Consider the following 270144-nt stretch of genomic DNA (forward strand, 5'->3'; position numbering starts at 1 on the left):
TTCTTCTGTTTATTCATTACTTCTAATAGGATCAGTGACTCCTGCTTCCCAGCTCCAGATCCAGCGGCCTTGTCACAGCCTATGGCAGCAATAACCAATGTTTGTTTTTGTTTTTCAGTTTTTGTAGGAGAGGGGAAAAGTCACAAAAGGAAAAAGGTCACTCAGTTCAAGTTGGTTCAAATGCAGGACCCTCTTCCAATGAAGCAGCTTTCGAGCTTAAAGGTCTCATGTTGTAATCAGCGAGCTGATTTCTCTTCGGGTATTGCGTTGGTTTTAGTGCAAAGTCATGTTTTCCAAAACTGATGCATTCCTGATATAAACAGGAAGAATCCACAACTAGTGTTAAGGGATTCATGTTGCAGAAACTCACCCTATGTGTGTAGGCTTAATATCCCAGCTATGTTATGCAAATATTAAACTGTAGAAAAAAAGGGACATACAGTTCTCTCACTCAACATAAAAAAGTATCCTTAGTCATCTCAATGTGTGAAATTGAATCAGATGGTGCTTGATGGTGTCACTCCTGTGGGAGATGCTTATTAAGGATTGTTTGCGGAAGGAGATGTCACCACACATTATCGCAGTGACACATGGAAAAAACTCCAGTATAGCCTGAAATAACTGTCCGTCACACGACAGAGAGACAAACAAAAATGAGAAGCAGAAAGAGAAATGAGAGGAGAGAAAAGGAGAGTCATGCGGCGAGAACAGTCATTTCCTGCCTCCCAATCATTCTATTTATGAAGGCAGACGTTGTTTATGAATACATTAGGAAATGTTACTCTATAGTCTGTTCGCCATGACTAGATGAGTCTAAACAAAGAGGACAGCGTCTTACATATCACTAACTGACAAATAGCTACACTTGCTACCCATTATTACAGCTCTGAAATGAGCAGGCATGAATTACACCTTCGTTCTGCAATGTCAAGTGTCTTACTCATTTGCAGCCTGTGCATGTAGACTCGGGAGAATCTGGCACTACAGTGTTGCAGACACTCGGCCTAAGTTGAGAATTGTGTAAATGTGCCATACAGCAGACGGAAACCACTTTCTAATTATGTGCAATATGGTTGCTGCACTTTTCTTGCTGCTGTGGGGGAATACCGGGCAGAGTTAAGCATATGTGGCCAGAGGTTAATAAGTCTAGTGGCCTCAAAGTGTGTGTGTGATGATATGTCTGTCCATGTTATATATGGGTTTGTGCATGACTGTTTGTATTCCTATATGTGTATATGTGAGTGCACATAGACAGTTGGTGTGTGTGTAATGTGAGTTTATGTGTCTGACTGCGTCCCACATGTGGCCATAGGTCGGCAGCGCTGCTGGAGTAACTGATTGGCCCTCCGATGTCTGGGATGGAGATCATGTAATTAACGCTCAGTAAAGCCTCAGAACAGCCATGTTTTCTTCAGGCTGCCTCCCATTGAAGTTTTATTGCCTCTGACCATGAAAGGCCTTCTAATGAGGAGCAGGATGCTGGGGGAAGTTCGGGAGACCGGGGAGAGCAACAGAGGGGAAGGCGGAATGGTAGCAAAGAGAAAGGAGAGAATGGGGTGAAAAGACTGTACAACCAAGCAACTGTCAGTTCAGTGAATACATGCAGTAATTATGTGGTGGGCATTTTCGGGCGTGATGAGGTTTTCTAGTGAAAATTATATTGCTGCCATACTGAAATATGACAGATGTTCGACCACACCTTTCGCGCAAAAAGCACTCACACTTGAGACGAATGAAAGAAAATGTTAGCAGAGTCTTTTTCCTCTAAATGCTCTGTAGACTTTACAGTATGTGGACACTGAAATTCTGATATTCAATATGTACACAGACAACCAGGATAAGCCCAGTCAACTCTAAAGAGAGTGCCCAGGCAGTAGCTTCTCCATTTTTCATCCACACAATTTCAGTGACTAAGACTCCAGCATAGCCTAAGATAGCTTAATCAGAACCACTGCTCTCAATGCTGCTCTTCCTGTTGATCACTGTAGTGGACCTGCACCTGCATTGGTTCGTGCTCCTCTGTGCTGACTACAGCAATGTCAGCTTTCCCTGTTGGTTAAGTTTTGTACACCTAACTTCTGTAATCTGAGTTTTCCATTCTCCAGTCTTCCAGTCTTTATGTTAAACTAGATTAATTCATTTCTGTCTCTAGCTCTGTACTTATGCACAGACAGAGATATAGGGAGTTTTATCATCCTCTGATCTAACTCTCAACAAGAAAGTGAAGAAGCGTATTTTCCAAAATGCTGAACTATTTTAAAAAAAAACATTAATTCAAATTGCATCATTCACAGCAGGGTTTATTTGAACAATATATTATTGTATTTCTGTGATATGAAGGCATCAGGAGATGCATCAGCATCCTGTAGAATATCATACAGGTTAGAATATTCATAATCCTCAGGAGTGCAACATCCAAAATGTAGCACTTGGACATTAAAGGCTGATTCCACCAGTTTAGTGCTTTAAAACTAGAGGCCTCTGTGTTTTCACCTTTGCTCTGCAAAAGATTTTGCAGTGCAGTCATAATAGTTTTGAAATCTGTTGCTGTATTTAACATCTGTTAAAGTAAAATTAACATTAGATTCTAGTTTTGGGCAATGCAGGTGCACTTTTGTTCCCAAATCAGTTTTAGATGTTGCATGTGAGGGACACACCAAAAAGGCAGTTGAAGGTCAGCTTATGTAACCGTAAGAAAATTGTGCAAAGGAATATTTTGTCATTTTTATTCTTTTCATACTGTGGCATTGAACGGAGTGCAGAGTGCCCTCACCCATCCCACATCATGAGTACAGTTTTGTGAGGACATCAATGACCAAAAAAAGGCAGGGTACAGCCAAATCTGATAGAGGTTCTTCTTAAAAAATAACGTGATGCAGTGAAGGAGCAGCAGGTTTGGCTTGCTTACAGGGCTCACTGCCGGGACTCAGCAGGGTTTCTATGTAAATATCAGTGTGCTGTTTCAACAGATGTAATCAGCTTTTAGAGGGAGATCATCATGTCCTCTCCCTAAAACCAGTCTCATCCTGGCCTCTTACAGATAGCATCGATTCTGCCTCTTCACTGGGTTTTTATGTCAACCATTAGCCTGAGTTCAGCACATTCACCAGAGTGCTATACACATTACTCACCGGGACTGTTTCTTCCCATTCTCTTTTCTTGTTCATTGTCTTTTCTTCAGTTCATCTCTTTTTCTGTCTTGTATGTACACTTTCTGTTGTTCTGTCTTTTCTATCTTCTTCCTCTTCCTATCCATGTCTCATGAGAACAAATGATCGTTCCTTCTTCCTGTTAAAATGCCTTCATGCATAAAACCTAAATTCAGAGTTGTTTTAACACCTTGCCTTCTCTTCTTGTCTGTACCTTTGCCATTTTGCAGTGCTACATCACTTCTCACACCACATTTACCCAGTGTCTGTCTGTGCAAACACAGCCTCCACAAACAGTGGATCTGCATATCTCCACACGCGGAGCCCTCCCCAGTTGCGAGAGACAGATGATGACAGAAAAAGGAGAAATTTTGATGGTAAGTGCAAAGGGTAGACAGATAGTACTGTAGAGAAAAATGAGAAACTGGGAGGAGGAGGGGGTGTGAGCTTATGAGGCAAGATAAGGAGGGAGAGAATATGATGATGGATGACATGGTGAAAATGACAGGAGTGAGTTGGGAGAAAAGTAGCAGGGAGGGATTGTACTTTCAAAGTGGAAAGGATGAAATGCAGGAATGGAATAAAAACAGAGTTTTCAGAAGAAAGAAGAAAAGGGTTAGAATTAGTTGAAAACAACCAATGGCCAATGTGGTCTGATCCTTGAATTCTTTGGGGTTATTCTTGTAAACAGGCACTGTTGTTGATGAGAAATGCTCCCTGTGGTGTGTTGCGTTGTGTCTTTGTATGTCTCTGTGGGCATCCTGGCACTTTTTCTGCTCAGTAATCTGAGCACATTCCAGTCTTCTCTGAGCATGGACACAGGAGGAGACAAAATCTTAGGTACACATCACAATATAATGAAATCCGCTATTAAAACACCACAAATTACTGCATCATAAGTTACCACAGGATCTAGTGGAGTGCAGATTCAAAAATAAATCCTATACTGCGTGGAATTTAATTGAATCACCACTTACATTTGAATAATGGCCACTGAATGCAGTGTTTTAATATTTGTTAATGTGTAGCTGCTTGTGTAGTCATTAAAACAGAAAAGAGAGCACACATCTCATTTATGTAGACATATCCAATAAGAGGCCTGCACTAACTCAAACGCTGGACTTTTTCCCATGTCTTTCTCTTTCATACACAATGGCAAACTGTACCCATCTGGCTGTGGTGTCTCCTCATTCCTGCACCAACCTCATCCAATTAATCTCTTCATTTGCCTGCATGCTGTTCTCATATAAATATTTCACCTCCTCTATTTGTCATATGTCTAAGAGGATAGATTAGCCACTCTCCTCATCTGCCTCTCACCATGAAAGCTCATAAGCTCGTGGGAAGCGATGACAAACTGAGAGACTCAGATGACCTCTTTCAACCAACTCCCATGCCTGTTTGTTACTAACATACAGGCATGGGAGTACAAACAGTCGTTGCATTTCTGATGGGAAGTTCTATGTCCTTTGCTACAAAAATAACAAGTCTGCTGGATAATATTTTCCTGAGGATGACCTTGAGAGTGACCTTGGTATCATAACAGACAATTGAAACTGACTTTTTAATACAACTCAGTGGTCCAGAGTCAACTAACCTCAACTCCCTTCAGGTCGTATGCGGTTCTACAGCAGATCTTCGTCCAGATTGGCAGCCTCTCCCTCCACATCGGCCTTGGAAACAGTGGGAGTCCACGTCTCTGTGTGGTTCTCAGCCCCCTTATGAGGAGTCCTTCATTATTGCCATTTAAAGAATATCCACACATTCCTTCAACATTCCTCAGCCCTCCCCTGTAAAGAAGCAGTTTATCACATTACTCCTCCTCACATTGCTTCAATTTGCTGCATATAAAGTGGGATGTATCAGTGCTGACTCAGTTTGATCACCAGACACAAATACAGTAAGGGACTGTGTAAGTATTAAGTCTTACCACTGACATAAATTACCAGCTTTCATGAGCATGTTTTTTTTTCTATTTTGAGAAATCCATTTTTGAAAGCAGCCCAGCTTCAGTACTAGCATGTGTTTGTCTGAAGCCTTTTTCTCTTGCCTGCTCTGATCAGAGTGAAGATACTAATGGGGAATTGTCATTTAGAAGGATGATTCTCTCAGCACTTCCCTCATATGGTGCTGTAAACTGGATTGTAAAACAAATCTAGCTTATAAATATGTCAGCTGGGAAACTGTCTTTGGTTTGATTTCAAATGAAGCTGCAATACTTGGTGTACATTTCCTGCAGCCTGAAGTGGAAAACGCTGTGTGTCTCATCACTGATGCAAAAGGCCCTTTTGAGTGAAGTGTCATTTACTGCAGCACATGTAACACCTGTGTGCTTGCGTAGCATGTAACATTGTCACAATCAGTGATGCATACTGTACATGCTTGCTTTACAAGTGAGAGGCTCTTTTATTTCTCGGGACATCAGAAGAGAAAGACTATAAACACTATATGACATAATTTGTAAGTGCAAAGCTATCTAAAACCATTATTGAAGGAGAAAAGTACCAACTGGGCAAGACTCAGGCTCTACAGATTTATTTAAATAACATTTTGATTCTGATTGGATCTTTATCAAGTCAAATTTTGTATGTCTTAGTGTTTGAATGAATGTGTAGATTGGAGTCAGTGTGTGGGCACTATGTTTGTTTCCTTAATAGGTATATCAAAAATTAAGTGAAGTCAGCTTTATTTATAATTGACTTACATGTGATAATATCAAAGCATTAGTGTTATTGCTGTATTGAGAAAATCTACACTGTTCATATTCTGCTCCTAGAGAATTAAGTCACCAGTTTTTAATAATAGACGCAGGTGTAATTAAAAACATTAACCATGACTCCATTGCACTGCGGTGTCAGTAAGCCATCATACACAGTACCAGGGCCCTGGAACTGTTTCTCAAATAGACAGCAGCCATAATTGATTATTATTTGCACCTATGATTTTTCTGCTATGTCAAGTCAGATTGTGAAAATTAACAAAAAACTAATTGCTCCATTGATAAACAGTTGGGATGTAGGATTGTGGAGTTAAAAATTAAGTGACGTTGTAACTTAGTAATGAATTACAGTAATGTGATTTCTTTTTCAGGAGAATTACAATCTGATATTCACTACAATTACTAATCCCGTCATTGCTCCTATACTGTGCTTTGACAAGTTAGGGAGCTTTTTTACTCTCTTATGAGGAGTTTGATGGAGGGTTGAATAAGTTGGGTATCTCTGTGATCAGTGGACAGACTTGTCGGGTAATGTTAGCTTGGCACAGGGACTGGAGGGTCATAGCCTTCACAAAAGGAATTGCCCTATTTACATGCTTGCTATCATTAACCTCCCAGAAGCGGATGGTTTTGTTTAGAGTTGAAAGCACGTGAACTCTGCAGCTTCAGGTGAATGTCAGGAGTGCCGTGTGCAGTCACTGCAGCTAACGTTAAAGGCATACTATGCAGGATTTGTCACTTGGTGTTTGTAAGCACATCATTCAAAGTTGTCCCCTCCTCCCTGGCTCAACGACACTAAAGCGAGCTGAGAGCAGACCTAGAGAGAGAGAGAGAGAGAGAGAGAGTGAGCAGGGGTGGTCAAGCAAGCTAGAGAGTGAATGGAAAGAGAGACTGATGCTACCGAGAACAAAACCTTTGGTCAAACAGACACACAGACAGAGAGCAGTGGAGAGAGACGGAGACAGCAATGTAACCTGGTCGCTATGCTATGAGTTCCAACCTCACACCCTGAGCCCTTTTATTGGCTGGGCGCTACACACCCACTGCCCAAAGGTTGATGCCGAGAAGCGTCCCAAACACAGCAGAAAAATAAGAAAATACAGGCAGAAGGCCGGGTCTCTGCAGATAAATTTACTGCCACACACTTCTAGTGGTTCATGAGTGATGATTGACAGGGACATATATACATATATTGTTTTTTAGGAAAATCATGCATAGTATACCTTTAAGATAGCTGGTAATGGTCAGTAAGCAAAGTTTGTTACCAAAAAGAATACATAGGCTGACTTCTTATACCATAATGTCTTGTTTTCTATTTTTGCGCCTGTTCAATACAGAATGCGCAATGTAGATTTCATTGTTTGAAGGCAGTTTTCACTTAGAGCTGTGCTGAGTAATGAAAGTAAAGTAAAGTAATATATTATGCAAGTATTTTGCAGTTGTGTTTATTTGTAATTAATAAAGTAATGTACATTTTTCAAGTAACATCCCAAATACTGCAAACCATTTGTGTCAAAGCATTTATAAAATATGTAAAATATCATACATTTCCACTAGATTACCTCCAAAACTTGCCATTAAGAGTACAGTAGTGGCCTATTGGTTCTCTTGTTGCTAGATTTTGGTGGAATTTTGTCCCAAGTTTGTTTGTGAAACATTAGGATTCATTTTTGCTTCACAAAGCTACCATAAATCATGTCATTGCTCCTAAATTACTATATGAATGGAATAATCATTAAAATGTTCTTGTTTGTCATTGTAAATCATTATTATTATTGCCATAGGGCATCACTGACATTAGTGTAATTTATGGTGGCAATGTAGCTTATGTTCTTAGCCCTGCATATTATCAAGCTCACTGATTAATATATAATCCAGACACTATATTTATAAGTAAATTTTCAGCTACTGGTTTCTTGACCCCAACCCCCCAATCTCACCCTGCCTCCTGAGAATACTTGAGAATACATGAGAATATGCCTGTGTAAAGTCATCTCTAGTCCAGTTAGTACTGTGCCAAGTCAAAATAAAACAATGCACTGGAATGTTGTTGTCCCAACAGAACACAAGTCACCCAGCAATGTGTTTTGTGTCATTAACGTAATCCAAATCCCGTCTGGTATGAGGAGGGGAGAGTGTACGTGTTATAAGTATGAGGGTGAAGGCCTAGTGGCCCTGCAACATTGATTTCCCCTCTCTCAGGTCCTGCAGAATTGGACAGCAGCAGGCGTCTCTGAATCCATAATCAGAGCCAATCAATGATGCTCCTGTCTACCAACACATTCATTCATCCTGGGTCACACAGATACACACACATGAAGCCTACATGCTCTCACAAATACACAAACCAGCACATTAATGAGTTAACATTCACACTCCAAGTATAACATTCATGCAAATATTACTTTGGGTTACTTAACGTAATCCCTTGTTCTTTGATAACAGAGTGAGGTGTTCCACTATGGGGAATCCCCTTGGCGTGACCAACTATGGAAGCTCCGATGATACCATGTCTGTCAGTGACAGACAGGTCAAACTGTGCTCAGGGCACGCCCCATCATATTACCACAGTCAACCAACCCCTCTCAAATCATTCTAGACCAGCTTCTTTCTGTGTATATGCAAGGAGGGAAGTGATAGTGAAACACCTACTCTGGAAGCTGAGGATTTGAGAGGGGTTAAGGATGCTGAGAGACAGCAGCGGTTAGGGTGGAGGTGATAAGTCACTGAAGGCTCCAACACTGGGGGTTCAGCCAGCCCCAGTTCCCCCAGCTTAAAGTAGCTCTTGGTGGGAAGCTTACTCTTAAACGGACTGGACCAGTACTGGCTCATTTCCTTCATACAAGCAGGCACTGCTGGTATGGGTTGTTTTGTTGGCGGTTGGGCCGGTAGCTGCCCCTTACTATCATACAGGTCTCTCTCCATCCCCTCGGCATCCTGGGCTGCGGGCCATTGTCTCCCCAATTTTGATGTGACCCCTTTGCAGACCTCGTATACGTTGCTGTCACCTGGGAGAAAAGTGTTGGATGCACTGGGGGTCTGGAATGTTGAACAGGGAAGGTGGAGTCATCCTCTTCTTCATTCATCTTGTCCATGTTGAAGAGGTCAGAGATGGCATCACTCTGTATCCTCACAGCCTGGTCCGAATTCAAGGATCTTCCAGGATCTTTTCTGGCATTGATATACAGTGGGAACATGACTGGGGGCTATCAACGCTTGAGTATGTTTAGCGCCCATACAAGCTATGCACATAGGATGAGGGTCTTTGCCCAAGATGGATACACAGGCGGAACACAGCCTCTTCAATCTTCGGTTCTGACCCTTAGGGTAGCGGCTGAAGACATGGCGACTAGAAAGGAAGAAAATTGTATAAATATTTAGCAGTACTAGACGCGCCACAGCACATTAGCCTGTTGGTCCCTAGCACTAGCACACAGGGTTTAGCCAGAGCTAACTGTGCACTTTAAGAGTCTGCTCTTCATGACATGTTAGCTGAACTCCAGGTATTCAGCTCAGCTAACAAACTAAAGCTAAGTGAACCCTGGTAGACTCGTCGTAACGTGTTAGCCAGTGGGTATAATGTTACACAGTCACCAGCCACATCAGTAAGTCATTACAGGGTAGCCGGAGGAACAGCTCGCCTTGCTGTGGAAGCTGCTCCGAATGGAATGATCTTGTGTAACAGCAAAGTACACTTCTTACGAAGGACTTATTCAGCAAATCCAGACTGAAGCTTGGAACTGCGTTCGGCAATGTAGTCCTTAACGGGTTGTCTGTGAACTGTTGAGCAGGTATCCAAGCTCGCCCAGATGAGCTGAGGGAGTTTTGTATAGTTTTTCATGGGAAGAAATTGAGAATGATTTGAGAGGGGTTGATCAACTGTGGTAATGTGAGGAGGCGTGCCCTGAGCGAAGTTTGACCTGTTTGTCACTGACAGATGTGGTGTCATTGGAGCTTCTGTAGTTGGTCACATCGAGGTGATTCCCCATAGTGAAACACCAAACGATGTTAGAAAAAGAACTTATTGATGTCATGCAGTCAGATAAAAAAAATGCACAAGGAAAAAAATCCTGACAGGGCAAAGGAAGGAATAAATTAAAAAAGGAGGGACCAAATAATACAATAGTCATACAGGGGAATATGTGAGTTCAGTTCCAAACTGATAGAGATAGAAAGAGAGGGAGAGAGAGCTGGAGAGGTGGAATGGCACCCAAGGGAGCATTCACACCAGTGCTCATCCATCTCCAGGACATGAGGGAGGAGGCTGCCTGTAGCATGCCAAACAGAACGAGCCTGACAGAGAATTTAACATGAGATGCTGGCCAGCCTTGAACATGTGTGACAGACACACACGCGCACACACACACACACACACACACACACACACACACACACACACACACACACACACTCCTTAATCACACACACACACACAAGCTCCTCAATCACGCCTCTCACCACACACACACCTATGCAGACCCGACCGGTCTAATTGGAATGGGAGCTCATGCTTTTGGGGCTACATTTCTCTCTGGCTGGCGATTGTCATGTGGTGACATAGTTAATCTGTTTTCCTAACAGCCAGACTTTCATGGTGACTAATGTTCGGGCCCCTCTGCGCTGCCTTATTAAGACACAATACATTCTAATGACAACTCATCCTCAGCAAGCACTTATGTTTCTTTCATGGGTCAGGAAATAACTTTGGATCTTTTGTGGGCACATGCATGAATGTATATGTGTCATGTGTATGTTGTGTACAATAATAGACCTTTTTCATAGCAGACATTTTGACTCATCATAGCAGTAAAAGCACATGTGCAAATGATAACATCAACAATGGCTCAGTTCCATTAAAGTGTCCAAGGAAGCCATACTGGTGAACCATCATGCACTATAACAGAGTCATGAATTAGGAAGAACTAAATGGAATACAGCCATCATTAATGTTATAAATTGCACCTGTGCCTTTTCTGCTTTGACATGTCAAAATGCCTATTGTGAAAAATGTCTATTTGCATCTGCTAGTCAAATATATAGACTAATCCACAGGCTGATATATGTGTTGTGTACTACAGCCATACCACTATTTCTGCAGTGGCATAGTAAAAAAACACAAACACCAAATACGAACATCATGTGAATGTTATTCAGCCTCAAAACACTGGTATGAAATTGGTCATAAGAAAGGTGTTGGGAGAATAACTAACTAAAACTATGACTGAAATAACATTACTTTTGTAATAATGCAAAAATCAATTGAAATATTTAAGATACATTAAGTTGGCATATAGTTATAAATCAACACACTTGCGATCTATGTCTTACATTGTAACCAGATTAGATACATAATTTAAAAACATTCTGAGACATATAAAACTGTCAAAGTGAAATTTTATTCTTGCAGCGAGGAAATGTAAAATATACAAAGAGTATCCTGTCAGACGGAGCATTCCTAAGTTTAAGTAAGCTGATTATATTTATTTGCAGATGAAAAAGCATCTATTAAAACTGGGCTGTTTTTTTCTTGTTGAAAAGAATCTTAGACATCTAGACTACATATAACCCCTGTTTCAACAGCATGGAGCAGCAGGATCTCCTGTGTGCATAACTTAGCAAAAGCTGCATAAAAGCAGTTAGTCGTTCAAATACAAAACAGTGTTATTGAACAGGTTTTTTGAGACGCCACTGCAGTAAAGGTGGCTTGTTTACTTCCACCCACAACCCACATTAGTCTGATGAATATAAGCAGCAGCAAGGCTGGCAAAATTTGAGGACAGAGAACTGAGTCTATCTGATTAAAACAACAATATTCCTCACTATCCCTACAGAACTGGCCACTCCTGAAGGTCTGGGGGCAGATTCCAAAAGGGATCAGATCTATGACTGGCCAGTGCCCTCCCAGGCCTACTCAGGAACGAATGAGGGAAAAAAATCAGCCAGCCTGACTCAGTTGTTCTCCCCCAGCAGTACCCTATAGCATCCCCTCACTTACATGGATGTCCAGTGATGTCACTGTGCCACTATCAGGGTCACTGTTACCTGTTCATGTGTTATCTCTGTCAAGTCACCGTATAATGCACTGTAATGTCTGCATTAATTACAACAACAACAAAAAGGCCGGCGAAGGTTCAGTTCACACACTGATGCTCGATAAGTGCTGCTGTTTAACCCCTAATGGTCAGGTTAAAATCTATTCCGATTCTTTATATACAATATTTATCATCTTGTTCAATCTAAGATGAAAGTTGATATAGATGCTCTGCTTTCTCTTGTCTCTCATCAACTTAAGACATGGTGAAGGACATGAGTAAGCAGACCTTCGTGGCTGGTGAGTGGTGGGCAGTGAAGTTCAGAAAACCACTACCACCCTTTGGTCTCCTCAGCGAGTGGTTAGAAAGGGGTCCCAGCCAGACGCCCAGTCTTCTGGCTTGCGGTGTGGCAGTTCACGTCTGCCTCTATTTTTCTTTCATAACAGGCGGAATAAGTTGGGATTCTTGTGGGATCTGAGATTATTGCACAGCTGAATGGCTGTTCTGCATTATTGCATTCATATTTGGTGCTGTTCATACACAACCAGAAAATGACTTGCCAGAAGGGGCTGTCTGCTGAGTGCAGAATGCCTTCTTTTTTGCAATCTTAAACTTTTACAATTGTTAGTATCTATGAATGTGTTGTACCTGCATGTTGGACAGTGACAAATTGCCTTAGGAGTCAACAGCCAACCATGTAATGTATTGCTACGCAACAGTTTTTCCACAGTCTGACAGAAAAAGACAACAACCGCATGGTAGCTGGCAGGAGGATAATGCCTCCTAACACTGTTTACCTGCCCTCTGTCAGCAGCGTAGTGCATGATGGGAAACAAAACTGACAAGTGAGGCCAATCACTGAAGAGGAGGAATTAAGCAAAATTTCTTGTGTCCCTGTTGCAGATTTGATCTGTCAATATTGCCGAGGCTCCTCTTGATGGTCTGTCATGTCGAACTTTTGTTTAATTGGATTCAATTAGTCAGCTCAAGAGCTCATTGAGCATAATGCTAACTGGCCAGCGGTGCAGGGTGACAGAGGGAGAATTGGCAGTGACAGCTTGTGTTAGCCTGTTGTGAGGGCAGAGGGTGCTCTGAGTAGAGGGGAATGGATACAGTTGACAGTTGAAACTTAAGAAGGAGAGCTGTGGTTAATAGGAGCCGCAGGTCCTCCTTCGTTTCCCCTCTACCTCACCCAATTGTCCCCCTTTGAAAAGCTATTTCCAGTGCCTCCCTCTTTCCTTTGCTCCCTCCTCCTGGTCCAAGCCTGTCACTCTAATCCCCTGGCTGAAAAAGTAAGACAATCCGGGGGGATGCACCACTGCTGTCACCCTGTTACTGCACAATCAGGTTGATTTCAGGGAACATCTGTTAGAAAATAGAGGGGTGCATCTTAAAGCAACTGATGCAACTGCGGTTCATCACTGAATGCGTGAATTACTCGTAGATCTAATCTTTACTAAAGCCAGGAAGGTTTTAGTGTGTGTGTGTTTGTGTGTGTGTGAGAGGACATTGAGGTGTGGACTTGGCCAAGCCAGTGGGACAGAAGCGCTGATGTGTGCTACCGTTTAAAATAGCCCAGACAGACAGCTGAGCAGCTGTGACCTCAGGTCCCCTGAACTCTCAGTTACACTCAATGACCACACTGCTCCTTGAAATGTGTGTGTGTATCTGCACCTACGGTATAATACACTTAATCATCCATACCCATTTAGAAGACATTAAACTGTCTTTATACAGCTAACCTACAAAAAAAACCTCCGTTGAAAGTAATCTTCAGACCAACTCTCTTTTGCTCTCATTATTGTCCATATTTTAAAGCCATCCATGGCTTTCTCTGTCAGTCAGCGGAGGTTATTAAAGGACGACAGACGGCTTTGGTTTTGTCAGGCAGGGACAATGCAGTCCAATTACAGCTCAGGCAAAGAAGAGGTATGATATCCTTGGACTGGGCACTCTTTCTTGCTCTCGTCTGCAGCCAGCCAGACACTCAGTTTCACAGCAACAAGCATGAAATAGACTCCAAGGATCAAATACAGTCTGCATGAAGTTGGAAGTGTACAGATGTGCGACAGGGTGTGTGAATGAGATCATTGGTGTGTATTTGTGATGATTTTGATGTTCGTAAAAGTGTATGTGTGTGTGTGTGTGTGTGTGTGTGAGAGTGAGAGAGAGAGAGAGAGAGAGAGAGAAAGAGAAACAAAGAGATTGAGAAAGAGCTTGTGGACATTGCGTGCTTAGCCAGGAAAGTGTTATTAGTTATGTGCTCCCAGGCTGATGGCAAAAACAGTGGGAGGTGTGGTGAGACTTGGAGGGCCACTGTCGCCTGATACATTGCCATCAAGTGCTTTTATAATCACTGTGGAGGAAAAAAACACCAGTGTTACCCTGAAGACCAATTATAAGCATTTCTTATAAATACTTTGCTTCAGTCCAATTGTATGCTTGTGACACATCTGCAGCTATAACGCTGACATGAGGGACACCACGACACCCCAGATTTAGGCCATAACCTCACTCTATTTGAATCGTAGTGTGGACGTAAAAACAGCACTGTCTGCATCACACCTTATGTCTGTTATTGCCAATAGTGTCACCCTACTGTAAATGTTTGCTTTGTGTTTATATGTGTCCTGAGCTAACGGCGATGCTAACATTAGAGCTGACAGCACAGACTTATTCAGAGCAATTATAGCCCGTGAATAGGCAAAGTTTCCCCTACAGGAGCAGCCAACGGGTCAGCCACACATCAGCTGAGCGAGCAAACTGTCACAGGCAACGTCGCTGTCATCACGACTGACTGTCTGCCACGGTCCTTTTCACCACCAAACCTATTCATGCCTCCTGCACTCCTACACTCTACCCCCTGCCTCTATTTCTGGTGCCAACACACAGAATGATATGTTTAGCAAGTAGCTTCCTGGATGCAAATAGAGAAGGTCAGACTATAACGGCTTGCCCTGCCTACACCATCATAATTCCCGACCAGCTGCAAGTATGGTCAGTGAAACAGTGGTGTGAGGGACTTGGAGACTGAACTGGACCGGAAGCAAGCAAAAGCAAGTTAAACATTAAAAAGCAATTAAAGGAATGGTTTGACATTTTGGGAAATATGCTTATTCGCTTTCTTTAGAGATCGGATGATTGTTACTCCTCTTATGTGTGAGAGCGTCATCAATCTTCTCATTAAAGTGCCACAAAGACAGCGAATAAGCATTTCCAAAATGTCAAACTGTTCGTTTTAAAGTACATAATGGCCTCAATGTGTGATATTCCTTTTTGAAGACAGGGGCAGAGTGAATTGTGTAATATTTACGACCCTACACACCCACACAGGTGTGTTCAATTACTTCGGCTGATTAGACCTCTGCTCAGATTGGAGTTGGGTGGAGCTGCTGTATGCCAATAATTACATGAGGTCACCCAACTCTATGTACTGATAGGAATGAAGATGAAAAAAATTTGTCGATTGTGGAGTTGAGTGAGCTTACCAGACTTCTGCAGCCATCTCCTCATCTCTGTTTGAGGTTATTGACTTAAGGCTACATTAGCTGCTACTAGCATAACAAACCCAAAACTCTGAACTGTTGGCAGTTGATATGGGTGCCATGTTTTGACAAGAAAGAAGAATGTGTTGAATAAAAAATAAGATATCTCTGCCTCTGCTGCATCTATTTTTCCCTTCATATTTATTTAGCTTTAAGCACATCTCTATTGTTTATCAATGTCTTTGATGACTGATATTTTTTTAAGGTGAGGCTATCGAGACCAGCAAAGAAGCAGAGCACATTCAATAGAGCTCAGCTACACTGTATCATACTGATATGAAAAAAGAAATGAGACACAAAACAAATGGCAAGTGACTTAAAATATGTACATTTATACACATGCGAGGGTATAGAGCAGTAAGTGATCTGTGGGTGCAATGAACGCCAGTCAGGAAAAAACACATACATGGAGGAAATCATATGAAAACAAATAATGGTTACAAAACAAAATGCGACACATTTAAACTGCCAATACATTATATGAATATAGAGATCTCCCTTCTTCATTAACTGCAGGATGTACTTGCATGTGGTTTAACTAGACTGGTCATCCATCTTCCAGTGTTATGGAGAGCTAATGGTCAATCACTTGTCAGTAGGGAGAGAAAAAGTTGTTTACATTAAAGGCTTGTTAATGGTAGAGGTATATCACTGCTCATAGACCCATATCAGCCTGTGAGTGTACAGACCTATTTTAGCTTAGATACTGTATCTGTGTAGCTTTTAGGCATTTTCAGCTTTAATACTGTATCTGCATAGCATTGACCATACATACATTCATTATCATCATTCACACAGGTACTATCTGCTGTACCACCAATACACCATCTACACAAGAAAGCAATCAGGTGTACAGAGGAAGCCATTGTAAAAGCCACACAGTTTGTTTGTTCAGCTATTGCTTCACTTTGCTTCATCCACATGAGGAATTATTTAAAACATAATTATCTGTTGGATTTTCAAGGAATGGTCTGCTTAAGAGTGGGTGGAGAGACATTAGAGCTTATTTGGTTCTCCCAAGAAATGTTACAGAGAAAAAAAAACATGTTTTTTCAACAAATACATGATAAATCCATTAAGATTGGCTTACACAATGGCTACCACTGTACTGGATCAAACTATTGATGCATCCAATATCGTAAAACTTGCTCTATGTGTTGTTTTTTTGTGTGTTAAATGATATTTTATTCAGCATGTGTGGGATCTGCAGCCCAAAGTCCTCTTGTTCGTAAGTTTCAAAGCATCATTTAAGAGAGAAAAAATAAAACCTGATGACATTTCATCAGTGAGATATTATGGTAAATGATTTAAAACATATGTATTTTTTGATGCTTTGCTGAACAAAAGGCCTGATCCTATCGCAACAATTTTGATAACTTGGTAGGTTATACATGCATTAATGTGCAATTCAACAAGCAAACACACAAAACTAGATGCACAATAAACATTAGTAAAATCAACAATGTACAGACTTTGTTCAAACGTCCAAAATTTGTCCATTTATGTCATAGGCTTGGGGTTGGAAAATTGTGTTCATTCCTGGTTTATTTGTTATAGAAATGAAATCCTTTTCTTTTTTTGCATTGTTTTCGATGCTGTATGGAGCAGACAAGCACAGTCCATTCATAGCATAGGGAAAAGAAAAGAAGAACGCATTCAGCTAAATCAGTTAAGAGCCTTTTGTTGAATTAGAACCTCATACACGCCATCAAATCTTTCCACCTATATACAGTTACATACTATACACACCTAGTTTGCCTGCACAGTGTGTTCATCTGTGCAAGTGTGCCGGTGCTCTACCTGGGAACTCATTACATTCTAAACCGTGCTGAGGTACACAGTCATTAGAGTATATCAAATCTGCTGTTCTGGGCCAGGCACCTGGGATTGATTTATCAATCTATCATGCATTCCTTAATCCTCAAAAAGAAAATGAGTAGAGTTTTCAAATGAGCTGAATACTTCTGCCTGGCTGACAACTGGTGCAGTGGTTATGATGAAGTTCTAGCCTGAAAAGATAAGTAAAAAAAAAAAAAAAACAAGCAGCAGAAAAAGAATATGGCTATATTTGTATATGTAAAAAGTGTCTATGTAAATCAGTTAATGTGGAAGCGTTTTTAAGAAAAATCAGAATGATGCAGTCCCGTTCTGAACCACAAAGGGCGTGTTTTTGTGAGTAAAGCATAGAGTGGTAGGGCTGTACTGGTGTGTGTATACACACATGTCTAGCCCATATCGTATACAGAGCAGCCTAGAAGCAGCAGGGCTAATCTTTGTAGATGAGTGTGCAAGGGATCACCCCCAAGTTCCTGCAAGAGCCCCCTGTCTACAGTCTCCTACAACGTTGTCCTCTTCTCTTCCAGAATCCTGTCCAGCTTTCCATTTCCATCATTATCATCCATCCATGTACGTTGTAGGACAAGAGTAAGGATATTATGTGAGATATGTATATGGTATGAGTGTCAATGTGCATGTATGTGGCTCCTAAAGGGGCAGGAGGTGAGGGCGATTTCACAGAGGGTGCTGGCATCAGAACAGGGTCCACTGGAAGCAAAGTGCAGCGAGAAGCAGTGCGAGGCTCCAGGGTTGTGCCCAGATGGCAGATGGAGAGCCCCCTATCACCCTCACTGAGGGGGGCTTGACAGGGCTCTCATATGGGCTGTCACCTCCAGGCTGTCTCCCGTTGGACTTTCTTTCACTGGAGACATCTGTATGTGCTGTAAGAGACAGAAACAGAGAGATGAATGTTTTGGCTCATCACAGTAATCACGGTAAACTGCTTTGGGCTTGTAAAATTGTACATTAGGGACTCATCATCATCTAATCACCATCCCCATCACCTCATTCCAAGGGTTTTCAAAAACAATCAGATCTAAAAATGCTCTATAATTATGTCTGTTACAGTTAGAGCGAGTTCATATGTACATCAGAAGAAGCACAGCTGCGGCTGTTTCAGTCGAAAGCTCGCATAATTAGTTTTGAAGAGTGCTTTAAAAAATTGAAAAATGCAACTTGTCTTTCAAATCACTTTACAGAAGGGCTTTATATAAAATGTATTTACAGTGGCACTGTATTACTCCACGGCTACCAACTCACTTTCATACCCTTTTGTCTCACAACTACACACATCAAACGTGTGCCAGAGTATACTATGATTTTTCTGCCCCACAGGGACACAGTAAAATGAAAATTGAACCTCCACCGCCATCTCCACACACACATCATGATGGAGGACTGACTGGCTGTCTAATCTCCAGGGGCAGATGATGGACAAGCCCTCACGGTGTCATTACAGCCAATCAGAGATAAATCAGCCTGATGAGGGTAGGGCAGACATTAAGCACCCTTTTTATCACAGGCCTCGCAAACACACACACATAAAATTACACACACAATAAAATCGGAAAGAAATGAATTCCTTCTGCTCATTAGCCATTTCTCTTTCCACTTCTCTCTATGGATCCCAGCCCAGTCCGACCCAACCCAGCCCAACTACGCATATCAGTGGATGAGAAACAGATTATCACTCTCAGCACAGCAGGTACATTACACACTCCCAGTCGCCCATGTGTAGGAGTTTAGGGCTCTGCAAGCTGTGTGTGAGGGGTGAAGGATAGCATGACTGTGTGCGTTGAAGGACAGAATGACTGTGTGTGTTGTAGTAGGGGGTAAACTAGTTATGGGAGTGCCAGAGCCAAGTGTCAAAACAGTTTAAGCTGTCACTGTCATAAAATCAGGTCAAGTTTGCAATGATCCCAGCATCAATGTGTGGGTACAGACCGGTCTGTCTGAAACTCTGCTTTCTAATTTAAGACAGTTACAGTGTCCTCTGTGCAGCAACTTCACTGTCAAACAACTTGAAAGCCAGGTGTGTGATAAGCTAGATATTGTACACATAAAAAACACCAAAATTCATAGCATACCACATAAAAGCTTTGAATACCTAACTTAATTCACTGTCATAAAAGAACAAAAATTATTGCTCTTTTCAAGCTTTCATCCAATATGAGTTTTTTCCTTTCACACCTGGCATGGTCGAATGTGTAAGAATACATTCTTTCCTAGAACTGAGAATGCATTATCAACCCATCCCTACTGTGCACTTGGGTTTGTATGCGTGCATGTGTATGCATGTGTGAATAGGCCTAGGCAGGGCTTCAGAAAGAGAGGGAGAAGTGTTTCCAGTGCCAATGTTTTTTGTTGTTCCAGTAGACAATAGACAAAGACATCATTTATCCCAAATCAGATTGCTGTTATTGTTTCAATGGAAATGGCTTGCATCTCATCAGGGAGATGTCAGAAACCAGCGTTTGAACGAGCCAACACACAAATACCACTCCACTGCAGGCTAACCAACTGGCTAATTAATGGCGCAGGTCCTTGCCAGAACAAGCAATTACAGCACAGACAACAGTCCTGCCAACTAGTTTAAAGGACCAGTGTGTAAGATTTAGTGGCATCAAGTGGTGAGGTTGCAGATTGCAATCAACTGAGTACCCCTCCCCTCACCCTCCCCTTCCAAGCGTGTAGGAGAAACTAAGGTGGCCGCGAAACTCGTGAAGAAAACACAAAAGGTCCTCTCTAAAACAAGTGTTTGGCTTGTACATTCTGGGCTACTGTAGAAACATGGCGGTACAACATGGCAGCCTCCATGGAGGAGGACCCGCTCCCTATGTAGATATAAAGGACTCATTCTAAGGTAACACAACAATTCTTATTTACATGGGATCGTACACTATTTAAAACATACGTATGAATATTTTATTCCATTTCTGACGAGTCCGCTCACTAGATGCCACTAAATCTTACACACTGGCCCTTTAAAGTGTATTTTTCATGTAAGGTGGCCATTCAAGAATGCATGGTGTTGGAATGCTTTGTGAACTTTGATATAAAACAAAACTGGATGCAATAAAATTAAGTTACAAGGCTGATAGTCAATACTCAATAAACTACCCAAGTCCATTTTCAGGCAAAGCCTAAACTGGTTATCTAGTGAGCCACCAGCTGGGAGGAGCACAAAAGAGGCGCAAGAAAAAAATGCATAATTTATCCACTTTTAAATGCCCATCAAAGTAGCGACTGATGTGCCAATTTCACACCACAGTACACATGCCCTGAAAAGCTATTCTGGGCACATTTGACCAAGATGAGAACCTGGAAAAGACCTAGAACATGAGTGGGGAAAAGAACACCTGAGCTCCTCTGCTTTATGTGTCGCTGCTGTTGTGATTGGGACACAAATAAGCAGCCCAAAATTTGATGAGTAGATCAATGTTGCATCAGTTGTAGATTTGTTGGAAATATTTTGAACACTATAAATATGTTTTAAACCATTTTTAAAGATGATAGCAGTAAAGCTTTGGTAAAAAAATGCAGCAAGACAGCAAAGCGCTACAAAACAGAGCTCTGCCATTGAAAGGTGCAGTTAAAATTTAACAACATAGTCATCATTTTATGATGAAATGTAATAATATATTGTGTCATATTTATCTTGAAGAACTTAGTTTTAAACGACAAACGATAAAATCTTTAAACGATTATTTTTATTTTGGCAGATTTACTGCAAATATGTGGGAAACACTCGAACCTTTTTATGTCAAGGAAAGAGTTTTTAACTCAATAACTGATATAGACCAGTAATTGTGTGTTGTATGTCAGTTTAAATTTCCAACAAATATGTTTTTCATGATATTTCATATGTCTGGTCTCCTTTTTATCTCAGAAAAATATCAGAAATAGACTGTATTTTGATACATTTTGAAATCAAATAATATTGAAAGGTTTATAATGATAGCATTTTCAGCAATACCACCTGGCAACAGTTGAGAAAAAACATTAAATTATTTAAGGTTATATAGGGGAACACCAACTTGAGAAAGAGAGGTGTAATGAAATAGTTAAGTCCTTAAAAGCATGCAACAACTTGAGGCACAAAGAAATGAAAAACCAGGAGGCCTGGAGGATAATGGAATGTGATGTTGTTGTCATAATGAGACAATGTTAGCAGATAAGCCTTGCCTCATAAGCTGGCTCATGTGTAAATCCCCCAAATATGGTGGGGGGAAAAGAAGGGAGAACAAGCAAGACAGAAAAGCAGAGGGTGGGAGGGAGTGAAGGATGACGTAGAGGGTAAGAAGAGAAAAACAGTTAGTTTGACTTTTCAGAATGAGGATGAATATCCATCGTCACTTGTATCAAGGCAGATGGAATCAATCACGTCAGACGACTTCAAGGGTATGCGATGGCACATAGACATACTTCTCGCATTACAACAACAGTCGATGACATATGTTCTGCACCAGTAAAAGACAAATGTGTTTTGATTGATAAAAAGCTTTATAATAGGCAACAAACAGTGACAGAGAAGAACAAAAACAGAAACCAGAAAAAAAATATGACCGGATTTCTGAGATCTGAACATGACCACAGACCTCATGTCTGGGAAGAAGTGTATGAATGTGTGCGTGTGTGTGTGTGTGTGTGTGTGTGTGTGTGTGTGAGTGTGTGGGCGTGGGTCCAATATTGAGCAAATGAATTGTGGTAGCTTTCATTTGTCACTAAAGCCTGTGTTAGACAGGGTCATGGAGAGGAAGAGGATGGGGGATCATGTCAGCTGGGTAGCAGAGCTCTAGTCTTTGAACATCTAACACTGATATACAGTGACTGTAGAACCTTTATAACTACATACATACATAGGAGCAACAAAGCTCAACCCAATCCTGTATCACTTGTTAAAAAGGACTGTTCTGTCTTCTGCCATCTTGTTGACCTCTGATTTGGCTAAGTGTGTGAGAAATGGTTCATAGTGTCCTTTGCCACTAATGCCTCTCCAGATGGGCAGATTGTGTCTTTGGAGGAGCCTCCATTTCCCACTGGCCACGGAGCAACAACAGCTGTTTCTAACAAGCTTGGCCACAGCACTGAAGAAGAGGTGGACCTCGGGCTCTGGCCAAGGGGAAGGATGGAAGGGAGGGGACGAAGAGAAGAAGGGAGGAATAGGGTTGGAAGGTGAGTGGGAGGAATAACAAACGTCTTGGCCATCATTTCTTTGGAAAAATTCTGAGGGACAGAAAATTGCATGATGGTTCTCTGGGCAACCATGCCATTTTTCTACTGCTGCTCTCTCTTTCCTTTCCTCTTTTCCTCTGTTTTTTTGTTTTTGTTTGCCAGCACATATTAAAATCTTCAAACCTATGTGAAGGGAAGAAGCAAACTGTTCCCAAACAATTCTCATTCTGTCTTTAACTGATAAGATTTAGTCTGTCTTTTCCTGTAAACAATAATACACACATACAGTACGAATGCACACAACACACATGGATGCACAAAAGCATACTCATACACTGGGACAAAAGGGCAAAAAGTTTACCACAGGACAAATCCAAAGTGTTAACCCAAGGAACTCAGGCCACACAATGTGTTGAGCATGTCTGACTGTGTGTGTGTGCGTGTACGTGTGTGTGTGCATTTGTGTGTTGTGCAAGCCTGCATGGGACTCTTGGCTGAACACTAGCTGCAGAGCTGTAATCCAATGAGGAATGGTGCTACTGTATACTGAGGCTTAGCAAGTTGTCACACTATATGCTATCAAGATGACAAGGCAGCTTTTCCAGACTAAGCACTGACTTGTAGCCATTACAAACATAGATCTGTGCCCTATTCAATTCAATTGAGGTCATTTTTTTCAGTTTTACTGAGTTAAAATCTACCCAAAATTGCCTATTGTAGCTTCTCACCCTAATTACAGTGTAGCCTGCTGTTGAACAGTGTAACTTAACCCTACACAGAAGCTGCATGTGTAGATGGAAGACTTTTGACATGTTTATCATGGCTTTTAAAGCACCTGTGGCAGTCTTTTGCTTCTCTTCCTGCTGCGTACAATTAAAAAGACGGTCAGAAGGCGGAGGTTTGATTTATGGCACAATGAGGGAGTATGGTGAGGTGGGTGGAGGTCAGTAACTTTACTCCTCCTCTCTCATTCTCACCATCTTCCACTCTCTTGGCTCACACCCCTGCCTTGACCTTGAGGTTCTTCTCCCTGCTAAGCGGTTGATGGGAGACGGATACAGGGGGAATTGTAAAGCAGTTTGTGGGTCTGGGTTTTGACAAGGCCACTGGATCTGCCTCACGGCGATGTTTCATTAAGAGAGGTGACCTTTGACACATTTTTTTACCACTCACACAGGCAGACACATGAGTGTAACCCTGCACACAGACGCAAATATTTACACATGCTTATGGTGCATGTACATATGTATGCACACACACAAACTGCCATGGTGTCTGAATAAGAAGTGGGGCATTAATGTGATTAGTTAGTCACTCCTCGTCATAGTGTGTGCTTGGCTCCTCCATAAGTTCATGACTTGTGAGCATGCCTCAGAGACAACAGAAGTACAATTTATCCAACTGTTCCTCTCTTTCTCCTGCGACAGCCCTGTCAAGCGGCTGAATAATGACCCTGTTGATTTGCTAGATCAATCCTTATTTGCTGTAAAACAAGATCTTTATGCAATAGCCAATATGTCTTTGGAGTGTAGGCGCCAGCTCACCGTTTTTCAAATGCAGGGAAGTCACTAAAAATGATTTGTACCATTAGTCTCTGTCATTATCAGGGCTAGAGCATTCTCCTGTGATCCAAACTGATGTGTGACCTTTGCCAGATATTTGCCACGTGCCATCTATCCCTCTGAGAGCAAGACGCTCTCTGTTTCCCAAGTGCAGAGAGAGAAGAGACACAGATGTGGTGCAATGTTCCACTCCTCCCTTTTAGTATATGCACATGGTTTAAAGTTTTATGATTGTAGATTTTACCCTTGTAATTTTCTACACTTAGACCATTTTGTGTGGATAAGCTGTTCGCCAGCCTTCTTTTGGGTTTCAACAATAGGAAGTTCAACAAGTCTGGTACATAGAGTTCACACTATGCATAAGTAACCTGTTAAGCCACACATATATTCAGTGACTACTGTTACTCCGTGGTTGCAACATTAACATTTTCACACAACACACAACTTGAATGCATGTACAAAGAGTCCTATAGAGTTATGAAGTGAGAGGAGCCGCTGGTTCTAGAAGTTTTCCTTTTTCTGTATTCCCATTTCAAATTTTTTAAATGATACCCTAAATTTTACTCAACATAGAGACTAGGGGTGGGTGATATGGCAAAAATATATCATATATTTGTTTCAGGCAGGATCTTATCACGATTCCTTTTCATGTTGATTTTTCAATAAGACTATTTTGCAAGTTACTGAACAGTACTCAAGATTAAAAAAACTTCATTGTCTATGACATAATGATAGAAATTTGTCTTAGGTTAGGGGCTCACAAACAACATAAAAACATACACCCATGAAAGACTCACATAAAATTATATTAAAACACAAACGATTCCTTAAATAAATAAGAGTAGGTGTGCAAAGCTGCATTAAAAAGTAGTGACAGTCTATTTGGCCTTGTTTCAAATGGATATTGCAGTGGGAAACAAAACTAACAGTAAAACCAAACTAATTTTATAGCTGTGTAGAAGTGTTAGATTGATAAAAAGCCATATAAGTGCTCCAACTGTGAGTCACATAACACTGTCTATGGGAAAAATGAATGGTGCTGTTTGGATTCAGGAGTGCCCAAAATACCTCCTCCCACTTCACAACTCTATACACACCAAATGATATGGACAAGTCTCTTTTATTCTTGGGTAAAGCCAGCATTACTAAGCTGTAGAGCTATCAGTCTGCCTCCGATCAGACCTTTATAGACGAATAAAAGACTGATGTTGCTCTTGGTGGTGATGGACCATGGATGTCCTGACACTATGTGTTTTTTAAGTCCTTTCTTTCACTGGTTCGCAGACATATACCTTCCCAAGCACTCACACGTTTCCTTATCTCTTTTCACCCACACTTTCTTTTAAAGGGGGGTAAGGTTAGAGGGTGGAGACAAGGGGAGGATGCATTCACACAGTTCATTACTGGCCATCCATCTCTGCTGTTTTTGTTCACAACTCACTCTTTATGTGGTGCTATGTCAGGCAGGGGCTCCTCACCCCTTCAGACTAATCTCCCTATTTTGTATTCAAAATAACACACTGATTTTGCGTGCACGCACACACACACACACACCTACACACACACACACACAAATTCACTTCTCTGGGAACTGTCCCCCTGGTTCACAGGCAACCTGTATAGGGAATCCAGGACTGGTACGGGGTCTCTGGCAGGCCACTCAAGGGGTGAAAGGGGCAGGAATACAGGGGCACCAGTGGGGTACACATCTGAGCCTACAGCTAGCCTAGCAACGGGCATAGCAGCATGGCAACTCCAGAGAAGGGATCAGTGCGATGGAATCTGCTCAGTGCGATTCTTGGCTGTACTAGACCATTAAACTCCTTGGCAGGATTAAGATTTACTCCCCTAAACACACACACAAACACATACACACAGAAACAAATAGGCAAAAGGGGCCCTGGGAGGACAGTGACCTCCACCAGTCAATGTGACAGATTCTCAAGATGGAGGGGAATCCTGAGGAGAAAACAGCTTTTATGCAAGAGAGAAGGCCTAGTGCAACTCCTCAATCTTGCACAGGCACACACACCACATTTCCCGCCAGAACACTCATTTAGATGATATCAGTGTTCAATCATACACACCCAACACTACACCTGCACACACTCAAACACCAGATGCCTCATTGCATTGGCAGGTGTCAGGTTGTCCTTGTAGACAGACAAGCGTGAAGGATGCAGACATAAACTCACATTCTGTACTGTGTGTAAACTGTCATTAGGGTGCTACCTGCTCTGAGACACCGAGAAGCAGCAGGAGTGCCCACACAAAAGAAAGATGCAGGGAATGGGATGCAGCCTTGTGTTGCTCCATGTGACCAGCCTCCCCTGAATTTAACTGATCTAAGTAATACTTGCCTTTTCAACTTCAAAGTGTTTTTATAAATCTGTGTGGGTTAGAAAAAAAAGAAAAAAGTTGTGATGTGATGTTATAAATGTTTGATTTTGTGGGGGTGAGTCAGATACTTTGATGTAAACTCTTGGTTGCATAACTGACTGCAGCTTTAGAATCAAATTACTTAGAAATGTGCACTATTAGTACACTGTCAGTGGCCCTTCCTATCTGCTCTACAATCAGCTAAGGCAATGAGAGGTCAGCCCCCTCCCAGCCCTCAGGACTGCCAGTCCTGAGGGCTGCCAGGTCCAGCTCTAATTGCCACATCAATTATGGATAGGGGAGAAGGGCTTTGTCGCTCTCACCGCTGGTCAATTGGATAGGCTTTTAATGAAGTGACTTGTCTTGCATGTACGTCCCTTTGATGCATACACATATATAAGCCCACACACCGACTCGTGCTGCAGGTAGTCAATACAAAAGTTGGCTCATTGCTACCAACCTCCATTATCTGACTACTCATGCAATGCTAATTCACTTCTGCTATCTAAAGCAGACACTTTGACTATTGCTTTGCTTTAAAACAAAAGTTCCCATCTTTTGAGTTTGAGGCAGGAGAGACTGCCTCAATGGGGGAAAAAAAAATCCCACCCAAAGTCCTTCCAGGCTTTCTCCCCTCACCTAGTCTGTATTTCCACCTGCATACCAGGCTAAGCTGAGACAAAGAGGATCAGACTCATCCCTGATTATCCTTCTACTGTATTTTTCAATATCAGTGGAATGTCTGTCTTTATTTGCTCAGTGCTGTGTTACAGCAGGAATGCCAGTTTCTGTGTTAGTAGCCAGGGTTGGGCTCCAGGCAAGGCAAGAAAGTCAAGGGGGTCACTCATGCAACAACCCCCCACTCTCCCATCCAATCCCCATCCCTACCCCCAGCAGAGAGGCCTGGGTATGAGCATTAATAAAGCAGCCCAAATAAACTAGGACCATCACAAAGTGGTCTCAGCTGTAGGTCTGTCTTGTAGCAAGCAACAAAATATTCCACAAATTAATTGAGTACTTACTAAGTCTAGTCTCAATGACAACCCCAAAAATTTAGTGTAAGCCTGACTGGCGGCAGGGGTGGAAGGGTGGTGTCTTATGCACACAATAGCTTATTCGCTGAATTTGTAGCTTTAAATAAAGATCAGTTTATGAGTCTGGACACCGACTTTAACCATCTTTAAAATGTCATTTACTGCTTGGAAACCTGCACATGTTATATGGGTTTCTTGTTATATTAGTGATTAAGAGCTCCTTCTGTGGTTCTGTAGTTAAGACCTATGTGGCTACACTATCAGAGCACTGAATCACTAACATTCCTTGTTTCTCTGCTAGTAAACTTCATAGCAACCATACAAAATGCCGAGTTCTATGTATCAGTTTCACTAACTTCCAGGTAGTAACTCCCACTGCTTCCTCTAGTTTATAACCTGTTGTCACACCAGAGATTCTCAGTGCTTCCCAAACAGGGTCCCAAAGGTGTGCTGGAGAGGCTCAATCATAAAGGCCTCGCCGATACTGCTTAGAAAGGAAATGATGATGCTGGCTAATGAGAACCATTCTCCTCTGATGACTGTGTGCCTAGGGAGCCCTTGAAGCTAATATGCTCTCAAACTGCCATAAAAACCACAGGGCAGAATATGCCAAGCTAGTAAGAAAAAGGAGACCACTGAAAGGCATGGTGGAAGATGATATAAACAGGGATGGAAGGGGGCAGCAGGAAAATGATGATCACAAATGCTAATGTGGAAATAAAAAACTGTGATACAGAGATTATAATAAAAAAGAATATCTGTCAGGTAGTTGAAGTTCTGACAAATGGGTTTGAGTACATATTAATAAAAGGATTATCCCTCTACTTGCTGTTTGAAATGTGTCTTTCCCCATATTTGTTAAATAGAGAACAAAGAATGATACTAATATTCCTCAGTATCATTCACAGATTTTGTCAAAACAAGTCTTGAGAAAATTATGCAATGTTATTCACAAAGTCCGATAAAAAAAATAGATGACTCTGCATATCTGAGTGAAAAAGTGACTCACTCCTCCCACATCCATCCGCAAACCAGACCATCTTCCTGCCCAGCCAAAGCCCTCTCTGATCCTCTTCTTCCTTCTTCTCCAACCCTACTATGCCCTGCGGAGCTCACTCTCAGCCCCTTGAGCTCCAGATGAAAGGCTAAGGGAAATGGCAGTCATACTGGTAATATCCGCACCGGGACACAGCCACTACATCTGCTGGCCAGCCGGCCTCTATGCACGCCAGTCCCAAGGGGCTCGGCTCAGTCCAGGACCTAGGATAGGAAGATTGAGGGGTAGATTGGTTTCTACTCAGCCTGGCAGAGCATACAAGGACCAAATCCCCCACGCACCCTTCTAACCCTGCTCTCTCACGGTAGATTGAATCATAGCTTTGTATGTTGCAATCGTCTTCTCTGATCCTTAACCTTTTATTCTCGTCTTAACCGTGCTTCCATGCCTCTGCGCCTCTTGTACTGTAACTTCACATCATTTGGCTCTATGGTATTAAACTCCATTGTTTTCATTTTTGCAAACCATTTTCTTGACCCTTTACCTCTAACTATGACCTTATGTCTTCTCTAAGACCCCAACTTGCAGCACTTCTCTCTTAATCTCCACTCTGCTCTCCTTGCTTGCAAGTTTTCCAACATGAAAGGCAGGTGCGTGCTGCGTCCACGGCAACAGCAGACTGCAGTGAGCTGTAGTGGGCTTGGGGCCGATCCAGTGTAATCCTGCTAACACGGGTGTAGGTTGGCCATATCCTGCCCAAGCAGCCGTTCATATTAGGAATGTGCTTCCTCTGCCAGGGTGAACAGCTGGTGCACACCTTTATGGCCTTATAGGCTTTGGAGAGAAGTTCTCTCCATGCCTTTCACATTCAGGTACAAACACACCAGAAATGCTGGAACCTTATCAGGATGATATATGTCAAAGTTGAATTGCTGTATCAAAGTCAGATTCAAGGTCATAATTTATACAATACAACCTTGTCCTTTGGAAATTGGAGTGAGAGAAACAAGGCCTATAGCTGTGTGGATAGCAAAATATAAACTGCAAAATAAACTCATATCCATAATATGTGTGTGTGTGTGTGTGTGTGTGTGTGTGTGTGTGTACGTACGTGAGTGAGAGAGTGAAAGACACACAAGGAACGGTGGGCATTGATGGATGGGGAGCACAGATTTCACTCTGGTGCCCCTCAGCCTTAAATTCCAAACCTGCTGATTGAGGCGTTCTAGTGTGATTCAGACCCACCTCTCCATATCTTTGAATGTGTGTGTATGTGTGTGTGTAGGTCCGTGTAGAGTGAAATCTATGACTATATTCCATACTTCTAGAGAAAAAATGTTCACAAAACTAGCAGCTGTGAATCTGAAATAGTGTTCAGAGTTTACTTCCCTTGGGGTCAGGTTTATATACACATAGCCAGCTGTTTCCTTCGGTAAGAGGATATGCAAGGAGATACGAGAAAAGCTAATATATCTGTCCTTCTGTTCAATAATAACAAAAGCACACCAATCGTCTCTTAAATCTTTCCATCTTGTCATATTTAGATAATTATGTTCTATGACAGTATGGCAAAGTAAAACAATCATTGCCAATAGCTTCATGCTAATAGACAGGTTTCACTACTGAGCTTCAGAATGTGAGCAATGCCGGGGGTGTCTTCACTTTCTTGATGAGCTCACCACCTGACAGATGGTGTTTGTTACCAAAAGAGAATTCTACTTTCATGGCTGTATGATTCACACTTTTTTTTGCTGTACATCCCTCCGGCCCAATCACAAGAAGTGTTTATCTATGCATTTACTTCTCCTCCTCTGAGATGGAAATCCTTCTTTCTCCTCCTTTTGTTTAAATGTCTTCTCACACCTTTGCCAGACATATTATCTCAACAGCAGTCAAAGGTGGAGCACTTGGAAGGTTTTTTTTAAAAAAAAAACCTCCCATGTTCCACTCTAAACCCCTTTAAGATTTCATGAAAGAAAACTTCGAGTTTTGTCCAGCCTTTTTAATATCAGAATAAAACATCTCTTCTTCCATATATGCCTGTCTATTTTTGCAGATCTGCACAAAAGGGCTATGCCTACTTAGCCAAAGACACAGACAAGGCTGCTGAACTCACGGAAGCAGACAGACAAAGTACTGTTCTACCTTTTGATGCACAGACATTCTGAGTCTCATCTCTCCTAATGGAGAGATAGTGGTCCAATGTGACACTATGGGTCTTTTGGAGATTAATACGTTAATGAGCGAGCTAAAAATGAATAGAAGGAATTGGAAGTAGCAGCCATAAGTGTTCCCGGGTTAATACAGTTAATAAGCCATAGTCACACCACAAAATGTACCACAGAAGAGGCCCTCATAGCTGCAGGGGAAAGGGAAGACATGGTTCATTAAAGATTCACTGATTTATTCTCCTGTCCATGGCTGTGGTCATGGCGGCTCATACAAGACCAGGCCTTGTTTAGTTGGCACACAAAGTACACTAACATGTCTCCAGGCAAGAAGGGCAGGATCTGAACCAAGATCAAACAGGCATGACATCATGCAATCAGACTGTGCTTTCTTTTAGTAGTGGAGAGCAAATTGGAGTATGTGAAAAGAATGTAACTTTTCCAACCCTTGTCTGTAGATTTTTGCATATTAGCAGTCATTTTAGTTGGGCAGAGTACTACACATTCATAGCTCAGCGTTCATATGGCTGCCTACAATAATTTGGCTTTGGCAACTGCTGGTCCTAAATATCTATGCTGAATGAAATATCTGTATCTGCATTCTTGAACATACTTTTAATATGCAGGAGGGCCAACCGTCTGAGACTGTATACATGCATCCTATCTCCTCAGTACAACTTGCAGCACTTCCATCACATCTGAGTGATGATAGAGACAGTGAGTCTGTTCTGTGCAGATTAGCGCTGTTCATTAGCTTGGTAATGAAGTCTCTCTTAGCAGAACCGTGGGCAGTAATGCCCCCTTTTAACATGGACCTTGGGAGCTCTGCCACTGCTACACAGAAGCAAACAAATTCACAAGCAGATGGAAGGTAAAGTAAGCCTCCTACCCCTGCTAGGCAGTACAATCTCACCCAGGGTAGGATTATTATTTGGATTATCAATAACAGTTAAACCAAAATTAGTGAAATAATACGATAATGAGATACAAATTTTCAAAGATCACAATGATCAGGCAGATGTCATCAAAAAACAAGAGGCCAAGAAATGCAATGTCACGGAATGTCAGAAGGTGAATGAAAAATGACTAAAAATATCTTCAAAATGCAAAGTCAGAGAAAATCCAAGACCCAAAACAGATTGCTTCCAAGGCCTGGACAGGAGAGTGTGTGAGTGAAGTATATGACTGAAAAACTGAATTAAAGAATGCTTATTACCAGAGCCTTTATCCACTTGAAAGCTGTGGAAATTGCCTGATCATACCTACAACTGAGTTCAAAGCCTGGCTTGGCTGCTGTAAATGAATGATACGCGAAATGGACTGCCTTTGCGTCACAGGACAAGTGTTACCCAGCTCTTGCCATCAGACTTTAACTTTGACTGAGAAGCAACTGACTCTGTCTCATAGTCACAGTATAACAGGGTCTATGTTGTAATTTGTTTTTATAAAAACCAATAGGCCAATCAGCTTTCCAAGCAGCATGATTTTGTTACTGGATGACAAATATACTTTTGAAAGCTACAGGACAGTTGAACCTCACCATGATATGGATTTATACTTTGAGCACAGACTAATAGGTTTTGTTCGGTAAATATCAGACAGTGGTTTTGATTGATTATCCCCTATTGTTGGGATACTGGTGCTGCTGTCAGAGCTCCAAGAAAGGCTGGCATATTTTATCCACATCGCAGCAAGGAGCAGGGCAGAAAGGACCTGACCAGAGCAGTGTGTAACTGGGATTCTAATGGCTATTGATTGGTGTATTAACTGTACTGTGGTGTGGATAGCCTTCTCACTACCCTTTGGTAAAGCTAGACCAGTTCTTTTAAAGTGTGCTGATAGCACACTGACTCATACTTGCCGTTGTCATCTTTTGTATGCCAACTTTGAGAGAGCCCTTACGCCCTGTAAGTACTGTTTTGCATATATGTATATTACAATAGCTAATACCTCACAGTGAGATTTTGTTTTGTTTTCTTGTGTTATAGTATTTTAACTTACTTGCATTGACTATCTCTCTTTTTCTGCAGTTTCAGGAATAAATTGAGCCACAAGCAGCATCAAACAAAGTGCATGTTACAGAAGTACAATGGGGATATGATTACTCACTGGGTAAGTTTCATATTCACTGGGAAAAAAAACAACCTGATGAAATATGTACTGCATCCTGTTTTTGCTGTCAATTGCAGCTCCACGGAATTTAGAGGAAAAGGTTTTTGACATGTCAAAGTGTTAAAAATCTATAGGAAAAAATATTTTGGTATATTTTGACAACACTCACAATGCCATTTAAATAAACTGGCTAAAATTGACAATGCTCTATTAGACAACTCTTCTTGACCCAAGTAACTCAAAAGGGATAATAAGTTTGTTCGCATGTGAAAAGACAGATGAATGTCTGTTGTATATTTCTAAGGATATTTTTTAAGCATTTTTGACTTTCTTTTGATAGCAGAGAGTGGAGAGGTGACAGGAAATGAAGGGAAACAAATGACAGATGCTGGAAAAATCCTATTGTGAATTCGAAATGGGATGTGGTGAGTACATGGTCAGTGTCTTAAACACCTAAGCCACCAGGACACACCAATGTCTGTTAAATCTAATTGTATCTATCATATACCTACCATAAGGCACCCATTATTGTATGTGGTTAGCCCTCTGTACTAGATGTGGTTATGTGTATTTGTGTTGGACTGAGTAAACATGGTGCATGTCGTTGTATGTATGATGAGATTGCTGAATCGGCATTTGGCATTACTGCAATTTTGCACTTGGGGCAACCAAATAGACTCAGTTTACTCCAGTAAGGATCTCATCACTGGGCCTGTCTTCATTGTGTTTCCCTGTTGGCTTGCTTGGATGCCTCAGTGTACAGTATTTCCAGAAGGCCTATTTACCAGCCACATAAAAAAAAATCCTGACCTTTATACCTAACCTGGCACCTGCTGCTATTGTGTGCTGGATGAGTGCATGTTTGCTTCTCCATGCACCTTTTTACACACTCCATGCTTGTAAGACAATTCTTCACACCAGACTCCTTTATCTGACTGTTTAGGGGGAAAAACAACATAATAACTAGGGATCATTAACATGAAGCTTCTGCAAGAGATCAAATCTATTTATCTATTTACTAATATTTATAACATTCAACCTCTGCAAATTTGTAAATGTGTAAATTTAATTTAACTAGTGCCATTTATTTTTTTAAAAGTTGTACTTGCACAAGCATCACTTTTTAAACATTGCGCTGCTATTACTGCTGTTTTCTGGTATTACTTCTATTTGTTCTATTTTAACTACATGAGTATAATGACAATAAAGATCATGCATGCATTCATTCAAATGATTATCATCAAAGCTAACACATGACCTAATACCTCTTCACTGCCTTGTGTGTCTCTGTGGCTTGTTGTCTAAGGATCTGAAGAAACTCCTGCGTTGCTACCTTTGCTGTAGCCTCAAGGAGAAGTTGGCAGAGTGTGGAAATATGTTTTAAGGTGAATTTCCCTCGCCATGTAGGAGGTGATTGAAAGAGTGACTTTGTCGCACTTCTCAGAAAACAATTCAAGGCTGTCTGAGCTGTAGAAAGGAGAAGGAATGTCTTTTCAGAGGCAGATCTCTCCTTGGGTACATATTACACAAAATAATCTGATTAAACCGAGTGCACAATTAAAATTATGACAGTTACTGTAAATCATCACAAAGACTGGTGGGGACATCACATGGAACTTGAGTGATGAAAGGAGTGGGCATTTTATATTCAGAGTGAAGGAAATGCACCCGAAATTAGGGCTTATTACAATTGCAAACAATATTGCAAATGGCAAAGAGAAAATTAATAGTAGAAGTGTGTATGTACGTGAGTGTTTATGCATGTGGATGTAGGCATGTGTTACTTACAGGTCTTGTCTGGACCATCTCCTGAGGCTTGACATCCATCTTCATCATCACAATCTGTGGTGCTGCCCTCATCTATTTCCCCACTGCCCAGCTCCTCCCAGGGCTCCATCTGGCCCAGTTTTGGAAATCTCTCCTGGGTCTCCTGGATGACAAACACAGTAATACGAGGTTAATGACACATTGCTTCATGCACAGAATAATATTAGTATAACTGTGTCAAAAGAGGAAATGATGAGCACTGTGGGTGGTATACAGAAGTGAGGGCCCTGGGTGGTAGGATGACGTGTTGCATTTAATTATACATACAAAATATACATCATCTCAATTAAACTTTGTCGTGTTCAGTTCATACAACTACTGTATGTTGAATACTCTAAAGTACTGTAAAGTTTTTAAAAAAACAAATACAGTACACAGCAAAACTGGTCATCATTTTGGTGCGCCATTTATTTGTTGAACATCTGCAATTATTTATTGATATATGTTTATTTCCGCCACCCCCCTCCACTCCCCATTAGTTCACTGTTGATGCATCAAGAAATTCATGCACTGTGAAATCTGTATCACACTGCATCTGAATTTCAACAAAATTCACACAGCATAAGCTTTTCATATACCACACATTTTCATTAGATTATACTACACACCCATCTGTCACAACTGATTAAAGATTATTTGACTGATACATACATCACCTGCATTTTCACCTTACTCTTGCATAAAGCTGTAATCAACATTTAAACTTATAGATAACATACCACACCACACTAGGACCACATTTCTGCATGAAGACTTTGTCAGCCTGGAGCGTGAAACAGCGCTTTTTATGATATTCCTCTCTCTCTGCATGGGGCCAACTAATTGGACCACCTGCTGGCTCTTCTTGCCGTCCACCCTCATCAAGGTGGTCTTTGTTCCATCGCATCATGTTTGACAAGAAGCTCTCCTGACACAACAACAAATGAACCTTTGGAGTAAGAAGGTAAGAGAGTGGCAAGAATACCAGATTTGAAGACTAGGTGGAACTACAGAGACTTGCAAAGTTTGCTCATTTTGACCATTCTTTAGGTTGTATATGCACACACTATTAAACATTAATGAGAAAGCTGAAAAGATCAATGGTAGTATACAACTGACCTTCATACAGTATGGGCAGAACAATCACTAAAGGCACGTTGAGAGATGAGTGGGAGGAATGGGGGTGGGATTTTCGGGATGACTAATATCCTTGCCATTGACACTGAACTCTGTCACTCAACACACCTGACAGCAAAGGTGACCTTTCACCTTTTGTCTCCTGAGACTTGAATACCCTAAAGGGAAAATTTCATCGTAATAATAGCAGACAAGTTTATGTGTGGTAGTCGCAATGAAAAGCTACATGTAAGGCACAATACTGAAACAAGACAAGAGCTACGCTAATGCTCTGTAAGACTGTACTTGTGCACAGTGGTGCTTTGAGCTACAGTAACATGCACATAGTGACTTTCTTGACCCGTGTAACATGGTGATGTTACACAGGTCAAGGAAGGAAAAGTCAGCAGATCACCAAAGTCATTAAGATTCAGTATCCACTGTTGCTGAACCGCAAATACTTTTACAAAAATTCATGGCAACCCATTTAGTAGTTGATAAGATATTTTAGTCTAGATCTTCTTTGATTGGAAAATTCACTTAAGATAATAATAAAAAGAGTAGATGCCCAGATGGCCAAGGGCTTGAATTGACAAGTAGAAATAATGAAGCAAAAGAAATTAAGATTATGTTGATGTGTAAAGGTTTGATTGTCGGGTGCAATTGCACAGCAGCTCAAGTGGTGTCAAAGTCATCAAAAGACCAGTTATAACTATATTGGTATTCTTCATGTTTTTCTTGCCAAAGTACTGTCTGCATTAGAGGGTGGAAAGAGAAACTGAAAATGATCCTGACACTAGCGGCTACTTTTGATATTGTAACTCATTACATCTAACATGTATCCTAATGCAAATGCAACCCCATTTATTCTGGCTTATGTGAGTGAAATGAGTGCTATAGTGAAATGAATCATGTAAAGCATAATGCAAGGCCAGGCTTCATGAAACTCGAGAGGGCCCTTTAGAGGAGGCAGGTACAACATATCACTTATGCTCACGGTAAAAGTGAAAGCCATTGACAATAGTTGGATGGCTCCTTTTCACAGATTTACAGTAAGGTACAAGAGGATTATACAGAGAGAAATATGAGCAATAATACATGCTGGTTACAATTGTGCATTTTATGGTTATAGATTGTGCTCACATTACAACCTGTTGACAGACTTTTTTGTGTCCTGTACTGGTTGTGCCTGTTCCGAGGCTGCAATGTGATATGCTGTGTTAGCAGATGAACCTTTGGTTCGGGGGCTCATTGCTCATAAGAGACACCCTACAAATCCTCTCTCCTACCTCATCTATCAAATTTACCATGCACTGTGTTATGCTGGTATTTCTCATTACACTTCCAGGAAACTTTCCTGTTGCTGTGAATTACAGTCGGAAAGATTCTGAGTTTTGTGCAAAAAGTAAGTTTGAATTTCAGTATCTATCCACTGCATCAGTCAGAATGTTTTAGCAGAAGCCTGCAAGACAAAGATAATGGAAGATAGAGAGTGAGAGAAAATGTCTTTCTTGGTTCTGTACAGCAACCATGATAAACCTGTTAACCTTATGTGATTAAGGATGTATGTTATATGATTTTAGTGTGTTGTTTTCTATCATCATTTTAACTTATGTAAACTAAAGTTGAGTACCCTGAAACGTGCTTTATAAATAAAATGTATTATTATTATTATTATTATTATTTAACCTTTTTATTATGTAAAGCGACTCAATAAATTCAATGCATATTCCATGAGTTCACAAGTAAATACTCTGCTGAACAGCAGAATGTTGTGTTCCAACACCATCCAGATAACCAGTTGGGTATTAAGCTAATAACCGTGCCGTTCAGGGGACATTTAACACAATGCTGCTTGGCCCAGCTGTCCTTAAAGCATGTTAATTAGAGAGGGAATCAATTAAGGCGCCGTCGCTGTGGAAACCACAGCCGTGCTGCTGTAGAATTGTTGGTTGGCTGCTGTCCAATGCAGTTTGTTGGTTTGTTTTGAATGTCAGGACTGAAAAACAGCCAGTTTTCTGTTATTTCTTTCTGTTCTAGTTGCAACTCCAATGTGGTAATTTCAAAGGAAACATGCAAGGAACATAATTCTGGTACTCCAATAACACTGTGAAGAAGCAAATTTCTAATTTCTCCTTAGAGCTTAAGGAAGAGAGATGCACAATATTCCAATTTGAGTTCTGCGGACCTTAAATGCATAATACGCTGTGAATAGTCTCTCTATCCCTATCTATAGAAGACTGGTGCTGCACTGAGGACCAACACTGGGTTTCAATGAGTGTCTGAAGCAGTTTCTCAAATTGCCTTTTTTCACTTTCTTCACTATCTTCTTTAAACCAGAAGTACTCATGACATCAGGGGATATTTCAAATGCAGTATATGCTTAACTTTGTGAGTCAATTCTAAATACAAAACAAAAATCTAATCACGCTGGACCCAAAGATAAAAAATACATTCAACAAAACAGAGGATGGTCTCTTTATGCCATCAGAAACAACAACAACCTCTGAAAGGCCCGTCTTCTTGTTCTGTCACACTATAATGTACAGTAAATGTGAGCAAGTGGGCAGAATATTTCAATAGCAGCAACCTTCATGTGATTTAACACAAAGCAGAAATGCACTGTGACTTTACCCCTACAGCGACAGATGTCTTCTAACATGACTCGGCCTCCTCTTTCTGACATACAAAACGACGCTGAAAATCACGCTGCTGTTGGATTAGAGCTTTGCTGTTTGAGAACAACCTACTGATACTGAACACATGCTACAGAATCACAATTATTTTTAGCTGTTTAACTGAAGATACAGTTCACATTTATAGAGGTATGCAACCACTTGATCTGTACTTTACCTCTTGGATTGTACCAGTCTGGCCTCAAACTATCTGATCTATCTGAACCGGTCTTCCAGAAAGATTTTCAACATCTGTTTTACATTGCTGTTTGAGTAGTAATGACTGTTATAGTGACAATGATAGCAAATTTTAAAAAAGAATAGTTTTCCACTTTAAAAAAGGTACGAATACAATGTGTTTCTTGACTGTACTAGATCATGAACTACTGAGAATATTGCTGGTTGAGAAATTGGTTTGTCAGCCTCTATGATATATTTTGTATTATATCTATATTGGCTTGACAGGTTTACAGAGAAGCCATTTCTAGCGTCAGACACAAATCTGACATTTTGTATAATTTGAAATGTTTTCCCTTTGAAGACCATTATTGCATTGTAAATAGCTCATGGTAACATGATGTTGTTTGTAGACACTACAAGTACAGTGGCATTTTTAAAATATAGATTTAATGTAACTTCCTTTAATATCCATTAACATAAACAGGAGTAGAATGCAAAAGTGTTGCAACTTCAGATAAATATCTAGTTAAGATTTGCAATTGTATGGGCCAAAAGAATAATAAATGAGTGAAAAAAAGAAAGAAAGAAAAAGACAGAATGCAGGACAGTCAGACAAAAACAGACAGAAAAAAGAAGTGGCAGACAGGGTGACAACAAAGAGTTTAAAGAAGAAAAATAAAAACAAGTAATACTTTGTATTAAGTGTTCAAGCAGAGAGACTGAGCTTGCTGACAACGTTGTGTAAGCATGTGAGGGGGCTGAGGCTGGGGAGCTTGAAAAAAAACAAGATGCCAGCCTTCTTACTTAAGGCCTGCCTTGAAATTACCCTGGCATCCAAAGACAAATCAGGTATTCCTAGAGGGCTTTGAATAAAATTCCAAATCATGAAATATTTTCTAGTTCTCCTCTCACCCTGCCAACTCATTCTCCTCTCTCTTTCTTTTCAAAAGCATTCTTTAGTCGGAGGATGACGGGGATGGTTTGAGAGCATCAAGGGCTGAATTCCTGCAAGTATTTGACTGCATCCTAGTCACACTAAAATCTGTACTGCCAGGAGTAACCATTGACCTTCTCAAGAGTTTGGAAGAAAAACAAGGCTGAAAGAGCATGTGTATGTGTGTGTCTGTGAATGTCTTGCCAACTTAACCATAAGGCAACTATGGATACACATTCCAGTTTTATGTGGAAACAGAAAATCTGATTATGAAATGTAAAAATGTGAAATGCACTCACCAGGGAATTGGATATGAATACTTTAACTGCTGCAGTAGTTGTGTAAGTGTGTGTCTGTATGCATGTGTACTGTAATATGTGGGATACTGTTGTCAAAGAAATGAACCAGAATCATAAGTCATAATGTTTGCATACGCACAGCAGGACATGTGATCCTTTTCTTCCCTGAAAATTCAAAGCAGTATCACTTCATTGAGGGCGGTCATGGTAAAACTGCATATGTGGACGGAGAAAAGGAGAGGGGAAGGAAAACCTGGAGGAGACTGAAGGAAAAAGTGACAGTGGTAATCTCTAAAAGTCTGCAGATGTCCTCTCAGCTTTTAAATTAAAATTCTCTCCATTCTCTCACATACAGTACAGACTTGTAATGCTTTTGTGTAAAACAAATATCAGCTGAGACACAGTATAAGCATGTATGTGAGTTTGTGTGTGTGTGTGTGTGTGGTGTGTGTGTGTGTATATGCATGTGTGTCTATATATGTCCCTGGCTTCAGAGGAAATGGCTGCAATTCTCTCTACATCTCAGATTGCCTTAGCAAGGAAAGGCGGCCAAAAGACAGAGAGAAAAAAAAGTGTATTTCCTCAAGTATGAGTGTGACGGAGAGAGTGGAAGAAAGTAACAGACGGACAGACAGAGACGGAGCATTCTAGGAAGAGTGACAGGCTGTTAACAAAAGTAAATGTTGGTATGTGTACTGCTCAGTCTGATTCTGGAACAGATATAATGTATTGTTTGTGTGGATAAATAGTGCCTGTTATGGCCAGTTCTTAATTAACAGCGTCTTTGACTGGCAGATGAAGCAAGTTCTGGACTGAGTCTGGACTTTTGCAAAAGCCGCACTGCCATCCACAACATGGAAAATGAGTTTTGATTCACATTTGAATCAGTTTCAAAGGCTTAACAACACAGTGAGCCAAGTACTTCTCTGCTGTTGTCCTTTTCCATGGTTAAGGATGAAGCCAATAAAAACCCTTTATACAAAGCTGACAGCCAGGACTCTTGCTTTGTTGACCTTTTGATGTGAAATTCATATTTCACTATGGACAACAAAAAGATGAAATTTTATTCTAAATGGATCACTGACCACCACCTTGCACAATCCTACAATTCACTGTATTTTAATGATAGAAAATATTTTGTATTTCTGAACTTGGATGTGCCTCAGTATACACATGGAGATAGACAATCATGCTTATTGGCTGTTAGCTGCCATCCTAACTCCTGTCTGGAAAAGAAAAGTGAATTAGACTCATGATTTCTAAGTTAGGCTGCTTAAATTAATTATATTTTTATAGCACCATCAAAATTTTCGAAAGTTAAAGCAGCTTCAGACAAAATGACTCCTAGAAGAATTTGGAGTTTTTGGAAAATTTGTTTAGGCAGAAGTGTTCCTGGCCTACACTCAAAGATTGTCTTGAACCAAGAAATGCAGGAAAATTTTCTCTCTACATCTCAGAAATTATGAGATAAAACAAAATGCTTTGTGTAAGTGACCACATGGTGGCGCTATCTGCACCAAAACTTAATTAGTTTTTCTTAGCCAGTGGCCTAACTTTCCACCTAATTTCAAGGAAATCAGTGTGTAATCTCAAAACAGAAATCACATGAGCTTTTGAAAATAAATAAATACATTTCCCAAGAGGTCTGGATAATGCTTTGAACATGTTTTTAAACAATAGCAGAGCCACACACCCATGCACAGCAAGTTAGTACAGGCTGCTTGTGTTACTAACCGTTAGTGACACATTATTGGCCTTGACCTCACATAACCCTAATGAGTCAATCTATCACAGCAACACACTGTGGCGTTGGGCTGTCACACCCTGCTCCTGCCAGGCACTGTGTGTGTGTGTGTGTGTGTGTGTGTGTGTGTGTGTGTGTGTGTGTGTGTGTGATGTATGTACATGTGAACAAACTTTGGATCCTGTCAGGCAAATTAGGTTGATGTTGTTAATAAATGTATGACAGTTTGAGTGACAACAGCAGTTTTCAGAGAGCATGTTTCAACAGCTACCTAACTGATGAAAAGTTTGTTGTGTGAGATGTGAGGGCCAGTAAATAGTGAAGGCTGCTGCTGGGACATAGAAACAAAAGGCTTTGAAGATGCCGCTCACATGATACCACACCAGGTCACTCACCATGAACACCCAACATTATAGTCATCATTTGAATTGATTGATTGAACTGATTTTTAGATTATTTGCAATTTTCAGTTGAATAATATAGTATTGTTTTTAAAATCCCAAGATTGGTCTTTGCATCTTCGACTTTTCTTCGACTGTGTTTACTTGTTATGTAAGATACCGTTAAGGATTCACAGTGAATAAAATATCTGTCCTGTAGAAATTATTACGTTATTATTGCAACATACACAAGTCTATTTTCAGTGATATCATGTCATATATGTCATGTATATGAAATAGCTTCTTTGTGGAATATATAGTCTCACTTGAATTGTAAACGAAATGGTTCTGTTTCAAATAATCTTGTAAAGGTCAATATTCAGTCTCCTGTGATTTCATGCATGTGTGACATATAGGATATTTATGTGTATCTGCCCACTCAATTGTGTGTTATTTTATGCATATGATATTGATTTTGTATCTTTACAGATACCCTCCCATTCAATTTAAAGCATAACTGATTTGAGAAAAGGCACAAGAACAAATCTGGGTGTATAAACGGTTGGTTGGCGCTGCGTTCTTCAGTTGGCAGTTACACTTAGTAAAGAGTGAAGCTACTGAAGACCAGCAAAGTCACTGTTTGTTTTCATTTATTCTTTCAGAATAAGACCATCCATCTTTTTTTTAAACAAATATGTTCATCCTGAGTCCTGTGTGATTCGTGGGTGCAACATATTTCGGCAAGTCAGCCCCGGAGTGAGTTCTTCAGTTCAAGATCACCAAGAGCCACTTTTAGTGAGACGAACCAGATCTTCACACCATCATCCTTACCATCAGTGCTGTAAGAGTAACACCTGTAAGAGGAATCCAGAGGAAACATGGATAATTTAATGGATGAGATCTGTGCTCAGATGTGGCAGTTGGAGCCACCGCAGCTAATGAACATATGTGATTATGTGAAGTGTTCTGTTCCTGCTGAGGGGGGTAAGACAAAGAGAACTCTCATCAAGATTATCGAGAGGGAACTGGAAGAAATGGAGGAAAAGGAAAGTGACGATGAAAGGATTTGTCAGTACCTTAGACATCTTCTCTTATATGTGCATGAGGTGAGAGAAAGAAACAGAAAGGACACTAACATTTCTCCTGAACAGAGTCACTTAGACCACTCTGCCGAACAGCCATTCCAGTTTGAGCACCCCCAGGATCGGGCACACAGGACCCTGGAGGAGAAAATCAACAGTCTGGGTGACAAGTTAGCCTCTCTCAGTCATCAACAGTCAGAGGCCAGGCACAGCACACCATACTTCCTACCCATGCCAGAGGTCACTCTCTGGAGAGAGTTTAAGATAAATGGACAAATAGGAGAGGGAGGTCAGAAGGATAAGCTTTCCTACACCAGTCTCATCCATCAGATTGATTCAGGTTTCCGGAAAGGATATTCTGAAGCTGAGATTGTCGAGGCAGTAATCAGAGCAGTAACCCCTTGTCTCCACCTACGAAACATGTTGGAAATAAAAAGTGGTTTAACCTTGTCAGTGCTGAAAACCATCTTAAAAGGGCACTACAAGGAGGAAAGCACTACTGACTTATATCACGGGCTTACCAATATTACACAGGAACCCAGAGAGTCTCCACAGCAGTTCGTGTTCAGGGCCATCGATATAAAGGAGAAAATGCTGTGGAAGTCCAGTGAGGGAGAGGCTGAAGAGCACTACAGTCCAGGCCTGGTACAGCGCAAGTTCCTCCGTGCCATTGATACAGGGCTCCTCTGTGATGCAATCAAGTTCCAAATGAGGCCCTACCTAAATGACATCCATGTGAGTGATGAAATCCTCATAGAAAAGCTCAGTGAAGTTGCAAGTCTGGAAGGAGAGAGGCAACAGAAACGGAGGAGCCCGAGTCTGTGAGGTCCAGGCTGAACTCACCAGCTCTACCCCACCCACACCTGTTGTGAAGGAACCCATCCCCGTGACAGCAAAGGTGAAGGAGCTTCAACCTCAGCAACCTAGCAGTGAGAAGCCTCCAAAGACCCAGGAGCTGATGGAGGAGCTCAAAGCTGGTATCCAGGAGGTGAGACAGATGTTCCTTACATCCATGGAAACAACAGCAAACCATGCAGCAAGGGGTGAGTCCACCTACCGTCCATATACCTACCATCCTTCCATCCACCAGTCCTCTGTTTACCATTCACCTGTCCACGAGCCCTCCACCTACAAGCCTACAAGGAAAGACAGACCCATGAATAGGCAGAGACCCAGAGGCTGTGAAATATGTCAAGAGGCACGGAGAGGAGAGGAGTGCAACCACTGCTTCCGTTGTGGTGAGCCTATCCATATCTCCAGAGGCTGCAGGAAACTGAGAATGATAGGAAACGGGAATGGGCTGCTGAGAGGGGACAATCAGTAGCTCCTGTCCACATGTCCCACTATCGACCAGAGACAGAGAGAGAGATACTTGGGAGGGAGATACATGTAAACAAAGCCAAGCACAAACAGCAACAGTCTGCCAGTAAAGACTCCTTGTTGACTACACTTAACCCCCACATCAATTACATCAAGTCACCATGCAGGAAAAAGCTGGTTAGTCTAGTAGGGAAGCAGTGCTTGGTGAACTGCAAGCTGGATGGTGTGGCAGTGGAAGCTTTGTGGGACAGTGGAGCTCAAGCCACTGTCATTAATGAGGCCTGGAGAGCTGAACATCTCCCTCACACCATACTGAGGTCCATTGAAGAACTCCTGGGACCTGAGCAATTGACTGGCTTAGCTGCCAATCGGACAGAGATCCCCTTCAATGGATGGGTGGAGGTAGAATTTAAGCTCTACAACAGGGAGAAGGAAACGGAAGCTCTCACTGTCCCCATACTTGTGTCTAGTGATCCAGGTGTGGCAGAGAGACCCATCATCGGCTTCTATGTTATCGAGGAGATGGTTAAGACACAAAACCCTGGATCCAGAGTTGACCATGAGACCATCCATACTGTGAGTACTGCCTTCTCTGTCACCGCCAGGACAGCGAAAATGGTCGTCAAGCTCATGCAGATGCCTGACCGGGCTGAGACCAGATGAGTGTATTGAGAACTGGGAGGAAGAGAGTCATCCTAGGAGCCAATGAGGTGACAGCTATACGAGTGCCCGCCCACCTAAGAGCTAAAGACAAAGACCAGGAGGTTCCTTTCACAGTCAGCGACCTGCATCCACTCCCAGAGGGCTTGGAAGTGACAGAGGGCCTGGTGAAGGCAGAAGATGGAAGGAAAATCACCATCACTATACCCATAGCCAACACCATCAACCACTCCATCACTCTTCACCAACATACTGTGGTGGGCCACCTACAGGCAGTCAAAGCTGTGTATCCTGCCAACTTGTCTGCCAATAGTTCCCACACAACCCCCTCTACTACCAGCCACCAAGAAACCTGTTCTGCAGTGGAAGTGAGCCCAGTGAGTACAGAACAACAGAGCAGTAACAGTACAATCAAAGGCCAAAGACCCAAATGGCACCCACCAGTTGAACTTGAACACCTGTCAGAGACCCAGAGAGAGGTAGTGAAACAGATCCTGTATGAGGAGTGTGAGGCTTTCTCTTACAATGAGGATGACATTGGCTGCATACCTTCCTTCAATATGCACATTAGTCTGAGTGACCCCACTCCAGTGCAGAGAACCTACATCTCCATCCCCAAACCACTCCATGCAGAGGTAAAGGAGTACTTGCAAGATCTCCTCAACAAAGGCTGGATCACACCATCCATGTCACCATACTCCTCTCCAGTGGTGTGTGTCCGTAAGAAAGATGGAAGTCTGAGGCTCTGCCGTGACTACCGTGAGCTGAATAATAAGTCTTTGCCTGACCGTCATCCCATTCCCTGCATTCAAGACATGTTGGACTCACTGAGTGGCAGTTCCTGGTTTTCAGTCCTCGACCAGGGGAAGGCATACCATCAAGGGTTTCTGGATCCAGACAGCCGCCCACTGACTGCCTTCATTACACCATGGGGCCTCTACCAGTGGGTTAGGATTCCGTTCGGACTCAGCTCTGCACCTGCCGAGTTCCAGAGGAGTATGGAGAAATGTCTGGCAGGCCTACGAGATTGATGACAATTTGTTGCAGAGGTATCAGCAGCATGGTGTGAAGCTCGCCCCACGGAAATGTGAGGTCTTCAAGAGACAGGTCCGATTCCTGGGAAAGATGGTCAGTGGTGACGGCTACACCATGGACCCCAAAGAAATAGCCCCTGTTCGGGCCTTGAAGGAGAAGAGACCAGCCACTGTTGGAGAACTGAGAAAGTTGTTGGGTTTCATCTCGTATTACCGTCTATACATCAGGGACTTCTCCAAGGTAGCAAAGCCTCTATATGCCCTACTCTCTGACATGCCAGCCACAGAACCACCATCAACAACACCAGCAAAAGGGAAGAGGAAGAGAGAGAACAAAAGCAGAGGACAGAAGGCCTCCCGCACTCCAATCAGCTGGACAGAGTACCACCAGGCTGTCTTGAATCACCTGGTAGACTGCCTCTCTTCCCCTCCCGTACTTGGCTACCTAGCTATGACACAACCCTACAACCCTTCATTCTCCACTGTGACGCCTCACAGGATGGACTAGGAGCTGTACTCTACCAGAGGCAAGGCGGGAAGATAGCAGTCATTTCATTTGGATCTAGAACTCTCACACCAGCAGAGAAAAATTACCACATGCACTCTGGCAAACTGGAGTTCCTGGCTATGAAGTGGGCCATCTGTGAGCAGTTGAGAGACTACTTGTACTATGCCCCATCCTTCATAGTCTACACAGACAACAATCCTCTCAACTATGTCCTCACCACAGCCAAACCGAATGCCACAGGTCATCGTTGGGTTGCAGAGCTGGCAGACTTTAACTTTAAAATCAAATATCGACCAGGAAAGTCAAACACTGATGCAGATGGCCTGTCACGTATACCCCTAGACATTGACAGGTACATGAGCCAGTGCAGTGAGGAGGTTCACCCAGCAGTCATCAGTGCAGCAGTGACTGGAATTACTGTGGGAAGGGAAACACCTACCTGGGAGAATGTGTGTATTCAGGCAATCCGTCTGGTCCCAGTGGTGTTTCAGAGACTTTTAGCTTTAGTGGTGTGTCAAATACTTTTCATCTTGTTGATGAGCCAAAGGGCTGTGCTTTGATGTGACAAACTTTGACACTTTTGATTTTTTTTTCTGTAATCCACCTATGGAAGGATTTTGGTCTGAGTTATGTGTTTATTTGAGATACATGTACATAAAGAGGGTTATATGGTTGATTGAATACTTGTTACTGGTTTAAAATACAGTTATACTTACTCTTACTGATTGCTGTAAACATTGGCCTAACTAAAGGTGTGGGGATGAGTGTGACATATAGGATATTTATGTGTATCTGCCCACTCAATTGTGTGTTATTTTATGCATATGATATCGATTTTGTATCTTTACAGATACCCCCCCATTCAATTGGTAAATGAGTGCTGCCCTGACATCTCTGTCCTCATTGAAACTTGGCTTACTCAGAGTTTCAGATTTGGAAATACCTGTGGATGGTTACAATATCTTTTGCATTGACAGAAAATCAAAAGGAGGTAGTGTATTGATCTATGTCAGAGACTTTTTATTGGCCTGTCATATTGCTGCTGTCACACAACCAAAGAGTTTTGAATATATTGTTCTGGACATCTGCCCTGGAGGTAATGACCATTTTACAGTTATTGGAATTAACCATCCCCCATCTGCAAATTTGTGAGGCCCTGGAAGAAATTGCCAAATTAATATCATCCCATGTTAATTCTGAGCAAGGTATTTTGGGTGATTTGAATTTAGCTCTCAAAAAACTCAGACAACTCAGCCAGACTACAAGAACTTTGCTTAGAGCTTAATAAATTACATCGGTTAATTTCTAGTCCTACATGACCAAACAAATCAAATCCTTTTCAATCAACCATGATAGATCTTACATTAACAAACAATCCACTTAAGTACCCCACTAGTGCAGTTTTTGCTCAAGACATCAGCAACCATTGCCCAATTGCATCTGTTAGAAATATCCGAAACCCCAGAACTAACATCAATCCTTGCATAATAAAGAAAAGGAACTTTAAACATTTTTATGAGCATTTTTTAAAAAAATGATATTTATCACTCTGACCCTGAAAAAAACTGAAAACATTTCTGACTCTGACCTAACTTTTAACCATTTTAATAACGTACTTAATTTTTAACAACTTACTTAATAAACATGCTTTCTATAAAAAATTTTAGAGTAAAACACCGTTCTAATCCTTGATTCTCCCCAAACATTTCCAAAGCTCGCATTGTCAGAGATGCCTTTTGGAAGACAGCCAAAACTACCAATTATCCGACTGGCAGAATTTCAGGCACCAACGGAATAACTGTCTCAGACTTATTAGAAAAGCCAAATCTGACTTCTACTTGGCCTCGCTTGCAAATACCTCTGGAAATGCAAGTGAAATTTGGAAAATGATCAAATCCTTGAAAAATAATTCTCCTCCCTCACTCCCCCCTAAAATCTGCTTTGAAAACCACATCATAACAAACAAATTAAAGGGGACCTTAAGTTTTACATAGCTTACCTGTTGGAGGCATGCTGGTTGTTGGTCAGCTCTTCAGCAAATATTATCATCACTGTGACTGTTTCTGCTTGTACTATTCCTCCCTACTTTATTTCTGACTGATCTGCTGAACAAATAGCTCCAAATATCTCCATATCTTGTTGTGTCGACCGGTTTTTAGTACTAGTAATGAAACTATGCTAATTCGATGAGGAACATGTTTCATTTCCTGTAAATTCTTCACGATAAAAGTCTCCCATTATTTAGTTATTAAAAAGCTTTTAATATTAAGAGGCAAAAGCAGGAAATGTTGGGTTTTCATCAGCAGTAACTTAACACAACTCTGATATGGCTGTGCCTTAGCAGGCTTCCGGAAAGCTGGCCAATCAGAACAGAGTGGGCTCACTGGGAGGGGGGCATTGAAGAGAAAGGAGCTAAGACTGCCTGTTAGAGACAGAGGCTGAACTGAGGGGCTGCATAAAAGGCCAATATAAGATAAATAAGTAGTTTTTTGAACTGTGAATCATGCAAAGCTACTCTAGTGGAGTCCCAGAATAAAAATATAGAGCTGCAAATGAGAATAATAGGTCCCCTTTAAATATGTGTGAGGTCTTTAATCATTATTTCATTTCATCTGGCCATATGTTTAACAAACAGTTCACTACTACTACCTTAAGCTCTCCATCTGCAGGTCCTTCACCAAATATTGTCCACTCTGGCAATAAATCCTCTTTTACATCAGTAAGCTGAGGTGAGGCATACAGTAAATTGGTTGGTTTAAACCCTAATAAATCTAAGGGTGAAGATAATTTAGATAATTCCCTCCTCTGCCTCAGTGCTGATTTAACTGCAGCACTTCTAGCTCACATTTTTAACTTATCATTGGCATCGGGTAAAATTCTGAAAATCTGCACAGGTTATCCCATTATGTAAAGGTGGTGATCCTAGTGACTTAAATAACTACCGTCTGATCTCAAAATTGAAAATCAAAAATCCTGGAGTCCCTAGTAAATTCTAAACTAAGACCATTTCTAGAGTCAAAAATATATTATAGCCAGAGTGATCAGGATTTAGATCAAGTCATAGCACAACAACAGCTGCACTGCGTTCTCAACAATATTATTGAAGCCTTGGACAATCATCAACACTGTGCTGTACTTTTCATAGACCTATGTAAAGCATTTGACTCTGTTGATCATGATATTTTATTAGAAAAACTATGCTCAATTGGAGTAGATGAACAATCCATTAAATGGTTTTATGACTATCTCTCAAATAGAACTCAGGCAGTCGTTTCCAGCAGTTCCAAGTCAAGTCCCATTAAGGTTAGTATAGGTGTACCACAAGGGTCCATTCTTGGTCCTGTTTTATTCACCATATATATAAACAACATCATCTCTGCAAGCCCAAATAGTAATGTCTATTTTGATGCAGATGACACTATTTTATATGCCACTGGCTCTTCTCTTAACCTGGCCATTGTAAATCTACAGTCTGTGTTTGATACATTTCAGATCTCTCTCATCAAACATAAGCTTGTCTTAAATTCTGGCAAAACTAAATGTACGCTATTCTTAAAGTCACCTAAGAGTATCCAGCCAACTGCACATACTGTATCCAAACCCTTCAGGGTTCTGGAATTGAAACTGTTGAAAATTATAAATACTTGGGACTCTGTCTGGAAACCAGACTCACTTTTAAGACTCATGTGGAACACCTATCAAACAAACTGAAGGTCAAAATTGAATTTTTGTATAGAATCAAATCATGTTTCTCTTCTGCTAGTCGAAAGACCATTGTGCAATCTACAATTCTGTCTGTGCTTGATTATGGTGCATGCTTCTCCCTCCACCTTAAAGCCTCTTGACTCAGTGCATCACAGTGCACTGCGCTTCATCACAGTGATATATTTCTCACTCACACCATTGCATCTTATATGAAAAGGTTGGATGGTCCGCCTTAACAAACAGAAAGGATCAGCATTGTATGCTGTGTATTTATATGGCTCTACTTCAAAAATTGCCTAGTTATCTCTGCCCTACGTCAGCTCTCAGGACATTTTGGCATTAGCTGTACCTCTTGTTCACACTGAACTTAGAAAGTGGTTTCAAATATTATGCTGCATACCAATGGAATGAGCTCCAAAAATATGATAACATTCTCTTCTTTCACTTGAACATTTGTTTATTATTGTTTATTACATTTATTTATATCAGGGACCATGTACAAAACACATTAATCTCAAACAAAGAGAAAATATGCCTTGTACCAGATTTAGCTACTAGCTAATTTCCATCTGTAATCCATTTTAAAAGGTTGTACTTATGTCCTTGCAATCACACTTGTAATTGCTTTTCTTAATTTTGAAAAATGTATAATGTGTGTCTGTGAATTACCTGTGCATCTGTCTATGTTTAAATTGTATGTTTATTTTTGTACACAGGTCTCACAGATCCTGATCTCGACGAGACTACCTGTTTAAATAAAGGATTAAATAAAATAAATAAGAAATTTAAGTTCCCAGGATAAAGTGTTTTCATATTCATGCAACATTGGTATTCATTTGATGGAAATCTTATTCAAGAATTGAACTGAACTCATTAAAACAAATCTAAATTAATCAAATCGTGACTTTGAGAATCACAACTGAATCAAATCAAGAAATCAGTGCCAATATCCACCCTAACCAAGAACATTTTTATAATTTCACTGACAAACAACCTCTCCCTCACTCAATAATATTTTCTAAATATATGACACCACAGGAGCCTGTAATCACTCTTGTAGATAACCCTTGGAACATGGTGTTATAACTTGGGGGATTTTGACAATTTTGTGCCAGAAACACAAAACAGGTTGCATATTTTCTCCAGATGACAAGAATCTCTGTTTTCTTAGACCTGAAACCCAAGAGGAGAGTAAATATGACCCAGTGTGGAAAAACAGTCACAGTTCACTGGAGTTTTATGAGCTTTGCATTTAATTATAATGGCAAAAATGTTATGCTTAAATTAGAGAAGGTTCATGAAGTTTGGTTTCCAAGATAACAAAAGACCACTGGACAGACTTGTTGCTACAGCAGCAGCAGCAGAAAAGAGCAGCAGAGCTCAAGTGAAGGCCAACTCCATCATCTTCTTCAAGTAGAAAGAATTTGTCCCCTCCCTGTGACGAGCTACCAGCTCAGCTCGAGCTCTTTCTTCATCCCTGCCCTCCACTAACTCTTTAAAGCTAAAAGCCCTTTCTGATTTCTGCAGGCAGTGCAATAAAAGAGACATATACTGTGAAGGCATATTGAAGTCACAAAGTGAACTATGGGTGACTCATACAACTGAACCTATAGTCTCTTTTGATTAACAGAACAAATGTCATTAATCTATTTCTGTAGTCCTCTATATAGCATCAACAAACTGTCTGAACTAACAAGAGCTCACAGTAAGTCTAAGTCCCTGCAGTATCTGATAGATCCAAGGATCAGTTGGATCCATAGAGGGAATGTGGTGAGTGTGTGTTAAACACAAGTAAGACTTCTCTCATGTGGAACCTGGCTGGGCCACTGGCCAAACCAGACAGCAAAGCAGTAGTCAATCTCATCAATCACACATACAACTGGCCTCTGTGTACCGGGTTTTCATGCTGGAGTATGTCCAACTCTCTATCTGCTGCAGCTTTCACCATTTCTAATGATGCTGTGCTTTTGTGAATGTGTGAGTGTCTCAGAGAGGCAATAAAGAGGGAAATAGAAGCATGAGAATGATTGTCTAGATGTTTTTCCCCTGCACTGAATGTTGCCACTGACTTTGCATTTACCAAATTGCAGATTGAGAAACTGACAAATGATCTGGTCTTAATACTCAACATGGAAACAGATAGACCATTGTAAAAGTGTCCCCACCCAAAAACAGCTGGACTGATGGCCAGGAATCAAAAATCCACTTTGAAACATTTAATGTCCACATTAGCAATATTTACAGGCAGAGAGAACGAGAGTGGGAAAGAGGATAGTCAGAGGAGACACACAGGGGAGGACCGTAACTTGGCCTACTCACTTAATGGCCCATTTTATAGGAGGTCAAGAAATTAGGCTTGTCCTGTGTGTGTTTATGTGTTATTACCAGCTTTTACGTATTTGACTTAACATGGAGATGATATTGTTGTGGATGTGTAACTGTGTATGATCCTCTTGCCTCCACTTGCAAACCTGTCTGCCACAGGACGTGTGTGTAAATCAATCATATGTTCAGTGCGTTTGTACGTCCCTGTGTGCATACAAACACACACACACACACACACATACACCCACACAGACTCATTTTGTATGCGACTCTGAGTGCTTTAAGAGGAGAATGTCATGGATAGATGAGGGGTCAGAGTCTGTGATACATCAGCAGCAATTTCTAAATCCTCTTAGTGCCACAGTGCTTTGGGTCTAACTGCTCTCTGGTAGGTAAAAATATACATGTCTTAACCTCATTAATCCCGGAAATGGAGGCTATTCAAATTTGGAAAAGCTCAGATTAGAGATTCATTGAAATACCTGCAATACCTTTTTAGTCAAAAAAAGGGAATATGCATGCACTTTAAAATCAGTCAACTGTGTTTATTTTTATCAGGGTTTTTTGGATTTTCACTGAAAATGACTAGCTCCAAGGATGAAAGAAGACAAATACACAGAGATGCCTAATTGTACTTCTAACATATACACAAATTTCAAATCCCAACCTGAAAGATCTCACTTCTCAAAAATGTCTTCACTGTGAACATCTGCAACTCAAAGAGGTTTTCGCAAAGATAAAAGTACAGGAAAAAAACACACACAAAAGAACCAAAATTAACAACTGCAGAGACAGTTTGATTTTATCTAGTCCATCGAGACATCTCAGCAAATGCATTATTTAACAATGTTTCTTTCTGTTAAGCTTTTTGTTTGTCAGGTTTTTTTATACTCAGTGTGAGGCTGCCAAACATTGAAAAATTCCTGCTGTTCAATAACACGGATCAGATGTTTAAAGAATATATTTATTTATTGATGTAATCAGTAATATTTTACTGGCTCTTTCAACATACTAGCAATAACATATCAGCAGGAATTTGTAGGTGTTGCTGATCAATGCAGAGCACTTCACTGTTACCTCAAAGATTGCTGAGATTACAAACTTGCTAAATAGGCAGAGCTGTTCCGGCTGTGTGTATTTACTGGGAATGCGCCATACTCCTAGGCCCCCTGAACTACCCACTGTGCACAACACATTTGGTTTAATTCCTCCAAAACCTGCAAGAACACAGCATTTGTAACATGAAGGGATCTCAGGAAAACTTTGACTCTCCTGCCTCCCTCTATTATTTTAAAACTGTAAAATATGGGAGATTGTTCCTACCTGATTCAAAAAGTCAAAAAACTACTCATCTCACAATATCCACATAGACATAGCTAATCATTACCTTTTTATTAGTACAATTGTAGAGTGCTGTTTCCACCTCCTGGACTTGAAACCAACATGCAGTCTCTACTGGCATCAAGACCCGATCTAGAACCTGAACAGTGATAGTCATGTTGTTGATGGTTATGTTCCTGACAGATTATGGAGCTCATGTCCACAGCCAATGAGTTTAGTCAATATCTGAGGTACCAAGGGTTTCCAGTACAGTTTGTGATTTGGAAAAGGATTCAGGTGGGCTTGCCAAAACCAATCAGGAAAGAAACTTATTTTGTTTGCCCACGTGGAGGATTCTTATATAATGGTACTTACTGTTTCCAAACATCTGTTAAGGGCCCTGCATAAAGACAGCTGTGGACAAATGACGACCCTGAACTAGACAACAAGACACGTGACATCTGTATGTTGATATTTGTCTTGTGTTATATTTAAATGACTATTATCTTACTGAGTCTATAGACAAAGACATAGACAGAAAATAGAACGACACCACACTTTAAACCATGAGTTGGTTAAAAAATCCTGTTCCTAACTTTTACCTACCTATCAAAGTAACATTTTGCAAGAAGCTTAAGTATGACAACTTAAAGATATGCTCCCTGATTTTGGTCACTGTTGATATTTGATGTTGGCACCAGCGCTCACAGTTGAGCGTCAACATAACAGTGATGTGGGAGGAAATTGGGGGATTTGGGAGTGCTACAGGCTGCTATAACAAAATGGAGTGTGCCTTTAAGCTTGTCGAAGGTCTATTGAGCGTGAAATGGTATTAGCCTTTTAAGTATGGTGGCACAGGATCTAATTCTGAACAAAACCACTTTGATCTATATAAATCAGTTTGGATAGTGACCAAACGTTCAAGGCAGTCACAGGTGAAAAGTCAGAAGTTATCAGCTTTAAAATGTATTCAGAAATTAGTGTCAAGCAAACACTTTGGGAAATCTGCTACTTCCTTACAGTTTAATGTATACCTATTGCCACTGTGCAAAGCTGTCTGTGATAAAATGTATTCCTCCACTTGTGGATGTTTAACTATTTTGAATATACCTTGGACAGCCTACTACATTATGCAGTTTAACACTGTGATCCTTTGCTCTTATCTGGCACAAACACAAAGCTCTGCCAAGCTCTGCCACCTGGTCTTGATTCAAGGTAGTCCTTTCAATCCTGTAAATGTCAACAGGACACACGCTCAATTCTGCATAGTTACCATGACAACGGGGTACTTGACAGCCACTATGCACAATAGGATGTTGTGGTCTGACAGAAATGATCTGGAGCTGTCAGTGGCAGGCAGGATACAAGATACACGTGAGCAGAGCCGGGAAAATAACATATGGATGAGAGAGAGAGGAAAGATGGAGATGAAGGTAAGGGGATGTGTGCAGATAAGGATAAAGGACTGTCATGCTATAGAGTGGAATACAAGCAAAACACGAATGCATTAACAGAGAGAACAAAAGACAAATTAGAAAAAGACAAAGCAAGACAGAGCAAATTTTAGGTGTGTTACACGGAGGCATCAGAAATCAGCAATCAACAGGTACCGAAAGGTTAAAAACAGAGCAAAGAAAGAGTGAGATAGAGATAAAAAAAAAGAGCGAGATGGCTGGTGTACTATCTGTGGGCATAATTTTCAGGGCAACAAAAAGGCAGGCAGGCAGAGGGGAACCAAATCCTGGTCCGTTTGTCTCCTCAAATGGCCTCTAGGGACTGTGTGAAATGGCTCTTTTCTTCTTGGTCCTTTTCAGCCCTAAACCCCATCTACATGACAAACAGTGTCACTTTGAAGCTGCTTGTATCATCTCTGCCTATCTGTCACTCATTCCTGACCTTTTGCTCCCGCCTCTCATCTTTCTCTTTTTCTCTTTCCACAGTAATTCACTTTTTTTTTTTGTCGCTGTCTCCCTTTCATCATCTATCCTTTTCATTTAACTTTGATATCTGCCTCTCAAAACAAGTCTTTGGATTTGAAGCAAATGGCAAAGACATTTCAGCAGTTCTTCTGACTATGTCTTATGTTGTTTGAGGAGCATTAATTAGACAAAAGCCCAATCAATTAAAACTAACCAAGTGTTGGTTACATAATACTTCATAGTTAACCTTGAAATCTGAATTCATTCTTGAGGATCAAAAGATTTAATTGAGCCTTGTTATCCACATAAATGAAGCAGATAAACAATAAGGCCAATCAGTAATGTCATTACGCCTCCTTTGTTTTGGCCTGTATTGGCACTCACCCACATATTATGTGTGATATATAGATGAACAAACACATGATTCAGTGCCTCTATTAGGCTATCACTGTATTTTTTTACACACTGAAACACAGGTGCTTTTGTACATATGGGTGCGTGAGTGTACATTCAAAAAATGAACTTTATTAGTGATGCAATGTCCTCATGCTGAGCAAAGGTCATCCTACCTGGTTGAAGCGCTCCATCCTCTCCTTGACCTCAGCAAGTGTAGGGTTTGGGCTGCGAACCTTGACCTCTGGATTTTGCCTCTGGGCGTGTAGACCATTTCCTACCACTCTGCCAGTATAGCTGTGAGAAAAAGAAAGTGGGAGTGTGGGAGTCAGGTATTTAGAGAAAAATTGGGGGATATTGGTGTCAAATAAAGGAAGATACCCTTTTAGCTGTAGAAAGAAAGAAAAGAAGTTGTTGCTTGACAAAACCCTAATTTTACGTTATTCTGCTTGTAATAGTATAGTATTAGTATTGTATGTATTTGTTATTGTGAGATTTAATATTTTATTGTTGTATATAACCATGTGTAATTAAACAGTATACATCTTGGACTTTACTGTGCTACGCTTGACAAATAAACTAAGATGTAATCCTGCTTTTATGTCAAATAAAATAAAACAAAACAGAAACATACATTATGTAGTCCATCAAAGTCTGTATTTAAAGTCTTCCTACTGTACCAGAAAACGTGTTCAACATAAACTAGAAACCATTAGGGACTCATTTGTCAAAGATGAAACACCGAGCATGTTGCACATTAAAGACTCCATTGTGCAATATGTTTTCTATCAACATCACATCAAATGAATCAAATGTGGTCAGAAATCATTCATTGCTACTATGATTCATTAATTCAAATATGACTGAACATTGCCTTGTAAAAATGAAATTTAGAGAAATGGTGAACTGGACCCCTTAATCCCTGGCATGCTCTGTGGGCCTGGAGCTTGGCGGGGATTACAGCTGTTGATTTTGTCAGAGCTGTTGTTGAGCTGATGTCGAGCTGATGTCAGGGAGGCTAACATTTTTAGCAGCATCCCTGATTTACAGAAGAAGTGTCTTAATTGTGCAATCACAGACACAAAAGTTGTTTTGGGAAAAAAAACAAAAAAGTAAAATATGACTTGGCGAACCACACTTCAGGCTCCAGAATTAATTGATTTAACATTTTATAGTTTTAAAAGGTAAAAAATTTGAAGGAAATGGATTACATTACGATTTATTGTTTTGAGCATGCATTTGATGATATATTAAAGGCAGCTGTGCCTCTATATTTCGTGAAGCAAGGTTGTACTGAAGGGTTGTGTTTGAAATCCAAGTCCTGCTAGGAAAATCAGTACAGGATTAATAACACACACACTGTAACTGATATTTATTATTTCTTCATAATACTGTCTCTATTGAAAATAACCATTTATTAACTGTTACTAATAACTGAAAGTGACAGGCTGGTAACAGGAAATTAGTCATAATACTTTTCCTAATTTAGACAGTAACCACTAACTGACTAATGACTGTTATTCTTGTAAAGAACAGAATAGTAATTAGTGACTAAAACCATCCTCGAAGCTATTTATTCCTGATTTTAGGGAAACAATGAGACATCAAACAGTCTGACAGAACTAGAAGCTCATCAAAAATTACCCTGCCTTACAGAGAAACTGAAAGTACATGTACTTTCAAATGCATTATTATTGGCGATAACGGCTGTTAGTGTAAAAACCCATTCACCTTGTCTTACAGTAACTCTCCCTTTTTTAGAGTTTTTGTACATATACACACACTCATCCCCCTCCTGCTTTGGGATCCTCCCAGGTATCAGTGTTCCTCACCCTGGCCCCAAAGTTAAGCATCAACAACCTCCAAAGGAAACTTATATTGCCTGCTTGTATGATCTTAACCATTTGATAATATATAGCAGGCTTAGATTCGCAGACTGGCTTATAAACTGCGAGGCTTGCCTTGCACACAAAATTTTTTTTTTATTCCCACAGCTATTATACTGTTACCCAAATTAATTTGAGAATTATATGTTGATGTTAATCTTCCATGCGTGGGGGATTTAACAGCGTTAGAGAGGAATGACATGTGCTGGCATCAAATCAATTGATGCTTCCACAAGGCAGCACAAGGCTGATAAAGTGATTATGGTTGGTGTAAGTGAGTATGTTTATATGGATATGGGTACATGCGTGCATTTGTGTTGTGCGTGCATTGTGCATGCACACACACTTATATGCATACATGTGAATATGAGTGGAGGCAATCATAAAAGTGCTGAACTTGAGAATCTCTGGCCTGTGATCTAAGCAATGCCTTGATAAGGTCTGTGCTCCTTCGTCTTGCTGAAACAGCACTTTACAGAGAGCCCATAAAAATGCAAAACTTTCTTGCTTAACCTTCTGCCGCTACACATTACTTTGCATCCCGTTCTTGTTTATTTCTTCTTCCTCCTTCAATCACTTGTTTCACTTTAGTGTATTTGCAAAGTCAGTCCCTCCCCCCCAGCCCCACCCCAACCAAAGACACAAACCACTGTCTGCTTTGACAGCAATTGAAGCTCTTAATTGCCAACAGCTCTGAATCTTCTCTTGTCAAGATGGAAACAATCGATAGCTTTTGGACTTTCAACTCCCCGTCCTTTGACATAAAAGATTAATTGAAGAATCAAACAGCTCCCTAAGCAGTGGTTGAAAGTGGAAGGCTTGTGTGTTTGGGAGCGTGAGCGTGTCTGTCTCCAGACTTGGCTTGGGATAACAGTGTTGGCTCGGAAATGAGCTCATCAGATGGGATGCTAATGAAAGGGAAGTGTCAGGGCGAGTTTTGCAGTGTGTTAGGCGTGGAACATTTCATCGCAGGATATGTTTGATATTACACAGAGGATGTGACAACTGACACAGCTGGACATCCCAGGGCTGTGTACCTGAGAGACAGACAATTAATACTGCAAATTTCGGGACAGATCTGGAGCAGTCTTATCATAACATCAGATGTTATGATAAAACTACTGCCAATGGCAATAACATACTATTTCAAATAGTTCTCACTATAGTCCTACAGCATGTCCTACCAAATTAAAGTTAACGTAGAGCAGAAGACTATACAAGAAAAATAAAAGACTGCAGCACCCAAATAATCTTTCTCTCTCTTGTGTGGCTAATAAATTAATAACAGCTTTCTGCAATCAACAGGACCTCCTCTCCTCTGGTGGTCTCACACGTTCAACTTCAACAAACAATCAAAATGACTACCTACACATGTTTGGCCTCTGACTCATAGCTCTCCGACTCTCTCTATAGATCTGACTCATTCCACTGTGAATACCCAATTGATGCACTTTCCTAAAGGCAGCTTTGTCTGTTCTCGTCATTCCCTCTGCCTGGAGCACAGAGTAGCAGTGACCTCCACTCCCTGATGTTGACCGCAAGCTGAACTGTCTTGATCTGTTGACGGCTTGCAGGAATGTTCATGGGTTGTAAGTCAGAAAACACAAATTCAATATTAATCTCTTGAAGTGTACAGGGATATAGCAGAGAAAAAAACATTTGAGTGTGCTCAAGTGTTGAAAACAAAGCTATGCTATAGCATGAATAATAACATTGCAAGGATATGTCAACATTTAATGAGGGGTATACAGAAGGTTAGCTAATGCCAGAGTGAGGGGGCGTTTAGTAGAATGGCCCCAGGTAAAGTAGATTCTGGTTGTCTTTCATCTGTGCTCAGTTCTTGACTGATCACCGAGATCTGGCTGGAAGGCTTAAAGAGCCCACAACAGTCACCAGGGATTCAATTAGCTAGAATTTTTCGTGTGTTTGTTTCTTAAGTATAGGTAAGGGTCATCTTTGCATTTCTCCATACATCTGTCTTTCTGTAAAACTAAAACTAGATTCTTTCTTGTTCTACTTAACCTTCTGAGCAGAGCTTATTTTTTAAACCTCCCAAAGTTGAACATACGGCACCATAATTACTGGAGTCTTACAAGAAGACCCAAAGAGACTATAAAATAAACATGTAGCAGGTAGGCTTGTTGGATTCTAATTGGTCTATTTGCTTAATTGCATTCACGCTGCAAAACTGTCTGCAAAGACCTCTGCCAGGATCCCAGTGGTTAATGGGATTATCCAAATGTATCTGCCAATAAGAGAACTGGTTGTACATCATCTCAGAGATGATTAAAAGTAGGTTCTGTTGATATTTCTGATGTGCTTCAAGATTCACACTGGAATTAAACAGCACAGGAAGGTTACATGATGTGCTTGGAGCTTGACATTTTGTGTCAGGAATTTTAATTTAGTACACAGTTTATTTGGATCTTTGCCCTTGTAATAACAATCAATAATTATCTTGTGTTAGTTCAAAAGCTGAAAATTCTGTAAAAAAAAACAAACAAAAAAACATGAGTTTACTTGATCAATGCCTTGATGCAATGTATCAATAGGATAATATTAGAGGGTTATATCTATGTTGCCCAGTAAGTTGTGTAAAGACTGAACTTGTATTGTGCTGTTTAAAGACTCACGGGCATCAAAGACAAGTACTCATTCGTGTGGCCCCTAGGAAGACTAGCAACCACTTTCTGAATCTTTGACAACAATGAAAGGTGAATAAATCCCAGAACACTGCGTGTATGTGTAAGGTGCCATTACAATTAAAAAGCCACCAGTCAGTTTATATATCAGTATATTTGTTAGATCAATGTAACTACAGCTCCTTATGCCTAGCCAAAATATTAGACATTGAACATATTTCAGTTTGCTTATGCGATTACATATTTGTATGTAAACTGACTTGGATGAATGATTCCTCTGAAACAAACCCGCTGGAATGAGAGCAAACCGGGAGGGGAAAAGTGTTAATGAGTAATGATTGAAAGGAGATGTGAGGTTGTTCTCTTGTGTGAGAGAGTGTGTATTTTTGTCGTTGTGGGTGGTACTATTTTTGATGAGAAGGGCGCTGGTGATACTGCTGTCAGGGTAAACAGCAAATTGATGGTTCATCATGAGTAATAAAAAACCTCTCCCCACCCTCCCGGCTTTTGTGGGTAGACAGGATTGAACATGTGTCGAGTTATTCAGAGAGAAGTCCTAAGATTACTACTATTAATATTACCGTTAATAACTGAATATTACTGCATATGTGGAACACTTTGTAAAACATGAACAGTGCTGAGGTCAAGGAGACAGCAATTGCCTTAGAGTTTTAAAATAGATCCCTCTCTTTTTGAGGTCTACTGTGATTTTTTTTTTTTTTTTTGATTCTGTCGGCCCTCTGTCAAAAAATAAATGGACAATAAGTATGCACTATGAAAACATTCTCTCTCTAATTAAATTCTCTCTCTATTCTCTCTTTCACACATACAAGTACAACAAACATGTTTATACATAAACAGAGATTAGAAGAGTTAGCACATATTTTAGTAACAAAACAAGAGCTTTACAAAGAATACACTGTACTGGACACAGAATTAAAGACAGCATCAGCAGCAGAGTCTAAACAGAAGAGATGCACTAATATGTTTTAAGCCAATACTAATATCACATATACTACCCACATTGGTTGATTCCAGTAAAGCAACCCTTATTTTAATACATGACATTTTCAGATATGCATTTCTTCAGAATGTGACTATTTTATTGTCTGTTGCTAATTTGACAGTTTTATCAAGAGACACATGTTCACGTAAGATGAAAACATATACATGTCACATATACTGCTCTCCATACCATTAAGCCCATAACATCGTAAAATACAGCATTACAGCCTCGTCTTCCTGCCCACTGGAACAAGAGGACCTGAAGTCCCGGGTGAGGCCTGTAGTGAAAGCAAGGGAGGGGTTGAGTAGATGTTTGTAGCCAGCTAACTTTACGAGCACGGCTTGGACATGTTGAAATACTCTGAACAGGAGGTTTTGTTCTGAAAGGCCAGACTGTTCTCACACGCTGTGAGCTTAGCAGCCATTCACTCTACCAACACTAAACACATTAACAGGCAACTGGTCAAAAGCCACTTTGCAAACATTTAATCAGCATGACATATGTGCACATACTGTCTCTTGGACAGTAAACATGAACATGTGCAAACACATGCAAATGTTGCACAAGCGTATACCCAGTAATGCAATGTCAACATACAGTGCTGTATAACCACAAAACACTCGGACATTAGCCATACAACAAACCCTCCAACCCACAGCTTGTTGTTCCCAATGATTGACTTGTTTGCACCAATAAAAACAGTTAAGATAAATATTTTATACATAAGCTATGAAGCACAGGCAAAATCTGTGGTAGCTCTCACAGAAGATGTCCAAACGCCTGGCAGCTTGCTGTGCTTCAAAGACAACTTTATTAGCATGGAAATACTTAGATCATAAAATGCACAAGGAGACACAGCAAGCAAATCAGGAGAGGTCATCTGTAGGGCAGGCAAGCTCAAACAGTGTGCTTTTCTTTCTATGCTCTATTTCTCCCTCCTCCACCCCACCCTCCACCCACCCACCCCACCTATTATTTTGCATTCTTAAGCAATCTCTCCAAGTCCACCAAGAGGCCATGTCTTCAGTTCAAGACATCTTTAATCCTCTTGATTTCACTGCCCACCACCACAAACTCTATAGTATTAAATCGACACTCTCTCTCTCTCCTCTTGTTGCTGTCTTTCGTAACCCAGCTGGTTACCACATGAACACGCTAAACGCCACCAGTAGCTGCAGTCTCTTGGAAGTCTCAGCAGTACCTGGGGCGTGCGGTCTTGGCTTAATTTTACTCTCACTCTATTCCCACTAGCTCTATTTTTTTCCCCCTCTTTATCTGCCTCCTCCTATCTCTTGACCTCACCTCTTCCTTGTTCCAGCTGGCAGCTTGGGGATTTGGAAATGAAACAGTTCTGTGGCCAGTCTTGTCCCAGTGAGACTCCAACCTAATGGATGTTCAGAAACACTATGACACTATGGATAATGAGACTGACTTTGAGAAAAGTTATCCCAAGTTCAACTACTAGAAAAACTCAAAATAGGTTGTTCAAAAATTCTAGAACTGTTCTATTTTATTAAAGGTTGGATTTTTGGTTTCCACTGCTGAAATTGAAACTTTTGACTGTAGTTTCGAGGGAAGAGACTTCAAATTATTTGTCCAAATTTTGTGAAGCTCCCAGTTAATCTATTTAAGAGCTGACTCAAGGGTGCCATGTGATTCTGTAGACCTGGCCAGTAGCCCAGTGGGCCCTCTGTCATGGTTCTTTGCAGCCTGGCAAGCTGCTATATTGAGTGATGAGTCAGAGATGTAAGCAGAGTCAGCCTGGGTCAGAAATATAAAGAGCAGCATAGGCGCCGCAGTCATGTTGGCAACTCTAAACAAGATCAACAACACAGTCAGCTGCTGGACCCCGCAATCTCATCTATTCTTTTTTGAAGTTACTTGGAATCTATTTTGATGATTTCATACTGTCCAACCGCTCCTTTTTCATGGGAAGTGTCCGCATGACTAATCATGAGATGGTGTGGAACTCTTTAAACTTGTTTTTCCTTGATAATAATCCATCTGTGGCTCATCAAACTGTGTCCTTCTCTAGATGGGAATGTGAATGTAAAAGATTCCCAGTGAATATCAATTCTGTGGCTTTAACTTGATCTTACGGTATGTTACCTAAAGAAGTGGTTTCCAACCTTTCTGACTTGTGACCCCCCCCATAAAACAAAGTAGCCTAGTGTCTACTTGCAACCCCTTGTCACAGGTTGCATAAATCTACCTTTTGTGATCAGTTCAAATAAAGAGCAATTTTTCCATTCTGAGATTTTCAAGAGGTTAAGTTCATAGTTGAGTCTAAAAAAAGTCTGGAAAAAGAAAATAAACTGAATTTTATGTAGGAGTTGTTTTTTCTACTTTCCTTTCCTTTTACTATTAATGGTGGGGTTCCACTCTCACATATAAACAGTCCACAGGTTATTAGCTCTGGTTACACTAACTGCAGGGTTATGTCACTTCAGCCAAGATCAAACATTTGTGTCCAAGAGCTTAACATTAATGAATCTTTACAGTTTTTGTCTTGGACTTCACCTGAGGCATGACACCTGTGCTGAGTTGCTGGTATATCTGTCTTTCAGGCACTGTGGACCAATGAAATATGGCTGTTTATGGCTGTGTAGCTGGATTGGAATTACACACCACTATGTTGGTCTCAACTGCTTTGCCACTTCTTAAGAGGTCCCTGGGTGACTTTACCAAGACTAGGATGGTTTATTGAGTGGTTGCACTGTAACAGCTATATGGTTGAAGGTCCAATGGATCAAATTACTCATGGCTATTACGCACTGAAAGCCTGTCCTCTACAGTGCAGTAAAAGGTGTTACTGCACTTATGAATGGCTCCCTTCATACTGTATGTTTGTTTTCTGTATTCTTTTTTAATGTTATCAAATACATGTAAACAGCTTTTATTGGGTCAAGTTTCAAATCAATATTTCTCCACACCATCAACATGGTATAATCTCTTCCACTGAGTGCTCCCCTGGGGAATCCAGATATCTAGCTTTCATACACAATAATTAAATTCAAATTTCCTTTCATTTGTATCATGCACATTGCTCTTTTGTCAAATGACCAGAGCTCCATGTTGTTGCAAAGCAAAGCAGCCTATCTGACTGTTTACTTCTCTCCATGTTTGTTTGTGTAATCAGTGGGATAGCTGTTGGCTGGATGTATTATCAGATTTTTGGGTGGATGAAGATGAAAACCGACCCCAGTCCTCTCTGAGCCACTAGACCATGGTCTTTTGGAGATGCGGCCCACTGCTAATAGCAAGCTGGAACTCTCTTTAGAATTGGGATTTCCAATCTGCTCAGTGCCAAATGAATTTTAAAAAATGCTGTGGAATTTCCAGTGGGCGTGTGTAGCGCTGAGGTTAAACATACACTTCCTGGATACATCCGGCCTAAATGTTTAAATGTAGATGTTGCCCTGGTCCTTGTTTGTGGTAAAAAACAGGTCAGCTGTAGGCTACCTCAAGAAGTACTCTGTCTTTTGGGTTGAGCCCAAGTCTAGTCCTGTACTGGTATGCTCTCTAAGCCACCGTGACCTGGACCAACCCTGAGGAGCAAAAGGGAGGGCCAAGATGAAGTGAATGTAAGGAGAGAAAAAACAGAGGTAGGAAAATGATCTATGACTAGGCACAGTGATTCACTTAGCATGCACATACACTTACAGGTAATGACATACTGTGATTACCTTGTACCTAGGAGGCGTTTGATACTCATCATTACAGCTATTCTATCTGTCTATTTCTAATTCCCTCTCCAGGCTAGGTGATGTCTACAATATCTAGTTTGGCTCATCATTAGCCCATTACTAGCCTACACACAGGCAAACATGTTTCATTTCAATGCTACTCCAGGCTAATGAACAAGTATCGATTTATCTAACAATCACAGCAACTGCAAAGAGCTGAATTAATTTGGTGTAAGTGACTGGCTTTTGGCAACAAACTGCTCGTAGTCTCGTTTTCTTACTCACATTCTCTCACACAGTCTCTCTCTTTTCCTCTTATCCTGGAATCTGTGTAAGCAAATCTTGACATTAGCAAATCAAACCTTGCAGCACAGTGTAATGTGCAGTATATACTTTCCAACTCTCTGAGAGGGCATCAGATCCAACATGTACTGTAAGTACTTGGTGCTGCCTCGACACACTGATATGATGTTGAAGGTCTAGTGTCACACAGAAGAAATACAAATTGCATATTGCTGCGATTCGAGTACATTTCTATATAGTACAAAGGCAGTACTTTCAGATTTCAAACTTAGTCGCTGGTCTGACAGTGTAGCAAAATATGCTTCCACACTGCACCCGTGTGGCCAATATTATGTACTGAAAGCAAACAGCATCAACTCTTTGAGGCATCTGGACATTCTGAAGTTGCATTTTAAGAATGAGCTCAGACTCTGCATCTAGGCTAATAGGCTCTTAAAAGCATCAGTTGTTGTATCTCATGCTTGTCTCTTTGATATTGGTCTTAAACACAGAAAGCATCACTAAACCTCCCTCATAATTTCTTCTTTGGTTTTGGAGATGTTGTGCATAGCCTGTAGCATTGAGACTGGTCACAGCTGAGGGTACACAAACTTGAGCCAGTGCAGACACTTATTTTTCAAAATTTCAGTTTCATTCAATTAAATGCAATTCATCTCAACTCAGATCAGTTTAGTTATACCCGTACTTGTAGAATTGTTATTTGAGATTAAGAACAAACTGAATGACCTTTTCCAATACAAAGTGAGAGAGTTGTCCCCCCTAACTCCTCCTCCTATTAACCAATTACAAATCAGAGTGAGTAGTTTGTTACATGAGAGCTAAAATATGAAGAGCCTATAAAGAGCTTAAAAGACCAGTGTAAAGGATTTAGTGAATGAATGAATGAATGGCCCTCTCTAGAGCCATTGTTTGGTTTGTCTGTTCTGGGCTACTGTAGAAACATGGCGGTGCAACATGGCGGACTCCGTGGATGCACCGGCTCCCTATGTAGATATAAAGGGCTCATTCTAAATTAACAAAAACACAATGATTCTTATTTTCAGGTGATAATACACTAATTAAAATATACTTATGAATATTATATTCCATTTCTACACACTGCACCTTTAAGTAGTGCTAGAGACAGACAAATGTGAACATACAGTATGGCTATAGTGTTTAAAACTTTAATAGTCTCTGGTGGCAGTTACATAGATTACAACTGTAATTGGCTTGTGGTTTGCTTTGAGGCCATTCCCAGGCCTGACTGTCCCGACTGTGTCTGTCACTGGGTGTAACTGTTCCCCACCTCTCTGTGTCGCCTGCTTCGATGTACCAGCAGACATACTGCAGGCTGAGTCAACAGACCACACAGACTTCTGGGAAAACACTATACAGCTCCATTAGATTGGAGGAACAAGAAAGTCATGTCCGTCTTGCCCACACACGCAAATAACATGCAGACAAGTATCGTTTCCTGACAAAGACGATTTCTCTCTTGTGCATATACCCCACACACTCACTCACACACACTTTCGTCACTCTGTACTCCTCACAAACGTGCACACATAGCCACCTCTGTGTTTGAATTTGCAGATTTAATTACACAGGTGTGTCTTCAAAATGTCAAGAAATTCCACCAATGATTCTTAATATGAAAATGTCTCAAGTTAGAGGAGGATGTGTACTTTTCTGCCACTCTTTGCTGTAATTGTGGCTGACAGCGAACCCATTGCTAGAGCTGAATTAAGTAAGTTAACCCTTTTAGACCTATGCCCAGAAGTGGCCACCTGGATGTGATTAGTCTTTTTTTTTGTGTGTAAAATAGATGATAGATGGTGATATACTGTGCATCATCAAGCACTAAATGTCTTTTTTTTAAGCACACACTTTTTCATATTTCAATTTATGTCAATTAGTGAACTTATAGCTCCTATAACTATATAACAAACAAGGCAGGTGGGCAGGATTTAAGTAAAATTAACTAATTTTCATCTAACACCAGTATACCGATAGGGTTTGGTCTATGCAAAAACAAGCGTCACTGGACTGCACTGATTTCTCAAACACATGTTGAAACTTGTGTAAACTGATTAAGCACTTACCTTCTTAAATGACACTGATTTCCCAGTAGGTGGCAGCATTAACCAATTTATATTCCACAAAGTTCCACCAGACCACTCACTAATTTCAAGGATAGTGTGTGTGTACGGTATGTATCACTGTAAGAACAAATGGATAAAAGATGTATGTTGGAGAAAGTCACAGACAGAAGAGCAAAAAACAATAACAAAAAAAGAAAAAGACGTGACAAGAAGCAGACCTAGAGCAATGAATCTATCCTCCCTTCCAACCACATGTCGACATGCCGAGGAGGGCATGGATGGCTGAGGTTAGACGTCTGGGGGGAACCGGAGGGGCAGTTGGTGTATGGAAGGCAGACAAGGGCAGGCAGGGGCAGAGCCAGGATAGTAAACTATGCCCCGGAGTGCAGACGGGTGGAGTGGACTATGATCCTCTGGTGTGGTACGACCACCTGTTTGCCTGTATGTCTGTCTGTCTGATCCAGGCCAGAATGGCGTGATCTAGTGCTTAAGGGTTGACAGCTCAAGTGTAAACTAAAAGCCAGTCAAGGGGTTCATCGTGGAGAAAACTGAATATACTTTACCTCATGATTTTAGATACTTATTTTACATCTGTATGTACTAGCTAGTTTTGCAATCACAGCTCAGTGTGTACAAAGTGTATCATAAACACACACTAACAGAGATAAAGGGCAGTGTAATGTCACATCTGGACTTTACTTTACATGCTGACTGTGTAAGCAAAGAGCACTCGGTGCAAACAGGCCATTTTTAATTCAAACACACGGTACGTTTGACTCAAGACAACAAACAGACACAGGCGTCCACATATTCAGACGTACACACACAGAGTAGAGAGGGCTTATGAGGGTGTTGAGAGAAGGGGTCAGGGATCAGACTCTCTTCACTGCTGTAAAGGGCACATGGGAGCACAACTCACACCCATCCTTTGCAATGAACAGAAATGCACGCACACAGGGGACACACAGACAATCACCCAGTGCATTTATTTTGCCTCATATAGAATCAGAAGATAGGCATAACCCCAACTTACACACAAACAAAAAAAGGTCTAACACATACAGTAAGGTGGACATTTGAGAGCACATTGTAGAAAAGAGATAGGGAGGCAGCTCTATCTACAGCTACCTGACACCAGAATAACATATAGGATTAAATACTGCAATGTTGGGCAAACTGCTGTTAAGGCGTACGAGAGAGTAACTGCATCAAAGGCAGAGAGAAAAAGGGCAAAGGTTAGGGAGCTAATTTCCAAATGAAGTCAGTCAGATGGTAGCATTGACAAACAAGGCCAAAATGGCTTTCTTGGCAGAAATCCCAGCCAGAACTATCATGTTTGTCATGATCAGGCTTATGTGTCAATCAGCCACAGGTTCAAAATTGGACACATCATCATAAGTCAGTCAGAAAGCTGAATTGGAGAAGTCCAGGTTTGGGTTAAGAGGCTTGGACTGTAACTGAGCAAATAGTTCCCTAGAGCCCAAAGTCAGTGAAAGTCTCTTCGGCATTCTCTATACACTTTATTCTGTTCCAACAAATTGCAAAGCTTCCATTGTGAATTTGTGATTTTGCCTGGCATCAGTTCAAAAGTGTATTATTTGAAATTGGTGATAAATTAAAGATATAAGAAAGTCACATTCTGGAATGTGTAACTATGTGCAGTAGGTTTTTGTTATATTGGTAGCCTTTCCATTGCCTCTTGGAATTTATCAACAACTTCCCTGCTGTTTCTTTGCCTCATATTTTCTTCTTAATTTCCTGGTTTAAGTCTGAAGAGTCACATTTTAAGTGCATGGGTTTCAAAATATGGACCACTGCTCCCTCTTTGGTGGTGCCTTTGATGTACAAAACCACAGCACTTCATTGGATTGGTAAACCTTCGATTTGAGTGTTCTTTTATTGTCAGTTTGTGGTGCTCAGCAAAGGATTAGTTTTTCGAAACAACTGTAAACTGGCAATGACACTATATGCTTTTTACTGTCAAATTAACTACACTCACATTTTTACTATATTTTTTACTATAGCCTTGGGTGAATGTGACATATTAAACAGATTATTGGTATCAATAAATTGTCAAAATAATGTTTGTGCCGTGTCTGAAATGAACATTTTGACTCACATGCCAAGGGGACTGGAAGATCAAAAAATCCAATGGCCAAGCATATTTTTTATCGGCCAAAATAAAAAATTGCCTTTTTGTGTCACATATACATTCGTTTCAGTACATTTCATTGAGATAATAAGGTATTATATTGAATACAAACTTAAAGAAGAGTCCAGAGCAAAATCTGAAGCAAAATTATTTTAATATATTAATTAATGGTTAATCAAATTAAACCAAGTTTATTTGTAGCGCACATTTCAACAACTATAGTTGACCAGTGCTGTACAGAGTTTTACACACGTAACTATGTCATTGTGATTGGACTCTGAGCACTTCCAAAATGCGGGTGACCTACGCTCAACACTGCACCTGAACGCCTCCTGTGTAGACACACAGATGGAGAACTCGCTGCTGCTGCTGCTTTGCTCAACGTGTTGCTCATGCTATGCTTTCTGTGTAGACACAGTGTGAGACTGTCTAGAGTGCTCCTACAGTTTCACAGCACTGTTTAGACGTGCATAAAAAACACATATGGTGCGTGTCTACACTGTATAGGGACAAACATGAGTAATTTCCTCCGAGCCATCATGCCAGATATTTTATTACATGACTATTCTGGTATAGACATTTATCCTCCAGTATGGCAGACAGCCCTCTTAGATTTACTCACCAATCAGAAAATCTACCCACCAGGTGTTAATTTTGGACCCTGTGTTTGTGTCTCTCCATCTCTCAAATACACACATATGCTGCAAAATACATGCCTATTTATTCCATTCATTAATGGACTCTTTTGTTTAATCAATCTGGTGCTGCTAGTGTAAATCTGATGCTTGTTACAATGTGCATTCATGCAACATCTCAGTTCCTCCACACTTCAGGGAAACAGCCTATTCCACCACCTGGTCCTCAGCTGCTCTGGCTTGAGGATGTCTCTGTTACCTGCACAGCTGTGCACTATGACTACCCAGTCGCTATTGTCTGGCATTGACAACCATGCATTTATTTATGTGCAATGTGCTGAGGTCATTTGGTCACCTTTTCAATTTGTTATACAAAATTGCTTTGGCCAAATCTGGTGTGCTTTGACAATGGACAAAAAGCTAGCCAGAGTGCTGCTAAACGGAGCCGATTCTCATCTGCAATAGGCCAAGTCCACACCCTCAAAACCTGGCCAAATTTGGAAGCCATATGAGCTGGGTTAATTTCACTTTTGGTTCTTCCATGCATCATCACTCATTTGTAATTGGCCTGACTCATCTGACTGCCAGACAACCATATCATGCCTGACTTGGCTTAAATATGGCAATTTTTAACAATTACTTCCTAAGTTTTGCAACTTTAGTATTACAAAATAAAGTATTTGACAATGGACACAAGATGGACACAGATACATTTGAAACTTCAGACTTCAGGTCATGGTTTAAACACTAGAGACTTAAAAAAAAAGCTAGTATGAATATAAAAGTTGTCTCTTCAGTTTAAGTATTGTCCTGCACTTATATTTTGTGTATACATGCGTACATTGGGTAGTTGGTAAGGAATGTGTGTGTGTGTGTGTTTGGCAGCAGAGTGAAGCCTATGGATGTATGAAGGTGGAGAGGGGGAGGTGGGGGGGGGGGTGGGGGGGGGGGGGGGGGGGGACTTTCCCTTCATTCTGAAGCTCTTCCGTGCGGAGGCCGCATTCCCAGCACCACTCAGGGGGCTCCAGTGAGCAAGCCACGACACCAAACCCACCCGGAATTCTAGGAACGTTTTCCCTGTGGTTTCAGGTTACCACATACACACATAGAGCACAGATCACAGGCACACACACAACACCCTCCACAGTAGTGTACTGTACTTTTGTTGTTTGTACAGAGTCGGTTTTATTAGCTTTCGTTCTCTCCTCCCATGCCTGTCATTCATTATAATTTTGAACTCACATATTCATTCAATGGGTTGGACAACAACTTGGACTAACGCTTAAACTTGCAATTGGACTCAAACCAAACGTCCTGCTCAGATTCTCACTCTGATGATGAATACTACACTTAAACCTTTGACTTGTACACACATTTACACTCGACACTCTACAGGGAATTTTGACACTACACTTGCTAGGAGCATCAAATTTAGACTTGCAGGTTTATGTTGCATCACATAAAATTCAACCCTATAAGCCTCAAATTCCTACAAAAACTTACACTTGATAAAGCTGTATCTGACAATTGTAAAGTCTGCTGTATCCCCCAGGAAAAAAAGGATAACAGTGTCCCTAAAAATAGTCACCATGCAGAGAAGTTCAGCTCTCTAGGTCAGATGTGATCATGCTGTGTGAGTGTGTGCAAGTTTTGTGTACAGAACGTATGCTGTGGCACACATAAATAGTGTGATGGTCTGTAAGGCCATAATCCCGTGGCCGCACGGCTACAAGCTGCATGTTTGGATCAAAGCAGAGGTTTGAAGGTGGATTTTCTCTGCCTTTGAACAGTGTTAAAACGCACACTGAACTGAGTGAGTGTGTAAGTGTGTGTTACTGATATAGTAGTGAAAGATGTGAAGTCTTTCTCATACCGTGGGTTATATAACCCCAGAACAATTTTTCTTCTTTGTTTTAGCTGCACTAAAATGCACAAATCACATCAAATTCCACATTCAACAGGCAGCAAATGTGCCTCTACTAAGATTCTCACTTTCAGAAATCAACGTCACAAGAGACTCCCAGTACTGATGTATTTCCTAACTTTTGTTTTTGTGTGTTATGTTACAAAAAAGTACATAAGAAACTGAAATTCCTATACAAAATCCATTAGGAACCAGACTCTGTTGAAACAGCCAGAGACAGCTCTAATATTTCAACACTGAGATAAGCATCGCAGAGCGTGTGCCGAGAGAAACAGCAAGCAGTTCATTGCATAGCTGTGGTGTCTTCCAAGAGTAATTTTATGACAGAAGTTAAAACTGCCTCTAAAATGCAGGGTTCGTCCTGGTAGACTCATCGGTGACTGTTTTGTTTTACACATAATATTTTGGGCGGTGTGGTGTTTATGCATGCAATTGCATATAATCAGCACTTCTGACATCAGGGAGACATTTTTTTTTACGGTTTTGTCCTCTGTTCACTGGCATGGTGCATCAGAAAGTGTGTAAAACTGATACAGAAATGTTCAAGAGCCTGACACAACACAACACACACAAACACACACACATACACACAGAACAGTGATATACAGACCCTATTGGCTGGCACCCAGACAGGCTAACAGTGAGGACTTCAAACAGGCTCATAGAGGCAATTAAGCCACAAAGACAGAGGGCTCTCCTAAAGCCACTGCTTCCTGCTGCCACTGACCTACATCCCTAATTTTTTTTTCCTTCCTTCATCCATCCATCAGTTCATCTCTCCTTCTATCCATTGTTTTCTCATCCATGCCCCCCCCACCCCCCCCACCCCCACCCAGCATGTCTATCCTTCCATTTCTCATCCTTCTCTCCTGCTATGAGTTTGATGCCATGCCAGTGGGTAAGCACAGAGGTTGGTGAGTACACTATGTCTACCTCGCCCAGTAGGAACTGCTCCAGTACAGCATGCCAGTCTATTGTGGCACTTTAATTATATTAGTTCAACCCACTCCACCGGCTGGGCACGCAGCAGAAGGGAGAAGCTGTAAAACTGTGTCCCTTCTATAAAAGTGATGACAGAAAGACTCAATGGAGCTGGATGGAAATTTCGCAAACATGCAATGTTCACAAGGCGCACCATAAAACCAAAATTTGAGGGGGCTGAAACACATAAACACTCCTCACTCAAAGGCATGTAAGTCCCACATTGGCAAATAATTGTACAGTGCAGCCAACAAAATTACATTTGCTTACACACTATCTACACAAAGTATCTTCTAACACTTTCCTTCCCCTTATTTTCTTGTGCGCAGCTACAGATTTAGAAATAACACAGTACAAACTCTCACGATCCAAACATTTCGGCAGAGAGAATAAATAACTCACAGTTACTGTAATATGATCACTGTTGTTTTCTCTTTCTCTCGCATGCACACACACACACACATCAACACACACAACACTAAGATGCGGGCCCAAAGACAGAGAAATGTCTAAGCAATGTAACAATGTAGAGCGGGTCATGCTGAGGTCCCAGGCAGCAGCCCAGGGTTATGGGAAAGGGATGGGCCACTGAGTCAGAGCAATGGAGAAAGAGAAGAGAGGGATTGTGGGAGGGAGAGGAAGCACTAAGTGGTTTGTCGCAGATGTAAAATGCAAGTGGCAGAGGTGAAAGAGTAAGTAGAGAAAAAAAGAGAATATGAAGTCTGTATTCCTCTCCAATATTTCTCTGATGTCAACTGTTCTCATGACTCTACCACCATTTCATCATATCTGTCTAATAACTTTTGATACAATGCACAGCATGGATACCCAACAGACTAATCTGACTTAGGCTGTATCTGGTATTTTTCCTGCTATAACACAAGCCCTTTGCCACACATTAACAACACACACAGGCTCAGAGAGGGGAATGTCCTTCCTCTGCATATAGTAATTAATGTATTGTCCCCTCTTCTCGAGTTTCATTATCCAATTCCCTCGCATTTTTCGAACTGAGCTCCTCTTACCCGAGAGACCGACACAGAGAAGGCAGGGAAGAAAAAAAAAACAATAACTTGGGACTGGAAGAAGGAGAGAAAGTGATTGAGTGTGAGGGGTAAGGGCTTTGCCCGGTAGAGCGCTCTCCCTGCTTCTCCCTGCCCTAACAGAATAGATTCCAGATGTCAAAATGATAAACAAATGGATTGTCATAACCTTATAAAAATGCAAGGCATTCAGAAGCACTCACACTGTTGTATTGTCTGTCCATCCCCTTGAGCTAATCCAAAAGTTTGAAATCATCCCTGAAATATGGTGACGAGCTTTTGGTTCTCAATTGTTATTGAAGCACACGAACACACATGCATGCAAGCACATGGACAACACATCCACATGTGCACATTGACACATTCTTGCACCGTCGGGGCTCAGTGTTGAGTTTAATCACTTTGAACGAATACACTTTGCACATAAACTGTAGTAAATTTAAAAAATAAAAAAGTCACTCATTTTTCAGATCCTGGTGCTATAAGGAGGTTTGACCTAGGGGTTGAAATGAATGTCTCTCTTCAAACAGGTCAAAACAAAGAAAAGGAAGTGAGCCGTCCAGTAAGCATTACGGCTTCTGACTGCTGACTTACTTGACTGTTTCTTTTCCTCCCAATATAATATACACAGCCTGTATACAGTGTGTAAATCAACTCAATACAAAGTGAATCCCTTAAGGATTTATTGGTCAGAAAATGCTGATTAAATGCCAGAGTCCATCTAAATCATTTCCTAACACAACCACTGTATACGGAGCACAGGCAGAATTCAAGCAGGGAGACTGCTTCATTCCTTCTCCCCTGGTTCTTTAACTTGTCACTGTTATGCCATTGGTTTAAAATCTAAGTGGCAACTCCTTCCTGGTTCACATCACTTAATCAAGTCATTATGAGAGCAGAGCAAGACTGAATGTGGTGAGGCCGCCAGGCGCCTGCAAAGCCTCATACAATCTACCCTCTTGTGGGTAGACCCACAATCTTGTCAATCCAAATGTTTACTGTTTGCTTTCATGCTTGTTGTAGTTTACATTTAGTAGTGGAACAGATCACTGCATAAGCTGTATCTAAAATAAGTCTAATTTCAGCAATTTGTGTTTATTTACATTAAATGCACAACGCATCTCAGTTGTAACTGGTTCATGTGCTGTCATTTTAAACCCTTTCCAGGTTGCAATTTGTTTTAACTATAGCCTTTGCTCCACCTGGCTGTCCCACTTGTGATCCCTTTATGCACCTGATTTGTTGCTTCACATTAGCAAAAGTTAATGACATCAGAGATGGTTCCACCTAGCTTGCCACATTCGGTCTTTATTCTAGTTACCACTCTACTAACTAACCCACATGGAAACCAATAACTTTTTAATCCATTTAGCTGTACCAAGGGAGAGCTCCACTTTAAGTCTCCTGACACTGATGCCAGCATCCATCCACCACATTCCCCTCCACCACCTCAAGAATCACTTTAGAATCGGAGGGGTGATAATGACTGATTATGGACACCAGGGAGCAGATGCATTAAACTCTATGTAGATTCATGACTAAAATTGTGTGTACGCACAAAGCCAGAAATATGCATATGTGCTCTTTTCATCAGATTTATAAAGCCATGCCTGCACACAGTTCTGTTTTTATAAATCTCAGGCATTGTGGAACTGGGCACATGTGCACAAGCCCCATTTCCATTCCCACAATTAGCCATTAATGGATGAAGACATGCCCTTAACTAGGCGTTTTCATATTGATTCACTGCCTGCTCCACCAGTCTGTACACCTGTCAATGAAACAAATGGGAAAGAAAAAAACAAGTTTTACTGATTGTGTTGCATCGACAAGGTTCTCCAACAGCACCAGAACAGCAGTCATTACCTCGCTACCATTGCACATGGCTGTGCAGCTCTTCATACCTATTAATTCATCAAATGGACCTGCAAACCATTAGTTAGGAGAGCTCACATCTAAACTGGCTTTACAAGGTGTGCTACAACTAAGGATGAAATAAAAAGAATATTAACAGCTCAATAAACTGTTAAATCCTATGTCAATTCCTTATATTTGAAAACTTTCTGTTTTGAATTGAAAATGAAGTTTCACGAAAGTTCATTTAGGAAGACTATCTTTTGCATGCTCAGCTATGTAGTATTATTTCTCAAACCATCCGTCATTCCCATCCCTCACACATGCTCACTTATAATTTCCTAGCTGTCATTCCCCCAGGCGTCAGTTAAGATGTCAACTGTTCACATCAGCTGGTCACATCTAACCAATAGCACGGTGACACATCTTCATTGACAGCCTATCATATCGCAGTTGTCTTTTTAAATATGCTTTCTCCCTCTCTCCCCACCACCTCCCCATCACTGCCCAGTCTTCGCAGATTCATCAGTTCATCAGTTCATCAACCTCATCAGCCTTATCAGTCTCAGCAGAAGTGGTCAGCCACCACCACCAGTGTCTGGACTCTATAGAGGGATTTATCTTGCTGCTGCTCAGGACTCATGTCTCCCTATAGAGTCTAAGGAGCCAAAGACTTTTGACAATACTTAATCATCAATATCATCTGTAATAAACAATTCCTTTTTCTTCATTCACTTGTCTCTCCTGATTGAAATATTATTTCCCCTTAATATTCCATGCATACTTATTGGGCACTTTTTTTTAATTCTTAGACAAATTATTTTGGTTCTGGTTATGACTGGGAGAATTTTAACAATAAGTAGTTGTTAAATGAAACCTTGTTTTCAGTTAAGTCTAATCAAAGTCTTTATGATACCATAATTGTGACTATAGCCTGCAGCATTGTTCCATAACCTACATGATTTATAAGTATGTGTCAAAGGTTTCCCAAAAAGGGCAAGAAAAAAAAAAATAGAGGTAATTAACATAATTAAAGTGAAGAGAGATGGCAGTGAATTATTTCAGGTTGTGATGCGACAACTACAATAGATATAAAGTAACTGGCTAATCTAAATAAAGAATGTAGTAATTTTGGTTGATCTTATCCTTCCGGAAAAGATGGTGCAAAGTATTCACACATGTGACGCTGTAAATGTTCGGAGATGTTTGAACACATGCCAACACGTACTTTTAGTTGTAAGTACAACTGTTTGCCCCCTGCTCCCCCTTCTGTCATCAGATGCTGAATACAGAGAGGAAGGGAATTTCAATCCCTGATGCCTTTGATGTACTTTGAAGTATTATAACATACAACTGTGTGTGTGGATGTTTGTTCTCACATGTGGATGTGTGTCTCCTTGCATGAGCACAGTGTGATTGTGTCTGACTGAGTAACCCCTCCAGCTGTTGAATAGCATATGGATCGCGTGTGGATTGATATGAGTGTGTGTATGTGTCCGTGTCCTTCTGCTTGTGGGGAAAACCCAACAAGCTCTCATAGCCTTTGTGTGCCCACCACAAGTCAGACTTTGACATGGAGCAGCTTAGGATATCCATTTTTGATCATATAATTGTGTCTTCTTCACTGTACGCTTTTTTTTTTTGGTCTCTTCTCATATTTTCTCATCTATGCCTCTTCCCTATCTGTCATGCTATCATCTCCTTTGCTGTTCTCATACAACTTTCCCAGGCATAGTGTGGGCAGTGGCAGTAGTAGTGGCAGCAATGTCCAAGTCTTTCCCATGCAGCCTCATAGGAGGGTCTTTGTTCCCCCTCCAGGCTTTGGGGGTCCCCACGGCAGGGCTGTGCCCCACTCCACTGACTCCACAATGGGTCTTTATGCTGCCAAGGCCCCCCACACCTCCATCACTCCACCATGCTTCCCTCATCAGGGGCACAGGGAGGCACAGGGGGCACCACGGCACCAATATGCCAACTTTTTCATGCCTTGTCCTCTGGCTCTCTCACTCTCTCCCTCTCTCTCCAACACATGTCAACTGAGTCAGATACAGTGGAAGGGGTTTGCTGAATAGCCTCAAGCCAATCTGGGCAGTTTATGAGTGGTGCCAAATGTCTCAGTAGGGTACTGTTTTCTTATTCAACCAAGAACACTTGACACCACAAGCAAAGACCTGGCTCTCACCAGGGAGTGTGTGATAACACACCGTTACGACCCATTAGCACTGTTGTTGAAAATCAGTGCCCTTGCTAGTAAAATTGACACTCACACACTCTCTCACAAACACACAGAGAGTAAAGAAATAAAGAACTGGTTTTAAATACAGACAGATAAGCCATATCTTGACGAGATTAGCTGGAGATTTCTTGTGTTGTAGGTGTTGAATGGTTGCCTCGCCCTCTGTATACTTTCTCGTATGTTCCTGATAATGGAGCTAGCACACACATGTACACCTACTGTAGGCCTACTTTGTGTGCTGACACATTGTCACAGGCCCTGATGAATGGGTGGACTACTCCATATGTCTCAGCCATTGGCTGATCTTATGCATTTTGTGAAGGATAGGTGAGCACTGGGCCAGAAAAAGAGGAGAGAAGAGAAGAGAAGAGAAGAGAAGAGAAGAGAAGAGAAGAGAAGAGAAGAGAAGAGAAGAGAAGAGAAGAGAAGAGAAGAGAAGAGAACAGAAGAGAACAGAAAAGAACAGAACAGAACAGAACAGAACAGAACAGAAGAATTTTGGCTTTTGACAACCACTGAGGGTAATAAAAAGGCCTTTTTGGTATCCGGGAATCCATCTGTTCATGTGCCTAATGTCTTCCCATGTACTCATGTAAAGCTTAATGTATGGCTTAATCCAGCAAAACGAACAAGAGCCAAAGAATCTGACAACCACTCTGAGTGGATCATGGGGAAAAGGCATTCACGGACCTCTGTTTTCCTCTTGGCAGTGCCAAGAGCTGAGGTTACCATGGTAATGGAAGTTTAGGGCCACCGCAGAAGAAGGAGAACATAACCTTGTCATAATTGTGGACTGAGTTTCTGAAGTGTTTGAGAAACAGATCCAGCGGGAATCAGTTACAGACTCGCATTGGCTCAGTAATCTGCATCAATTCTCTGTTCTTCTCATGCTGACTGAAAATGCACATAACCACTCGCGCGCACGCACACACACACACACACACACACAGAGCAAGTACTTCAGTCTCTGCGAGATGCACCAAAAACCATAAGTAGGAAAAGGGTCCCAGGGCCACACCTATAAATCAGCACAAAATAAATACCTCATAATTATAAGAAAGGAACAGAACAGAGTAGGAAGAAAATGCACAGATAGCAGCTCATTAACTGATTTAGTACAAAAGAAAGGAGAGCCTAGAAATGTTTTGTTCTTCCTGCATTCACTCAATATGGAGATGGATTTAATGACTTCCTTATTTCCACATTGATTAACAACAGCCAGCCACACTGACTCATATCCTGACATTATCATACACAAGCTCACAAACAAACGCACAAAATGTTTTCTCAAGTCTTAACGTATTCACAAGTCATACTTCTCAAAGCCTGGTATTATAGGTATCAAATCTCAGGTAGAACAAAAATATTAGGCTGTAGGATGCATACAAATCAGAATCTAGTGCCATTTGGAGGAAATGAGTTCTCATCTGCAAAATCCAGTGCTTCCAAAAACTGTATTGAAGCAATAACTGGCCATGTCAAAGACGTGTAACAAGGTGCAGTATGTTGCCAAACCTTTTCCAAGCAGTATAAGTGAAAATACCTAGATTGATCCATGTTCACAGCTCTTATTAAAACTGAAAAGAACATTGGGTTTTGGGGTGTGTAAACTGCAGTTTTTCAACAGCAACTAAATCAAGAGAATGTTAAAGAAAGGCGTTTTTCAGTTCCAAAATAACTTTCAGCAGTGTGTGCAGCAGTTTTCCAACAAAATAAAAAGATCAGATTTGTACAGAAATCTTTGCATCAGATGTTTAGAGTAACCATAACAAAAAGGAATTGGATTGTCCAGGTGTGGGGGTGAATCTCTAACCTGTTTTTGTCAAGTCCCCCTTTACTTTTCACCATCCCTAGCTCTTTTGATGTGCCACTTCACTCTACACCCCCTTCCCTCTAACCCTCCTGCTCTGTGTCTCATCCTATTCTCTTACCTCTCCACCACGTCGTCTCCGCTCCAGCACGTGGCGTCATCTACTACATTCTCCCCCTCACACAGCATCTCTGGCAATGCTGCAAAGAAGGATTTGTAGCGCTGCAGGTACATCAGGAAGTCCCTGAGGAGAGAAAGACAAACGGGGAAGGGCGTAGAACAATTTAAATACTTACCACATATCTTTCACTAGCAGTGTTAAAAAACATACAATTTTTAAATGCATTGTTTGATTGTGGCATATGTGGCCACATTTTTGGTGTGGTTGGTGGACACAATTCTCAACATAATACTTTGGTACCATACCACCATCAACAAACACTATCTGCATTCCATTCAACAGTACATGCATGTGATAAATACACAACATTGATAATGATGGTGGCTGGTTGATAAAATGGATGGCTTTTATTGTGACTACTTCACTGATTCAGCACATTTTCCTCAATTATGCTCTGTGGTAAAGTGCTTGCTTCACCAGATCTGATCTGCTAACATATGTTACCGATATAGACGTTGTTATCTTGAGCAAAACAATGGCATAATATTTTGATCGGACACACATTGTTGCCACCCATGAGGCAGAGCTGACAGTTGGGGTGATGAGAAGTTACGTGCTGAGTCAGTGTCGGGAATCACTGTTCAAGAATAGCAGATGATAAGAATATGGATGATTGTGTAATTGTGTAAGACATAAAAAACGCATCAGTCACCCAAAACACAACAAAGTAAATTAAATGTCACAGGTGCCTGTCACAATATGAGCTGTCATTTCTAAATTAAGTGTGTGAGAGATTGAGATAAATACCGGTAAGTCCCTTGGGTGCATGCTTACCTAGAGAGCGTTCTCAGACTATGTTTATTGTTCTTGGAGGGTTTCAGGGGGAATGAGCTGGGAATGATGGGAGTTGGAGTCCAGGGGAGATTGTTGCAAGCAAGGAGGATGCAGGGAAGTGAAAGGAGGGTGAGAGAAAGAAAAAAGAAACAAAATGAAGACATGACAGGAGATGTGGGGAGGAGGAAAAAGACACAGTCAGTTGACCCTGGAAGAGAGTGATTAATCATGCACATGCAGAGACTGTGACACACCAGAAATACATCAATAATCTCCCCACACCACACCAACAATTAAAACAGATACTGGGATGTAATATATACGTCAAGTCAGAACAAAAAACACACAAGAAAACATCAGCACATATGCAAACAGTTACATATTCACAGAAAACCCAAAGAAAGTTCTGCTGAATTTCTCAATTCATATTTTTTCCCATCAAAATGAAACAGAAACGTTGCTCTACTCTACTCTATCATGTTTCATATTCTTTAGCAGTGGACTATTCTCCTTTAACTGCAGTGGGTGTTGTAATGTCTCTGAAGTGGTCAGTGCTCACACGTGCTCTGGTCAGGGGTTGGCAGCAGGCAGGGAGCTGGACTGTACTGCCATGAATGGTGGTGGCAGTGCCAGGCAAGACCTGTCAACTAGGCTGGCATCAGTGCAGTGATTCATGGTTTGGGACAAGGTCAGGCAGGCAACGCTGCAAGTGTGTGTCTCTATGTGTGTGTTTGTGTGTGTGGTACTGTTAAGCTGAGGCGGGCTGGTGTTCAGAGTTAGTGGTATGGCCGTCTGGATAAACAGGAAATTGTTGGTCCGTCAAGATTAATCTTACCCGCACTCCCCCTTGTCTGGCACATCACTGCCAGCTGCTGTGGGCATGGGAGGGCTGCCTCAGAGGCTAGGTGGAGGGCACGGGCTCTAGTGCAAGGCATTTATGAGTTTATGATTTATTGTGTGTGTGTAGGGTTGGGGGGGGGGGGTCTTGTGCCCAGCTAACCACATGAAGAAAGAGAAAAGTGATGGCAGCTGTGGAAAGACACTGGTCAACTCCTCAAGCTATGTCATGCAGATCTGGTCAGTTTTCATTTAATTTAAATGTACTTACTGACCATCTAGTAGTACAACTAATTGACAAGCTAAGAAATTTGCCAATTTGCCTATTTGCCAAAGGAAAAAAAAAAAAAAAGACTAGGATTTTTACTTCGTCTTACCTCCTCAAGTTGGCTAGCTGCCCCATCCACTGTTCTGGTTGAGGTTGGGAGGGAGCTGCAGATGGAAGAGGAGTAGATGAGGTCACGACAGAGGTTGTGACCTCTGGACTAGTAGGCTGCATGCCAGTAGGTTCCCCAGTAGACAGGCCACACACCTTGTCCACCTGTGGAGAGCATAGAGCAAACACACACATGCACACCTGTTAAGCTAGGAAAACATATAACAACAGGGGTGGTGGAGCTACGGGGTGGCTCCTATAAACCACCAATTGACACCAGCACACTTGAAAGCATATGAACACAAATAAATCAATCAAAAGGTGACCACTTTCACACTGACGCCATCAGTTTAAAATGAAGAATGGCTACAGTTCAGTTGAATGACTGCAAGGTGAGGAGATGTGAAAGGAATTATGGAAGAGAAAATTCAGAGTAACGGTATGACATAGGAAAATGGTGGGTGTGAAAAGAGGTATGTGATGAAAGAAATGGGTGTGATGAGTGAGTTATTGCCAGGGGGGCTGACAGTAAATGCAGAATGTTCCACTGCCTCATGGAGGTGAATGCACACACTCACAGTTGGCAATATTGGTGAGTATCTCTAGTGGCCTATTAAAGCCAGCAGCGGAGAGGAGGAGACAGTGGGGTCATGAGAATAAAGGGGCGTGTGCTTCAAACCAAGAAGCAAAATCAATGACATCTCATTGGCTTAAAAGCCTCTGCGTAACGTTATTAAGTGGTCTTCAATTAGCCAGAGAGACAGAGTGTAATGGCTCTTGCATGCTGGACTGAATAACTCCTTATAGTGATCAATGTATGTTCACCGCTTTGCCTAGAAGGATGAGTCATTCTATCGTGTAAGAGCATTCAGCAGGACTGCGTAATATTTAGCAGCACCACTGATATAGAAATGGGAACCTTACAGTAAGAAGCAGTGGGAATTGTTCTCTTACAGTCCATTGAAGGAGTGTGGCCTCCTCATTCTTAGTAATATTTCCCTACATCCAGTAAAGCAAGGCTTTTCCCAGAATAGATGCTCTTATTGCTTCCTTTACTTGTCATTTACTTTGCTGCTTTGAATAAGGTCTGAACGATTTATTCATTTATTTTGAAGTCATAATTTGAAAGAGTGCAATTTTTTGAGTGTTTTGGAGGTACACAGCAGGGAGTTTTGACAACTAGCGCACCCCGAGCACTATCAATAAAACAATAAACAAAAGATGTCAAATTGATCAGTCTTCATATACTAAATGCAAATCGATCTCCCTGTTAGTAAAAACATCAAAGCTATTTGCGCAAGCCACACAGCCACAGCAATTTAAAGAATTTAGGCCAGCTTTTGTGGGGCCCAGAACGATGGAATGCACAAACAAATACATAAACCTTTTAATTTTGGAAGGAACTGGCAAGCATGTGTGTTAAAATGATTGGCTGGGTGGGGGGTGGGGGGGTGGGGGGGGGTAATTCACATGCTGGGAAGATTTTGGATAAGTAAGCCTGGAAGCAGCTGAAATATGTGTTAACATTTACAAAATGTGTCTTGCCAGGCTACTAAAAATATCCTTTCCCCTTCAGGGTGAGGCAGATCAGTCATCTCATGTGCCTTATAAATGGAGTTTACATTGAGGTTTCCACATAACAGCACGCTATTCCTGAGCAGTGGGATTGTCAGTGGTGCATGAATCTAAGAGATGCCTTCTAACAGCATAATTAACTACCTGAACATCTTTCATCTTCATTGCACTGTTTGCACTTCACTTTTGATTCTGCTCTTTCTCTCCTACTCTGTTCTAGTCTTAAATCCTCTCTCTAGGCAGACGCTGGGCACGGGGAAGGTTGTTTTATTGCATTAACCTTAACCCCCTCTGGGCACATAAAACACGCTCACATGTGGTAGAGCGGCTCACAGCCATACATGCACATTGCCACACATGTACATGCAAACATACCACACACACATTACATTGTGGCAGTGAGAAAAGACTGAACATAGCAACTGTAGGCAATGTAGCCTACCTATACACTAAGCCAAATGCTCTTTGCATGTGCTGCATTGCTTTTGCAGACAACTACCGCTTACAGTAATTCATTTGCATACCGTCTGCACAACGTGATCCATTCAGACATTTATTAGAACATAAATTTGCAACCTGTGAAATGGATTGGCTTTTGAAACAAAGTTTGCCAAAATAGAGTATTTGAGCACAGGTAATGGCAAACGAGGATATTCTAAAATTTACAGTTTGGTTTATATTTTAACTTTTAACATTGCTTATGCATTATATACACTGGCAAGTACGCTAGTGTTTGTAGGAACAAAATAAAAGTACCCAGTAAAACACTGTTAATTCTAAGAAGTAGTCAAGCTATAAATGTCAAGGCTAATTCATTTTACCATGTAAACTTGCTTAAAGCTGTCTATAAACTAAATGTGTAAATATGTACAAAGTATTTGGCCAGAGTAGCAGATATTGTTGAAGTGAACCACATTGCCTTCATATGTATAAATTAAATTATGTGCCTAAAATGCAAAACACATATTTCAGACACATATAATCGCATGACATCATGTCCAGACTGCAGTGTTTGGGAGGTCCTTGCACATGTGGAGAGACAGTGTGTGAGTTTGTATGAAAATGGTGAAGCCTCTGTGCAAAGGAGCAGAACTAAGAGTAGTCTGTAATAATAGTTACTGCTTGTAAATTGTAATCATGGTTAACTGTAAAATAAAAAGCACCTTAAAATTTAGATTTTGGCTGAGATTGGGATAACAAACCCCAGAACAGAAATATATCCCTGTCATTCTCATGTGTGTTATTGTTATGGTCTGTAAAGATGCAATGCCTTCAATGTTGCCAAGTTTGACAGAGGAGGATAATCAATCAATCAAGGTAAGTACTGAGCTTTGGATTTCTGTTGATTGACCAATGGGCCACTGTGCATCTCCCAAAAGTCATCTTTTATTTTTGACATGAGTTTTTAGCAGATGTACGGTAAACCTGCAATTGATACCATACAACCGCAAAGCAAAGATCAGAGTTAAGTAATAATTTGTCTCCAGTGGTGAGAAATGGAGGATTACGACAGGATCTAACCCTGCCATTATGAATGTTTCAAAAGAGACAGACTAAAATTTTAAATCCCATGCCATTTCTCACCTACCTTTGTATAACACTTTGCTATTCTCTGAGACAAAAATGTAAACATCCTGGTAAAATATGAACATCAAGAGGAGGTCACTCACAGTTCTGTTTGCACTACCCCCCTATTTTTACAATCAAAGTGCATGGAGGAGGTTCAAAATGCTCCACTTTTGAAGAAGCCAGTAGAGATTGGCCAGAGGCCCACATTTCAAAACAATAACACTGACATTTATATCATTTATATGCCTAAGTAAACATACACCAGTGTAAACAGAACACAGAGTCATCTTAGCGAAAATAAACAGCATCCTTGTTTTGGATCCTCTTGAGAAATAGAGACATGCTCTCATAGGTTGGATCTTATGACTGCATAATCCTGAGGGCCAATCAGATGACAGGTTGAATAACGACAAGGGCTAGAACATGGCCATAAATCAATTATCCCCTGACCTGATGATGGCGTGAGAATGAAATCCCATTTGGGCACAGCTTGAGTTCTTGGTTTTCTGTGTGCATGTGTGTGTGACCACCTGTTTGTCCTTGTTATACCTTCACAATTTCAGCTATTTTGTGGAGCATTCCTTATATGATTGCCTGAGGACAGGGGCTGATGGGGGATGGGGGGGGGGGGGCGCAGCCTGGTGGGATGCATGTTGTCCACATGGGAAGACTTTAGGGAAATACAAGGCATGTATTCTATGTACATTTGAGCTAGCCCATGAAATTTGATGTCTACTGCTGCAGGCAGTATAGATCAGTGTTTTTGCAACTATACATACATGTGTTTTATAGGTTTGGGTTTTACTGTTTTACACATCAACAGAATGGGCAACACTCCACTCAAACAAAATACGTGTTTTGCTCCAAATTTGTACATGTGTGTATCTGTGCATTATGAGCATAACACCCTGAGGAAAGAGTATAAGAAGAGCACAGCAAGGGAATCAGCTTTAAGCTAGCCCAGCCCAGGGCCATCCCTCCTCTAGGGGAGTATTGTTTTACAGTTAGCAGTGGTGGTCTTGTCTTCCCAGTTTATTTATCAAGAGATTACCCAGTAAAGCTAAGGGAACTTTCTCAGCCCCCTCTCACCCCGAGCACACAGCACTGTGGGATGATGAGGGCTTGTTTGGTCAGTAACAAACTCCTTCTTCCACTTTTCCATAACTAAACCTTAGTATCTTATCATTATCTTATGTACTAAATGTATAATGACTATAGTATAATAATGAATAAACTCTGGTACTCTGGTCATCTAATGCTAATTGAGGAATAGTAATATGTTTGTCAGCTCTACCAAAGTGAACAACAGCGAGACACTTTTTAGTAAAACTCAATTCTTACCCATTGCAACAACTGTACACAGATCTGTCATCTACAGCAGGATAGCTTTTCATTCTCACAGAGGCCAAATGTGGTGAAATGAAAAAAGCAGTCACATACTGAGATTCTGTTATATTAACAATTCCTGACCTTAGCTAAAACAATATCCACTTTTCAACTAAGCTTGAGGGATTGTATTCATTTATCATAGTTAGGTATCATAGGGCTGAATGGCCTAAATGGAACATTGAATTACAAATCACTGGTTCAGTGCCACTAGTTATATCATTTGAAATGAATCACTGGAGGCTTTTTGCACTGTCTCAGTGGTGTAAATTTGTGTAAGAGCAAGTGTAAGGGCAGGTAAATATGGGGATAACAAAAAAAGAGAGCCAGAGAGAGAAGTTCAAACCTGGGCTACTTTCTCACCACCACACAGCTTGCCAATCACAGCGTCAAGTAGGTGTGAATGGCGGATAGTCGCTTTACAGAAGTTATAGAAATGGTCAGATACAGCCTCCCAAATTCCAACATTACAAAGATGTGTGGGGAGGGAGATTGCGAAGTTATTCATCCATCCGACAAGCAGTTTTGATGACGCATACGCCAGCCTTGAGTGTGAATGCATGTGTGTATGTGCTGTTATGACTTTACTATGGCAAGAAGCTCAAAACTGCAAATTGTCTCAATTTTCGTTCATGTCCATTGAGAATGTTCTTGGGTCTGCTGCTTACATTCATTACCCAAACCACAGGCACTGTCATCTCAAGTTATTAGACGTCCAAAAACCATTTTTCTTCATACTCATAAAATATTCACTTACCAGCAAAAATTAGGAAATAAAGTGACATTCCCGTAAGTAACAGTGATGCATACTACTCTCAAAGATAGAAATAAAATGTACCAACAGTGTTCTCTATTTAGGTTTGGTTAAGTTTAGATACATGATGAACTGACATACAGTCACTAACCAGACAAGTAGAAGCCTCTGTTCAGTACCATGTTGGACCTACTTTGGCCATGAAATAGTGGCTTAAAAACCTTTAGCATCTCAATTTTTTAAAGCTGATTAAGTAGGCATCTTTGCTTTGTGCATGATAAACCATATGCCCTGACATGACAGCACTCTGCATCTATTAAGAGACACCGGTATGTACAGATATAACTGTAACTCTATTACCAGGCTGAAAAAAATCTAAGTGAATGAGAGGGTAAGTGGGAAACAGACAGAAACAGAAAGAGCAAACATTAGCTTTATTTGGTATTTACTTCTTGTAGTTACTAACTAAAGCAGAAAAAAGAAGAAGAAAAAATGCAATCAGTAGCCAACTAGTGCCATGAGTAGCGGAAACGTAAAGAGAACACCAGGCCAAATGCCACTGGTTCACACACTGGGGGGGCTCTCTATTCCACCGCACAGGAAGATCCTTGTTACTTTGGCAACATAGTTATTTATGATGTTTTATCCAAAGAAAACCCAAGGCCCCAATTTTATTTCAAATGACTGGTGTTTTTGCCGTGGAGTAGCATGATGATTGTGTTTAAACAACTAATAATTTCCATGCCTAATTGCAACACATGTAAAAATAGTAATGGCCTGCTAGATGTGCAGGAGGGTTTCCATTTCTGTTTGTACTGAGTTTTATTGAGCATTTTCCATCCAGTTAAAATAGAAAAATCATCAACAATTTTATACCTTGGGTTTCAGGAGCACTATACTATACAAGATGAGGATTCTCTCAGGTGTATCTGCTTTTGTCCCATCCCAGTGACCAAAAAAAGGATACAACTACCTGACTCATTGAGGATCAACAACGGGTCCTGTGTGCAACAGTTTGTCATCACATTATAGCACCATCCAAATGTAACCAAATACATATATATAGGAAAAATCCACCCAGATAAATAACTTTTTCCCTTTATTTACACATTAAGGTGACTCCTTGAATTTCGCAGGACTAGCAGTGTTGTGGTGGAGGCCTTGAGGTTAAAGAAGCAGGCTTGAGACTGGAAACTTGCCAGTTCAAACCCTGGACCATCTGGGAAATTCTGGGCGGGCATAGGGAATAAGAAAGTCTCTCTCCTCCCTCAACAACAACGTTGGGTTGTGTTTTACATTTAACACACACTGCTGTAGGCTTAAAGATGTTGAGTTTAATCAGATTTTGGCCTCAGACAGCAGTCAAACCAGGTCTAAGACAGTAGACTTTAGTTTTTCATCAATGAGACAGACAACAAGCAAGTGGTGGAGTTTACTTCCCCAAAAATCACATGGCTGGGTCTCCAAAGATAACTTTAAGTGGTTTTGGGTGGGGCGGGTATAGATTTGACAAATGCTGATTATATACAATGAGTGTTACACTGTAAAGGATGGAGATTGATGGTGTGTAAGCCCTGTTATTTGCATACATTAGAATACATATATTAACAGATACATGTCTTAAATGAAATGACATGTCTGAGGATAAAATGTTTGCTAATAAAGATTTGTAAATTATTTAATTTATAATGAATGAGTACAGATTGTGTTCTGTGATTAGACTTGGTGATTCATGGCTGATACAAACAAAAAGATAGTTGAATAAGCCTACTGTACTAAAAAGATGTTTGTCTAGCTCAGTATTTTTTCATGCAATCATGAAAGTTAAAACAATATTTCCAACCTGATCTCACAGAAATACGTGAAATGACCACAACCTCTTAACATGGCATTACATGGTAATTGCATGTAATGTGTTAAAATTATGTGCCGGTACCATGGAAATAGTGACAATGGAAAGTCAATTAGGATCCTTTGTCTTGGTAGACATGCCCAGAGCAACTGCTCCAGCCGTCCATTGACTCCAATGTTAATCCAACCACGGCATTATAAGACGCTTTGAGCATGCGTCCCATTGATGAACAGAGGGTGGGAGGACCCAGAGTCCACAGGCTTAAGTGTGGAGGCAAAGGCATGCCTGTAGATTACATAACCATAATCCAGAACCGGCTTAAAAACTGCTTCAATCACCCTCTTTCTACTACACATTGGGGAGGTGTCTATGTTTCTGTAAAAGAGGCCAACTTTTTGCCGCAGATTACCAACAAGGCTGTGCACGATATTTGAATGTAAGCTTCTCGTCTAACCAAATGCCAAGATATTTATATTCTGTTACTTTATCAATGTTATATCCATTCATAGTGGATATATGCAAGTCATTATGAGCAATATTTCTGTCTCTAGAGAACATCATGAATTTTGCTTTGTTTGTATTAAGAACTAGTCTGAGATTAATGAGTGCATCTTGAAGGACATTAAAGGAGAGCTGCAAGTTCTTAATGGCTAATTTTACCAAGTCAGCAATACATTACAATATGGTATCATCTGCATATAAATGAACATGACAACCATCAAGGGAAGAGACAATATTATTGATATAAACCGAAAATAGCACAGGGCCTAAAACTGATCCATGAGGGACACGTTTTACAATCGTTAAGAATTCAGACACAGTATTTCCCATTTTTACATGCTGTGATCTGCCAGATAAATAGCTGTAAAATCACTTACATGTATGTCTAGGCATCTTTGCAGCCTTGTTTCTTCCCTTAATGATAATAAGTATGATCATAATACCTTATACGCTGCTATTAATGTTTCTAATTTGATAGCATAGGCTATGGCATTTTGTTGGCAACTGGCCATTGTATAGGCAAAGTAGGATAATAAAGTCTATAATAATAAATCATTTATTCATACGACTTGTTTCTGTTTATTTCCACACAATTAGAATTAGAAGTACATTTGTATCTTAACTGCACATATTGTGTTCCAGATGTTTATAAAACAGGTTTGTCAGATTTGGGTAGCGGAAGGCTCAGCGATACCCATGGGCCTTAGCCACCATGACTATGCAGAAGAAGTCAGTCCATAATGTGGAAACTTTTTTCACTTTTAAGGTGAAATTGTCTGTAGCATGGCATATAAACACAGAGGACACATTTCAACCTAGAAATTCTCCTATGTCACAGTTGAGCTTATCCTTTTAACCTGTAATTTGTGTATGTGTTTTTTCTTTCATTTCCTGGCAGTGGCAAAGTGTGGGATGACACCTGGTAGCCAGCACAACAATATACAGAGCCAACAACAAGCCCACAAAAAGTATACAAGCTTGAGTTTACATTTATATTTCTGTTCTGGTGGTTCACAATGGCAAAACAGTGTTTCTTCCTTAAATTTGTCACCTGTGTTGTCCCTTGTCATGTTGTCATCATGAAAGAAAATACATTTGAAAAGAAGAAAAAATGCAAAAAACAAACTGCAAAAAGTCATGTTAACTATAGGTGGGCATTGAGGAATATAATTGCCTTTCTAAAAACATAAAGTGAAGGGAACAATCTATTTGACACAGATGAAGCTCTGACATTCCTTCAAACCTACCTCATTATATCAAAATGACAGTTATATCACACACAATACAATGTTTTTTAGGGAATGAAAAAAATTGTAACTAAGGCACTATAATAAATTCAGTCAAATGACAATAAAAATAACAACAAAATAGAGATTTCTAGACTAGACATTAACCACTGCCCATTGCATGATGTTGAACCAGGGCAACAAAGGATCCTAATTGACTTTGAATTGGCATTGTTTCTGTGGCACATTATGTGCCACCACCATGTAATGTGGTATTAAGAGGTTGTGGTCATTTCATGTATTTCTGTGAGATAAGGTTGATATTTCAGCTGAATAAAGCCTTCATTAGTCCCATAACTTCTTGATGAGGGGATCAATCTTACATTGAGAATAATGCCATTGTTTTCCAGCCTCATTTAACATTTTTGATGAAATCAACTGCTCATCACTAACACTCTTAACATGCTAAACTTTAAGCAGCAGGGGGTGGGAAGTGATGATAACAACTTCCCTGTGGGAATTTATAGACTCTGAGCCCAGGTAGATGTTGGGGTGGAGGTGGGGCTTATAAAATTCTATATAAACTGCAGAAGCGGCAGTAGCAGCAAGTGTCAGCATAATTTTAAGGTGAGTGGTGTGGCAGCAGGCGTGCAGGCAGGGTACTGACAGCTTAAGCGTGCAGCCATGATCAAGAATTTGCACTGGATATATGCTGCATTTGGGGGAGTATGCCATGTGAGTGTAGCAGCAGACTCAAGTTGACTGCCTGAGCTCACAAGTGAATGTCTGAAAGTGGGTAAGACTGTGAGCTTGTCCAGTTAAAAGACATCAATTTATTGATACAACTAATAATTGTAACAGCTGATAATGTTCAGCTGATGCTGTAAACAACTAAACTAATGCCATCCTTCATTCTTCTTACATGTGTGTGAAGTAAGACTTCTTTTGGTCTCGAAAGATTAAAAAAAGAATGGTGGAAAAAAGAAAAACTGCATCAAACACACACATGTGTTTCTCATAAGAACTGCAAAGAGCTGATTCATAACTAATTAATTACTCAATACAGAAGGATGCAAACATCATCATTTGATGGGTTTGGATCTGTCCTAAACATTATGTACTCTGGATATGATCATATGTTGTGACTTTAAGCCAAAATAAAAAACAGTCCTCAGCCTATTTCACTTTAAAATATTCAGTATGTATATATATATATATATATATACATACATACATACATACATACACGCCTGTAAACTTTCATAAGCTAATTGTGACAGCTCTCTACATTGCCTCTCCCAGAGAGTCTTGGGTAAGTATAGCTGATTAACAATATTACTCCTCTCCCCTTGCCTTCTTTTCTCTCTCCCCCGTCAGTTCCTCACTGTGATCTTTTTAAGTTTCTCTTCATTCTTTCTGAATCACTTTGTCTCCATCTTCCTCTTTAGTCTTCACGCTGCAGTCTCTGTCAATCAGTCCCCCCCCCGTCTTTTTCTCTCTCTCTTAGCCGAATGATGTCAGTGCTAATTAAAGAGAGACTGAGTCCCTCGTATATCACAGAGAAAAGTCCTTGAGATTCCAATCAGTAAAGAGAACGCTGAGTTTCTGTCTCCACATTGAGGGTTGTTTACCCTGATTAAATCATTCACAGATGATCTAAAAATGAGAGGCTCTTGGTTTTTCCTTGTAAATATGGGTGTTACTTTGGAGTTTGTTGACAACATTTGTCCATCTTTGTAAACAAATTTATGAGAATTATAGACACAAAATGTGGCAAGATATCTCAGAGGATTCAAGTGGTGTTATACCGCGTAGATGGAGGAAAAGGGGGCAGAAGAAGGAGACAGAATAAGGTCAAGTGAGTTCATCATGTCTGTGTCTGTGATATGGTGGAACATACGTGCGCAAGCAAAGAAAATAAGCTTGTGGATAGAAACATGCCCATTTGAAGCCTTCCAATGAACCAGCAATACCACTGAAATCCTAACACAGATGCAGTACAGTAGGCATATGTGTTAACTTCACAGTAGCAGCTGCATGGTATTATCATGCCAGCTAGCTCAAGAGTAAGTTAAAACTTTGCACTTGCCAGCTCTGTTATAGAGATTCGGGGAAACGAGGACTTGCACAAAATGACGTATATCAAGGCAAGCCTCCTACAGCTTTCCAAATAAAGCATGATTGCTACATGAATCATTTCAAACACTTTTCTCTGAGTCAAATGAAAAGTGAATCTAGCTGCCTGGAACGGCCAATATGGTTAACTGCATAGGAACTTAGATCCAGGGCAACTTGCCAGCTGACCAAACCACCCTACATATTAATCCGCGCACACTGGTTTGTTTACATGTGTGAGGCTGACTTTCACTGCGGTTATTCTGTCTTCTAAGGAAAACTCAAAATGCTAAGTGCAATGACTGTGTATCCCATAAAGTTATTTCACTTTGATGGTCGACCAAGCGGAAAATTTCTCTCTAATGAAATAGTCAAAAAAGACCTGATCAGCAATCCTAGAAAAGTGTTATTATGAAAAAGTTCACAGTGAACAGCTACTGTATAGACTGTAATAGACAGGGTGGAGATATAAACTCCAAAAGGACTTAAGACTGCGATTCGTACAGCAACAGATTGTGACCAGTGTAGAAAATACTTATGGTTATGAGGATTGTTGTTGAAATGTATCAGTCAGCATTAACGACAACATCAACATATTTGTCCTCCTGTCAACTGTCCTTCTTTTTCTTGTCATCACCCTCCTGTCATTTCATATTCTGTGTGAAACAGTCCATCTGAGTAGCAGACCTCAGGCTCTGGGGGAAAGACCCACATTATTTAGTCTCCCTTCTGTGAACATTGTACTCTTATAATCAAGTACATATCTGAGAAATTACATTATTTCTGAAATTATATGATTCCACCAATCCAAGTCATGGGTCACAGAGAAAAATAATATACTATGGACCACTGCTTTATGTTCAGATCCAAATAAAATGGCCCAGCAATCAATCATATGGTGACTGCTCACTGTTACAACTGCATTTCCATACAGAGGAGGAGAAATGCAGGGATTTTTTGTGGTGTTGAGGGCTGCTGCATATCATCAGCATATTAAAGCAAGGCAAACACTAAAAGAGGGAAAAGAAGAGTAGAGGAAAAGATGTGCGAGACTGGCTGAGGGGAGAGGCTGCACCCACCATCATTAGCTTAATGGACTGCTGAGTAAGTCAGTCAGTAAGCTTGAGGGTTAGACGCAGTGCCAAAAGCGCACACAACTTAGAAAGATGGGTTAAGCGTATAGATTGGCCATGAAAACATTTTGCGTCAGCTACCATTCTGCAAACTGTCTCAAATATTAGATACAGGAACCATTTACAAAGGCCTCAGCTACAGAGTGTATCTCAAAAAGTAAAAAAAAAACAGGCTTTTTTAGTGCTTACATGCACACAGTTATTATTTTATTTCTATTTTGTTGTTTATTATTAAATTAACTTTATTATGTTAAGAATAATAAATAGGTTGCATAATTATTTTCCTTAACCAGCCCAGTAAATCGCTGCATGCATAAATACTTGAATTAGTAAACGACAGTGGAGGCTGGTCCATAGAGGCAGAGGAGGTTGATCCTCCTCTATTTTTTGAGAGGCAAAAAGGAGATCAAAATATAAAAAAAGATATTTGGTCGAAATAAACCATTACCAAATCTCAGTATTTATAAAGTGTTTTTTCTCTCTTCTTTGGAAAAAATCCATTACTGAAATTCTGTTTAAAGTGCTTCAACAGCGACACCTGCAGGGCAAGAGGAGAAAGGGCAGTGTGTGAAGTGGTGTTGGGGGCAATTGGTGGAGGTGGAGTGGGGGACAGAGGAGGACAGGTGCCTGCTGACCTCCGCAGGGCGGGATCTCTTACATTGGACTTAATTTATTTCATTTTTTTTCATGCTAATCTGTGATTGGCCATGACACATAAAATGACGCTCCAAGGGAGGACGTCCTCCCTTACCAATCAACAACCAGAATGCAATATTGACATTGAGTTGGTCCAATGATAGTTTCCAGAATTCATCTTCAGTTCTCCCCACTGTAAGGCAGAGTAGCAGCAGTAGATAGCTCCTTGTGTTAGCCAATGCAACAGCTGGCTTGTTGTAGCAGCCTGAAGGACTCTTTATGCATCCATGGAAGGAATGTTAAGGACTGTTGTTAAGTTAACGGGAGAAATTATCTGGATTGTGCGGTGCAGCAGCAGCAGGACGCTGCCGGGGAGGCTGGAGAGAGACGCAACCAGAGAAACATTCAGGAGAGTTAGCTTGTTTGTCATTGTTGCTATTGATATCAGACTAGTTAAGCAGCAGCCACAAAGTTCTGTTAACTAACATACAAGATGACCAACAGCCACAAATGGACATTATGACATGAATACTTCATCTCTATAAAAGAAAGAAGAAGACATCCGATAACGTGAGTCAGATACAGCTTCTCTCTCTGTCTCTTTGGTCGCTAATTTAATCTCTGATGGTTAAATGTCTCTGTGGCTTTTTTGTGGTTTTTATCTCCTTAACAAGAATGCAGCAGGGATCATATAATGTGTTGTAGGTTACGTTGATTTGCTTGTTGAAGTTACAGTTAGCTGTCTGGACTCACTCATTTATTCGTTTTTAATTGAGTGGTTGTTCAGTCACCTGTTGATGTTGTATGATTAGTGTGCAGGAGGTCTGGCTGCTTGCTTCTGACAGTTTCTTTAGTTTGTTTTTAAGCTGAGTTGTATATTGAGTAATAAGCTTAAAGTAACTAGAATAACAAGTGTTAACTAGTGGTGTAACTGATCTTAGTTGATCCGTGTTCCGCACTGATCGCCCCCCACGGTTCAGCAGGCATATGAACTGCGGATTAATTGCAAAATTTAATGTCTCATTTAAGACAAAGTAAACAAACTGCTCTAAGTACAAGTCATGGGCAGATAGCGTGTCGCTAACAGGGATTTTGAAGAGCAACGATCAAACCAGCATCTAACAGGTCCGATGTGACATTTGAGTCATTTACCTGCTGTTTAATGTGCTGCAGCTGAGCAGCTAATTAGCTATCTAGCTGCTAACTGACATTAGCGGTGAATGTTTGTTATCATCAAGTTTTGATGATGTGGACAGAGGCTGTTTCATTCACTGTTTAAAAGAGGAAGGTTTCATGCCTCATATTGCAATAACAGCATTAAATATTTTATATATTTTATTTTATTTTATTTAAACATTGGACATCTTAAATGTTGTTTTCATTTAAGACCATGGGCAAAAGTTCCTTGCTGTTTCTGGCTGTAAGTGTGTTACAGAATAAATGGAAAACAAAGTTTTATTTTGTGTCCCCCCCCCCCCCCCCTTTACGATCCGTAACCTGTTCATGTTAACACCCCTAGTGTTAACATGTCAGCTTTGTAGACTATATTTTGTATATCGTACATATAGATAAGAGTGTGTAAGTCATGTTTTTGATACATGCATTAATACTTTTTGTGAACCTACACTTTTAGATCTGTGAATGTTGTAAATGAGCTTGTACTGTCCAATAACTATTAGGGATGCACAATATTGGATTTTTTGCCAATATCCGATATGCCCATATTTTCCAACTCATTTTGGCCAATTGTCAATACCACTATGGATACATGTACTTTTTTTTTTTCTACCTGACTGAGGAGACCATTACACATGTAATCATAGATTGTACTAACTATGATCAAGACAGACAATATATGAAGGAAGAACTGGAGCTCAGGAGCTCAGCATTAAAACTTTAATGATCCTGCTAAGTGGGACGAGCAGTAGAGTTTTCTTTGAGTTTATTAGACAGACAGGATTAATGTGTAGGATTTAATCTCTAGTCCACACGCTGGTTTCCAACTGCCGTTATAAACCAAAAAGAGGAAGTTTCCTCAAACAGAGTGGTAGCAGCTCCTCTGTGGACTGTTTCAGCCTGACAGTCCCGGTGCTTCCTCCTCAGGCTCCACTTCACTCAGAAACAGTCCACGAAAGGAAGTACAACCAGGCTGGCGGATGAGAAGGTGACAAATCAGTGATAGTCATATCGGCATAAATGTTGCCAATACTTCATTTTAAAGCCTTTATCAGCCAATATCAATGACATGCCGATATTATCGTGCATCCCTAATAACTATTAACTAAAATTTTTATTTTTTCAATGTTCATCAAATTTATACTAAGCTCCCTGTTTATGCCAAGCAACCAGTAATATTCATTGTCTTGTCTTCACAGAAAATTAAAATGTATTTAGTGGGAAATATAGAGATGTTCTATGTTTAATGTAAGATGTATGAAAATGAAGAATTGCAGAGAATGGGACAGGGGAAGTAAAATATTAGAGTGTGATAACAATAAAGTCTGTTTTCACACCAATTAAGGTCTTCCATTTTATTGTGGGCTAGAGAAAAAGAAACTGTGTTTGCAATGTAAGCCACTGCAGTCTATTGAGGTGCCGCCATGGTGAATGGAAACCTTCCAGTCATCCCACTGGCCCTTATTTCCATTATCTAAAGGCCCAGGCTACTATTATCATTCCTCCATAAGACAGTAATGAGAAGCCGGGGTAAAACCAACAAGCGGATAAGGTAGACCTGCATATAAACTGTTCTAATCTGAACCACTGGTACTATTTTCTCATAAGCAAACTATAGACTTTCAGTGAGCTACTGAGTGAGTGAATGGGTGAGAGAGTGAGAGAATAAAAGAAAGTGTGAGGGAATACATGCTTCTGTGTGTTAAGATTTATCTAAAAGTCTGATCATCTTCTGCAAGTAGAAGATATAAAGTCAGCCCTCGTGGGCTTATGACCCATATCATTTTTATGGCCATGTCAATAAACAGCAGTCTATGGTCTCTCAAGCACAGCTGACTCTGGGAGAAACTCTGAATTCAACAGGGCTTCATTCACAGGGAGAAAACCTCACTAAACATTGGAGCCACCATTTGCTCTGGGGCCCAATAGTAGCAACTTTTACTGGATATTTTCCAATTTTCTCCTAATTGTGTCTACTCAACATAATCCAGCCCCAGCCTCCCCCAATATCCATAACCATAACCACTTCCCTTCGACCCACGTTCACGCTCCATCTCAATATGAGCAGGAATGTGTTAAAACAGAATCTATCCTGCTGCTGCCCCACATAACTATCAATAGCTGCCTTTCAGTCGCACGCGCCCTGCTCGTATTGTCACAGGGTGGGCCGCACATCTAGGCTCCTTACAGGACTTCTAAAAACCTGATACCTGTCCAGGGTGCGGTAATGTGTGTGTGTGTGTGTGTGTGTGTGTGTGTACAGTATATGTGTTGTGACCCAAGTCCTACCTTATGACGTACTGCTACATATAGTGCAGACTCTGTGTAGTCTGCAGCTCACTAAGTGAGAGAGAGCGCAACCACAAAATGGTTTGGGATAACATCCCAGTGTAAAACCACACAGTCACAATAATTCCTTTAATAACAACTCCATATAATATTCAGACCCTGCAAAAAACAGAGTTACTTCTTTGTGCTTAACTTCACACATAAAGCATAAGTTAGAAAAATCAACAGTAGGTTAAGCAAGGTATTTGCACTTTATTTGCCCTGCAGTAAGATAGTAAATACAATATAATAAGAAAACGGGTGTTTAGGGTGTTCGTCTGGGACAAGGGTATATTTAGGTGTAAGGGTGAAGGTGGCTACGCTGACACAGTAGTTGTGCATTGGAGACTTAACAGTTTTCCTTGACAGGCCACTGTGGCTTTATAAAAACACACTGTGATTTAAAAAGGCCAGGGGTTCAAGGTAACACATGGCAATAGAGCTCCAAGCTGTACTGTGTGTGTTTGTGATTGTGTGTGTGTGTGTGTGTGTGTGCGGACATAAGTGAGCAAGTAAACTTAAGTGTTCATTTTTGCACCCTAGCTTGAGTGCATGCCTGTGTGCAGTGTATAACAGCAAAGAAAACGGGAGCCACCACTGTCCAACTGGGGGCCACCTCCTTTTCCAGCACCGATTCTCTTGGCCCTTTTTTCCAGCTGGCTGGGTCTAGTTTGTATGGCCTAGCTGGAACTCTTTCAATTCTGTCCCACTTGTCCCTGTGCTGGGCTCCCTGCTCTGGGCTTGCCTGCCACCCCATGAATACCAAGCAGGCATGCACACACATACGTTCATACACACACACAAAATACAAGCTGGGTCTCTCTCTGCATAGCTGTATTAGATCAGTCTTTGGGCCTGGCAACCAGCACTCCTCTGTCTGCGTGTGCATGTGTATATAAAGTCAAGGTCTATACATTTGGGAACATGTGTTTAATGTGGGGCCAACTGATGTAGACTCATTCAGGCTCTGTGATGTTCCACCACAACCTTAAAGGACCATTCCAGTGGTTTCACATGTTTAAGCTCATTAACTACAAATTACTTTCATTTTATGTTACTGCCAAACATTTTCCACTAGAATTGCTATACATGATAAATGTGTTTTTCCTACCTTACAGGCAGCCATTCATTTCAGTTAATTCTGGTAAACTAGAGTGTTCAAATACACTTGCGAAAAGCAATGGAACTTGCTTGAGAAAGGTAATCTTTAGACAGCACATCTTCAATACACTTAGTCAAAGTTATTTCACCTGACTATTGATGAAAAACATAGAATTTGGCAAATTTGGTGGGCAGAGATGCACTACTCAGTAGCATGTTACAGTTATCTGATTACATTTATCAACAAAAATGTATTTCAAGGAATAACAATTTGAAATTCTGTAATTACAAAACAGTTACTAATCCCTGTAATAGGCTATTGCGCCCACATTTTCAGGGATTGGTTGTTTGTCACCTTATTATAAGTTGGATAGAGGGTTAATATCAATTCTGTTTTTGTGCATTCAGTGGACAGACTGGTCCCAGACCTGTTAGCTTGGCACAGGGGCTTAGATGTGTGGCTAGCCTCTGCCAAAAGTGGAGGAATATACCTTCTGGTAAATCAGTAAATTGTTGATGGGCCAACATGCAGACTGAAGAGAGATCCACCACCAAATTGCTCCCGTTTAAAGGACTTTTTATTTTCTGCTGTGACATTTCGAGCACAAGGCTCTTCCTCAGACTTCTAATAAATACAGAGTTGCCATCTTAAATACCTATAGTCCATACTACAAACACATGTGACATGACGCACCTTTTGCAAATTCCCATCAATCATTTTTTTGCATATGGTGTTACATTTTCCCTATGTCAAAATAATAAAAACTTTCATAAATAGACAGAGGTACCTCTAATAGGTAGTATGTATGATAGCTATTCAGCCTGAGTCCTTTATTGGAGTACAAACTACTGGGGGTACATGAGTTGTATAGACTGTAATTTTCACTATGTACATTTTGTATATATATAGCCTGTATATAAAAATCTGTTTATATGTAAAATATGAAATGTAAGGTTTTCAACAATTTGATTGATGCCAATTTGCAGCATGTGTGTTATTTCCAAGCCGGAAGTGCCAGGTCTGAAAAATAAGGCCAATGAGGATGTGACCTAAACCTGCATTGTCTCTAATGGCCAGCAGGGGGCGACTCCACTGGTTGCAAAAATATATCTGATTGTATGGAAGTCTATGAGAAAATGACCCTACTTCTCACTCGATTTATTGCTTCAATAGACACTTTCCTAATGAGTTTATGGTCTCAATTGCATGTTTCAAGTGTTCTTCAAAGGAGCATGATGTTCATTTTGTAAATTATGGTCCCGTTTAGAGTGAAACAGACAAAGCAGGGTATGCCTTAGAGCGTGGCTACCTTGTGATTAGCAAGTCGCTACTACAGCAATGTTGGTTACGTATGTTACATAACGTAACTCCAGATTAGAATAGGAGTATAGGTGTAGCTGCCACTATTTTAGTGTTTTCAATTCATGAAAGCTAATTACAACATTTTGGTCACCTAAAAAGTCTTGTTCAGTGTTTGGTTGTACTAAAGACCCTCTGAGGAGTTAGCTGTTCAGTTTTTCCGGTAAAGTACATTTTGTTTTAATCCTTTTTTTTGCTAGCCAAAATTAGCATTAGCATTAGCATTTGCAATAGCACAGTTAACCATAGAATGTAAATGCACCATGGTAACCAAGCTAGCACCTAACGCTAGTGTTAATGTCAGCTCCACCCTCTCGTCCAAACATGGTCACTTCTGGCTCCAGAAATCAAGATGGCGAGAGATGGAGTCAAAATGCTGAACTCAAGGCTTCAAAACGGGAGTCCACAAACTAAAGGCTATGTGACTATGATGTCTACATCCATTTTTTTTACAGTCTATGGTTATGTCACATGTGTTTGTAGTATGGACTTTGGGTGTTTAAAGTCCATGTAAAGGAAAATGAGAGATTTATTTTCAAACACATTATACATGTTAGAAAACAATCACTGAAAACATGAAAAGACTGTGAACTATGTAGTACTGAACTCGAGCCTAGGGGAGGGGGGGTGGGTTGGGGCACATTCATACAAACTTTCGTTGGAGACAACTGGGATTCACTTCGGATAATCCGCTGTTACTGGTGAATGGGGCCATTTTCAGTCAACCTTAGCACTCAAGGAGTTATTTTAAACCCAGCTGAAGCGTCCGTTAATGGGTGGTGCCACCTATGGCTGAGGAAGAGCCTTGCGCTTGAAACGTCAAAGCAGAAAATAAAAAGTCATTTAAAGGGAAGCTGTTTGGTGTGCGGATCTCTCTGTTCAACTCTGCTAAGTATTTTTTGATCCAGCACCCATCCTATTTGGTAGTAGGACGTGCTTCTCTTATCATTTCTTATCCAACATGCAGACCCACCAGTATGATCCTTTAAGTTAATCCGGCCAACACACTATTTCTTCACTGACTGACCACAGTAATCACTGGTCTATGAAAACAATTGACTTCAGTGGAAGATTGAAACCGTGCATTAAGTCAAACAAAATTGCCAAGCTGAAGTTTAATCCACTAACAGCTTGCACATTATGGCCTCTACAGTGTTGTCTTACAGTTTCCAGTCCAGTTCTGGGAACAGTTCCAGTGTAGACTTGTCCACAAGTGGTCCCATTAAAGATATTAGGGGACAACTGCACCTCACATAAGCCTATCAACATTTGAAGCATTGTTCCTACATTCTATGCTCCCATATTCAACATTGTTCATATCACAGAAAGCTACTGTCCAATAATAACTCAAGGTGTAAACAGGTCCGGATATGAATCATAAAAACTCATATCTGTAACCCTTCATAGCCAACTAATGAGATGGAGAGAGGTAAGGATGAGGATAAGAGAGGCACAGACTGGGAGAATGAACAGAAATAACAGACTATTTCCATAACTCAGGGAAGTCAAGTCCTGCCACCCACTCAGTATCCAGGGGCCACTAAAGGCTATGGAAGCATGATGTCCAGAATTCTCCAGCTCATGCCCAGGGGGGAGACACATTCATAAATACTCTTGTAATTTCATTTGAAAGCAGTGGATACACATCATAGACCGTATATAAAGATGGACGTAGTGAGGTGTGATGTCACCCATTGGTGAAGCCTAGAGTTGCTGCTTATGGTTGGCGCCATCTTTTACATTTGGAGCCAGGACCTTCCAAATAAGGAGTGCAAGGTGTTACCTTTCATACTCGGGAAACACGCCCCGTTACCTCAAACCGAAGCCAACGCAGAATTTAGCAATTGAGACCATAATGACTCATTGAAAAAAGTTACTTAGTATTTCTAGAGAAATATGCAAATATGCCTGCCTATGGTAAGTAGGACATTGATTAAAATGTGGAGATAAGGATCACAGTGCACTGCATTTACTGACAAATCTAATTTTAGACTATATATTACTTTGTATGCATGAATATGTGCAAGATTAAGAGACAATTATGAAGACATAATCTGTAGTTTTAAAGCCGGAGTGTTAAATTGCAAAATTAAACACAATTCCTAACTAAATTGATTTTTTTTATGTTTATTCAGTGTAGTCTAACCATACTTGCTGTGAACATAATCCATGATAAATTGTTAAACAAAAGCACAATTTTCACTTGAGATTTAGCTGCAGTATTCAGTTAAAAGAACTGTCTGGCAGTCGTTCATGAAACTGTCTTCATGTTTCGAACATCCAGCTTATGACTACATATAACATGAGGCATATGGTAGCACTCACACTGTGCATGTGCACCCAATCCCCACTTCATCCTCTACTTTTCTCATTTTCATCATAGTCAATGAGGAATTTGTAACATTTCCTTGCAGTCACAACCTAAACAACAATGGTGATTTTTAGCTGCCTTGCCATTTTGGAAAATGACTCCTTCTCTAACATCAGCTCAGCCTGCATTTCTTTGGAGGAGACTGAACAGTTTTTTTTTAGTATAAACAATATTTTTCTCTGAATAGTTTCAACACTGTGCAAATATTAATGTAGTGTGCAGGGTTCTTTGTTGCATTGGTGGAAAAAATAGCTCATAACCCACATGCAAAACCTTTCCAATCAATACATTAAACATTGCCAAGGTACATGTATAAAACAAAGACGTTAAACAAAAAGGTTTGGAGGCTTTTGCATGTGCCATTAAAGCTCCTGATCTATGTTTCTCCAGTGTGTACTTACTGTGGCTGTGATGAGTGGACCATGAAGCTGTGCATAAAGCAAGGCCTCATCAACATGCCCCCTGACCCCCAGCAGTGCTAGTTCCAGGCTGTGGTGCCCGGCCATGGCGTGAGTAAGTTGCTCCAGCAAGCTGGTATACCTCCTCCAAGGCTGATCCAGCTCTGAGACGCTGGCCAAGCAGCCTCGCATTACATTCAGACAGTAACCCACGCAGGGTTTGATCAGCGTCAAGCCTCTGCAGTGGGAGCAGTACACCATCTTCACCAGGCCCTTCACACACTCTCTGCTCAGGCTTAAATGTTCGGTGGCATTCATCACCTCCAGACCTTCCTCTAGGGCGAGGCCCAGTTGTCGCCCGGCGCCCATTGCCCCAGCCAGTTCCTGGGCCATGATGGCTGCATGAGGCCCAAAAGGGTTGACATCCTGCCTGATCATACGGAGACAGTCAGCCATTTCGTTGCCCACCATCACACTGCCTTCAATGCCTGGATTGATGAGCCGTGTGTAGACAAGGGGGAAGAGATTGTTGAAAAATTGGTGAACTGTCGCCTCCACAGAGACGTTGGCACCGCGGAGGTAGAGGGAGAGCGAGGAGAAGAGTTGGTTTACATGGGGCAGGGCGTTGCGGGACAGGGATGAGTAGGTTCCCTCCAACAGAGAACTCAGGTGGCCCTGAGAGAAGGTTAGAAGGTACTGGAACATGTCTGCGAAGAGAGCAAAAGAGAAACAAAGAGATAAGAGACAGATGGAAAGATGAAAAATGTTGATTTCAGTCACTGCATTTGAGAAAGGAATATTGAAAATCATTGATGACATGATGAACAAGCTTTTCATGAAATGCACATACATATCCAAACCCTGGCACCTAACCAACTAAGCTAGACTTGTGTGTCAGTAAGTTGGGCTGAGAAACCAGTGTCAAGTTTCCTTATAATACAGTTGGATGTCATTGTGCATGAAGTCATCACCCATGAAAGTATGTCTTAAGGAGAAAGTCTCTGCCTATATGAAAGAGACTCTGAACAGCACCCTTATATGAGCAGCAACCACAATCACTTTGCATTTTCTATGGCGAATGCTATATAATCCAGATTCTAGAGGAGTGTTTGACATGAAACCAACCTGCAACTCACACACACACACACACACACACACACACACACACACACACACACACACACACACACACACACACACACACACACACAGACTTGAAACAGTTGAGTCATCCACTTCTTATGTCATTTCCTGGTGAGCAAGTGAATGCTGTAAAGCAATCAATGATGTCAGTTACTGTAAGCTTGGGCGGTATCACGGTATTACGGTATACCAGGGTATTTAGAAATCCCGAAGGTACGATTTTCAGTACCGTCAAGAATACAGATGTAGTGTAAATCTGGAGTACAAGGAGCACTTTAAAGCAGCATGTAATCCCCCCTCCGACCACAATGGCAAGTTGCAATGGCAGAGTGGCGCTGTCTGCATTTATGCTCACCGACTCTACGGGAAGTGAAGACTGCAGAAGGGATTCGAAGACTAACTTCGCAGAAAACTTTAGCCTTCAGGAAGTTTGTTCCTGACATTATTTAACCGTTTCTCCGCTGTGGTACCGGATGAACGGTGAGAGACAATGTTAATTGTTTTATCTCTAAATATGTGCCTTGTACTTCCACTCATATTCTCATATTCTGCACTCATGTTCATAACGTATTTTCTGCGCAGTTGGGAGTTTGCGGGTCGGGTCGTGTTTGGGTGGTTGATTCATGTATAGTTTTGTGAGTCGGGCGGTGCGCATTGGCTCTCATAACTGGTTGGGTGGGTGGTAGCATTAAAAAACCCTAACCCGCACATCACCACCAGACAATGTCATACACGCTACAATGACTTCTTTGACCAGCAGCTTTTTTTTTTTTGTTACACAAATACTGTCATATATCGTATACCGTGGTGAAATGTAAGGAAAGAATGAAGGTATGAAAAAATAGATACCATCCAAGCCTTAATGTCAGTGCAGAGACTGATTAGTGCCAAAGAAGTGCCAAGCAAGTTACTGTAACAGACTAGAAAGACAGAAGGTGAGATGGTAAGCAATGGCGAGGGGGTGAAAAAGACAAAACTTGGAAATAATGCTTGACTCTCTTTACCATTAATTTTCTGTATGTCATATACAGTAATATATATAAAAATAAATAATAATAATACAAATATATAAGTAAAAAACAGCCAACTCATCCTTTTATCCCACCATCTCCTTCACTGTACGTCCACTTAATCCTATAACCCTCTATCCTGTTCCCTCTGTATGTAGATGTATGTTTGTGTGTGTGTGTGTGTGTGTGTGTGTGTGTGTGTGTGTGTGTGCATTTCTTGGACACAACACTCTCCTCTGGGTTGTGATGTCAGCTTAAAAGCATGCCAGGACATGAAGGAGCAGTAGCAACTGTAGAGAAACTGAGACTGGAGAAGGAGGGTGCCAACACACCCCTGCCCCCACCACACACACACACAAATGTACACACATACACAAAATGAACAAACTGAAGATAAACCCAAAGTGTATGATAATACTGCATATGGTATTGCAAGCCAACAAAACATTATCAATTATGTAGTGTGGGCTTAAGTTTATAAAAATCAGTTTGCGTGATGTTAACACTTACATATTCATTCATAATAATAGCACATTACCCATTGTAAATCTATCCCAGTACAATGATCGTTACCAATATGTCATGTGTTTGTCTGTGTGTGCGTGCCTGTGTGTGTCCAGCCCCTCCTAGCTCACAGACAGAAGGATAACAACAGTCATGTCCTTCTCAACAGCTGCACTAATATGACCGCTGTCTGTGACACACGGGGACTCCCAACTGGCCAGTAAAATGCACAACGCATTTGTAATGCACCAGAAAACACCATCGTCATGATCAGAGCAGCTCCCACACACATAGCAGTTAAAGTTGTAACCTATTAAATGGGTCTTGAAGAGCGCGACTGTGTGTGACAGAAATAAAGCAGACAGACATGAGAATTAATGGTCTGTTAGGGAATATTAAAGGAAAGGGCGACGAGTTTTAGTCTGGCGGCAGTCAGAAAGATATCCAGAGATGTCTAGCTAGAGACAGAGCAAGAGGAGACAGAAAATAAGAGAGACAAAAAAATGGGTAGAAACAGCATAAGATTGGCAGAGAAGTTGTCAAGCCACAGTTTCAGTTCCACTTCAGTGTCTCTTAAGCCTGTGGGACTGCAGAGTTGGTACCAGTGTGAGGTCTGCCTGCTTGCCTGCCAGTCAGGCCGCAAGGCTCAATAGCCACAAGACATTTACACCACAAGATGCACCCACAGGCTTAGGTTACACTGCATTACATAATGTTATTATAAAATTATCATGCTTAGAAATACCACGGTGTAGTCTTACTCTCTGTGAGGTGTGGCGGGGGCAAAAACAAAACTGGACTAATCTGTAACTCGAGTTTTCTCAAGAAGAAGAGAGGTGACATTTCAAAAAATATATTCTTATAAGTACATCAAGACTGGATGCACATCTTTTGGAGGGTTTACGACAGGATCATTAAAACTTTAAGACATTCTGTACTTATTAAAAAAGCTTATTTTTATCTGCCAAGAGAGTGACATAGAGAGAGAACACGAAAGAGGAAAAAAGGGAAGAGAGAGTGGGAGATCGCCAGGAAAAAATGGAATAAAAAGAAGCGACTGAATTTTTGAACAAGGAAAAACAACTACTGTACGAGAGGACTCCACCTTGTGAACATGCTCTGACATCTGGATTCATTTGGCCCCTAGAGTCCCCGTCTTTCCATTGCTGTTACTTCAAACATGTCCATCTCTGAATATACAGAATAGGACAAGAGTCCATCATTCTAACTGCACAATTCCTCTGACAAACAAAAGCTGATCTCATGATTCATTCATTTTCTACATCAGTTTTTCTCTGTTCTATATCAAGTTTTCTCCCACGCTCAAATGGATCCGGTTTCTCATTCTGTGATAAATCAAGTACAATCATTGTGGGTTTCTCTGCACTTTCCAGTACTGGGAAACAGGGTGAGAACAAAAAAACAAGAAACCAAAGACAGCTTTTTTAAGTCCTAACTACCATTGCATGATAGTCAATTAGATTTGATTCTTCTGTCTGACCACTGTGTCTGAATCTGGATTTGACCACACTCTGTTCAGACACACAGTCGTGGGTGGCTATCATTACCATGTCACAGTCTCCCCTCAGTAAGCCTCTTGGGAAATGAAGTCTGCTTGGATTGAAGCTATTTTGCATGAAGCAATTATCTTTAATTTGCTAGGAAGTCCTAAAAAACACTGAAATTCAAAACACATAATTCTTAGGCTAACTATACAGGAATAAATGAACAGGCTTGCTTTGTCTGTCGCCCTGTCGGACTAATCTGACATACTCTCTGCTCGGAATAAACAAGGTATTAAAAGGATTCGCAGCGGTGACAATGCAGAGGAGGCCTTTGTCCTACAGTGGCCTAAACTGAGTTTGTATTTATGACTTTGGTCTAGGATATTATACCATATCTTTCCACCAACACTATGCCAAGGCCACTCTCTGAGATCACTGGGCTTTAATCATAAGAAGCTATTTCCACTTTACATTCTGCATAGCAACCCGGTGTTTTACTGGCACAATTAAAGCTAAATTGTCACCATGGTGAAGCTGCCTCAATAACGGAGTCAAAATAAGCACAGTGGCAGCTCTATGGTTTAAGTACAAGTGTGGTGTTCCTTGCCCTTGCTACCCAGCGGTCTCTGAACTTTAAGCCACTTCAGCATTGTGCAAGATGTGTGTATGTGTCTGTGGCTCTAACTGAGCAGTATTGTTACAGTATAAGTAGGTACCCAAGGCCCAAGTATCACAGCTGGGTTGCCAAAACTCAGCACAGACATGTGGCACCAGATAGCCTGCACAGACTGACATAAGTGTGTATACAGGGGCTGCACAGGCTAATTATACTGTATGACGAGTAGCTTTCCCTGAAGCATAAAACAAAAATGCAGCACATTAAAGTCATAACTCTCCCAGTATCAACTAACGCTAGCAAGTCCAGCTAAATTAAAAACATTGTAAAACACACATTTTCTTTATCTTACCTTTTAACTAAAAAGAATCATGTCCATAATCTTGTGGGCAAGATAGCCTATGTTTTCCAATGTTGCCTGTTCTGTGATCAAAAGGTGCTCTGTGACTTTGGTTCTGTGATATGGCCCATCACATTCTCATTGAAGTAGAATGTAGCCTTTGCTGAGATTGAATTATAAAGCAACAAATTATTAACCCCAGAAGGGAAATTTAATTTGAGGAAATGTGAATGTAAAGTGTGTTCTGAAGAAAGAAAATGGACATTATTTACAACTACAATTTGAAGAAATTAAAACTAAACTTGTAATTACATGTATACATTCATGTCAACTAAATGAGACAATAGGTAAGCAGCACAAACACACCCTTTTTACAAAATAAAAAAGAAGCATTGTAAGGAAATTTTAAGATGTTGACTTTATTTCACATGTGCATATTTTGATCGAAAAAAGTTAACTTGATCATGGTTGGCCCAAGAACTACACTTATCCATTAAAACAGTTAAATAGCTCTGGGTGAGAGACTTTAACTGTTCTGTGCTAGCATGTAAGTCTGTATTTTTAAGTATGCGCATATGAACCTATTGAAGTGTGTGTATGTGCAGATATATATGTGCATGCTTGCGCGTGCTTGGAGATGGTTTAATATTGTGATAATGAGGTAGGAGACACTGTTCTCATACCATGGAGCTGTGGGCCATATCTTGGCAATCAGTCCTGACTGGACCTGACCAACGATCTTCTCAGGCAAAGCATTTTAATCCTGCCACAGGCTTGGGTTTCAGACAGGTCACCACACAGATATGTGACATAGTGACACGTGTGTAGATTACATATCCTTGTTTTAATTAGTAGAAATACTGTATATAGAACCGTCTCCCACCCAGCACTGGTCATCTTAGGTTACAAGGGAGAGCTGCAATGTCATACAATCTCCCAGACTCTAACCTTTCAGCAAACAGTTTAATGGTAATAAACTATTAATAAGTCAATGAATCAACCTTTCGATTCATCATACTTGTGTGGCAAAAACCCATGTCTACAGTCTAAAGTGGGAGCATGACTCATCAATGGGCACAGATTTGTTCACGCAGGTTTGACCTGCAAGAACTGGAGAGCTGCACTCCTGCCAAAAACACTGTAGCTCCACAAGCCCCTTAGAAAACCCATACATGCAATCACAAATGTGTGCACACATATTGCAGCTAACCCCTGCCCCAAATCCCAATTTGCTTGCCTTGTCCTATCAGGGGGCTAACAGGTGGGATAATGAGCTTGAGAGAGACGACATGAGGAGGTTGAGGAGAAGGAGGAAGAAGAGAGAGAGTGGGGAAGCAAGATCCCCATCGCTCCATCAGCATTCCAGTAATTAAAAAGGAAGCCCAGCTATATCAAAACTCTGAAACATAAACAATTCCACAGATGCCGAGGGCATTCAGGGTGCACTGGGCTATAATGTGGTGGGGAGGAGGAGGTGAGGAGGAGTGGAGGTGGAGATTGGGCAAGGGGGGGGGTCACTGCTCTCTGCTCTGGCCAAAGTAGGGAAACATGATCGAAGGCAGGGGAATGAGCAGACGAGAGAAGGACAGGGACAGAGACAGAACACTGGGGCAGAGGGTGAGGGGCTGAGAGAAGATCAGGGGAGGGAGGGAGAGGAGTTCAAATGGCTAATACCATAAAGGGGGGGGTATGCTGAGGGCCAGCCTGGGGGAAGTCTGTTGACAGACTGATGGACAGCACCTCTGGTCTTCAGCATTAAGGGGGCCACAGGTCTACACTGACCCCCCCATTTCTCTTTTGTTTATTGGTATATAAATCACAGTTTCTTTTTTGATAGAGTGTAGTGCTAAGACGCAGCACAGGGTGTCATACACAAAAAGCATTTGCACCCACTGATAACTACAACCAGAAGTATGCCTGTTGCACAAGTAGAGTAGGAATAGACTAGACTAGACAGCTTTATTAATAAACAGATTTATTAATCCCTGATGGGGAACTCATTATATCTGCACTCTTTTCATCTACATAGGGAGCAGGTCCTCTTCCACAGAGGCTGCCATATTGCACCGCCATGTTTCTACAGTAGCCCAGAACAGACAAACCAAACACTATCTATAGAGATGGCCTTTCACATTTTTTGCAAGTTTCGGAGCCACTGTAGGTTCTCCTACATTCTTGGAAGGGGAGGGTGAGGGGAAGTGTATTCATTTGGTTGCAATCTGCAACTTCACCATTAGATGCCACTAAATAATACACATTGGTCGTTTAAAACCATTAAAACAAAATGCACTTACTAGAAAAACTGAACATCCAACTCCTTGTTTCTTTTTGTACAACCAAATGCTGAACAAGACTTTTTTAGGCATCCAAAATGTTACAATTAGCTTAACTCATGAACTGAAAATACATATAGCGATGGCTATGGCTATGCCTATACCTTGTGAATCTGGCATTATGTCATGATTACATTACCTAACCAACGTTGTTACCATGGTAGCAATTTGTCGATCGCAATGTAGCCACACCCTAAAGCATACTATACTTTATCATCTATTTAACTCTTAATGGTACCATAATTTACTAAATGAACATCATGCTGTATTAAAGAAGACTTGAAACTAGCGATTGAGACCATAGACTCATTAGGAAACTTTTTACTGAGGTAATAAAACAATTGAGAGGCAGGGTCATTTTCTTATTGACTTCCATACAATCAGACTACTTTTTGGAGCCAGTGGAGTCGCTACTGCTGGCCATTAGAGAGAATGCAGGTTTAAGTCACTTCCGAATTGGCATCACCTTTCAGGCCAGGAGCTACCCACTTGGTTCACATCTTCTTTACTTCTTACAATGACTGCCACCAAGCAGGTAGCTCCCTATACTTAAGGGTGTGGTTATCTTATGATTGTCAAGTTGCTACCATGGCAACAGCATTGATTACATAACATAACCATAGTGTAACCCCAGATTCACAGACTATAGACACAGCTGCCGCTATTTCACGTTGTGTTTTCAGTTCATGAAAGTTAATTGTAACAGTGATTGGTTGTACTAAAAGACCCTCTAAGGAATTGGCTGTTCCATTTTCCAGTAAGTACATTTAGTTTTAAAGGTTGTAGGCCTGTTTTTCACTAACAGAAATTAGGATTAGCATTAGCATTATCACAGTTAACCATACACTGTAAATGCACCGGGCTAACCAACCTAGCAGCTAGTGCTAGGGTCAGCTCCACCAGGTTCAAATATGGTAACTTCTGGCTGAAAAAATCAAAGATGGTGATGGTCAAATCCAAGATGGCAACGGTCAAATCCCTAAACTTCAGGTTTCAAAATGGCAGTCCACAAAGCAACAGTTAACGTCACAGTGACTACGTCCATATATTCTTTTTACAGTCTATGCTACATATATATGTTTTTCCCCTTAGATTCAGTTCTGAAATAAAATTCAGTTCTGCAGACTGGAGCAAGGTAAAACGTGCATATTCCAAGCAGCATCCGCCAGGGCTGAAAAATGAAGCCATTAAGGAAGGGTCAAAAACTGCAGTTCCCCAAATGGCCACTTTAGGAACTAGGCTTCATTTGGCCGGCCTCAGCTCCACCTCTTTGTCCATTTTGGATTAGCCAGGAGTTAGGCAGGGTCAGGCACCACCAAGATGGCAACAGCCAGAGCCGCCCACTTTGAGTTTCAAAACCGCTTTCCAGAAACCAGTGGGTGACGTCACAGTGGCTACATCCATATTTTTTTTACAGTCTATGGCACATGGAAATTGTAGATTCCTTTCAACATCAAATCAGCTGCCAGAAGTTTATTATGCTACAGACTGAATCATTATGAAGTAAATCTAATAGACTGGAGGCATTTTCTTCAACATTTGGCCATACTGATGACACTTTGTGATTTGTGATAAACAAAAAAAGCCTCGTCAAGGTAATAACCCCTAATATAAGTGGAAACTGATGATGACGGCCTGTGAAGGAGACTGAACTCCAGATTTTCATGAAAGGCAGAAAGGAAACTTTTAGGCTAACATAAGATTAACATGAAACAGACCCTTGAATGGACTCTGAGGTGTGAAAGGAATCTAAGATGAAAGGGAGTCTAATGATGAATTTTCCACTTTTCTTAACAGGTGTGGCCCCTGTTTTCATTTTTCAGCTTTATTATGAATTAGGCATACAGAAGGTCACTTATGGATTGTTTCAATTATGGGCCAAGACTACTCTTTTATTAGGCTTAATCCCTTCTGCCATAAAACACACAAAAATGCTTCTATCCATTTTGTGGGATGAAAGGAAAATTCTAAATGATCAAGATTATTACATAAAAATATTTGGAAAGGACAAATTCTGTCATATTACTGAATCCAACTGAAGTATTACAAGTTTGCCAGTTATAGACTTTGTTGTGGTTGATTAAAGAGCAGGCCCATGTGAACCTTCTGTTCCAATACACATCATAATCCATCATGGATCATACAAGCACGACAGGACTGGGAAGGGCCAGAACAACATTTTGTTTTTGTCTTTCCATTTCTCTCATTTATTGTGCCTCTTCCTCTGGTCCTCTGGAACACAATGGATTAATGACTAGAGAATCAGTGAATGAAGCCTACTGTGGGGACTCCTTAATGGTGTGCTAGGAGCCACAGAGGCAAGGAGAGAGAAGGAGAGGGAGCAGAAGAGACTCCAACACAGGGCGTAATGAGCAAAGTGAGTGGACTTGAATGGGGGAATGAAGTGAGTTGTTGGGGAGAGATGGGAGGAAGGCTGCCAACTCCAACCTACTTTGGGCTGAAGTAATAGTGTGAGTCACTACACAGAGACATGTATATCAAGATGCTCATCCACTTATGCATTAAAAGCTCATATTAAGCACACGCCCTGATCTCCCACAGGTGTCTGATGGAAGCAGCTCTTGCTCACAGACATGTTCAACTCCTCTCGCCAGCACTCACTGAATTCTCCTAGCATGACCTTATTTTGGCCACCATCATTTCCCTTAACAATAACTCCTTTCTATTACACTGAGTAAAGGTAGGTATGTGGAAATTTAAACAAAGGGGGAACTATTATGTAGTCTGTCGATTTTGTTGGTTTATCAGACATTTTCCAATGAGAATTTTGATTGCCGGCTGCTATACACATGCACAGACGTCTGCATCTCATACTTATACACATGCCCACACACATTTTATGGCTTGTGGGATCAGTCTGGGAAGGACGGCTGTAGCAGAGTCAGAGAGGATACAGGAAAAGGCCAGGCTGGACCAATCAGCAGCAGTGGAGTACAAATCCCATCAGCCAGACAGACAGATTGTGTTCCAGAAAATCCAAATTCTCTTGGACAGAGAACAAGCCCCGGGAGATGCGACTCTATCTGATTACTAAGAAACTTCCTGGACATCAAGCTTATTGTGCTCATACGATAGTAGTGAGACCGATGAAGCTTAGTCTACACCAAGAATGTTTGTTGAGGCTAGCGGAAAGGCAGTGTCAGAAATAGCAATTGTGAGGTTGTGTCAGAAGATCATTCCGTGTGAGAAGAGATGGTGTTGGCGAGCAATAAAGGGGTATTTTTCTCAGTTTGATTTTCTTCTAGTGATGTTAAATTATGGTGTAGTTTCTGGCGGCGGGCTAATCTACACAGACTTTGTATTAGTTTAGACATTTATTGCAGAGCATGCATGGTTGGTAAAGAAGCAGAATAACAATGAAAAAAAATGAAAGGAGAATTTTGGGGTGAAGAAAATGGGGGAGATTTTTGTGTTTATAGTTTCATTCTGTTGAGCACACTCTTGGCAGCTGGGTTATCTTTGAGACATGAGGGTTCCCTGCAGTGCACATGCCAGCAAGTAAGCTGTTGGCATAGTGCCCACCCTAGGCCCAGAATGCTCTTGTTAAGCAACCAATACTGACAAAGCATGGACCACAGACAGAGAGACAACCAGGAAGAAAGAGGGAGAATTATCAGCAGCACACAGTGGATCAACAGGGCAAAAACCTGTTGAATCAACATTTTTAATGCACACACACGCTCCTGATAGAACCACATTCAAACACACCTGTGCACACTTTCACTGAAACCTTGCTTTGACCATCAACCCTTCCTCCCTCCCATTTTCTCCCCTCTCTTTAGGCCCAACTCCCTACTCCTTTGGGCTCTCACACATTCATGCTGAGGTGAGAGGGGCAGATGAAAAGCAGAGGTAATTAGGGAAGGTTTGAGTGTGACTTTATGACTGCGAGAGGCTTTGAGCCTTTCCCCTTCTCCTCCCTCCTCTCCTTTGTTCTATCCCTCTTTTCCCCAGCGAGCCCGAGTCCTGCAAACTCTGAGGGAAACTCATCCTGCCCTTATGTGTCATGTCTACTCAGGAGACTAGAAAGGCGTTGTTAAAACATAAACATGCTGAGGACACTCACACATTCACACACACACTCAAATACACAATGTATTCGCTCCGCTATTAGGTCCATAAACACGTTTCCTCTCCGCCCTGTATGATTAAATGAGACGTGTAGGGATGGATTCCGGATATCCTCCCTAATTTAAGCATGAGCTCATGGTGCACTGCAATGTCATCCTGTGTCCAAGCATCAACCTCTAGAGCAATAACTCTGTCGGTCAAAACATCTGCAGAGAAAAATACATGCAGACATGGAGGGAGAGGGAAAAAAACACCATGATGTGAGAGAGGATAGGCTAAAAAGATCACAGGCAAAATGAGCGAGGGAACTTCCAGACAAATGTAGAGATTGCAATAAAGATAGATAGCTATGTGTCTGATGAAAGAATTAAGATAGAACATGACAGCCAAGTGATTTATCATTCCTGTCACGTGCCCATATATATAGAGACACATGCACACACAAATTGTGCACACAAACACATATAAATCATCACTGTTTAATAAAAGAGACAGTTGCCTTTACAGACTTGGGGTAGGGGTGCAAAAGAAAAAAAAAAACAGACATGGAGCAAGCTGTCTACTGTCTCCAAACAAGCAATCAGGGAGGCTGCTAATCCCCAAGGGCAGAGAGACAATTACAGTAGGTTGAACTCAACCACCTGTGAAATCCCGGGGAGACAGTCACAGGGGGAGACACACCAACCAACCAGACAACCAGGGTTTCTCATTCTCTTGTTCTTCCTTTAGCAATTCTCACCTCCCGACTCCTCTTGTTCTGCATTCTGCCATTAACAGCCCAAAGTATCCCTGTGCCTTAGGTCGTTGTTTCGATTACTTTGTCTCTCACATACACTCATGCAAAGACTGTCTCCCAGCACGCAGGGTCTGGAGAGTTCCTGGATGATGAGACAAGGAACAGCTAATTATGTCACCTCATTGAGGAAAAGCACCATCCTTGTCATGGCCTCTTTCTCTCTCACTCTCTCGCACTTTCTCAAGTGTACTTCTTCATTGAAGGGCACCTAAAGTTTTAAATGCAATGCACTTTCATTGATGATAGAGAGCTATCTAGGCCAAGAGAATACATTTCTCTAGAAAGCATTTGTCAACTCCTATGAGGACAACTTGAGCCCTGAGGTGGTCATGGTGACTTAGCAGAGGTGGTAAATACTGTACATGCTCACATGTCTTGAGTACACATGTATGCACACACACAATGATCAAGATGCACATGTACTAAATGCTCAAACACCCCTATCACACACACACACACACACACGCACACACACACACACAGACCTAATAGCCTTCAGCTGTGGGTCAGGTCCCCCTTCATATCGGTGTCAGCATTTTCTTGACATCTGCTCCCCAGCAGTGTGAGTATATATCCCGATACTTACTCTCCTGCTCATCATTCTCACCTGTCATTCACAGACCAGACACACACAGGCATGCAGAAAAGACTGCCAACAAATTCAGTTCACAGGGCATTAGGACGGGTGACAAATTAAAGGAAAAACCAACATGAAGTGTCTCAGTAAGGTGTTGGACCACTACGTGCTGCCAGAACAGCTTCAATGTGCCTTGGCATTGATTCTACAAGTCTCTGGAACTCTACTGGAGGGGTGAACACCACTTTTCCAAAAGATATTCCCTCATTTGGTGTTTTAATGACGGTGGTGGAGAGTGCTGTCAAACACGTCGCTCCAAAATCTCCCATAGGTGTTCATTTGAGTTGAGATCTGGTGACTGTTAAGGCCATAGCACATGATTCACATCATTTTCATACTAAAAGTATTCAGTGACCCCTCGTGCCCTATGGATGGGGGCATTGTCATCCTGGAAGAGACCACTCCCATCAAGATAGATGATAGATATAGATATAGAGATCACTCAGAACAACTTTGATTTGCAGTAACCCTTCCCTCTAAGGGGACAGGTGGACCCAAATCATGCCAGTAAAATGCCCCCCACAGCAAAACAGAGCCGGATCCCCTCACTGTAGGGGTCAAGCATTCAGGCCTGTACAAGTTTTTCCTTTAATTTGTCATCCGTCTGAGTATGTCGTATTTTATATGAGGGCTCTGTTGGAATTCACTAAAAGTAAAGCTCTAACCCACTGTTATTACAGCTTAACTTTAGGCAAACAAAGGCACAAACATATTCTGGCAGCCAATCCATCTGTTCAACTTTCTCTCAGCCAATCCGGAGGCCACAGAGAGGTGTCCAGCCAGTAAGATTACTCCAGATCTGATTGGCTAGAACAGGCTGACAGGCCAAAGCCCATGATGGCAACACTAAGCTGCCCCAGCTTAGACTGGGTTCTGTGGTGGACACCCACCCACCATCAGGCCCCAACACTCATTACCTATCAACTATGGCATGGATTAGGAGAGTCTGCTTGTTTGTGTGTTGGGAGGGAGAGAGAAGTCCAGAGGGGCTGGCTAGGGTGTATCTGTCTGTATGTTTTGGGAAAGTTGAACGGTAGGAGGAAAGAAAGAACAGACAACATGGATATTGTCAGCAGGGATGAGATACCAAGGAGCAAGGAGGTGAAAAGACAAAACTGCCTGCAGGATTTAGGGCATGGCAGTTACAGGGTAAAAGGTGATGGCAACATCAGGATAATCCCTAAAGGTTCTTGGTTGATTTTGCAGCATAGAATCAAACCTATTCTATCATATTAATACAGTAACAATTTTGTGAAAAGGAGCCCCTCAACATTCATGAATGTGGTCTGCGTTTTTGGGGTCATATTCATGACATGACAACTCCCACACATGACAAAGCACAATAGGACCTTTAGGGCTGTCAAAACAAGGGCAGGCCAACAAAAACACACATACATGCAGACACACACACGCACACACCGTCTCTCTTCTAATGGACATGTCCTTTTGGCTAAATCTTGCCAATCAGCGAGAACGATTTTTACTTGAAACAATAAAAGCTACACTGCATCAAGAAAAATACTCAGGAGAAACTCAAGCAGAAATGCACACAGACACACACACACACATACACGCATATAAAGTAGGACTTGTCGTTGCCAGATTCATGGTCAAGTGAATGACAGGCAGACTGAAAGCTGTACAGAAAATCGTGGCCCCATCATGAAAGAATTATCAAATAAACAACAGATTAACAGATGAAGAGCAGCAGTTTTTAGCCTGCGGACAACTGGCTCTGTTGAACTGCATGTGGTGCAATTGAATAGACACGAACCAGTAGGGCTAGGACAAGAAAGCTACTCGCAAACAATTTTCCACCATGCAGCGTGTGAATAACAGTATCAATGGTATCAGCCAAAGTCATATTCTCATTACTTCATGCGGTATATGAGCCACTTGCTACTTCACATTCCTCTCGAGGCACTCAGACAGCACAGAGACTGTCCTTAGAAGGCCTTGCAAATTGAGGGCTTGTGACATCATCATTTTCAGCACCATCATACTCCAGTATCTATTGTTATTCCATTGTTATTTTCCATCTTGGCCTTTTCTGGATATGTGGAACACCTGATCTTCATTCTCCAGACAGGCTCAGACATGAGGTAAGAAGGGAAAGATCTTAATGATGATGAAGTGGATGAATACCAGAAACACTATTCAAGCACTGTTACTTCTATCCATGTAACCTGCTTGTAAAGAAGTTGTGAGAGGCTTATCTCCATGTCTGTGTAAACACCTACATAACAAATATGTTTGAAGGGACTGTAATTTCAAATTTCAGTTCATTTGTAGGATGGAGAACATTGTGTGCCACTAATATATCCTGATATCCAGATGACATGTACAAGTTAAACATGACAGTAACAATTTCCATGACAACAATGTCTGAAAATAATAAATTCTCCATTACCGTTTTCTGACCTATGTCATTCTCTATTACAGCATCCGTTTACATATGACAGGAGTTTTCCATATTAGAGACCAAGACCAGTAGTGTTGGCCTGCGTCTAAGCAGTCCATTGTCTTATAAAACTAATTGCATGGTACCGAAATTCCTGTAACATTAAAAACATCTGAAGCATGTCTCCAAGCCTGTGGGATTGTGCTAGAGGTTTTGGGGAGGAAAAACTGTCTGTTTTGGAAATTTTAAAATTTAAATGACACTGCAATTACTAGCGGGAGGACAAGCTTGGGCAACTACTGCACTGCTTGATTCAGTTGGGCGTAGTACAAAGCCCTTTGGCAGGCAAGATCTAGCTGAAACAGGCTTTGTATCTACAGCAGAGCCTTGTTTATCCAGAGCTCAGACATGTGAACTGACCGGGCTACCAAAGAGGAAGCACGACCAAAAATACACCCAAAAATAAACACCAAACAAACAAAATGCAAACAAAAGTGATAACATGCACAGATTGTTTCACTCTCCAGAAGTACCATCATTTTTTTCAAGGGTTCCAGTAAGTGTTTTGCTGTACTGAGAGCAGGATCAGATAATGACAAAGCAGACCATCTTCCACCAAGCACTACAGGCTGAGAAAAAGGCCCACATACTCTCTTTTTTCCCTGTCTAACCTCCCTGATCCTTCTCCACAGGTCTATTGCTGCCAAACCCACAGAAGAAGGGAAGAGGGGGGGAGTGAAGCCATGCCCATTCTTTTGGGTTACACACTTGCCTGCACACCAGCTACCGTGACCTTGGGGAACTGAGTAGAAACTTTTTTTTTGGACATATAAGCATTATTTGCAAGTAAGAAAACAAATACAAAGTCATTTAGTTATTTATTTCTGTATTTGGATTCAAATAAAGGGTGTATGTTCAGTTATAGGTCAGCAAAAAGCTGGGAAAAGTTTTCATGTTAAATACTTTGCAGAAGGTAGCATTCTGGGGTATCAGTCCCAGGCAGTGGTAAGTACAGCATGTACCAGAATAACAACCCACCAACCACTGTATCTTAACATCTCTTTCCCATCCATCATCAACAACCCAGTGTCCAATCCCACCCAACCTGAGCCATCCAGCCCCAGCTTGCCCACTTTTGTCTCAGCACTTACCCTGGAAGGCGTCCGAGTGGCCTGAGATGAGGTGCTCAAGCTCATAGCTGTAGGAGTGAATGTTGTGGAGGGTTTCTCGTTTTACAGCGAACTGGTAGCTCTCCTCCATCTTCCGGGTGCAGCAGGATGGACCATGGTGCTTACAAATCAACAGATCCACATCTGGGAAATTAAAGCAGACATGGACACATACCATATGTCATAAATTGTTTATCAGTATTTTTTTTTAGTAATCACTTTCAAGTCAGTGGCAACACATTGCATCAAGCATATCACAGGAAGTGGAAGTGAAAAGGATCTTCAAGATCTCAATTTGAATAAGATGATAAATTCTTGAAGAATGCAAAAGTCTTTTATCCTATGAGATATATATTTATATCTGGTATATGATTCTACATTGTGCTGCACGAATATGTGTGAGTATATGTATAGTGTCCTGAGTATGCACATAGACAGACAGGCCATAACTCCACTGGGAGACAGAAGAGGCACCATGGGAGGGTGAGAAAGTAGACCAAGAATTCAACGATGTTTCTTGCTATAAATACTGTCTTAGCTAAATATAAAATATATTTGGCTCATACGATTGCACACATGTTGTTAAGTGCTGTCAAGATGTACATTTGTAAATGCATATGCACAAAATATATGCATGTACTTGCATTTTATAATGCAAACATGCATAACCCGCAGTCACTCACACGTGTACATGCACACGTATGCCCCAGTAATTCTTGTGAAATCACCTCTGAAACTAGACAGTCATTAGACATACCGCTGCAATTCTGAACAACCACATGAAGGCAATGACCTAACTGCAAATACTATGATCCAAAGAACAGCTCAATCAGGCACAATTACATCAGCCCAAACAGAGTCCACCCTGTCCTGCCAGTGTCACCTGCTTCTCACCATCGCTACATATATAAACACTGTCATGACATCACTGAGGCTGGTCACAATTAGCATGGGCTATTAAAACTGTCCTTTCCCACACATTTCCTTGCCCAAATCCACATGCACATGGACATTTCCATAATGCAGGAGTCTGATATGATAACTCATTTTACAGGGGGGGAAGGGCTAGAAGGGGGTGGCTAGAGGCAGGTGTTGTAACCAGAGCCTAAAGCATGGCCTTAGGACAGACCGCAAGACCAGTGCCTCACCGTCCAAATCCCTCCATGAAACACAATAGGGTTGCATTCTCAATCCCTCTTTCCCTTTCTGCTCCCTCTCTCCCATTTGCCTGGCATATCCTAGTGAGGCCTGGGTGTCTCTTAATTACCCAGAGAGGCTCCATTTGTTCCCATCCCTGAGCCAGACGAGTGAAGTCATAACTGGCTGTCCTGCCCCTTCCAGCTCATTATCTCCATCTCTGCAGCAGTTCACTCTTTTTATATTGACACTGTCTCCCTGTCAACAGTGTTTCTGGAAAATCCTATCCTGTTCTTTTTTATACAGAAATACCGCAATTTTAACAAAAATCCATTGCCTAAATCATCTGCTATTTCCTGACTTACCTCCTGCTGAGCTTCACAGAGGTGTTTTCAAATTTGATGAGTATGAGTATTCACAGATCTAGACATCCTTTAACATGAACTCTTCAACAAAATAGAGGATATATTAATGACATCTTTAAGGCTTAGACTAGCACCTAACTAGCCAATTTGGTAGGCTTTTCTTTAAAAAGTGGATGTATTAGTCCTAAATCTGTATTTTTTGGTCTAATTCACTAAAACTCATCAGAACAGTACAGTAAGTGCCGGTGGCAGTCATGGGGTTAAACAAAAACCCCAACAAACATATTCACCCATTTAAAAATGCATTGCTTTGTATTGAGGGTAGAGCTAGTGTGGTGGTGGTGTACTGGAGTGAATTATAATGAATGGTATTCCTAATATTTTGTCCACTCCATTAACATACATGAGTGGGGCAAAATATTAAGAACATTTTTCAATGTAATGCACTCCAGTACACCACTACAACCTCAATAATAAACATCAAGTAGAATTATCACCTTTCTGACAATGTCAACAAAAACTGAAAATGTATAAGCTTCGTAAAAGTAGCATTTATGGCAGAGCTGTTGTACTGGATTTCATTAGATTGCACAGGTGTACCTAATAGGGGTGGGCCAGAATACAAATCTGTCCTCTGCTCCGCTGTTACATATATCAGCAGGTCTCAACAAGGGGAGTCACATCCACCTGCTACATGATGCACATTTCCTAATATGGACATCACTCCTGGAGTTGGGGGTGTTCCCCAGAGATAAAGCTGAGCTACTGACATGCACAAAGTGCTCTCAAAGGGCTCTCCATAACTTGTTGTTCCCCTTCTCCTTCCCACAAAGTTAGGTTGTAAAAAATAGGTAATAAATGAAAAGTGCAAAGTAAGGATCGCCTTTGAAGTTTTTCCTACACATTACACGCTGTACTGTCTCTGTGTTATGGGTGTATAAATACCTACAGGTCTATCTGCGCAGTGGCAGTGTGCTAGATTTTAGCTCAGTAGTCACCACAGTGGTCTATGATCTGGGAGACTCCAGTTCGAGACCCGGACCTCCTTCATAAGCTTGTTTATTCATGAACACTTACTGTAACACTTTAATTTTCTAAAATTAAAAGCGTAATAAAAACAAAAAATAGGATTTTAAAGCTATTTCCACTTTCATTCGAATACAAATACAAATAATTTTGCTGCCTCAACAAATAGTGATACAAATACAAATACTGGGCTCCCTGCACATCCCTAGTGCCTAATGAAGTGGCCGATCAGTACATAATTTAATTTCATTTTAGCAATGTCATTTCACCATATTTGGTAGCTGTCCTCTCTCACCTTCTGTCCCTGACCCTGTTCTCTTGGCTGGCTGGCTCTTTCTCTCCTTTGTGTTTGTGTGTTATCTCTGATATGAAACTAATATCCAGGGACTCACAGTGGAATCCAAGCTGGCCTCTCCGTCCCTTGTGAGTAGCTGCATGGAGTAAGTGATACTCAGAAAGACTTTGGCTGTTAAAGCCACCACAGCAGTCAGGACAGGCTGGCTGTTTCACGAATATACCAGGCCACTTTTTGGAATCATTAGAAGCCATGTCACTACTCCCGTGTGCAACAGCAAACAACCTGCTGAGTCTGTTCTTTCTAATCTTTGAAACATTTTATATACAGTATATCATCAAACAACATTTCAGTGGCTTCTGTCTGAAGGGTAAACTAAAATATTTATGGGGACACACGGTAGCAGTCTACCATCGACTTTTTTAGTTATTGAAGTCTACAATGTAGGATATATCTTTATATATCTGACTCCCTTCTTTTTGAGTTACATTTATATTTCCAGGATACCAACTGCTCAACATACATATGCCTATAAAATGCATTGAACCTTTTGACGTTTTAATTAAATCAAAAAGTCTACAAATTCATCTAAATAAAAAATTGAAAACAAAATATTTGCACACCCTCTTAAAATGAATATTTAGTACTGTAGGTACTTTTTGCAGTAATAACAGTCTTTAACATCTGGACATTAAAATTTCCCCCCATTCTTCTTTGCAAAATTACTCAGGCTCTGTCAAATTGCTTGGGGACTGTGACTCAACAGCAATTTTCATTTTTTTTCTGCCACACATTTTTGATTTGGATTGAAATGGACTCTGACCAGACCCTTCCAAGAAATCAACAATGTTGCTTTGAAGGCAGTTCTGTGAAGTTTTCACTTTATGTTTGGCCACGTTATCTTGCTGGAAAATAAGGCAAGATGTTATGTAAGTTTACTGCAAAAATGGCTTTCTCTTTGCCATGAAGCTGCAACTGATACTGACTGCTGTCTGGGTGCTTTATCAGCACCCCCTCCTCCCCTTCCAAGTGCGTAGGAGAACTTACGGTGGCCACGAAACTCATGAAAAATGTGAAAGGCCCTCTCTAGAGCCAGTGTTTGGTTTGTCCATTCTGGGCTACAGTAGAAATATGGCGGTGCAACATGGTAGTCTCCGTGGAAGATAACCCGCTCCCTATGTCGATATAAAGGGCTCATTCTAAGGTAACGAAAACACGATTGTTATTTTCAGGTGGTTATATGCTAGGGATGCACGATAATATCGGCATGTCACCGGTATCAGCCAATAAAGCCTTTACAATGACATATCGTTATCGGCCAATTCGTCGCCTTCTCCTCGACCGCCTGGCTGTGCTTCCCTCCATGGACTGTTTCACCCTGATGGTCCCGGTGCCTCCTCCACAAGCTCCACTTCACTCAGCTGCCGGACAAACTCGCTGCTTCTTCCCAATTTAACCTGAAGCACAGGCTAGCTGGCTGTGCTTCCGTCCAGCCATGCTGCGGCTAATGCTTCGCTAGCCTCCCAGCTAGCCCTGGCTCTCCATGTGGATCCAACTGAAGCACCATCCCCCAGTTTGTTATTCAGGTTAAATCGGGAAAAAGCAGTGAGTCTGTAGGGCAGCTGAGTGAAGTGGAGCCTGCGGAGGAAGCACCACGTGAAACAGTCCACGGAGGAGCTGCTGTGTTTGGCTGCACAGATAGGAAACACCTCAGTTCACAAGATGTACCACTGTTTGAAAAATTTTTTCTTCTTTTTGGTTTATAACAGCAGATGGCAACCAGCGTATTAGGTGCATTACTGCCACCTTCTGCTCCTGACTGTGGATCAGAGATTAAATCCTGCCCATTAATCCTGTCTGTCTAATAAACTCAAAGAAAACTCTACTGCTCCTCCCACTTGGAAGGTTCATTAAAGTTTTAATGCTGAGCTCCTGAACTCCAGTACAATCTTAGTTTTATCTATGATTGCATGCATAATAGTCTCAGCCAGGTGGAAAAAAAATATGTGCATATATCGGTATTAGCAATCGGCCACAGTGAGTTGGAAAATATCACAGTATTGGATATTGGCAAAAATCCAATATCATGCATCCCTATTATAAACTAATTAAAGCATACTTATGAATATTATATTCCATGTCTGCCAAGTACGTTCCACTATAAGCCACTAAATTCTACACACTGCACCTTTAAACTGCTACCATGAGCCCATAGCTCCTTCAGAGTTGCTACATGTGTCTTTGTGGCCTCCCTCACAGGTGCCCTGCTCACATAGACATTCGACTTTTACGGCCTATTTCTTCTTTTTTTATGATTGACCTTTCTGTACTTTGAGTAATTGGAAACTTTCCTGTTATCTCCCCTTAATTGGCACTCATGTGACTTCCTACAGATGCTTGGTTTTTAACCACACTGTGAGTAGTAAACGGGCTAAATACTTTTGCAACTATTACTTTTTGCTTGAAAAGCTGCATGAGACTGTGAACAGAGCCCCAAAAGGCCACATCAAAAAGGCCCAAATTGTGAGTGCACTCGATAAAAAACTGAAAATGTTTTTTTAAATGTTGAAAATCATGACAACATATTACCAAGAGACGTCCTTACAAGTCTGATTTATTACACTTTTTTCATGAAGTGTGGATGTTATTTTGAATCCTGGCTGTACCTTTTCCTCTGATAAAAACTTTGCTGAATTGTGACTTGATATATCCAATAGGCCAAGAACACTCTACAGGTCCTTTATAATTAGTGCCAAGAGTATGCTACTCATTCTGCCTTGCTAAACCTTCACACACTTTACTCTTTAGACTGGATGTCAACTCTGAATCCTAATTCCCTTAATCGTCCTCAGGTGACAAATACCTCTGGAGTAATTTGCCGTATTAAAGCCATGGCTCAGGGGTCTTGACTTGTTAGTCACAATCCCTTCAGCAACACCTCAGTGCCCTTCATTGCACAAGTCAAAACTCTTGAGTGGGGAAACTCTGCCATTCTATAATTGCACAGCTAACTCACATGCCATTCTCAATGTGTGGTATTAGCTGAGGTGAATACAGTATACTGCTGAGAAGGTAGTTATGTTATTACAGCCCTTTTCAAACACACACATGCATTAACTACTGCACTTATAAAATGATTTTAATGCAGCTCACATCTCCCCAATATGGTATGGAAATTTTGATTTGATTTGGAAAGCGTTGATGACCTGGAGGGTTGCGGTTTCCTGATGCTGCTTTTTTGATATTTTTACAAGAACAAGAATAACTTTGTTAGAAAGTAGGTAATTAATGCAGTTACCCTTCTCCTGCCTCAGGAAGCCAGTTCCCTTTGAAGTCGTCTGATCCACTGAACATACAGGATATTTACTCTATACAGATTTGCTGGCTTGGGATGGACCATACTGAATGAAAACACATCTCAAACGGGCTTTACCGCATACCTGCATTTTTGGACAACCTTGAAACTGAGCTGTAATGTTTAGCTCTCCCAGACCCCAAGCTGCAACTGCCATCAGTGATTGGCACGGTGTCCAAAGCCATGCCAAAGGGAAGGGGTCAGACAGACTGACAGAGCTAAGAGAGCCAAGTAGAGGACTGGAGGACAGATGGATGCAGACATGATGAAGCAGCATTATACTAGAGCGTTGTTCAGCCCCTGGCAGAGTAGGCTAATTATTTTATATTCAAGATGATCTGTTGAACAGTCTCTCAGAAACCATGTGCACATATACTATTTCTATTCCTAGAGCTCAGCAAGGGTCATCTTTTCTAGATGGTTGTATTATTTGATAGGTAGATGATATACTTGGCAGTCTAATAACCTTATAAAATTGCATCTGTCTCTACCACCATAGCAAGCCAAGAGGGTGCAGTAGCACACAATCAACTGAAACACAAGATAGACTTAGGCTGAAATCCAATAAGAGATGTTGTGTAGAGCCTGACTCAGACATGGTAATCAGCTTCAGACTGGCACAACACTGATAAGGCAGGAGTGATCGGGTGGACTTGAGAAAGAGCATCTGAGGTGCTTGTAAATTCAACTGTCTATACTGTGTCTTCTTACTTGAAGATATACATCTGTTGCTATTTTTTACCAACAATGTCTTTTTTCTAATGGCTTCAGTTTTAAAAAACTCACTGGACTGGAGATGTTCTTCTGTTAATCTTACATGAGATTGAAGTAAGTGGTTGAGAGATGGCCTGGAAAAGAAAACACAGATGCTCAACAATTTTTAGTGTGTATGGAGTAGGAGGTGTGCACCATGTGTTTGCTCTCTCAGTGAGAAAGGCCAAGTTAAAAAGGGAATCAAAATAACTACAGCCAATCAAAGACCATGTTGAGCTTTGAGAGCTTGCCAAGGCTTTTGACGCTGTAACTGGTTAAGGATGTGGCGACATGTGATAACACAGTGTGTTCCCATTCCCTCGCTATTAACACATGACCCTGCTTGCCTTGTATTAAAGATATAAAGACACTTTCTCTTTCACTCCAGAATAGCTGTTAATGACTCAGTAAATCAGTGAATGGCAGTAGTAAAATGAAAAACGGTGAGTGGTATGTACACAATCAGATAAGCCTTGCTCAATGAGGGAGTTTTAACTGAGCTGTAAAATAGGCTGATCATATCACAGGACTGGTGTGTCTGCGAATAGCACTGCTAGCTGTCTGCCTCCCAAATGATCTATCTCCAAAGGGCTATATCAGCACCCTGCGGTAATCTCAATATGTAGTATTTGGCTGTGTACCACAGTACCAAAGTGGCCATAACTCTTCAAAATAATGTCAGGATAAGCAACTTCATGTCACTGATTATCTACGTTACCTATGCTGAATGTGGCAGGGAGATAAAGTCACTTTTTATAAATTGTGGCCCAAAAAACAAACATTTAATGTCTGGAAAGCAATTTTTTTAGTCTAAAATAATTCAATTCAGAGACATACTGGTAAAATACTGCAGAGGCTTCTCAGGGCCTCTCATTAACACAGAACCTAAGCAAGCACCTGCAATTAAATCTGCTTTTTACTAAACATTTGAAGTGACTTATCGTCTACATTGTTGAGAGGGGGATTCATGTATGACTGGCATTTTAAAGCATTAATTCTCCTACTAATGGAGTAGAAATAGCAGTAATAGTAGGAACTAATTCAGTAAAATAACTTGTGTAATCATTTGTTAATAAAATATGTGTACTGTAAAAGCCTTTTTTTTATTATAAAATCATATCCAGTTGGTCAGTTCTTAAGTTCCCTGCTGCCACACTCCTGGTGCTTAGTGAGAAATCAGTTCACCACACATGAATGAAACGTAGCACTGTATCCTAAAGCAAACATCAGACTGTGAAAAGTGCTGAAGTTTTGCCACTTCAAATTTCAAGAGTTGCTTTTGTTGGCATTTGATCTGAGAACCGAAGCAGAGTAGCATAATTGTGTACACACACACACACACATATACACCAAATCTCCCACTCAAACACCCCCTTGCATTGGTCACTGCTTTGAAGACGAGATTGCGCCTGACCCAAAACAACCTCTCCAGGACAAGTACAAACAAAAAGCAAAACAACATTTAAGCCCAAAATGTACTTATGAAGCGACAGCAATGTTTGATTAGCTGTGAAGGGAGAGAACAGCAGAGAAGTGGTGGCGTGTAAAAGCACGAAAATGCAGTTCAGCGCACCTTTTAAATAACACAAATATTTATATCAATTGCTAGTTCAGACTAGTGAGTAGCAGATGATTGTATCTGGATTATATCAGCACTATTTTACTCAAATTATATTACTATAGATAGAATATAGAAATAAAATATCTTATGAGGGTTAAAGGTGGGGAAAGCAATTCATTAAAACTAAAGATTATCACACTATACAGTACGGCCTGTATGGTTTTTTTTAATCTGTTTGCTGCTCAGTGTCAGGTAAAATGCTCATTGACAGCTGAAACATCAGACTGAAATACTCATATGCAGCTTCTGCCAATGCACTGCAGACTGTAAAAGTTTGTCACGCAAGCCTTGCTTCAGACTGCTGACATGCTCAGAAGACCGAGGTCCTTCTGTTGTCTTTAAGAGCTAACCCTAAACTACAGCTTCCAATGAAACTGACATCCTCTGTTGCTAGTAGTGACACCCTGCTAAACAAACATATCAAGTGGTTTGGATGCACCTCTAGGTATGTTACCCACTAAGCTATCTATTGCTCATCTCGCTGTTACAGCGTGCAGACTCAGACTGGGTGATACTTAAGCTGCTACCAACTCGCATATGACACGATTTCAGTTACAGTATAGGATTCTGGTCTGTACTCATATTGGTACTTGTACAATGCATATCTACTGGTATTTGAATATTTGTAAGGCCAGGAGATTTACAGTAACTAAAGATCAAATGATTTAAAAGACTGGATTAATCATAAAAATGACCACTGAATAACCCAATTTGTTGTGTTCAAATATATGACAACTGGCAGGAATGGACCTACATAGATCAAACATGACATGATTAGTCAAAGTGATGAAGGGTCTTACTATGCTTGCAGTATAACTTTCAAGCAAAAACAGCATAGTTGTACCAAAGCCTAAACCCGCACAAAATGCATTTTGCGTCCAAAGCAGATTTGGAACCAATGTTTATCCTCACAAAATAACTTTTTCCTCTGTGTGCAGAAGGAAAGCACATACCACAAAAGTTTCAAGGCATTTATAACTGTTTTCAAGCATCCCTCGAACAAAAATCTGACAAAAGGCAGGAAACATTTGGGAACCATGTCAGCAGAGATGCCAAAAGACTCTATATGCCTGCTGGACAATCTTTTCTGATAAACTGTGGCCCATGAGTTCAACTCATGTACTGAGAGACAATATGTGTTGTAAGATTTAAGGGTTCGTCAGCCCAAATCTCTAAAGCTTTATTGCCAAAAGAATTGTTGATGACTGACTTGCACAAATCAATATGCAGATGACAAATCAATCACCCTCTATTGCGGACACAATCTTGCAGCCTCTTTATCTACAGAGACTAAACCACATAAGACCTCTGCCTGATATTAGACTTGTTCTAGCTCAAAAACCCTGTCTCAGTAGCTTGTGAATGTACTGAGCAGCTTCTCAAAGGAAATTTGCAAAATAATTATGTAATCTCTCAAAACAGCCTGCTTGTATGGTGAGAAAGTTTTTAGAAAGGGTTTGGGAAAATCAACAAGCGCTAATGCTTTAAGCCAGACATATCATCCGTAACTTAAACATGTAATACGTAATATACAGGTATATCAGGACATGTGCAGTCTGAACACTGATGCTCAGACTGCACAGTGATCGGCAGATACGATACCAGGAATGAAAAGGGGTTTTTTTCCAGACACACTTCACCCTATTTAAATAATTTCTGATTTTGTTGTGTGCTATGTTGTTTAGAGTAATCATTATAACCAATAGCATCCCCCATACACAACAGACTTAGCACACAGACTTTATGTCCAAAACCTTTTAAAGGTTTATTCACTGACATTACTAAATAATACAACACGGAATAATATAACAAAAGTGAAGACAGAGAGCAGTATCTGTTCTGTCTCACAACCTTTCAATGGCTGCTGTCACTTCATTGAGCTTTTGTGTGTCAGTGTACACTGACCCACGTGTGCTTTTGACAGGAGCAAAGAATGCTTAGATAAATTTAACACTCATTAAAAGTCTTTTTTTAAGTCTGGAACTGAATCATTGCCGTATAATTGCACTTTTCACACATTTTATAGGTTCTGGTGTTCACGGCTGAAATGGCTATGGTTGTACTTAAAACAAAATCAGCGGCTTCTGTCTGCGGATCTATTATCACCACTGTATAATGTTTGCAGTGCGCTTTAGCCAAAGTGCACTTCACTATACTTGCCAAACCCACTGGCTCACCTGTGCCAGGTGTCTCCGGTACGCGGTGCAGCGGCCCGACCTGCCGCAGCTGGAAAGCGGTCCTCACTTCATGACAGCTGTACGCGTCCACGTCGATCACGTTCACCGCAAATATGACCGCTGACAAAATCCAAAAGGGTCCGCAAGAGGTTACGCGTGGGCATATTCCTCGGGACATGGCCGCATCTCACACCAGGTATCCTTGTGGATAGCCTACTGTAGCCTGATTGGAAACTGTGTGACAGTGTTGAAAACAGACGGCACTTAAGCACAATGAAGCGACGATGACTTTTAACATCTGACAGACCTCTCCGACTGATTCTCACATTATTGGTTGGGATGAGTGTGAGCGCCTCACAGGAGAGGTTTGGGGGTCTTCTCTTGGACAGAGGAAGAGTGGTGTGAGTGGTGTGGGGCTGAAGCCAGTCTGTCCCGCGCTCAACACTTTGCAGTGGTCGGCTGTCTGCATGCCTGTTTCCAAAGCCTTGCGCACACTCTCCCCTCCCTTTCTGTTTACTTCAGCTAAGTGCCCCAACTAAAACTCACTACAATATCCTTATAGGGATTTGCAGTGCCAGTTTCCTGATAAGAACATTGCAAATCCCAACAATTTAACAGTTTCATTTGGTATCAATAAACCACGGGGGAATGCTCATTATACAGTATATTTCTATCTACAGCATTTGTATCAATTGAACGTTTTGCTGCAACTTTTCATGCCCCTCTGGAGATCACTTAACTCGAAACTATTTTTGTAGCAACTGTTTCACGATTAAATAATATAAAGCAATACATTACAATAAATTATTCACCGTTAGGATTAGGCAGCTTCAATTGTACTGGCCCACCTCTGATCTACAAATTTAAGTCAAATTAAAAAACCTCACCTTTGCTTGTCAAGTTATTCATCTGGATTATTTAAAATAGCCAAAAGGCTATCTACAAAAAAAAGAGTATGTAAAATGTTGAAAGGGCGCTGATTTTCTAGTTCTTTCTCTTCTTTATCAGGACTAGGGATAATGATAAAAATGGACTGTAGACATCTGTAGACATCTAGGCACACAACATCTCATTTTGTGAGTATGGTGATTGTAGAGTAGGCCTATAGCAATTGACTCTACCTGCGTAAAGAAGAATCCATGTGTTTAATGTTGCTGTAGTGTGAAAAGCCTTAATGTCTTGACCTACATTGCTGCCATCTGCTGGTGAAACTGCTTAGTTAAAAACACAACCAAATAACGTTTTCCCCCTACAGAATGAGGATTATGGAGGCTTTCACGTTAAATTTCATACCCTGTCTGTCTATAGAGGTATCAGTTTAGAAGTCTTGGAGAATTAAAACATATAATCAAAAACATCAAAAGTGATTCAAAAATTAAATTGCGTTTATTACATCATAATGATATGGGGTTTTTTTCAGATTTGGTGTTCAATAATATAAATACACATCAGATTTAAAATTGAGTAAACATGCCCAGATGAGAGAGCATGGCCAATGCAATAATTCAATGTAAAGTGGACACACAAAACATAATAAAAATGCAATTAGCTAACATCCCGGTATTTTCAAATAAAAGACATTTGTTTTCTCATGCAGACACGGCAGGTGTGTGTTTTGCACTACTTTTCAACGTTTCTCACCACATTTCCTCACATAATTTTATACTATAGTGATCCTTTTACACATTTTATGTTAAATACTACCCTCTCCTGGACAGATGGGGTACTACATCTGTTTTATAATAGTTACAAAGAATTTTGCAATCTGTTTTCAAAGACTTGGTATATAAATAAATTATATCAAAAGTTGTTGTTATCTAGTGGGATGAGGGCACATGTTGCGTGTACTTCATTCGAAGGTCTACTACCGTAGAGCTTTCCATTTTTATTGTCCTGTTAACCCAGTGGTTCTTAAACTTTTTCATGTCAAGGACCCCCAAACTGACACAATTTAGACCGCAGACCCCCATTTGATAAGATTTTGTCCCAGTGCCCCATCTGATAAGATTTTTGCTTTTAGATGTTTTATTACATAAAGTATATGATATCCATGACCAAAATAGTCATAGATTCTGTCAGTGTTACTTATAAATGGAATTATAGTGAAATTAAATTATTCTCCTTTTTGCTAGAGACCCCCTGGAACTCCCTCAAGGAACCCTGGGGATCCCCGGACCCCACTTTGAGAACCAATAGGGCTTAATTTTCATTTTAACTTTAGGGGAGAGATCTACTGGTTACTGCTCAAGCTACAAAAACTATTGTCGTCACCAACAAGAGCAGTATGTTCGTAATGGAATGCTATTCTCATGTGCAATACGCTTACGCTATTTGACCTTTTGGCACTTAACATGGCATCCTGACCTGAGCTGTGTACTGAGAAAGAGGAAATGGTATGTTGGCTGTAATTCTGGCTTAAACAGCATCTCTATAGCCCATACTTGGAAATTGGCTCTATAAGTGTATGTAGAAATCACTGACAGTAAATATTGGAAGCAGGTAACAGCACAGGCTAAAGTTCAGGTAGTCACAGTGAAAATATCACCTTCTGAAACACCTTGTCGAATGACAGCTTATAAACTTGCTGACCCCTGTGTGTCTAAGTCTGAACTATAATATCTACAAGCCAGCCTGTACTTGGACAAGGCCCCACCGTCCAGTGACCTCCATAACACACACACACCAATGCTGCCGCCCCTAAACAGGGCACTGACTCACATTAGCCGTCTGCTATTCCTCCAATGGTTTGGAAACAAGAGCAGCCAGGTCAGTGAGCTGGCTGATGTGAAAAGCAAAAACGTCTCACCACACAAACAACAAACAAGGAAACAAGGCATGAATGTCACTAGAACTATCTTTGCACACACAGCAATGAGGAGAGAGGCTGCCCTTACAGATAGCCACCAGTTTGTCTAGTCCAGGGGTTCAAATGGGTGGGTTAACACAGTGCTACAAGACCGGCAGACAAGTCCTGTGATGAGTAAAGTAAGCAGGGGCCACAGTTGCTGTGCTCCCTTGAGAAACGACTCACTAAAGAATGAAATCCTACAATCCTATTGTCAACCAAAACATGCAAAGATGAAACACCAGTTACACAGATGTTACGTATAAAGACTTAAAGCCCTTTATTCAGCATCAAGTACTACAGGCATGGAGCAATATTCCAGTTTCCTTCCCTGTTTCCATCGGTAACAAGTTTCTGTCTGTTGGTATAAAGCATTCCAGCAGAGGATGCTCTTGAGTTAAGTACAGTCTGAATTATGGCCTTATCATAGGTGTGATTCTGATTTACTCAGGTGATTATGTTACTGCAAAGGCAAAACATAGCAACAGATAATCTGAGTGGGGATGCCATGTGACCCTTAATTGTGACAAAAGATCTAGCCTCTATAGATGAGGCTAAAGCAGTCTGTCAAGGAGTCTGCATTAGTACCTTATCCTTCCTGGCAAGTTTGGAGGCACAAGCAGCACTCTGGATCATCCTGCTTATTCTGTGCAGCATCATGTAAAACAGCAGAGTGAAAAGCTATTCAGCAAGGGATATGCCAGAGCATTCTGATTCAACATGCCACACTGGTAAACTACAAGGATAAGTCCATATGATTTTGAGGACCTCTTCTCTCTCTTCCATCTCCACTTGGGTAAAATACGCTCTCAGCAAAGACTCTCACTCATACATGAAATGTATGTGCTATAGCTTTGACGATGAGAACCATAAGCTCTCAGATTTTTTTTTTTCCATTCCTGGAATGCCGATATGATCTTAACTAATATGATCTCAACACCCCCAACGTTTCATGTCAGCGATCAACAAATCAAGCGATCCATCAAGATTCAGATAGTCTCAGCAGGATGTGAAGCTTGGTAGCCAGTATCGGAACTGACTCTTGTGTCCCTCTCTATGCTTAAAATGAAACTCACCAGTATGGAGTAGTTATATTTTGAGTTTTGCTCACAGGAATACTGTCACAGCATACATCTCATGAATCAATGTACATATGTTATTTTAAATATGGGGCTAGATTGCTTCTTTTCTTGCCTAAAGAAGTCCAAATACATCTGAGGGGTCCAATATGACCTCCAACAGACAGCTGCTGCTTAAGAGATCAAATATTTGCTTCTGCCTCCACGATTGGTAAATGATCACTACACTACAGTTCCAATGTGGAGAGAGCATACAGGGTAAAGCAGAAAGGTCATATTAAGCAACTATGGTTTATCCCAGCAGGACTTGGAGAGGTAAACATCAGTTATACTGCCTCTCAAGGACAGGAGCATAGCTCCAACTAGCTGTTTGCAAGGCTACTGTCATAAGCAGTAATTGCAGGAAAACAGTGTAGCCCAATAAAAGGCATAGACGTGTTAAAGTACAAGACAATGAGAAATAAACTTCTGGGTTCTTGGCTGTACATCACCTAGGTACATGTGACTTTGTGTGTAGGCCTATGATGGAGTAGCAGTAATAGCATTTTGTCTCTGGTTCAAGTTCTCCAGTTACACAAAACAAAAGAACCTTGATAACCAAACAATGGCATATTAAATTTACACATTAACAAAGTAGTGTATTAGTAACATATTCTGAAATAATGTGCCTCCAGCTTTAGGTTTCATCACATGAATAAGCTCAATCATTCAAATACAGTCTGCTGAAAGCTTCAATTGCATCAGAATGTGGAATATAGTATCAAGTTTCTCACCTAGATTTCTCCTCCTCTGTTTTCTTCTATGCACTGCAATTAAAATGTTTATTCTTCTATAGGCACCTTAGATTCTACCTTAATCAGTGCCAGAATGGCAATGAAGCTGCATGGGGACAGAAAATAATAAGGTACGTTAATTCAACTTTAGGAGCAAATAAACAGGGTGTCATTGCGTGCCACCTATGCTGACAAAGCAATGCCTTGGGTGTTATTTGGGTGACAAAGTCCTGTTATTTTTAATTCTTGCTACACATACTAGTGTTCATTTCAGCCTAGCCAAGGACAAAGAGCACATATCTAAAATTAGCTTGGAGAGTAATATCTACTGTGTCTGACACACAGTACCTGAGATGTACCGCTTGGAGCAGAGGTGAGAAAGTTAAATGGGACCTGTTAATTTGCTCCATGCACGCGAACAGACTCTTATCATTTTCCACTCTTCGACATAGTTAGGAAGGCTAGCATATAAACCAGGCTTGTTCAAATAAAACAGTCGGCTTGGAAGATTTGGAAAAGGCCTGAAATGTGTTAAATACTACGAGAACCCACCACCATTAACGTTTGTCTACTGACCTCGATTACTGCTCACTTTAAGCTAACTTAGTTAACTTAGCTAGCTAGCTAACCACGACTCACATTATTATGTTAAATACAGTTACAGCAGGTGTTGCCAACTTACCTTAATGAGCATCCAAAATGAAGAAGGTGAGCTAACGTACCTTTCCTGCAAAAGAGTACACCAGTACACCACTGCAGTTAAAAAAATAAAAATATTGTGGGCAGGTTTTAAACTTGAATAAGTCTTGCTAGTCTAACGTTATATGGTCAGGCCTTGATGGATTTTCCTGGGAATATGCCCCTTTACTCTTGAAAGGCTCTTCATGGCCACAGAAATTCTCACATGGCCTCTTAAACTGTCAACATAAATCTTAACATTTGACAAATTTGATCTCATATTTATTGCACTTCTTTATATAAATCTCCAGATTCTTAAAGTCCCCTTCCACTCAAAATATCTGTGAATATCTGTGTTTTTCTTGTTCCTTAAGTTGGAAGTTTGAGCTTCACTGTGCAGAATGATGTATGTGCAGAGTTTGACACTAGAAGTCTGCTAAAGGAGGAAAGTTTCTCTTTGCTCACCAAAAATTTGAGTTTAAGGCCTGTGTCTACAATAATGATTTATGAACACGACTAGTCCTGTATACAACTTACATAAGTAGGTTATGATGTGAAGTCTCCAGTGCCCATACACTGAGAAACGACTTTTCAGGTAAAAGACATCTTGTATCAAGCAGTGAAACAATGAACAATTGTTACATATCCATAGATTTTCGATTTTTCAATGAGGCAGAAGCAGTATGTCAATTTAGGAATTTCTAACCATGTAATTGAACTTTCTTGTGGAAAAACCATATCAAACACAAGTTATTATTACAAGCAGAGGATTTTTATATGTCTTCAAACATGACTGGAACGGGAATTGTAGACATGCACAGGAAACCACAGTCTAAGGTATGTCCATTAACTGCAGTGTGGGCTGTTCAATCCTCAGTTCTTGTCTGCATAAAGTGTCCTTAAGCACTGAGGACCATGAATGGCCTATCAGCTCCATCACCGGTGAGCACGTATGCATGGAAGAGGCACTGTGAAATGCTTTGTACTGATCTCAGGTCATACAATCGCAGCCCATTTACAATTCCCCAATGAAAGACTTATGTTTTACAATTGTCTACAGTTGTTTATAGTCTCATTTTCTGAAATGTTGTAGTACTGAACATAGAAAAATCAACCACCACACCATTTCATACCGAGCAGCACAACACTTCATTTTTGCTGCAAAAGTCATTCTCCCAAAACATTTAACCTGTATGTCAAAATTAACTTCATCAACATGTGCACCACTGCTACCAGAATGAACGTTGTCTTTATCATGGTTTTAGCCAACATACTGTATATGTCTGACTTGTGTCAGTATGACAGATGAGAGTAACATTTCTCAATTAGACTTACATACAGTAACCCAATATTAAAGTCAAACATCCTCTAAAGCCAACTGAATAAACTTATGTCGTACTAAAGACCTGCTTCATCAGTCTGTTTACAGGTGTCTTGCTGTCAGTGTTCACCTTTCACAGTAAGTACCTTATATGTAAGAGTAATGTGTGACAAAAATGAAAGCACTGTAAATACAAATCCATCAGTACAACAAATTAATGTAAATGGAGAATAATTTAGAGATGAAGAAGTAATTCCCCCTCAACACCTCATTTGCCATTCCAAACAATCATGTCTAACTGGTCCTATCATTATGACAGCAAATATGAAACATTTATGTTTGAAAGATTATTATGGTTGGATGCAATATTTTGCATGTGAGCACTGTAAATTTTAACATGGAATTTGCCAGATTCAGATTGTATATAGGAGCTTTCTGTTAGGATTTTAAATCATTTCATTAGCAGCAGTCCGATAGTCAAAGGTCCTTCTTTCCACATACAGACCTATTAGCTACAGGGAAAAGTCCTGATGCTGTTGGTTTTGGAAAGGCTAACTTTACTGTTTAGGAACCAGGTGAGGGAAGAGAAGAGAGAATATATTTTACTTTTTTTGGAATCATAGTCAATGTGTGTCCTAAATCCTCTCAAAACGACGTGCTTCAATTGGTGGTCAGCAGATGGCGCCAATCACCCTAGTTTTCAGTCCTTATTTAGACAACTTTGATGCTCATTTATATAGGGTAGGTTTTCTGTATGAGATACCATTAACATAGTTCAAAATAAGGTCATTTGTAGGTGACAAGGACAACAAGTTTTCTGTAATATTAATCTGTCTGAGGTGACAGGAAATCACTATTTTCTCTCAAGCCAGTATCCATCTTTCAAAGTCAGGCCTTATTTTGAACTAATCTCCTGTATTTCTAGTTAGTTGTTAGCAGTAGGTCATCATTCACCCCTAGCATGCTTACAGTCATCACATACATGACATTTACACAGCACAAATTGATTATCACAGAAGAACAATATCTATCAGCATTCACACCATAATCAGAAACCTGTCTACATGCTCTTACTGACCTTCCTCTTTTACCCATACAATAGTGATCATGAACATAATTGTGGCACTTCTGATGCCAATTAAGCCCATCCAATCCTTTGACTGGGACTATGGAAGGATGTAGTGGCTGCAGTAGTCGTGGCGGGGGATCCGTTATTCTCTTGCCTCACGCTGTGTCTGGGTCCACTAGTTAGTAGACAGTCTGTGGGGGCTTTAGCCCATCAGTTCTGGCCCTCTAAACTGGGGATTTAAGGGGCTTACAGGGGGTTAAACCCTCAAGATTGGAGCCCTCAACCGCCTGTTTGAGAGATTACTCTTTTCAGTCTCCCATTTTCACCTCTCTGTCTTGGTGGAACAGCGGGAAGTGTGAAGGGTGGTCGTTAGAGACATGCCTCTGCTTGACGTCTCTTGAGTGAGGAAGTGGTGATAAATGAGTGTTGAAAAGCTTGATTAAGTAGAACATTAACTCATGCTGTGCAGCTGAATACTAAGGAACTTGTGGATAAGATTTTCATAAAAAATACTTTCAAAGTATTGACACATCTTGCATTCAGAAATTCTTAAATAGGGGGTATTGTGCATTGAGAAGGATAAGTGTGCATTACGTACATGCAAGCAGACATGAAACATGAAGCAGTCAGGAGGTGTCTGCACATTGCTGGTCAGAAAAGGAACCTTATGCTCCATTTCTCTTGGGTGGAGATGTGAGGAGTGGAAGTAAGCAGTGCTGCATCTTTAATGAGAGTCTGACATCCTCAGTGCCTCTGTCTCACTATCTATCCTGCTAGAGCTTTCCTCTTCTTCACCTGCATGGCACTCCTAGGGAAAAGTAAAGAAAAAAAGGGCAGAAAACAGGCAGTGCCACTAAGCCTCACAGAGACTTTCAAGTGCCTCAAAACCACCCCACACCCTCCTCAAAATCACAGAAGCACCAATTCCTGATGGTAAGAAATCACACCTAGCAAAACCCTCTAAAGCAGAGTCCTTGCTGTATTTATAATGGCTCTATTTCCTTAGTGGTGGTTAATTGATTGGTATAATGGTTTTTATAGACTCTTCATTAGCCTGTTACAGCAGCGGATCAATACAACATCATTTCATGCATGATTGAACCAAGTACCAGACATCTGCCCTAGGGAACTTTAGTGCATATAACAAACAGTCATTAATGTCACAATGTTAGATACTATCAAGGTAATGTTAGAGTCAGTTAAAAGACTGGCTGATATGTTATAGTTTGCAAGTAACAAGTGGTTATTTTTCTAACCACATGTGTAGATCAAATTTATTGATGATATACTAAAATGAGCAAAAATGGTGCAGTATGTTCTCCACACTGTTGAGACAGCCAAACAGGTGTCTAATGTTAAGGGTCTTATTTATGGAAGGGTGGAAGGTTTGCTCCTTACATTGGACCTTTATATTCATAATCCTTATTGGCCTATGTAGTCCATATAAACATCTAATTGCTTAAATCAAGTAGTATCTTCTGCAATCTTGCTGTTAAATCATCTTAGACAAAGATACAGAACAAACTGATAAGTTCACAATCAAAATACAGCTACAAATTAATTTGAATATGATAAAACATACTTTCAATAATGTATTCAGGCACCAGACTTTCTGTCTGTACAGTATGAAAATCTGTGTGTACACTGAGAAGTAACAGGCATCGAATCTTATTTCACCCTCCTTTCTGTCCCCGAGGGAGTGTCCTCCACTGTTCACAAAACAAAGTACTGTTGTGCACATAGGTGGAAACATTTGTTTAACCCATTCACCCCTGAGATTTCCTCACTGTCTGTGTTCATTGAACTCTGAGGGGATTTAAATACTTCCTTTGAGATTGAACACACGGGCCGTGCACCAAGGTCAGACTGAGGCCTTTGTGTATGTGTGCATGCGCTTGTGTGCTGAGTTGGACCGGATAGAGTGACTTGCTTTGTGTGTGACCAGTCGACCACATCCCTTACAATAGGCAGAAAAAGGGGGTGACTACCTTTTGACAGAGCATTTTATCTCAGTGAGATCATAGCAATTGGCTATTTATGGCTTGTGGCATGTTGTTGTGAGACAAGTATTTGAACTGGGTACAGAGACATACTGATTAGTCTAATTTCAGCCTCTCTTACTCCTTTCCTCACTGCAAAACAGATGCCTCTTTTGATAATTATATCCAGCACAGTGATTCATTCCTAGCCCTGCTGAACTCATTAGTGCGTTGTTGATCTTTCTGGACTCCGCTCTCCTCGCTGTATTTTTAACAACGCCATTATTCCCTTCTCTCCTCGAAACTGACAGCCACATGTTTGTTAAAACTGATTTTGGTGCCCTCCCACGCCACTCTGCAAAGTGCAAGACAGAACGGATAGAGGGAGGGGGAAAGTGAGGGGGGTGGGGGGGGGGGTTAAGAGAAATGGAGGGAAGGGTTGATGAAAACAACAGATCTCTGTTCCCTAATCCTTTTGTGTCGACGGTGTTAATCCATCCGAGCAAACCCAGCCCCCCCCCCCCCCCCCCCCCCCGCACCGCCCGCACCCTCCACCCCACCCGGACTGCTCACCCTCCCTCAACCCCTGCTTCTGCACCATATACCAGGCGCTCCCACCACATAAACAACCCACAGCGCTACTGAAACCAATACTTGTCCCCCAGACAGTCAAGCAGAGGTACACAGCAGCTGCAATAGCCGCCCTAACAAACATGCAACTCAGGTTCAACTCTGTCCTTGCTTTCATCCTGTGCATCTCAGTGGCCATTGGGAACAAGTCACTATTCTGAATTGCTTGTTTTGTTTATCTATGCAAACATATTTTAATCTTGCATCAGCATGTCAATGTGTGTGTATTGCAAATTGCAAAGTGTTGTTCTCCTTTTTGTGTGTTTTGCTTTCATGCATTTGCTACTCTTTGTTTTGTTCTGCTTTGTTTTGGCTACTGTAGAGTGTAATGAATGCACTTGAGAGCAACACGGTGAATTCACTGCAAGTGTTTTTGTGTCGTGGTCTTGTTTACGAGCTGTAAGGGAGGTGGGGGCGTTGGGGAGTGGGGGGAGTGCGGTGGTTGCCGGGGGAAGAGGAGGTTGAGTCTAATGAGGTCACACCCTGGCAACCCGATGACTCCTCCTACTCAGCCCCCCCCTCACCCTCTCTCCTCTTGGCCCCCTCTGAGTGTACCCACCCACTCAACCCCCACCCCACCCCCCACCTCCCTTCACCCTCTGACAGGAGAGCTCTCCGTGGTGCTGAAAGCAGAAAAACACATTCAGGCTCCAGTTACAGTGCAGCCGCAAAGGGAAGGCAGTCGAGACACACGAGACAAAAATATAAAATGACTAACTGGAGAAAGAGACTCGAGTATGAGCGCGTATGAAGATGAGTTGAAAAGAACACAGCAAGGGAAATAGGAGAGTAGGAAAAGGGATGAGAGAGGAGAGAGAGAGAGAGGATGACGCTCTAGTGGAAGGTTGCTACAGTAAGCAGTGGGCGTGTTCTTCTTGTTGTGATCTATAGTTGGGAAGCCCGGTGTCATCTGCTTAAGCACAGACTGACTGTACAGACCTGTGTGGACGAGCAGGACAGAGGAAGTGGGCGAGGAATGCCATACCTGGAAACGCACACCACTCTGCTCTACCTCGGTCTCAACCTTAAGGGCACCGTGGATGAGGATTCCTTTCACCTGTGCAACACTGAGACATTTTGTGCATTCGGACATATTTAAGCAGAAGAAGAGACATTCTGGGAAAGTAGATTTTCTTTAAAAACTAGCATTAGAAAGACTGTGAGTGCCTGGTCTGCAACTGCAAGGGGAGTTTGAGGTGAGAGCGTGTGAGTGTGTTAGTGTGTATTTGTGTCATGCTTGTGGTTGCGGGTGCGGTCTGTTGCTACACTGCGTCTTCCCTCCGTCTCTAGCATGTGCAGATGTGTGGAGCAGTGAAGCTGGCACCTGGCTTGGAGTTTGGCACCATCTGGACTGGAGGGGTCGCATCTCCCCTTTCTGCCCAGGGGAGGGAGCGTTGGGCTGGGCACTCAATGGCCCAGCTCCCCTCTAGCACCAGCCTGATCCTGGGTCACAGGGACTCCTTCTAGCAAGCCAGTCAGTTGGACCATACAATGGATGGAAGTCTATGTGGATTTAAGTGGAATAGTGCACTGGTGCTCCAGCATAGGTCAGAGTTCACAAGCGTGCACTGGACTCATCAGGGGAAAACAGAGGACACGTTGGTCCACAAACCAGCAGGGACACAGCCCCATTGTAAGTATGCACCATAACACTTGCTCATACACAACATTGATCCATAAACCCACAAAGAAATATGACGGTAAATGCTCATCTTATACACATCATAATGCATGCAAAAGTATTTTTTTGCATGCATTATGAAAAAACACAGAAGCAGAGCTGCCAGGTGCTGTGCCAGGGTTTGCAGGTTATTTGGTCCACTTTACTGCACTGATGTGTGTGTGTGTGTTTGTGTGCACACACGAGTGCCCACGCGTGTTGTCACCAGACTGTTGGCCTTGCAATCTTTTTGACATTGTGTCTGTAGAATATCCATGCTGCCCTTCTCCTGTGACACGGTTGCCTGGAAACAGAAACGGTGTGCCACTTTCATTTAATTTTCAAGTAAAGTGCACCTCTGTGTCCCAACTGTTGCAGCCCATGTCAACTGGGGCAACGGCAGAGATAAATGTTAATGATGATAATGAGATAAAAAAGAAAAGAGAAAATGCATGGGAAAGAGCAAGAAGGGAGGGGGAAATGAAGCTTTGTTGAAAAAAATGGGTTGCTGAATTGAGAATAGCATTTTACATCAATGACTTATGGGAGGACAATCCAATGTGAAAGGCTTGGTTGGTAAAAACAGTGTGATAAACAAGCTGATTCCAGTGCAGAGTGCTGCTGCAGGCTTACAGGGATTAGGCAGGCAGGCTTAATTCAGCTCAAACACTGTTTGAACTGTGCCTTCCTATTGCTGCACCCTTAACACAACTAACCGGTGCACCTCATTTCTCCTCAGAAACCAGGACTTATTTCCTTTGAGTTTCAGTTCTCTTACTGTGCCTGTGCATCAGTGATAAGACCTGATAATCAGAGTAAATAAAATCTCTACACCACTTGACACCAGGTTTCTGTGCCCTAGTTCGAACTCTGCTCTTAGATGGTGATTTCGTCTTCTGGCTCTTATCAGTCCTCTCTCATGTCGGTAAAAACCTATGCTAAGGAGTGTTGAGGATGCGTTGTAGGGAGTGGAACCGGCAGATAAACCCATTGACCTAGGCCCCATGCTGGATGTATTCGTAGACAGACACGAGGTAGAGAGATGCTGAGGATGGCCAGACAATGGCCGGTCTCTCAGTTGGCCCTGCAATCTCCATCTGGCTGCCCTCCAAGACCCCCCAAATACCCCCCCTCCCGCTGCCCTTGCCTTCACAAACATACATACAGTTAGCGCAAGCCCCCTCCCCCTCCCTACACGCACTCACACTCAGTGCTTCTCTCACACGTAAACAAGCATGAGTCTTAGGCTGATCTGAAAACACTGACCTACATAAAAGCGTGCACTGTCTTCTTCTCTTCCGCCACCGGCCTCTCCAAATTCACATTGGACTGTTGCACATTGTATATAATATGTTGCATGCAGTTGCACATGTTTTCAGGCAAATGCATACTATACATGCATGCACAGTGAATCACATCATTAGCTGCTCCATGCTGTGTCTGGATCTTAAGTGGCTGCAAACAGTGCTATAGTACTGTAAACTGATTCCCATTTTGAAGGAGTGAATTACAGAGTGATTGCACCAATGTCGATGTTTTCATTGAAGAGGCTTTTCCTCACAGACTCATCCACACTCTTACTTATGCATGCCATTGATGCTGCCAGCAATAGTCTGTTACAGAATTAGCAGAGAACAACTCAAGTAGAGATTATTTTTAGATCTTCAACATAAGATTGACGATGATATACTCTATGCATGCAGAACCACGCACTGCAGTCTAGTAAAATAGGCTCATTTCATCTGTGTGGTTTGTCCCAGGAGTACTATATTTTCACATCAGAGCCCAACACATAGTCTTACAACTGCATAAGATGAAAGCCCTTTTTCAGTTTCATTCAGACACTCACTTGGTTAAAGCCAATAATTTCAGCCAGAAAATGTGCAAAGACAACTGAGAAAACGAGCAGCCTGTGCTGATCCACAGCCAATAAGAAAACTGAAACCCTGAAACTGAAGGTTATAAGTAACTGTAGCTAGACAGTGAGTTCTTTGGCTGTTTGCATATTTACATGGTCATGTCAGCTTTTGTGTGTGTGTGTGTGTGTGTGTGTGTGTGTGTGTGTGTGCAATGAATGAATGAATGAATGAATGAAAGAAAAGATGTTGCAACCCTACGGGGAAAATGCTTACTCTTGTGGACACAGGCATGATGCAAGTCTCATTATCTCATGAACCTTCCATAGGCCATGAACTCTGCAGCAACAGTCAGAAATGTTAAAAAGAACAGGAACATCACACAAACTTGATGCGTGACATTATTATGGTGCTGATGCAATCCTGCTTCATCGGTTTTCATCTCACCGAGGCTGACCTTGAAAAATGAAGGTTGAGAGAATAATCACTGACACAATAAAACCCTCATATACCATGTTACATTAGTCGCTATTATCTTTGTTTCTCTCTTTAAGGCACTAACATTTTCTTTCAATTTTTCTTATCAGAATGCTGTGGAACACTTGAAGAATGATGAGCTCCAAAGAGGAGGAAACTCTCCGTTTTTTCCAGTATGTCGAGGAGAACGGGCTGAGAGCCTACAATGGCCTGGTAGCTCAAAACTTGGACCACGCCAGGAATGAGAGAAATAGGGCATTCCTGCAGGAGAAAAACGACAAGAAGAGAAAACAGGAGGAAGCCATAAGGAGGTAGGCGGAAATAAAAGTAACAATTAGACAAAGTAAAGACAACAGATTACTTGACACAGGTTTATGAGCATAGACATATCCTATAAAGACATTTCCATTTCTGTTGGACATGCCAGCCTTTTATGAATTAGACACAGCACACCAAGGAGACTCTGTTCTGTACATACAAGGATGTCACTGGGTTCACTTCAGGAAGAGGTTGTAAGGAATTAGGACAAGTGGCCAGAGGGTCCCTTTGGCAATGGCAGGTTGCCGTATTTTGGGGATTGCCAGTGTGGACTGGTACACCCCATGATCTATAGAGGATAATTAATTTTTCACGTTTAGACTTATTTGGGACTTGTCCTTGGATGGAGGTCATTACTGCTCCATTTTTGAGATGGAGAGCTCTTTAGAATTAAAAAGGAAAGGGGTGGGCTGTCACAGAAAGCGTGTTAGGATGTGAGGGTGTGAATGAGACATGGTCAGAAGTTTCATGTTACTGTACACTGTTGTGATTTATGTAGATATAACTATCCTGCGTTTAGAGAGCGGTATCATTGTCAAAAAGTGTCAACATCCCTTAAAGCTTGAATATGTTTGGTTTGTCTAACCTCATCAGGGATCAGATGCACCCTTTTTCGTATGTTGTGATGAGCAAGCAGTTACAGCAGTGCCACTGTGTGGCATCCCGAAAGTTGAGCGAATAAGAGGCACGCGCTCACAACGTGACTAGCACGTGGATACGGCGTGCTTGTGTTGTGGGGTAGAATAGCGAGCACTGAGTCATTGAGTCATTGGGGATGATAACGGGACATTGCACAAGGGTTAGGAATATGTTGGTGTGGTGGCATGAGTGTCCCGGTTGTTTTAAACCCCTTGTAAAACTGAAAGCAGAACCTCAGGATATGAAATAACACCAAGAAATATTCAGTCAACTAATTTAAAAAAAAAAAATGTTATGTATTTTCCAGTGGTGTAGCAACATTTGAGATCATAATTCTGCTCTGGTGTTTGTTTCTGTGCATGGAAACATGGAATAATATCACCTTTTATATTGTCTGTTTGGATTGATGATTTATATGAAAATGTATGTGTCATTTTTACAAGTCAAGACACACTGTTGGACTGTTGCACATTTATTCATTCATGTATTTTTTTTTAAATTACCACCAAACTATCTTTTTCATAATAAAACTATACAGTAGTCACAATTAGCATTACAATTTGATGAGTAATTTTAAAAGAGAACAATCAGTCAAGCAGATGCATATTTTATCTGAGAAAACACCACATGAACTAGTAGAGAAATACTTGTTTTCCCACTTAGATGGACAATCTAATGATGCAGCAGGCTTAAGAAACATCGCTATGCAATAGAGAGGATTATGGGAAATGCTGTCCTATGTTGTCATGGAATCCAAAAAATTATTTGTTCTGCCAGTCTGTCTGACATAGTCGAAGGTATTTTAGCAGCTGTTGGGAGTTTTAGCTGTGCACCAGATGATTATATTGATGTGGTTTTGGGGGCTGAGCAAGTGACCAGATGTTGCTCTTAACTGATTTATTCAGGAACACTTTGAACCCTTTCACATTTCTGTCAAAGGGTCATGCAATTCAAAAAGAGCTGTATCTACTGCCACTGTGTTTAAATCGTCCATAGACACTATATTTTATGTATTGCATGCATGTTCTAAGTCAACTTCACCTCAGGCCAGTTAAGTCAGAGCTCTAAGAACTCTATCTGGATCTCTCTTTTATCAATGGCCAGCACTGATAGCAGTGTGATACAGTCCCGCACAGTAACTTGGTGAATGTTCCAGGATGGGGCGATGCCGGAGGAAAGTGGCATCTACTGTCCTGCTATCCTTCCACTGTCTCTCAGCTGTTGCCAAAGCTGAAATATTAATACACAGTCACTAGAGGAAGAGTCTAAAAAATAACTGGATTTTTCATGAGGCCTATAAGTAGGTCAATGAGGCGACCCATTTTTACAGTAACTGACTGAGAGTGTGAGGATTCATGTGTACATGCTTGCATTTGCGTGTGCGCAAGCACATACACGCATGCTTGTGTACATGTGAGCACATGCAACATCAGGAAAATAGAATATATTAGTGCGAGAGAAAGGGAAGGAAAGAACAAATGGACTGTGCGATTGTGTGAGGGGGAAAGAGCTTGTTAGAGCAAATGTGTTTAAGAGTGGGGGGAAAGAAAAAAACCTGTTAGAGGGAGATTAAGTGTGAGCTCAGTTGCAGGAGATGTGTTCTGCCTGGTGACAGCTGGAACAGCCATAGGCCAATCAGATCAGCATGTTAGGTTTGAGTGAGGCGGGCCTTCCTGCCTGCTGCTATCTCTGGGTTTCTTTTATTGTATTTCATCAGAGGAAGTTATTCACACAGTCTTACACACAGACATGCCCACAGATTCACTCAAACATGCATGTGTATTAAGAAACACACACATGCACACACAAAAAAATCACACACACTTACATTCCTTTCTATTCACATATGCATTGAAATTCCAAACCAGTTTTGTTTTTCTTTACCCTTTGTGCACAACATATATGTGCTACAGATAGACATCTTTTTTTCAAGCATTTTCTTTTGTTTGTTTGTTTGTTATTCTCAAAATCTCCATCAGCGTTTTGTTTGTTTCTGTGTTGTTGTTTTTCCTGTCACATGGTGTCACAGTGAGAGAACCAGAGCTGCCCGACGACAAGTCAACTCCAACTGGTTCAAGTGCACCTGTGGTCTGTCCTCTAGCCAATCACTGGGCAAATATCCTATAAATAACCCAGTCACTACTACTCCAGTCACACCCACACACATACACACAATCCATGTATACGGGTGTGCGTGCACCCACAAAACATATGCGAGGGAAAGATTGTTATTGCTGTGATGCTGCCACCTGTAGCTGAATGAGATAAGATAGATTTTCCACCTTTTTCAGAGACATTTTAGCCCAGTCATGGATGGTTAATGTTTTTTTACATGTTGACTAGTCTTCACTTATCATGGGATTTGATGTTCTTTCTTTAAAATAACATCAGCACTCTGGCTCTACAGGTTGCTGCAAATGCGTTTCTTTCGTAGAACTGCTGTCATCTGTAAACAAAAGGTGATGGGGTTATGATGTGCACATGCCAAACTGTTATGATGTACACGTGTGCTTTATTATTGTTGTGCAGCAGCAGCTGGTTTTGTGTCTGGTTTCTATGGGTACCGTGTTGCTAGGCAAAGTTAAGCCCCTGACCAATGAACCCACCCCACCAAGCACCTTCTGTTCAGCAGCTGGCCAGGAGGGAGTCAGAGTCAGCAAAGTCACACACTGAGGGCGTCTCACACACACATGCATACACACCCACACATGTGTACACATGCACAAGATAAGGATTTGTAAATCCACACATGCAAATTCACCTTGTTTTTGTTTAATGCCACTTAAGTCTCTGACATTAAGCTTAATTGTGCCTTCCTGATATGAGTATGAATAAATAAACTACAAAGATCAAGCATATGTTATCATTTCTTTTGTACGAACCAGAGTCAGATCTTGGGCTCACTTTCTCTGTGATACACACACACACACACACACACACACACGGCCCTCCTTTCCCCCATTACCACGCTCCACTCAGACATCATTAACGCTCCCTTCAGGCCAATCATCCATTTATAGGGATTGATTGTGTACAGGCTGGGGGACTTCCATGGTGTGTGGCTGTGTGAGCGGCATTGGTCATATCCAGGGTTAAACTCAAATCAATGCTTTGCCCTGAAAGAGACCCTGTTTTCAGTGGCGCTAACACGTCTGTTATTGTTAACTTAACACTCTTATCACTTGCATAGAATGAAATGCACACACACACACACACACACACACACACAAATGTTCACAGAAATAGAAACATGCCATAATGACTCTGTATGTCAAGGTATGGTATGTGTTATTCTTGCTGTCTCCTGACAGGAAAAGTTTCCAGGAGAGGATGTAGGAACTCAAGGATTTTGTCTTCATGTTGTGTCTCTCCCTCTTTCTAATGTGATATTATATAATATTTCAGTACATTTTAGGGTTTTATACAACTACATTACATTTCTGGTGCCTTGACCCTTTACCCTTCCTCTCTCCGCTCTCCTCTCTCTGTTTTAGGACGGGTGAGGACATAGCAACTGAAGGCAAGCACTTACGTATGGGCTCTATTACCATGCCAGACCCCCAGGAACGCATGTCCATGCCCCACCCGCATGCCCTCGCCTGTGGCCAGGGCTTCTCTGTGCGCTCCCAATCCCTTCACTCTGTAGGTGGTGGGACCAGTGGGGGTGGAGGAGAAGAAGAGGTGGGAAGCCCTACCTCTAGGAAGCAGCCCCCACCCAAGCCCAGGAGGGACCCGGCCACCAAGTTGAGCATGTCGTCCGAGGCGGTGGACCACAGTCCCATGTCCACCTGCCGCGGGGAGAGATGTGACGGTGAGTGGTGGTGGCACTTCACACCAAACTGCTGTGCTATATATAGCCACTCTCTGCAGTGCCTTCTTCAACTCTGTCTCTCCTACAATGACATGACATCTAGCTATTCAGTGCATACTTCATACAATACCATTATGGCAAAAATATATATAATTACAATTACAATGAAGTTAAACCACAATTGCAATCGCACAGCGCACTTCCAGAGCTCACAGTATGGCAAAGACACTTTCCATTCTCATGTATGTTGCTGTTCTTATTTGTGCACATGTTTCATAGCAGTTATGACATCAAGGTATTTTGTTTATTCTGGAATATAATGGCCATTTTTTAGAATTTCCAATAATAAAACAACATTTTTAATGCATATTTAGTTTGCACATCAGAAACAAAGATTTAGCTAAAATATGCCCAAAATTTAGGCATATTTTGGCTTGTTATACTGTATATCCACTGTGTCTTTTGCTCAGTAGATTTTCCAGGCTTTGAATGCTGTCCCAGTTTCTATTGCTGAGGGTAATGTCACGGTATAATTAATATGGGAACAAGATTTGTGCATTTAGTTACAGCTTCACTTCAATAACCAACTTCACCCCAGCAGATGGATCAGAGTACTGTGTCAGCTACAGCAGGTTATTGGTCACACAGTCAGTTGTCAAAGCTGGTCTCAGTGCACTTAAAGAAGAAAGAAGTGTCTTAACATTTCTATTACCTCATTTAAAATTGACTTAGTTTAATATTTCTACAAGGCAAATCACCAATAAAGTCCAAACAAGTTTTCCTCTAGTTTAAAACTGGAAAGGCCACAATTAAGAGATGCCTTAATCAAGGTCCAGTAGAAGCACCCTTCAGCAATTTCAGTCAGTTTAAGCAAAATAAACAAACACAATATGCCTCTTTAGCCATGGATGAAAATGAGGGCATAATTAAAGTCCATCAACTCAGTGTAAGAAAAGCTTGAATGGATATGATAGGAATTAATTGAGCTAGAGGAATATTTCCCCCAACAAGCCACAGATACAATCGCTGCTGTAGCAAATGCACAAAACACTCTACTATACAGTTTTTTTTTATTAGAAAATAATCAGACACAGTACATGTGCTGAGCATAAAAAAACAAGCATTGCAAAATTAAGCTAATATTTATAGTATAATAATAGTATTTGAGGCAGGTGGCAGTGAGAGCAAAGAGATTTAGAGGTTGCAGGAAGCTTTGACTCCATTTCAGTTTGGATGCTTCATTGGCAACGTGATGTTAAGGGAGTCGCCCAGCCTGGCTCAGATTGGTGGGGATCTCTATGTGCACACAGATCTTCCTGGGCACCACGGCAACCATCCCACAGAAACAAGACCCCCTGCAGCCCAGCCAATCACAACATCACTAAGCAGCTCGGGCCAATGGGGCTCTAGAGATGCTGAAGTCTGAGGCTTCGGAGCCAATCAGAGCGAGAGTGTGGGGGTGTCCCTGGCTGAGGGGAGGGTTGCATGCTCTGTAGCTGGCGCTGTAGCGGGAAGGGGAGGAGCTTGTCAGAGTAGAATTCATTCAGGAGGAGCGATTGACCTAGATTCTGTTTCCCCAGGAGGAGCGGAGGAGGGGGTTGGGGGTTGCGGGTAAACACATCCGCTACAGGAGGAGGGGAAGAAGAGGGAGCAATAGAGGAGAGGAGAAAAAAAGGAACAGGGAGTAAGAGATGTTTGGAGGGATGGATTCATCATCAGTGCTGAAACTGATACCCAGATCCACCACGCAAACCTGTTTGTGTAGTAATGCAATTGGCTATTGTGGAAACACATGCACATGTTCTATATGCAAATGCACGAACAAACACATGCATGCACTCACAAAGGCAGAACAATTACTCAAAGATCATATCATATCAGTCCAATTAAACACATTCCAGGAACACATCTGGGTTGAACCAAATTTCCTATTAACACTTTATTAATTAGTGGTAATGAAGAAAAAGTGTGGAACCAAAACCAAAAGGCAGCTGTTAAACATCCTGTCGAATCTACATTTCATCCTTCAGTTCAAATGGACATCAACCCGGATAAATCAATAGCCAGACCCCTAAAATACCCCTGCAAAACAAAATGAAATGTTCTGATTTGCATTCAGCCGCAGGTCTTGCATATTCAAAACTTTTTCTTGACAGCTGAATTCACTGCTTGTATCCCAGCCAGCTCCACAGCTTAAAATACTATTTAAAATACTTACATAACTATCTATCCATCTATCTAGTCTAGATATTCTACAAAGTAACACATTCAGATGCAACAGACACCTGCACAGTTAAAGTTCAAAATCTGCAAAGACTGACTTCATAAGTTGTGAGACTTTGTGGTTTAAAATGTGTACATGTCCTAATTTCCCTCTCTGAATGTGTAGGCATGTGTACAACAGTGCGTATATGTGTGCGTGCGTGTAGTGATGGTGGTGAGTCATACAGTTACGGGAAGCATGCGTGTGTCTGGGCCATCTGGCATCTGAATTATTAAAGGTATAAAATCTGCAGTTTGAAGATTTCAGACATGGTCTGGCTCTTAACTACACTTATCTCCCCCTGCCTATCAGAGAGAGGGACACTCCTATCCAAACATCTCAGTGTCTGACCTAGAAATACACTTTGAGCAACACAGTACTATTGAGCACTGTCCACTGTGAGTGAACCACTATCAGGCCCTGTACTATACAGTAGTATCTAGCCAATGTGAACACTGTACTATAGCCTCACTGCACCACATCTAAAGCGATTCACACTGCAATGCTACGTCACCACTATCAGAAAGAAGCTCCACAGTGTGTGTGACCCAGATACTATACTCACATACTGCTCTGCTGCTGTATATGTGACCTAGAAACATGCATATGCCTCAACTATTCCCACATATCTGACTCAAGATATTGCTCTCAGCTATACAGGTTGACCTACATCTGACCCACAGAACTACATTCGGCTTTAAAAGGATAGTTTGCATTTTTCGAAGTGGGAATATATGAGGTGCTTATCCATAGTCAATGTATTACCTTCAGTAGATGGCGGTCCCCCAGTTTGGAGAAGCAGGCAGAAGTACCAGTATTGTGTCGACGTCTGTTCCCCCCCTGATATGTGTTTCACTGACCTTAAACTGCATCCAACCTTATCCCTAACCCCAACCAGTCATCGTCTGAGGTGCTTAACCTGACCCCTACCTTACCTTAACCCCAACCAGTTATCTTTGCTATGCCTAACCAGAACCATGATCTAAGTCCTAACCCCAACCACAGAGGTGGTGCTACGGAAAACACAGTTTTGGCAGGAGGGAAATATTATTCTAAGGGGGACACAACACTGGCCACGCACTGTATTATGCCGTAGATCAGCTGTTTAGGTCAGAAAGTACTGTTGCGGCGTAATACAGTGCACGGCATGTGTAGGAATATGGAAGTTCTATTGTTGAGAAAATGTAGCACCAAAGGAAAGGGGCTGTTTGATGGCAAGGTAAAGCGGTAAAAATATTCTAAATATAGCGTGCACTTAAAGTCATTTTTAGGTGGGCCTTTTTCTAGGTGGCTAAAATACATCTTGCTGCTACAACCGTCCACAGCAGTACATTGCTTAGCTTCTGTGCCAGTACTCATGCCTGCCTCTCCAATTGCCCAAACTTTGCTGGTTCCAACTTCTCACATGTCAGGATTTTTTTGCTTGTCTTTGTCATATTTTGGACTGCTAGTTCAAACCCAACAGTAGAAGGGCAGCAGTGATTCAAAACAAACACAAAACTAGACACTTGAAAATGGTATCTTGGGCTGTGGGAAATTATATCAGGCATTTTTGAGTATTTTCTGTCATGTTATTGACAAGGCGATTAATTGAAAATAGCCAGAATATAAATCATATAATGGACGCTTGTCAGATATTAGGTATTAGGTAGATATTAGGTACTTTATCCAATGGCTTTGTTTTTAGACTTTCTTTCTCTTTATTCTTTAGCAGCTCAAGGATGCAGTGAGGACTGCAGGAGGGTGCCGCCACCCAAACCTAAGAGGAACCCAAACACACAACTGAGTGTTTCCTTTGATGAGTCCTACATCAAGAGCCACGGAGGCAGTGGGGTTTGCCCTCCCAGACCCCTCCACCACGTCACCTCCCCCTGCGAACGCAACACCTCACCGCCACAGAGTGATGAGAGCCCTACAGATGACTGTGAAGATGAACCTGTCTACATAGAGATGGGCGGGATTGATGTTGGAGGACGAGAACCGCTAAAGAGTGAGGATGAGGAGCCAGGAGAGGCTGTGTATGAGGAGATGAAGTACCCAGCTCTGGACGATATGGAGTACCGTACTGACCCTGTGGGATGTCGCTCCGCATGCCCTACCCCGGCACCATATGACCCTGAACCTCTCAGTCGCTGCTCCACGCCTCGAAACATTCCCCTCTGTGACATTCCTGCACCATTTCCCAATTTACTTACCCATCGGCCTCCACTGCTGGTGTTCCCCCCAGCACCAGCCCAATGCTCACCCAACTCAGACGAGTCTCCCCTCACCCCTCTAGATGTAGCCAAATTGCCCATGCTGGAGAACCAGTCCTACAGCAAATCCCCAACCTCTTCTACTGAGCCACCCTCCTCTGCACACATCCGCAGGGAGCTCACTGCCACCCCAACCCTCACTGTCTCTGGGCGCTCCTCTGCACCTCCTCTACCGTGCACCCTCTACAAATCTTCCTCCTCATCCTCCTATCAGCGCAGCCACTCTGCTTGCCCATCGCCTGTCAGCATGGGCCGCTGTCTTACCCCACTGAGCCTCATGCGCACACCTCCCTTTGACGCTCCAATGCCATTCCCCGGGGGTCTTCCACGGAGCGCCTCTGCCACCCCTCATGGCAAGGGCTCACCACCTCAAGACGGTGTGGGTCGACTCCATGGTTCAATGCAGAATGTGTCAACAGGGCGCTCACGGACACCCACAAGCCCACTGGACGAACTAACCAACCTGTTCACCACAGGAAGGAATATGCTGAAGAAAAATGCCAGTGGCAGAAAGTCTAAAGAGCCTGGAGAGAGTGAGTCATTTTGCACATTTGCCTTAAAATGTAGTGAAGCAAAGGGCACAAACAGCTGTCACCATATTTATTTATTTATGTCATTTTGATTCCTGAAAAGTGTAGACGGCTTGTCAACACATCTCCATATAGAAATCTTCATTTCATTTCATGAAGGAGAAGGAGAGACTTATTTAAGAGGGTTAAAGAATCAACCCTATTACCACCACAGAGAAACTGCAAGAACAAACAGAAGCTAGAGAGCAAGTAACATCCAAAAGTGTCTATGGACAGCATGGATGATGTCCATTGCTTTGGCTGCAGTAAACTCTGGAGCAAATACACATTCTTAAAAAAGTAGTTTCCCATTCCCTCATCAGTGGTAGTGTAATGCATCCCTATTTTGCATTAACAAGTTCAAACATTGCTAAATTAGGAGGCTGTACATAGAATTAATTACTTTTACGGTACGATTCAGGGTTTTTGTGGCTCTCTCTGCAACCTTCCTATTGTTTAATCTAGGCCCGGCGAGCCAAACTCTGATACAGATCGTATCATTTAATCTGAGGGGATTAGAGACTAAAGCGGACAGCAGGTCTCTCAAACCTACTCATGGCATTAGGACATCAGGCAGCATTATTTTTAAATATGTAAACATCATGTTTAAATACAGATAGCCATGCCACACTCAAGACACTGCCAAAATAAATGAAAATGTAATCTGGTCATAATGATGTGAGGTGTACAAATTGCTTGAAGTTTACAAAAAAGCAGCATTATCAGTCAGTCAAATTAACATTGTCGTTCTCATGCATAATGCAAGAATTATTTTTTGTGTTAAAATAGCCATTCTAAGCCTGACTGCTTTGACATCTAATGTACTTGATGTAAATGAATGAAAAATTAATAACTGTAGGCATTAATCTAAACTAAATAAGAAAAAGGTTGTTTCATGAATACATGAAGGGTAGTATAGTTCATGTAGTAGCATGTCATGCATTATTTGAAAAGGGTTTCATGTAGGTTTCTAATGAATGAATAGAGACCAGCTGATGATTTAGAGTGAGGTTTGACATGACATGTATCTATATTTTAATTGAACTCTAATGCTACATTGCTCTTGAGAGTTGGTCTGTACAGTCTGAAAGAATTTTTAAAAAAGAACGAAAAACCCTTAATTAACAGAGATTTATTCAAGCGCATTTTGTACATAAATCATAAATCATAAAAGAACTGCAAAGAGTCCACACATCCATCCTTACTCAAAGCTCTTAGCAACTACAACATAGCAACAGTGGAAGGAGGAGAAATCCCTGTTTCTTATTTGCAGATTCCCTCCCCATGGGTAATGCAGCCAATCACGGCTCAGGGCATGCCGGTCTACAACGGAGCAATGAGCTCCTGATGGGGATAGCTATGGCACTGAACTTAAATCTACACCTGATCAGAGGATTTCAGATTCTCTTTTCTGTCCAATCAGCACATACTCTACTCAGGATCAAGCCAATCAGGTAGCTGGAGCAGCTGTGCAGATGGGAAGAGTGGAAGCTGAGACGATTTATGATTTCTTTCCATGTTGACTCCACTGAGATGCATCTTCCAGTTGATGCATACATGTGCCAATTAGTGCACATTTGCTGCTTGATTCCGGGATTAATTATATCTTACTAGCATCTTATATTAAGCGGTGGCTAGATAGTCAAGTCTTGCAGCCATGTGCCAGGAATTCCCAGTGATGTCTTACCAATGAGCCCTTTGACAGTATTTTGTTATCCAGCCCCATATGGTTTGTAAACTGTTTGCATATGTGATCTATACATCAAGGGGGGGCTGTGTAGACAGGTCTTTTTAGATTATTTATTTTTCATCCCAACACCTGTGTGCAAGCGCCACACGGGGCTAAAGGACTTGCAGGTTGTGTGTGTTGTTCTGTGACTGACTACAAGCACACACGGTGTAATTAGCACACAGGCACAGACCTTACACAATGAATGGAGGTTAATTTTTTCTCTCTCTCTGCCTTTCTGAGGCGATAGAGGCAGCAACAGCTAGCCTGACCCACTTACCAACCGGTTAATCGCCACAGTCACTCGCATGCACACACTCACATAGCATGTATGACACATGTGGGCATGTCAGGGGATGCTTGTGCGTAGTACTATATGTTAAAGCCCGTATAGGAGCCATATAGAGGCACAGCCTACGTGGAAATCAATCATGTGCATACATTTTTTATTTGTGCAGTGATGATCTATAACGTCTTTATTGAGCCTTGAATCAGTGACATACATAAGCTTCCCTCTTAGCATTTGCCGCACACACACACACACTGGAATATTGTAGGCACAGTATACATGCTGAAGAAGAGTTAGAGCACATGATGTAGCTGTGCATGAAAAAATCAGTGTTATACACATAGACATCCGATGACACTGTTAAATATTTAGGGATGTGTGTTGTGTTGTTAACCATCAGTATCTTATGGTATCACCATGCATTATATTCATATATTTGAGATTCTGTAGATTTTAAGGTGAAAGAGAAGAACAGTGAAAAATGCAATATTAACTACAAATTTATGAGTTGAATTGATATAACTAAAAATAATGCAACACAGCTAATAAAAGTGGATATCATCCACCACAATGAGTACTATTCTAATGCCTGCCAACCCCTATATTGACGTATCTACTGTACCTCCAGTGGTTTACAGCAGCTGCTTTAGTGAGTAGTGAGTGACACCTAGAGGACATTTAATTGTAGTGCAGCAACATGAATCAGAAAAATTTGCTTCACAGATGTTATTGATTATTTACATTACATTCAAGCAATTATCCAATGTGTATTGAATACATTTTCAAATAATTACCACTGAAAAGAGTAAGTTTGGATTTTAGAATCATCTGATTATTTTGTCCTCTGAATATTTTCTGAATATTCTGAATATTTTTTCCTTTTTTTTTTCTTACAGCTGAGTCCAAAAGCAAGTCTCACAGTGAGTCCAAGCGTGAAGGCAAGGACCGCCACAGCCACGGTCACAGTCACAGTCACAGCAAGGAGTCCAAGCGAGACAAGGAGCGCCACAGCAAAGAGTCTTCTCATCGCAGAGACAAAGACAAAGACAAAGACAAAGACAGAGACAGAGACAAAGACAAAGACAGATCCAGCCATGTAGAGTCCCTTTCTCACAGGCGCAACAGTAAAGACCGTACTTGTAGCGGCGTAGAAGTGCCACCTGTTCGCAGGGATAGCAGGGACCAAGGCTGCAGCAGTGTAGAGCCCATCCCTGTGAGACGGGACTCCAAAGACAGGAGCTGCAGCTCCTTAGAACCCATCCCATTGATAAGAAGAGACTCTAAGGACAGAGGGATTAGCAATGGAGACCTGATGCCAAGGAGAGACAGCAAAGACCGGAGTGGGGGGCATGGAATGGAGTCTTTGCTGAGACAGGACAGCAAAGACAGAGAGAGACTGCTAGATCAGCCGCCTGAGTTGTTACCAAGGCAAGACAGCAAGGAGAGGGCAAGGAATGGAGTAGACTGTAGACATGAAAGCAGAGAGAGACTGCTGGATCATCCACCTGAGCTCTTACCCCGACAGGATAGCAAAGAGAGAGCCAGGAACGGTGTGGACTCAAAACATGAAAGAGACAGACCACCTGAGCTTCTGCCCCGACAAGAGAGCAAAGACAGAGCTAGAACTGGAGCAGAATATAGGCACGATAGCAAAGACCATCGTCCTGATTTGTTACCCCGACAGGATAGCAAAGAGAGAGCAAGGAATGACATGGAACATAGACACGATGGTAGAATAGACCAGCCACCTGAGATCCTTCCCCGACAAGAAACATCCAGAAGCAGCAAGGACAGGGTTGGCTACAGCTCTGAATCCAAGCATGAAGGCAGAGATCGGAGCTGCCACAACGGAGATCTTCCTCCTCCTCCTCTACCCAGACAGGACAGTAAAGATCTGAGCAGAACTGGCCTCGAAGTGAGGCGGGACAGCAAAGACAAAAGTCTAAATGGCTCAGATCAACATCATTATGATGTTAAAAACACCAAGAGCCCTACGGCGATGGAGTACAGGTGTGATAGCAAAGAAAGAGGATACAGATCAGATGGCACGCCCCGACGAGATAACAGAACAAATTACAGCATGGACCAATCAAAAGCACAAGAGAGGAATGGCAGCACAGTGTCAGGGCAGCATTCATCCACGACGACACCCACTCATCACGGGAGATCGTCTGGTAGCCCTCCAATGACTGTGGGAACTGGAAATGGTGAGGGCTAAGACCTCAAATTCATGGGAGAATCTGACATTAACCATTAAGTCAAAGTATAATGTTGTAACACAATGCATTCAACTGAAAATGTGTTTGTAACTACTCTTATTATGTACGACTAAACATGATTTTTCCTTTCTTTGTAGATCTGAAAGCAGCACCTAAGTATAGCCGCTCACCTTCTATGCCTGCTAACCCATCACCAATGGGAACTCCACAAAGGAGAGCAGCAGAGACACATCAAAGCCAGGTATGGAGATCTGCTTGTTTTTCTTTACTCACATTTTTATCCTGTTAAAGGCCCTGAGAGTCAACAGCACAAGTTTAGGTAAGCTAAGTTGGGACAGTTAAGGTTATTTCAATTTCTTCTATTCCTTTTTTTTTCCTCTGCACCTCTCAGTGGGTGGAGCTCAATCAGAAAAAAGATGTTGAGTATGGTTACAGTCATTAAAATCTGATCAAACCACACATTCAAGCATGATTTTATGTTAAACAGAAGATACTTAAGACCTTAAGCCAAGTTTTCAGTGGCTTTGAGTGTGCAACTAGCTAAAAAGTGAAGTGTGTTCACTAATGCAATGTCACTGTCTCTGTCCCTCAGATGCCCCAGATGCCATGGGTATGTGGAGACACGACTATGCTAGAGCAGATCGAGAGGAAACGCACCCTCTGCATGGAGATCCGCTCCAGACAACATCCACACCTGCAGAGATCTCTGGAGAGGCCTCCTCCGGACAGGAACGAGGACAGACACCAGGAGCGGAGTCAGTGCAAGCAAGAAAGCCCGTCTGTCCTCCCAGGCTGGGGGAAAAGCAGCGGGGCCAAAAAGATCCGTCCTCCCCCATACCCTACACAGACAACCGTATTCTGGGACACGGCCATCTGACTGTAACGACAAACACACTTAAACACCTCTCTGCCACACAACCCACAATTACCCATGCCCTCTCTCCTCTGGGTTGTGCTGTTTCTTCCCTGCAACATCAGGGTTATCAGGACAGCCAATAAGAGCACCAGGGGGATGATACTCTCTGATGTCAAAGGACAATGGTGGTTACCATAGCAATATTTCTGCTTGTTCAGGTTGTCACGTTTTCTTATCATCACTGGTGATATTTGATATTTTTATATTTCCTGTGACTGGATTCTTGTAATATAATTAGTAGAATAGATATTTGATGAATAGATATTTTCTAAATCAGATGGGAATTAAAAAGCAGCTTAAATTATGTATAGTAGATGTAGATGCAATCTAATGTTTGTTTTTATGTTATTTTTGTTTTGGTTACTTTACATTTGAAAGCATAATCTATCAATACTTGTACTGTAGTAGCATAATTTTCTTATGCCCAACTCTTTTATTTGTGCTTAAAAGCACTAAAATGAATGGACTATTCAATTCTGTCTATATACTTTACATTTTCACTGTTGTATTGTAAGTTGAGGAGTTGCGTCGATGTGCTTTAGATTACAGCGCCCTCCATGCCTGGTCCAGTATGTTCTAGAATGTACAACAGACAGTCCTAGAACAGAAACAGGAAACTCTGTGTGCTTCAGTTTGTATTTCACAGTAAGAAGCTAAGTAGTCACTTCGTCAAAAGCCTTTTGAAGCGGTTGAATCGTTTTATAGAAAAACCTGTTGGATGGCATGTAATAGAGGACACAGAAAGTGTGAAATATTTCTGCTGTATTCTAAGATACACTTTGAGGGTGGGTTGGGGAGGTAGTAAATTAGAACATACATTATTAACAGTATAATTTCCAAAACCAGCCAAAGCCTGTTAAAGCAAGATATGGTGTGGTTGCACTTTGGACGGCTGGTTATTTCAAATGGGGTTGGTGGCAATAGCTGGCGAATACCAGCGTCCTTACTTTGCCATGCACACTGAGAGCACCATGACACAGTGTAAATACTTGATGCCAACAACCAGCCCGTACAATCAACACTTTTAGAACATTTCTTAATTTTACTGCAGATTATAATAGCCATATACACTTGCTTAAGAAATAATTTTCAAGATTATGCTTATATATATATTTTTGAAAATGTTACAAGTAGCGAGCTGTGCCATGTAAGTTTTCATTTTTTTGGCTGGGGGGTAAAGCCTCAGGAGACTGGCTGTGTGTGATATGCAGTCATCGATGATTGGTTGTCCCTGAAAATATTCCCAATTCAATTGGCTGGCAACCATTTTAGAAATCAAATCATATAAGGACCTATAACATGGCAACAGTTCTACCCAGTCAAAAGGACAGGGGTTGCACAAAGGCCTACAAATCTTTGAGGCTTTGTAAAGAAAACTGCACTACCCATCATCTTCAATCACATTGAATCAGGCTGGTAACATACATGTCCCTCTCCCCCTGCTCTCTCCCTCTACCTCAGCCTCCTACTTACATCATCTAAATTGGTTCTCTTTTGCACATTCAAATGCAATGTCCACATTGCCAAATTAATATGGGTTTGATATATGAGCTAGCTCTCAGAGTGCAAGTGCAGTACCCCCTCTCTGGTGAGAATCAATGCTACAGAGGTCCCTCTTTGTTGTATCTGTATGTGTATGTGAGGGAGAGAGCTGTGTGTGTGTGCCAAGCTACAATGTATGCAAGTTGAATCTTTAAAAATGATTGTTTTAAGACATTCACTTTGCCCTATCCATGATGTTGGTGGGTGGAGGTTAGAAATGTAATAATGATGATGTACAATCTTTTTGTGTGTATAAACGTGCACTGTGAAAAGGTAGAGAGAGCACCGCACTGTCAGAGTCCTCTGTCTTATTGCACTGAGTGTTCTCTTGTTTTGCGTAATAAAAAAGAAAAGGAAAAAACATGTTTGAGGAAAAAAGTACTGTATTCTGATTGTCACTTGGGTTCTGTTGAGAGAAATAAATAAATATGAACTTGAAACCTGCTATGTGAACAACATATCCCATTGAAATTATTCATTTTCCCCAACCTTGGGATTTCGCATGTAGGTTGTTGTGTTTTCAACTGTCATAGCTGTTGAACTCTGAATGACTCGTGGTGCTGAAACTTTTTAAAATATTCTAATTTAGGAGAAGCACAATTTAAATGAAGAAGGAAACATCTCCCTGTGGATGATTTAGTTAGGATTTCGCCACTTGTCACAAGAAGTGGAAGAATACAAAATCACAAGATACAGCATCAAGATGATCAATTATCAAACATTTTTTGTCATTGGAAATAGCACCAGATTCAAATTAATGACAACAAAAAGATACAGTGACAACAACATGGTAAAATAAAAAGGTTCAGATAAATGTAAATGTGTACAAATTGCAAAAAACACACTTTTTAAGTAATATATCACCATATATGATCTAGTTATAACCCTGAGTGGTACACAGAATTGGGTTTTAAAAAATGGAAACAATTACAAAATAATAAAACTAAGGTGGGGTCCTTTACTGTTGTCTGAGGCAGACATGACACTGACTAGCCTTGCGTCGCTGTTTGTCGACTGCTTTGATGGTGCTATGTCTCGGGGTGACGAACTGATCTGTCTGACTAACAGTAGTCAGCCAAAAACTGTAGAGGTTGGCAAAGTAGTGACAGGAACCCCGCGCACCCTGGCACTCTATGAAGGGGTGAGTTCGGAAGTCTTTAAGGCAGCTACCAGAAGAGGTCAGAGACTGGCCACCACCCTCATCACCTGCTCCTGTATTCTGAAGACAGGAAGGTAGCTAGTCACCATTAAAGGAGTTGATAGCATTATTTCACACACATACTTAAGCTCTTTATCAAACTCACCAGGAGGAAAGAGTATCCTGTCCACAGACTCCTCCAGCCAGGTGGGCATAAAGGGACTTTTTGATCCTGGCTGTGAAAAGCCACTGCAGGCGAAACTGTCTCACACACCACACAGCGGCTGATGTGGGAACTAATCTCCTGGTCAAAGAGTGGCATCATAGGTATGGGAGCAGTGGTGGAGAGCCAATAGGATTTGTCGTTGCGACTAGAGTAGTGACAGGCAGCTTTGTTGCAGTACGAGAAAGGCATGGTGGAAAATACAGACAGGCAAGATCCAGCCTGGCCTACAGGGATAGGAGGTAAAAGAACAGAAATAAGGTAAAAGCAAAACATGTTAGGATAAACTCATTTAAAGAAACCAACAAAAGTATCACTTTATGCAGACACTTACCCAAGTCTTGTGTATGAGCTTTCTCTTGTCCCTCCAGATAGACCAGACTGTAGCCCACCCAAAGCTGACTGCTGCCCTCAGGGCACTGTGGCACCTGAACTGACTGGCTGTGGATAACCAACAGGAAGCCTGACCTCAATGCCCCCCTATGGCCTGGCTCACCTGGATCACCAGGTAGACCTGAGATACCTAGAGGGTGTCGAGGTGGAACAGGGAGCAAGGAGGTGAAATGGAAGAGGGATATGTACAAGGAAGAGAAATACAGGACAGATTAAATTAAGTATTTCTTTGGAGGCTGTAATCATTTCATATCTTGACTTGTGTGAATAACTATTTAGTCGTAATGAAGATGTCTTTCATTTTAACAATCCTTACACTAGATTAAATAGTACAAACATTGGAATTGTCAGATGACTGTGTTTTATTCACCTTGAGGTCCGGTAAATCCTTTCTGGCCAACATCTCCTGCATCTCCAACAGGACCATCACGACCAGGAGGACCTGGTGTGCCAGGCGGGCCCATAGGACCTACAGGACCCTTCTGTCCTGGAACACACAGACACACACAGATACAAACAGACAAACGGAGGATGATTTTTTTTTAAAGTACCAGAAAGTGTACACATATACATATACATACACAGAGAATATATTAATCTCTCATGCCTTTACATCCTGGAGTCCCAGGAGGACCCTCATCGCCATTGAATCCCATGGGTCCTAGGTTACCAGGTGGTCCTGGTAATCCTTTGGGAGCTCTCCCGTTGAACCCTCCCTTGACACAATCACCACGGGCACCCTTAGCACCTGGATAAAGACATGACACATTCATTACCAGACATACAGTACATATACCACAACATCATCAGAAGTGTTAATAAATTAGAATTAATTCTAAATCGATAAATGTGAAATAAAACAAAAAAGAAATATAGGGACTTATGTCGGAACAGATGTCCTAAATACAGGTCCACCAGAGACCTTGGTGTCATGTCACTTGCCTCCCTCCCTCCATGTGTCCTGTCAATTTCCACTGTTAACAGTCCAATATAGGCAAAACACAAAATAGAAAAACAAATTCATGATGTCTCATAGCTACATTGCCACTGACCAATGTCTCCAGGTGGGCCAGTTGCTCCTTTGCGACCCCAGGGCCCAGGGTCACCTTTCTGACCTCTTGGTCCTTGAGGACCTATGGGACCAGGAAGACCCCTCTCACCTGTAAAAGTGCAGCAACATTTAGAGTGCATTCAAGTGGATGACAATGGTGGAATTACTAATGGTGGCTGACTGGACTGTAATGTACCCTTTGGTCCTACAAATCCGGGGCAGGTCTGAGTACCAGGAGGTCCTGGAGGGCCCCTATCTCCTTTACAGCCTGGTAACCCAGGTGGACCAGGTGGTCCTAGGTCTCCTTTGCAGGGCATGCTGCTGCCTGGAGATCCTGGCCTCCCAGGAGGACCTAAAAACCCAATACAACATCCCAGATGTGGAATGATGGATATAAAGGCACACATACCCATAGCTAAACATGAACATGTGCACAAAAATCCACACACTGTTCATTCCAAAATGTGGCCATAAAGAAATGGAATCATGTACAGACATATACAGACAAACAGATGAAAATTAACACATACACACCTGGGGGTCCCGGATGTCCTTCTGATCCTGTATCTCCGCACGGTCCACGCAAAGGCGGGAAACATTCTATTCCAGGGAATCCAGGTTCACCTGGGATACCTGGGAGACCTGAGGGAGGAAATAAAGAAATGTTTTGTATCTCTTTCGTGTCTATCTCTCGAATATATAGAGGAGTGGAACAGTAAAATAAGAGAATCTTACTGAACATCAGCATAATATGAAAATTAAAAAAAAAAAATTTGACTTCTGTGGGTACTGTGAGAAGAAATCTACTCAGCTAAATTATATGTTTTGTTAATTGTATGTCAGTGTGAGCTAAACTACATTCAAAATATAAATTAAAACTTAAAATGTTTGTCTTTTCACTTCAACTATATTTTTAAGAAAAAATTATGGTAAAAGCAAATCCAGTTTATGAATCAAAGGTCTTTGAATGTGTATTGTCCCCCCACCATTATAGACAGGTGCAGTAGAGGTACTACTTATGATAATAGTTATGATACCTTTGTTGCCAGGCGGGCCCCTCGGGCCCCTCAGGCCTTTTGATCCGTGCAAAATGACTCCTGGAAGCCCTGGGTTGCCCCTACGACCTTTGACTCCAGGAAAACCAACTGGTCCTGGAGGGCCAGGGATATCTTTGCCTTGAAATGTATGGATGAGTACATTTAAGTGATGGTATTCCACTTTTTAGTATCATTTACGTAAATAACTACAATCAACAAAAATTTAATATAACAAACACACCATGAAAGATGTGCAAAGAAAAATTGTTGCTAAACTTTTTTATCCCTCTTACCACTTGCTCCTTTCATCCCTTTTGGACCTATAAGACCATCCAGTCCATCCAGACCTGGGGGTCCGGGGAGCCCTAATATAAGATCACAATACAATATAAGAATAATGTCGTTGGGTGTCTTCAGCATTCAAAGGCACTTTCCCTTCACTACATAACCAAGATGTTTTACCTTTCTCCATGAGTCTTCTGAAATTTTACTTTTAAATTTTAATTTTACTTTTTTCTTTGCAGCTACATTTCAAAACCCATTTTGACACAGAATTCAAGCCAGGTGATAGCCAATACAAACCAGTACAAATGACATAATGGAGACTTACTGCAGCTGTACTGTTCATTTAATGATGGGAGAGACAATGGACCTTGTGTTAGTACCTGGAGGTCCATATGGGCCAGGTGAGCCAGGTGGTCCCTGACCTCCACTATCACCTTTCACACCTGGAAAACCTGGACGACCTAATGGACCATGAGGCCCAGGGAGACCTGTAGAGGCACACACACATAAAAGAGCTCAAACCAATATGTATTCAGAAAACACATTGGCAAAAAGCTACAGCAGAGATTTACATCATGTACAGACAAACTATCCTGGTTACAGATGCAATGTTCTTTCACTTTATTTACAACATCTGCAGCACATTAGTTCACTGATACAAATCTTCACTGGAAATTACCTGGTCCACCTTTTCTTCCCTGTTCTCCAGGGGTGCCTGGTTGTCCAGGTTGTCCTGGGATTCCCCTGGGGCCAGGATCACCTGGATCTCCTGGATTCCCTCTTGGTGCTGGAGGGAAGAGAAAAGCAATGAATGAGAGAAGCTTAAGTGGGTTGATGGGATGTTACTCTAAAATGTCAAAAGCATTGCCTGGGATAGGGTGAAGGAAAGTGTTTTTACTATTTATATAAAATCATTTTGTGAATATAGATTTCGAGATATATTTCAACTCCCTATATATAGTCTAGGAAACTGACAAACCTCTTTCAAGACAAGTTGAGAGATTTTTCTCAGAGTCCCTCCTCATCATTTGTAGTAGATCTTCTGCTCAGTATAGCATATTCTAAACTTACCACTGTGTCCTTTCTCCCCTGGAAGTCCTTTGGGTCCAGGTCGACCTGGTGGTCCAAAAGATTCACCTTTCTCACCTGGAACAGGTTTGGACAGGTTTCATTAGATTCAGTCCAAATAAATGACACAGGTATGAAATCCTGTTGTTATATATACTTAATTAATTATTTCTTTTTTGTGCTGCTTGGATTAATATCTCTTAAAAGTATAAAACTTAACCTCTCTTTTGACTCACCTTTGGCACCTGGAAATCCTGGTAGCCCTGGGATTCCCAGATGTCCCCTAAGCCCTGGATCACCCTGTATATCAACATCCACACATTCAAACTATTTAACATCATTTATAAATCTTACATATAATAAATGATGTACAGTCAAGTCTGTTGGAATTATCAGAAATTATATGCTGTCTGTCACACAATTAGTGTTTTTATTATAGTTTTTTTCCTAAGTGACTCAGCTATTTTTCTGTCTTTGATAGGACAGATATTGAACATGGTGCAAAGACTCATACAGCTGCCTCTGAAATGTGAAGATAATAAATGAGGTTCATTGTATACCAGATCTCCACCATGCCCAGGATATCCTCTTGGACCAGGGAAACCTTTAATTCCAGTATAACCAGGAGGTCCTGGTATTCCTGTCCTGCCTGGAACACCAGCACTCCCCTTTAACCCTGGTGGACCAGGCAATCCATTATACCCTGTATCGCCTGGCACTCCTTTTGAGCCCTTTGAGCCTGCAAGGGAAAAAGCAAATAAAAGTATACACAGTAAATCTTTAGTATGTCTTTTTATTGAAGGAACTTGAAATTCAAAAAACAATCTTGTTTTAAATAAATATTTGAGTTAAGAAACAGATCCATTGCCTGGAAGTCCATTTTGGCCTGGTCGCCCGTTTCTCCCAGGTGGTCCTTGTGAACCTTTTATTACATTCATGTCTGTTGGTCCTGGTAATCCTGGGGGACCAGGTAACCCTGAATGGACCACAGAGTTTAGATGAAATGCTTGCAAGTCTGATTCATTAAGTACACAGACAGTGCAACTCAATAAATAAATAAAAAGAGAAAACATGTTGTCACACATTTTCCTTCCACATTCATCCTTATTTAGTCTCCACTAGCCACTACTGTACCTGCAGCTGTATAGAGACTTGCTGTTTCCAAACTATTATGTACCACCTGGTCAAGGCCAATTGAACTGTAAATATCTTATTTCTGCTATGTTTCAAACACATGGTATATACAGAGACATTTACCTTTATTACCAGGCGATCCTGAGTCTCCTATGCAACCTTGGCGACCATCAAAGCCTCTCTCCCCCTGTTTCCCTCTGGGTCCTGGAGGTCCAGGATAACCTGGAAAACCTGGGGCCCCAGCCCTGCCAGGGTACCCCCTTTCGCCTTAGGGAAAGAATAAAGTAGCCTTTCTATATCTGATGCACAATCTTTTGTGAGGGGTATAGTTCATTCAGCTGATTGGAAATGTAAAGCTTTTGATAGTGACAGTGAGAGAGGTAGTTTGACAGTGATAAGGGTTTCTTATCGAGGCAAACTATTGGTTCACCTTTCTGTCCTGGCCAGCCACCACTCCCAGGATCTCCTGGGGGGCCAGTGGTGCCTCTTGGTCCAGCTGGTCCTGGCACACCAGGACGGCCAGGTAAACCTTGTTGACCCTTCCGTCCATGGCCAGGTGGACCTATATCTCCCCTCATACCCTTCTGACCAGGGTTGCCTATGCAACATTATGAAGTTGAATTAAAGGAATTCATCTGTGAGAGGGTGGCTCCATGAAAAATATGCATGAATGCACTCTGGAATTAATCTTGACAGTTTTAAGGGACATTTAGAGTGACAGCATCACCTCCATAATTCTACTTTCTGCTGCTGTAAGCTCACCTGGTACCCCCTTCAGTCCAGGGTTTCCTGGAGGTCCTGGAGGGCCAAAATACTCTCTTGTGTCACACAAAGTGCAGGGTGGGCCTGGGGGACCAGTGGCACCAGGGTCACCACTGACTCCTTGTTCTCCTTTATGGCCTGGTTGTCCAGGTTGGCCTTGTACACCTGTGATTCCATTATGATGTAAGATTCAACCCAAAGCACCAATGGTCAATCAATTCCAATGCACAGTAAAGAATGGGAAGTACATTGTAATTCTGTTTTTTGTGATACTGGCCATATTACTTAAATCATAAAACACTGTGAGGTTTGGTTGGTAAATGACACTCACCTGGAAGCCCAGGGGTTCCAGGAATGCCAGGAAATCCCTTCCACCCCACAGCCCCAGGGCGGCCGGGTGGGCCAGGGGCACCTGGTTGGTCAGTGAAGACATCTCCTTGGGAACCCTTCTTGCCTTTGGGTCCTGGTTTACCGGGAGGGCCTGGAGGGCCATACCCGGGAGGTCCATCAGGACCAGCATCACCTGGATCTCCAATTAAACCCTGAGGTCCTGTTACAAATAAGAGAAGCCTATAAGCATGCAAACAATTCTACTAAATTTGGATGATTGACGATCCAAAAGCGTCAATCTGGGTCCTCCAGTGAAAAAAAGTTTTAAAATTTACACCTTATATATAATATATAATAACACCTTATGGGGCCACTACCTGGCGGTCCACTTCTTCCAGTCCCGCCATTATCTCCTTTTATGCCTTTAGGGCCTGGGGATCCTGGGTTTCCTGGGGGACCATTTCTTCCTGGATCACCTGGACTCCCTACATTGAACCAAATAAAAATGAAAGTTGATGTAGTATGTCCAACAAATTCTGCCATCAAATTTGAGCTAATAACTTACAAATACATCACTTTTAAACAGTGATTGTAGTGCCCATTCTATTTAACTTGGATATTGTTGGAAAACAGCAGTGAGATGGAGCTTTTCACCAAATGGTCAAATGCAACTAAGTTGTGTCTGAAATGTGTAACACCTGTAAGACTTACCTGGTGAACCTGGCTCACCCTTAGGACCACGTGGTCCAATCTCAACCTCATGACAGCATTGGTCAACTTCACCTGGTGACACAGAGACAATGTGTTTTTTGAGCTAGTGACATCTGGTTTAATGTGGGAAAAATCTGAATTGAACACAGTCTCTAACCTGGAGGACCTGGTGGTCCAGGAATTCCTGGAAGGCCAGGATGTCCCTGATTTCCTTTAAATCCAGTCAGCCCCTTGGAGCCTGGAAAACCAGGACCTGGGGGGCCCGCAAACCCCGGAATCCCTTTGGGTCCAGGATCACCAGGGCTACCTATGGGACCAGGTAATCCTGCATATCCAGCACCCTGCAACAGCAGGGTAGATCAAAGTAGAACATTTTTAACAGGCACAGTATAATTTATCAGGTACAATTTAATAATCATACCATCTGTTTCATGAAAAATATTTCATTTACAGTAAATGTAGAGCACACTCACTGGTGGTCCAGGGTCTCCTGCAGAGCCAGGGTAGCCATCCAGTCCTGGCTTCCCTTGTGCTCCATGAGAACCAGAATGTCCAGGGTCTCCTTGGTTACCCTTGGCACCTTTCAGTAAATAAAAAGAATCTGTACATGTTAGACTGTAAACATTTAATAACCCTGGTTATTGTCATGTATGAAATAAAGATCTTTGTTTTTTATTTGCCAAAGAGCCCAAAGTTACCAACAGACAAATAATACATCTTAATATAAACCTTTTTGAATGGGATGTGCAGAACACAGTGTACTGTAATTTATTACTGTAAGTTATTGCACTTAAAGAAAACTGAATATGAACTTGAATTGAATTATATCTTCACCTAGAATTATCCCATTATCAACTCTATAGAACAGAGATTTCCTAGCATTTCAAATACCTACAAGACAAAACTTTCTTTGTATAATAATACTGTGCATAGTGCAGTTTAACAGATGCTCACCTTTAACTCCTATCACAAAAGAGTCCCCTTTCTGACCCTTCTGTCCTTTTACACCAGCAAGTCCTTGAAATCCCTGCAAGAAAAACCCAATGTAAAATACAAATCTATGTTTCTGTGGCTATAACAATGAACCGATTTATTGTATGTAGTTAGAGTCCTGTCTTCACCTGTGGTCCTCTTGGACCCTCATCTCCTTCCACTCCTGGGTCCCCCTTCAGTCCTTGAGTTCCAGGTAACCCTGGATGTCCTGGATAACCAGGTGTACCAGGGGGGCCTATGGGGCCCCCACCAGATCCACATTGACATTCCCCTGGACAACCTATGGTAGAAAGAGATGTCAAAAGTGTATGACAAATCTGTTTTGGTCTTTCTCACACATACATGCACACACACACGCATGCACGCACACACGCACACACACACACACACACACACACACACACACACACACACACACACACACACACACACACACACACACATACAAACACAAAGGGCCTGAGTTGAGCTGAGATCAGTTGCAGTGTATTCCCACAGGATGTTCAGATTCTGAAGGTCAGTGAGCACAGAGAGAAGAGCACAATCTTTGCTTGTGGGATTAACAAATGCACAAAAAAACACCTTTATTTCCTCTGAGCCCTTTGTTTCCAGCAGATCCTTTAGGTCCGGGGTCACCAGGGTCCCCTGGACACCCAGGCTGACAGTAGTAATCTGTTGGTTCAGCCAGCCACAAATATCGATTACCATACATGTAAGTTAAACATTTCCACAAGTTGATTGATGGCAAAATTGAGCATTAAAATGAGCAGACTTTTATTAGTAGTATTTGAAAACTCACCTCCACACCCTAATTGGATCCCATTAAGTATGCAATATCATGTGCACACACACACACAGACACACACACACACACACACACACACACCAGAAGGTAAAATGTGTAATGTTACATTCAAATAATTATGCACAAAAACACGTGACAAATTTAGCAATTATTCAAATAATGAATTTGTATTTGTGAGATTAACTGACACATATAAGAAACTTGGGTGTTATTTCTAAGTACAGATGTACAGTACCTGGACGACCAGGGGGGCCTCTGACACCTGTACGTCCGCGTTGTCCTTTAGTTCCTTTTGGTCCTCGAAGTGGATCGATTACAAAGTTGTTATATATTCCTGGCTCTCCTTTTAGGCCTTTAGGGCCGAGGGGCCCTCGAGGACCAGGCAGACCCAGCTCCCCTAGAAAGGTATGAGAGGCGATATGAAAATTTTGATAAGGTAGCCTCAACAGTTTAAAAACCAGACCATTGATGTGAAACAAAGAAAGAATAGTATACATTGGCTCAAGTATACAGTGCATAAATTCAGGCGTAACCTGAAAGACAAGGACCAGAGACAAAGGCTTAACTTTAACCTTGTATTGGTAATCCTGGTGAGCCAGAGGGTCCAGGCAAGCCCATATACCCGGGGTCACCTGGTGGCCCAGATGTTCCAGGTTTCCCGCGTTCACCTTTAGCACCTGAGACAGACACAGAACTGGGATTTTGAAATTCAGAGATGCTTGATTATTGTCATACAGTAACTATGGTTATTTAATAACTTAACAGAAGTGTATGAGAATTTACAAATTAACACTAATTTCAAATAAAACAGTGTTTAAAGTGATGGTCTCCGAAAGTATATTTATCCATATTTTGGTGAAAATACAACTGCTTAGAAAATATCAATGGACAGTAGAGAAGGCTGGTTTAAGAAGTCTATATAGGTCATACAATTTGGTGCTTTTTTGAATATGTTGTAAATGACATTATTCAAGCTGACCACAACTTGAAATTAAAAACATTTCACCGCTTCCTTTTAATCCTAGAATGGTCATCTAGGATTGACATCTGCGGTAATCAGAACATTGTTTTGTCAATATACTGTAGTAATAACCAAATCTTCGACAATAACACCAAAATTGTAAACTTTTGGACCAGTTTACAATCTTGAAATATTTCATTATTAAATTTTAAACAAAATAATTTGCATAGGATGGTGCTACATGTGGCCACATGTAGCACAACCAGTGCAGGAGAGTATAGTTACTGCTATGGTCTCACCTCTCACAAGACCATTCTCATTAAGATATCCAGGGGGACCTGGGAGACCTGGATCTCCTTGGTAACCCTGTTGGTTGCAATGAGAGACACAGAGGGATTTACATAATATTTTTTAAAATGAGAAGAATGAGCAAGCATCACTGAACTGGTCTAAAAAAAGTGACCATCCCACTGAACAACCACCAGACAAGGAATGATTTTTTTTCTTTACTTTCTTCCTATACTAGTGCATTTCTACTTGTAAGAGGAACAAAGACAAGGATAATCTGTCCTGCTGAATACTATGCATCCATGTTATCAATATCAAACTGAGTGTCACCAGAACCTTCTCTTCTTTAAGTTTCCTGCCCAGTAGCCCTCAATGCTTTCACTATTATGGACTATTTTTAGAGAAAATTGATGAAAGCTTTCTTTTGCTCAAAGTTGTACAGAGCTCACCTTTAGTCCAGGTCTTCCGATGAGACCTGGAAGTCCTTTCTCTCCATGGACACCCTGAAAATATATCAAAGTATTTTACTTAAAATATCTGAGTATAGTAGCATAGGGAAGACTTCATCATGTGACAGTTGTACCTCAGGTCCTGTTGGTCCATCTCTACCAGGAAACCCTGGGGTACCCTAGAAATGGAAACAATGAACTGAAGAATATTGTATATATATGTCTATGTGTGTAGGTATATGTTTGTTTAAAAGTCTGGTGCAGTGTGATTAAAGTCACCTACCCGAATTCCAGGAAAACCAAGAATCCCTTGCTCCCCTTTAATTCCATGGTAGTCTCTGCTCGCACCCTGTTAAGGTAAAAAAGTAAATCAAAATACCTTTCTCTTTCCCTCTGAACAGGCAAAACCTAACATACAGGATAAAACTCACACTTATGCCCTTTGGTCCACATGGTCCAGGAAGACCTTGTTCTCCCTGAGACACACAAAAGAAAATAATTGTAAAAATACTGCATGGAGAGAGTAGATTTTGATTTGCAACTTTTAGATTAGAATGTACTGACACAGGATGATATTGTTTAGATTGATTAAAATCATTAAATGAATTACCATAAAACCTTAAAGACAAGAATCAAGTTGGATTCCCTTTAATACAGGTCTAGATAAGACCACAAATACAAATTTGGGCTTTGCCTTCACCTTGTGACCAGTGGGTGGGAGAATCTGTGGAGGAAATTCTATGACTTCCTCTGGTCCTTGTAGGCCAGGTGGGCCTTGCTCCCCCTGAAATTATGAAATTAAAAGGGTAAAGACATTTGCTGGGGTTATAAGTTGGATGCATTCATACCACAAGGCAAAACTTCAGTGCACAGTTGTCAAAGACCAAAATGGTTTCTTACATCGTCACCCTCAATGCCTGGCAGTGATCTTCCAGGGTCGCCCTACACGACAAACAAAACTGTTTAGTATGGTTTTGTGTTTGTGTGAATCTATGTGAGCATGTAAGTGAGGATTTTCTACTACAACATGCACTGGTGAAGAATTAAAGCAGGTAACTCACTGGTGGTCCTCTTACACCTTTAGCTCCTTTCAAGCCCTAAATTGAATCACAAGTACAAATATACTCTTTCACAGATAGAGCACTGAATTTCCTCTCATCATAGAGATCATGAATATTAGTGGTCTAATATATTGCTGCATACTGAGCATGTACAGTATTATACAATAATATGCTGTCTTGTTATAATTCTAACCTATACAAAAGGAAAGAAAATATTTTTTCACCTCACGTCCAGATGGTCCAGTAGGGCCAGTGAAGCCTTTAGGCCCTGTGTCTCCTTTTCTTCCCTGGGTTACAACAGAACAAAACAAGACAATGAATAAACAAACAAACAAACAAATAATTAAACTAAACAATTACACACAATTATATGTTAATGAGACTAAACATGACGTTAGGTCAACTACAAGCAGAGAGTGTAACATTTAAAGCATTTAATCTCTGCTTCATTTGTGAGCAGAATACTACTGAGGAATATTGCTTTAGTGTCAAAATAAGAACAGAAAACATACAGGTAGACCACGTTCTCCATCTAAACCGGGGTCCCCCTATAAGATAAAATTAAAGGAAGATGAGAATGATGAGAATATTTACAGCCATGGTAAATTGCAAATAATTATGGAACTATGGGAAAGAAAGAGGTTTTGACCTTGGTGAGGTACAAACCACCATTATCTGATCTACTCTGATGTAAATGAACTTACAGTATGTCCTAGTAAGATGTACCGAGGTTCTCCCTTAATTCCTTTAGGTCCAGGTGATCCCTGACAAGTAGAAACAAGTGCTGACATCAGACACATTATAAATAATACTTAATTGAATGATTGAATGAAAGAGCTGATATTTTATATTTATCTGTCATCATATCATATAATACTTTGGACACTTTGACAAAACCTTGGATTACATTCACTGACGACATTTTTGAACATTCACTTCCAATGTTTATTTAATTGAATATCACTTAAATATCTGCATATTCAAACTCCTGTATGGTTAAGGTATGGTTAAGATTCCCGTGTACTTTACCTTGCAGCATAACACTGTCAGAACCCTTAAATTTAATCCAAAGGCTGGTGAGGGACATCTGAAGGTCTGATTCCTGACTAAATGATGAAAGAAAGATCAGAACAGTGGCTGCTCTACTCACCGGCGGCCCATCAAAACCATCCGAACCATGAATACCGGGGATTCCTAGTAGACCCCTTGTCCCATTACAGCCATCCAATCCAGGCAAACCAGGCTCACCACCTGCTCCAGGGTGACCCTGAATAATATAATACAGTTATGGTGGTGAATTATAATTGCAGTGTATTGGAAGTCAATTATGGGTTCCCTGACTCTTGACTTTGAGAATTATTTAAAAAATATTTTTTACAGCATTCCGAGCTTCAGGCAAATATTTCATCTAGAACATTTCATAATTATATAGGGATTAAGATGAACAACTTGAGTTCTTATTAATCACAAACACTTCAGCAATGAAAGGCAGCTGCATTATTAGGCAATGAAGAGAACCAGGCCCAGATCTACAGTATTCCATGATATGTCCACTAGAAGGCACACCAGACACATGCTTCAAATCACTGCACCATCTACAGCAGGGGTCAGCATAGGTTCAATCATTGGACAGTTTTTTTCCAGGTTTTCCAGGTAGACATGCAGGCCTATATGTTGTGTTTATTTCTTTTAATTCATAGCAGCATAAAATTGATTGATAATACTGTTTAGGAGTATGTCATTTTTCCCATTAGTAAGTGAGGCACATTTGACTAAAAACGACTTATACACAAGTACATGTTCTGTGTTGCACTTTGAGGCAAGAGATGTACTTTATTGGCTATATCCGGCTCCTGCTTCATTTATGATTGATTGAAAGTACTGCTGGTGTTTCCTTAGAAAAAAAATGGCATCAGCATACCATTTCTGTTAGACTGCCACCTGTATGTATTTTTGAAGAACAAATCTATTCTGGTCGAATAGGTTAAAGTTGTGGAATTAAAACTGTATTGGAATTCAAACATCAAAAATTAATTTCTGGTATGTTAATTAGACTTAATTTCAGCACCTTGCACTGTCCAAATAGCATGCTGCAATCATGGTATCAATGCCTCTCACTGTCTGTGGGCAGTATTACATGTAACAAGCTCAAATATATATATATTGGGATTTCATGAACCTTCTACAATAGATTTGTGAAAAATTATGTAAAGATTTTAATGTAAACAATGAAAATTAAAACTTGGGCTGCTATTTGCCCACCACTGATCTACAGTAATGTGGAGCAGTGAATGCTACATGACATATTTACAAATGGAGGAGTTTCAGATATTATTATCAAATGCATATCCTAAATTTATTTTGAGAGATTATGAAAAAATAAGTGAGACCACTCCACATTTTGAGCTGTACAGGGTCTGGGAAGTTGCTGCAATTCCCTCAGAGGGTTTCTCACCTCTAAGGGATTATTGTAGTCAGTGTGAATTGTACTGTATATGTTTTTCTGATTTGTAGATTAAGAAAAAACAACAGTGGTTTACTCACCGACAAGCCATTATTACCATGAAAACCAGGAGCACCAGTCTTGCCCTGAAATGTAAAAAATAGGATTTTGTGCATTGTACACTCTCACCCCTTTCATTTTCTCTCTCACTAGCACAACATTATTTTGAGTGACTTCAATAATGCAGACCTATTGTGATTATCAGTTGCATTTGTAAACAGTATCTGCCTTGCTTTCTGTGTCTCTTTCTTTCTCTGTTTCAGACACAACACACACACACACACATACACACACACATATAAAACATGCATGTGAACATGCAAACTGACGCGCTCTCCTTTGGGCCCGACTGGGCCAGGTGATCCATGTTCTCCCATCCTGCCTTTCTCTCCAGAAAGCCCCTCATATCCCATTTTTCCCATTGGTCCCTGGGGTCCTTGTTTTCCTGGCTTACCTGGAGCCCCCTGCAAAGAGAAAAGTAATGTAAAAAAAAGAAAAGAAATAAAATAAAAAACATAACACTTAGACTGTGGTTCTGAGTGACACTTTTAGATTTAGGAACTTTTTTTTTTTAAGGATCATTATGATATATTTATAATAATATTGCACCACATAAATATGTTTTCATGTAATTGCAATTAATTAGATAAGGCTAGCATGTACAGTATCTATGACGTTATTCTCTATTTATTTCTGGTTAATTATTATATTTTATTTTCTATTATTTATTTTATTAGTTTATTTTCTGCTACTGGTCTTGCTAGGCATTCATGACTAAGACAGGGAACAAAAAAAGTACAAACTAAACATTTTCGTTTCGTTCATTTAGTTAAATATCTTTTTAATCAAGAAAAAATCAATTTAAAATTCAAGATTTCAACCTTAATATTGAGAGAACAATTAAGGATAGATTGCCAATACATAATATGAGAAGAAAGAGTTCATACCCGTGCACCTTTGGACGGAAGACACCTACATACAGAGCAGTCTCTACCTTGACATGGGCCTTCAATCCGCCCCTGGAACAACAAACAGAGACAAACCATAGGCCTCAATCTCAGACTACTAGAGAGAGATGGAGACTGACTGAGGTTGTGTGTGTATGTCTTATTAAAGCATATGACAGTAATTGGTCAGAGGACATCATCAGGCACATCATGGTTGTGATTTGGGGAAATCTGCCAGTCTTGGATATGTTCAGCTTTGAGAGTTAGCCTTGGACTTGAACACATTTCCCTGGGAAAACTGGATGGCCCTGATTAGAAAACTTTAAACAAGTCAGTGTTCACACATAGACTTAGATAAATAACAAGTGTTCCGACCTTGATGAGAATAAAAGCTCACTCACACGCTTTGAGATCCTGCGTTTCTGTGACTCTACACCTCTAGATGCCAAGAATCCTCACCAATCTGTGTGTATGTGTGTTTGTGTGTGTGTTTCCTGGGAGTTTTACATTGCTGAGATGTCTGTGTCACAAACACTGAATGATGTTTTTCTCAAAGCACCCTAAATATTTGGATAAGTTTATGCTGGTGAAATTGAGTTCAGTCGCACATCTGTTGATGTCTGTCTGTCCCACTTTCTCTTTTGGTCCAAACATTCATAGGTATCTCTCCACAGGTCAGAGAAAAAACAAAACATTGTGAACTTGGATTTATTAGCCAAACTGGGCTCAAAGTGAGTAGTGAAAACATTGGCAGGCCTCTATTGCTACATGCTTAGCAGTTCAATTGCAATTAGAATTAAGCTATTTCCAACTCCAGCAGAATTTGAAACTTGAGGACTTTGGCAACCCCTTGAGTCCATATCATCACTGTCATATCAAATTTGACAATTTGACTACTTATTCTAACTGTAAGGTCTTGCCCATATGTACGTCTGTATGGCTGATGGTATCATGCATTAATAGATTAAATAATAGCGTTAAATGCCTGTCCTTGTTATCATTTGCATATCAAAACATGTTAACTTACTAACGAGCTAAGGATAGCGCTCTTTTGAAAAAAATTAAAAGCCAGGCAAATGATTCAATATTTTCAAAAGTTAAACTACTTTCAGAAGGTGCTCTAACACTGTATGATGGTTTAATTTTGGTCAAAGATAAACTACCAGAATCTATTACCATTAGTTGGCCTTGGAAGTAACACTAATACAACTACTGTAAAATTATGTTATGCTAGCTCTGTTGTGCCTCTTTTATATAAGCTATCATACTTCACTTTTGTTTTTCAGTATTGCTCTTAGAATCCCTTCATCAAAACTAAGCTGCTCTGCCTGATTATGGTTGTAAAGCTACATGCTAAAGTTATTGGACAATCAGCAGAGCCAGGGATTTAGCTAATACCAACAGGAGTAAAGAGCAATACTTTATTGTGCTAAATTTGCGTTAGCTAACCTAATGATAAATGCAATGTAAAGCTGCTTGCTTTATTTCTAGCGTTGAATGTGAATTATATAGATAGCTATTGATAGGAGCTACTAGTTTGTTAGCAGAATTAGTTCTTAATTTGTTGGTAATAATATTGTCTTTGCACATTTAGTGAGCTCATTTAAACAGTGCAAACTATGCTCTAACACAAATTTTAGCTTGTTTGTTGAGAACATGTAGCTCTATTTCCATCTTATTAATGTATCCAGGCAATATTTAAAGTATCCAGCTAACTGTTTATACAGTTGGATACTAGAAATACATACTACAGTATACAGTGTTATGTACGTTGATCTTTAAGGATATATCGGCGAATTGTATTTTTTTCCAACAGGCATTCCACAAATGTTTCTGATTTTTTAAGAATTTTAACTCCAGTTCTGAGCAGGATATTTTGCAATTTAAAAAATAAACTTGTTGCTTTCTATTGGACGAACTGTATTAATAGCGACTACAATATACTACACATACACCTTTCACAAACAGTATTTTGGCATTTTTGTACTGCAATTTCTTGTTACTCATCAACTAGCCTTACTTATCAACCGATAGAGGTATCTATAATAAACCAACTCAACCAATTTATCAGCCTGGCCAATTTATTGTTCTAGCTATAGAATACAGTTCTTAAATACAGTATGTTCCAATAAGAACAGCAAGCAGTCCTGCACAGGTGTTAACTTGGGACAAATACTATAAACACTTAGCGAGCAACATATACAGTTTCCAGGTGCTTTAAGTACATTGAGGAATTTTAATGGGAAATGCTGAGCCAACACTACGTGTAGACCTCCTGCTTTTGACGTGATCGATCATGTTTGGGACAAGATAAGGCATGTTTATACAAACAAGAGCACACAGACATATAGAAAACATGCACAAAGTGACATGACGTACATTGAGAGCATCAGGGTCAGGGCTACCTTTGCTGTTAAGTTGATATATTGCTGTTTATGAGAAGTCTAAACCACATTTTTGGCTACTGCAGCAACATCAGCAGTGTTTACACAAAATGAAATTAACTATGTAACTTTACATAGTGAAACCTCTTGTTCAGCATGTGTCACAGAAGGATTGATTCAAAGTTTTGAAGCTGCCAGTGATTTTGTCAGTGTTTCATTAGACTGTATTATATTCTAATATTTTGTCCACCTCCTTTTAAATCATTGAGGGGAAAATTTGAATTAACACTTTTAAAATATTATCAACAAAAATTGAATGCAATAAGCACCACTATGTACTCATGTATTGGGTTATATTAGTTTGTACAAATATGCATACTGTAGTAAACCGGTAACAAGCATATTGTAAGGTGGTTGTAATTTCTACTTCATTTGTGAATGAGGCGACAAAATATTGGAAACATCTCTCAGTATAATACAGTCCATTACAAAATGTACCACAGTAATTTGTTGACAAAAAACAACAGAAGTAGTAAAATTGAACATTTTAAGAAAATTCATGTTCATGCCAGTACTATAGTACTGCACGGCAGGCGCAGTTTTTCACTCAGTGCACTTTAGAAGTGTGTTTAATCTACTGAGACCCCAGTTCACTAAATTATTTAAACATAGTCTTAAAATCTGTTCTGAAGCAAAAGGTATAATTTGTGTGCTCTTCCTAGTCTTTATCAGTGTATAATAGCCTACTGTGTGCTGTGGCATTTCAAATAATTTGTAGTTTATCTAAAATAAAATCTAGAACAAAAAGAGTATACACTTCTCTTTTTTGTAATATTCGTGGAAAGATTAGATACAATTCTGATTGCAGTATATGACTGCTGTGTTTTACAATATATCTGATAATACTGATTATTCTCAACAATACAATATCGTCATACTGTATGTATATGACTTCATTTGTAGTATATTTTTGTAATTTAACTATTGAAATGATTAATTACAAAGTTTTTAGATTTAAAGGCTGTCATTGTAGTATATTATGTTTACTTGTGTGTGAAGAGTTAAAAAGCAAAATCTTACTGCATTGAGCTGCTGCACAAAGATGACCAGGACAAGGATCCACCTGTGAATGTAACAGCGGTAACAGATTAACTGTAGTCTCATTTAGCCCCAGCCACTGGATGTCTTTTGGTCACACAGTTTATGTGATAAAAAGACTAATATGCTTGCTGGTTACTTCATTACCCTGGTTTTCTGCCAATCTGATACAAACCGCACAAGATGTGAGGAAAACATTTTATTCATGAAAATTAAATCTTAATTAGAAAAAAAAGGCAATTCCACTTGTTAAATTGCTGCACATTAGTTGCTCTTGTAATGGGCTTATAACTAATACTCCATTCAGTCTGTGTGTCTGTGTGTCCGTGTATATAGGAGGTCAGTTTTTTACAGTGTTTACATAATGGAAGGCATGCAGATGTGAGGAATATCTGAGTAAACAAGCAAGAAATGTGTTTGTCCCCAGGGTAATGGGCATGTAAATTCCATCAAACATTGTGAGATTTAACTTGTAAATGTTAACATTTTTTAAATAATTTTCAGTATCAAAGCACTCAGTGACATGTATACAGAATATTGCAGATGAGGGGATTTCAAAAAGAGAAAACACAAAGATCTTGACAAAATATTATAGAAGTTACGACAAAAGCTAAAAGCTTTCTATATAAACTCCTACATTCCTTCTGCGTTTTCTAATGTAAGGATATACATACATATAGTACATACACACAGTACATACATATATACATATACATAGCTATACAGTCAAAATAACTTCAAATGATCATGAGATATCATCAGATAGGAGTGCTGTTAAATATATCTATCTATCTATCTATCTATCTATATATATATATATATATATATATATATATATATATATATTTATATACACACATATACACCTAATAATGATATTATTATTATTCATTTATTATCTACATTGTTGCAGTTGGACTAACCTGAGGGTGCACCATGTCACAACAGTTGGTGAGGATCTCATCTTAACAGCTGAACAGGTGAGCTTTGGTCTCAGTGCTGCCCCCTATGGAGGATAAAAGGTAGAATGAAACACCAAAGTCGTCAACAGCCAAACTCTGGACACCTGTGATGCATGGTTAACATTACGTGACAGTAGGGAATAACTTCCATTCAGATAATGCTTTAAAATTAAGCACATGCTATTATAGTAACAAAAAATGAGAATATGCTACGGATAAAGATGTTGGTGCTGCCCTCCCACCTTGTTTATCTCTTTAGGCTTGTCTCTAAGGTCTATAGGTAGCAGTCTCTCATGAACAAAGAACAACTTTTGCAACTCACCCAAATTCAGATACTCAGATGAATCTTAGTGCATCCTAAGCAGGATCATCTCCGACAAGATACAGACTAATCTCCTGCCTCCGTATCAGTAAAAAACCAAACGGAACAACTGCCACTGTTTGTAAAACCTGAAGTGAGATGAGGGGAGGAAATGATGACTGGCCTTGACTGCATCAGGATGTTCAGACCGCCTTCCTCTTCAGGGTGAAATTAAACAACTCTGTGCTGTTTTGACTATGAAGGTACTTGAAACCCAGATGGAGAATTTTAACCTAACTGTTGCATTGATTTAACATCATCCATAGCCCGGGAGTGGATGGATGTAAAGGCTTGTTGCTGGGGAGGACGCTCGGACAATCATCAGACCTGAGGTGTCTTACTCATGAGCTTTTGATGTAACTGCAGCAAGAAAAGCCATGGGAAGGACAGTGTTTGAAGTTCTTCTGATCCTGTTTGCTGTGATGCTGATGGGCACTGGGGCCAAAAATGTAAGATGTTTTTTTTTTTTTTTTTTATTGCTGACATAACATTGTAGAAAGGTCTGATTTAATTCAGCCAAGAGCAGGCTGCTATCTGCATAGGTTTTGAAATGCAAACTTTTTATTGGCTGACTTTTTCCTTTGTGCTGCATACTATATACACATGGAACACAGTCTTATTTATGATCCTTTCTGGATCATATTGTTGCTTGTTATTTCTTTGATATTAGACTGCAGGGACTGGGTTTAGTTGCTGAGTACAGTGGTTGATTGGTTTGTTCAAGAAAAACAGCAATGTTTTCCATTCATCTTCCATCATAGTAGTTTCAACTTACCCTTTTAAGCAATGCATTAGTAACATTTTATTATTATTATTATTATTTACATAATTATTAATGCTGTTTAGTATAACTTTACCTTTTTCTTCCTGTATCTCTCCCAGGTCCCATAAAAAACAAATCCACTAAATAACAGTTTTTTGAAAAATAGCATCAATCTGCAACACTATGTTCCTTGGATATTTCCTGTTGTGTATAATGTTAGGATCAGTAATTCTTCACAGCCTTCACTTTGATATACAACACTGTGGTGTGTTTGTAACTGTAATGTCTGTGCTTATCTGCAAACATCTTGTATCCAGAGGAGAAGAGTTTGTTTGTCGTCTGTTTGCAAATTTCTGCGCTGCCATAGTAGTGGGCCTCTTTTACGGGAGAGGACAGGATATGGGAGAGGGAAAACTTAGAGGTGACTGAAGATAACCAAAACACACATCCACAGCTTGAAGAAAAAGTTAGCAGAGACATGTACAGTACGTGTTAAATGAGTATTCTGCTTAAATATGGAGAAAAATAATAACAATATGATAAGAGACTTGCAAATTGAACTGACAAAGTGAATGGTAGTGTCAAAAGAAGTTTAGAATAAGTTTAGAATAATTTATAACATATAAAGGTCCAAGTTGACTTGTTTATATTATATTTCCCCCTGCCATAAGCTTGTAATAAACACAAGCTATGATGTTATTTATTGAGTGTAGCCTCTTCTGTACATCACAGAGCATCAGCTATTAAGACTAAAGGTCACTAATGATGAGAAAAATCTGCATGCTGTTATAGTGTAGCCACTGGCAATACAATGCACCTCCTGCCCTATTATGCAAATATAAAATGTCCAATCAGTTTAATTCTTGATTACCATTTCATGTCACAAGGAAAGTGAATTAATTACAGTAAAAAGGACACTAATAAATAAGCCAAATTTAAGGTATAAGAGAAATTGAGTTGTACCCAGTGTTTCCTCTGTTTATCCAGGAGGAGTGCACTGTGGTTTATAATTAGATCTCCACTAGGCTAAGGTAAATTGAAAAAAGTTAACCAATATGAAATAACTTAACGTAAACTGATAAAGGTTCATGATATCAGAGGTTTATAGCCTATAGCTGACCTACTATATAGCCTATTGACAACCCTCCACAGTGTAACTCCTCCTTTTAGTGTGCTTCAGCGAACATTCTCCTCTGCTGATAAACAGTAATATTTACTGGCCTCAATTAAATACCACCGTGTCAAACAGAGACACAGGCTCTTAACCTGGAGAGCGATAGATGGTATTTAGGGAAATTGCCTTCATAAATCCTCTACAAATCCTTCCAAAGTAAACTCTCTTCACTGGGCAAATAACAATTTATTGATTAACATAATATTTCTAAAGGTGGCACTTGCCACCATCAGAGCAACAATTTGTTTGATCACTTGAATCAGCGGACTGAATCTGATTGAATTGATTCATGTGGGAACAAGAATGATTTCATACAAAAATGTATTCAAACAGCAAAACAACGTGAAGTATGACAGTGAAGCTAAACAAAACCAAAGTCAAGAGAGTATTGACATATTTATCTTGCCCTCAGGTTTATTGTCACTATAACGGGAGAGCATTGTAATTTCTGTGTTTAAAAACTCAATGAGATTAGCATATTTTCATCTGCACAACAGTACCAGTAGGTGAAAAGGATCATACCTGCTCATATTCAGTTTGACTTGTTTGCTCCTAGTACCCTCAATATTTTAATGGTTGATAAAAAAAATTGAATTGGTCTACAGTGGGATGTGGAGGCACATTCTGCTTCCAAAGGGAGGGTTAGGATGTTTCAGAACCACTGCTTTATACATTTTGAATAATGTTATAACTTTTTTTTAGTGTGTCTGCTCAGGAAGATCAAAGTGCAAATGCGAAGGAGTGAAAGGCAATAGGGTGAGTGAATCATCTCCTGTCTGTGCACAACATCATCAAATGAATCAATGCTGGTGTTCACTTTGAATGAATAATGCCCCTTTCAGTTTTAAAGAATGTGCCACACAACTACTTTTTTCAAATGGAAGTTTATACAAAAAACTTTTCCATTGGCAAATACTGCTTTTTTTTTTTTTTTTGCTTTTTTTTTTTTTTTTTTACCAATGTTTCAAGTACATTACACAACAGGTCATGTACTATAGATGAAACTGAATCACTACAATTTTGGCATAGTGTGAACTAGTGTGCCTGCTCAATTTATTTATATATTTACATAAAAATGAAATTAGTACACTCATCACATTTTATGCAAATGACACATTAGTATACTGTATGTCAAGATGTAATTTTTCTTCATTTATCACTTCTTTAAACATCCTCTTTCATAATTATAGGCCTATGTGTTGGGCCGTGGCTACAAGTTTGGCTATCAGCAATAATTAACGATTATCTTTGATAAAATTAATAAAACCAAATAAAATTATTAAATAAAATTATTAATAAGAATTAATAATAACGAGGCACCACCCTGGACTCAGGGAAAAAGATGCTAACATTAACCTAGCGGTGTGGCTATGCAGTAACCTGACTATAAGCAACAAGGACATCACAACAACAGTTCAATGTATAACCTTAACCAAATCAATACACGTACAGTACATTGTTTGAGTTAAACATTCTTGCTTAGCCGTACTATGCTTCACTGTGTTGCTAGGCTATGCCCAGTTGTTACCAGTCCATGAAGGAAGAGATGCTTTGTGGTGTCTTGCTTTGCAGCCGGTGAATCCGTGGGTGAGTCAGGCTGAGAAGGCTTTGGCTCTGTAGCTGAAAGATGCAGGCGTTGCTGGGGAGAGAGCACTCCAGTCGTGCAGAGGGCCCAGGTCACTCCTTTGTGTAGAGTTAGCGGCAAGCTAACTCCATTTCGTGTCTCCTGTACTTGTTAAACTGGCCAGCAGACTTGTATGTTAGCTGCTGGCACAAGGAAACTTAGTTTCTGAGTCTTAGGCAGGCTCTTGCGTCTTCTGCCGTAAAGAAGACTGTGTGTGTCTGCTGTGAGCAGGCCACACAAGAGAGCAGAGAGCTGCTCCAGCAGCTGATGGAGGTGTGAAAGACCAAGCAGCTGCTCCTGCAGCTGAAGGAGAAAGAGGGCAAGGAGCTGCTCCTGCTGCAGCTCGTGGAGAAAAGAGAAAGATAAGAGGGGAATCTCTAGTTTTGATCACCTGGATCCATGGGTGGAGCTTCACACTTTGGGTGCGAACCCCCAGGGCTCAGGTTTCTTGGAGTCTTGAAACATGTGGTAAACTGTGGTCCACATGTAGTCCCAACATATGAAAGAATTATATGTGTTGTCACTATGAAACAAATACTATTATTCATCTCTAAAGCAAATGTAACTGCTTTCCAAATAGACCTGACACCAGGTTATACAATGTTACTGTCAAACACAAACACTGCACTGAATACAACATACTATACAGCCATTTTCACAATCAAAATGCCTGAGTGCTTCAAGTGCAGCTGTCCAATGTTACACTAGTCAGATTAGGTGCAGATCCCAAATAGATCATATTTAGAAAAGCTTAAGTAGCTTCTTATTAGGTTTGTCTCCACATCTTTCATAATCATTTTAACCCTGTTAAGAGAGACCAGCTGGTTGATTTTAAATCAATTTGCATTAACCTCCAAGCAGACCCTAATAGGCATTTTCACAGCAGAAATTTTGGCTGTTCATAGTAGGAAAAACACAGGTGTTAGTAATAGCACTAATGATGGCTCTGATCCATTCCATGAGTCCCAGTGAGCCATGACAGTGTGACAGTGAGACAGAAATGTACAATACCAGGACCCTGAAACTGAAGTAGCTAAATGGAATTCAACCATCATTGAATTTATTATTTATACCCATACTTTCAAAACATCTTCTGTTAAAAAGACCTGTTAAGGACAGATTCAGCAAAATCTGGTGACTGTATGCAGTCATTTTATCAATTGCAGTGTTAGCTAATGTTAGATCCATCAATTCAAAATATATAACAAAGAGAAAAAATATATTTAATATTTTCTCAACTAGCTTTTTAACTTTGAGCTGTAATTAAGAAATAAACAGTTATTGCAAAATACTGTAAAATATCAAAAGAACTTGCTATCACCTCCAGAGTTATTGACAGGTTGTTATGTGGGGGTGGAGCAGGTGAACCCAAGTGCAGGCATACAGAGGCAAGGAAACAGGGACATGGGGTACATCCCAAGTCTCTTAAATTACATGCACGTTTCCCTCACTTGCGTCTTTTCCTTGCGTCTTAGTCCCTCCCACCGTGGATGCAAGGAGAGACGCAAGGAAACCAAGCGGAGACAGACCGAAGTGATCACAGCTGGATCAGCTGTCAGTCGGCTTTAATAGCTGTAGAAACTTCTGATGGAGTTTGTGTCTGCACACATGTGCACTGTGCTGACACTAATAAAGGTGCGCACTTATCACCGCTAGAGCAGCTGTTTCCTTTCTGCAGCCTGTTACCTGTTTAACAAACACCTAAATAAAAACCTGCATTCTGCATTTATACTGTATCCTGCTCAGAGGCACAGGAACCATTTCTACTCGCGGAATGCGTTTATACTAGCCTATTTATTGATTATTTGCATCTGTATTTTTTGGTAACCCTGATAGTGAATTCATCATTCAATAACCCAGAATATGATCAGGGTGTCTTTTGAACACTGGAAAATATTTATTTGGCTAAATGTTTCAGGGCAAATGGAAATGATTTAACTCATATCAAACCCGACGCTCAGGAATTTTCAGCCTCACATGTGACTGAATGGAAATGATGACAAATGATGTAAAATATAGATGTGTTTAACTGTTATTATGGATAAAATTAAAGAAGAGTCTGTCTGTCGCCAAGAAACAGTTTAATGGAGGAAATAACATCATGAAAAAAAATCTTTCTAATAAATGAAGAAAGTTGTTTATGGTTCTTTTGTTGATCAGACCGACAATTAACAGATTTTTAATTATGATGAATCAGAAAACAAGTAAAACATAAAACTTGAGAATGATACACTTAAAATGTAATCTGTCTCCACTTCGGTATGAAACTGCAGTGATGTATCAGATCAGTCTGATCAGCTGCAGCGTCCAATCAATAACTGATATCCAATAACGGGGCGTGTCGGCCAGTAAAAGACTTCCGTGAAGGCCGCTCTCGAGACATAAATTAAGAGAATTGAGATGTACCTATGGTAGGACAAGGTATTTACTAAAGCAGGCCAGGGGAAACTAGTACTGGTAGCTGGGAACCACTGGAACTAGCAGGGAATGGATGATAGAGACTGGTATTTGTACTGAGGATCTGATGAAAGAATGGGCAGCACACGCAGACTGTGGCAACAGGTGAGCAGGTGGGTGTGGTGAACAGGAAGTCTGGGGGCATCTGGTGGACAAGTGGAGAAATGTCAAAGACTAGAGCAGAGAGTGCTGAAGGGCTGAAGGCAGGGAAAAAGACCGAAAGGGCAAGGAAACACACACAGGGCCTAAGCAGGAATTGTGACAGGAATTGTATAATACATGGACTTACCTTTGACAACAACTTAGTCTTTAACTGTATTTAATGTTACTAATGCTTTCTTTTGCTCTTACAGGTTTATTTGTAGAGTGACAATATTTGGAAATACAGGAGTTAACATATAGTATTTTCTATAATGACCAGCAAAACAACATAGAAAGTGGTGACCAGAATGGTCTGTAATTAATCGATTCTATATGGGCATATGTTTTTCAGCAGCAGATATGTTATTTATTAAGCACCAATCCCATAGTGATACATAGTAGTTTGCAGCAGTAGTTCAACAAAACTACAGCATATTATTGACAACATTTACAAATGGAAATTTGTACAATTTGAAATGATCTCTCTCTCTTGCTCTGTTTGTGTGTGTGTGTGTCTCTCTCTCTCTCACATGCACACACTTGCACACACATACACACACGCAAATACACTCACACACACAGGGACACAAGGGTTTTCCAGGTGATCCAGGTCCCTTAGGGGCAGAGGGTCATCGAGGATCTGCTGGTCATGCTGGGCTTATGGGACCAAAGGTAGACTTTCAGTTTGGCTCTTGAGGCTCCTTCGCTCTTATTTTCTCTGTATGTACAGATCCAATAATGTTGACAGAGGGCAACATTGACTTGAACTGTGTCAAGACTGTGATGAATTACACTTTGTTGTTGTGCACCTACCTACAATACTTTTATGCTTATGCTGTATCTTACTAGATAAGATTAATTATGGCTTGTTGTCTTTGACAGGGAAACACTGGGCCTCATGGACCTGAGGGCCCAAAAGGCGATCCGGTAACATTACCATGCTATCCAAGCTTGTGTCTGTTTAGGTGTTTGTTGGGTGTTTATTTGATGTCTTCCTGAGTGAAAATTAAGTTATGATTGAAATTGCTTATGAATAATATGTGTACTGTGTGTATAGACAAAGTGCAAACATTGTAGTAGATCAAGGATCCATTCTGTAACACATTTTTAAACTATCTTTACAGGGACCAGAGGGCAAAGAAGGATTTGCTGGGTCTCATGGTTTACCGGTGAGGTGTCTTACTCTGTTTACCACCTGATAAGTGTATTGTGGACCTGTATGTTCCTGCAAGTGCTTGTAGATGTTACCACTTTAATTTCTGCTGAAATTCTCTTACAGGGTGTCCCAGGTTTACAGGGGGAACCAGGCCCTGCAGGAGCCCCAGGCTGCAATGGAACTGATGTAAGAAAATATTACATATTAACAGTGGTATAATTGCATGTCTTTCTCGAAATAGATTTGGTTCATTTGTGAGTTGCTTGCATAATGGGGTTTTACCTGAATGTTATTACAAAGTGAGCCTTTCATTCACACATTTTCTACTCTTTCTACTATTTTGAAACGTATTAATGCTCAAAAAGGGTTTGTGATACTTGATACATTGCATGTTTGTAACACATTACATATTTTTAGGGAGAAGATGGTCATCCTGGTATTCCTGGGGCCCATGGTATTGATGGATCTCCAGTAAGACATGAAATTCCAACAATTTATGATTATGTTATAATCAGTATTATGGTTTGTCACACTTCTCATCAACTTCAGTCTTCTATTGTATAGTGCTGTCCTCAAAAATAACCATCCAGAAATGCATTCACTGTTCAAATTTTGCTTCAGCTTTGTTTTTATTTTACAGGGTCCAACAGGTGTGCGTGGACCAAAGGTAATAAAATTATGCTGTGCCACCCAGGGCCAGTTGTTAAGTACTCTTTGTATTTAGGAAGGGTGAAATTGCATCCTGATGTACTCTGAAAAAAAATAGCATGACACTGCAAAAGCAGGTGCCTTCTCTGCCTCCCCATGCTCCCAAAGCTAATTTTGTACCTAGTCCATGTGAGACCAATAATTTGTTTAAGGATTTTTCTTTGTTTTTCTTTTCTTTTGTAAGAATTGTCCTTCCACTTACATCTGGAGGAGGAAATCCATTAATTCTCAAAGCTAATTATCGGTACAAAAACTGTTGGGAACAGTTTATGTTCACTTTCATGCACAAGAATAACAGCATTGAGTGTTACCACATTGTAGACTTCCTAACAGTATCAGAAATTGAGGTTTCTAGTGATCATGATGATGTTCTGTCACAGGCAGCTACTCGTCTTTGTTTAACTGACTTAAGACTTAATTTGCATGCACCTGCTCAGTCTGTCAGTTTATGTATAATGTGATGACAGCAAAAGCAAGCTGTAACTAATGGTGCCAGAAGACTGCAGTCTTCCAGTTTTTCATGGCCATGTTCCATATGTCCCTAAAGTTGAATATATGCCATCTATTAGAGTTCTTCCAGTAGTGGGTCACACTGCTGTGTTCTCACATGGTGCTTGGTCAGACTGCTTTGATTGGGTTACAACCCCTGGTCCTTGGAATGGATATGAGGCATTTCCTAGAACTGCAGCCACTTAATACAGAGGAAGAATCCACTCTACATGTTTGCATTAAAGAAACTACTGGAAGAGATTCATTTGGTTGACCATGCTAGACCTGTGAGACACTCTCTGTGACATCTCTGTGGTTCCCAAGGTAAAAATCTCTCCTAGAGACCATGAGCCAAAACACATGTTCAAATACATCTATCTATCTATCTATCTATCTATACACTATCTTATCCCTTTTTACATTGTCAACACTGAAAAGGTGTGCAGTTGCAGTATTTGCAGTTTGGGCCCATTCTAGCACTTTAATGAGGCTTGTGAGTGTGAGAAAGCACAGATACATAGAAATGAGTGATGAAGCCTACAATATGCAACCAAGAAGTACTATAACATATTCCAATATTACTGCACAACTGTTATTATCAAATATTTGTAACCACAACTTAAATGTTAAATACTTTCGCTTCCTCCATTTGACAGGGTGAATCTCCGGCATTAATAGATGCGTCACTTCAGCCTGGGCCACCTGGGAGGAAAGGAGAGCCGGTAACTGTTTAGTTGCATTAGAAATCATTTGTACAACATTTTCCCTAAAGTGGAGAAATAAAAAGCGGCACATGATTTGAATTTCTTTCTACACGTATTTTAGGGAGATCCAGGTTCCCGTGGAGAGCTTGGACTACAAGGAGACCAAGGACAACGGGGCGCTGATGTGAGTGAAGTTGTTCAGTTGCATTGTGCAGATATATGGAAAAGTTTAGTATGTGATGCTTGATATCACATTCTTTATTAACAGGGATTTCCTGGCCATCCAGGGGCTGCCGGATCTAAGGTAATGTGTTGAAGTCAACCACTTGAAAACCACCAGTGCAGGTTTTTAGTTTAATTAATTAATTTATTTATTTGGCCAGGTGCTCCAATTATCATCATTGGCAATGTTCACACCAACTGGGCAAGTGATGACCTGTTGCCTTAGTAACTACTACTTGTTGGACACAGTGCTTGTTTATCAGAAGGGCAGTATTTTGGAGTGTATTGTGATCAGTAAACTCCTTAGGTGAAAATGATGGTGACTGGATTTGTATGAAAGAAAGAATATCAGTGGAAGTTTGCAGTAACAAGGATGGTCAACATGGGTACTGCAACTGCAAAATAAAGGATTCACATTTAGATAAACATTTAGATGCAGAGAAACCAGGTTACTTATACAAATTAAATTACAAATGCTGTCCCATACTACAGGGTCAAGAAGGCTTGCGCAGTATCCATGGACCTCGTGGACTGAAGGTAATTTATGTTTTAATACACTATTATAGTGTAATATTTAAGTTACATTGAATCAAAGAGGAGAGGATGTTGCATTGAACATTGTGCCATTACTATTATTATTTTTTTTTACTTCTGACTATTTCTGTGACATGTTCATACTATAACATTGTCTGTATACATTATGTTCTATCTCAATTTTTCTTTTTTCTTGATGTAGGGGCGGCGAGGACTACCAGGCCCACCTGGGCCACCTGGTCGGATTAAGGAGTTTTTCTCTGAGGCTGCTGTGTTAAAGGTACAGTAAGAGACTGAGGTCAGATCACTGTAGCAATTAAATATTACACAGAGTGGTGTTTGGGGATAACGGAATTGCAATATCATGGCTGCATTGAAGCAAGTTATAATTTAACAATATTTTTCATCAATAATATATCATACATCTTTGTATACATCTATCATCATTGTAAAACACATAAACCATCACTAAATTGTAGTCGATCATCTTGTCATGATTTTATGGGTTGCAACTGCCTCTATGATAGTGCCAAAAAACTCAATTTGAGACGTAACCAGTGTAATGGAGGCAACACGTTTCACACCATGTATTTTCACACATCGAAATTAAACATAAGCCCCATGGTAGCACACTTCATTAGCTGGGACAGTTTCCAAATTTTGCAGTTGCTGATTGAACATCAGGCTTTTCATTTAGGCTTTCACTCAAGGTAACTGGAAGTAAATTGAAAAAAAGAAGGAAAAGGAAAAGATGAGTTCAGACAGTGGCTGTTAGGGTGAACTGAAATTGGTATTAGAGAAAAAACTGGTAGTGTCCAAAATGAAAAGTCTTTCAACAACATCAGTGCTCAGTAAATTTCATGGTAATATTTCCATCGTAGTTATTGCAAATATTTCTTGTGTAGAACTGGAAATTGTGGCCTGTTGGTGACACAAGAGGAAAGGTCATAGGGTCAAATATTTGAATTAATCCTTCAGGGACTATAAATATCCACACCAAATTTCATGGAAATCTGACCATATTCAGGATATTTTGTGATGCATCATATGTTGGTTCAAAGGAACATTTGGACATGACAGTGCAGGACAAAAGATTAGGGATCACCAAAATCATCAGGAATCATGTACTGAGCATCATGGTTATTCATGCAAAATTTCATAACAATGCAGTCCGTATAAATGTTGGACAGACAGGCTGAGTGACCAAATGACAGACTGACTGATGTCACTATGTTCAGTTCCCCAGTGCCACAAGTGCCGTCATTGGAACTAATGAACCATAACCTGCAGTTTATTTCTTATTCAGGGAATAAAAGGACCACAAGGGGATATAGGAGAAAAAGGATGCAAAGGTGCTCAAGTAAGTATCTTTTAAAAATTTACACAAATGACAGCCTCAGCCTTTCCACATTTTAAACTGTAATGCCTTTTAAAATCTCAAAAGCTCCTCCTCCTCGATGCTTGTTTTGTCTTGTTAGTGTTGTGTATATTTCTCTCAGATTGCTATTTTGTTTCAATTTCTTCTCAGGGGGATCCTGGTAATAACTATAACACAAAAGGATCAAAGGGACACAATGGACAGGAGGGTCCACAAGTAAGCGAATACTTCCCATCTTTCGTTTAAACCTCACTTTGTGACTATGCATTAATATGAAATGTGTGTGTCTCAAAACAGTTTTTATTAAATTTACTGTTTAACTGTTATTTAACTGTTGCACCATCTTTCATCCTTCAAACTAAAATTTTTTACCACATCACTTTGCATTGAAGGGTTATCAATAAAACCTTGGAAGTTGCCCCCTAATAAGAAAGATCAGCAGAGGGCAGTAATACAACATTAAACTCAATGTCATTTGCCATTAAACAGGAGAAGGAAGGGAAAGGGAGGAAAAGAAAAGAAAAAACAAGACTTGTCATTGATCTAACCCTTGTCATTCTATCATAATTCTGTTGCAAGAAAATAGCTTTGGTCCCAGTTAAATTTAAAGTTATCCCATCTGGAGCCACAATACAAGTAAAAATTACACAAGGGAAAGGGCTCAATACTGGGAAGAAATCTTAGTCTGATTCCACACTGAGATTGTTACAACTTTGCAATGTCACTCAGCTATTATGCTGCATTTTTTAGGAGTTAATGTAATGCCACCCAACATAACTGATAATCTGAAATCTGAGCCTGACTTGACCCTGAAATTTGCATGTTTAATCCTGAAAAGCCGATGTAGTTGTTTGCGGCATGCCTTGTCCATTGATCCTTGGGGCTTTTATAATTATTGGTATGTAATGTGGCCTATAACCCAAAATAGCTATTTGATGGGGAAAACAATGCCTGAGGCCCTCTGTAAACTATTCTATTTATAGAAAGCACAGCCTACTGATTCAATGCATGTCCAAATGTCCTCACAGTTGTCCTTAATTCTCCTTGCAGGGAAAGCCAGGGAAGGATGGTGATCCTGGACAATCTGGATTAAAGGTACTGTGCTACTGTGCTACCAATGTGGTATGCAGAGCCATTAGGCTAATGTGTGCGTACACGCATGTGCGTGTGCTTACTCATTGTGTGGATTTGAATATAACATAGTTCTCTTTAGGGAAGGGCTGGCCTCAGAGGTCATCCAGGATATCCAGGGACACCAGGAGGGATGGTCAGTGATCATTTAGTGCCAAAAATAATATGGAGTCTGTTGGTGGTTGGCATGCTTTGTAACATCATGCTTTGATTGTATACTTTGTCTTCCGTAGGGTGAAAAAGGAAATAGGGGTCCCCCTGGTCCACCTGGAGAAGTGAGTTTTATCATAAGTTTCTACTTATTATTCATGTGGTATTTTGATCTATTTCCAACATGTGTTATGCAAGCCATGGATAGAGCCAGTAGGCAAAACTAGTATTTCAGTCTTTGTCATCATTTGTAACCATGATGAGGAATGATCTTTGTACATTGTAACATTGTGTTCTGTAAGTGAATCCAGCTATTTTATTATTTCATGATTTCACTCCGAGGTTCTTGACATTTTGTTTACAGGTACCGGAGATTGAACTACTGAAAGGATACCACGGAGATTCTGGTCCCCCAGGACCACGTGGGCCCCCTGGGCCTCAAGGTAGATGAACATAATGCTGTATAATAAACAGACTGACAAATAGTGAGATGAAACACAGAGAGATCAGTGCAGCAAAGGCTAAAGTCGGTGGCAACAACTCCAGAACACTGTTCACAACTGTAAATCGACTGTTGAATCCTGACCCAGTCTGTGACCTTCTCAGTCAAGCATCTCCTGCAAAATGTGATCTGGAACATTCTTTACCAATCATGTGTCTTCTGTTAAAGCAGAAATTGTTACAAGACGGTAACAGAGAGTAAATCTTCTACCTGTTGTCATGACCCTGTCCCCAGTACAATTTTTAAACATTGTTTTAATTGTTTTTAACTCTGTCAGAGATATTAACACATCACTTGAAACTGGAATTTTTCCTGATGCCTTCAAAGCTGCAGCTGTAAAACTATTACTGAAAAAGCCACAACTTGACAGTGAAGTTTTAAGTAATTATAGACCTATATCAAATCTTTCTTTTTTAAGCAAGGAACTTAAAAAGTTGTTTTTATCCAAATTAATACTTTTCTGGATGAAAACAACATTTTTGGAATGTTTCAATCAGGTTTTAGGCCAACCACAGCACCGAAACGGCCCTTGCGAAAGTCGTTAGTGACCTCAGAATTAGCACTGATGCCAATAAGGTCTCTGTTCTGATTCTTTTGGATCTAAGTGCTGCGTTCAATACAATTTACCATGATATCCTGTTTTAAACTGGCTCCTTAGCTGTAAGGGAGGAATTTTTTTGTTACTTTTGGAGATTATGTATCAGGAAAATATTATTTGCCCTTCGAGGTTGCTCAGGGAAGCTGTCTTTATACACATAAATTTACGCACAAGAAAATAGACAGTGCAGCTTTTTTTAACTATGCTACGAAATTATGGAATACCCTCCCAAGAGCTCTGTTAACATTTTTAGAGGATAAGTGAAAACCTATTAATTAATGTCTTCATACTAATTCTTTTTTTATTATTCTTACTTGTCTCTGTTTTTACTTTCACTTATATATTTTATCATTTACTGTCTTTTTATTGTCTAATTTCTATTTGCCCTTGTTTCAGTGTGTTGCATTTTTTAAAATTTTATTGTGAAGTACTTTGAGCTACATCTCTTGTATGAAAAATGCTCTGTAAATTAAGTTTATCATTATTTATTTATTTTATTATTAAAGTCAGGGTTAGCCATGCTTGAGTAGTAGCAAACTAACATTAGTAGTAATGGTTACAACTCTGATAACTCTGTAATATTTGCTTTCCTGCAGCAAACTTGCATATAGCAGACAGAAATTACACAAGTTTCTACTCTTTTCTCAGGTGTTGTGGGGTTTCCTGGACCTGATGGACCTCCAGGTGTGCAGTGAAGTGACCATTCTCACTCTATCTATCTATCTATCTATCTATCTATCTATCTATCTATCTATCTATCTATCTATCTATCTATCTATCTGTCTGTCTGTCTGTCTGTCTGTCTGTCTGTCTGTCTGTCTGTCTGTCTATCACTCCAATGAGTTGTATTTCAAAGGTACAGAATAAAGATGTATGACTTTAGTTTTTCCTCAATATATTGGTAACCATCTGTAACTTAACACTATACAGGACGATTACCTGGGAATTATTTGCCAGGCCCACCTGGTCCCAATGGCTTTCCAGGCCCCAAAGGGGATGCTGGGGAGCCAGGGGATATTTATACTGGACTCCCAGGTCTAGATGGGGATCCTGGTGATCAAGGGCCTCCTGGAGAGCCAGGCCCACCTGGACCTCCTGAAGACAGAAGTACGTGTAGATGTTTTACCCTTTCAATTAGATGCAGTATTCATAAACTAAATACTATCAATACTATTACTTCTACTACTACTCATACTACTAATAGTGGTATTGCATTTACTTTCAGTAATACCGGCATCTTGATTTTCTCTACAGACATCTTACATGGGTGAAAGTACTTTGGGGTTTCAGTTAAAGCTTTCCTTCTCTTTTCTTTTATATATATATTTTTATATTATTTATAGCCTGCCAGCCTCTAGTTACTATACAAGAGTGTCTACACAGGAATTTCAAACTCTTATATTAACAGTTATAGGCTAAAAGGGGCTGTTTTATTTCCACTATTATATGGTGCCTATGTGGGACATTGCTCACCTTACATTGGTCAGAAGAGAGCATTTGCTTTAAAGCCACACAAATGTATTATTAAAGTAATATTTCTAGTAATATCTTAAGTGCTTTTTTGACTTGCATGAAAAACCTTTTTTACATGAGAGTTATGGATTGTCAATCTAGTTCTATGGTCACAGGCAGAGCTAGCTTGTGCTCAGTCATTCAAGGTCTATTCAACCTCATACACAATCTATAAAAGTAAAGTAGGAACACAACTCTTCATTATGTAATATGAGACTTTCGCAACTTGTTGAGTTGCATGATGAATAGTTCTGCCTGTGATCATACAACCACTCATTTAATGCAGAGGCTGGGGATGATTTCATGCACTTTGTGTTTAACAAACAAGCCAACATTTATTAGAACCTACATGGAGATACAGAAATTTGGATTCAGTTCCCAACTGTTCACATTTGGTATAAATGTGGTATACTGGGTAACCTGATAGAGTTTGTTGTTGATGTTGCTTGTACTATAGATAACAGGATTGTCAAGGGTCTACCAGGAATGAAGGGAGTGAGGGGTATGCCTGGACCAATGGGACCTGATGGGACATATGGAATGAAAGGTATGAAACTTAGTGTTATACATACATAGATAGCCACTTAATTTGTTTCAAATTGCTTGAACATCTCTTTAGACCTACTAACTTGCATTTGTTAATTTGCTCTGCTGGTTGACTGATACATGCTGTTGTTGCTACATAGCATTTTATGCAGCCCTTTAATATTTTATCATTTTTCTTTTAGTCAATCCAACAGTCTGGACTAGAATAAGTGAAAAGAAAAAGTTAAGATGTGGAAAATATAATACAATTTAATAAAAATGGGACTCACGAAAATATCCCTATGGTTATATCCCGTACAGGAGAGAAGGGGGAGGCCTGTTATGAGTGTGCCGGACCAGGACCTCCAGGACCACCGGGACGCCCCGGTCCACCTGGCACCCCTGGTAAAACCATTCACCGCATGAAAACATACAGATTCCACCAACTCTGTCCATCCATGTTCAAATGCATTATTATGTTTTACTGGAAATAGTGGTGAGTATAAATAGTTTATAACTGGAATACATATTCTATATGTTACTTTCACTCAGGATATTATCAAGGATCAGGACCCAAAGGTGATCCAGGCTTCCCAGGACCTAGAGGCCCACCTGGAATACAAGTACGAAAACATGTCTTTAATACAGTAGTTTAAAGTTGTTAATGTTGTTGTTGTTGTTTTTGTCTTCTACAAAAACTTGTAAACAATCACTCCTCCCTGAAGGGTCCTATTGGTGAAACAGGATTTCCAGGTCTCCGTGGACAAAAAGGAGAATCGTATTCCTACAACAGCCCTGGGATAAAGGGAGACAAAGGAGAACAAGGACAGCCTGGCTGGCCTGGTGAAGATGGTCATCCTGGGACTCGTGGGTTACCAGGCCACAAAGGCCACAAAGGCCCACCAGGGGATCCGGTGAGAAGGTTTTGACATTCTATTCTTTGCCATTTGGTGTCACATTTTGGCTCTTTAGAGTTTATAGATTATCAGCCAGAGTCCATTGGTAATTTCAATGATTGCTGGAATAAGTTTTCCATCCACTCTCTAGTATCCCTTCCCTGGTGAGAAAGGAGATGTTGGTTTCCCAGGTCTACCGGGGTCTATGGGCAAACAGGGACCAGATGGCTATCCTGGGCCAGTGGGATATGGGCTTCCTGGACTTCCAGGAAGTCAGGGAGATACTGGGGTACCTGGCTTTCCTGGACCACCTGGATCTCCAGGTAAATAATCACCTTGATCAATATGCAGTTTGACAAAGACATTTATATATAAAACACAAACAGACAGACAGAAACTTTGACAGCCATTGTGAGCCCTTTCTTCTCTCCCTCCTTCACTGATAGGCCAGAAAGGGGAACCCAGCCACAACCACCCCAAAGGAATTCCTGGGCCACCTGGCTTTAAAGGTCGTCGTGGTTCATGTGGAAGCCCAGGTAACTTCACCATGGCTGTATGATGGATGGATGGTCTTTATGTAACCCTACAGCAGATGATGGAGGTGTCTTTCATACTCACCTACAAATATCCAGGTCAGCATGGTAGCCCAGGTATCCCCGGGATACGAGGTTCTCCAGGGCAGAAAGGAGAAAAAGGTGATGTGTCGTTCCCTGGAAGGCCGGGAATCAAAGGAGAGAAAGGTAATCTGTATGCTATTGAGCTCAAGCAAAAAAGGCCATATGTACAGTACCTTTGTCTTTACCCACATACCTATACCCGTAGATAATTTTTACATGATTCAAGTCATTTTGTGTAAAAATCTTAATAGAAATGGAAACAGCAAACAGCTTAACAGTCTGTGTGTGTGCGTGTGCTTGTGTATCTGGGTGTGTGTGTATGTGTGCGTGTGTGTGTATTTCTCTCTCTCTCTTTCTGTGTGTGTGTGTGTGCGTATGTGTATGTGTGTGTCTTGTATAGGTGACAAGGGGCAGCGAGGTTTCCCAGGCATCACAGGTACGGGCTTGCCTGGTCGGCCAGGTCAACAAGGCCCTCCTGGTTCTCCAGGACTGAAGGTCAGACACACAAGAAAAATCTGCTATACAGTGTATATGTAGACTATGGACTATACACATCCAGTTTTAACTCCTGATTCAAGGATTTACAATATTTAATACAGTCTCAGATGAAAAACAGGAAAAAATACATGAAAGCTCCTTGAATTACATTACATTAATGTAATGTAATGCTCTATTACTTATGAAGTTTGGTTTGATACTGTATGATGACAATAGATTGTTAAAGAAAACTGTGATGATGTTTTTAAGAAAATAACAGTTTACTTCTGTGTAAAGGATAATGAAATTTCACCTCTGAGTGTAGAATTTTAAGGAATCTTCAGTGGGAGCTGAATGCTGTTTCAGTACCATAGATAGCTCCCTCTGACTTGCACGCAGTGCATTAGTGTGTGGAATTCATGTTGAAAAGTAAAAAGTCTCGACAGTTACCCAGCATTACTTCCCACCGCATAATGTCATACTGAAAGTACATAAAAAAACAAATAATTTGTTCTATACTTGTGATTTTCAGGGTGAGGGTGGCCGTGGATACCCTGGACCCCCAGGCCCTGCAGGGCCTCCAGGTGAAGACGGAGCACAGGGACCTGAAGGACATCCTGGGACCCCTGGCAGACCTGGGAACCCTGGCCCACCAGGCAATAGTGGTTTCCCAGGAGAAAAAGGTACTCATGCACCGAATACCAAACTGGAGCCTGCAGACAAGTCAGAAAGATGTAATGAGATGCATGCATACACATTCACACAAACACAAACCTATAGTCATCTATTTACTGCTTTATCCTGTGCTACATATAGGAAATAAAGGATCTATAGGGCCCCCAGGATTACCAGGTACTAAAGATTCATGTAATTCACCTGGACCAGAGGGACCAGCTGGACCAGATGGTGATCCAGGATATCCAGGTCAGTGTGCATTGAAGTCATGTGATGTACTTTACCAGGAACTCCAGAAGGACACTGAATACAGATGAAAATTAAAAATTCTGACTATTATCTTCCCTTGGGATTCATTTCTGTCCAACAAGTTTAAACAGTTTCTTCCTTTTTCCTTCCTTTCTTCTTCTTTGTCTCTCCTCTCCCAGGATCTGATGGCCTGCCTGGTGTGAAGGGAAACCCAGGTTTTCCTGGGTTTGGTCATCCTGGCTCCACTGGTGAGCCTGGTCCAGCTGGGTCATCAGTGCCAGGTTCACAAGGGTCTCATGGACAAAAAGGGATCAAGGGACAAAATGGCCTGCCTGGTCAACCAGGTACAACATTGTTTCTCTAAGAGCCCAAAACACTCATCTAATGATGTTCAGTTGTTCAGTCCAAGATAGATGTGATGTGTGTGAAGTTGTTATCTTTGCTAACTTGCGTTTTATAAAGCAGCGTACTGTATCTGAAAAGAATATATTCAGTCAAAGTGCAAATCCAGATTTCTGGCCATGCTGTTATGTTAATAAATAGGCAAATTTAGTCGAATGTGACATTTTTCTCCTGTATACATGTGTTCTCATCAAATCATATCCGTGTAGAACAGTCAGTGAAGTTGTGTCTGCTATTTAAGAAGTAATGAAAATAAACCAATGATAGTTATATGATAACAGAGAACCTTACATTGTAGTTTACAACAAAGCTTACAATTCAGAAAGAAGTACACATCAACACTGCAATGCACTCTGTGACAATGTACAGACTCTGTGCTGTAGTTTACTTCTGTACAGAATTGTAGAATTGTATTTAGAGCATGTCTTTAAATGTTCCACTTGAATTTCTTCAGGACTCAGAGGAGACCCTGGACTAGACGGGATATCAGGACATGGACCAGGAGGATTGCCTGGGATTTTAGGACCACCAGGCCAAATAGGTAACACACAAATGCAGACACACACCTTCACAAATAAGTAAATCACTATATGTATACTGTTACACACAAATAGAGCTACATTAACAAAGTTACAAAGTTTTATGTTAGATCTCAAACAATCTGGAGGTTTCTGCCACTTCCTTTTGTGGGTGATTCATTGTAGTTGTATTTGTGGATCAAAATTATGATGGTGTATTTATTTATCAAATTTGTGTTGAAAAATAGACACCATCACCTTAAAAAAGAAATACTTTGTTTAGAGAGAGTGGAAGGAGAATTGGAAATCTTAGATTCTGTCTATTGAAATTGTACCTTTAAGATCAAATGGCTTAAAAAATGTTTGGAACTCTCAGAATCATTATGGAATTTTTTACCACACAATATATTTAAAAATTTAGGTGGCTTGAAGTGTCTAATGGGGTGTAACTACACTGTTTCCAAATTGCCAGTAAAACTCAAAAACTCAAAGTCAGGCTTTACTGTTTTGGAAATTGTGTTATGTTCACAACTTATCACCACATAAGGATGTAATGCGGAACAGTGGTAATATTACTGTACAATAAAAAATATATAAAGAAAACCGGATTGAAGGGGGTATAATCTTTGTTACAGCTTTGTTTGAGGATAATATTTATAGTGTGAAAATTTCCTAGGAGTCAAATGTTTTCCAATCAAATACAAAAAAAATGTGTCTGTAATAAGGGCTATTCCCACAGGAATAATTGAGTTGAATATGAATGAAATATCACTTAGGCTATCAAAATTTAATGTTCAAGTGCCTTGTTTGAAAGTTGGTTGAATAAAATTAACAGACATAAAATGCACAAAGGAACATATAGGGAAAGAGCTTCAACACTCTGAGATTTCACCAAAAGGGAAACCTTTTTGGAATCCACAATTAGATAACACAAACTCGCACAAAGCATGGTTATGCCCCTTCCGATTCTGTGTTTTCTAACAAGATCAGAGAAATTCATTTTAAAATGTTTCATAAAATTTAACCATGTACCACAATAATTTCCAAATTTATTGACATAGATTAGGGATACATGATATTATCGGCACGTCATCGGCCGATAAAAGCTCTACAATGAAATATCGGCATCTGCAATTTCTGCCGATTATGAGAGGCCGATTTGTTGCTGTCTCCTCCACCACCTAACTGTGCTTCCCTCCACGGACTGTTTCACCCTGACGGTCCCGGTGCTTCCTCTGCAGGCTCCACTTCACTCAAGCTGCCCATCAGACCCGCTGCTTCTTCCCACTTTAACTTGAATAACAAACCGGGAGCCTGCAGAGGAAGCACCGGGACCATCAGGGAGAAACAGTCCGTCGAGGAGCTGCTAAGTTCAGCTGCACAGATAGGAAACATCTCGGCTGACAGGATGTACCACTCTGTTTGGAAAAAAAACCCTTTTTGGTTTATAACAGCGGTTGGCAACCAGCATATTAGGTGCATTACCAAGATTAAATCCTACACATTAATCCTGTCTGTCAAATGAACTCAGTGAAAACTCTACTGCTCCACCCACTTGGCAGGTTCATTAAAGTTTTCAGGCTTCCCAAATTCTTCCTTCATATACTGTCTTTCTTGATCATACTTAGTACAATCTATACTTGCATGCATAATAGTCTCCTCAGCCATCTGAAAAAAAATATGTGCAAGCGGCCACAGTGAGTTGGAAATATCGGCGTATCGGATATCGGCAAAAAATCCAATATTGTGCATCCCTAACATAGATGTTAAATGCACCTTTTGTGGCACTGAGACAGAAACAGTTATGCATTTGTTTTGTCGCTGCCCCACCTGATCTGTGTTATGGAGAGACATAGAGAAGTTTGTTTATGACAAGACTGGACATTCTATAACATTATGCCTAAAAACATTATTACTAAATTTGAATGTAATAATGAACCTTTAAGTTACATGACAAATCTTATACTTATACTTGTAGGTACATTTCACCTACATAAGGAAAGATTCCTTAAGTCCTTCCCAAGCCTTAATATTTTTCTGATTGAATTCCGTTTGTACACAGATGCCTTAATAACCATTATGATGAAAAAAAAAAGTGAACGCACATAATATATTTTAAAGAAATATTTTCTGTAGCCCCTGATTAAGATATATTGACTGGTTTTATTGTTTATTTATTATGTTTAGATACTTTATTTTATGTATTCAATTTAATTTGTTTACTTTTTCATATTTCATTTGACTAATATCTACTTTTTTCCACACACTGGGATATTGAATTGTACAGGAATGTCCATTCCACGCCCACCAGCTGAAAGTCTCTGTGTTCATAATGTTCAGTAAAGAGAGTTATTATTCCCCACGATTGTTTACAGGTGACCCCGGCCCTGATGGAGCCAAAGGATACCGGGGCCCACCAGGCATTCCTGGGGACCCGGGTCCCAGAGGTCCCAGAGGTCCTCCAGGCTCTCCTGACGAACCTGGGCCCCCAGGGGACCCTGGTGATCCAGGTAAGCTTTACAATAAACTCTTCTTGTGAAAACAGTACTTCTCAAACCACAAATGGAGGCTTATTATTATGCTGTATGGTATGGTGTATGCGCTGGTGATTATATTCTAACTCTAACTGTACTGCATCAGGTCAAGATGGTCAAGCTGGTCCCCCTGGAAATCCTGGAAGTACTGGACCAAAAGGGCAGAGAGGGATTGAGGGACCACCAGGGAGACCTGGACAGAGAGGTTTAAATTTTATATCAGTATATTGATTCACCCAAACAATCCGGCTATAATAACACATTTCAAAACTATATATGCGCTCTGTGCTTATCTGTGTCCAGGTCCAGCAGGTGATCCAGGTGTTGATGGACTAGCGCCCCCAGAAGGAAATCGAGGACCCGCTGGTGCCCCGGGAGACCCAGGAATCACAGGCCCTCCAGGTAAGACATAAACTTTAGTTTAAAGTCATACACATATATTGGTTTCTTACAAGTAAAGTAATAATACAACAGTATATAGCTGCACAATTACAGATTTACAATCAGCTTGTGTCTTTGAATTCATAAGAACCATTCTCATTTTCATAGCTAGTGAGGGTCACAGTATATTTTTAATATATAGCATTTACATATAAAAGACATTTATTAGATAATTTAAATGTACCCTAACTTTTCTTACAGACAAGAGTTGTGCAGCTGTGTATGTATAATGGTCTCTTTGAATGTACCTACTTGAAATAACTGTTTAATTTAACACTCATAGGCCTGAAGGGAATAAAAGGAGATCAAGGAATCCCAGGAGAACTAGGTTCAGATGGTTCATCAGGACTAACTGGTCCCAAAGGACTTAAAGGAGAGCCAAGCTACCATCCATGTGGCACACCTGGACCAATAGGACAAAAGGTAGTGATGACTGATCTAAAAAGAGTCTTTGTAATATTATCCATATAAATGCAAATATATGTGTTAATTTAAATAATTTTGATTTCTTTCTCTCTATTCTTCCTCCTGTCCACAGGGTGAACCAGGATTAAGCAATACTCATACAACGAAGGGTCAGAAAGGAGAACTTGGCTTCTCTGGGGCTACAGGTGCACCAGGAACCTATGGAGTCAAAGGAAATCCAGGACCTGATGGACCAAATGGTTACTTCCACTGATTATGAAACAAGGCAATTTGTAATTGGTTTTATTTTATCGTCACACTCTGTTAACCTCTCCACCTCACTTCTGTCCCAACACTGCTGTTCCAGGTTCACCAGGCTATGAAGGGCCTCAAGGTTCAGATGGGCGCCAAGGATGCAAAGGCCACCCGGGACCCAATGGACTGCCAGGCAAAGTCCTTTCCTTGTTTTTTAAATATACTATAAAAGGACACCTTAAATTTCAAATGAAACCTACAGTGTAACCTTTACTATTTAAAAGATTTGGTGATGGGTCAAGTATTATTACTATTTTAAGTCAAACTCCAGCCTTTTTTCATATTTGTTTGCCTCAGGTCCCCCAGGCTTGCCAGGTGTCTCTGGTAATCCAGGTCCTAAAGGCAACAAGGGCCAGGATGGGATTCCTGGACCAGCGGGGCCGAAAGGAGACACTAGTAAGAGGAATCCTCCATGAAATGTTCTGTGTCGCTTTATGAGCACATCCACATCTTGTAAGTGATGTCCTTTCAAAGTCATGGCTGCAGCCAAACCTTACCTATCTTTCCATCTCTTCCTTGCAGTCATGAAAGGAGGGAATCCTGGTAGGTGTGGTGACACAGGTCAACCAGGTGAGTCTCAGGTAATTGACATCATCCTTTTCCAGACTTTTACAAACATCATACCTGCGTCAGTTTCCTTCATTTTAGATATATTTGTATTTTCACACTTGGCCCATGTGAAAGGATTTGTCTTGGACACCAAGGCATTTGGCTTACCTCGAAAACTTTTGTACATTCATCGAAAAATGTTTTTGAATTTGGGAGCAGAAATAAGTTTTGGGTAAACTCAACCACTGAGGTCCCTTGCTGTACTCAACAAATATTAAAGTAATACACATGTATATGCTAGAAGTTTGATAATGAGATAAAGGTACATAAAGGTCCTTCATTTGTTTACATATTCTTATAATATCGAACAATGTATGAAATTGAGAGTTTTGTTTGTCATGTGATGGGGCCCATATTAGCACTGTAATGTACCTGTTTGACTGGGGCAGGGCCACTACAGTGGCTCAACCTTAGTGATGTGAGTGCATGCACTGTATGCATAGTGCAAAATACATTTCTCATGAGAGCCTGCATAAACCTTCTGAAATGTGAAGGTTACATGTCACACACCCATTCAAAAGTCATCTTCATCACTATTTGCATCATGGTAGTGTGACCAAATGAGCAATAATGAAGTTATTAAAAAGACACAATTTAATACTTTTTACAAAAATGGTTTGACTAACAAAAGAGACAATAACTTAGAGATCCACTGTTCAGGAAAATACTGATGACTGAAAACTCCATTCTTCACTGCTAATTAGTACTTTTGTTGACACCAATGGACTTCTCTTTCTGTTCTGTAGGCCCCCCTGGGAATCCTGGTCCTCCTGGCCCGCCTGGCACAGCAAGTCCTGGACCAATAGGAGACATAGGGCTTTCAGGTCCACCTGGGGTCCCTGGTCAGAGAGGACCACCAGGAAGAGGGGTTACATGTAGTCCTGGGTCAAAAGGAGACCGCGGCCTTCGTGGCAATCCTGGTAGCCCAGGTGAGGATGTACTGCGAGAGGATTTAAGGGTCTCACATAAACTTTTTTGTACAGCTAGTGATGCTAAATAAGAGCAATGGGATATAACCCAGATGTTCTGGTGTAGCTTTTGCTCTTCATAATGTACGAACATTGATACTTTTAAATCTGTTTTAAGTCCAAAAGATATTTCAACAAATTGGTTCCTTTTATGCTTTGCTAGGTTCTCAGTTGTCACATTTATTAAAATAAAATCATTCTCAGTAATATCAGTCTCTGCTTTCCCTGTATATAGGCTATCCTGGCTTACCTGGTCCTCCAGGACCCTCCATACCTGGTTTGAAAGGAGACAGAGGGGACATAGGGCCTAGAGGGATCCCAGGCCATGCAGGACCCAGAGGAGATCCGGGGCCTCCAGGATCAAATGTGAGTTACCCCAGCTTGTATTTTTAAGGAGTACTTGGCAAATGCCTGTCAAAAAATAGAGAAAATAAAGTCTCCATTACATACTCCATTCATATTTGTATTTTACAATGGAGGTGTGATTTTTGTGTCAAAGTTTTTTTTTTCAAAGTGTATGATAAAATGTGTTTATTGCACCAAGGTGACGTTTTGAGCACACCTGCTCTTCATCAAACTCAAGTGACATAGTATGACGCCTTTTCGAAACACTCTCACAGAGTAATAATGACTAATCAATTATTCACAGTGTGGCTTTTATTTCAGCAGGTTAACCAAGAAGAGATCACTTTCGGCATCATCTGCAATTACATACATACATATACAGTACTGAGCTTTCAAAATTTAACTGCCATACTTTGAGTCTAATCTTTGACCTTCCATTGTTTCTTTCGCTTCCCCAGGATTCAAAAGGAAGACCTGGACACCCAGGACCAAGAGGTGACCCTGGTCCTCCTGGAAGCCCTGGGCCCTCTGGTAATTTGTCATTTTAACTTGAGCCTATAGATTAGGTGCTCTCTTTCAATTCTTTCCCAGACAAAGGCAGGTCTGTCACCACAGAAGAATAATAGTCCACGATTGATTTATGTTTCCACAATTGAAATACATATGGGACAGAAAACATGGGGGACAGAGAAAAGATTTATGAGAATGAATTCCACTTGTTTTGCTTGTTTGCTTGAAGGGTGTGAAGACAAGTAAAAATTCTTGCAATCTGATTATAATCTGTGTGTTTTAGGTGAAAAGGGAAACCCTGGATACACACCGGGCCCACCTGGTTGGCCTGGGATCAAAGGTTTTCCTGGACGACCTGGTGTGTAAAAACTCTCTCTTATTATGATTCAAAATAACTGGGATTAATAATGAGCCCTTTTCATGTCTTCCAGACTGAAACTGCCTCTCCATCTTAACCCCAGATAACCTGTCTAGCACTTGAGTACTTACAAGTCACTTCTAGCACACTACTGATATTTGCAAATTCCAGACTTTACAGAAAACCAGCCATGGTTGTATATGTACTATATATACATATATTACATAATTTGGGGAATAATTTTCTAATTACTGTGCTATCCTTACAGGCGTCAAAGGTCGACCAGCGTTTCCTGATGTGATATATGAACCAGGACCCCCTGGCTTTCCTGGTTTCCCTGGCAATAAAGGAGCCCCAGGGAGGACTGGCCCACCAGGTCCACCCGGCCATATAGGTCCAAAATTTGATCTTGGCTCAATCTGTGCATTGTGATTTTAAGATCTGCCACTACTTTGTAGCTTCAGTTACTCATACAGTATTGTCCAAAGCAATACCAAAGATACTGCACTTAATTTTGTCAGTTAAATATCATTCCATTAACTAATGTATACAGTATCATTGTGTGTGTGTTTTTCTTTTGCTGAATAGACAATCCATTCTTGCTTATTAAAACTATATCATGAAAATGAATAACTAACATTCTGTGATACACGGTAATTGTCAATTCTACTAATTCCACCAAGCTGGATTTCTTTGCATTCTGCGACATCCGATCTTGTTTTTTTCCAGGCCGGCCAGGTGCCAAAGGAGTCCGTGGTTCCAGTCCAGTCGGCCAGCCTGGATTTCCCGGCCGCAAAGGAGACAAAGGAATATCAGGACTGCCTGGTGTGTGTTTGGGTTGAAAGGTTGAAAGGCTTTCCATGTGTCCATATCATAGGGTGTATGGGTCGTGCAGTGGCACAACACTTCCTAAGACCCAGGTTCAGTTCTGCCAGCAATATCACCAATTGGGTTGTGCATTCCAAAAACACATCAATCAGAGACACTTTGATCAAAGAATTGGCTGTTTATAGCAAATGCTAACAAGTTAAATGAATCATTCATCATTCATAAACACATACATGAACATTGTTAAATCAACAATACCAAAAACCAAGCACATAAAGAGGAAGTTGCATGAACTAACACTATGTTAAATTTGTGTTTGTGTGTGGGAGGGATTTTAGCTGGAGAACATGAACCTTGTGTTATGTCCACCGGGTGAAGTTCTTTGCTGGCATATGAAAAGCATATAAAAAAACACAATCTCCTCAGACCAACAGTGAGAGTTAGCAGTGACAAAGACCTTAGTAAAGGATTTCCATCTCAAAACTGGATAAATACTGCTCACATCATAAGATCTGGTCATAAGATTTGGTACTTCATTATAGTTTTTTTTCCCATTAATGGTGTGTTTTTCTGCTGCAGGTCCAACAGGCAGACCTGGAAACCCAGGCCGCAAGGGTCCTCCAGGGTTGCCAGGCAGATTTGATGCAGGTTATGTTGACAGTTTCCTGATAGCCCGACACAGTCAGAGCATTCATGTCCCTAACTGCCCTCAAGGCACCAGCTTTATCTACTCTGGCTACTCCTTCCTCTTCATGAATGGAAATGAAAGAGCTCACGGGCAGGACCTCGGTAAGAGCATGAAAACCTTTATGCCCAGAAATACTGTGCTGATTCTGTATCATAAAAAATTCTTGTTCTTAAAACTGTCTCTCAGGTTCCATGGGAAGCTGTCTCCCTCGTTTCACCACTATGCCCTTCCTTTTCTGTGATACGGAAACTAACTGCCGCTATGCTTCTCGTAACGACTACTCATACTGGTTGTCCACTGACACACCTTTGCCTCCCAGTATGGTTGCTATCACAGGGGATCAATTGGCCTCCTACATCAGCAGGTGGGATAAGAGTGCCCGCACACAAATACACAGACTCATATATATATTACTGTATATTTCCCAAGAAGATACCAAATGTTTGGTCTCTTAAATTAAGTATAATTTTGGTTGTAAATATGACTTTGTTCTTGTTTTAGGTGCTCAGTGTGTGAAGTTAACTCCAATGTCATAGCCATCCACAGCCAGACAATTCGGATACCAGAATGTCCCAGAGGCTGGGAGTCCCTGTGGTTTGGATACTCATTTGTCATGGTAAAGAAATCAATGTTTTTTCTAGGGAATCTGTAAAATTTTTCATATTCCTTTAATTTTCCATTTAATTTTCTTTCTTTGACCTTCATCCAATTTAGGAAACGGGTGTTGGTGCAGAGGGTTCCTCCCAGCCCCTGGTTTCTCCTGGCTCATGTCTTGAAAGTTTCCGCAAAGTGCCCTTCATCGAGTGTCACGGCAGGGGAACGTGTAACTACTACCCTGATTCCTATAGCTACTGGCTGGCCCCCATCAACCCCAGTAACATGTTCAGGTAAACTGTTCGGTAAAAAGTAGAGGATGTATGCCATGGAGAATACCTCCCTTTGCAGTTTAAATCAAATAATTTACAGGGTGGGGTGTATCATCATAAGTTATAAACAGCTGCTAAGTCTGAAAGAATTTCTGTCTATTTAGGTTTTGCATGTCACCTTATAATTACAGTGATGTTTAAGATGTTTTTCCACCGTCCTAATCAAAGGGAAAACGACATGTTCTTGATATTTGCTCCTGAAATGGCTCAACAGGGATCATTTAAGTTTTTCGTATTGTATTATATAAGGAACATTATTTTTGTGATTTGATAACTTTTTGTCAATGAACCATTATGCTGTGTTACTTGAAACTAACCCATTTAACAGCTATAATCCAGTACTCTACCATTATGTTATATAATAATTTGTAACTGCATCTGAATCGTGTGTGTGTGTGTGTGTGTGTGTATTTTACCCTCCTTCTACAGTAAACCTATTCCTGAGACAGTGAAGGGACCCTCTCTGCACAATGTCATTGGCCGATGTCGGGTCTGCAGGAAATCATGGCAACCTGGCACAGATCACGGACGTGGAGACAGTGACAGACGTGGAGACAGTCTTTAACATTCAGTATTTTGTTTTTCAATGTCATGAACACAATGGTTAATTTGAGGTAAAACACTCATTTGATAAACAGGCGTTTTCCTTACAAGACAATTTATGAATCTCTGAATAAAGCACACCTCAGCATTTACAAAATTGCCAGTCATTTTTGATGGCAGTTGTTGTGCAAGGTCTGATGATAATGATGATCTACATTAAAATTAATGACACATTTCATGATCCATTATATCTTACAGAGGCAGTAGTGTGCCATGGTTGGGTAATTACTGTATTTCGGTGGTACACTCAAGGCTCAATAATAGCGGAAAGTAGTAGCAATAAGGATATGTAATGATACTATTAGCAACATGGCACTGTCCTCTTAAGGATGTTTTCTACTTTGTAAATGATTTTACTTTTGTGTCCACCTAGATATCTGTTGTTCTTTAAATGCATCATCCTACATCATTCTCTTTTTTTTTTGGAAACTTTCCTCTAATGTAATTGCTGTTAATAATATTAGACAATCCGGTGATATATTGGACACAAGCCATCTGTGACTTAGACAAAGCTAGACTGTGACCATATACCTTAATAGATAAGAGCACAGCACCTACATTGCCCATGGTGCCATTCACATGTGATACTAAACATATCATGTATAAAAACATGCCCCTTAATGCCTATGACTACTGAAATTATAATGAACCAATTCTTGCAGTGAGTCATGGACACAGTATTTGCTGGTTTGTTCTGAGTGACCTAAAAAAGACTGGTGCAGTCCAGTCAATGAATGACGTAAAAACTATTAGCACACAATAAATGACACACGCGTTCCTGTGACATCTGGAGAAGAAGCATGTCGTAAATTTGACCCTCTTGCTTCGGAATTGTTATGTTGTGTTTTCACATCCAAAATATAGAGTCATTTGTGCACTCACTTTAAAAGCATTTCTATGAATTTCAAGCTTGTTAAATGGTGCATGGAAAAGATTAAACTTTATGACTCATATACTGCTTGCAACTTTTTCCAATCCATTTCTAAATGTGCTGTATGGAGGCAGCACTGCAATCAAACACATCAAACTTGTCTCCGTGGCTTTGGGACTGAAAATGCACAAGATCCTGAGTACAGATATTGTGTTGTTGATGTGTTTTTAACATTTTGTCTCTCTCTTTTGGGTTTGTCAATTGGGAGGAAATACATAAAAAAGAAATAATGGTTATTTCTGATATGTAACATTTTAATCTAAGATTCCCCATGCAAGAAAGAAGCCATTATAAAAAGCTGGATAAATATATCATTTTACATACTACAATAGCCTCATTCCTCTTGTGATTTCATCATCTTATTTCTCTGCTCTATTCACTCAGAAAACTATCACTACAGCAATACGCCCCTAAGGAACAGTCATTCAAGTTTGCTCATCCATATCTGTCAGCGTGATCAATAGATGGAAACTCCCTACACAGTATAGCTAGATGCAAAGAGGCAAAGTACCTTAAACAACACTGTGTTCAAAATAATATTGTTTTTTGGCATACAGATATTCCAAGGTATCGATTGCTCAGAGTCAGAAATAACAAACAGAGCCTCATATACTTATGTAAGAAAGCCAGCTAACACACATAACAGCTAAAGAAGAGCTGAACCCCCTTGTGTGAATTAAAAACATGTGATGAACTATCACACTAATTATCTAATTCATTTTTTGACATTTTCAGAGGAAAATCTCAGCTCATTAAAACCTAAGTTCCAACATATCAGAAAGTTCTGACATAACAAGCAGCCACTCCTTGAATGCCACCTTGAATTAAAGAAGACTTACATGGCCTGGTGCAGACAGTTGTGAGCATGGATGGAAACACTTTTGCTGTAAAGTGCTCTCCATAGCCTCCTTAACAGGATTATTCTGCTCCCAATAGTGCACTTACTAATTGTTTAGGCAGCTATATTAGACTTCTACACCTCTCTAATTGGGTTAGAATGGCGATTTGTTGAAACGTTGATGCAAGTCAAGGTTGTCTCCTGTTTCAGAAGGACACATGTCCTATTAGTTTTCTCCACACATATGCCTTACTGTACATGGGCTGGAAAGACATTCCTATGGGTAGCTATAAAGGTTAGCTTTGCATGTAAAAGGTAAATACTGTATCTTTTAATAGTGCCTAAATGTAAATTTTAAAAATTATTGGACATTACAGAAATTTATTAGACAAATTTAGGTTTCATTATATGTAGATTTTCTTCCCAGTTCAGTTAAAATATTGATCCAGATTGACGACAGACAAAGTCAGTTACCGGAATTTCATCCCATTATGTCCCATTATGAATGTTTCATTGCAGGTTTACAAGGCAGTTTCCATGAAAACTAAAGAGAAATTTACACTCACACTGGTTATGAGGTGTTTATGAGGATAATAAAATACATTTTTATGTCTGGAAACTGCATGTAGGTAAATTCTTGACTCATCACTTGTAGTTGTCACAAGTTGGGAGGGGATAGGATGCTGTCTATCCACATTTGATAAGATCTTTATATAAGGAATTAGGTTTCAACTTCATAAAAACACTCGCCCCATTGCTGATTGTTAAGCAGGATTGCTGAGATTTAGCCTAATAGTGTATTTGCCAAGAGGAAATATAATACTTTCGTAAAAGACAATAATCACATAATCAAAAATTCTCACATAGTTATTGGTTGCAGCTGTACCTAGGAGAAAGAGACAATATGTATATTTGTTTTGTGCTGGCTAGGTGTTTTTTTCTGTCAAACAGAATTTACAATTTTTGAAAGTATTTTACTGTTCCTTTACATTTATCTGAATTTATTGAAATATCAAACACTGTAACCTACTAACCCTTGTAATTACCTGATGAGTCATTAAAATGACTAATGTCTTTAGAAGGAATGGTTTCTAGATTACCTTTCCATGTAATGTGGTTGCATATTTACAGCATGTACAATTACAAAATCATTATAGCCTGTGACAAATACAGTCTTAATTAAGATGCAGAATAACTGTGAAGTTAAGCAGAGCAGAAATCTCATTAAAGAGATGCACAGAACAAACTCACAAGGGTGTAACAAATGATACGTTGACCTTTATGGCCTCTGGATATCCCAGTGTGATTCAACTTTATGGCACAGCAGGGTTAATGAAATCATTGTTTCCCCATGTCAGTGTCATTAAGGCTTTATTTTACATGAGTGCACATAGCACTTTGCGTAGGGATTTGCTTTTAAACACAGAGGCAGGGGGGATCTTTCACGTTGACAGGTTACACCAATGACAGCATCAGGATGACCTTCACTTACACAACATTAGAGTGTGTTTATATAAATGATGACACAGGGATAAACCGGGGTGGTGAAAACATCCTTATTTAGACCTATTGTCTCACTTCTAATGACTGTTGGAAATTACACGGTGCATGCTTCGGTGCAATGATGGGGGCAAACACAAAATTGAGGATGGTCTTTACGCAAATAACCCCTCCCCTTTTTGGGCCAAGACACCACTTTAAAAACAGAAGTCTCACAGTGTTGTACAGTTAAGGTGAACATCATCAGTGGATGTTGTGGCGTCTTACCAAGAGAAATACTCTCATCAAGAAGCACACAGGTTGTAAAGATGGCCCATATTTTGTGTATTTTGGCACTTCTGTGTTTTGCATCATGTGTTGTGGGAAATACAGAGACCATGCAACTTAAACAAGACTCATTGCCATGGCTCAGCAAATTACAAGACAAACAGGTAAGATGTCTTTATTTTCCTTGATACCTTTTCAATCCTTATTCCTGTAGGTTTAACTTTCCTACCGCTTAGTACAACACAAGCTACTATCCTTCCACCCAGTGGTTGAAAACAGGCCTCAGGTCCCAGCTGACACTGCAGGTATCAGTATATCCTGCGCACAGCTTTTCCATTACAAAGGTGGTGGGTGCTTGTACACACACATTTTATTTATCTTGATCTGTTAAAAGTGTTTTATTTATTCTCAGAGACTCATTCTGGATGCTGTTCCCTGTCCACTTTCTGTCATTTGATTTAATCATGTAACAATTTTTACTTATTTTTTGTTCCTGGATAGGAAGTGTTATTTCCTAATTGCTTATGCCTTAAAAGTATAGAAAATGGCTAGTAATATCTTCAACAGTGATATTTTCAAACTTACCTATTTTCCAGTACACCCCAGATAGATTCAGGGCTGAGTTAAGCAATATTGCGATTGTACAACATTTATCAACAAAATAAAAGACATAAACAAAATGTATTCATATTGTGAGGCAGTTCGCTCTAAAAATAAAAAAACTTTTTGCTTAGATGAGGTATGACTAATACCTGGAAAACAATCACTCACGTCAGTAGACTCCCATGTAATGAAACCTATAGTTTACTACTCCAGCAAGTAGGCCGACCCTTAGTAACGACCTAGCAACAGAGACGATTTCTAGTCCTTGTTGAGTCAGCCAGCCAACTTGAGCTATTGCTTTTCAGAGGTCGTTGGATTTCCCAAACTAAATAAATTCCACACAAAAACAAAACTGCTTTGCTAGCTCAATCTTGTTGTTACTAAGATATCCGCTGAAAAAAATATTTTTTTCCATGGACAGATGTAGCTACTACGTTCGCAAACTTCACAGACATTTTTAAGCTCGTAAGCGCTGTGTCACTGACTCACCAGCACAGCTGATAAAGGATGCCGGAGTGGAAGCTGAGATATACTGTCAACTGAAGGGAAAATGGCTAAGTTTTGCTGTGTATGGCGGTGCCGGGTAACGATAAATAGTGGAGAAGGGTTCGGGTTTTTCAGTGTGTGTGTAAGTGTGTGCGTGTGTAACTCGTATCTCAGTCTCAGAGTTCAATCCATTTGGTAAAGGGTCTGTTTTGTTTTCCTCACAACCCCAAACCAGTTCAGTTCAATCCAGTTTCAAAAACATAAACACACACACACACACTCAAAAGAAAACTAACCAAGGATGCTAGCAGAGCAACACAGTACATAAAATAAAGCCAGCAGTAATGTCAAATAGGTCAGACAACCATGTTTAACTTTATATCTTCAAACGTTACAGTCACGGCTGAAAATGATAACAGAAAAAAACAGGTTTGCCAAGTTCACATATCTCCGAAATTCAAATTGACCACCAGCCGTCGGCCCAGAAGTGACTTAATAGCGCGACGTCACGGTCTGTAGTTCTAATGAATGGCGGAGTAATATTATTAGTGATGAGGCTTTTTTCATTTGAGCACGGCGAGGTGTGCTGTCATGTTGATTTGAGCACGTTCTAAATGTCTAGTTGACCAATCAGATTGCTTGGTCGGAACTACGTGTTGTATAATAGCTGATATAGAACTTTCTAGAACTTTCTAGAACTGGCCAGTAACAAAGTTTATATGCATTTTTCTGAAACGGTATCAAGAGGCTGCAAGCATCTGGCAGATGCATTTCGCTATGTCTGCATGCAGCAAATTAATCAAAACAAACGGGTTGAAGTGGGATTTGGCAGGTGGGGGAACCCTAAGATCCATTGTAGCGGTGCTGCGGGAAAGATGACTCACCTCAATATATAAATAACTCCCAAATTGATTTGTTCTGTGAGCTCCAGTGCGCTTGTTTTTTTGTTTGTTTGTTTTTTTGTGGACAGGCTATGTGATCAGCTGACCTTCTTTTAAGCACCCATTTCTTGCTGTGGCTCTGGGCTGTGCTGCATCATGGACATATCCACTGTCTGATTAAAGGGAAATCTGAAATTAATGACATTACTTGGGCAAGTTTTAAATTTTATCATTATCACACATTAACATTAATAATGTCCTACCTCCTGCATTCTAATTGGGAAATACTCATCCCAATTTAAAGGCACTTTATGCTCCTCATACTCGCAGTGGGACCAGTGTGGCGGAGCTAAAATCTCCCCATTGTAGAGGAGGGCCCTTGTGGGAGACTCCTGACAGTCATCACCAGCACTACCGGTCAGGGCGATAGGTGTACCCCAACTACATTCCTGGCCAGCACCAATAGATCCCCCTAAATCTTACACACTGGTCATTTAAAGTCAATAATCTGTTATTCGTACCAGACTTGCTGGATTGTAGCCTATTCTCACTGGCACTTTGAACAACACAACCACATTAACACAGCCCCTTGTAATGAGTGCAGCTGAGGAGTGCCTGCATGTTGCTAAACAACAAGAAAAAGTTGAAAAGAAAATAGGCTGAGTCCTTGCCGCAGCAGCTCGGGTTGGATTCCAACCCAGAGTCTTTGCTGCATGTCATCCCCTCTCTCTCTCTATAGCCCATCCTTCCTGTCTCTCTCCACTATACCTGTCTAATAAAGCGAAAATGCCTTAAAAAATAATCTTGCTTCCATAGCTCTGGTTACTTGTTTCTCCCGTGAGATCTGGCAACACTGAGTGAGTCCTGCAAGGCATATTTCGACTTGCCTGCCAGGAATCAAGATAAACTCTGGGCACCTCATTTCACCTGTGAGTACTGCAAAAAAAAAAAACTCTGAAGGGTAAGATGGACAATTTGAATGTGCAAATTCACCCGTTTTCCCATTGGAAATAGGTAAATTTAAAAAATATCATTGTCCAGGTCACAAAAATAAAGTTTGAGGGGGAATAATAGCCATTTTCTATACTTAATGGCATAAGCAGTTAGGAAATAACACTTACTAACCTGGAACAAAAATTGTGTTATTCAGTGTTATTCTCAGAGCTGCACCTCCATGAAATTGCAGATTAGAGATTAGAGTGCTAACACAACTTTGCATTTCCCTTTCTGGACAAGTGCAACAAATGTAAAAGTTTTGTAATTTTGACAGAGGTTACATACATAGTGCTGTAAAATGACTGCATATGGACTGGTGGTTGTTGGCAGGAAAATTGTGTGTGCCTGCCTGTTAAGAATGAGAAATTCTGGATCCTATATGTCTGTATCAACCATCAAACTTAGATAAGTCAATAAATGTGTACCTCCATTTCACATGTGCTCATGTTTAAGAGTCGGTAAGTGTTTACATTATCTTTACATCATATTATTATTTCCATCCATAGGAAATGATGCAGAGACAGAACTTGGTAAACTTGCTTTATAAACTCTCCAAATCCGAAAAGGCAATTATCCTCCAAGGACCCAAAGGCACAGAGCAACAGGAGAAGGAACGACGTGGACTGGATAAGGACGTGACGATTCCGGCTCGCAGGGCTGGCTGCAGAGTCTTCTTCTGGAAATCCTGGACTGCCTGCTAACTCAAGTGCTAGACTGTCAAACCATGAAATGGATATCTTAAGTGTCATTATGTTGCTTAGATGTAGTTTTCTCTTGACATACTCTTAAATGTATTGCTGATTGAATGCCTTATATTATTATAACTATGCAAGACTGAATACATACATACATTTCACTTTTTCTTTTTATCAGATATAACAAGCCTTTAAAGCCTAAATCCTTTGAGCTGGTAGCATGGTATGTTAACATCCAGCTATCCACCTGTTAAATGTCTTAAATCTTGGCCTACACATTTAATTTAAAATATTTAAACCGAGATGCTAGAACTACTCAACAATCATTGTGGTTTAAAATCCTTTCAGCCACTTCTCGTTCTTGCAGTTACTCGAACAACAGTTGACCCTCTTGATCTTGTATGCCTGCATTATTTACAGAACACCTGAAAGTCTGGGGGAAGTATACACAATGAAATGGACACTGGATATTTAATGATTGGTAAATGAACAGTTATTGTGGAGAAGCTGTTGAAAAACTTTACTTGTCTGGCTTTTCAAAGAGTTTGTACTTACCCAATGAGCACTATAGAGAGCTAAAAACTCTCCTGACCTGCAGAAATGGATGTTGTATTTGAATGTGCACTTGTTCTGTTCTAAATCAGTCAAGATCATTCACATTCATTCATCATCTAACACATCAAAGTATGTCTTTCTATATGGGTCTTCTTTTGTCAGTAGGTTTCTTTGTTTGCTACATTATTTTCCCTCCAGCAGAGGAGATTGTTCGTCTCTTTGTTATAGACTTTATGTAATAAATGTCTGCAGTGTGTTTGATGTTTCTCAGTGATCGTCATGGTAGACCGGCAAAGCAATAAACCAACAGCTTTACAGACGTCCATTCATCTTCTCTGTCTTTGATGTTCCTCCTATTCTTATCCCACTGAAGCATATTGGATACCTTTACCCTATTTAAGCATAGTGCATAGCTTTGGCACACAATCTGCAATGAGATAAAATATCTGTGTGTGTGTGGGGGGCATTTGTGCATGAATCTGTGTGAGTGTATATGTTCTCTTATACATGCCTGTGATATCTTGTAGCGTCACATATTATTGCGTTTAGGTAGCTCAGCAGCTATGCATATCCTGGAGGCCTTTCTGTTAAAAAATGCATCGATTTCCACTGTATATGTATTATGCATGCATGTAGCACTGAGAGTTAAATTTGGTGAGGCTTACATGAACTCATTAACCTCAAACAGGTAAAAGAAAGCTGCAGAGAGAGGAGAGAGAGGTCGAGCAGATGTAGAGTGCAGAAAAGGAGGGCTAGATTGAGGAGAAATGTATCAAATTGGATAGAGGGGTGGAGAGGGAATACAGATTAGGGAAGTGAGAAAGTAGAGGAAGAGAGGTGCAAAGAGGATGAGTGAGGGGATGAGAGAGAAATTATTAAAGTAGCAGTGTTGGAGCATAACTGCAGTCAAAGCTTGGCTTAGTATCCTTTCTGTCCCCGGGCTATTGGGATTCAACAGAATAGCTTCGCTCTGTAACAGGAACCCTTGCCAGCACATTTACATGCTCATACTGCAGAGCGTCTTCAATAAAGTGATAGAGTGTGTGAGAGTAAGAAATACAAAGTGTGTGAGCGGGTGTGTGGGGGCGGGCGGCCGAGTGAGTGGGTTTACAGTGTGTGTGTGTGTATGTGTGTGTGCACTGTGCATGAACTTTTATGTGTCTTATGTCTCTTTAGTGTCAGCATGATTGCTTGTGGTATCCCTCACAGTACTCATCTGCAAACAGAAGGAGCCAAAAGCAGCAAATCACTGAGAATAAGAGGCAGAGAGAAGGTAACGTGATCTATTTTTATTGTTCTCGGGACAGTGGACTGTCTCATAAGTGCCGCAGCAGAGATGTGAAGGTTTGAATTCTGTCTCTTTGACCATCCAAGCTAATTTCATTCAAATATGCGTAATCACTCCCAAGCAGCTCTTCTTTCCCCCCGCGTCCCCTCGTCCGGAAGTAAACATATTAGAACCAATTATCCAATACTTTGCCAACTCTGAGCAGTTGATTTGGATGAAAAGACGCATATAAAAAAAAAAGCAGCGAGAGCCAGCTAGATCAAAGAAGCATCACTGAGCCTTAATTGAACAGAGACCAATTATTTTTAATGAGTAGAACTGAACGCCCCACTTCTGAGTAGGAGTTCCCTCATTCTCTCCCTGGGAGGACGAGAAAAGAGAAACAAGTGGAGTCCCAGCGGCGCAGGCCCATATCAAAACAACAGGACAAACAGAGGTAGACAGTGAAGGGAAAAAAGGATGCATGGGATAAAACATCAAGAGTATTTTTACTGTGTGTGCTCATGAGTCTGCAAAACACAAACATTGTCATGTACAGATCTGTATAAATAAACATAGAGGCCGTAAAAAGATGTCTCTGTTGTTGACCCAGCTAATTGCAAAACCCAAATGTTCTCCATATTCTTTTATTATAGTTAAATGCTTTGTTTGATATTATTGCAGGTATCATGGTGTTATACACAATCAAAAGAACATTTACAATTTGACAGCAGATACCGGTATCACAGAAAATGTAATTTATGACAGAGTCTTATTTGATATAATCCTGGCAAAGGGATTTTTGTCAGATGTGACCTTTAAAATGCAATGAAAGCCAATCAGTCCACTTCCACAAATCTGCCACATGTTAATACAGATGGTTTGAGAGAAAAGAGGAGAGAATGAAATTACATCCTACCACGGGATAAGAATTTTTTGGGGAAAAAAAAGCACAGGATGTTATTTAACCAGTCAAAACTAATTTAGTGTAGTTTTAAAACAACCACCTGTTATGTCTGTTAAATGAGCAATATAAGAGATTAAAGTATCAAACCAGTTCACATCAGGTGAACAGTGTGTTCACAGTATTCACCAGAAACCTGCTGGGGTAATCAAATTTCACAGCCACTGTTTCTGCCAATGAGATGAGATAATGGTACATAAAGTTGACATTCTGACCTGAGGGTGGCACTAGAGGAAACTCAGAGTGTCCAAACTTAGTTTCTCATATATGATGTTAACATATTTTCTGTCTCATGTTGCATAAAGGTTAAGAAATGTTTCTGAACAGTAAATCAAAATCAACAAACTGTTCCTGTAGCTTTTGTTTCTTGGGTTATCCTGCATGTCCAGTTTTGGGCAGTGGCCAATTTGTTGGCTAAAACGATTCCTAGCTATGTGATTCAATCTGTCTTTGAAAGTTATTTTGATGTATGCATATATTCTTTGCAAAATTTGCATTGTCAAGCTCGAACTCACAAAGATTATTTAGAGGTTGATCTGGCATTGTTTTTTGGAAAATGGTGTTTGAAATTGACATAAATGTGACTCTAAATCATTTGTCATTTTTGTTTGGCATCTGCAATGTATTCATAAGCCAAATTCCAGTCTGTAGGATATGACAAATGTGCCCTTTCTGTTAGACATAACTTATTGCACAATGAAACAGAGGAACAGCATTTTAATAAAGAAAATAGTTGTAAAGGTTATAACTTTTTGAAAGTTCCTTATGTTGGTAGATTCCCTCTTTTATTGTGCTGTTGTGCCTACATTTTATGAATGTGTTCAACTAGTTAAAACATGTTAATACATTTGATTAAAAAGTTACTTCAGAGCAATAGTTCATATGATAAATTAAGTGTATTCTCCACTGCAGGGGAGATCTGTCCAAGGTTGTCTTCAGGAGAGGAGAGGAAAGTGGCCTTCAAGCTGTTTACAGCACTTGCCCCCCCTGTGTGTACCAAACAGGTGACCCTGTTTAGACTACCAACTCCCATGGGTGTCTAAATAGCTGACCTTAACTTGTTTGTGCTCTTAATGAAAGTTAATTACAGAGGTGAATGCAGTGAACAGGACGGCATATTGATCATGATAAAACGTGAGTAGTTTTTAGTCAGTGTTTTGGATTTTCACAAATTTAAAATTCAATATAATTTGTTATGTGTGCTTTGTTGTGACATATTCTGTATGAAGTCACATGTGATTATAGATACTGCAGCGTTTTCTTTCATGTTGGAGATTTCTTTGAAGTGAAGAAGAAGATGCCGTAAATTGCAATCAACTAACAAACTACAGTGACTGGAGGAAGCCTTAGATGCAAGTTGTCAAATGTATGTTTGTATGCAGATAAAGAGAAAAAAATATTTTTAGCAGAATGCAGGAGATGAAGAAGAACTTTTGAGTGATGAAATATGAGAGAATTTTTACTTTTGTCTCTTTTTTCTGTCCTTCTTCCCTTCAGCGCTTCTCTTCATGCCCTCTGCCTCTTTCCCTCTTGAGCTCTCAGAGTTGGTATGTACTTGTCGTCCAGGTTGCAGGGCTGCACTCTCCCCAGCTGTTTACTGTAGCCGAAGAAAACACCAAAATAGAAAAAAAAAAAAAAAAAAAAGAGAGAGAGAACAAGCTACCCTCTCCTTCCCCCCTCCTTCTGTTCTCTGCTGCAGCCATCACGCAGGAGAGAAGACAAGCCACATCCTGAAAGTCAGGGGAGACTTCATCCTCCTCCTCCTCATTCTCCTTGCAGACAGCATGGAAGGTCTGTTTCCATGACAACGGGAGAATTAAGGGCGAAGGAGCGCCATCCCAAAATGACACATTGGATTTAGGGGCTAGCAAGAAGATAAATCACCCCCGGTGAATTGATAGAGGAAGCGGATTGGTTTTTGTGAATTTGAACCACATAAAAAAAAAAAAAAACCCATGTTGATAGATTTAGTTTGTCCGCTTATCCTGCTGCTTCTCTTGTTGTAGCAAAGAGTGACATTACAGCAAGAAAAAGATGCACAAAACAGCTGTCAGTCATAATCAGCAACACATGAAATCAATCACTGCGTATAGGTGAAAGTTTTTGATAACATAATCTTTATTCTTAAACAATCACTAACTTCATTCTGATTTTTATTATCAATGCATATTTTTTTTAATTTCATCTCACAATTCATAATGCATATATGAGCGTGTTCCAATGCAGTGAAATCATCTGCAAACTTAAAAATAATAAATTATACTTAATATCACATACAACAAAAGCCTTTGCTCGCCCTTTCATACATCAATAAACCCCCCCAAAAGTGCTCTCCTTTACTGCTATTTTTACCGCCTGGCTTTTTTCATCCCTTTCAAATCCTCTCATTCTGCTGTCAACTGTAGACATTGAGTACATCCAATTTCATGCATTGCTTTAAGTCCACATGTATCTCATTTGCACCAATATAAACCTCTATAAAAAGATATATATGCTGGTCTTGCCTGTTGACTTTCAGTGTCACGTCTAATATATTGTATGTATCACTGTTATGCTGTAGGTGCTGTGGAACTAATCTACCGTTAGCTCTTGCAGGTAACTTGCACCAGCTATGGACCCAGGCCTCGGATGGAAGACCCTCCAAGATCCATGATGATATATCACTGCGATTTGCTCTGTGCAACTGAATGTGTGCTATTTTACTGTACATACCACCAACCGATTGTATGATTTCCAACCAGATGTAGGAGAGATGTGTAAACTCTCGCTAAAATACTGATTGAAACATTGCATAAACATTTGTTCTCACCATGAAATGAAACCAAGCTTACGTCAGCTCTTACAATCATGCGATGTTCATGCTTTGTCTCACCGCCTTCTAATTCCTTTTGTCTACCTTCCTAAACTGGCTAAGCTTAGCTGTACACCACCTTTAACAATAAAAACACCATTGACCCCATCCCGACCTCCTTAAACACCACACCTGTGGCCAGGCTTTGTGCAACGGGTGCTGGACAACGAGTGGCCAGCCTTCACGTCTGGCCCCATTCACGGAACAATTGTAGGACTTCCTGAGTTAGACAAACTAATTGGGGATTAGGAATGAGCTATGCAGGATACACCACGTACACGGTGTACCAGTCAATTCACCTTGTTTATACAGCCCTGTCAGCATGTTGATTTATGAAAGAGAAGCTTTCCTACACAATGCAGCAAATGGCTCATTTCATGGGTCACAAAACCAGGAGAGATGGATACTGTGTGGATTACCATGTCACAGAAAACAAACGGCAAAGACACTCTTGCCGAAATGGTAAGACATCCTCCTCAAACCTGGCTACATCCAGATTAACTGGCTCCTCAATGAGATGTTCTGCTTCCATTGTGATGGGAAAGTCTTTATGATTGAGTCCTTATTGAAAATATCAACAAGACAGGTCAAATGGATTATTAAACAGTCAGGCACCCTGTCCACCAGTGTTGAGAAATCTCTAATGCAATAAAAAGGAACAGAAATTGAAGAACTTCTTGAAAACGAGTCAATACATATTTTCACTGCCAGGCCTGCCAAAACCACCCTTTCTCTTGCTTAGAAAATACAGCTGAAGAACTATTTCATGATTTGTCCGTAAAGTTCAAAAGCATGAATACCGTTATATAGTTATACTTTGAGAGTTGTTGTTATAGCCTAGTTAACAGCAGAGAAGGGGTCTGTGTTTCTTGAGGTGCAAATGTGAAGTGACCAAGTGTTTTTGGTCATGGCTCATAGTGCTGATGCTGGTCATTATTTTCCTCTCAGCTTCTGGAGAGAATACTAGTCTTTGCCATTTTAGACAAGTTTGGACATCTCTTCACCTAAAACCTAATAATCCTTGCAAATGTTAAAGATTATATTGAAGCTATATCAAAACAGTTTTCCTTTTGTTCTGACTTTTGCCTACTTGTACAACTTTCTTCATCAGTCTTCTCTATTGACCATCACACCATCCGCAGAGATGTGCAGTCAGGTTGTTATTACTATTTTTTAGAGACATACTAGACTGCTCTCTATTATATTGCTTGTATCAGCCCTGTCCAGTCACACAGGACATGATAGGGGAGTTCATGTTAGAGCACGTGAAACAGCCCTATCTGTTCTATTAGTCACACTTACAGTACACACCTGAGTAAATTACATCCCACCCTTAAGCACTCTGTTTCCATTGGAGTCCAACACAGAGAACTGTCAAATACATTCAGTCTTACCCTCAGACCAGAGCAGGTAGTGCGACAGTGCATTCAAGATCAATCTGTGAGAGGAAAAAAAAACAAAAAAAACAACATAATATTTGAAAAAAATACTTTCTTTAGTCTCAAAAAGCCAAAAGAAAGCCAGAATAATCATGGTAGTAGCTGTGATGATACAATCAACAGATAAGTAATGATGATGATATAGTTATTATTGACAACAATAACACAACAAAGCATAGGAGAGTGCAATAGCATTTAGAAAAAAAAACTCAATGTATGAAAATTGAACATGTATTAAAGCTTGTTTTTCACAGCATAAATTGGAAATGATAGATATTTGTATTTGTGTGAAGAGAGACCACCATTCCTTTGTTTATCACAGCTTTTTCTCTTTTTTTTGCATAAAATGTTGGTCAAGTCCTGATTGAAAATGTGTGTGTGTGTGTATATATATATGTGTGTGTGTATATATGTGTATATATATATATATATATACACATATACATATATATATATATATATACATACACACACACACACACACATACATACACATACATATATACATATATATATATATCCTCTGGTTTCATATTAATTCATCTAAAAGTTGTCACAGGCAAGAGTTCAGTTTTTGTTTTTGTTGTCATGGGTTTACAGTAATTGCTCCTCATCGTCGCCCCAACTCCCTCTTTTTTCAGAGGGGATGGTGGTGCGTAATTGGGGGGGGAGGAGGGGGGGTGAGTTTTCCTATGGCCCCTCCCCCTGAGTCAGGATGAGGCCACGCCCCCAGTTGGAAGCCCCTCCCCCTGCTGCTATGTGGAGTCCTGATTGACAGCTTTCCCTCCGTTCATGGTGGGAGTCCCTGAGCTCTTCCTGGAGCGGTGCTTGTCCTCTATCTCATGCAGTGACGGCTCCCTATACATACAAACTATGGCGGAGATGTAAAGAGAGGGGAGAGAAGAGGAGGGGAGAAGAGGGGAGAGGAGAAAGGGGACAATGGAGGGCAGATTGGAGAGATGGATGTGCAGACAGAGACAAGGTCAGGTGTGAGAGGCTGGGACAATTACACCAGGCGGGAAGGGATAAGACAGGGAACTAGGGCCATGTCAGCACTTTTTCCTATCACATTGCTTAACAAGTTTTCATGATAATATCTATCACACTCACTAGCTCACTAAGAAACACATTAGAGGTGATATTTAAAAATAAACTTCTACCAATGACACCTAAAGAAATGTTAAATGGCCGGCAAAACAATAGACTTTACGGAATAATTCAACATTTTGTGAAATATGCTAATTTGCTTTCTTGCCGAGAGTTAGATGAGAAGATCAATACCATTTGCATGCATATGTTAAGTATGAGCAGGCAAGAGACAGTTAGCTTAACTTAGCATAAAGACAAGGGGAAACAAGGGGAAACAGCTAGCCAGGCTCCGTCCAAAGGTAATATCTGCCACTAATTTATATCTTTTTTGTTTGATCTATGCAAAAACTGAAGTGTAAAAACAACAAGTTGTGGATTTACCACCACTTCTTACATATTTTTTTGCATACACACGAGAGTGATATAGATTTCCTCGTCTCAGCAAAAAGTATATTTCGGAAAGTGTCAAAATACTCCTTTAAAGTGTGATCAGATCCTACACCTGTTGTTATTATTTCTGCACACATTAAACATGAATTTAAAAGACAACACAGCAGGTTTTTAGCCTATTAACTGCAAATGTGTATACTTAAAGTGACTACCAACTCTTTAACAAACTATGGCATACATAAAATAGTGTTCTTCCTTAACACTGTTTTCCATAAATTTTAGTGATGAAATTGAACTTGCATGAGAATAAATGGACAGAAATGCCATTGCCAGAAGATGGTTTGTTTAGAAAACTTTTCTTTTCACTTAAGGACTGTAATATCTGATATTGTCTTCTGCCAAATGTCAATATTTTAAATGCAAGAATTAAACATTTAATTCCAAACTCTTCATTGTGATATTTTTCTATAAGCTTTCTCATACCTTCAATGGGCCTGGGCACAAAGTGCGACGAGGGCTTAGTCTTCTTGACCCGGTTGCCTTTCATGACTTGTCCTTCCTTGGTGAGGCCAAGGAACCAGGCCCGGCCCGACTCCTGCTGCCGGTACACAGTGGACGAGTAGATCACATAGTAGTTCTCAAAAACAGACTCCTTGAACTTACACTCCGGCGTGAACATCTCCTGCAAAAGGAGAGAGTGAAAAATATAAACTATGTGCATATAAGCTCACAGATATAGATATAGATAAATTAATGCATGCATATCCATACCAAAGACACATGCACACATAAACAGCAAATAAACAGAGGGACAATTTGAATGAAGACTCAATTAAGAAAAAAAAAAAAGCAATATCTGCTTCACTCTGCCAATATTGGCTCTCATCACTAGCATGTGCACATTGCCAAGGTCAGTAAACATACTGTGTTGGCACACACACACATACACACACACACACACACACATACACACACACACATATATCCTTGGAATTCAAATAATGAGAATGATAGTCTTATTAGAATAATGGTGAACAATGGAAGATTTTTATCTCTCAGTTTCATTATCAAAGCAGCAAGTCAAGGAGAAAGTCAAGGGGAAACACAGGAGGTGGAGAGGAATGACAGGAAAAATGAAAAGATCCAGATATTGGATACTCCGCCGGGAAAAGGAACAGTGCCAGATTATTGCTATGACAATGCAACAGACAAAACAATGCTCTTGACTCGCTAATCCATAACAAACCTAAGCTGCAGCAATTTGGGCATTTTGTTCATATTTTAATGAGGATAATGGTGGCACTGACCTTTATATTGGCAGGACAAAGACTGTGTCTTTACTTTTCCCAAACAAAATCTATATTTAATAAAGCAGGTGAGCTGATTAAGGTGTTCTGACAAGATGACAAGATGGATGCCAACCTTATCACCTTCGTCCCTGCTCTCCTCTTCCATCTGAATGCTTCGTGACTGCAAGAGGCTAAATTAAAAACTAACGCCAGTCAGTTTGAAGAGCAGGGAAGTCGTGTGTGTCCAAAATAGATGAGCGTGATGTGGAACAGCTGGCTTGGTGGATGTTGTGCTGTCTGAGTTTAGGCAGACTTCGCACTGTATGTGTGTGTGTTTGGCTGTCGGTGCTGTATTTCATTCATTAATATCTCCTGCAGGGTTCTGTACCCTTTTAAGGTTGTCCATCTGACTGACAGCCCAATTCGGCTTCCCGCTGGAGGTGACTGTTTACGTGTTTGTGTGTGGGTATACAGTATGTGTGTGTGAGAGAGGGAGAAGTAGAGAGTAGGAGAGTCTTTAAAAGAGTAAATTATAAAATGTAATTATGTTTAAGAATTGGGAGATATTTTCTCAGTTTCCTGTTGTACTATCTAGCCATACAGATTTTGATTTTGGTTTAATTTGTCAGAGGTTTTGGAGATACGAGTCTCTGAAATTTCGACCTCCACTCTGATACGATGGAGGTGAGTGGAATTTTGTTTGTGATGCTTTCCAAAAACAGAAAAAAGATTATCCGAACATGGTGGATAACTTTCATTGGGATTACTTTCTATAGAAGAAGTCCCTGCATGTTCTGTGGATTCTCCAGAATAACAGGCACACTAATTCTGAGAAGTGCTGCAGTTGTCCAATAATTTTTAGATGCTTTGAACGCAACAAACAAAATGTCATCCATATCCATTGTACTGGATTATAGGCAGACATCTTTGAGAAGGATATCACAAAACCTGGGCAAATTAAACCTAAGCCATCTAGATGGCTGGTTACACTAGCACATTGGTGAGGAAATGTGTTTTGTTTATTTTTTTGGTAATTTGGGTGAATTGACCCTTAAAAACCTTAAAGCATACCATGCAGCATGAATGGATTTTTTTGGCCACTTAGAGGCAGCACAACAAGCTGTGAACATAACACTGACATATTTGCTTATAAAGTTGTTATGGCATACGTGTTAGCAAACAGTTGCCTATTTATACAGCATACACGGAGCAAAGTTATTCATCCCGAGTCATGTTTCCACCTAATATTCACTCTCCTTTTAGCTGTGTTTTTCCTCTCCACCAACCAACTCCTGAGAAAATTATCTAGTGCCAAATACTCTACTATAATGGACCATATTGATATATATTGCTGTAAAACTAATGAAAACTCAATTAGTAAAAAACTCCACTACGTTCACCAGTTAGTCAAAATCTTGATCAAAATGCTGAGCACATAACCAAAAACATAAAACCAAAACAATGAGTTGAAAGATGCTAAAGAGATCAGAGGAGCAGAGGGGAACTGCAGAGGCGGTTGATAATTTTGTGGATTCATCACTATGATTGACAACATTCACATTACACTCTGTCATTTGACCCTTTGTTTATGTAAAAATGTTGATTAGTGCAGCTTTAAAAATATAAAGTCTGACATATGCTGTTTAAAGAGTATGTGTATCTGGGTCTTTGCACGCATAGTTCAGCAAAATGAGTCACAGTCTTTAAGTATCACCGCCCATTTATAAGACACAGCAGTCATAGCAGGCTGTGTAAAGGACTCTGGGAAGGTGAGGTCACATGGCCAGCAGTGTGGAAACGTCTCACTGGTCAGCAGGAAGGAGGACAAGCTTTGTGGTGAGCTGGCAGTGGAGTTTATCTGGGCCTGCTGACACACTGTCAAACAGCAGACATCTCTCTCTCTGTCAGGGTGCTGGGGGTCTTGTTGTGCCTGTCTGGCTGCCGTTGTGTTTGTGTGTGAACATATGTGTTTGAGGGGGAAGGGGGCAGACATTGATACATTACACACCAGCAGGCTTTGTCCCTTCTTCATCTGTTGTGAACCCAAATCAGGTCGAGTACACATACACACCCACACAAACACGTAAATGCACTCTACCATCCAACTCATCACAATCAGCCCCTTTGCTTCACTAACACAGCTGTAGAATCTCCTCCAAATTTGTCCACAAGGACAACACTCTGTTACTGTCTATGAAAAGGCTTGGGGCAGTTTAGAAAGTACCCTACCTCTGGCTTGGGAATGATAGGGGTGGAATGTAAGTGACTTTGAAGTCACTTACATTGTTTGCGGATGACTGGGTAGAAATATGAGGTGACGAGACAGGGTCGGAGTCTCTTGTGATTAATGGGATCTCCTTAATGGACATGTATGAACCACAGAGCCACACAGGGAGGGAAACGCACACACAAACTCAATGTGACACACATGCTCTCACACATTAAAATGCACACCAGTAGGTTTACCCTGTCGCTTCCTCTGCCAGGAATACATAATTGACCAAAGTTGTTACCGCCACCAAACAAGGGAGGAAAAAAAGACGTGCCACATTCCAGGGCTAACAGGCTGTGCTTAGTGATAGTAAACCAATTACAAGGACACCTATTTATATTCTGTGGTGATATGAAGGAGAAAGGCGAAGGACTTGTTAATAAAACTGGGCATTTGGGATTGCTCACACGCTACCATTAGAGGCCTCAGTGGGGAGCTAAAGATAAATAAACTTAGGAGTGCAGCTGAGACCCAGTGGACAAACACCAGGAAACTGGAGACAGAATATTAATGTTTTAGTACAAAACTATTTACTTTTTTTTTTTTTTTAGGTTGCTACCTGAAATTTTCCTCATTCACTTGTTTGAAAGGGACAGACATTAGCCCATAGGCACAGATCTTACTGTGAACAGGGTAATAATTTAAAGGTACCCTGTGGGGATTTGACCACTCTAACATTTTGAAACGCTTGTTCCCATTTCATTTATATCTCATGCTCTGCTAGCACACACATGAGGAACACATGCACATCCATGACCAATCAAGTGAAGCCATTTCTGCCCACTGCACAGGGTAGTAATGCAACTATGTACATGCATAGTGTGCATACAAGCTGTAAAACACAAAGGAAAAGCAGACAAACATTTAAAATAAGATGCAAAGAAAAGTTAGTTAACATGTTTAAGACATCATAATTAATGTTAGAAACAACTCATAAGTTGCTAGCTAGGCCTTCATGTCAAATTGTCAAATGTGACAGTAAAAGAAACTGGAAATCACCCCAAAGATTGGTCATATCTATCAAATCAAAGGAGGTCTATATGACAGTTGTACGCTATTGGAGTAATTGACAGTTGGTAGTAGTAATGTGCCAAGGAATGTAGCAATGCGCTAGCAAAAGGTTGGGAGCAAGAACTGGCCAATGCTAACTATTATTGTAAACAATGAGGGTTTCAAAATATTCAAACTGGCTTTGCAAATGTTTTATGAAGAAGGAAACGCTTTCAACATATTTGGTAGGGCTTTATAGGTGAGAAACACTCAAAATACACGAGTAAACTGAAAAATCGTATCACAGTAAGGTCCACTTTCTAGCTTTTTTCTGAGCTTAACTTAGAAGAAAATTCCATAGGATATTTTTACTGTAATCATTTTGTAATAGTGGGTGTCATTGTTTCTCTGTATTTCTCTGTATTTCAGAGAAACAGATGACACCTTTCACTGTGGACACTTTAGGCACACATTAGGGGGTTGATGAGTGTATTTCTGTGTTGGTGGCTGATGGAGGGTGGGTGATAGGATGCGGGTGCAGGAAATGTAAAATGAAACGAAAAAGAAGAGCAAGACGTAATGGGTATGACACAGGGTTGCCAACAAAACTGGGTTGAACGCATTCTGAATCCAAAATTGGTTTCTGGCTCCATCAGAGGAGAGAGGCATTAAGGAACCCTGCTGCTGCCGACAGGCGTTGTTTGACTTTGGATAGAGATGCAGAGGATATGGGAAGGACCTCCATTTAAATATGGGCCTGAGCCACTGGTGTATCTGAGAGAATTGGCCTCACTGAGAATCCCCGGCCTGCCATGGAACTCCCGAGGAGCTCATTATTATTCGGGCAGATATTCAGGTCGGGGATTGTCTAGACTTAGTACTTACTTAAACTAAAAAACTCATTTTTTTTCTTTTTCTGTCCTGTCCTCCCCTGCCTATTTATGTTTTTCTCTGTCTTACTCAGAAAGTCGATTACTTTGGTTCTGTGTTTTCCATCCTTAATGTCTTCCAGAAAGGACATTAATGGTTAATAGCTAAAATCAAATCACAAACACATTCTAATGCTCCATTGGTCATAGAGAAAAATATTGACTGAGCCAAACACTTCATTTCTCTCTATGTACAGTATGTATCATTCTGCTCATGTCCTGCTCTTTACTCTCTCTCCTCTTTTTTTCTCTCTTTCCCTTCAGAGAGCACTTACAATCCATTATCTGTCATTAGCATTGTCCACACATACATGCAGCTGTAGAAAGTGCAGGCACACGAGCGCAGGAACAGTTATTCAAATTATGATTTATTAGACTGACAGAAAATTAATCGCCAACAATTTTGATAGTCAATTTGTTGTTTGTTGAGGTCATTTATCAAGCAAAAATACCAAACACTGGCTATTACCAGCTTCTCAAATACAATTTGAAGATGTCACCTTGGGCTTTTGAAATGAGAATTTTAACCATTTTCATTTTATAGACATAAAGCAATACACTGAGAAAATAAAAAAAACTAATCATTAGTTGGAGCCCTATCACTTCCTTCCAACTTCTAAGTCAACACAACAACAACTGCTCATAGAACCATTTTGTTCTTGAGAGAGAAAGACACTGGAGGGGGGAAAAAGACATATTCACAAATGCCCATTATCATTTATCACACACACCAAATCTGAAACTCTCCCCTGACCTTCCACATTAACTCCATCTCACTCCTCCCTCAGGGCCTTCAGTAAAGCTTTTACTGCGACACATTATTTATTTTTCTGTGACATAAATAAGAAGCAGTAAAATTAGCAGCTGATTAAAGAAAGAGTAAGAACAGTTTAGAGGCCGCTGTGAATAAGACAGATAGATAGATAGATAGATAGATTGGTAGATAGATAGATAGATAGATAGATAGATAGATAGATAGATAGATAGATAGGGAGAACAGTGGTTACTGCTGTGCAGTAAACTAGGTCATATTGAGAAGTGTTATAAATAATGGAAGGGAACTCTTCATTGTAGATGCTCAGCCCCCACGCACTTCATCGCTAAACACTCCACACAAGCGTTATCACCCTGCTCACCCATGACTACATCAGCTTCCAATCAGCAACGGCCTCAACAGTGAGCTCTGCACTCCAGGCAAGAAAAACCAACCAGCAACCAACATGTCTTGACCACTTAATTGATCCACAGTAACAGTAAATTGACTACACTAATTACCTGAAACCTATATGAAAGACTGAGAGAAAGACTTCTAAAACTCGCATTGCAACACGACAACTTTTCAGACTCATCCTAGTAACTGACACACAGAAGAGAAAGCCTGTCGCATTCCCTCGCTAACAAGACAGTGCAAGGAAGCAGGGAGAGAGAAAAAAGAAAAAGGGAGGGGGTGTTAGAGAGGTAGGAGGATATCCCTCAGTAATTATCTCCCGAGGGGGACCGAGGGAGAGAGCTGTGCATCTCTGCTCTCAGATGTTAGGAAGACAAAACAAGTCAACAAAAACAAGCAGGGAGAAACTTTATAGTTATGAGAGGCAAAAGAGAGAAATGAAGACCCTGGAGGAGAGAGAGAAGAGTGAGAGGGGATGAGATAAGGAGGTAGGGAAAAAAAAATATTAAGACCTGCACAAATAATAATAACAATAAATGTGGGTAAGTATGAGATATGAAAGTGAAGGACTTATTTTATGGCTGTGATTGCACCATGGAGGTTGTCATAAAAGTGTGAATAAAAAACAAAAATGTTCCCAGTTTGAGTCTTATTGAAACACTTAAAAAGTTCTCACACTGTCTATAACTTACATAATCTGTACTGATAAATTAAGTGGGTAAATAATGAGAAACAGTGAGAGAAACCGGCTATCTGCGCTTCCATCCAGTGTTTTGCATGTTACTTTAAGCTTTTTATGAGCAATCTGTGGCTCTCCAAGCCTCCCTGTGATCCAGCCTACCAGCCGCATTTTCCTAACCAGTGCATGCTGATATCCCATGCTTCACATCTGAGCAACTGGACCTCCTCCATATGGCCAGGGAGGGCACTCACTCTGTGTCTTTAATTAAAATGGCCTTTCAACTGTTACTGCAAAAATGTCTCGCCTTCTGACAAACACTCCCTTTGCTTCTGATATAAAGGTCAACAATTTGTTCCACCGCCCATAAAAATGATGATTAAAAGGATAAATGGAGTGTAATGTTTGTCAAGATGAAAGCTGCCATTTGACACTAAGGTACTGAATCACTTTTAATTAATAATAATCATGTACTGTGACGCAAATGATGATTTCATCGAGGGTGGGTGTGCATGTGGGGGGTCAGACAGCGTCCCTAACAAGGAGTTGATTTCGTAAATTAAAAGATTGTTGTCTGGGCACTGTTAAACTTTAATTAGAAGTAGATGTGTGGGTGGAGGGTTATTATAATCCTTATAGTAAAGCAGTGGATTGTGTGCTTTGTTTATGAGCCTTTAGTTATGAATGAATCCGTCTATGAGTCATAACAGCCTGCACATTTATCGTACGTCCCTCTCACTTGTAAGTGCTCATACATCTGTTGAGGCACTGAGTTGCACAAGTTGTACTGAGTGAGAATTCCCTTAGAATAATGGCACTGAATTCACTAGACTTCCCTTGAATTATTCAAGTGAACATTTGAAAAAAAAAAAAAATGCAGCATGTACGCCATTTATTTGGTCTATGTCAAAATGTTCTCCTGTCTCACAGTAAAGCTGCTCCCTTATCAATAAATGTAAGTTGCAATACAACAGATGCTGGCTCACTGTGTCCTTCAAGGATTTTATGAGTGTTTTCAAAAAAGTTTGATGGGCAGTTTGTGAATTCCAGCTCCTGCCAGTCGTTTGTCGTGGCTTTCTGGCAATCAGACCGCCGCCACAGTGTCCCTCAGCAGAGATTTGTTGGTAACAGAACCCTCACATCCTCTTCTTTCTTCTGTAACACCATCTTCAGTTAGATTAGGAGCCAATGCGACTGGAGGTTATATAACTATGCCAACTAGGGATATCTTCCTGTCTCCATACTGTATCTCTGTCTATGCCCCCACCCAATTTCTCTCCTGCTCTCTCTCTCTCACACACACACACTCTCTCGCCCTCTGCAACTCATTTCCACAAACGTGCTCCAGTAGCACGTCTTCATCCTCAATGCAAGCAGCTACGACTTAACGTTTTCTCCGACTGACATCCGTGACTCTGTCCACCCCCGCCTGTGCATCTGCTACCCACACTTGCCTATATGCTTCTCACATCTTACACTGCAAAAGAAATCCATCCTTGCAATATTTACTCCCCCACTGAGCCTTGGATGTATTTTTATAACCCAAAGGAGTAATTCCATTAATGCTGTGAGATAATTCAACTTTTTTTCAAAGCAACTTCAACTTCTAAACTTTAATAACCATGCAGAACGTTTGGGTAATATAAAAAATGACACATGATTCAAATTAATTCCTGAAAGAAAAAGTTACGTCAGAAAAAAAGTGAAAACATTTCACAGCTAAGACTGCATTAATATAAAAAGGATATCTTTGCAGTGTAGTATTCTTTCATAGCAGCAGGAAGCCTGAATAGAAATCAGGATGAAAGCTGAACAAAGCAACATCATCCACATCAAAAGACAATGAAATTCAATGGGATTTCTCTTCATGGCTGCTACATAACGAGCCTCCGTTAGTAGCCAGTAAAAGAAGAAGAAGCAGTTTTAAAAAGAGCTGAGCACTGAACTTGATGTCAAATTAAATGTAAAACATACGCAGTGCTGCTTCAACAACAAAGGGGGGGTAATAAGTGCTGCACGGCAACACAAAGGCACATCTGAAGGGCTCTTGAATAGAGCAGAGATGAAAGGGTTTGGAAGGGCTGAGTATTTGCTGCAGTGGGATATTAAAAGAGACAACAAAAAGAACAAAACGCAACACGTGTTAATGAACGAATACACATGCTGGTTATGCACACACGTGCACAACCTTACAGTGCAACCGGGGCAAGGGGTTGTATCTCACCGAGCTGTAGAGCATGCCCTCGCCATTCATGGCAATGTAGAAGCCACTCTTCACCCCCTGGATCGCCACCACTCTCAGACCCACAGGAATAAGATTAAACAGGGCTGCAGAGCAGACAGAGTGAGGGATAGGAAGGGAGGGAAGGAGATACAGAGACAAAGAGACAGAGACAAAAGAGAGACATCAGAGACAAAGGACAGAATAGGACAATTGAGTTTTCCCTGAACTCTTGTAGACACGACAGCCTCTGATCTCTTTTCTTTGGCCATGTGTCAGCAGTAAAGTGAATAGTACAGGACACAGACAATGGAAACACTGAAGCACCTCATTATAACAGTGACGCATTAAAGGAATAGTTTGACATTTTGGGATATAGGCTTATTTGTTTTCTTGCCGAGATAGATGAGAAGATGGATACCACTCTCATGTCTATAGGGGGAAACAAAAAGTAACAAAATCAGCTTACAAACACCTCTGAAGCTCACTACATGATATATCTATTTTTTTTAATCCATACAAAAACCAAAGTGTAGGTGAAAAGGATTGCTTCTCAAGACAAGGACAGCAAACTTCAGAGAGAAAAAGGAGTGGACCACTCTGACAGATTTGCAGCTTTTAATAGTGCAAATGGAGAAACAGCACAAAAAACAGAGGATAAAAAGGACATGTTGTGCTTTCAGGGAGGGTTATGTGTCAGACTATTTCTTGGCTGGACGCAGTGACTCCTTGGACTCTACGCAGGTTGCCTGGCAAGCTCAAGGTGATGACAACACTCGAAGAAGTCGCTGTGTCTGGCCAGGAAATAACCCAGCACGTTACCCCTCCTAATACAGTGTATTTCCCAAATGTCAGAGTATTCCTTAAATGTTAAAGCAAAAATACAAAACTTCCTGGTGGCAGGTAACTGAAATGATGTATGGCAGAGCAGAGCATTCAGGACATCAGTGTTTTATATGAACAGCTACAGTATAGCTGATTTATTTCAATCAGGCAGCACTTTTGATTTCAAGTATCACCTGATGACAGAGTTTGAGACAAACATTTATATGACTTTGTATTGGACATCTGCATAGAATTGTGCAATATAGCAGCACAAATTCAACTATAGTAAATGTGCCATCCTTAAAGCCTCTGATAATTTGGTTTGGTTTTCAAAGTTTTTCTCTGTAACATTAGATATTCATAACTAAATGATTAACAATCAACGTTGGAGAGTTCAGAGAAAAAACACTTATTAGGTCTATTATGTATTTAAAGTTTAATAATCAGTTAATCAATATTCAGCTAATCTGCTTCATCAGGATGGTTCGGGTTTGGTCTGATCAGATTTGACTGACAGTGGTCTGGCAACATAAGCAAACAACCCCACAGTGGTCATCTCATTTTGATTGATATTACTGAATTACTGAATTGGTTCGCGGATGCATGTGACATCACCTTTTTTCCAACCGAGCCACACTGAATTTAAAGTAGTGAGAGGAGCAGCAATAAAACAGTAGACAGACAGAAATATCTGAAATATATGTGAAATATGCAAAACTATTGTTAATGTGGCAGAAAATAGTGTGTTGACAAGGAGCCCGTCAATCATAGTCAGACACTGATGGAGAAAATTTCTTTCTGGCACCTTCAATGTGTCATAAAACCATGCTGCTGCCACCAAATTATGATATTTTAACAAAAAATAAGCAACGTTTTTAGCTTTGTGGTAGAGGTGCAGCATGTAGTGTCAAGTAGAACCAGAAGATGACCCAAACTCAGATAACAAATTAATCGAATTATTGTTTATCAGTCATCCAGGTCATTGGTTATCTAGAATTACTAGATTAGAGGCAACTGTACTTGTCTCTGAGAGGCTCATTTACGTTTTACTTACTATCTCTATATATGATTTACTGTTATCTCTGTAGGTTAGTGCGACTGAATCTGAGGACAGGACTGTGACTTTCATGGGCTCTAGTCTGGGATGGTGTGGGGACATGTAGGCTCCCTGTATTGTTGGGATGATTGTTGTGCAAGTGGTGATGGGGACTATGAGATAAAGCTGGCAGGGACGAGAGGAGACGTGCCAACACGGGTCTGTCCTCAGAGCAGATTCAATTTCACTCAATAAATATCGACATGCTGCTTTCGCCTGCCAATGGTTTCAATCTGCCCTCAGGCCACTGGTGCAGGTGATACACACTGGCCACTCTTGCAGTTATGTATACCCTTGAGGCACATATGTTTGGGTTATAAAGGCAGAATATGAATCCATTAGCACCTGAAATTCTGTATTCTCAGGCCTCTCATTCTCTTATTTCTCCTCTGTCTCTTTTCTGTCATAGCTCACTCTTTCCCCTCTGTCTGTTCCCTCGCTCCTCTCTCCATTTGCCTTTCATGGCTGCTGCCTTTGTCGCTCCGATGACTGGCAATGTCTCTCACAGGCACCGTCCACAGTTCTGTCACGTATCACTAAAACCCAGGAGTGTTTCACTATAGAGCACCTCCACCTTTCCAAACATATTCTAGCTTTTTCTAAGCTGTCATACTTGCAATAGGGCTCTCAAAAAGACTCACCATAATAGCCTGGCATAAAAAGTGGAAGGAGAAGAGAAAAAACATGGTGCACTAGTACACTATTTTGCTATAATTATGATCTGCCATCCCTACTCTCATTTGCCTGCCAAAAAATTACACAACTGACAGGAGCGGTCATTCAGCTGCCTTCTAAATGTCCAGCTTTTTCTACTTGCAGCTCCAGCAGTTGATGGATTCCATAATTACAGCTGCACTGACTGCTGTTAGAGTACCTGATGACTATTCTGAAGACGATTCCTCTTCCCTTATACCCTCAATCCTATCTCTCACCAAGAAAAAGAGAGAAGCTAAGCTGGTGAAGAGATTTCCAGGGATCTTCTATCGTCAAAGGGCCAGACAAATGGGTTCAGATAAGCCAATAAAGCAAAATCCTTCAAATGGCAAGTCTTCCGGGGGAGCAGTAATCAGCTACAAGCAAATCCAGCAGGTAGGCTAAAGGAAGTCCATTTGATGTGAGGAATACTGGCACAGCAGGAAATAAACCCTGCAGGAAGGTTTAGAGAAATACTGAGCCAAACTTCAAATGCCAAGGGCACGTCTCCAAATGAATGGGAGATGGGAGAGCTGGCATATACAGTAAAGGTACTCTGTGGGTTAGTATGTGTGATTATATAAAACATTTAACAATGTCTTAAATCTGTTTGCACTCTTTCTTCATGCCAGGGTTTATAAAGTAATTTAAATTTGTGGCTGCGTCTTCAACTAAAAAAAAAAAATCTTGCTTCATCTCCATCCATCAATCAGAGACAGATGGAGTGTGAACATCTGATACCACAGGTGTGTCATAACCAGCAATATCTTTCTGGAGCCTCAGTGTGCGCAGGTAATTACTGAAGGCGATCAACTGAAGACGATCAAATTAATAACTGTTCAAATTTGAACATGGGCGTTAATTAATCGAATGGTGTTTCACAGCCCTTGCAGTTAGTTAAGTGTAACCCTGCAGTCAGTCATGCTTACCACTTAATCAGTTTTACATATCTCTTACTATTAAAAAAAAAAAAGATTTTATTAGCAGAATCCCATTCATTTTTTATGCATTTCTCCCACTGAAACAGTTTGCTGTGCTGTTGTGTCCTTCCACATCTAGTTGTCTTTCAGCACAGAAATGTAGCAAATAGTGAAAAAAAATGGTATTGAAATGTACTCAGGGTTTAGGTCGCACCTAGTATGCAGGCTGCATCATGCTCCTCAATTCCATCGGTTCCACTGAACCTCCCCCTGAAAATAAATTACTGTATTCCATTTGCCACTGCCGAGGATGTTGCAGGTCAGATGGTGGCATGGTTCAAGGGTGGGGGTAATCTATTATTCTAATAATCTAGCTGGGCAATCAATACTTTAGTGCAAGACCTGAATACCAAATCTTCTTTCTTCTATTAATCACATCTTTTTTGTCTCTGTCTTCCACTCAAAACACTTCAAATTCCTTTCACTGAACCTCCTGCTTTCTTCTGCTTTCTTTCTGTGTCTTCTTTCGGACTGTCTCTTGAAGCTTGAGGCATCTCATATAGAGAATTATTCATTGGGTACAAACAGACAAGGTGGTATTTTTAGTTTCCTGTGGCTGAATTATTCACTCCATTCCTCCATCCCTGGGCTGGCGGGACTGCTTAACAAGAGGATTACTTAGAGGTGGGGAAACCCTCGCATACAACAAAAACCTGATCAGCCAAAACCTTTTTGACACAATTGGTGCCCACAAAACAGCAATGTGGAAAATGGAAATATGTGAATTTAATTCTCTTAACTTTTCTTAACTCCCCTATGCAGTAATCCTTTCCTTTCTGAAGACCCTCTCCTTGACTACTGTATAAGTGGTTCCCGCTGAGGGTCTATCTCCTCATAAAACATAAAACGTCGAGTGACAGGGAGAGACCGTTCTTTTCACCGCGTGACTGCTACGGTCCAGCAGCTTTGGCTCCGGCTGCCTTTAAGATTGGCAGGATGTTTTAGAGAAGAAAGGTCATGATTGGTTTCCTGTCTGGCTTTGCTCCAGACTGGGAGTGTCGTCATTATCGCTTTGATGACTATTCTCCGCTGACATATATCTCTTACTTGATCCTTCACTTCCTGGGAAACTATTACATAAGCCTATATATTTTGATATATAAGATTCTCAACGGACTCTACTGATTTTCCCCTTTTCTGTTCCACTGGGGCACAAAAGGGGTGGGATAGCTTTAGGGGACTATACCCTGGGGACTATTTATCCACTGGTAGCCCAGTATGGAAAGTCAATTGGTGGTGAAATATTGCAAGTGGCTCGGGGAGTGATCTCTGTGACAAGGGAGCTGTGGGGCTACAGTTGTTTCAGGCGAAGGGTTTTTCCAGGAAGGAAATTCTGCTGTGATAATCACACAGGATTCAGAGGTAAATCAATCAAAACAATGTGACACGTACAATCATGCAGTGTACACAGTAGAAATGGTTTACTTAGTAAGGCCGGGGCAGGGATCCTGGAATTAATTTAATTTAGGCGTAGACACTTCAATACTAGATGGTCTATAAATATTGCATTTACTCACTGAAGGTATACTTTTGAGAGGACTGAATAAGAATTCATAAAACATCTGAGTAGGTTTTGACACATTTATATCTCATGCATGCTATTACATAACCGCATGCAGAAAAAAGGGTGTTCTGCCTTGTGGAGTTTGGTGAAAAGCTCCCTTTAACATACTGTTTTTTTGTTTGTTTGTTTTTTGTATTAATAATCATATTCCAGTGAGGACTTCTTAAATAATTTTGGCATCAGTTATATAAGAATTAAAAATGATAAAGCACAGCATATAAAATGTGGTAATATATTACATAACTAAGTGACTCATTGCCATTAAATGTTTTATGCTGGAAGCTGTAGCTTCCATAATGCTCCACTCACTGTTGTCGCTGTTCTCGTCCTTGCTGCCGTCGATGGTTCCATCCGGCTGCATCTGCAGGTAGAAGCCCTGCTGGCTGAACAGTCGTGTCACGATGCCTTTCAGCTGCGGCTCTGTAACACACACACACACGATACACACACACACACACATACACGCAAACCGTCGACCAAGCCACAGCCCCAACCCCACCAAGAATATGTCAGAATAACATTCTCATAATCAGAACAAAAACATACAAATGAATGGATACCTGTGCCTTCAGCTAAGCGTTTGCAAACTCACAGCTGTTTCTATTAAGAAATTTCAACTGCTGAAATGTATTATAGAGAGATGTATCAAAAACATCAAATGTAATGCGTTAAATCAATTAAAGAAAGTTGGCAGTAGAGACTGGAGTGTACCACCAAAATACGTAGATCACATGACTTAATATATTTAAAAACTTTTATTGATGTGTACAAATCATTTTAAAATTGTATAATGTTCTCTATATCTAAATATTATCAATTAAATAATCACTTAAAATTTTACATTGAAAAAGTCTTGTTATTACTGGGGCACAATCCAGTCTCTGTACCTGCTTACTAGTAAAACTAGTTTTTAAAAAAAACTTCAAAGCATTAAAACCACTTTAATTATCTCTTATCAGCTGTTGAATATCAATAAGCTTGTGATGGACAGTTTGTAATGAGTCGTCTTGTGCACCCATGATCCCCAAAAAAGGGTAAACAACCGTTTGACTGGAGGACCTTTATGATGAAAACACCATGACAGGAAATCAATGAGAATGTTGTTACTTTCTCATAGTGTCTTACAGTACCTACCACAGAAAAATGATTCATTTTGCATCATTTGAAAACCCTTTTAAATTCACACTGTAATACACACTGACATGCCAATGGTTTCTTTATTTGGTATGAAGCAACTGTGCATTTTTTTTGGTTAGTATGACTGATATTCAATGAAATTCATCTCTTTACCAAGAGATTTTGAATTTTTACAGGCAACAAGTTTTCCCACGACTGATTCTGGTGTTATACTTCTTGACCTAAGGGAAACTGACCTAAAGTTTCTAGAGTTTTTTCAATGCAATAACCCTGAACCGACCTCCAACTCTGAGGCTGACATCTGGCGCCTGGCCAGGATGCTGCTACTGGCGCTCAACACTTCAGGGGAGCAGGTGGAAACAAGGATTAGCTCGGGGTAAAGAAAGCCTCTCGGCCCAACACGTCCTCATAATTAAACGACCACATAGGTCGATTGTACCATGCACTCCAGAACAACCCAGAGTGTTTTCTAATATGCTGCTTTCCAAAACTGTTAAATTACTGTTAAAAAATAATTATGTTTTCTGATGTGACAACGCTGTGGTTAAAGTCTGGTTAGGTTTACGCACAAAAATCACTCGGTTAGGGTTAGAGAAAGATCATAGTTTGGGTCAAAATGATAACTTGAAATGTGGTGGCGGGTTAAAGTCACTACTTCCTTAAAGTTAGGCAACCTTCATTGTCATGGCAACAGTAAACACCACGACAATCGTAGTTACGGTTTTTAAAAAACTGTCCTGACTGGCAGTTAGAAACGACACACTGGCTGTTGGAAACTGGAAGCAAAAAGCAGTCTCATGCAGCTAAGTCCACTTTTTGCCATTTATCCATCTAGTCATCCACCCAACCTGCACCCTCCTAATATGGAAATTTGTCACCTTATATATAGTGCATCATCTGAACTGCGTCACCTCTCCGGGTCATAATTACTATAGCCACTAGATGGCGTCTGTCACTCAAACGTGACAATAGGTTGTTTTTGGCGACTGAATTTTCTACCTATACTGTCGTTTTTCTTGGAAGGACAGGCTACATGGCCTCAGGCAATGCCAGGAATAATGGATGTGTAAAAAAATGTGTTTATCTGAGGGTAAATGGAAGTGTGGTCTCGGTGGTGCGTCTAATGTCCAGCAGGTTTTTGATTTAGTGTAAAAGCAGCAGTCAGAGTGAGATGACACCATTAGTGTAAACCAGACTTGGGTTGTGGCTTTTGACAATGAACACTTTGGAGGTAAAACAAGTATATTGTTTGCCAAATCTTGAAAAACACTTTGAGATTAATTAAACTAATTTTGAATGCAGATAAAATAAAAGATAGAGAGCATGTAATTCATGTCATGTTATTCTAAAGGTTTACTGTGAATAATGAAAGACTACAGTTGAACAGCAAAGTGTTGTTTTTGCAATGCAATGAGATTCTGAGACAAGCTCCATTGAAATCAGACAGCAAGTCAGATGCTGGATATTACTAATCCTTTGTTTATTGTCTGTCTGACAAAAGAAACAAATTATGCATTTTGTCACAATTGAATTGGTGCTTACTTTCATTTTATGTGCCTAAATCAACATTTGGTGGCTGAGAATGCTTGCTTTGCAAGCACACAATATGTTCCAATAAATGTTGTATGTGATTTGAATAAAAGAATATGAGCAAGCCTGACTGCCGTCCAAGGTCATAACAAGACTTGGAAGTCATGCAGTTCAGTGCAGTCCAGTCAGGCACATAAAACCCCCAAATGATTTGGCAGAGAGCAACATTTTCAAACTTGGTGTCCGGAGAGACAGATACAGATACAGTTAGATAAATCTGTCTTGAACAGCAGATGTTAAGTCTTTGCTTGAAAGCTGATCACTGCAATAATTACCACTCGGTTTATTTTGTACAATAGACAAGTGTGTGGAGAAAGGAGCCCATAGAAAAGACTTAGCTATGACCCCCAGCTAGAGTGGGTTTATGTCTGCTCAACTGTACATCATCCTGACCATCAATCCACAACTCACCTACCCCTGGGGTGGGACCATCAATTCCTGGGACAGGCCCTTCATCATCCATCACAGGCAGGGTGAGGAGAATGTGTATGTGCCTGTGCATATGTGCTTATGTGTGTGAGTGAAAGCACATGGGAGTGTACACATCAGTAAATTACACGTGATAACTACACTTCCATAAATTAAGGCCTCAACGTGGGCCCGAGCCATCGCTGACGGTTCATCAGCTCCAATCATTTAGCAGAGTGTGCATTGTGTGTGTTTATGTGTGTGTGAGTGTAAACAGACTTCCAGCTAGACTCCGGAGTTTACAACACGTGTTTGTGCGTGAAAAAGGCCTTTCAGTGGCAACATATTGGACATCACTCTGTGTATGTGCAGCATGATGGCTGATACGACCTATTAAAATGTCAATAAAATTTACTTCATACCAATACAGAAGGACAAAAACACTTAGGTACGTTGACAAATGGTGTCATGACCATGAAATGGTGAATGATCACCTGTTCTGATATAGTGTTTGACAGGGAGAAACACATCATATCCATATACACCACTATACAATACAGTAAGGACCGCTACTACACTTACACAGCAGTACTTGACACATATTTACAGACAAAGGACGAGGAGCGAGGATAAAGACTGATCCAACATTGACTGACGAAGAAAATGAGGCAGAAACAAAATGAGAAGAGGCAGAGCCAAAGACAAGGAGAGGAGGAGACAGAGGAGCAACAAACGACTGGCTAGGAGAACTTTAGCTACTAGAAAAAAAGAAGAAAAAAAAACAGGTAAGAAATTAAGCTTAAAAAATCGAAGAAAGCCACACAGAAGGAAGGGTGAAAGAAAAATTCAGCAAGGGAGAGGGTCGTCGGCTGTCAGACAGGTGTTGAAGCCCCCAGCCCCTCCCTCCCTCTCTGTCCCTCCCCACCCACCCTTTTCCCCACCTCCCCCCCTCCCTGGCCGAGGGGGAGTCGACATGGGCGCGAGATGGGGTGGAGACGAGAAGAAACACAGCACACACGGATGGAGGCTGAGCTACTGACCTAGCCTGCAGCCCTTATGGGACACCTGTGGAGGTTTCGTAGGTGCATCTTACGAAAGGGGGGGAATAGAAGGAAAAACAACAATCTTTTAACAGGCAGAACTCATAAATTCTCCAGTGTATCGGCTATTTATATGCAAATATAGGGCAAGGCATCAGTGAAAATATAAGGATGATCAATTAGAGGACATACATCATCTGTCCCTGTGCTGTGAGCTTTAGTCATTCTATCTGGCCTTATAAGTCAGTTGGAAAGAGTTACCTACCTGCCCAACAGTGTCTGGACACCTGAGCGGTTTGTTGTCTGTCTGTCTGCTTATTTTTCTATTCAGGCATTCTGTGGCAGTCTTGGCAGTGAGATTGTTTGTCTGTCTGGGGTGGCTGCGCGACGACTTTCAGCCTGTCTACAGGGCTTTAATTTAGTCTGTCTGTCTGTCTTGCTGGCTGGGTGTCTGTCTTTGTTTCTGTCCTCAAAAATTTATGTCTGTCTGTCCTCCTGTCTCATCCCTCATCCAGTCTGTCTGCGGGAACTCTGGAGTGGACCTGACTGTCGTTCATCACACGACAGAACTATCTGGATACGGGGAGGGGTGACTTGCACCGCTGGTTTGTTATCTGTGCACCAGGACGGAACCGGGAGAATAAAATGGGGGAAGGCTATACCGTGGAGCGTAGTAGGCACAGAGCCTGTCTATCAATACAGCCAGAGTAGCTCTTAATCACTAAAGCTATACCTCCCTTCACTGCAGTAAAGCTCCCTCTCTGCAATAAACATTTACCATTAAAACATTTAATCTCAAAAGAGCCTTGGTGCACTGCGGTGCAACTTATCTCCCCTCTGTACCCCAATCTGCATTAATATTGAATTAGACAATTTAAAGCAGCCTTTTTTTTTTTTTTAGTGTATTCAAGTTGTGTGTGTGTGTGTGTGTTTGGAGGGGAGGGGGTGCAAAAATGAAGTGTGAAGAATTGAAGGCTGAAATGTAATAGCCTATATTGCTGTTGCAACAAAACCTGCTCAGGCTTTTGAATGGGATACAGTGGCATCAATTTTATTTCATGGCAATTGATAATTCTGATCAGAGCAGTGCCTCAATAAAAAAAGGGGTAACGTCACAGCCTATAGATAATTTCCCATACATTCAGGCTGCTCCTGTTCGGTATATAGGGGAGGCTTGTGTGTCATACGGTGGATCGACAAACAACGAGAAGACCTAATGGAACAGGTGGATTTTTCGCACCGCGGAGAAAATCTACCTTCTCCTCCGGTTCAGATTGGAGCCCTTGACTGCAGTATAATGCCTCTGCTGCTCCAAAGAGGGGCGGGGTGGGTTGGGGGTTGGGGGAAACCGCTTCCATACGCACACATAACACACCATCAGGAGAAAAAAAAATCTACAGCACTGACCTGGTCGCCGCCGAACGGGTCTTTTCTTGCCGCTGCAGAAACGGACTTTGCTGAAGACCCCCAAGAAATGCCTCTCGCAGAGAGAGCGGGGGTCTTTGCTCGGGCTGGGGCGACGTTTCGAAGTAGAGACCCGGTCGCTGTTCGACTCCCTCGCCTGGCGTTTCTGCCGGATCAGGGAGCTGGCAATCGCGGCCATCTCCCCGAACCGAGTCTGAAAACCGAGAGTCTAGTTCGGCAGAGGTCGGATCCTGGTGCAGCTTCTTGGCGCAAAAAAAAAAGAAAGAAAGAAAAAAAAAAGAGTTGATTCTGTGTTTCGGTCCACGAGTGTTTCAACCAAATGTCATCCTGATCAGAAAATCTTCCGAGTCCCTGGCATCATTGCGCTTCAAGCAGCATCCTCTTGAGGGGACGGTAGCGTGTAATTCAGCTGCTGCGAGTTATGGCACTGTCAGGACTTCGAATCGACCGCGACCGATCTTATATAAAACATAAATCTATAAGCGAGGCCACGAGGGCCGACATATCAGTCGTGAAAACATGCAACAGTGTTGATAAGTTGATGCAGCTGCGTGTCATTGGAGAGCTTCAGGTATTCCAGGTGAACAGCGCCGCGTCTGACGAGCACGACTTCGTAATCCTCATCTGCACACCAGCCTCTCCTCTGGTTACCTGACGCCTCTTAATAATTCGCATCAACCTAAATCCGTGCACAAGAAAGACAAAAAAAATCCTAACTTTTTCTTACTCCTAATTATTTACTCCATGCACATCGAATTGAGATCGTCCGCTGCAAGTCCAGGGTGCTGCTGTGCTGGGAGTCCAGATATGTGAGCCCACTCTCCGGTTCCGTCGATGGCACCTCTAAATGCAGCCGGAAAAATGGAATCGACAGCAAAGGCTGCTCTGCAAGGATGCTGCAGAGATGTAATTTAAGCCTGCAGGGAGGGATTCTCATCTGAAAAAGCAACAATTAGTTGAGGCGAACACACGCCAGAGTGCTTTTTGTTGTAGCGCACAAATAATACAGTAGCCTAAGCATCATTTCCAGTGCGTCCCGAATGGATGCTGTCGGTGTGTTACATCGCCGACAGCGAGAGTGAATGGTCGCGGTCCATAGACACCCCCCCCCTCCCTCCCTCCCTCCCTCTCTGTCTCTCTCCCTCACTCTCTCCCTCTCTCTCTCCAACTCTTTTAACGCAATCATACGTGATTGAGGTTCGTATTAGGAATTCTCGGAGGAGTGTATTGGGAAAGATGGATGTTCTCCAGGAAGAAAAGGTAGGCTATGAATGTAAAACATGTAAAGCCATTTTTTTAAAGGGGGGGAAACAGGTAAATGCTGGGTGGATATTGCAGGGAGCAGTGTTTGAGTCCTTTGGGATAGTGCACATCTAGAAAAGGGGGCGGGTGATCTCACGATTGTCACTTAAAATCCAAAGTTGCAAAACAGTCCAATTGGGGCACGTTGGTCAGCAAGGGAGCCGCAGTGAGCAGTGTGTATAAAAAGAGGAACCCTAATCAGCTTTGCCTGATACTAAACAGCACTGTTATCATCATAGCTTATTACTTATGGGACACAAACAGACAATGTGTTTTCTAAAACCCCTTTGCCACACACACCCCATTAAGAACATATTCAATCTGGCTAAAAGGATTACCTGCAACAGGTTTCAGCACACATAGTATGGACATAAAACTCCAACAATGGTACACTGATGACACAGACAGTGACAAAACACGTGGATCATTATGATTTAGGGCTTATGGAAATGGAATCTACATGACACACCAAAACACTGAAACAACATCAACAACAACAGCACAATATCCGCATCATAAGACAGAAATACTAAGGAAATACTATAACAATAAAGCAAAAACTGCCCTTTCAACGCTCCCTGAGCTAGGAGAGAGAGGGTACATGAATGTATGTACAAGCATGTGTCTCTATCATATGTCGCATTTGGGGACAAATGCAAACCAACTGATGTTTTCACTGCAGTTGTATTCAGCACAATATAAAATGGTTATTTTTTCATTGAAATTAGGCACAAATCACTGTATGGTTAAAGGATAAAGGTAAATAAATGCAGTGTCCTCCAAAAAAAAAAAAAAAGACCCGCAAGCATGTGTGTGTGGACTAACATGTGTCTGTGTGCATGTGAGCCTCTGGTTTCATGTCTATTCTTGCATGAACTGGGGAGCACACACAAGCACACAAACACACACACACACAGTGGGAGGAAGAACACGTGAGTCTTCAGCAGTACAGCAAACCTCTCTCTTCCCCATGATGAAACAGCATGAAACATTTAGAGGCTTTTTCTAGGACTCGGTTTGACACTCTCTCTCCAAATCAAACCTGGAGAGGGAACCGAGACGAGAGAGAGAGAGAGAGAGAGAGAGAGAGAGAGAGAGAGAGAGAGAGAGAGATTTTCTTTTGACTACCACAGTCTGTCCCCCCCTTATGTAAGATTTGGATATAATGGTTGAAAGTGTTGAATGTGAGGCGCTGCTACCCTGCATAGCCCTTTGTGTATGTGTGTGTGTGTGAGAGAGAGAGAGACAGAGTGAGAGAGATGGAGGGCAGATACAATCTTCTTTTCAAAGAGACAGACAGACCGACAGTAAGAATGAAGATAGCAAAAGAGAAATTAGAAACTAAGGGTTGGAGTCAGTCAGAGTCTAAATCAAAATGCATTCTAGCTTTGAATTCTCATTGAGTTGCCAGTGAGTGATAGAAATGGATATGTCACTGCAGCACAAAGAAACGTCAATAACAATAACATTCATCATTCTAACCGATATGCAAGAGTGTGATATACACTTCTAAAAAAAAAAAAAACAGCATGTGGTTTGGAGTACAAAGTGAGGTTTCTCAGAAATGGGAGGGACTTTGTGGCGGAGAGCGCTATAGAGACATGGGACATATATCTTTGTCAGGAAAAGATAAAGTATTCCCTAATGAGGATCTGCTAGGCGTCCTCCCCATACCAGAGACAATTGATGTTCACTTCATTCCAGCCAGGGTACGTCCACAAGCGATAAAACACTGCTGGCTTGTATGAAATGCACTGCAGATAAAACATGGCAATCACTTAAACTGTCAGTTAAACTGATTTTGACTATATGAAGAGGTTTGTTCATTTTTAGGAACAGCGTGATTTTTATATTTTATCTTATGCTCATTTGTCATTATGATATAAAAAATATGAATGTTGTGTATTGAATGAGTACAGTTGGTGTGTATTCATTTTTTTCATTCATCACTACAACTATGCTTGTTTTTATGCACCTAAATTTGTAATGAAAGCAGAACCACTGCAGCATAGCAATTAAACATCTCTGAAAGCTGGAAGAAGTGAATCAGAGCCCCAGCAAACCACTAGAGGAGTAACTTGTTGTCCGGAGTAATTTCTTTACGCCTGCTGCCACCTTGTGGAAAGAGAATGAACGACAGGTGCTCGGAGAGAAACTGGTAGGATGTTTTCCCGTTCTCTGAAGTTCGTCACTTCAGTGTGTCCTTGAGATACCTCACAGATTTGTTGACTCAGAGAGGCCAGACTAGTTTTCATTGTGTCTGCTAAACTATGTTGCCGAGTCTCCAGGAAGCAAAGAGGAGAGATATGAGTGAAGAAGAGTGTCACTGTGGTTCACAACATTCATGACTACACTTCCACTACCACCACAAATCAAAGCTTGATGGTTGCTTATAGTTATAAATGGGATAGGTATAAAGACTACTCTTATAGACTACTCACAAAAACCCAAGTTGTATGGGTGAGCATAACAAAGTAATGCTAAAAAATGAGTATAGCAAAATGTGAGGCAAATATTTGATCCTTGCATTGCAAACAAGATACATTTTCAAGATGTAACACAGTGTACATTACATCGGAAACTATTTCAGAAACTAGTTATATTTTTGTCCTGATTCATATGCAAAAAAAACAGTAAAACCAGACAAACTCAAGCAGAGAAATGATAACCAACTGCTAATGAAGACTATTAAGACTAATTAGGTTAGCCATTAAAACTAATCTTGCTTGAAGGAGACAAAGGTGTCAAAAATCCCAGCTTTGGGTGTTTGATTCTACTAAAATGCCACAGACGAGACTACAAAGACAGCAGCATTTAGTGTAAGAGTCAAAGCTCAATCCATAAAACATGGTCACCCATTATTCCAAAGTCATTTAAATGAAAACCTGATGTTATATTGATTAAACAGTCATATGGAAACTTACAACATCATGACTATCACACAATACAGTGCCATCATAAGAAATGGGAGTATAAGCAGTTCTCAGGACAAGGTTTTGTTACTGGTTGCTTCTCTGTTATGCCACCCACCATACACATATCCTGTGATTCAGACATTCCAACTGCTGTACTTAACTTACACACAAGAAAAGCCAGGTGGCAGGTGCAAACTTGACACTACAAAGGACAAGCAGGTGCAAACATTTAAGCCTACTCAGAAACATCTTTCACAGAAAAATCCCTGGGAGGTGGATCTGGCATAAAGCCTGAACCGAAAGAGAGCAAAAGACTTTCTGCTCCTCTTGCTTTACGTGGTTTTGTATTGGCCAAAGTCTCTGGAGCAGTGAATGATGCAGTGAGATTACTGTGCAGGAAGCCAAGGTTTTGGCCCCTTTTTTTGGTCCCCCGCTTTGTCTGATCGGTGATTTACTGAGTCCAACTGTATCTGAAATATACTCAGTTACACAAAGAATATTCTTGAGTTATCTTGGAGTATGAATCACTTATGTATAATTAACAGGAAAGCTCAGATGTGACTTTATATTGGCTGTTTCATTATCCACAAACAGGGCATTGTTTGTTTAAAATCTAGTCAATTTTATTAATATAGGCCAATATAACAAATCACAAATTTGCCTCAAGGGGCTTTACAATCTGAACAGCATATGATATCCTTTATCCTTAGACCCTCAATTCTGATAAGGGAAAACTCACCAAAAAACAACTTTTACAGGGAAGAGCAACAGAATAATGATAATAGATAGATGTTGCAATAGATGTTGTGTGAACAGTGCAGACTAACATAGCAAAATTACAATATGGAAAAAGGAAAAAGCATATTTTCGTCATATTTTAGCTCTAATTGGAAATGTTACTGACTTGGGTGAGCAGCAGAGCCACAGTGGAACTCTTCTTTCTTGCTAAATAACAATGATAAACAACAATTCAGACAGAGAATCAAATAGAAAAAGATTGAACTTGTAAATGAGCAAAACTTTGAAACTTTGAATACAAAGCCTTCGCCTGACACAGTCTCATCTCCAACAGCTTTAACTAAATCCACGCATTCATGCTTTTCATCCATTTGTGTCAACACAGATGAGCTGACTCATAAAGTTTTGATTGAGGTCATAAGGTTCATCTAACAGTGAGCAGAGATGCAGAATAAGGACTGATAGGGCTTCGTATCCGAGTTCTACAGATCCCAGTGTGTGTGCTGCTTTTGGTCCAACTACCTCAGAGGAATCAACTGTGCTTAATGGAGTTTCTAATTGTCTGCCCTGAATTTGAGAGCCGCTCTAGCTGAAACTACCGGAGATCCTGCATACTGTAAGTGCTGAGATGAGGCAGGAGAAGGTGTTGCATTTCTCTCCCAGTAAAACAGCTTTTTGTCTCACTCTGGAAATGCTGGGGGGTGTTCTTTTAATGCCTTTGGAGATCTAGTTATGGTACGAGTGAACAAAAGCAGCAATGCAGTAAATGGCTGAGATATGACTAGAGGACATGGCAGGCTTCTTAGGCTTACTGCCAAAGACTGTTGAGTGGTGATTCTGTACAATGCATGTGATGGTGGAGACTGTATGTGTTTGTCATTGAGACTTCACATCATGTTTTGCAGTAGACATATAACAAAGTAGGTCCCTTTCAAATGTAATATTTGATTTCCCAGGTGAAAGGACATGCAGCTGCTCTGACTGTGACTGGATTACAGTCATGCATTAAAGTAGCTCATTCCAAAGTGGGTGAGTTTGGGGACTTCCAGGGGTCTTTAAGAGCTAATGAAGAGGCCTTCAAAATAAGGAATAGTTTAATGTCACTTACAGAACAAAAGGAAGACAAGGGAGATGTTTCAAGTGATATCAAAATACAATTATGTAGAAAAAGTTAGGTAAATTTAGATTTTACTCCTTAGACATAATGTAATCCAACTGGGGTACAAATTGGGTTTTATATAACTAAATTTAGGCAAACCATGACGTGAAAAGTTTGGGAGCCTCTGCCCTGGAGCGCTTCTGCTATGGCGCTATCCGTGGTGCTGAACCGCGCTGCTTGTTTTTGGGGCCCTAACAACGCTGCCTCTCCAAGGCCCCTGAAGTTTAATGACTTGATCCCTGCATTGTCCATTTTTTTTTTTTTGGCCCGCTTCAGATGCAGCACTGGAACACGCTCGTCTGCAAATATAGCACAGTCTGGTAAAGTATCTGGAGTCGTTCGCCCTCTCCTTTTCTCCTCTCTGGAGTAGTGCGGCTCGACGCTGACTGCCAGGAGCTATCCGCGGCGCCGGAGACTGCACACAAAACTCGGGACAGATGAGCGGAGCACAAGGAGAGGCTCTCTCCACTGCAGACTCGGAAGATGTTACTCACACACTCGAGTGGCCAATGAAGCCCTCCCCCCCTTCCTCTCCACCTCCCCTACCTTTATCTCCCCCCTTTCTTTTTTTTCATCACTCAAGAGAGAAAGCATGCAAAGGTTGCTATGAGCTATGGTGCTATGTTTGTCTCTCACCGTTGGTGATAGTGGTCGACTTCGATCGTTGTCCACAGAAACACTGCAGCATATGCGCTCCTTTCTGAAGGAATGGCCTCAGAATCCTCATTGATTTGGGTTGATGGGAGCCTTCCTCAATCCAAACAATCGGACAGCGCTATCACAACACAGCAGGGTCAGGCAGCATAGCGTAGCCAGCCAGCCTCTCTCTATAGGCTCACAGCAGCCCTCAAAACGCCGGAAGGGCACAGTCTGCAGGACAAATTACGCTAAAACGAGGCATCTTGAGTGATTCCCCTCTCTCTCTTTGTCTCTCTCTCTCTCTCCCTCTCTTTCTCTTTCTCTAGCCCTATCTCTCTCTGTCTATCCTCTTCTCGTCCACCGACGGTCATTCGCGTTCACTGCACACTCCTCTTCCGCCACGGCAGGCAACGCAAGGACGTTACAATGTGCTCTTAATTGTACATCTCCCCCCACCCCCCCTTCTCTGTCTCCGCGTCTTTACCAGCAGCGGACGTAACAGCAGGGAAGGAGAGAGAGAGAGAGACTGTGGGGAGAGGGGGGAGAGGGAGAGAGAGAGAGAGAGAGAGAGAGAGAGAGAGAGAGAGAGAGAGAGAGAGAGAGAGAGAGAGAGAGAGAGAGAGAGAGAGAGAGCATGCACGCCAAAGTTAAACTGCAGGGGTAAGTGGCAGGCCGGCCACGAGTGAGGTAATGCGGAGCTGACAGTTAAGGCGACAAGGGCTGCACGATCTGTCGCTGGCTGCACAGATGTTGGAACCAGAAAGCCAATAGTTTTTCTTTTTTCTCTGTTTTTTTTTTTCAGAGCATTGGGAACAAGCGGGACAACGCAGAGTCTACGTCAGCTGCAGCCCATCGCTTTAAAGACAACGGTGTGTTCTCAATACGACCAGAAAGTTTATGGCTCAGTCACACTGCGTTATGAAAGCCAGGTGGTCTGAACAGTAGCCTCTTCGGCAGCAGTGCACTGACCAAAAGTCTGTTGACAAAGCTCCAGAAGGGAGAAGAAAATGGAGTGAAAAAAATCTAGAAGAAAATCTACCTTGACTTTGTCTTGAAATAGAGCTTCCTAAGTGCACCCACGACGCCAGTGCAAGTGTGGGGAATTACATAAGGTGGTCACGTGATTGTGCATGATACATCCAAGTAAATAAAGTTGATCCATGTGGCAAGAGGTTGCCACTTGTTGACAGTAATATGCTAATGTAATTAGTTGTAATCCAATTGTACTGCCTATAACTTTATCCTGTAGATATAACTATAAGCAAGTAATTTAATTTCCATATAAAAGTTGAAAAGGTGTTCCATGATTTAAAAAAAAGTAAACACAAATGACATGTGCAAGAACAACAAAATAGATTTAAAACACAAGCTTAACCTGATGATATAACTGTACATGTTGGTTATCATGTGAGAGTCATAAGTTAGATAGATCTGAGAACAATAGTGTCAATACTGTTGTGTTTTATATACAACATGGCCCACTTTTAGTGCACTTCTGGGATTCTGAATTTTTGTAGCACCAGAAAACGCTTATGGTGTTAAGTGCTAGACTAAATGACTAAATAAAACACTTGGAGTAATGCCACTATATAAAGCGACTCCAAAAATGTCTAGGCTATAAATATTCTATGTTTGCAGTTAGAAATAACACTATAATTGTGTGCTGCACATTCAGTATATTACAAAGATCTTATATTTTGGTTACAAATCCTAGATTGAAAATCTCAGGTCCAGGATGAGCAGCATTGCCCTGGAAGCAAAACTATGCTCTACTTTCTACTCTAGGGGGTGCCATAACATAAAGCAGATTAAAATAAGAAGGAAAGAGACTGAAATCTGAACATGTAGCAGAGTGAGGGAGAGAGAGAAATAATCGAAGTATCATCACCAATCATTTATGTGTCCAGATACACTCAAAACAACACACTAATATTTGCTGTATGCAGAGAGAATATTGTTCCAGAGGTCGGTTAGTGATCCAAGACATTCTGCAAAAAAATCTACTGCAGCATTACTTTAACATTACTGCATTGGAGGTGTTTTATATCTGCTACTCTTTTCAAATATTCCTCTTTTGTTGCACTCGCATAACTTTGCACCACAAGAACAACAAATCATATGGCACTGACGACCTTGGAAGCATGCCTTCACAATGGAAAGAAATGCAACATACATAAAAAGGGTGTTTTAGGTCAGCAAAATACCTCAACAACAGCAGCCATGCAAATAAGAAAAGGTCAGAGAGGAGTAAAGGGAGATTGGGTGGAGGGAGGGAGCTGGCATCAGACCCAGAGTCACAGATATGGTGATAATGCTGTATATTCAGCCCCCACTACAGCACACTGTCCCACTGCAGAGCCAATCACCGTTATATGCAAAGAGAGGCACGGAGAGAAAGAGTATGAGGAAGGAGAAAAAAGGAAAACAAAACAGGCTATGGCAGGAAGGGCACAGGCAGTAACTTGCTAATCTAAACTTCACTTGACAGATTTATGACCCGAACATACTGTATCTTTCTGTATGTCAACAGTGGACTGACCGTCCCATACCACAACAAATAGCTTATTGGTTTACACCTGTTTGTGCCAGAGAACATATTGATCGCCAAACAGTTCCACTTTACAGTATTTCTGTAGAACGTGTGTTTTAGGAGACTTAGCTGTAATTCTTTGCCTAAAAGAATATTGTTCCACAACCACAGCAAAAGACAGAAAAGCATAATTTCACAAGCAAAAAAAAAAAGCTCACGCAACACAAGTAAAAACAAAGTCAGGTGAGCCAAGATATTAAAATACTGGTTAGAGTTAAGTCCTACATATCCCATCAATCATTGCTAGATTTAATAAAAGAGTGAAATTGTTTAAACTCTTAATGTTTGTTGAAAGAATGAAAATATTAGCTGTACAGGGACAGCATGATCCATTTTGGTAATATCAGCCTTTCTAAACTTAAGCATTTTTAAATGATATATGGATAGATGATTAAAATAAAAATCACTTCAAGGTTTATGATGGAGAAAGATACATAAATCAAAATAAGAAGTCATAACAATAAGTCCTCACATTAATCACTTATATCTAGATTAGCATTACATTACATACTGTAAATACTGATTTTAGACGTAATACTCTCCTTCCTCCAATAATTTCTCTTGCCATCAGACCCCATGTGACACCCCTCGACCCCTCCAAAAAAAGATGTGTCCTGTCTGCATTTGAGCAAACTCAAATCTGTCTGTGATGACACTGTGGAAAGATCCTAGACAAGCCAGCTCTCATTTCACCTTCCTATATACAGTATGTTAACAGAAGTGAGGTTAAAATGTTCACCTTGTAAGGTGATACCAGCGTTGAATGCGACTGCAATCGACATGTATCATGTATTAATATAATGTAATTATACTGGTCAAACATTAAAAGAAAAAAAATAGATATCCAGGTTAGAAACTGAGATTCAGATTTCTTCCAGATTATTTAATATGAAACAAAAAAGGTTGTGTGCTTTTAGTTTAATAGAGGTTTATTATTTCTAATTCAGCAGCTTATCTTTTGTTTCTGCAGAGGAAAGAAAAAAAACTGCTGTATTTCAAGAATATTTAACCTCAAACTATTCAACCCATCAAATGCTTTGATGGCTCGATCATTACAAATTTATGGTGTGCAGCCAAGCGTTGATCAAATATCATTACACAGAAGTAGGCCTATATATAAAACAACGCACAACATATCTAGATTTTTTCATTTGACTTCCCACATGGTGCAGCCTTAAAAACGGCATTAAAACAAGCAGACAAACTGCACGCAATATACACTATGAGCTTGTTAGGCACTGTGGAAAAATTATTTATATTTTATCATACATATAAAGAAGAAATTCAAGTTAAATGTTTTTGTTAACATGATGTATGAACTAATCCAAGTGTAAAATTAGTGGGGTGTCAGAGGATGACTCAGTGTTTACAGCAGCGCAGCCCACAGTGGGGCATGATGGATGAGAAAAACAGATCATTACAAAATATGAAAAAGCCACTTACTAATTTAAAACCTTATGTATAAAAGTAATGTTATCAGGTTTTTTTGACTGCAGCACTGGTTTACAGTCATATCAAATATTCGTAATGTAATTCTTAATGTAACATATGTATTATATTTTTTTATTACAATTCACTATTAAGTTCTTTAAATGACCCTATTAGTGTTATTGCATTGATATCATTCTATCCCATTTACCATTATTCACATATAGATAACATTAATGAATTGGTTGTTTCATTTTATTTCTATACAAAATCAAAATTAACTTGTAGTCTCAAAACATGCTCCATCACAGCAAATATTATGTCTGTTTCTGTTTTTGTTAAAGGGAAGTTATTGTTGTGTGGAAAACCTGCTCAATGTTCACCGTGATGGATTATCAATCAATTACAAGTCAAGGTAACTGCCATTATGCTGAAATGTCAGAAAGCATTCTCATATTCTGCAAAGCAAAAGCAAGGTCTCTGCTGTTAAAACCAGTGGCGTGGCACTGCAAATCTGTTAATGGTTGCATTAAGTAAAGCTGCCAAAAACCTCTTGCAAAATGGCAAGCGTGCAAACTTGAGGTTAGGGGCTCAATCAGAGTACAACACCACAGCAAGAAGATACTTGTCACAGATGACGTATCAGCATCCAAAAGATAATAGTAATAAGACACAACTAGCTTTTTAACTTCCCATGTAGGAACAGGAGATTTTGTTGTGTGTTTTTATTTATTTTATTTACTCATGTATATTTTCAGAAACTGCTAAAAGTCTCCATTGTTTCACATTTCATGATCCCAGGTTTTAGTAACAGCAACTAGCACAGCAAATTACACCTGCCAATGCAAAGCTTCAGATGAATTTCATAGTGTTAAAATTGCAGCTCTCAGCGTTCACTGTGATGAGGATTTGTCATGTACATACTGTACATATAAAATCATGAGACAGTCAAGACTCCAAGTCTGTGGGAAATCAGGAATGAGAGGTTCAGATTGCTGTCGTGTGCATGCCGGAGAAAGAGGGGATTTAACAGATGAGGGCAGCGAGAAGGTGTAGGGAATCTGAAAAGGGAATCAACGGCAGCGCTAAACGGGTGTGTGTAGTTGTTTGTAAAGAGCTTTTCCTCCTTTCTTAAAAAAGGAGAAATGCACCGGGAAGACACCAGGTTCAGTAGGAGATACCACATCCTATAAAAAACTGACAGAAATGTGCTTTACGGTGTGTGCAACATGACGGTTTTTTGTTGTGATAGCTCAAGGACCAGTGCTGAACCAACCACAATGTAATGGCTCTCATAGATAAGTGTTCTCATAGATAGATAGGTGTTTGGGGCAAATAAATGTAAAGTAATCCCACGTTTACTGTGTGATAATTTGATTAAACACAAAATAGCACTGTATCAGTTAAACTAGTATTTGACAGGTTCTCAAGATCTGGTAATAAATCAGGCCCTTATCATGGTAGTTGATCATTTAGTATATTTCAAACTAAAATTACAATGAATAAAATTACTACAACCTGATTTCCACACAGTGAACCCAGGGCTTTTGGTGCCCTGCCGTCTCTATACAAAAGCTAGAGAACTACAAACACAGTATAGAAAGCAAAACAGTGTTGGTTTAAAGGAAGATAAATCATAATATTAGAATTAATATGTTGTATCAAGCTGGTATTGGCTTTTCATTGAGAATATCAGCCACCTTCTATATGAGCTAAATGACTGATGTAACTTTGATGCCACATTTTGATCAGATTCCTCACAAACATGAATGAATTATTATTTTTGTGTGGTTATGATTGTCCTGGAGTTAGTTATATTGAAATTCTCTGCACTTTATGTGGACATGTGGCATGAAAAAGTTCTACTGAATGGAGATAAAAGAAAAGACATGTAATGTCTAATGAAATGACACAGATTAGACACTCTCAAAAATAATACAAGGATGCAAACACTGCTGTGGTGGGAAGTATTAACAATGATAATAGATAGACATTATGCATAACGTACATAGTAAAGTGCAAAGCATGTCATATTTGCAGTAGTGAACACTTCATTTTCCCTGTGTGGGATCAATGAATGAGGCCATAAACTCTGCAGATCCCACAGTAGGTTTAAGAAAGGTGAATGTCAAGTTTATAGCTTTGAAACTGCCAACAAAAGACAGTACCCCTTTGCTCAGTTCACTTTTGTATATTTTGCGTTACTGCAAACTCAGTTTAAAACAGGACAAGCCGACTGTGAAAGAGAAGGATACCCTACTTAACCAAGGGCACTCTGCCCCCTTATCCAAATATATTTTGAGTGGGGAATGTGCCTGCTTTCACCTCATGCATCTTTAAACTGCCCTGCAGAACAGACACAGTAAGACACATGTGTTTTAGTAGAGTGAGTCAAATATTTTAAGCTGTGAGGCAGCAGTATAGTCATTTTTTTCATGCAGCAGACTGTGTATGAGAGCTCTAAATAACATCCTTTACAGCCCTTTACTGGCAGAGTTGAAAAGCTTTGTCAACAACACGCATGCTGATGGTTCAGGCCACACCGCCGCGGTTGCACAGGGAACAGCAGTTTCATCTCTCCGAAAAAAAAGTGGAGAGCCAGCAGTTTTTTTTCTAAATCAGCTGACAGCACCGACAGAGTAAAGGAAAGCTCCGGCAGGCAGACTAAAGCTGTTTACCATGCGCAACACTAGGGATGAAAACAGTATTATGAAGGCCTGATATTTACACGAGTTGTATTTCATATAATAGGGGGTATATAAAAGTGCTCATCGAGGTGAGCGAAGTAGTCGGGGCGGTAGACTGAACCATGAAGCCGGGATACAACAGCAGCATCGCGCTGCAGCACTGAAGCATGTGCTGATCGCTGGTTGGTAAACGCACATAAACAGTACCATCCGCATCCTACTCCTCAAGTTCAAACAGTGCATCTCTATTTTATTGCATGTGGTGTTTTGCTGCATGCAAGTTTGATACAATGCAAAAAAAAAAAGAAGAAAGTTGAGAGATTGTCTGTGTTCCGCATAGGCTGTGTGATCCTAGAATCATCACAAATAACACTACTGCGTCCAAAAATAGCTGCACACCTAAACAATATGAGCTCATAACTTACAAGCACGTGGAAGTTTCTTACCGGCGTTTTTATCACCCATGTCCCCTTGCGGTGCAGAAGTTAAAGATAATGCCGACGTAGGCTGGAGGAATGCGCTTCTTCACTTGGAACAGCAGAGCAGCGACGACAGAGAGGCAAGTTGCTTGTTTCGAGTAATAAATTGCAAAATGATCTCCGTTTGGGACCCCTTTGACACGCGTGGGGGCGACAGTGAATGCAGTTTACGCCTCGGTGTTTGCAAGAGTTTCTGAGTAAGGTGGACTGAGGGCTCAGGTAAAGAATGAAGGAGGGTGGGACTTTTGTGTGTGCGTGTGTGTGTGTGTGTTTTGCAGGGGTGAACGGATGCAGGGTGTGCATCGATGCAGAAGTACAGTGGATGTTTTTGTCAGGAGCTGTTCTTTCACTGTTGTGCTGAAACACAATATCAAATCAGGTGACATTATAACTGTCATTGCGAGACAGCAGTGAAACCTTATGCTTACAGTTTGTACTGATGATTAGTTGACAAACTTGTTCTATTCTATGAGGATAAACCCTGACTTTCCTGTAAGGATTCTGCTTAACTTTCAATTTGCTCTCTGAACTCTTGAGGTAGAAACTGTAATAATGTCTTGGCTCTCCTTTTTATGTTTAACAAAGCACATAAGCATCATCAAAGAATGAATGAGAAAATATTTGCACATACACACTGTGCATATGAATTAATGAAGTTTTTATTAATGTGTCATGCACTACATATGACACCACAAGTTCATATAAGACAGATCTAGAATGTTGCGTATACATTTCAGATTTTCAGACCTTCATGTCCACAACAAAATTCATAAATCGCTCATAAAACCTGAAATCCGAATAAAAACTTCCGTTAGGTTACTGCCTTCCACGTGCAAGTTTGCAGACTTAAACACATCACAATTGAATAGTCATTCCAGTTTTTGATAATCTGTTCACCAGAATATTTCTGGGTTTTATTGAGCTATTTTATGAAAAATATACCTCATATAAGCACATTCGCTAGTAAGCCTGTTTGCACTTTAATGTACTTGTCATTTTCCAAAATTCACCAAATACAAGGGCTACACTTTTTCATGATATCCTCTCTTATTTTTAACAATGTAATGTTAAAACAACAAATAATTTCTTCTTCCACCCTACAGTTAAGAGACCCGTCCTCACACACCTGCTGAACACATACCATGTTGCTTTAGTGATAGCAAAGGCATATGATATTTTGCTGAGGGACATCAATATTTAATGAATGAATCACAGATCGATAGTTGTGTCCTGAGCATCTGACTCTTTATTGTGCCTGTTATTTGATTATACTGCAGTAGAATTTTGATAGACACAGTGTACAGTATACAAAGACTGTGCATTCAAAATGTGCTGGCTGTTTCAGCATAATGGGATTGAGCGAAAAGCTCTTGAGGAAGTGGCTGGTGTTGTGTAATCAAATTGTGTCAGTGTGAACTGCCGGGGCAGATAGGTACACAAAGGTTCAGTGTGTGTAAAAGAGTGTGCTTCTCTCACATTTATTCAAGTGCCCCTCTCAATCTGTAATGATTTTTTTTTGTTTATCCCAAATACAAAAAGAAAAACAAACCTTTACATAAACGCCTTTTTTGCAATCAATAGGAACAGTGAGAGGTTGATGCTGTCATGCTGTACCTTAGGACGTTGCAGTGGTGGGCTTATCTGAAATCCCACTCAGTGTGCAAATCATACAGTTTGTTAGTGTAAACCAGCTACCTAAAAAATATCACAATCACACTTGAGACGGAGTCTCAAAATCTATGCAGGATAAAAAACAGAAAACAAGTCACAGTGTGGTATTATCTAACTGGCCCATTGATCAGTGTCTGAGAAAGCTCCCAGTCAGCACTCTGATGGGACGCTATGATAACAGCTAGAGTTTCCTCTGATGGTATAAAAAGACTGTGCTGCTGGTATAAGATGTTTCTAGCCTTTGGGCTGAAATAGAAGCCTCAAGGCCAAATGATGTTTTGTATCATGCGCCTGCCTGCTTGTGGATCCCAATGCAAATACAGGAGCAGCACAGGACAGAATTTTTGAGCTGCTTTACCCATCTTTCTAGCTGGACATAGTCACAGTAAGATGAATGGGTGTCCTACATGAATGACAAGTTGTTCTGATTTCAGAACAACACACTTCCTGTCACATGACTGAGGCCCTGCTGCCCTGTTGCCGACACAGGCGAATCCTGGCTGGCGTCGGTTCACAGCGAATCGATGAGAGGACGTGAAAGAGGACACCTCTGCTGGGAAAAAATGCACTGCATTGATCAGAAAAGGAACCTAAAGTCCTCTACAGATTTCAGCACCACAGAGAAAGTCACAGAGAAATTAATGTGTTTGTTATTGCTTAGCAGTGCTGCTGCACTGAGCTCACCGTTATGGCTCTTAAACCAAAATCCAAATAACAAGCAGCCTTTACCTAAGTTAACTCCTGTTGCCACTCAAATATTTATGAGTATTTCATCTACTCTCCACCCTCTTCCTGTTCTTCTCTCAGGCCTCCCTACCTCGATCTGTCCTGTCACTGTCACCCCTCCCTTCCCTCCTCCTCTTCTTCCTCGTCTCCCAAACCTTCCTGTCCTCCCCTGCCCCAGACCTGCACCCATAGCATATCATCTAACCTGGCAGTGTGTCCTTGGGTCCATACAGTGGCAAAGGCACATTGCTCTCTCTTTATTTGCACATTGTATCTTTGCTCTGAAATCTTAACACCCTCCTTTTCTCTATGACTATATAATTTTCTTGCAGAAGTGAGATTATATTATAATGCCCCCACAGGATGCACTGACTGCTTCAGTTAAGATTAATTACCTACGAACGTCTTTTATTCTTTTCCAGCTCTATTACAGGATTTCTCTGTACAATATTGTCTATTGGTTGAAGTAGCCCGGCAAGTCAAATGCAGATATTACATTGGAGGAGAGCCCTAGTTACTCTGCAGACACTGCAGTGCAGCCTTTTCACTGTAAATTCTAACTTGTTCACCTATTTCTGGAGTCACTGGCAAGCTTGTGAGGAGTTTGTGGAACTTGTCCAGATGCCAATAGCAACACCCAGTGCCATTAGTACTGCTCAGCTCTGCAAGGCTTTCACCACTTTCTCTCTTGTTTTTACATAAATAAACTCCAGTGTGTTTATCACCTGTTTTGGTAATAGTGATAATAATAATACAATGAGTCATTAGTTATATTTTTACTAACATTTTGTACATATCAACACATTTGTGTGATGTGTGGTTTTTGTTTTTTGTTTTTTAAAGTGCTTTCACCTTCTACTGTTTACTGTCTTGTTCTATACTCAAACCTGTTATGTTCATTTTACCTCGAGTGCTGGAAGAAGTACTCAGATCCATCTTTTAGAGGATCTGAGAAGTACTCCTCTAAAAGATGAGGATCTGAGTTCTGTTGCAAGCTAGCGAATGTTTGACACTCGCCGCTGAGTGTCAGTCAGGACACAAGACTGGTTGCTCTGATGAGGTTTTTTTGTCTTCTTTATGGAGGTTTGCGTGTATGTGGGTGTGTTTGGTTCTAGATTTGTGTGGTCTAATGCAGCCACACTCCACCTGTTAAACCAGATTCCTCTCTGTTGCCTATGAGGGGTGTTAATGAGTCTGCCAGCAGGTGGCGCATTGGCACAAATTACCATAGATCAATTAATTCTGAAGTGATCATTCCAATAACCTTTCTAACAGTAGCAAAACCTCTGTGCTTAGTTATAAGTCTGTTGCACATCTCAAGTTTACCACCAACTATAATAAATTCTCCTGATTTGTCCAGATCTGGAGACAAGGCATGCAATTTACTGTTAGCAGGTACAGGCCTTCCTGCTTTAAGGAGCTGCAGTTAATCAGGGAAACTCTCTTGCTGTATCCTGTTGATAATGTGGCTCGCAACTTTGCGATAGTCATCAGCAGTAGAAGTTAGATTACCTCCAGTTCCTGCCGCCCCATGAAAATTCTCTGCAGTAGTCTCAAGCAGTTCCCTCCAGCTGTTGCAGGGTTCGTTCTCCTGAGGTGGGAGTTCGAGACATTGCTGAAGTGGTGCCACGGAAAGTTGACTTCTGGGTTGGTGTTTGTCTTAACAGGCTAACGCTCTGGGCTCTGGAGAAGAAAGGGGGGCCTTGGATCCATCTGTTTGGCTCAGAAAGGTTCTTTTCATTTTCCCTATTGTAATGTCATCAGCTGGATTCCATGCTGAATCAACATACTGCCATGAATGTGGATTGGTTAGCTCTTGAACTTCGGCCACTCGGGTGTCCACAAAGACCTTGAAGTGGCATGACTCTGATTGCAGCCATACCACCACTGTCTTCAGTGTGAGCGCTGTTTCCACAAGTTTAGCTAGCTGGGCTCTGGTTACAGCGGCACAAATCTCCTAGCACGGCATGGACATCTGACGCCTAGAAGCGACTTGGGAGCAGACCAGGAGAAAATAGAGATGGCCTTTACATTGGCCATCCACAATACTGAAGTAAGCGTCTGACCCATAGGCCTACTCTGATATATCACAGAAAACATGCATCTGCCTAGTGACCCTTGAGAGGTCAGCCTCAGCCGGAGTGTAGGGCCTGAACAGGATGATTTTAGGCAGGGTGTGTAACTCATTCTCCCACTCTTTCCACAACTGCTTTAAACCTTGTGGGAGAAGTGGATCATCCCAGTCTCACTGTTTCTCCCAGAAATGGTGAAACAGCATTTGGCACAGGTAGTGTATGGCGAGATGTATCCAAGAGGATCATATTGCAATGCTAGCACTTTGTAAATGTTCCACATGGTTAGCACACCATACTTGAAGGGTAAGTGTTTGTAACCCAGAGTGTCATTGCGGATGTGAAGGCTGAGTCCAAGAGTGCTTTCAGGGGTGTCTGATTTGTCCTGACCTAGCCAGAGCTCACTGCTGTTGGATTGGGCCTCCTTTTGAAGATGACTGATGACACTTAACTCGTTACTTGCCCATTGTCGAAGGTCAAATCCACCTGATGATAGAAGTGCCCTTAACTTATTGACTAGGGTTTTGGCTCTTTCTGGAGTGGGCAAACTTTGTAGACAATTATCTACATAGAAACACTGCTCAACAGAAAACCGCACATCTTCTCTGGTCTTTGGTCTATTACATGGCACTGGAGTGCATATGTAGCACAGCATGGGCCACAAGTGGTGCCAAATGGAAGCACCTGCCACTCATAGACATCTGGAGGCTGGTTTCGAATCAGAGTAGGGAGTAGGGGCAGGCTCTCTGTAGTGAATGACGGGCGTGGTGTGATCTCCATGGGGCTCTACATGCCATTGATGGGTTTGTAGTTCAGGGCCATGCTGGGTACGGCTGTTGGTGGTCTCCTCGTGAGAGTGAACCCAGTCATCTAAGTTAAAATCCCATGGAGCATTGCAACTGCCCAGAGTGTCATTGCGGATGTGCCAGCTGAGTCCAAGAGTGCTTTCAGGGGTGTCTGATTTGTCCTGACCTAGCCAGAGCTCACTGCTGTTGGATTGGGCCTCCTTTTGAAGATGACTGATGACACTTAACTCGTTACTTGCCCATTGTCGAAGGTCAAATCCACCTGATGATAGAAGTGCCCTTAACTTATTGACTAGGGTTTTGGCTCTTTCTGGAGTGGGCAAACTTTGTAGACAATTATCTACATAGAAACACTGCTCAACAGAAAACCGCACATCTTCTCTGGTCTTTGGTCTATTACATGGCACTGGAGTGCATATGTAGCACAGCATGGGCCACAAGTGGTGCCAAATGGAAGCACCTGCCACTCATAGACATCTGGAGGCTGGTTTCGAATCAGGTCATGCCACACAAACCTCATCAGGGATTTGTCCTCTTGTAGTAGGCAGACCTAGTGAAACATGCCTTTGATGTCTCCACTGATAGCGATGGCATGTTCACAGAACCAGAGCAGCACCCCCAAAACTGAATTACCAGGAATTAAAAAGTCATTCAGGTTCAGGCCTTGTTACACATGAGAACAATTAAACACAATCCGGTTCTTATGGCTCACCATGTGATGGAGGATGAACCATGATTCCCCTTGCCTGAAGGGGGATTTTGGGATTTAATTTTGCTACAGCACCAGACTGGATCAGCTTCTCAATCTCCTGCAGCTCGTTCTGGGTCCTTACTTTGCTTCTCAGTACTTAAGAGGTTGAGCATGACTGCCTCTTGAAAGTCTTGGAAGACTGGCATGTTTGTCTTCCATAGGAGAGGGGTTGGATAACGGAGGATTCCATTGACCTCGACTTTGGATTGTCTTCTCTAGAAGGCAGTGTTTCCCTTATATTGATTTTGCAGTGGTGCAGCGCCACTGCAGAATTATGAGTGCCACTGCTAAAGTTTCACATGATCATTAATATCAGTGGGCTACTAATGATTTTCACTTGCACACTGTGCAAGCACGATAACACTGCACGTTATTGTGGAAATGTTTTGAGTCATCAACTAGTGTATCAAATTCCTGAATCATCCCTCACCTCATTCTTCAAACGACAGCTATGTGAAAGGTACTGTTATAAGAGTAGCATAGCTGCTTTAAGGAATAGGGCAGTGCGTAATGTGCGTATGATGCGAGTGTGTGGTTGAGTGAGTGGCAGAAAAGTGGTGGCGAATGCGAGCAGAGCAGAGGAAAAGGTTAGCAGCAAGTTGTCAATCTGGCGGTAAATGTACAGTATAGGCTACAGTGTGTCACTTAATAAATGCATCAGCTTCTCAAGACCAAGAAAAGTTTCATCTGTTGCTTCCCCAACTGCTGGAAAAGTGAAGGGGGTTAGCTCCGAAGTTAGCGACAATGGGTTAGCCTAACCTGACCAGGTTCACTTAAGGTGGACTGACCTTTTAAGGTGGACCAGCTATTCTAATTTTAGTGTCAATCTTAGCCACTCCTAAACAGAGAAATGTCTGGCTGCTAAGTCTCTCCCAAGTTTTGGTCAGCAACCATACCCCGCCCCCGCCACCGAAACACTGGAAGGTCAATTGCCTCTTTGTCCTGTTTTGAGCAGGTTACAGTATTTTCATTCCTGTACAGGAGGATGTCAACTTTCCAGAGCTTCTATTTCAACATTTCTATGTAGCAGTGGTCTGGAGAGCACATACTGTGAAAAGGCACCGTTGTGGTCGAAGACATTCTTCCATTAACTTCATGGGACCCTCAAGAGTCCAGCCCAGTGTAACAGAGTCAATTATACAGCAGTAATATGTAGTATTATAATTACACAAATCTGTAAAACTGTTGTCTAGTAGAGCATAGGTGTCTAGGCTCTGTTTTTTTTTAAATTAATTTTTTTGGCACTTCCGCTTTATTTGATAGTGATGGTAGAGAGAGACAGGAAAGGTAGGGGAGAGAGAGAGGATGACGGATATCTGGTGAATCCATAACACTGGTAATCTTGTCCAGAGCAACCTGGTGTGGGTATCCAAACTTCTCGTTAAGGGCCACCATGGTGTCAGAGTAAGGAGTAGCAGAATTGGGGTAGGAATCAGCAACAAGTCTGGCCTCTTCCACCTTGAGATGGTCTACCAAGATCTGGTATTTGAGCAGTTCAGTGCCATCTGGGGGTGATAGTTTAGTCAGGGCCATCTTTAACCAAAATTTGCTGGGATCCCATTGACTGAAGTAGGGCATGCATGGCCTTGGCTCTCTTGGCTAAATCTTGACTAAATCACGTCGTGCCTCTGTGCAATGGCTCTGCAATAGCTAAAGAACTATAGAGGGGTTGAAGTGTTGGTGATAGTGCTGACCACTTCACCTGTGAGCAGTTGCATGGGTGGTCTCTTGTGGGGGAGAGGACATGGGGGGCAAGTGGAGCTGGTGCAGCATTAAAGGGGGAAGCTGACTTAAACCTTCCAGTATTCAGATGCTCCACCTCCCCATAATGAGTCTGTACTGTTGGATCCTCCCTA

The 270144-nt window shown here is 40.8% G+C and overlaps 5 protein-coding genes across 29 annotated transcripts; 2 read left to right on the forward strand and 3 right to left on the reverse strand.

Annotated features, from left to right (window-relative positions):
* Window positions 1-15757: 15757 nt before the first annotated feature.
* Window positions 15758-136057, reverse strand: gpc5c (glypican 5c). Of its 8 annotated transcripts, XM_044369407.1 has the most exons (10): window positions 131601-131742; window positions 131275-131508; window positions 120528-120689; window positions 104003-104706; window positions 82520-82683; window positions 81306-81362; window positions 80472-80594; window positions 56285-56405; window positions 34497-34638; window positions 15758-18162 (listed from the first exon to the last, which is right to left on the reverse strand). In XM_044369407.1, the coding sequence occupies exons 2-10, from the start codon at window positions 131450-131452 to the stop codon at window positions 17975-17977; spliced, it is 1839 nt and encodes a 612-aa protein (XP_044225342.1). In that variant the 5' UTR covers window positions 131453-131508; window positions 131601-131742; the 3' UTR covers window positions 15758-17974. The 8 variants fall into 8 exon arrangements, with proteins under 8 accessions (XP_044225342.1, XP_044225345.1, XP_044225344.1 ...); XM_044369410.1 differs by lacking the exons at window positions 131275-131508; window positions 131601-131742 and adding an exon at window positions 135972-136057; XM_044369409.1 differs by lacking the exons at window positions 131275-131508; window positions 131601-131742 and adding an exon at window positions 132162-132258.
* On the forward strand, window positions 136018-162649 carry nyap2b (neuronal tyrosine-phosphorylated phosphoinositide-3-kinase adaptor 2b). Of its 15 annotated transcripts, none has more exons than XM_044369401.1 (10): window positions 136018-136102; window positions 137527-137591; window positions 138068-138108; window positions 142255-143281; window positions 145752-145952; window positions 150093-150409; window positions 154384-155460; window positions 158411-159721; window positions 159871-159974; window positions 160326-162649. In XM_044369401.1, exons 5-10 carry the CDS (start codon window positions 145774-145776, stop codon window positions 160608-160610), a joined length of 3273 nt encoding a protein of 1090 aa, XP_044225336.1. In that variant the 5' UTR covers window positions 136018-136102; window positions 137527-137591; window positions 138068-138108; window positions 142255-143281; window positions 145752-145773; the 3' UTR covers window positions 160611-162649. The 15 variants fall into 15 exon arrangements, with proteins under 15 accessions (XP_044225336.1, XP_044225338.1, XP_044225331.1 ...); XM_044369396.1 differs by lacking the exon at window positions 136018-136102 and adding an exon at window positions 136127-136344; XM_044369397.1 differs by lacking the exon at window positions 136018-136102 and adding an exon at window positions 136596-136679.
* Window positions 162650-162889: 240 nt separating this feature from the next.
* LOC122994617 (collagen alpha-4(IV) chain-like) lies at window positions 162890-183207 on the reverse strand. Of its 2 annotated transcripts, XM_044369384.1 has the most exons (48): window positions 183097-183207; window positions 182736-182818; window positions 181795-181837; window positions 178331-178402; window positions 177713-177847; window positions 177425-177469; window positions 176031-176147; window positions 175585-175644; window positions 175393-175428; window positions 175105-175167; window positions 174881-174916; window positions 174720-174761; window positions 174520-174603; window positions 174251-174295; window positions 174103-174168; window positions 173954-173998; window positions 173820-173873; window positions 173382-173448; window positions 172694-172798; window positions 172357-172518; window positions 172116-172124; window positions 171899-171988; window positions 171445-171596; window positions 171278-171350; window positions 170797-170903; window positions 170481-170664; window positions 170324-170395; window positions 169990-170097; window positions 169614-169832; window positions 169283-169447; window positions 168951-169118; window positions 168644-168787; window positions 168255-168362; window positions 167947-168125; window positions 167623-167686; window positions 167390-167464; window positions 166998-167105; window positions 166699-166806; window positions 166327-166398; window positions 166034-166171; window positions 165531-165629; window positions 165193-165348; window positions 164998-165105; window positions 164553-164693; window positions 164316-164432; window positions 163887-164075; window positions 163496-163779; window positions 162890-163410 (listed from the first exon to the last, which is right to left on the reverse strand). In XM_044369384.1, exons 2-48 carry the CDS (start codon window positions 182774-182776, stop codon window positions 163150-163152), a joined length of 5016 nt encoding a protein of 1671 aa, XP_044225319.1. In that variant the 5' UTR covers window positions 182777-182818; window positions 183097-183207; the 3' UTR covers window positions 162890-163149. The 2 variants fall into 2 exon arrangements, with proteins under 2 accessions (XP_044225319.1, XP_044225320.1); XM_044369385.1 differs by lacking the exon at window positions 172116-172124.
* Window positions 183208-183342: 135 nt separating this feature from the next.
* LOC122994616 (collagen alpha-5(IV) chain-like) lies at window positions 183343-213220 on the forward strand. Of its 2 annotated transcripts, XM_044369382.1 has the most exons (52): window positions 183343-183584; window positions 185775-185828; window positions 189877-189966; window positions 190177-190221; window positions 190419-190463; window positions 190574-190636; window positions 190868-190921; window positions 191091-191117; window positions 192304-192369; window positions 192473-192535; window positions 192620-192655; window positions 193066-193110; window positions 193310-193387; window positions 194414-194467; window positions 194636-194701; window positions 195536-195580; window positions 195699-195752; window positions 195850-195891; window positions 196131-196209; window positions 197515-197550; window positions 197797-197973; window positions 198836-198925; window positions 199225-199308; window positions 199456-199526; window positions 199629-199817; window positions 199951-200122; window positions 200246-200335; window positions 200432-200539; window positions 200817-200911; window positions 201426-201576; window positions 201710-201817; window positions 201997-202161; window positions 202674-202760; window positions 205113-205247; window positions 205378-205476; window positions 205575-205673; window positions 205996-206135; window positions 206251-206377; window positions 206485-206565; window positions 206730-206828; window positions 206955-207002; window positions 207788-207970; window positions 208245-208375; window positions 208813-208885; window positions 209148-209222; window positions 209491-209616; window positions 209952-210047; window positions 210630-210839; window positions 210925-211102; window positions 211240-211354; window positions 211453-211625; window positions 212094-213220. In XM_044369382.1, the coding sequence occupies exons 1-52, from the start codon at window positions 183513-183515 to the stop codon at window positions 212227-212229; spliced, it is 5025 nt and encodes a 1674-aa protein (XP_044225317.1). In that variant the 5' UTR covers window positions 183343-183512; the 3' UTR covers window positions 212230-213220. The 2 variants fall into 2 exon arrangements, with proteins under 2 accessions (XP_044225317.1, XP_044225318.1); XM_044369383.1 differs by lacking the exons at window positions 183343-183584; window positions 185775-185828 and adding an exon at window positions 188961-189258.
* A 13789-nt stretch (window positions 213221-227009) lies between these two features.
* Window positions 227010-262493, reverse strand: fgf12a (fibroblast growth factor 12a). Of its 2 annotated transcripts, none has more exons than XM_044369426.1 (5): window positions 262230-262493; window positions 243035-243145; window positions 237571-237674; window positions 228503-228701; window positions 227010-227411 (listed from the first exon to the last, which is right to left on the reverse strand). In XM_044369426.1, the coding sequence occupies exons 1-5, from the start codon at window positions 262246-262248 to the stop codon at window positions 227296-227298; spliced, it is 549 nt and encodes a 182-aa protein (XP_044225361.1). In that variant the 5' UTR covers window positions 262249-262493; the 3' UTR covers window positions 227010-227295. The 2 variants fall into 2 exon arrangements, with proteins under 2 accessions (XP_044225361.1, XP_044225360.1); XM_044369425.1 differs by lacking the exon at window positions 262230-262493 and adding an exon at window positions 248308-249372.
* Window positions 262494-270144: the final 7651 nt, after the last annotated feature.

Source organism: Thunnus albacares, chromosome 12 (assembly GCF_914725855.1).
Source record: "Thunnus albacares chromosome 12, fThuAlb1.1, whole genome shotgun sequence".
Classification (NCBI taxonomy): Eukaryota; Metazoa; Chordata; class Actinopteri; order Scombriformes; family Scombridae; genus Thunnus; species Thunnus albacares.

Coding starts and splice junctions, on each gene's coding strand:
- nyap2b (XM_044369401.1), top strand. CDS start 145,774: ATGATGAGCTCCAAAGAGGAGGAAACTCTCCGTTTTTTCCAGTATGTC. Junction 145,953..150,092: donor CAGGAGGAAGCCATAAGGAG/GTAGGCGGAAAT, acceptor TCTCTGTTTTAG/GACGGGTGAGGACATAGCAA. Junction 155,461..158,410: donor GTCTAAAGAGCCTGGAGAGA/GTGAGTCATTTT, acceptor TTTTTCTTACAG/CTGAGTCCAAAAGCAAGTCT.
- LOC122994617 (XM_044369384.1), bottom strand. CDS start 182,776: ATGAGATCCTCACCAACTGTTGTGACATGGTGCACCCTCAG. Junction 169,119..169,282: donor TGGACTGAAGGGGGTACCAG/GTGAGCTTACAG, acceptor AATGTTGCATAG/GCAACCCTGGTCAGAAGGGT. Junction 168,363..168,643: donor AGGATCGCCTGGTAATAAAG/GTAAATGTCTCT, acceptor TGGTCCATTCAG/GGTTACCTGGTCCCCCAGGA.
- gpc5c (XM_044369406.1), bottom strand. CDS start 131,452: ATGTCCCGAGGAATATGCCCACGCGTAACCTCTTGCGGACCCTTTTGG. Junction 104,707..120,527: donor CCACTCGGACGCCTTCCAGG/GTAAGTGCTGAG, acceptor CTCTCTTCGCAG/ACATGTTCCAGTACCTTCTA. Junction 81,363..82,519: donor CAGCTAGCCAACTTGAGGAG/GTAAGACGAAGT, acceptor CATCATTCCCAG/CTCATTCCCCCTGAAACCCT.
- fgf12a (XM_044369425.1), bottom strand. CDS start 248,503: ATGGCCGCGATTGCCAGCTCCCTGATCCGGCAGAAACGCCAGGCGAGG. Junction 237,675..243,034: donor GGACGAGAACAGCGACAACA/GTGAGTGGAGCA, acceptor TCTGCTCTGCAG/CCCTGTTTAATCTTATTCCT. Junction 227,412..228,502: donor TGTGCCCAGGCCCATTGAAG/GTATGAGAAAGC, acceptor TCTCCGCCATAG/TTTGTATGTATAGGGAGCCG.
- LOC122994616 (XM_044369382.1), top strand. CDS start 183,513: ATGGGAAGGACAGTGTTTGAAGTTCTTCTGATCCTGTTTGCTGTGATG. Junction 207,971..208,244: donor TGGCAATCCTGGTAGCCCAG/GTGAGGATGTAC, acceptor CCCTGTATATAG/GCTATCCTGGCTTACCTGGT. Junction 208,886..209,147: donor TGGAAGCCCTGGGCCCTCTG/GTAATTTGTCAT, acceptor TGTGTGTTTTAG/GTGAAAAGGGAAACCCTGGA.